This window comes from Mchenga conophoros, linkage group LG23 (assembly GCF_057382185.1).
Source record: "Mchenga conophoros isolate Kocher_MC1m ecotype Shallow Benthic linkage group LG23, M_conophoros_male_GT1.1, whole genome shotgun sequence".
In the NCBI taxonomy this organism is placed as follows: Eukaryota; Metazoa; Chordata; class Actinopteri; order Cichliformes; family Cichlidae; genus Mchenga; species Mchenga conophoros.
This window is the reverse complement of record NC_140547.1, coordinates 11,221,737-11,456,327: the sequence shown is the minus strand read 5'-3', so window position 1 is coordinate 11,456,327 and position 234,591 is coordinate 11,221,737. Positions and strand designations below refer to the sequence as shown.

The 234,591-nt window shown below is 43.5% G+C and overlaps 5 protein-coding genes and 2 long non-coding RNA genes across 14 annotated transcripts; 3 read left to right on the top strand and 4 right to left on the bottom strand.

Moving 5' to 3' along the window:
- The first annotated feature begins 3,919 nt into the window (after positions 1-3,919).
- rgl1 (ral guanine nucleotide dissociation stimulator-like 1) lies at positions 3,920-26,255 on the top strand. 3 transcript variants are annotated; one of them, XM_085264975.1, is made up of 18 exons: positions 3,920-4,419; positions 18,074-18,184; positions 19,788-19,996; positions 20,094-20,168; positions 20,254-20,444; positions 20,871-20,995; positions 21,110-21,325; positions 21,406-21,509; positions 21,656-21,740; positions 21,874-21,963; positions 22,192-22,278; positions 22,479-22,511; positions 22,597-22,718; positions 23,012-23,101; positions 23,256-23,442; positions 24,210-24,455; positions 24,543-24,657; positions 24,891-26,255. In XM_085264975.1, exons 1-18 carry the CDS (start codon positions 4,243-4,245, stop codon positions 25,076-25,078), a joined length of 2,451 nt encoding a protein of 816 aa, XP_085121101.1. In that variant the 5' UTR covers positions 3,920-4,242; the 3' UTR covers positions 25,079-26,255. The 3 variants fall into 3 exon arrangements, with proteins under 3 accessions (XP_085121101.1, XP_085121102.1, XP_085121103.1); XM_085264976.1 differs by lacking the exon at positions 3,920-4,419 and adding an exon at positions 14,898-16,067; XM_085264977.1 differs by lacking the exon at positions 3,920-4,419 and adding an exon at positions 16,263-17,182.
- Positions 26,256-28,299: 2,044 nt separating this feature from the next.
- On the bottom strand, positions 28,300-45,360 carry abhd17ab (abhydrolase domain containing 17A, depalmitoylase b). Its single transcript, XM_085266127.1, has 5 exons — positions 44,578-45,360; positions 43,623-43,993; positions 42,226-42,420; positions 41,170-41,349; positions 28,300-31,183 (listed from the first exon to the last, which is right to left on the bottom strand). The coding sequence occupies exons 2-5, from the start codon at positions 43,985-43,987 to the stop codon at positions 30,958-30,960; spliced, it is 966 nt and encodes a 321-aa protein (XP_085122253.1). The 5' UTR covers positions 43,988-43,993; positions 44,578-45,360; the 3' UTR covers positions 28,300-30,957.
- Positions 31,850-40,160, top strand: LOC146546762 (uncharacterized). Its single transcript, XR_014890883.1, has 2 exons — positions 31,850-35,517; positions 35,819-40,160. It is a non-coding gene; the product is annotated as an uncharacterized LOC146546762 (long non-coding RNA).
- A 3,296-nt stretch (positions 45,361-48,656) lies between the features above and the next one.
- LOC146546760 (AN1-type zinc finger protein 5) lies at positions 48,657-56,978 on the bottom strand. 3 transcript variants are annotated; one of them, XM_085263629.1, is made up of 6 exons: positions 56,820-56,978; positions 55,217-55,416; positions 54,721-54,832; positions 53,739-53,866; positions 53,207-53,314; positions 48,657-52,044 (listed from the first exon to the last, which is right to left on the bottom strand). In XM_085263629.1, the coding sequence occupies exons 2-6, from the start codon at positions 55,374-55,376 to the stop codon at positions 51,896-51,898; spliced, it is 657 nt and encodes a 218-aa protein (XP_085119755.1). In that variant the 5' UTR covers positions 55,377-55,416; positions 56,820-56,978; the 3' UTR covers positions 48,657-51,895. The 3 variants fall into 3 exon arrangements, with proteins under 3 accessions (XP_085119755.1, XP_085119757.1, XP_085119756.1); XM_085263631.1 differs by lacking the exon at positions 56,820-56,978 and adding an exon at positions 55,559-56,813; XM_085263630.1 differs by lacking the exon at positions 56,820-56,978 and having other exon boundaries at positions 55,217-56,813.
- Positions 56,979-57,352: 374 nt separating this feature from the next.
- Positions 57,353-71,696, bottom strand: plin3 (perilipin 3). Of its 3 annotated transcripts, none has more exons than XM_085263627.1 (8): positions 71,554-71,696; positions 62,393-62,480; positions 61,977-62,172; positions 61,563-61,645; positions 60,896-61,127; positions 59,834-60,183; positions 58,718-58,936; positions 57,353-57,976 (listed from the first exon to the last, which is right to left on the bottom strand). In XM_085263627.1, exons 2-8 carry the CDS (start codon positions 62,459-62,461, stop codon positions 57,839-57,841), a joined length of 1,287 nt encoding a protein of 428 aa, XP_085119753.1. In that variant the 5' UTR covers positions 62,462-62,480; positions 71,554-71,696; the 3' UTR covers positions 57,353-57,838. The 3 variants fall into 3 exon arrangements, with proteins under 3 accessions (XP_085119753.1, XP_085119754.1, XP_085119752.1); XM_085263628.1 differs by lacking the exon at positions 71,554-71,696 and adding an exon at positions 67,000-67,149 and having other exon boundaries at positions 58,718-58,933; XM_085263626.1 differs by lacking the exon at positions 71,554-71,696 and adding an exon at positions 67,000-67,148.
- Positions 71,697-79,594: 7,898 nt separating this feature from the next.
- sema6bb (sema domain, transmembrane domain (TM), and cytoplasmic domain, (semaphorin) 6Bb) lies at positions 79,595-213,208 on the top strand. 2 transcript variants are annotated; one of them, XM_085264104.1, is made up of 17 exons: positions 79,595-80,523; positions 138,954-139,081; positions 140,278-140,392; positions 148,169-148,229; positions 148,376-148,438; positions 157,957-158,055; positions 159,526-159,616; positions 160,022-160,141; positions 161,508-161,596; positions 162,356-162,573; positions 168,378-168,509; positions 169,472-169,621; positions 170,548-170,727; positions 173,201-173,341; positions 178,797-178,874; positions 184,436-184,494; positions 207,262-213,208. In XM_085264104.1, exons 2-17 carry the CDS (start codon positions 138,973-138,975, stop codon positions 208,167-208,169), a joined length of 2,613 nt encoding a protein of 870 aa, XP_085120230.1. In that variant the 5' UTR covers positions 79,595-80,523; positions 138,954-138,972; the 3' UTR covers positions 208,170-213,208. The 2 variants fall into 2 exon arrangements, with proteins under 2 accessions (XP_085120230.1, XP_085120231.1); XM_085264105.1 differs by lacking the exons at positions 79,595-80,523; positions 138,954-139,081; positions 140,278-140,392 and adding an exon at positions 144,864-144,909.
- Positions 142,772-144,859, bottom strand: LOC146546758 (uncharacterized). The gene is made up of 3 exons (XR_014890656.1): positions 144,784-144,859; positions 144,179-144,293; positions 142,772-142,980 (listed from the first exon to the last, which is right to left on the bottom strand). It is a non-coding gene; the product is annotated as an uncharacterized LOC146546758 (long non-coding RNA).
- Positions 213,209-234,591: the final 21,383 nt, after the last annotated feature.

Below are 234,591 nucleotides of genomic sequence, written 5' to 3'. Positions count from 1 at the left end.
TGAAAGACTATCAAAATAAAACAGGAAATGACTAACTCTAACATACGACATATGAACCTGACACAAAGACAGAGGTTGGAGGGACAGAATGGGAACACAAAAGATGATGACGAACCTATCATCAGCTAAAAAACATCAGAGAGCCAAAGAGACAGAAAACAGGATCGTCACAACTTTTTATTGATAATTTTCAGAATTAGATCATATTAGTGGGCTGTTTTTCACTTTGGGGATGAGGCTGATTTAAAGCACATCCAGGATAAGTGTGGTAGTTGTCACCTGTTCACTGATCATCTATGACCGTGCATGCTTTGCAGCTCATATCAGTGTGGGAGTCTAAGTCGTCACAGGAAACAGCTGGTGATCTGTCAGTGTTCCTGACACGGATTACAGTATTTGGCGACTCTTTGAATAACGAAGTGAAATTGTTGCGTAAACGAATAAATGAGTCAGTGTTGCTGTGCTGAACAGTGAAGACGCAGTGACCAACAAGTGCTGTCGTAAAACACTCACATGCATGCGGGCTTTTATGCATGCGCACAATACATTCAACTCACACTCACAAGAAAAGAGAAGGATGTGGAAAAAGAAAGCATTGTTCTCAAAACACGGCCTCCTGCTTCTCTTTAGTTTTTCCTTTTCTCCCGGTCAGTGATTGGGAGACAGTGCCCGTTATCTCCTTCTGTTCTCTTCCTCATACTGATAATAAGTAACTGTTCAATGTCAACAAGAGCTCCTCAGACAGCCACTCAGTGAGCAAGAGCAAGTGCGCATGAGGCAAGGGAGAAAAGGCCAACTCTACAACAGCATAGCGGAGACAAAGAGAATCTTAATATAAACAGTCTGTTGTGCAAAAAGATAAGAAAATCCTCTCTGTATTTGTGGTGTCCACTGGCAGCCAGCAGAGGGCAGTGTGGAGATGTGCAACGTTCGATCATTTCAGAGGATATATATATATATATATATATATATATATATATATATATATATATATATTTAATAAAGGGATGTGTAAGATATGTCACAGATGTTCATTTGTCATGTTCGAGTTGATGTTGTGGGTTTTCACTGAAGTACATTTACTCTTATAACATTTGACAGTTACATGTACTGATGTCCACTGAAAGAGCCTGCACATCAGGGGTGTAATTTCCAGGGGGGTTAGGGGGGTTATGCCCCCCCCCCCAATAATCAGACCCAGCCAATATAACCCCCCCCCCCCCCCCCCAAATAAAATTATGAATTATCTTGCATGAATAGGTTGTTGATTTTCTTTACTCATTTCAGTTATTGCCAGCAAAATAGTTGCATGTTTAATCATCTGGGAATTTACCCAGATTTATTTATTTATTTAGACGGAGATCTTGCTGCACACGGACAGCGAATGAACCCCAGAGAGAAGGGGAACGTTTCAGTGAGGAGCTTCATTGCAGGACAAAGTATACTTTTCTTCTTCTTCCACTGTCTTTATCTCATTCCTACTTATTTACAGAGCATTTACTATTGTGTTCGTCTTGTTTTGTGTGCCATTGTTTGAGGCTCTGTGAGAGAGAAAATGAGGGGGAGAGAGATTTTGTTTGTATTGACCCAAGCTGAGCAGAGCTCGAATGTGTAGTGTGTGCACAGAGGTTTGGTTTCCCAGCGCTGGCCACGCTGCGACTGTGTCAGCACACTCAGACTGAAGCAGTGGGAAGAAGAAATAAGAAAATGTCAAGAACAACATGTTACACAGAAAGACCAAATGTGGGTGGGTTCAATGAGAGATAAAAAAGAGCAATTTGGGCTGAAGTGAAGTAACTTCCAGTTCACTGGAAGTCCGTCCAGACAGCGAGAAGAGTGGCCGCATGTTTGCTCACTCTTCCTGTCCATTCGTTCCCAGAAGGCACCGGCAGTCATGACCTTGTTTATCCTCCCTCTTCAGACACTCCATTGGAGCTGGGTTCATCCGGTTTGATTAGGCAGGCATTTCAGTGCTGTTTCCATGCATGAGCTGCAATCATGAATCAGTGCTAAATATAAGCATATTTTAGGAGGAGCCTGACTGCATTTCTGTGTGTGCAATGGATTCAAAGGAATTTTGTCACGCTGAGTCAGAGAGTAGGTCTGAGTCACGGCCGCAGCGAGCTCGAGTTTCAGGGGAGGTTTTCTGATGCTGGAGCGCTGCTGCACCGATTAAAGACAATTTAGTAAAAGTGCTCACACACACGCACACACACACAGAGGGTAAACAAAGAAACACCTCACATATGAAATCCAGAAGTGGTCATATCAGCAATTAAAAATGAAAGCACTAACATAAACAGCAGGAAACCACGTTCGACCTGGATGGCAGTTAAGTCGAGTTTAGTTAAGTTCAGTTTATTTTGTTTGGCATGGTTTATTTTAGTTGGATCCTAGTTTAGTTTAGTGCAGTCGTTCTCAATCTGTTCAATTTGTTCAGTTTCTGAAGACTTTTTATTTTTAGTTTAGTTCATTTTAATTGGTTTAGAGTAGTTAATCCTCAATTTGAGACCAAGAGGAGACCCAAACACCCACAATTAGTAAGGAAGCAGTTTGTAATGTGTGTGTTTTTAACTTTATTTAGTTTAGTTCACTTTAATTTAGTCTAATTAAGTTTAGAATGGTTTATTTGATCTAGTTTCATTAGTTTAGCAGGATTTAATTCAGTTGGTCTCTTCTCAAATTATGAAACACTAATGTAAAAACCACAGGGACCGTGTCAGCTTTTCGAGGAGATCCTGTAAATACGATAGCTTCATGTGTTTCAAAAAGTCCCATTCGATGAAAATGATTATGGGAAAGAAAACGAGAGAGGCTTTTCTGTTTTATCTGTCTGAGTCAAACCACAATATTTAAACGATGCACTCTGAACGGTTTGGAGGGAAGCGTGTCCGCTGGATCTTTGAGCAACCCCGACGCAGACGGTCCTGGTTTAACTTCTGTAATCATTTGTATTTTCTTGGCTTATCAAGTGATTTTTGAGTAGCATTTTTAATCTAAAAGAAATGACGAACGGCAACAGAAAGCGAAGAAAGCCGCCAGTCTTCAATCTCAAATACATCAAACCAGCCAGATTAAAAAATAAAAGAATACAACTATCGAGTAAATGAAAATCTTTTACTTTAAAGTTCTGTTTCAGACCTGTGTGTGTGTGTGTCTGTGTGTGTGTGACCGGATGCTTGTGTTTTTCTGATGGTTGTTTATTTACTCGAGAAAACGGATGCGATGTCTGACTTCATAGTGCACCTCGCTACTGTAGAAAGCAGCTTTCATCACACCTTGTTCAGTATTAACTGCTCAGGCTACAGTGTGTGTGTGTGTGTGTGTGTGTGTGTGTGTGTGTGTGTGTGTGTGTGTGTGTGTGTGTGTGTGAGAGAGAGAGAGCACTGCCTGGTCCCAGATAATCCTCCTCTCTGTGTTTTACACATGACTGCTTCTTATTCCCTTCCCACACACACACACACAAGCGCTCTCTCTCTCCCTCTGGCCATCATTGTTACACATTTATTATGGTTTGACCTTTGACCCCGCTGTCACGAATGCCAACAAGCTGCGCTGCTTATCGGAGAGTTAAATCAGTAACTTCATGAGGTTGTTCACACTTCAGCTGTAACATTTTATTAGACTTTAAGGACTTTTATAACCCAAAGACGAGAACATTAAGAAAGGAAGATTTTAAGCTTAGATTAAAACACGGTCATTTCTCAAAACTCTGAGGATTTATTGAGGAACCTTTGGAGAGTCCTCAGGACCAATATGTTAGACACACTTTAAGTCTCTATCTTCACTGTCCTTTTCTGCTTTTAGTGTGTAGTTTTCGTAGGAGGGGGGCAGGGCCACTAGGTCATAACTCCTCCCCTTTTAGCTCTGATGAATGTAAGGGGCAAGGAAAGAAAGAGAGAGAGAGACAATAGACTTTAATCACTCATGTGGCTGAGAGCTGTTGGCAAACGGAGTTCCTTGAGCGCTGAGAGGGGAGGAAAAAAACAGAAGAAACAGGAAGGGAGAAGACTGAGGTGGACAACTTGAGTGGGCATTTCTCATCAGTCACACCTCTGAGCTGAAGCCAAGACCAGTTTGCAACCTTACTGAGAAGAGAGGAGGGCAAATCTGACATAAGATCATCCTGAAGGAAACCCTTTACCTCGTCACAGTTCGTAAAGGCTGCAGACGCAGACGTTTCCATCCACCCTGCCGTCCAAGCTAGAGTATGATCTGCTATCCTCGTCACCCCTGTCGCTGATGCAGGCGATCAGCATGATCTCTCACTACCCTCTGGCCACCTTCCTACCCTGGCCTACAGGCTCCTACCATCACCACTACCCCGACCTGGACTGCACCTTACTACTGGAGGGGGAGGGAGGGGTTGCCCTGCAGAGGTACCAGCCTCGCTCCCCGGAGAGCAGCCCGCGACACTGGGTCAGTCAGAGAATAATCATATCTATCAACTCTTTTGTTTGCACGAAATCTATTTGTATTTCTGGGAAGCACAGACATTTCCAGTCTCCTTAAACAATCTGGCAGCTGCTGGCCTTCGTATGAAGGCCTTCTGTTGTTTGGGAATGTGTGAGGTGCTGAAGTATGTGTGTGTGTACGTGCTGTCAAATGCTGAGTTTTTGGAAATGTAAATGGAAAAGTTTGGGAGCCAGAGAAGAGAGAAAAAAACGACACTGAGAAAAGAAGCTTGGAATTATAAACATTAAAGATACGCACTGAGGAGCAAAGATACAGGTGATGTTTGCCACTTCTGTTTGTCGGATGGTGATCTTGAGAAAGTTGAGGAGAAGCATAGGGAAGGAAAATCTGCAGATGTTACACAGGGACAGCTAACATGTACACATCCTGCATCCAGCTGTCTACACAACAAAAACCACATGAAACACACCTTTAATTTTCTCCATATATTAATCCAAGAAATCGCTTGGTTAATGTTTTGCCGTCTGTCATATGATTCCTCTATTTGGCCTCTACTTGAGTAAGTTTTATGCAATAATCTGACAGCTCATAGTGAAATAACGCAAACACGACGGTAACCTTTGGTGACACAGACGGGTGTCCGGCTGACCTCTTATGAAACGCAGTAATTCTCATTCATTCGAACAACCCCTTACTGGTCGTTCTGTGAGTGTGTCTTGCTAAATGTTAAGTTAACAGGAGCCATAATGTGTTGGATTTTGCTTTTGTTAAATTTATTCTTCTATTCAGCTCTATTTTTATTCATCTTTGGTGTTTCTCATTTCCCAAAACAGCGTGACTGCCAGAAAATTAGCAGCGGCTTATTCCAGCTAAGCTGTGGCTATTTTTTTTGATGCACACACTTACTTGTGGTATTAATGCTGAAGTGAAAGTATGTTTGGTGTTTTCAGACAGCGCATAGGCACTTATTGGCTTGTAGAGGAGAGAAACTGAGGTCTGAAAACCAACCCGATGAAACGTCCTTTAATAAAAACAATAAGAGGAAGAAAGAATAAAATCTCCCAGAAGCCGGATTTTTTAACCTAAAATACATTTATTGCAAAATAACTGAAACTTAATAACTCCACGAGGATAAAGCACGAGCAGTGAAAACTTTGAAAAGCAGAGAGATGTGCAGACGTTTGAAAACGAAAACTCTGACAACTGAAAAAAATCTGGGTGTAAGAACAGAAACAGTATATTAAAGATTGACAAAGCCACCGCGATGACACCTACAAATTTAAAAGTGAATGTCGGGACTGTGAGGCTCAGTCTGAGAACCCGAGGATGCTATGTAAGCACATCAGATGCTGACTCCTCAGAGGGTTTCTGTCTGTTTCCTGCCTGTTTAAGAGTTTATGAAAAAAAAAGTACACAAGAGTTCAATCTAAGCTGCTAGGAAGATCACTGAGTGGTGGAGGGGCCAAACATTTGTTGCTACAGCATTCAACAAGTGCTGGAAACTGATCCAATGAGCAATTCAAAACCCATCACAGTCACTGGAGAAGAAATTCGTGGAAACATTTTTGCGAGTGTAAACAAACTGTATGAAATCATGATTTCTTCTATTTAGTCCGATAAGATTTGGAAAGTGTAAAAAGAGCCATATGATTTCTTTTATTCCATTCGTGTGTGCAGAGAGCAGGCAGGAAGTCAGCTGACTCAGTTCGCAGGAATCTCTGCCATGCTTAGCGGAGAAGGATGCTAATTGTGTGTGGGCCCAGAATTGTACAGGGGTGGGTAACGTCGTTCTTTTAAAATTAGCGCAGCGTTCTCTTTCTTCTTCTCTTGAGCAAGTCCACATGTCTATGGGAGGCTGCATTAGCTGCTACACACTCAAATTCAATTTGAGTGTGTGCAGCGTTGGTTCTGCAGGTTTAGGTTTTGCAAAGGAAAAAGAACACGAGGAGGGAAACACACGGTTCTGCTGGATTCACTGTGATTGCTCTTTTATTGGTAAACTGAGCATCTAACACAGTGCAGTGATGTATTTGTAGTTATAATTCACATTCAGAGGAGACGAGTGTGACACAGTGGTGCCTGAAGACCATCCTCCTCAGTGCTTGTCTGACATCCTGGCTGTCATGTTGCCCCATCACACAGCGCTGTTTCCTGCGATTGTTTGAAGGGGTAAGGATGCTGGAGGTTAGCCCACAGACCTCCTCTGAATGCTCAGGTTACATACATCGGCTCTGCTGTCAGATGCTTATCTGTTTGACTGTTTTTACAGAGCTGCGATTGTCCACATGCTTGGAATAGTCTTTCCATAAAATTATGTAAGGTAAAGAAAAGTATTTGTGGTGCAGCTACTTGCAGCAACTCCAAGAAATTCCTTTTAGTCATGTAGGATAACCTGCACCGAGTGCTTCTATTCTTAGTTTGCTTTGTACCCAGTTACACATGGTTATGAAACCATATCAGTCATAAAGTTAGTGACTGCAGTACTCAGCCTGTTGCAGACAGCTGTCAGGTCCACAGTTCAAGTCAGAGATGAGGGAGGAGTGCTGAGGAGGCAGTCAGTATCAAAGGTTCACTGACAGTTAAACTTACGACTGGAATGTGCACATAAAAAAATGAACTCGATAATAAAATGCATGTTTTTTGTTACATAAAATTCAACATTGGAGGGTTAGTGGCAAGTAGGAATGAAGGACTCGATAGAAATGTTGTCTTCATTTTGTGGTCTGTAGTGTCCTTTGCACCCTCCTCTTACTCACTGATTAGGCAGTTTAATTAAGCAGCAGGCCCATCAATAAGAGCTCCGGCACTGGGAATATCAGCGGATGGCTTACAGTAACCTGCAGGGCAGTTCAATAACCTCAGCTGGCCATAAGCTGGAAACACAGAAGTGACTTTATACAGGAAAAACAAGAGCAGGCAGTTTTGATACTGCTGTGTTTTCCATTGAAAGAAAGGCAGAAAGCTGAGTTAGCGCTCCTGCTTCCTCTTTCTCGACTTCTTTGGAGAGAGAAGTGCACGTTTAGTGCTGATGCTCCGTGACGTCTCAGTATTTCCAGTCTTCCAGTTCTGCCTCTTACTTGTCATTTGTTTTGATGACTTGACAATGATTTCGACATTTAGGTGATTTGTTCGTCCGGATGAAACTAGTTTTTATGCCTTTTGACCTCTTTCTTTCTGAATTTACACAAAAACAGGACCATATCCTCTTCAGCAGCACAGTTCAGTAACTTTCTGACACTACACTGACTTCTCTTTTCTCCTAAATGCGGACCTCGGCCGCCGTTTTCAGTCAGTCAGCCACGACGAATGTTGTTTACACGTGCTGCGAGTCAAGTTGTCTAGTCGCCTGCAGCTCTGTAGAGGTCCGTATTGTTAACTTCGACCTAATTAAGTCACATAATAGGACTCGTGTGAAAAGTCAATACTAAAGGCATTGCTTCTGTCACCCAAATGTCCATCCCAGGGCAACAACACCCCAGGAGCAGCCTGCTCAACTGGGGCAGAAACTCATCACACCATATGGTAGCTGTAAGGGTGCATGGTGCTGACTGCTGTGCTAAAAGTGGGTTAATATGAGGCAGCACCGGCTTTCATTTAGTTTGTTTTCAATGCTTTGGCAGCGGTGTGTGTGAGCGGTGTGTGTGTGTGTGTGTGTGTGTGTGTGTGTGTGTGTGTGTGTGTGTGTGTGTGTGTGTGTGTGGGGACCAAAAATTGGAAGCTTACTATACTTGTGGGGACCAAAATCCTGGTCCCTACGAGTTTGAAAACATTTTTGAGACTCAAAATGTGGTTTTAGTGACAGGGTTACAATTGGGTTATAGTTAGATTTAGGGTTAGGGTCAGGAATAAATTTTTCATTGTTAGGTTTAAGGCAAGGGGCTAAGAAAATTACGTCAATTAGATGTCCCCACAAGATATGAATACCTGGCATGTGTGTGTGTGTGTGTGTGTGTGTGTGTGTGTGTGTTAAACACACACAAAATTCTCTACTCCTTTTCCCGCTCAGGCAGGACATGCAGCATTAGCAGGACCCGTGACTGGGATCAAGCTGGCATTGTGTGTGTGTGTGTGTGCCCAGTTTTAGTAAAGCTGGGGCTTGTTGGTTTCCAGCTCTAATATGATTGGCCAGCACTCACAGATTTTATACCAGCAGATTACTGACTGCAATAACTGTGCTGACCTTACAGTGGATAATAAATAACATGAAAACTATAAGCTAAGGAACCATGGTTTTCACAGTGTTCGCTCTCTGGCAGAGTAAACATATTGCTACATTTCGGTCAATGGTATAGTATCACCGGTGACGTGAATGCGCCGTTTCTGTGCCTCGGAGCAGCTAATGTTTGCTTTTTGTGCATCTCCTGCAGTTTCATTTCCTATGAAAAAACCCGTGGATGTGCATAATAATGCTCAGAATTAATCTGAGCAGCAGAAATGAAATGCAAGGAGTGTGTTTTTGTTGCTACGGGGAAGTGCATAAAAAACAAGTGGAAACAGCACGCTGCTGTCGTTTTGGTTTGTTGGCTGCTGCACTTTGGTGTGTTTGTGTTGCTTTGTTTTGCACACGTGATGCTTTCAGAGTCGCATGTATTATTGGCTGAGCAACAGATGGTCCTGCTCTCATTAGCAGAGGGTCAGACAGCCCAACCAAGCCAGTCCAGACCGATTCATTCAGGGCTTAGCAGGGCTTAGATCTGGGAGGGGGTGGTCACAGTTGGGGGCTACAGAGGGGAGGGTTTACCATGACTTCTCTTACTCTTTTAAACACAGAGACACCTGAAATCACCTTAGCAAGCATCGTGGTATCTGAGTCACCAGAAATCGGATTATCCAGCTTCTGTGTAACGGTCCAACTGAGCCCGTATGCAGGCTGAGAAAAACCATGTGCCCCCAAATTTTGCATTCGTTAAACATTATTTGGTAGCTTTGATGATAACAAGCCTGGACTGAAAAACAGTTTTAGCTGAAAGCTGTATTAGTTTGGTTTGTATGTGAAGTGTGGAGGAGGAGGTGGAGGAGGAGGTGTGGGGGGTCTCTTGTCTGCAGCTCTGGACTTTACTGGAAACTAATGATGTCACCCGTCCAGAGGCAGAGAGAGAAAGAGAGAGCTAGCTCAACAACAGCCGGGACAATAGATCTGAGGGGAGCAGAGACGTGACATCAGAGGAGGGGAGAGTGGGAAGGAGCGAGGAGAGGAGCGTTTAATGTGGCCGCCTGAACAAAGGCTGAGCTGAGTGAGGGAGAAACAGAAGAAAAGCTGCGTGCAGCTGTGTGTTTTCATGAGAGATGACCTGACAGTCTTTATGCCTATTATCTATTGTTTTTGCTGGATTCCCTGACCATCTCCTGCTGATGTGCCACATCATTAAAACCCCGTCACATGAACACATGTGCTGACTGGGGGCATTGCCACTGCTTCATTGCTCCTAAACGACCCATTTAAGCTGCTTTGATTCTGTCATTTCAGCTTTTTATGAAGTTATAGCAGATCATCCTGACCCATAAATCCAGCCCTCTTGTTTTTTTCCCTCTGCCCCGGGGTGACTTGAGCCTCTGCTGACTCTGGATAAACACAGCAGTTTATGAACTCTGCCCTCTGCTGGGAAGCATGCTTTGGAAACACAAACACAAACACAAACCCACCAACCACACACAAACACACAGTGAAAGGCAAGTGTGATTAAGTGACTGTGCGCGCAAAAGAGAAATGGACGACATTCTGAGCAACATCTGGTTCCGATGCAGTACCGGGAAAGATCCTCCCAAATTTTTGGACTTGACGCAGAGACTTTCCACGGCAGGATCACAGCTGATACTCCTCTCACTGCGATGAATCTCCTGTCTGCTGTTTACGCGGGAGAAAGAGAGGGACGTCTCTTTCCGGCCTACATGACGGAATGACTTTCTCTCTGCATGCCAGCATGAGCTGGTCCAGCTGTATCGCGCCTGTCTTTCCACAAGTGTGGATCTTCTCGGTTTCTGACTGTGCCGTGAACTCTTCCCCCGCCTGCCTCGGTCTCTCCCTCTCACAGCACAGATAGTGCCATTTCAAGTTAATCTCCAAAGTGTACTACACTTTCTCTGATACGTGACCTTCTTATCTAACGTGTAAACACAGAGACGTTGCACATGCCACCCAAGACCCTCCTAATTTTGTCCCCTGTGTGTTAGCGGTTTCTGTTTTTTCTGTGCTGACATTCCTAGCTGACGTGAGTCTCTCACGTAATCTGTTCATGTTAAGTACTAAATCACCTCCCGTCTCCTTTCCTATCCTTTCCTTTCCTCTCCTTTCCTTTCCTTTATGACCATTCTCCAGGACAGAGTGGCTCCACAGCCAGTCAGGTATGAGGACACCAGCCTCGGTGGAGTCGAGAGGCTGGAGGCAGGAAGTGGGAGATTTCCTGGAATGTGCGTTTTTTCCCTGCTGTGGTGTAATAACAGTGCAAGCGGTGCTCCTCCTGTTTTTGTCCCCTCTCTGTCTCTGCTGTAGCTATTCTGACCAAGGAACAAAGGGAAGAGAGTACTCGGGAAGCCCAATAATGGCTGTAATCCATCATTCAAAAAATGGCCTTCCCTTGTCAAGGGCTTTCCTAAGTGTAATTACGTCATTAGTTTTTCAACAGAGCGGAAAACTTGGAATGAGGATTTGCCTGGACGACTGTGTCGGAGTTTAGTGTGCAGTGTTCAGACAGAGAAACATGATAAACTTTGGCTTTCTAGAGAGATGCATGAAGCTGAGTTCGATTTACGGAGCTGTGCACGCGTATACATGCAAGGATGGAAAAACATTTTTTTATACAGTGTATAAAGACGTATTTACCCTGTAGCATTGTGTTACAGTATTGCACCTCTCCTCCACAGAATTTAACAGAGGTGGGACCAAGTCATTGTTTTGCAAGTCTCAAGTAAGTCTCAAGTCTTTATCCTCAAGTCTCAAGTCAAGTCTCAAGTAATGTCAGGCAAGTCAGAGTCGAGTCTCAAGTCACTGGTGTAAAAGTCCGAGTCAAGTCACAAGTCTGAAACTTTGAATTTCAAGTCCTTTCGAGTCTTTAAAAAAAAAACAACGAAAAAATAATGTTGCAGTTATATGCTAAATGTAAATATTAGACCATGTAGTTTTTAAATCTGTGTTTTTCTCAACACATGACAAAATAGTGAACTTAGAAAATATACACAAATTGTGAAATTGCACCTCTTTAAAATGCAGCTCAATTAAACCTAGCTCCAAGAATAATTTTCACCGACAGTTCTGAGATAAGCTGCATGTTATTCTTGGATGCGGTTGTAGGACCGGCTTTAAAATCGCATGACAAAAATATCATACATATTAAAAAAAACTGTATCACCAACGTAGCCTGTACAACATTTGCTAGTTAGATGAAGTCAGCTATCTCATCGTAGCATATTTATATGCATATTAATAATCATACGGTTCTTGGAGTGAGTGCACACACTCATGAAGTTTAGTAACTTCAGGTCACTGCAACAAGCCCAGGTACAGTTTACCGACGGATGGGTGCAGGACCTTGAAATGCACCGTGTAGAACGAAAGACCATCGTACGTATCATAAGTTTACCAGTCTCACAAATTGTCGTCATAAATACACATTCATTAACCGTTTATTAATAGGACCTTTGAGCTCAACGGTAATTAATTAGTAGTGGAAATAATTTCTGGTACCCATCACAGAAATGTAGCAGTGACAATAATATATGCTGTAATCGTACTGGACAATTAGTGATACAAAAAACCTGTTTTATCCTGTGAATAAAAGTATATGTTTTTGTCACTGTACCATAATAACAGAAGCGAAACGCAATATTGTGTCAGGACAATTCACTATTTATGCACAATAAATAAAGGAGCATAGCGCGACCATTTCTGTTCAGCGCCAGACTTGCTTGTAACCTATATCACTAATTATGTTATGAAAATGACGTATTAACTACTAAAAAACACTGACCTTCGTGTAAATGCTTGGAGCAGACTAACCTGTGAGCTGGAGTGTTCTGGGACGTTATATTTGATCTTTGAATGGCTGCAATCCAGGCCATCCGTCGCGTCTTTGTTACTTCGGAAACATGGCTAGAACAATTTCTCTTCAACGACGTAATCCGATAACAACCGATCTCTTTACCCGTCGGCTTCCTGTGGCTGTCATGCGACCGGCTATTGCAGTTAATAATACAACAGCTTCTTGACATTTTTGTGTTTCTTTTTATCGCTGTATAACTGATTTTAATTGAAAGCCTGCGTGCGCTAGTACCGCTTGCCACGAGTTCCCAGAATCCTTTGCGGTTCTACCCGTGAATGACGTCACATTTTCAATCTCTATATAATATGCATGTTAAATTTTATATTTGGGGTAAAATATCAAGTCTTTTCAAGTAAACCGGTTCAAGTCCAATTCAAGTCCCAAGTCATTGGTGTAAAAGTCCAAGTCAAGTCACAAGTCTTAGAACATTTTTTCAAGTCAAGTCTAAAGTCATAAAATTAATGACTCGAGTCTGACTCGAGTCCAAGTCATGTGACTCGAGTCCACACCTCTGGAATTTAATTCTGATTTACTATATTTAATAATGAATGAAGCAAATAAGATGCACCGCTGTGCACGATTAAAAGAACCTTTGTTTCATCCAACTATATTTTCCTAATATTATAACATATAAAACAAACGGTCTGTTTTGATCTACTCTGAGACATACTTCACATGATTGACTCTTTTCTGGACCATAATTTACAAAATGGACACAAATTAATAATATTTCAACCCAGCAGCTGACCAAGACCATAAACCAATCAGGACAGAGTTTACTGAGATCACGGGTCAGCTCAGTGTTTGATTGTTTTGCTTCTACAGTTGGACTTCTTTTTTGCAGACAGATGAGTCGCCCCCTGCTGGCCTTTCTAAAGATTGCAGCTCTACTTTCAGTCCTGGAAGTTCATCTTTTATTTACAGTCTGTGGTTCATGAATTAATTGAAAGTGTGATAAGCTTCATTTCATTCTTTAAAGTCAGCTGACCTGCTGGCTCGAATCTGGTGTACCTTCTTACAGAAGGTGGATTTTCCCAAATGTCAGGCTGTTTCCTCTTGGATTTGTCCTTCAGAGCTGGGATTGACTGAAACCAGAAGCAGCTCTGAATTTACTGAAATCTGCAGTCTAAATCTACTTTAGAGCTCAGAGCAGACTTTAATGGGCCCAATGGAAGCAAACTGAAAGATGAGCACGCTCATCGACTCGTCCATCAGACAGAGCGGCAGCTGTCACGCTCATCAGACGTCTTGTTTACACTGAGGGATGACATCACTCCCACTGTGAGACCAACACTCCAATCCCCAAGGGGCTGAGCTAGAGGTCGTGTGGGGTCACAACCTTCCCACTGGCACTCTGGGCTTCCCAGAGTTCCTAAGACTGGGCCTGGGAACTGGACAGCAGCCAGATGTGCAGCACGATGAAGATTCAGCTAGAAGAAAAGCCAATCCTGTGCGGTTACCGCACATGGAGAACCACCAACTCAGTTGTACTCCTGGCAAAGCTGGGTGGAGCTACAGTGCAGTGCTGTGTGTGTGTCTGTGAGTGGGGTGCACCGTGGACGACAGTGGGAGCCAGTGACGAAGAGGGTGACGTTTGGGAGCCAGGGAGGTGGGTTGGGTGATTACGCATCTACACACAAAAAACACACAATTTTGAAAAGGGGACCACCACAGATCTACCTCCCACTGCTTCAGAAGACAGTTAGCATCATAAGGCTTCCAGTGTCCCCTCTGGATAAGGCCTTGTGACTATTGGATCACCAATTTAGCATTTTAGCGCATGTAAATGAGTCACAGGTGGCTCATTTTTTCATATTTGTTTACAATACACCAAAAGAGCCCTCACAACGCAGCCACTCGATTCACATCCTCCTGTTTATTCACAAAAGTGGGCTGTTTGAGTACGTGTGTAGACACAGTGGAACAGAGTTATCCATTCTCACACACTCGGCCTGTTCTCCTCTCCGGTTACTGACAATGCACAGTAGCGGTGACGCCATCTGAAGCCTTCCTTGTATTGTCCCACGCAGGGACTGCGAGGCTGCAGCTGCTTCATACAAGAAGGGCCTACAGTCCATCACTTCATCCTCTTAAACAACATCTGTATGTTAATGCATTATAGCAATAATCTTCATTTTAACTGCCCATATGGAAAGGAAATTGTAGTTTTATAGCTTTCTCCATTCTCCTGCAATGATTTGCTTATTAAAGTGTCCCATTTGACTAAGAATTATGACTCCAATTAGGATGAAAATGGGAAAATTGCCATTTGCATGGGTAATTCAAAGCATAAAGGAAAGTGTTTTCACTTTTTCTCCACATGGGTGGTGCTTATGTTCGTAATCGGACCGGTGAACTGTATCCATAAAGCTGGTGTGTTTCATCATCAACCAAAGAAAACCCTGAATGTGTTAGAGTACAGGATATCCACCCTGACTGCAACAAACCGCAAAAAACCCAAATCCACCATAACAGGTGTTTAAAAAATAAACTTTAAGTGAATTATTTATGGTCTTTGTTAGCAGTCGGCTGGATTACTGTAATGCGCTTTATATTAGGGTCAGTGCTTCATACTTTACTTATCTACAGAGGATGCAAACTGCTGCAGCTCATCTTCTAACTGTCACTTGAAAGTTTGAGCACATTTCCCTATTTTAGCTTCACTTCACTGGCTGCCCCTTCATTTTAGGATTCATTTTAAAATTCTTTTATTTGCTTTTAAAGCCCTCCATGGCCTAGCCCTATCTTATCTCTGTGAGCTGCTACAGCCTTATACAGCCACCCGCTCTCTCAGGTCAGCTGATCAGCTGGTCCAGGACTGAGCGTAAACTTAGAGGAGATTGTGCTTTTGCTTTAGCAGCTCCCAAACTGTGGAGCGATCTGCCTTTAGAGATGAGACAGGCCTATTCTTTGACACCCTGTTGTTTTTTTAAGCTGATTGTATGTTGTTGTTGTTTTTTCTAATATAGGGCTGTTTTAATTTTTATGTATTATGTGTTTTTTTTGTTTGTTTTTGCTGCTTCGTTTTATCTATTGTTCTTAACTTATTTACTGTAGAGCACCTTGGTCCTTTTCTAAAGTGCTTTATAAATAAAGTTGGATTGCCTGCCTGAGAAGCTTCACGTTCTCTCTCAGCAGCCGCGAGTTGGTGAATATTCTGGATGAATTTTCACTTAATGAGGACAAACAGGATTGAAAGAAAAATTTAAGTGATTAGGCAGTTTAATTTAATTGTTTTTTGAGTCAATGTTTTTATGAATTTCGGAGGAAGGACATTTATGCATGTGGAATATTTTGCACGCTCGAGTCCCAGCCCTGCGTGTGCGCTGATGTCAGTCTGATGGAAGTTGGAGAAAGAGCTCGGGGGAGGAGTTTAAATGGGGCTGCTGCGAGTGCAGGAAGGAGGAGTCTGCTCATTCAGCGGAGAGTCGAGCGCCTGTTGACAGAGGAGGGCTTGGAGTTTGGAAAAGAGCGCAGTGAACGTTTGCGGATCGCAGTTTATTTTGAAAGGAGCGCATCTTCTTGTGTACGTGCGGGAGAAACGTCGATCTCTGATGCTGACTTCAGATCATGAGAGAAGCGCTCACTATGAAGTTCGCCTGGAAAACTAAGATGGTAAAAATCCAAGCGCAGACTCGCAGTGTCTGTTGTTTGTGGTCAGAGTGGGGGGGGGGGGGGGGGGGGGGGGGTTAGAGTGGAAAAGGGGGTGAGTGTTTGTAGGCTTGGGAAAGTAGCGGATAACTGAGTGAGGGGGAGAGGGCGGGGGTGGTGGTGAGGGTTGTTTTTACTGCTGCGTAAAGATGTCGCGGTGAGCTCGAACCTGTACGTGGAGGAGTTCGGTTCAGTGGATAATGCTGAGAAATGTCCTCACCTGATGCTGTAGATCCAAACTTCTTCGTGGGTTTTTTATGGGCTCCACAGCAAAAAGCAGAGGGGGAGCAAAAGGCGAGGCCCCGGGGCCATCACAGCCCGTGCAGCTGGGTCCAGGCGAACAGATCAGCGCCACTCTCCTTATCTCCGTTATTCTTCCCAACCAGCTGATGGGCTGATGTGCAGATTAGAATTATTTGCAGAGAGAGAGTAATGTTTGTGCAGATTTTTGAAGGATCCCAGGTAGTGCGGTGTAAAGAGCTCACCTCCTGCTCTCTGAGAACTCTGTTTTTTGGATGCTTGGATAACTTATTCACTTATGTTACTGGCTGCTTTCATTTGCATTTGCATTGGGAAAACAACAACAAAAAGCAAACTTGATACACAAAGAGAGTGTAGCTTTTTTTAAAAAAAAAAAAATCTGTCCACCTTTCAGAAAGCAGTCTGTGTGTGCAGACTGTGAACTCAGCAGCCCGGCCAGCCAGCACAGGGACCTCCCGCTATTGTTTTGGGAGTGTGTGGACTGCATGACTCATACACTGATGTATTTATCTGTCTCTGTGCCAGCCAGCGGGCAGCAGCCAAAAAAGAGAAAGGGAGAGAAACATGTTGCTGACCATAGGACAAGATGGAGAACAGCAGCATGGGACGGGCGTGCAGACATGTTTCAGATCCTCTGACTTGCAGTAACGCAGGCGCGTTGGCTGGTTTCATCTGTCAGAGTCGGTTAAAATCACATCTTTTTGTTTTTGGCTTTCTTTGAATATCTGCCCCTCACGTGTTTCTGTTCGAATCCAAACACTGCCGAGTAATGGCTGAGCGCCACTGGTCTCCAGGACTGACCATTGAACTTGCTAATGGTGAGTTTGGCCCTTGATCTCTTTGCCGGCGGCCCGTCTGTGTGGACTTTATGGGGACGAGTAATCTTGGCGTCCGTTGCCTTTGTGTGAGGACTTGGCTGAGATTTTGCCTGTGTGCTGTTTATAGGCACCTTATCCTTCGATGGCTGTCCGCTCCTTCTGTTTTCGTCTCCGTCTCCATGTGTTGGTGTCTGAGCCGGCCTCGGCCTCTGTCTGGATGCGATATCTGAGCAGCAGTTTGGGGTTTTGATTCCTCTCTGCTCCCTCTGTTTGTTTATGCACTCTGCTGCCGTCATTGATTTACAACCAGCAGCAGACGCAGCGCTTTCGACTCGGTGGATCCTTTTAGTCTCGGTGTGGTTGCGACACTGATTTGTAATCAAGCGCCGCCGACTTGTAGAAGCAGACAAACCGACAAACTCATATGTTCATAGAGGGGGGGGGGGGGGGGAAGCAATGTAAATATTACTGTGGAGGTGTTTATTCTGGACTTGGCCCATTCTGGCTCTTATCTACAACTTGGGTGAGCTCGGGTAAAGCTGTCCAGCTCTGACTTCAGCTCCAGAGACACCAAGACATCATGAAAGACATGGATTGGGAATAAAAGAGGGAGTAGAGACAGAGAGGAGGAGGGAGGGAGGCCTGGCAGGCTGCAGGGATGGGGGTTGGGGAGTTGGTCATTCTTGATGTTTTACTGCACTTCACTTCTTCTTCTTAGTTTTTTAAGCACTGGAGTTGTTTGTGTGTGCGTTTTTCCGTTCCCTCTGCTTTTCTCATACACAAAAATCACTTTCCTTTCTTGTTAAACTACTGAAGTTAGACTTGTGTTGGTCAGCTCTGCAGCGCGTCTGTCTCGATCTTTCTAATATTTCCACCGATATCTTCTTTCAGAGCTCAGTGCAGGACTGGGGGGAGGAAGTAGAGGACGGAGCAGTCTACAACGTGACGCTGAAGAGGGTCCAGATTCAGCAGGCGGCCAACAAGGGAGCGAGATGGCTGGGGGTGAGTAGGCCCTGACGAGGAGCTGAGCTCCAAACCTTCAAACGTTAAAAGTTCAGACTCCTTTCTGCACTCTCAGCTGCTGTAGAGGGAAAAAAGTGAATGTTTTTAAAGCAAACAATGTCCGGATTAGATTTTATCGTGTCCAGATGGCTTTTTTTGTTTAAAGCAGTCCAGTTATCTGTGTTCAGACTGCTGACCTTAAAAATGGCAAACCTAATCTGTATTGTCTTCTCTCGGGGCATTGTGCTCTACCGAGGCTCCTATTGTTTTAACGTTTGAGCTATAAATCTCCCAGTGGAGACAACACCTTTGAGCTGCCTGCTGAAAACGAACAGCTTCACCAGAGCTGGACCGTTTAGCCAAAGCATGTGATTTCCTGACTTTCCGAGCTGCCAACAAAGCCAGCACGTTCCCCTGTTTTGCAGAATGCTGGTGTGACATAGTTTCCCACAGTTGTGCATTTTTTCAGTGAATATAAGGCATTGCCGTTTCCCCCACAGAGCTGTTTATGTATCCGTAATAAGATGTTATGCAGTGCATCATTATACTGCACAGACGGGGCAATTAGGAGCATTGTTTCTCTTAGTTTCATAGTTTCTCTGGTGAGTTTTCCCAGAAAATGCTAAAGGATCTTCAGGATATTGTGTTTGTTAGCTTCTTTGGAACTGTGTGGCTGACATAAGGGATGAGAGCTGGCGCATAAAGAAGAATCTGATATCTGCTGCGAGCCTCCAACACTGCCTGGATGTATTGACAGTGGTGTAAGCCCAATTAGAGCTGATTAAAACAACATGGGTGTTTTGTGCAGAACAAAGAGCGAGCTCCCAATGAGATGAGTATATTTACTATAAACAGTCAGCTGTACGAGAACAAAAGCAGCTCCAGTCTGCACAGTTTGAGGCGTGTGTGTGTGTGTGTGTGTGTGTGTGTGTGTGTGTGTGTGTGTGTGTGTGTGTGTGTGCAGTTGTGCTCATTGTGGCGGTGCCGTGGATCGCCTCGGACAGATAAATAATCAGACTTTTTGTGTGCTCCGTGCTGTTATCGGAGGGGAGAAGTCGACTGTGCCGCCATCCTCCTCTCTGTCTGGAGGGATGGTGGAGGAGGGGCTTCGCTGTGATTAAAAGCAGATTGGAGCGTTTCCTGTTGTAGCGTGCTAACTTCACCAAGGTCTCTCTCTCTCTCTGGGTCTTGTGCCACCCCTTACTCTCTCTTCTCTCTCTCCCCTGCTGTTTTGCAACCACCCGTTCTGTTTTCCCTGTAGACACAATAGTCGGACACATCTGGAGAAATCCAAATTAAATATAGGTCACCGTACTGTTTCCTTCATCCCCCTGATGTTTCGAGCCCTCGTTGTTTGTTTCCATTTCTTTCAGAGTTCCTCTCGACCCTTTACTTAAATGTATTAAATGCATTACAAGCACCAGCCAACTGCAGAAATGCAACAGTTTAAAAATGTATAAGGCAGATGGGTGACAAGTTAAAGAAACATTTGTGGATTTGTTATGAATCACTGTGTCCCTGCGGTAGACTTACCCACGGCTGTAGAATAGGTTTCTGGTGGTTTTTGCTTAAATTTGTCATAATTCGCATGTTTCTTGTTTAGGCGGAAGGGGATCGCCTGCCTCCTGGCCACACGGTGAGCCAGCTGGAGACCTGCAAAATCCGAAGTATCCGTGCTGGAACGCTGGAGCGACTGGTGGAGACTTTGCTCACGGCGTTCGGAGACAACGACCTCACCTACACGTCCATCTTCCTCTCCACCTACAGAGCCTTCGCGTGCACGCAAACCGTACTGCAGCAGCTGCTCGACAAGTAGGCTGAAATGACACGATCCGAACTGAAAAATAATACTCTGCCTGTTTGTTGTGGCGATTTTTAAAACGCGTCGTCTTCTTATTTTCTGTGACAGATATGGAAGCATGGAAGAAAACGAGCAAGGCGCTGACAGATGCCACAGCTCTGAAACCACCGGCGCCATCAGAAAGTGAGCTGCAGTGTGACGTGCGCATCAGTGTTCCCGCTCACCTGGATTTCCACCTCTCTAAAAGGTTTCCCGGCTCTCTCCACAGCACCTTGGCTTCGATCCTGCGTGCCTGGCTCGATCAGTGTCCCGAAGACTTCCAGGAGCCTCCAGATTACCCCTGTCTCCACAGGGTGATGGACTACCTGCGCAAGGTTCTGCCAGGCTCAGAGGCTCTCAGAAAGGCAGAGGGTCTGCTGGAACAGCTGCAGGCTCAGGCCGGCATGGATGACACTGATGGTACTGCTATTTTCTTTTTATTTATTTATCTTTTTAAGCTTTGCATGACTCACAATTTTAAAATTCCTTCTTTACCTTGTGCTGGGCCTTCAAGCAGCACAAGCTGCCTTTAAGCTAACTTCCCTCTGATTGGCTACCCCTCACAAACAGAGGATTTGAAGAGCACTTGGGTGGGGTGGAGTTCATATTATGCGTATTGCCTCTCTGTGATATCATGCAGATGATGCTGACGTCAGTATTGTAAACTTTGACCATATTTAACGAGGATTCAGTGTTTACGCTGAGAACGGCTCACATCACTGCCTCCTGTATTCATGGGAAAAAGCATAGCAGGTCTCCTTTAAAATGTCTTCCTCCGACGCTGAGAAACGATGCGTTATCTTAGATGTGTCGTTTATTTCCTGTGCCTGTTTTGTTTATTTTCAGCTGGTTTCCACAGCAACCATTCATATAGCCTGGGGGAAGAGGATGAAGCGGAGATTGAGGTCCAGGAGGACTTCCTGTCGTTTGACGCCGACCTGGTGGCCGAGCAGCTGACCTACATGGATGCGGTAAGTGGAGGGAAATGATGTGGAAACAGGAGGGAAAGGTTACATCCCGTTTCTTCTGCGTCGCCTCACTAACATCGTACTCTTTGGGGGGGGCTTTTCTTGGTGGTGCTTTAGGTGCTGTTCAAAAAGGTCGTACCCCATCATTGTCTGGGCTCTGTCTGGTCTCAGAGGGACAAGAAGGACAACAAGCACAGCGCTCCCACCATCCGTGCCACCATTACGCAGTTCAATGCTGTCGCGGCCTGCGTGGTCAACACAGTGCTGAAGCACAGACAGCTCAGGCCTCACGTCAGAGCACGGGTCATCCAGCGCTGGATAGACATCGCGCAGGTCGGCCGAAGAGACAGACTCGCTCACGAACGCTTGGAATCAGTAAGAATGTTATCTGACTTGTGATCGTCTTTTAACAGGAGTGCAGAATACGGAAGAACTTCTCATCTCTGCGAGCCATTGTGTCGGCACTTCAGTCCAACCCTCTGTACAGACTGAAGAGAGTGTGGGCCTGCGTGCACAAGTAAGCCTCCGAACTCTCGTCTCTGCAGATGATCTCAGCTGGTTTTGATAGTAACGAGATCTCGCAGATCCTTCGGTGTGTTTTGCACGCGTGTTTTCCTGCCATGTCACATCACGTTAGCTGACGCGAATCTGCGCTTGTTGCAGAGACAGCGTGCAGACATTCGAGGAGCTCTCCGACATTTTCTCGGACCATAACAACTACCTGACCAGCAGAGAGCTACTGATGAGGGTGAGTGTGTTCATTTCATATCTGATCCAGTTTAGGAATGCTTAGTAACCATCTGTTACTCGAAATCCCAAAATTGCTTGTTCGCCGCATGGTTGGAACCAGAATTGGAGCCATTTTTTTGTTTGCCCCACAGGAAGGCACGTCAAAGTTTGCCAGTCTCGAGAGCTGTGCCAAAGAGCACCAGAAACGCACCCACAAGAGGCTCCAGCTGCAGAAGGAAATGGTAAGACAAATGCCGGCTGACAACGAGCTTTAGAAACAAACGCCAAACAAAGCGGTGTACTCTACACTAACTGCTAGCCTGTGCAGATCGTGAAGCCACACAGCTCTGCTTACTCCACGTGCCACGCTCCCATTGTTATTATCATCGCCATCTGCAGAGAACAAAGTGTAAATAAAGATGTGACTTTACTGCAACATCCCACGGAATAATCGAACCGTTCCTCCACAGGGAGCGATGCAGGGAACGATACCGTACCTGGGGACTTTCCTCACCGACCTGACCATGCTGGATACGGCCCTGCCTGACCTAGTGGAGGTAAGAGCACCTGCTGATCGTGTGTGCGAGTGTTTGAACATTTGAAAGTCTATCTGTCAGAAATGGGCCTAAGTTTCCATAAGTGCGTGAGGAATTTTGTCGGTGCGTTTGTGGAGCTGTCCGCCGAACGCTGTTTGCGTAAGCGGTCGCTGGCGCGTGATGTCTCGGCTCTGACGGCGTGCTCTTTGTGTCTTCTGCAGGGTGGTCTGATCAACTTTGAGAAGAGACGCAGGGTGAGTCTTTAGTCTGCCTCCTTTGACGTGATTACAGTTACTCACGTGGTGTTTACTCTGAGCAACCTTCTTTGTGCCTCTGCAGGAGTTTGAGGTGATCGCTCAGATCAAGCTGCTCCAGTCGGCCTGTAACAGCTACTGTCTGACTGCAGACCCAGCTTTCCTGCGCTGGTTTAAGGGCCAGCCTCAGCTCAGCGAGGAGGAAAGGTACACTCTACTCTGAATACCTTTTTTATTTTCATTGCACCGTTATCCATGTGATAATAAGCAAATTAGTGCATGAGTCATGGTCTGCTGGATCCATTCCCCCACAAATACACCAGAGCAGCTTTGTTCTGTCTTTTCTTATCGTCTCTCCCTGCTGATTTTGTCATTTCTTTAGTTCCTACTGATCTGTTCTACATGTTGTTTTGCTCTCTGAGCGCTTTTTTTTTTGTCTCACTGCTATTCTTGAAACCACCATCCGCTTGAAGGTTCACTGTTAATACTCTTTCTTGCAGCTATGCCTTGTCTTGTGAGATTGAAGGTCTCGGTGACAGCAGTCCGACTTTAACCAAACCTCGGAAAAGCATGGTGAAGAGGCTCAGCTTGTAAGTGCATTAAGAAAGGGGACATTTTTCGAAGCTAATAAAGACGAGTGCTGTTTTTAAATTTGAAGTGAAGTCCAGAGTAGAATGAGGAAATGAAACTGCAGGGACTTTTTAATGTTTTATCATCTAACAGCTCGCTTCATTTTCTGTTCAGGCTTTTTCTTGGAACAGACAGTAATTCGGCCAGTTCTCCGGTCAGAGAGACGCCACGCTCGCCCCCTACTGGCAGCTCCGGAGAGAGCATGGACTCGGTCAGCGTGTCCTCCAGTGACTCCGGCAGTCCGTCGGACAGCGAGGGACTCGCCACCCCGACTCACACCTCCGACTCCCAGCAAAACAAGGTGGGTGACAAAGCCACTGGGAGGAAGTGCTGTGCACTAAAAAAAAGTACACAACTTTATTAAAAACGAGTCAATTCCATTTAAATTTTTTATTGGATTAACATTTTTACACATATAAAGTTGCACATGAGAATTAACAAATGTTCTAATTTTTGAGCATTCACTGGCCACTTCATTAAGTATGCATTTTCCTTCAGAACTGGTGCAGTTCTTCATGGCACAGATTCAACACGGTGCTGGAAACATTATTCAGATTTTGTTCCGCGTTGATATGAACGCGCAGTTCATCACACAGCTGCTGCATCCGTGACTCTCCCGTTCCCTCGCGCCCTAATTCTGACCCTGTATGAACTGTAGCCTCAGTCTCCTGTTCTTAGCGGACAGGATTGGCGCAAGTGTGGTCTTCTGCTGCTGTAGCCCATCTGCTACAACAAGCATGGACCTATTGTGTATTCAGAGATGCTCTTCCGCAGACCTTGGCTGTAATGATGGTTGTGTGGGAAAGTCCCAGCAGATCAGATATTTCTGAAATATTGAGAGCAGTGTGTCTGGCACCTGCAACCACGCCACAGTCAAAGTCTCTTTGATTGGATGCTTAAATAGGTGTAATGAGCCAAGTGGCCGGCCAGCGTATAAGCTACATTTAGCTCTTTTGACACAAGATGCAAAATGAAGTAAATGTTGGAGTTGTGTCAGATGATAATGAATCTTAATAATAATTTTAATGAAAAATGAAAATAATTGTTGTTTTTCATCGTGACCCCCAGCTATCAGAATCATCCTCCTGCACTTCACTCCACTCTATGGACACAAACTCCTCCACAGCCAGCGTCTCCGTGATTCCTACATCTCCCTCCTTCCCCGGGCCTTCCTGTATGCACCGACGCTCCATCTCCCTCACACCCCTGTCTTCCCCGAGTCAGACTCTCGCCTATAACACCCAGGCCCAGGACGCCTGCATCATAAGAGTCAGTCTGGAACACGGCAACGGAAATCTGTACAAGAGCATACTGGTGAATAAGTACTGACGCTTCTGCTAAAGATTTACATTTTCACAGTTTATGTTAAAGCTAACTTAATCTAATCTGTCCCACAAACAGCTGACCAATCAGGATAAGACCCCAGCTGTAATCGCTAGAGCAATGGCAAAGCACAACCTGGAGGTGGAGCCGGAGGAAGGATACGAGCTGGTGCAGGTCATCTCGGAGGAGAGAGGTAAAACATCGACTTTAAAATCTTTGGGAAGCGTAAGCTAACATTGCTCGCTAGCAGTAGTCATATAAAAACTCAATTCTTTAAGATTTGCACGTCAGAATTTTAATTTATTTTTTCCACTAATCAGCTGTTTTCAGGCTTTGTGAACCACACTGCCCTCTGTACTGGTGTGAAGATGGTATCACTGGTTGTAAAATTTACCCGGTTCTTATCCTGCTCTTAATTTCTTTCAGAACTGGTGATTCCAGACAACGCTAACGTTTTTTACGCCATGAACACGTCGGCAAACTTTGACTTCCTGCTGCGGGTGCGGGGCTCGGCAGGCCGGCCCGTGCAGCTGCGTAGCCGATGTAGTTCCACGCTCCCGCGGACCCAGCACCGCTCGAGCCTCTCGCTTAGACTTAGCAAAGTCACGTTGTGACCCTGCCGTGTCACCACTAACCCAGGGCGAGACACGACGGAGGGTGGACATATAATTGGATGAGGAGCTCTCTGGGATCCAGGGTGGAACCCTCCGGGCTTTCAGACTTTCCCTCTCATCCCGAACTGTGCCATTCCTCGCCCAGCCTTAACGTGAACCTTGGATGTGGATTAAACTGCTAATGCCTGTGACAGAGTGAAACAGTGACCCCAAGTGGCCTGAACTCTTTACTACAACAGATATTTTTTGCACATGTATTGGGAGCACCAACCTCCTGACCTCCAACAGTATTCTGATATTGAATGAACTCCTTTATGTCTTGTGACGTACATGTAGCTCAAGCTTTACCTTTCTCCTAATACAAGAGTGCTGAATGCAGAGACAGAAGATGGAGCAGTGAAAGAATGAATGAATGGACCTCTAACAGTATTCTGAATGATATTAATAATTGACAGAAGCTGTGATGCCTTTGGTTTCTCTTGTCAGACAGCTACGTGTGTGTGTTCTTCTCCATATTGTGAGCTGTGTGACGAATGCATCATTTTGTGCATTCTGATTGGTTCCAGTACTTGGTTTTATCAAGTCCTCTGCGAATGCTGAATTGCCTTACCTGCCCAATGTTTTGGGTGTAAAGAGTGTTTGAGCTTCTTTCTAATCTAGAGAGACTCTCAGATCTACAAAAAACCCGAGTTGTACAAGAACAAAAAGGATAAAGCGGAGTATCGTACTGAAATGGAAAGTATTTGTACCTCTTTGCCCTTCATTATATGAACTACAGAGTTGCACTTGACAGTTGGTAGCAGATGCCAATGGGATGTGAATATGGGAGAGCGTGCAAACTGCCGCGTGAAGTAGTTTGCTCCCTCTTCACTAAATGAGTTTCTTTTTTGTAATTTTGTTGCTTTTTCTATGCTTTTTGTAACACAGTTCAAGCCACACATGTATACCAGACTGGAGCATTGCTAACATACATGCTAATTGTGTCAGAGTGTCATAAATCTGGCGGGATACTTCATTTCATTTAACGCCGTAAACGCCATGTCAGAAGCCTTCACACTTTCACTCCACCGCAGATAAAAACTGAACGTCACGTGAAAATGTTCCCATTAATTCAGCCTCGGTGTTTGTTCTCCACTGCCAAAGACTCTGAATAAATAAATTATTATCACTATTCTGACTCATTGCCTGTCGTGTTTAATGACTTTATTATCCGTAAGGCCTAAGGAAGCTTCGCGTCTGTATTTTTACCCTTGTGCAGTGGCAGATCACGTGCTCCGCACTGTTAGGACTGACATTGCTGCTCTGGACTGAACCCAACTCATTCTGCTGAGTGGGAAACGTTTGTGCTGACTTGAATGCAGCAGTCATGACCTTCCTTCCTTGGTTATACAATTTGTTTTTTAGGAATTCAAACACGAACGTGTGACATCCACAGGTTTTACTGTAAAACAGGACACGGCAGAAGCAAATGAGATTCCCCTTCTTTAAAAACACTAGATTTTACATTCTAAACATTATCACAGACATTAATAGGTTGTCCCTGTGTGATGTGCTGGTTAAGTTGCTGGTGGGTGTGCTTGGTTGTTTCAAGGACTCGTTCAGCTGACAGCCTAACAACTGCCAATAAAAGAATTTCATTTTAATTCAAACATGAAATGATGAAAAGAACTAAAAAGCAGAGACTAGTCTACTTTTTCAAAGCAGTCACCATGTAAGAGGCAATACAAAATGAAACGAACAGTTAAAAGTATGTGTGGGTGGGTGGGTGTGCTTATGAGGACCAATGTAGTGTTAGACCCTGTGATTGAGGGTCATCACTTCACCTTCAAAGGCCTGTTTCGGGGTTAAGGATAGAGTTTAGGATTCAGGTTAGAGCGGGAATTTGTGCTCGATTAGTTTGAGGTCGACAGCTACAGAATAAACCGGGAAGACGTGTTTGTGAGAAGTGTTGCTGGGGTTTTATGCTACCCTCATGGAGTTTCATTTTGACAGATTAGTCAGAAACATGTTGGCGCTCCTCCAGTTCCTCTCACACAGAGGAGCAGATACCGGTCCTTCTGTGACAGACGCTCACAGCAAACCTTGGTGTGAAGACACGCATGGATGTACCTTTCTGAGACCATCTCTTCCTGCCAGTATCGAAAAGGACACCAACAAAAAGCAAAACCTGAGAAAAACGAGTAGGGAGGAAGAAGAATCATCTAGAGACCCTGTCGTCTGTTTCATTTGCACCAAAGCAGCTGAACAGAACTCGCAGTGGTTTGTGCTTTCTAACCGGACAGACTGGGAACCTGAACTTTAACTGGCTTTGTGTTGTCATGAATAGTGTTATTTGCACTCAAAAGACACGAGTCTGCGAATTTACCTCAACATTCTCCGCCTACTGTAAGTCTCGGCGGGCTCAGCTAACAGGTGCAGCATCAGTGCACCATCGTTAATGTTCACATATGTGTTTGAACTTTTGTGCTATTTTAAATGTCATGTGAGTGAATGTTATTTATTCTCCTGAAGCTGATAAAGTATTCACATGGAGGAGTTATTCTGCACTTCGACTCATGCTCGCTCTCCTTTTTCAGTCTAAATCTTGACAACAATCCTCAGGTTAGGAACACTTAAAGGCAGATTAATAAGTGCTGTTAAGCTTCAGCTTTGTGTGCTTCAGTGTTAGAGGTCTTCCTCTGCTCTTGCAGGACGCACTAACATTGCCGTACACAGAGGGACGCATTACTGCAGCTGTTGTTAATCCGTACGAGCCTCTGAGTGACACGCTGTAGTTTATGTGGTCCACTGAAAACAGCTGGCAAGTGTGTGTGTGTTCAGGGGGAGGAGCTTATGATCCATCTGTCTCCGTTTCTCCACAGCTCAACACGGTAGCAGGCAGCGAGGGGAGGCTGGGACAGACCCGAGTCCTTGTACTGCTTTAATTAAAACACGATTTGAGCCTCTGTTGGCTCAGAATCTAACAAGCGTCCAACACATCAGCCAAAGAAGACAACACCAGGCAATTAAACACTCATTTTGCCTTCGTCCGAGCCAGTCCTGGAGCCTCGATGCTCAGCCCCATGAGGCCTTTCACAGCAGACAGGTCTTTATTCAGCCAGTGCCAGGTCTGCCATGAGTGCAAAATCAGGGACTGTTGAAAACACTCATCTCTGGCAGATTTAAGCAAGGACACCAAATAAAAAAAAAAAATAAAAAAAAAAGAGTCACATTTAATATCAACTTCTGGTTATGATTTATTAACTTATTCTCTTTAATTCATGAAAAAGAAAGAAAGAAAATCTTTAAAAACTAAAAAACTGTCAGTATAATAAACAATTGATAAGAATGTTTGATGATGAAAATAAAACCCAGAAATGAAACAATCCTCAGCAGAAACCCACACGTCTGAAAAAAGCTTTTCATGTGTCGGCATGAAGCCGGCCTTTCATCTTCTTTCATCACACAAACATATTCAAATACACGTGGTTTCCTCCCTGCACAAACGAGAAATCATAAACAGCTTAGAGAAAAACAAAAAATCCCAACTTGGTTAATTTATCAAGTTCATATTCGGTTCTTGCATATTTCAAAGCAAACGTGATTTGATAAAACTCGATTATTTAGCAAACAGAGAATTTTACAATGAATCTGTATCCAAATGTGAAGAGAATAAGAAGATAAGCTCAGTTTGACGTTCTTTACATAAGATATAAAACATAAGCAGCAGGTAAACTGGGTAAAGCACTAACAACAAAAGCTTTGGTTTGTCCACCGAGCCTAAAAATTCTCCTCAAAAATGTTGAGAATCTGAGTGTTCATCAATCGTGCCTAAGCTTCAAATACAACAACGCACGTAAGCAAAAACACCTGATTCCTTTACAATTTGTTATAAATATTACAATTTTGGTTACAGTTTTAAAACTTTGGTGGATTGCTGGATCACCACAAAGAAAAGGGAAAAAAAAAAAACACATGGAAAACCCCCACAACAGATATGCATTTACCCTCAGAGCCACCTACAGCAATTCCAACAGGCTCCAACATCTATTTGTACCAGTTCAGGTACGAGGCAGGTCCGTCTCCTGTTACGGGTTAGTCAGATTTCTCCAATAACAAGCTGAAGAATTGAGATCAATCAAATAATGTGCCAATATTTCCTAAAAATATTCTTAGAAGACAGAAAACGCACCTCACAAAACAAAAATTATACTTAAGAGGACCTATTATGCTCCTTTCCAGCTCCATATTTCTATACTTGGGCTCTACTAGAGTAGCTTTGCATGATTCCCAGCCTAAAATAATCCTTATTTGTCCTACAATGGGTCTCGTGAACAGCAGGAGCTCAAGACCTGATCTGTTTTCTGAGAAAAGCATAATAAACAATGGCTCTCAGTGCGATCACACAGAACCAGAGACAGTCTGACCTCGACTCGCCAGATCGTCTGAAACTTGGTGCTGTTTAATAATGGATATAAGCATAACAGGTCCCCTTTAATCATTATGCAGGTTTGTACACATAGACAGGATAATAATACAAGCAGCTGTTATAAAGTCTAAATTATTTAGATGAAACACTAATCTGTTTAGTGCCTGGTGTTAGTGTTCCTGCTTAACTCTGACAAATCTGCTGATATGTTCTAAGAAGAACATGTGCTCTGATCACACAGATGTTCCTGCGAAACTGGGGAACTATCAGAATATGGACCTGAATGTGGTTACTCTCCCTGCCTTCACTGAAAAAAAACAACAAAAACAAATCCCTGATGACGGGGTGCAGGTGAGTAATGTGTTGAACTTTAGTGTTGCTCTCCTTGTCTCTGCGCACCGTGAGGAGCAAGAACAGGCCGACAGCTGTGACCCAGCAGTGCGAGACATAAACAAGGCTAAAAGAAACGGACGGGGCTAATGGACTCGAACCCATTCCATTAAATGAAAGAACTGGAGGAATTTTCCATCTGAGCCTCTTCAACGTCTTTCTTTCATACAGCCAATCCCACAGCAGCAGTGGGACACAGATGTGTTAGAAAGAAGCGCGAGGGGGCATCGACGGCTCAGCAAACTGGAGGTGTGGACTGCAGCTCAGATGTAGGATCGAAGTTCGGCTGAACGCTTCGTTGGAAGGAAATATTTTAGGCTGGATGAAATCTGAGGCGCTTCAGCTGTCCGCGCGCTAAACAATTGCGAACACTCGAAAAAGTTACCTGAGCGAAATGTTCAATACGTAAAAACAAGACGCAAAATATAAACTCATATTTATGCCAGCATAATTTTCCCCAAGATTAAAAGCTGTGAGCGGTTTCAAACCTTCATGATGAAAGTTAGAAACGATTTTAAAGATGATGCAGTCTGCGCCAACAAAATGCAGGTAAACGAATACCTTTAAAACATGATATATTGTGTTTAAATTGGCTTCCATTCAACTGTACAGGTGCAATAATTCAATGTAACATAATACCTGCTTCAACAAAAGTCCTCTAATAAAAAGCTGCTAGCAAAAATGAAGTTCCACTCGAAGTGTACGCTGAGGTGGTGACAGGAGCTTTCCAGGTCATGTGATCACTTTGTTGTTCTACTTTTACATCTATCAGTGAAAACCTTTCCCTCTTTTTCATGTTATTGCACAGTACAGGCATCTGCACTATTAAAGTTTCTGCTAAAAGACACACAAACAAACACAAACCCCAACAGTCTCCACTGTGATTATGAAGAGACGCCTCTTTTCCCCTGCGTCTAAATGATCCACGGTCCATTAAAGGTGAACTGCGTCCTGAAGTATGTGCACACGTCACACAGGACGGTTAAGACGGGTCAGATGGTTTCCATCTCAGACAAAAACAGGTGAGGTGCTTTGAACGGACCGGGAAATATGGTCATTATGACGAGCGTAGTGTTGATGGTCAGCCGTGCTGTACCGCCAGCTCCTGTCCTATGAAGCGGCGCAGGCGCTCCAGATACTGGCTGTAGAGTTCAATGTCGTTGTGTCCCGCTCCCTCAACCCAGAGAGGCTCCACAGCCTTCGGGCAGCGCTCGAACAAGGCCAGGCCGTGGGAAAAGTCGATCACCTCGTCCTCCGTGCCGTGGATGATGAGCACTGGGGAAGTGATTTTGGATACTTTCTCAATGCTGAAATGGAAAGAGAGGAAAACAGGAATTAGAAACAGAACCCGCTGAAACAGTGTGGACCGTTCTGACCAGAGATCAGGTTATCGAGTCTGACCCCGTGGCCCTCAGCAGGAAAAGGTTGCAGTGCCCACTCCAGGTCAAGGCTGAGTTCTCCAGAAGTCTTCTGTTGTTTTCCTACCACCTCTGTTCCTCGCCCACTTTACCATCGGATATTAGCTCCTGTGCTAAAGCTGACATGGGCTGCTACTGACTCCGAGTCCTTATTGTGTGGCCAAGAGACTCGTTCTGGGGCCGAGGATCAAAAATAAAAGAACTGTAACAACACATTCGAGTGAACACCCACACTACAACTGCACACCCATGTGTAGCAGCACGTGGGGTTAAACTGAACAAAGAGCTTCAACAATCCTACTGGCACATACTGGGATTAAAACTGTTTACAGAGAGACTTGAACAACCACAGTTAGTCCAACTGGACTAACAAAACGAGCACACACACACAGGGCAGTGTGTGTGATGAGTCCTCCAGACGTAATTATGTAAAGTCTGAAAATAAACAGTGGCATGGTGGAACAACAGTTAGTACAGACACCTCAGTCAAAGACGGTTTGTAGTCCAAACCCCATTGGTGGCTTTACCGTGTAGAGTTCACATGTCGTCTGTCGAGGAGGGAAATTATTTTACTGCTATTGGTAAATAATTGTCGTTGCATTAATAATATAATTTGCAGCATGGATATTGCATTCAGGGGTTGAACAGTGTGTCTTTCAGAAAGGCTAAAAGTCACAGGCTGACAGGAAACAGGCTTGCAGAGAGTTTGCACAAGCAGGAAGTTATTTTAAGCAACAGTATGATCATTGCTTTAACAATGTAACAGATAGCTTTAAGAAGGCCTTAAGATGCTTATGCACACAGTTATTATGTTTAGTAGAGGTTCTTGATTAAAACATTTATTTAGTAAAAGTCATATCCATAGTTTCAGTTCGATTATTACATATACGAGAGTGGTTTCTGTCTCTCTGTCTGGTGAGGGGTCAGGAGCTAGTCGCGAGGTGAAACAGGGTGCAATTGTGGTTAGCACACAGACGCGCACACACACACACACTCAGTTAGAGAATCATTTATAGGTGAAAGTTTAATCATGTTTTGCTGATGTTGCAAAGAGCAGTTTGTCGCAGAACTGCTGCGAGCATCCGGCAGTGACAGGAAGCACCTGTTGTGAAGATAGGAGACAATTGTTCTTTTAAACTGTGTCAAAAGTCGTTGTGGTTTTGATTTGATCTATGTATAAAATGTGTCTGTGACGTATGAAGGGGCGTCAGTAAACAAACCCTGATGCTATAAAATATCTGTTCATGCTTTGATTAAGTCGAGGACTACTGGCTGTCTGCGTACAGAGTGTCTTCCCACGCGTGTATTCATTAAAATCATCGTTTGACTTCACCCGGCCGGACCAGTGTGGTTATTCTTCGATCACCTCTTGTACCCTTCCTCAATACTGAATCTTAACATTTGGGGGCTTCGTCCGGTTATTGAGGAGGGAGGATTGGAGGTTTAGATGGAGAAATTTGGTGGTCTTTGAGGTGGTCTGACGGGCAGACATGAATTCCAGTGGTCTAAGTGAGTGGGCATAAGCCGGCTTATCCAAAAGGTAAGGCACTACCTGTTGAATTATTTCCAAAGTGTGCCAAATTGGATATGATAAAATTTAAGTCTACTCACTGAAGTTACTGGTAAATGTCTGTTTTGATTTTGATGAAATCAAAATGAAAAATGCTGAAAAATCTCATGAGTTGAAGCAGTTAGAGTTCTGCTAAGAAGAATGAAGAAATGAAAGCAGTAAAGTCTGCTAAAGCAGTAAAGTCTGCTAAAGCAGTAAAGTCTGCTAAAGCAGTAAAGTCTGCTAAAGCAGTTAGAGTCTGCCAGGAAAAGTTTAAATACTGGGTTGAAGTCCCAAAGAAATTGAGTTAGAGTCTCAAGTAGTTTGGTAGGGAATTGGTTATTGTGTTGGTTAGAGTCCAAATTTGGTCATAAGAGTGGACCTGAGCGGTCATTTTGTGAGTTGGAGTCTCCATTTGACCACTAGGTTGCACCTGCCTCAGTTATACACTTGTTTCGGGTGTTGATTGTTGTTTCAAAGTATTATAAATTATTCTAGAACGGCAGTTAGAGTCTGCTAGGAAGCGCAGTTCTCGGAGGTAATGCTCCCTCCCGGCCAAGGACGCTTGGCCCTGACCTATCGGCGAATAGGGTTAGTACGGTTGGCAACCGGGGAGAACTTGGGAACCTCCAAAATAGCTAGGAGTTAGAGTCTCCTTGCCGTTTGCAACGGTATCTGCGCTTTTTTGGACAGGAGAAGTTGGTCTTCGGGTGTGTAACTTTAACCTAAAACTTGAAAAAGTTTGGGTTGGTTGACGCTTTTAAATTGAGTTAGGGATTTTAGAAATGAGGCCAGAAACAGTTAAAGTCTTGATACTGGTTAATTGGTGAGCGGTTATTTTAAATTTGTCTAAATTGGTTAGGCGCTAAAGCTGACAGATCTGACAGTAGTTGTAAATATAAGACGTCGTTGTAATATAGAATAATAAAATTTGGTGTGAGAGATCTCTGTGTGTCGAGTCAGTAATGCACTGACTGCCTGCTGCTATTTTTGGAGGTGTGTGTGTGAGTGAAAATGCAAATTAGTAAGCAGTGAACTGTTTAAGCCACAGTTGGTTTTACAAATACTGCTGCAAACATTGTTGAGTGTGTGTTTCAAATGCCATTTATGTTTATTAGAGGACTATAAATAAAGTTTTGAGTTGCCGTAGGGGATGCATAGTAACTGACCGAGTTTGGATGTAGATATATAAATAGATTGAGTGCACTGTATATACTTAAGACTAACACATCACTTTCAGTAGTAACTTTTCTCCAGCATTAGTTGCTGGTGGGTTTTATTTTTTCAATCTCTTGTGTGTGCGGTGAGAATTAATGGAGGTTTCAATTTTTTGTTTGTTTGTTTTTTACTTGCTCTTTTTGATTATGACAAGCATGTCTAAAATACTCTTAGGAAAGTGTGTTGAGTTATATTCCTTAACTCTAGTCACAGTTTAAGTGTGAATGCGGTGACTAGAAGGTTTTGAATGATGAATAAAGGTGTGAGAGGTATTTCTTTGGTGATGTAAAGTAGGATGTTTTAAAGTTTGAAAGTGTTTTTAATTTAAGAGATGCATGAGTGATGTTATAAGAGTTTAGTTTATTTAAAAGGTGTGTGTGAGAGGATTATGAAATCATTGTGTGAATGATGCTACATTTTAGGTCAAAAGTTAGTAGAATTACAGAGGGTTTGTAGATTGTAAATACAAAATAAGTTTGATTAGCCTGGAGAAACAGCAAAGCAGCTTGAGCTGCTCTGAGCAGCTGCGTGCTGTGTGTGTGTAACAGGAAATGGTGTGGGTGACAGGAAGTTTGCATGCCCATATAAGGTGACGAGTGAGCACCCAGAGAGAGAAACAGATGAGTTAAACTCTAGGCAGATAAAGCGAATGGAGGTTTTGAGAAAAGAAATGAAAAGGATATTAATTGTATGTTTTAGTGTGTCAACACAGATTACAGATAAATGAAGGTGGACTTCTCTCAACCTGGAATTTTGAGTACGGCGCCAAAACTACTAGAGTAGCATAATTGGGAGAAAACAGGCCAGATTTTGGCTTAAAATTTTACAGCTTGACCTCGCACTTGTCCCCATCCTGAGAAGAAGCTCAAAGGACAGTTAATCTCCTGATGAAGACCGACAGAACATCGTGGACTTCAAGAATTGACAGCAGCCAAAAGACAGTGCAACTGAAACCACACTGACGACACCAGCAGCAGCATGACAGGAACCACGAGGTGGAAACATGTACTGTAAATTACAGGCTGGGCAGTTGAACAGTGGGATAATGAACGGTGGTAAAGCACTGGACACTGATTGTCAGATTTGCCATGCTTGGAGTAATCTTGAAAGGGACGAGTGAAAGGATCATCAGACAAGAAGAAACCACGTGATGAAACATGCACGGTGGACAGCAGGCTGGTAAGAACAGTGTGACATGACTGTTTAAAGGCACTGAATGTGGTATTTTGCCAGGCTGGGACTTGATCCAAAAGGAAAATACGGAAGAGAAACAGAGAAGAAACAGACTGTGTTTGCTGGAATTCAAGACAACAAAAGGACACTGAGAGAAGAGGACAGTGACCAGTGAGAGGTGAAGCAGGACGAGTTCGACTGTGAGAATACAGGGTGTAATTGGACTGAAAGTGAAGCTTGAACTCATGATGGTTTAGAGATGTCCACCGTCACAAACAAAGAGGTAAACAAGAATGGAAAACACACATAGACAAAGTGTTACATGTGAAATTATTTCTGGAAAGGATCAGAAGTGAGATAGTTTTGAATTAAGAAATCAGAGAAAAGATGCATGAATTAAACTTGACTATAACATATAGAGGCAATGAAGAAAGCAGCTTACACTTACTGAACATTAACAAAATACATAGGAAAAGCAATGAAGACCTGCTTACACGTATATACATAACATAAGTTGGGACCTCTGACCAGAGAGAGGGAAAAGGGTAGTTTAAGTACATATGATAATAATGAAAATGTCTCAGTTGTGTTTCTATAGGGGCGAAACAGATCTGGATCAATTTTCCACGTGCAGCGGTCGGAAGAGACCTGTAGGTTAACTTGACTGGACATGCCAAGGCAAGTTTCTGGTTGAATTGTTTACAGCGCCATGTCTCCATAAACCTGACAAGTGGGCCCTAGCTTCTGGCTGAGGAGCAGGAATAAGGTGGGAACTTAAAATTTGGGTTAGCAAATTTGGGAAAGAAACTGACGGCTTAAGTGGAGAATTGTGCAGGAGTCTGACACACTGCAAAAGCACCATATGCAAATTCACATACACAAACAGAAAATGCATTAACCTTATAAAGACAAGACAAGCTCATGGAGTTTAATGCAGAGATAGAGATTAAACCTGGCTAAGAACACAAACATATGCAATGAAGAACAGCTTGCTATTTTGTATGAATGATACAATGGTGTGAATGTTTAATAAAATACATTTGAGTTTGTAATTGAGGAATAGAAGAAGCCATATGACAAAGGGAGTTATGAAAACGAAAAAGGGATTAAAGTAGTTTTAAAAAAAAAAGAGTGACTTAGGAGTGCTCTCGTACTGAGTGATCAACACTAGTGATCACTGTTGGAAGAAATAAAATGATTTAATGAGTTGGGAATGTTTAAACATATGTTTCTGTTGTTACAGCTTCTTGAGAGATGATTCAGTATGCAAATTAGTTGGAGTGTGTGGTGACGAAAGAACTTCCTGAGTGTGTGTGTGACTGTGACTTTCAGGAAGAGGAAGCATAGCAGAGACGAGAAGTGCAGATTGGGGTAGGAAATTTATAGTTTAGTGATATGTTGTTGTAAGGGGGTTTTATGCTGAATTGAAGTATGTTATAGAGCATAAGGGGGTGATTTTTGTTTGCAAATTGTGTGGTTTTAATGAGACTTTTGGTGTATTGAGGAGGTGAAATTATGTGGTGGCAAGATTTGTGTGTTTAAGGTTGTTGTGGTGATGGGTTGATTCTGTCAGGTAGGTTGTTGTTGGTGTTTTTGTTTTAAATAGAGGGAGTTTTAGGAAACATGGACATGTCTAAAATTGGGCCCATTATTTTGTAACAGTGCACTTAAAGACAACCTGTCAGGTGATTTTGTTTTGTTCTTATGAGCTAACAATCAGCTCTATTTTTCATTTCTGTTTTAAGCAGGCCTGCAACAGTGAATAACGGCGCTGAAAATTCTCGGGAGGAGCAAATATAAGGGGGCTTCCCAGATTACAATTGGCTGAGGAGAAAGCTACCTGGGGACTGATCAAGGTCGTAAGTCCCTGTAAAAAGGATTTTATGCGAGTCAATCCAGTCCAAAAGCATAAAGAAATATTTTCCTATGGAAAATAAAAAATGACTGAGCTCATTTTGCTGAGGGTGGAGTATCTGATCGTGCGGGAAGCTCCACTATCAGCAAATATATGGTGTGACTGCATGTGAGTGAATGTGAGACTGTATGTGAGTAAGGATGAATTAATGTGGATAAACAATTTGCTTTTACCAGAAAAATTTTTGTTTTGTTGACTGGGGTTAGATTATGGGATTATAGTATATTGTTGGGAGAAGGCCAAATGCTAAAGGGGAAATATTTTTGATGTAACTCAGTCACCATTAATTGTAGAAACACATGACTGATAACTGTTCTGTTTTAAGTTTATTTTTATGACATAGATTGGATCATGAGTGGGGAAAACTGAGCGTTTTAAGTTTTGTATAGTATCTTGACACATGAAATGTGTCAAGATAAAGGGGGGTTTAGGGTTTAATAATTTAATTGTTTAATAATTTAGGATCATTTTAGGACCTTTTGGGTTTTTGATCATTTGGATATGGTAAAACTGAAACTGTTATTTTAAGTTAAGGTTAAAGGATTAAAAGTGAACTTGTCACGGTTTGCGAGGCAAGCCGTGTGGAGTTGTAGAAAAGGACCCAAAAGGCGGCAGCTCTGGTGCAGGTGAATATTTATTTACAACGGTGGGCACAAAACAGCACTGGTGGAAAAACAAGAAACCGGAAACCTAAACTGGGTAAGCTAATAACACAAACCAGAAACGAGACGCAGGGAGACCGAGGGGAAACAACACAGACGAACCAGCAATTACCATAATAGAAGACACAACTTAAATACACCCAGAGAACACAGGGGATACTGATAAACATAACGAGATAGGGCAGGAGTGAACACAACATTACGCATACTGACGAGAGACTGTCAAAGTAAAACAGGAAGTACACAGAGGTTCAGACAGGAGGAGAGAAAGTACGGGGAGAACACAGACATAACAGGCTGGGGGAAACATGGAATAAACACAAAGAGAGACGAGAGCTCATAAATAGACAGAGGGGCACAAGGGGGTAAGAGTCACAAAGGGAAAAAACACTTAGGGAACACCACAATAGGACACCTGAGAAAACCTGGCCTAAATAAGGAACGAAAATACAAGGAACCAAGAATACTGGGCCAACATGGCCCAGGACTATGACAGAACTGAATCCTGTTTAGAAGATACAATGCCGGTTTTTCAAAGCTGTGAATAATTCTTAAAGGGAAAACTAGTGAGGGTTGAAGGAGTAGAACAGCTTTGATTTCTTTTTGATTTCTAGAAGTAGTGGTTATAATGTAGGCTTACACATACAGATATTATATAGGAGGTATTTTTAGGATAAAAGGGGGAGCTTATAAATAGAAATGATTTTTATACATATTGCATTTTGTGCTTTTAAAGGAGTTGTGGCTCAAATTTGTCTCTGGAGGGTCACGAGCCTTTGGCTAGCGCTATGATTAGCCAATCTACTGTGAGGATAATATGAGTTCATGAAGGATTGCACACGCTTACAGACACAGAGTTAAGAAACACACATGACAGTATTGATTCCAGGCAAAAGGCCTTAAATTCATTTAGCTTTTAACTGAACTTAAAGAAGGACCAAAGAGGAAGGAAAGCATATATTTTGGTTAAGTCTGATAAATTAGAATTAGAAGGTATTGTTACATTAAAAGGAGCAAAATGAAATAAAAAGGCTATACCAAAATGGGTTATAACATAGGAAATGTGAGGTTAAAATGAAGTTAACACATAGGAGTTGTTTCAAGGCAGCATTTACCTATGATGAAATGTATACAGGAGTAATTGCTTATATGCTTAAACTTAATTGATTAAAGTGGTTGTTTTCTTTTAGAGTAGAGGAACTTGCAGCAGCGACAATTTGTGCACAGGATGTTGATGATCAGATAAGGGAAAATAGAGCGAGCAACCGGACGTGAAAGCAGGGCTTAAAAGAATTTTAAAGTGATGAGTAACGTTGAAGAGTATACATAAATACAAGTCAATAAGTTAAGAAGATAATTAGGATCAGGCTTTTGATTAAAGAGTCCCAAATAGGATAAGTTAGGGAGATGCAGGAAAAGGTGTTTTGTTTCCTTTGCAGAAGATCTCGGCGACCACAGGAGGGGCGAGGATCCTGGAGATCTCGAGGTTCGAGACCACCAGAGAAGGGTCTGCGTGAGGACACAATGTATTGTGACCTCTGGTTTTCCAGAGGTCAAAAGGGGGAGTGTCGAGGAGGGAAATTATTTTACTGCTATTGGTAAATAATTGTCGTTGCATTAATAATATAATTTGCAGCATGGATATTGCATTCAGGGGTTGAACAGTGTGTCTTTCAGAAAGGCTAAAAGTCACAGGCTGACAGGAAACAGGCTTGCAGAGAGTTTGCACAAGCAGGAAGTTATTTTAAGCAACAGTATGATCATTGCTTTAACAATGTAACAGATAGCTTTAAGAAGGCCTTAAGATGCTTATGCACACAGTTATTATGTTTAGTAGAGGTTCTTGATTAAAACATTTATTTAGTAAAAGTCATATCCATAGTTTCAGTTCGATTATTACATATACGAGAGTGGTTTCTGTCTCTCTGTCTGGTGAGGGGTCAGGAGCTAGTCGCGAGGTGAAACAGGGTGCAATTGTGGTTAGCACACAGACGCGCACACACACACACACTCAGTTAGAGAATCATTTATAGGTGAAAGTTTAATCATGTTTTGCTGATGTTGCAAAGAGCAGTTTGTCGCAGAACTGCTGCGAGCATCCGGCAGTGACAGGAAGCACCTGTTGTGAAGATAGGAGACAATTGTTCTTTTAAACTGTGTCAAAAGTCGTTGTGGTTTTGATTTGATCTATGTATAAAATGTGTCTGTGACGTATGAAGGGGCGTCAGTAAACAAACCCTGATGCTATAAAATATCTGTTCATGCTTTGATTAAGTCGAGGACTACTGGCTGTCTGCGTACAGAGTGTCTTCCCACGCGTGTATTCATTAAAATCATCGTTTGACTTCACCCGGCCGGACCAGTGTGGTTATTCTTCGATCACCTCTTGTACCCTTCCTCAATACTGAATCTTAACACGTCCCACAGAATGAACACGTTGGGGATCCTAACGTAGTCACCTGTGTGAGTGTGAGCTCCGCAGCACTGCCAGCATGCACGGTTAGATGTGTCTTGCAAAGTGCTTTGAGTGGTCATAATAGCAATGCATTTCCATAGTGAGAAAGAGCAACCACGAATCATAACCTACAAATCAGCAGATATTATCAATCATCCAGTCGATACCAGTACACCCAGTATAAGTGTGAGTGGTTTGTAAATGCACTCAACCTTGCCTTCGTGATTTTCCAGTCCAAAAAAACCAAACAAACAAAAAACTATGTGTCAACAGGATTTTCCAACAAATGAGACTCACTACACTGAAAAAACTAAAAACAAATAATTTAAACAGCACTTCAGAAGAAGAAAGGCTTTCCTTTCAGCACGTCTGTTTTCCCTGGACAAACACACTTTCACAAGTCTAAGTGGGAATCATGCTCTTCTGCTGACAGATTAATAATAATGTGAAAATATCAACAGACAGTCAAAGAGTCAGAGCACACAGATTGTGCATTTTGTTTTTGTGCATGACGTTTAAACACCCTACTCAGTGACAGAAAGAAAGAAGATGAAGCACGAACAGCTAGAGGGCAGTATAGAAAGCAGATCCCGTTTCCAACTCATCCACATGACTTGTACAGTCTCAGCTGACTCACAGCTGCATAATGGCTCAACTGTCTGGGATTTCCTTACCAGGATGACTGAGCATGCATCACATATACGGCTTTCACAGCCAATTGCTACGATGTGTTTGATATGCCGCAGTTTATCAAACATCATTTTAATTGGACAACGCAGGGAAACACAAAACCAGTTCATATCAACTTAACATTTTGTGTTTACGAACAAAATGTTATGTGGGAAAGAAATGAAGAGCTTCATACATACAAAACGTGTGAACAGTAAGAAGACTCTCTCTTACTTGGGGAAAGCGTCGAAGCAGTAGGTTTTCTTTGTGTCAGGAAACGCCACTCTCATACCAGATGTTAGAGGCGAGTGAAGAACCACGGCGGCACACTCGTACCGTGACGCCAGGTCTACAGTGGGAACTGTACCGATGCTCTGCCCGTACAGGATGATGTTCTCCGGGCTTATGCCATACCTGGTTAGAAATAAACAGAAAGAAAAAATACGTATAATACAGATGAGAGACAGCAGCCAAATCCACAAATATTACCTTTGGTGTACTAATGATTACTGACAGTACTTTCATTAATGCTTTAGTTATTTTTCAGAAAGAATTTTGTTCCTCAAGGGTCAAAGGTCACATGTCAGGTAAATTTTTTTATAGTCACCAAAAATGACTGACCAGTTTCTAAAATTCCAATTTTTATTTCACTTCATGACTACTCGCAGCTCCGTTAATGAGTGAATCTTTTACTGGCCCACACACAACACAAAAGTTTACTAACAGTGGGATTCTTCTGTAACAGAAGGACTTTCACAGAAACCTTTATATTTCAGAAAGCACATGCATATTTTTTTCAACATGCTGAAATTAAGACCCGAGTAAAGAGTGACACACAACGGTGACTTTTACATGAGCCGACCTTTAGTTAGCGCTCTGTTTTGTAACCCCCGGGCTACAGCTGCATTAGCACAGCACCGCTTCTGTTAATGAGACACTTCATCACCCTACAACGCCCTTGAGATACATCACCCCTTAGCCTTCCCTCATCCATCCATCTCGCTCTTCTTTATTCACACAGCAGCTGTCCTCACTCTGCTCCGTCCTCACCACCACCTCCATTCAACCCCCTTCATCACGCCCCTTTATTCGAACGTTCGTTTTCTGCTTTTTCTCTTCTTTAGCACTTCTCACAACAAAGGCATTTTTTGCCTGGGCACATTTTAAACATCGTTTGATCCCAGCTGTATCCATTGTAAACTCATGCCCCATTTTGCCCGAACAAGTTCGCCTGGGATAATAAAATTACACCTCGAAGGACACGTTTGGGCCAACTGCATCATCACATACCGTGTACGCAGGGCGTGCCAGGCAGCATCTATGTCTGCATACAGATTCTTCTCGGAGGGCTTGCCGGTGCTGACGCCATAGCCCGAGTAATCATAAGAGAAGATGTTGCAGTTGATGCGAGTGCCGAGGCCAATGTAGAAACTGCTCATCTGGCCGAGGTCAACTGCATTGCCGTGGGAGAAAAGCACCGTAAACCTGCAGGGATGATTCAGACAAAGGGTTAGTAACGAGCTAACAGACACAGACAGGTGCACGCTTGTCGGTTTTCCTATTTCCTTTAAAATAAATAAATAAAAATCACTATCAGCACTGGAGCCAAAGATCCAGCCTCTGCTGTGCTCTAATCAGAAATATATGATATACAGAGAACTACATTGTGATTACATGAGAAATATTCTTGTTTAGCGTTGCCAACAATACCATAGCTAAACACAGAACTTTTATTACGGCAGAAAAACAACTGTGCACAGAAATTAATCAAATCACAAGTAACCTGCTGTTTAAATCAAAAAGGTACTTGATTCTATAAAACTGTTGCAGGTTGAAGGATTATTTACCACGAAGGACTCTTGCTTCCAGACATTTAGTATAACCTGAGAAGCAGGGTATCCACTGTGAACGCTGGGTATCTAGCCCTTGGCTGTTATTCATGAATGCGTGTTGTGCTCTCTGGAGTAACCTGATACTTTTTCTACACACCGACTGTTTTGAAATTCTCCCTCAGTGGTTTTGTTTATGAGCTCTTGCAGCCCGTGGCTTCGCTCTTAGCCTTTCCACTTAGAAAGCAGCAAAACAATGACTCTGCCATATCACGTCAGGCCTGGGATCATTCTTTGTAATACTAGAGACACATTAATGCAAGATAAATGGACTGTAACACAAGCCTGTCCATTTCTTTTTAATTCATTTGGTAAATTAATCAGTAGCAGTTGAGAGTTAAATTCTTTTACATCTCATAAAATACTGTCAAACCTTCTAAGATGAAGAAGGTTATTTCCTCTTATAAAGCCATTTACCAACAACGGCCAATAAAGTCAATCACACCACATAGCTGCAAATGTTTTGTCTCTGACTGGAAACTTATGTTGTCAGGGAGTGTGCAAATCTTTTTACTGCGATCAGTATCACGAACAACAGTAAATTCAACTTTAAGGCTCTACAAACAAGCAGAGAAAATAATGAGAAAGAATAAAGACAACAGAATAAAGTCTGACAGGTGTGCCATGATCTACAGAAAAAACCAGGAAGAGAAAATCTTTGCGTCAGCTGAGTCAACAAGAAAAGAAAAGAAAGCAAACCTGGGCGTGAAGAAGACTGTTGAGGAAGAAGACTGTTTAAATGCTTCAGAGCGAGTGTGACATACCTGTCAGTCACAGCTGACAGCTAATTCCATTTACCTGGAACTAGGAGCGCAGCGAATGTACATGCAGCCGACTCGGTTCCCTCGGCTGGATCGAGCAAGAAAGACCTCCGTAGTGTCCAGCTCTCTTTGAGAGTACTGAAACTCCGCTCGGTCCGTCAGGTGAAGCTTCCATCCCCCCTCTACGGCCCCGGTCCCCCCGCTTCCAGCAACCGAGGCGCCACTCCGCGCCCGCAGGCTGGATGTCCCCGTTGCCCCTGGTGCAGCAGGGCCCGCCTCTGGGTCTGGCAGAAAGGTGTACGTGGGTTCTGGGGGCAGGAAAGCTAGCTTGGCTGCAATGCGGCTCGGGCAAGGCGGGCAACAGAACAGGCAGCAGAGCTCACTGAGAGAGAGGCCATTCATCCTTCACTGAGAAGAAGAACACAGACAAGAGGATCACTGTGCAAATGAATTCACATCATGCAAACGTTAACACAATGAAACACTTATTACAATTTAATGCACAGGCCCTTAGTCTGTGGGTGCCGACAATGGGGATGAAGATTTGTCTACACCAGTTTTGGCAGAAAGCATTTCAAACATATTAAATTAATTTTGACGGTTAATGCACTGTCAATCATAATAAGCAATAATAATAATCTGTAAAAGTTTGCCACCTTGAGCGCCTTAATCTCCTTAAATGTGGCTCAATAATTATTCACAGAATAAGTTTCAGGGGTTTTTTTGTTTGTTGTTGTTGTTTTTTTAAGAAATCTGAACGCCAACCTGGGCTTTTGCAGCTGTGATGGACCATATATTAAATGTGTTAAATGATTTGACAGACTTGAGCGACAGACCCATCGTTTTTTCTTCATACTTCACACTGATGTTTATAGAGTTCCAGGTAAACCACAGTGACTAATGCTCGTTGTTTTTATTACAAGTCATGAGTGAGAATACATGCACGTACACGGGGTCCAACATGACCCCCCCGTGTGAAACAGCAGACCTACCTGTTGAGTTGAAGCCTGGTCAAAGAGAAACGAGCTGTGCTGAAACAAAACAAACAAGGAAGTCTTCCTTCCACCTGACCAGAATTCAAACTCGGGACGCTGCCTGCAGCCCTGTCAGCTGAACAAGGAAAAAGAGCTGGAGCCTTCCGGCTGATAGGGAAGTGTTATTTACAAAGTGTCTGCTGGCTTTTCTTTGTAGTCCCTGAACGCCACATTCCACTCATTTTACACCCTGGGACAGACAAACGACGCGCTTTTCTCTCCAAACGCGTCCTGGAGAGCTAACTAAATAAAAACACCAGCAGCTGGTTTTAGTTTGAGATCCCGACTTCTCAGTTTGGGAGACTCGCTTCCAATAAAAGTCCTGCCCTCAAAGTGACCGAAACTAACTTTATACACGAACACAGAGATGTCCCTCTGTGCCCCCTGTCCGAAGAAGTGACAGTGAAGACCAAAAGAAGGGACAAGTCTTCCCCTCGCTTCCCGGAGAGACGTAGTTTTTTAGCGCGTCCCAGCTAACGCTATGCTGGCTTAAGCTAGCAAGAAGACACAAACACAGCTGCTCGGTAAAAGCGGGCTCGCGCTGTGACGTACAGCGCCGTTAAAATGCAGATCCCGGTGTGAACGCTTCTGTCCGCGAGCCCATTCTGGACGCTGCTGGCGTGTCCTCCCGGTTTATACACAGCCCTGCCTGTCGTTATTAATCCACACAGATGCGGTGTTTTCCTACTTCTCTGCTGTTTCACCGCATCCGGAAGTGACAGTTGACCGGATATGACGCAGGAAGTTTCCATTGGACAATTATGGGAAAGGTGTTATCAGCGCGGATGACGGCGCTGTAAAAGGTGACATGTTTGAACTTGACTGTTAATTTGTATCTTTAAAGATAAAGAAGCTCAATTCACGGTATTTCTCATAATCCAAGAGTCATCGCAGTTACTTGGAGACCCGGCTGATTCATCAAAGATGATATGTGCTACTTACAACTAATTTTATTTGATAAAGAGCACATTGTGCCCTAATGGATCTATGTGTGATCTCAATTCAGTTAACAGCTTATATCCCCTTTAATTTCTCAGTTCAGTTTTATTTATATAAAGTCAAATCGCAACAACAGTCACCTCAAGACGCTTTATATTGTAAAGATGTAAGAAAAAAATACAAAGAAAAACCAACAATCAAATGACCAGGTACTTCCCAACTGTGGGAAGGGGAAAAAAATCCCTTTTAACAGGAAGTTTGACCATAACCAATAATTAAAGTAAATGATTTAAGCTTGTTTTGTGTCCTAAAGGAAGGTGGGTCTTCCACAGGTCAACACTCTTAAGCTGTAACTCTCCCCAACAGTTTATATTAAAACACACACACACACACACACACACACACACACACACAAACACACACACACACACACACACACAGAGCTTTGCTGGCTCAGGAGCCACCTTTACCATCTATTCAAGAGAAATGTCAGCTTTACAACCTGCTATGTAGGCCATCCTACATAAATATCCATAGCCTTGTTAAAACAGCCCTGCATACCCACACCTTTACCTCAGTTATTTTTGCACAGATTTTGAGAGATTCACCTTTGCACTGGAACTGACAAGTGTCGGGGTGATTTATGAGGGGAGGATAGCAGCAAGAGCCAAAGGGAAGATTTATAAGATGGCAGTGAGACTTGCTGTCATGTGGTTTGGAGACAGGGGTACTGACAAAAATTGGGGGCTGAGCTGAAGATACTGAGATCTTCTCTGTGAGTGAGCAGGATGGACAGGATTAGAAATGAATCCATCAGAGGCCGATGATGGAGCCTCAATGACTACCGACCAGTTGCTCTAATACCTGTTATAATGAAGTGCTTCGAGAAACTGGTCCGACGTCACATCATGTCCTGCCTGCCACCCACACTCGACCTGCTCCAGTTCGCATACAGAGCTAACAGATCAACTGAAGATGCCATTGCTACAACGCTCCACACCACCATCTCTCACCTGGAAGTGCAGGGCCGTTACGCCAGGCTGCTCTTTGTTGACTTTAGCTCTGCTTTCAATACAGACTAATAGTTAAACTGCTGGAAATTGGACTTCCTTCTACCACCTGCCGCTGGATCAGAGACTTCCTCTCAGACCGTGTACAGAGAGTTAGAGTGGGGGCTCATCTTTCCTCAGCCCTCAGCCTTAACACCGGCTCTCCACAAGGCTGTGTACTGAGTCCCCTACTGTACACTCTGTACACACATGACTGTGCTAGTACCCACCCAGACAACACAGTCATCAAGTTTGCAGATGATACCACCGTGGTGGGGCTCATCTCAGGGGGAGATGAGACGTCGTACAGAGCTGAAGTTCAGAGGCTGTCAGATTGGTGTGTAGATAACAACCTGGATCTCAATACCACCAAGACAAAAGAACTGGTAGTTGACTTCAGAAGGAGGAAGTCTGAGCTGTAGCCTGTCAGCATCAATGGCGAGTGTGTGGTCTCCAGTTTCACACAGAAAGGCACTCCAGAGGGTCATCAATATGGCCCAAAAAATCATTGGACATCCTCTTCCCTCCCTGAAGGACCTGTACAGCACTCGCTGTCTCAAGAGGGCACGCAGCATCCTACGGGACGGTACACACCCAGGACACCGGGTGTTTAAGCTGCTGCCGTCTGGCAGGAGGTTCAGGCTGCTGAGGTCCCGAACAAATAGACTCAAGGACAGCTTTTACAACAGGGCAATAGCCCTAATCAATGCAAATAGCTCACCTGACTGGCTACCTACCTGGACTTTTTGGGGGGGGAGGTAACAATGGTAAAAACAGTAACAATAATAATATTTATATTTATAACAAGGTGCAATAACAATTAATGTGCAATAATAACAGTGTGTAATACAAATACACTTATTCTTATTTTTTATTACTAAGTTATTATACTGTGTTGTGTTGTGTTGCGTTGTGATGTGTCGTATCGGGTCATGTTGTGTTATATGTAGTGTCGACGTAGGACAGTTTTCCAATTTCATTGGACTATTGGACTATGTACGACTGTGCAATGACAATAAAGAGTTATCTTATCTTAAGGTCCATTAGGCACATCAGTACAAACCCACAGGGCCCCGAGAGGTGGTCTAACTTTTTTTTTGCCCTTTATTAAACACTGGATGACATCAAACAACAAAGCTACTGCCTAGAATGTAACTTGTAATTGTTAACTTTAATGACTAAATCATGATGGAAGTAGGATGGATATCTTATACATGTAAATAAACGGGCTTAATTATACATAATAACACAGGAATATCCTATATCAAACTGATATTATTCAGACAGATAACAGAATAAATGAAAAAATTAACGTGGTCTCCATGTGCTAGAGAAAGGCTTTGATAATAATAATAATAATAATGGATATCGGCCATCGGCCCCTCTGGCCATCACCAGTAGGCGGTAGGTGAAGTGTCTTGCCCAAGGACACAACGACCAAGCCGGGGCTCGAACTGGCAACCTTCCGGTTACAAGACGAACTGCCAACTCTTTGAGCCACGACCGCCCCCGGTGTCATTCCTGTCATTCCGCCCCTTTGAGTCATTCCTTCAAAAGATATTTCCTCATTCTGTGTTTTGGTGTTGTACGTGTTGACCTGGGAATAATTTCATGAGTGCAGAGGCATGTTTATACTCAAAGTAAGCCCTTGTTCTATAGACAGAAGCATTCTGGGAGATCTGAAAGTAGTATGGATAAAGGTGATAACCTTTATTGACCTGTGGCGCCCCTACGTCTTAGGGCAGGGCTGTCAAACTGCAGAAAGATCAGAACAAGACCTCCAAAGGCTACAAACTGGCCCACTTGATGGCTTTACAAAAATGTGAAAAATCATAGAAAAGTCATTTATAACAGTTAAATACGCTTTTCCCGCTGTGGTGATAACAGCACAACTACATTAGCTGTAAAAACGCGTATATTTCCACATGCAGCTTGTATCACAGTAAAATACTGAGGTTTTCTTCTAAAGCAGAGTGCAAGGAGCTTGGATTTAAAATGAGTATTTATTTAGCATACATTAAGACAAATAAATACAAACGACAAGTGTAAATTAAAATAAACTTTGTGATTTTATTGTTTATACTTACTCTTACACATCATACAATCCTAACTCTTAAAAGAAAAAATAAAAAGATATCTGGTGGTGTTTCTGGGGGACTGGAGTGCCAAGGGACGGCAACTACACCTCTGTGAACATCGTAGATTTCATCTCAAGTCCCTAAAGCTCATCTTGAAAGACAGAATAATATGTCTTTATTCCTGCAGTGAAGCTGAAGAAAATTCATCCTAACTCACAAGTTTATTATTCTCAATCAAAACCCTTGCATGATGAAGACACTGATTATGAAAGGTGTGAGAACATCAAACAATAATCAATGCAACAAAAAAGGGGAAAAAAAAACCCAAACAAAACACAAGTATATGCACTGATAATATCTCAGTTACTCAGGTCACGTAGCCCTAATTGCTGGTGGCAAGTCAAACAGTCAAAAGATTTGAATGATTCAAATGTCTCAAATCACATAAAGACAACCATCGTCGGCCAACGGACAGTCAGTCTGACGGCAACACGACTTATCGTGTGACTTGTGGTGGTTTACATTCAAACTGCTCACATTTATCAGGAAAAACATGCTGAAACGTTTGGAGCACTGATATGAGCAGTCAATAGAAAATGAGCGTAAACCATGCAACCCCCCATGATTTACATAACTGAACAATCATCACAGGAAAATTCTCCCATGAAGAGACAATTAATCTGTAAAGGAAAACCGAGCTTACCGTATGCAACGATGTTTTATAATCATCAACCAAGTCTGAGAATTCTGTGTCTAAAACACAACGAACTGCAGAGCAGCACCAACCACTCGTCCCCCTGAATATCACAGTTAACACCTTCTCAATTTGAAATTTACACTGTAGGTGTGACGGTGGAAGAAGTTAAATCACCGTCACTGCGGGCTCAACTCATCCACGGCAAAACGTCTCGCCGTCGGCATGCCAAGTCATCACGTCGGCCATTAACGCAAAGACTCGACGAAGTCTCTTTTTCAATCAGAAGAGGCAGAACTAAGCCGACACACGGAGGAGTGTGATTCCTCTCTTTCGCCTTTTGCGGTGGATTATTTTTAAATTGCATTCCCTGAAAATTCAAATGCAACTTTTCTCCAGCTTTCATTAATATATAATGAACCGCATCAAGCAACATTTACAGGGAAAGCTTTTAATAATGAAAAGATGAACCCTCTATTTCTTGCTTGGGGCCCTTTAAACTTTCAGTAATATCGCTATTGCTACAAATCAGTAACAGGATAAAAGCTCTGACTGAGATACTCTGTTATTCAGCAACGTTAATATAGCTCGGGAGGGAGGAGGGGGGGCTGGTTAAGAGTGTAGCTAGTATGGTAAAATAGAAACCACGTGGCCTGCAGGGGATACTAGTGGTTATTAAACAATTTGAACATTACACGTAAAAACCTGAAAAATTAATGAGGAAACAAGATGGGGAAAACATCAGTGCTAGTTGTAGCACATTTTTTTGGATAATTATGAAAAGCACTTTAATACAGAGAGTACTATTTGTTGCCTTAATCCCCACCTTTATTACCTGGCAAAAATCTACATTGAGGTTATACTATAAGAAGAGGAGCTGTATGGTATTTACATTTGAGGAAAAAAAAACAAACAGTCCTGTTAACGGGAACCTTACGGTTCCGGCCATGCATTGTGCTACTGCTGTGCGGCTTTTTAAACATTCCAGCTTCATTTCAAACTACGCGGTCACAAAACAGCAACGCGTGTTTGACTGCACACATGCACGTGGGACTGATCTTCCTAGAAGAAGCTAGCTAGAAGCAGTCTGAGCACACTGTAAAAGCACAGCACGCAACTCTGCGGCACTGCAACGCTGAGCAGAACGTACGCCATCGTCTATGAGAGCAACTGCGACCCGGGTCAGTTTTCATTCAGCATGTGTCAGTGGTCTGCTGGTGGTAGGAGAAACGTGGAGCTTCATACAGGCTCCGAAGAACATAAAAGGTCATTCGAGGCGAGCGCGCCGCCTTACCGAAGAAGAAAATCTCAGCAACTCGACAAGGCAATTTCATCAGCAAGGCTGCGATACAGCTCGGCTATAAACTGCAAGTGACCCGAATGCTGAACAAAACTGAGCGGGCATGGCACCGTAGCTTGTGCTCTGCAGCGGACATACGTCGTTGTGCTTCATACCCAAAGCCTTAATCACTGACATCCTACTGCACTCGCTCCCTCCGAGCGGCTCAGCCGGGCTCCGCTCCGTCACGTCAGAGCTCGGGCGCGCATTTTCTTCTTCACTGGTTACATAATCAGGATGGAATTACTTAAATATAATCGAAGAAAAAGTTAAGAGCAAATCGTTAAAGATTCGCGGACACATGCTGCCAATCCTCCAGCACAGACCAACCAAACAATAAAAAATAAATAGAATGCAATCACACAATTCAAGCTAACTACAATATATTAATATAGATCTTCTGATGTCATACGCTCATTAAAATAAAGAAGAAAAAAAAAAAATCAATCACACAGTTAAGTCAAGGTCGTTTGTTTCCCTCCCCGGCTTTCCCCTTCCAATGACTGTTCATGCACCCGGTATCCATACAAGCCTACATATCAAAGAGAGACGCATGTGGAAAACTCAGACTTTGGAGTACTACATGTGGTCGCCCACAGAGTAAAGGAGTTGCCAATTTGACAAGTAGTTGACATCATTTTTCAGTCTGGGATAAAATACTATATTCCAAAGCCCTTAAAGGTCTTGCTGATACATGAGTCACTAGACCCCCTAAATGTGTTTCTGTCATTATCCCGATTGACACATTCCTTAACAGCTTATCCTCGTTCATTTCAGCTACCTACAGGGATTGTATAAAAAAATACACTCACACGATCCCGCTAAGTGGAAAAACAACAACAACAAAAAAACCAAAAGGGGTAAAAATCAAATTCCTGCCCTTCCCACGGCAAAACAAATGTCCACCAAGCCCTCATGGCTCTCTCCCCAGCTCTCAAGCAAATGTGCACGCACACACACACTTTCATACAAACACACGCGCGCGCTGCAGCCACAAGTGGAGAGAGAGGGAGATGCTAGTAAGGGAAGTGTCTGGACTGTGGCTGCGACCGCACCACCCCCACCCCGCCCGCTTTACACTACCATGAACAAATGAAGCCACGATATCAGGTGTTTTCATCCAAGTCGCCATTGTTCAAATTCACAAAGTCAGAAACTTCTTTTTTGCTCTCAGTCCTCATAACTTCTGAATCTTCTCAGCCACTACGATGGGGTTCTCCTTGCGTAACTGGGCAGCGGCTGCGCTCCGGTAATCATAGGGACAGTCGTGTTTGTCGGAGTAACGATGGATGGCGCAGAACAGGTTGCCACAGCGACAGTCAAAACCTTGAGGAAAAAGAAGCAATTAAACTTGGACGCTTTATTATAGATATCACATGTATCTGGACACCAGAGACCAAAACTCACATCTCGTTTTGGGGCAGAATGGCTATTTTCTTCAATTTGGGATTGTTTCATTTCTCGGGTGCTGACCCCAAATCAGTGTGTTAGAACAGACAAGAGGACAGAGCAGCAAGGAAACTATGTGCTGCAGTAGATAGGGCCAGCAGTAAAACCCACATATGTTTGGGTTTATATACAGCATATTTGATGCATTACCTGCCATCAGACCAGACTACTAAGACACCACTGACAAAAACATTCATTTGACCTTAAAAAAAAAAATACGGCAATTGTTCCTTGACTGCTGCCTTGTTAGGTCGGTAAATCTCACCACATGACTTGGTTCAGATCTTCCAACTTCTGTGAGGTAAAATTCACCGACTTCTTTTTAGCGTACCATTTCCAAAAGTTAATAAGCTTTGGTTACACACACACACACATTATGAAAACTCAGTTTTCATGCTGTCTATCCGTAAACTAAAGAGTTATTTTTCATTGTTGGGAACAGCCCTGTGTCTCTCTCCAAGCTGCAGGAAAACAGAGTCAGCTCGAGGTGCAGAGGGAGACTGAGGCTATATTAAAAAAGAAAGAAATGCATCACCCAGTCCTACTACATCCCGATTATTTTACAGACTTATTCTTACACTGCCCTGTGTAAGGTTTTAATTAAATTCAGTTTGACTGGGCCTTGATGATGTTGCTCAATTTTACATGCTAACTCAGGATGTGGTCTCAATTAAGCTGATATATAATCATTGCTATTAAGTCTCAGAGTCTCCTATGAAGCAAAAAAAAAAAAAAGGACCGAGCTGCACACTGTGAAATGTATCACTTAAGTGCAGAATGTCGCTCGCTGTACATAAGCAATCATCACAGAATAAATGCACATATGAATCATTTGTGTGCAGCTGTCATTATTGTCCTTTAAAAACAGGTTTAGCTCCAAAAGCTCTGCAGGCGAAGAATATTAAAGATGTCTTTGACATTGCACCACATACATCCGTGTGCCAAATCAATGTCTTATTAGGGGTGAGGAACCCCTGCCGACTCATAAAACACAGGATAAACAGATAAGAAACTTGAGTGAAATTCTTCCCTCACTTACCAGTAAGTCCTACTTTCTTCCGGCAAGAAAAGCAGCGATTCTTTTTCTTGTTTTTATCAGGAGTCTGGTCGCCATCAGACGAAGCCTGCGCAGCTTCCCCGACTGGCTCTGGTGGGGAAAAACAAAGCAACCGTATGTAAAACAGCTGTATGTTTATTTATGCACATGTACAAAAGACAACACAATTAACTTCAACCAATCAAATATGCTAGCCGGGTCAGAGGCCGTAACTTAAGCTTTATAAAATATTATTTAAACACGTAAAAACACGATTTCCTTACACAGTTATTTGACTGCAACACAGAACATGCCACACAGCAGAAGGCAAAATGAAATAAAACGGGAAAACCAATGGAGTCATCACAGAGCATATTGTGTTTATCACTTCAGGCACGCTCCCGGAACACGGTGGCGAGTGCGTCCCATTGTTTATTCACGCAGCAGTTCTTAATAGTGTACTCCTCTGCTTTGAGTAGGGCCGACCGTGTGGACGGTGGGTAGGGAATGAACTACTGCTTTCTACGATGTTTACCTGTGCTGTTTGAAGTACCCTCCTCTTCACCCTCCTCGGCTTCTGCTCGATCAGAATCCACAGCTCCTGAATCCTGGGAGATGCTCATAGCTGTCATCTGTTGAGTTACTGGGCTGGTGGAGCTGGGACTAACAGGGCATCAAATCAAGTCAGCAAATTTCAGTTTAGATTAAATAAAAATACTGAAAAAACACACAACAAAAAAAAAAAAAAAAAAAAAAAAGAATTGAAATGATTAAATTTATCTTGGTACTCTCTTTGCTTTGGTTTTGTCCCCTTTGGGAGGAAACAGATCCAGTGCACACGCTGCAATATAAAACCATTTTTAGCAATTTCAAGAGCCTCGCAGAACTTTTCTTACCTATCGCACTTTCCTCACAGTGAATTAAATCCATTTTTAACATTTAAAAAGGTTAGCCCAATGGTAAAGTTAAAGCAAATTATAAAAGAGGCCCTTCAAAACGCCGAATAGCAGAAAAAGAACTTGGCCAGCAAAAAATTATTCAGCATTACGCTGCAGTTTTTCAGAACAGGGCCTCAAGCTAAGTTTTAAACTACACCATCCTCTAGCTAATTTTCTTCCAGTGTCAATGACAACACAGCCCATCGTACACTTAATTTGGCTTTTGATAATCATCAGAAGCTCATCACAACCTCACCTGTCAATGTCGACGTGCAAATTGAAATAGCTGAAAAGTTCTTACTAGAAGGTTGGGGTCGTCAGGGTAAGGTAAAAATGTTTTCACCCAGAAAATGACTGCACCATGGTGATAGAAGGTTTTGTTTTCATAAATAAATATGCACACAACTGCCTACCCTTCTGCAGAGGCAAGCTGCGGTACTAGCATGAACTGACTGGACTAGTCAAAGAGCCAACACGGAGTATATTTTTCCTTGATGAATCACATCTAAAACACTGATTCACAATGACTCAATGAAACAACACGGCTCTCTGCGCTTTTCTACGCGTAACTCAGCATACCTGGTTGTTTGTTCCTCAGGTGGGGTTCCTGCCACCTCTGTACTGGGCTCTGAGGTTGTGCTCTCCACAGTTGTACCGGCCGATCCTGGTGATCCCGCTGGTGAAGTAGCAGCTGTGTGCACGCATGTGTGTGTCGGGGAGGGGGGAGGACAGTCAGATCAGTCACAAAAATCTGTTGTTGCCTCACACATGGATGACTTTCCACTTGCTTCTAAGCATCTTGACATTCCCTACATGTATTTGTTTACCATGATCAGATGCACTTTGAGTTAATGTACAACAACAGATGGCAATGTAACTCTCTTGCTTTCTGATGCCACAGTGTAGGCAGCTAATGCTACCTCTGTTCTCCAGCCCCTTTTAGCTAGTTCGGCTCCCTATTTCCAGTGCACTTTTTGAGTGACTCCCATTTAAAAGCTCCTGACTTATTCACCTGGTACACCCTTATCCAGCAGACCCCTGCTTTTTATAGGTCATGTCTCTCCCATCTTCCTACCTTTCTCTCCAGGGGGGCTGGACCGCCCCCCTCCCTGTTGTCTCTGCAGGTGTTCCTTGTAGCAGACCGAGCACATGCCGTTGGTGCGGGGGTTACCATAGAAACCGCATCCCATAGTGCAAAGCATTGGCACCTGCGTCTGATTGGTCTCCTGAGCCATGCTCTGACAGAGGGGGTAAGGGGGATGGGAGAGGATAATCCTGAAAATGGGGTTGCAGAAGTTAGTGAGAATAATTAGCAGTCCCTGTTTGATTACAAAGCTTTTAGGTTGGAGCTAAAAGAGCTTGGAGATTGGCATTGCAGCATGAGAGTAGAGTTTGAGCACATCATGACTTCTTTTACCTCTTTTGCACCGACACAGAGCCAGTCCAGCTCTGAAAGGCTTGAGGACTGATCGTTACATAGCTTAAAGAAAAAAGACAATCACAGCAGACAAATCCTGGGGCTTATTTGGCAAATACTGTTACTTTCTAGCTAAAGCCCCTTCCAACTTTTACAACCAGTAAATTTGCAGCACTGAGCTGGTTCACACTTTTCTGGCACAGAAAGTAGTCATCCCTCCCCCCCATTTACTGGAATGCATTGAACCAGCTCTAGATTAGGCACTGGACAAGTGGAAAAGAGGTCTTTGTGAATTAAAGGTTATGGTCCACTACTTGCAGCTGTAATGAAGGTCTGTCGCAGTTTTATAAACTTCATAAACCAAAATTAAGACCAACCCCAACTTCTGAAGGCCAAAGTCCACGATTACTGCAAAATCAGGCCTGGACTTTGGCACACTGAAAATACTAATAAATAAACTATGCTTCAAAATTATTAGAAAACACAAAAACGTAGCAGCAATAGAAATACCAGTGAAACGGATCGCCGAATGTACTGCACCTCTTACAACATCAAAGCAAGCACGAGTTTTAAAAGTAGGAAGCTGTGGGATTAGTTTGAACAAACACGGAGAGCTGTGCACGGTGACGGAAACAAAGGGTCCAAAGAGCCGCACACACACACACCCTAGAAGGTAAATGACGGTGTGTGAAACATGCGCTAACTCAGCTGTTTCGCGCTTTCTTCCGCCGCACAAGACGTTTTTGGTCATGGAGAAAGTTGTGAAAAAGACAACAACAATAAAACAAAAACCCCGTCAGTACGAAACCGCGCTGGCTAACGTTAAAACTGCGCTGCGTGCAGTTTAGCCGAACAACTTCCAGCTGGCTGTTCCCAGTCCGAGTTTGTCCGCACAAGAAAACAATTGGCGTCCTGTGCTTGAATAGCTCACAGCAAACATTAGCAAACAGCCTCGCTGGACGTTTGGTCTGTCTGACACTGCATACAGGTGTAAAAGGAAGGACGAAACTCGACCGGTGGCCCTGTGTCATCGTGAAAAATACGAAAGTTAAATGCTACAGCGTCCTCGGTGACGAACTATACGCAGATCGCGGCTTTTCAATCGAATAAACGCTAGTGTTAGCGGGCTATCTGTTAGCAGAGTTGCTAACGCAGTCAGCCAACCCAAAACTAGAGCGCCTCCCAACAGCGTCCCGGCTGGGTTTATGACTGGTACCACATCCCGGGAATCTGCCGAATCAGTCGGGAATGAAGACATTACCTGAAACGTAGTTAATCGGCGGCTGTCGACGACGGAGGGGTTCAGATTTGAGTGAGCTGTGTCCCCAGCAGAGCGCGCGGCCTCCTACCCAGCGCTAGCTCCCGACATTCGAAACAACGACCATGACGTCACCGCCAATGTCAGCCCTCAGAGCGACGGGCCAGCACAGCAAACTACACCTACACCACCTCCACCACCACAGCTGATCATCACACACAAGGTCAGAACAGCATCGTTCGGCCCCAGCCCCTCTGTGGACACGATCCCTGACTTTGGCCTTTTTATTTAGGCGTTTTAATCTTACAGTTAATTTGTTTTATGTTATTGATCTAATGCTGCTTCTTGAGTTCCACATCCACAAAAAGACTTCCATTTTTGTGATAAACAGGGAAATCAATCATTTCTTCTTCACAAAACAAATAATCTCTCTAGACTTATTTTTATCCTCATTTTTCTGTTTGACACCATCTCCTGTTTCTAACCTGTGTGTGAGGCTGTTTCCAAACATAAATAAAGAGTCACTCGCTCATACATGATTCTGCAGTGTTAGAAATTTATTTACATATCAGTTTAATGACAATTAACTCTTTCCAGAAAGAGAATACTGAAGGTAAAATTCGAAAACAAATTAAATGCATCTGATTCAAGATGTCCTCATGTCTTTTCTATATTATTTTTCCTATACGCCACTAGATTTTACTTTGTTTTGGGAAGGTTTTGAATTTCTTCCAAACACATTAATCTTTCAGAGATTAACAAAACAAAACAAAACAAAACAAAAAAAAAAACCCAACGAATCTACCATAAATAATAAAGTGCAAAACAATCATTTCCTAAGGCCACATTTTAGATTTTAACTTCTGCATGATAAATGTAGTGTCAAAAACTGATAGAATTATGATGATGACAGTTTTTCATGAATATTATGGCACCTATTTTGAGCTGGTTCATCAACATCTAGAAATAGTCCCCTAACACCACTTTGAATCATCTCAGAGGAGCACAGGAAGTCTTCGCGTCTACTCGTTTGGTCCGGCCTTCTCTGCCACGTCGCCCTCTGCATGCTCAGTGATCTGAGGAGCGAACGGTCCCACCAGCCAGTTGAGCGGCGTGTTGTGCAGTAGATAGTCCATGACACCATCCACAGACTTCTGAACCTGGGATGGACACACACAACAGTACAGTTTTAATAAAAATGTACAGTTAATAAGAGGATAAATGATCTGAAATAATACTGAGCACCATCAGAGATTGAAAACAAATTAGTTTCACTGACTAGCCACTTTATTAGCAGATTGTTAATGCAAATAGCTAATCAGCCAATTACATGGAAGCCACTCTCTGCATTTCGATGTGGTCAAGACGACCTGCTGAGGTTCAGATTGAGCATCAGAATGGGAAAGAAAGATGATTAGAAACTGCTGATCTGTTGGGCTTTTCCCTACACGACCATATCCAGGATTAAGAATGGTCCAACAAATAAATTAATAATATTATCCAATGTGTAAGACAGCAGTTCTCCAGATAAAAATGCCTGGTGACGTCACAGGAAAATAACCTGACCTTGCTGCCAGACTGTGTTGAGCTCACATGAAAGCAACAGTAACTCAAATACCAGTAATTAGGCCTTGTACAAACAAAAAAAAAAAAAAAAAAAAAAAAAAGAGGGTTCAACACAGCAGTAGCAAGATGTACCTAATAAAGTGGTTGGTAAGTGTATAACATACACTTGAATGTTGTAGCATCAGCAGTGCATGGGACTTTCCAGTGACATTACACAAGAACTAACGTGGAGAGTGGTGGCGCTGTGGGTGAAACTAAAAACTCGAGCTATGAGCTACATTTAATTAAGCAGCTGCACAGCTGGAGCAGTAAAGACAGCAAAGCATGACGCGTACTTGGTTTAGCTGATGACGGCTCCGATCGAGGAGGACCGGCGTGATGGTGCTCGTGTTCCTCAGAGAGGAATACAGCTCCTCGGCAGACTGTCGAGCCGCGGTCAGCTGGTCCTGGACTGTGCTCGGCAGACCTTTAGCACTTGAAACCACGCTGGCACACGCCGACCGCAGCTGGTCGCTCAGACCACGCACCATAGAGAGGGTCTGCCTTTCAAGCTGCTGTGAACGTAAGTGGAAACAAAAACCAAATGAATAAAATGTAAAGCTAAGATAACGGGACAGTCCAAATGTAAACAGCACAACAATGACACAGAAGGAAATGACGGTGGAAAGTAAATAAAAAGCTCTCAGAGTGTGAACCTATGCCAAGCAAGCTCACTCTCTGGGCAGCATTTATTTAAGGGGATATATTAATATTGTTTCTTTGTTCTTTTTAAATGTACTTCAACAAGTTTTTAGTGCAGTAAAGACAAACATTATCTAGGAGCAGATCGTGGATTGATCTGCAAGTAACTGGACATTATTCATAGAGATGATATCATATAATACATTTCTAATTAACTAGGCAGCTCATTCCCTTCCTTTTGACAATGTCTTTAACACACACATTCTGTGATCAACTTGACAGACAGGCAGATGTGAAATGTAAATGTTGCCAGGACAAACAAAGGGCAAAAGAATTAAGCCGTTTGAAACAAAAGACATGAAAATTTGACCTTATGACCTTGAGGAGGTCATAAGGTGGCTCTACACATTATACATTATCACTTCAACCTTCAAAAATCAGTCTATTTACCTTGAAGGAGAGGTCAGAGGTCAAATGTGGACATCACATTTTGGGTTGTCTAGACCACAATACTAAATTTTAAACAAATGTTCTCATATGTGGATCTCATTTTCTAAGGAACAAAAATCAGGTTAAAAAAAAATATCAATAAATCAGGCAATTCTTTGTTTTTACCTTCATCAGGTTCCAATCAGCCCAAATAGCAAAGAAATTAAAAATGCATGACATGAAAGAGTTCGGGTCTTAGGAGGTCAAAGTAAAAATGCTGCTATGAAATATATCTGTAAAACACAGCTGAATAATCTGTTTCAAAGACTTTCGGTCCTGACCTCAGACTCATTTTTGGTCCCGTCTGGCTCTGGCTCAGACTCCGTCTGCCCATCATGTCCTCCGTGCTTCTGCTTCCACTCGGTCCAGCGCTGCAGGAGTTTCTCAGAGGCTCCTCCTATCTGGTTACCTGCTGAACCGAGACTGGCGCGGGCGCTTTCTAGCAGGTCTAGAGTGATGGTAATCTGAGCCACCGTACCATAGGCTGCGTCCCGGTAGTGACGTGCCCGATCCAAAGAGTGCTGAAGAGCTCGTTCCTGTACCTTAGTGGAGAGTTTCCCCAACCGGACAAAGTAGCTGGGGTTGTCTGAAGAGGTAGCTACCTCGCTGCTGGCAGGTTCGGCCACAGCAGCTGAAAGAGGCGAGTGCTAAATCAGATGTGTGACCCTGACATTACTAACAGAAATAGACCGTTAAAATACGTAGCATCTTCATTGCACAGGGTGTTGGGTATGTCATGACTGATGGAAACACTTTTCCCCTCCATCTGTTTGAAGCTTTGCTGCTAAGAGCCACTACAGAGCCTCTGATCAGTTCTGTGCAAGCAAAAGGACATAACGCTGCATCACTGTGCTTTCATTAAAAGCCACTTTGATGGTTAAAGGAACAACTTCAACTGTGCTGCTGCCACAGTTGCAATTGTGCCACATAGCCATAATCAGAGACGGGGCTCTTTCACAGCTTCCACAGTGGAGTATGGCAGGTTGTCATGATAACATGACATCACAGTAGCAGGTGTCAAAGCTGCGAGTGCTGGAAATTGCAGGTACTTTTTGGGCCAAGTTAACAGAAGGGAAGTTCACTGGAATGCCCTGCCTCTCTATGAATAGCACCGACCATCCACGTGTTCAGTCACGGTGGTCGAATTCAACAGTCATGATGACCACCCCCCCCATTTCACCAGATTACCTCATCCTGCTTTTGTGACCTATTTTTTGGGATAATCTCAATTATTCATTTTTTAAACCTTTATCTGTCAAGACACATTCATATAATTCAACAACAGGCAAACGGGTTCATTACCACCCAGTGTTTTCGATGAAGTGATTAGCACAGCTACTGACCCAGCTCCCTCTCAGTGAGCGGTAGGTTCTGGTCGACCCAGTCCTCGGATCGGCTGAGGGCCAGGCCCATCCCACTGCTAACCATCTGGCCCATCCTGGTGCCCATGACTGTGTTGATTCCTCCGCTGACTGCTGCCCGGGTCAGCTCGACGCCACCCATCACAGCCCCCACCACGGCTTCTTTGGCCCCTGCCACAGACTGGTACACCATTCCCACTGTGTCTGACACCACCTGAGGAAGTCGAGATAAGATAATTACCTTCTTTTGAAAACCAACGTGGTGCCGGAGCTCGATTTGGTGCCGACTATAATAAATAAATAAAATTCTGCCACGACTTTCTTCCTCTGAAATTACCCCAGTGTTTATCATTAATGCTAGCTGATAAACTGTGCTCATGCTGCTGTAAAATGCTGCCACTACTCAGTTTGCATTAGTGCCAGCAGTGACAACACGTTAGTGGAAAAGCGGTAAATGAGCAATGATCAGCGAAGCATTTTGCGTTTTCTGTATTGTCAAAATCATCCAGAATGCACCAATACGAAGAAAACAAGCACATGGAGGCCAGAGAGCTGTTTTCTTTATCAAGTCTATCATTTTGGATTTTTATGACAGCATTTAAGCACAATAGGGTTAGGTTTTTTTGATGCTACATTAAAATATTCTGACCTTGTCTGCTGGTTGGTGAAGAATAGGCAACTTTTCTTCCATCTTATCCAATCCTTTCAAAGCGTACTCGTTTGCAGAGGCAACTGCAACAAGTGCACAACAGAAGGACAACACGAGAATCAGTGAGAGTAATACCACTCAGTAAAAAACAGGCATCGTGTCAGGTTTACAGTACAGCTAGAACTGGATGAGTGTCAGAGATTCAAATTACACCACAATAAAATTTGGAAAGTTTATTCTCATGACAATAAAAGAAACAGTCTTATGATTCTATTGCATTCTATCCCTGAGGCAGCAATGGATTTGACTTCAGCTTCTCACCTTTAATGCGCAACCAGCATGAAATATCTGTTTGAGGTACATCTTTGTGCGATTATCATACGTTACATCAGATTTGCAGAGATGGGAACCTACGTTGTGGCTCGATCATGTTCAAGAGAGGTTTGGTCCCTGCGGTGGCAGCTGCACCCAGAGTCCGGACCCCGCTCTCGGCTGCATCCATCACTCCCTTCAGTAGGGGAATGCTGTCTTTGGTGGTACTGTAGGCGTTTGAAACCACCTCGCACGCCAAACTGACCAAGGGCAAGTTGCTCACTCGTGAAACAACAGTCTAGGACAAAAATAGAACCGTCGCCGTTATTGAAAGCACAATCCTGTCTCACAGTACAGTATAGTTCAGCTCTTTTCAGGTCTGTATTAGTAATCAATAAGGAATAATTATTAATTTCCAAGAGTAGATGATCAAAACGGGGAAATATCAAGTGTCAAATGAGTTCACAGTAGACTCGTGTTATGCATTAGGGATCATTTCAGGTCACAGTGCCCCTCACCTGCTGCTCTCCATTAGCTGGTTCTGCTGCCGGAGCTGCACTCTCATTAGTCTTCCCGCTGTCTGCCATTGTGACTGCTGGATTCAATCTGTGTCGTGGAATACAGAGTGTCAGAAACAGAGACTCGCCTCACATTGCCCACTGTGCATGATGAAATAACGGCTTTCTCTATGATACTCTGTGTTTAAATAGCTGGTATACTTTATCTCGCAGCAATCTTTGTCCTGTCAGTTTAATGCATGCGGAAAGGCAGCTCAGCCACGCCAAATTCATTTGTCAACACTATGATGTAACACAGACGAAACTACATTAAAAACTGATACATTTGGAAGTGAGTATTTTCTTGTCAACTTCCAGCATCATTAAAACAAAGCTGTGTATGAAGCAAGAATTAATGAGACAGGTGTTTGTTAAGTCAAGGCGTAAGCATTATGCATACGTAATCACTGAACTTATGATTTTTAAGCTCTTCTTCCATGATTATCTGTGTTTGAAGGAAAGATTTGAGCCAAAATGTGATTCAAGACTGCAAGAATAAAAGCCTGACATTTTAACAGCTCTTCACAGCAGTTAGGGTAACATGACTAACATCACTGGCAGCAGCAGCAGCATCAAAGGAAAACTCCCAAGAATGATTTATGCTTTGAAGTGTATTAGAAATAAAGAAAGTACAAATGGCTGGACGACACATCGCAAGTCCCTGTTGTTACTAAAAAGAGTGAAACAAAAATCATCTGGGGCTTATTCCTTTAATTCAATTCTTGGACTTCTAAGTGCGAGCACAGCTCCCTGACAGAACACGGATCCTCACATTTTTCTTGCACTCGCATTCAAAACGAAGGAAATGTGACGACAACATAAAAAGAAAACAGGGATGATAAATCATGCGAGAGAACTCTGTGGTTATGAAAGTTCTGATAATTTCAAAATATGGATGAGAGTCCGAGGAAAATCAGAACTAATGGCACGAACCGCGGTCCCGCAGGGCACTGAGTGTTCACGAGCTCTCGTGGCGGCTTGCAGGCAGAATGGACGACATCTGATATTATTAATCTAACGGGAAACGGCGAGCAGTGCTGCGCTGGTGTCAAATATTTCTTTAAATGAGAACTAGGCCAAAATAATTACTCAAGTGAAAAACTACCATATTACATGAATACAATGAAAAAGTGTCTTAAATGAAGATCAAATGTAATACTTAACTGGGCCATGCAACGCTGTAAAATTAATCAGCAATTTATTCTGTTTCACTGCAGGTCGTTTCAACCCTAGCCAGCCTGCCGTGTCTCTTCTAGGAGTGGGAATTAGGATTTATAAAAACCTGTATCAGAAGCACCATAAAAAAATAATAATAATACAAAAAATTATGTGTTAACTCGTGCAAATATACATGGAACAGTATATGAAAAATTTGGTGTACACAGCTTTATCCTTCAGCTCAGTCTGAACTCTGAGCAGCTCTCTGTGAGGCTCTTCAGGAATAGTTCTCCAGGCTTCTTGAAGGACATTCAAAGCTCTTCTTTGGGTGTTTCTGCCTTTTGTTCTCTTCACACTGCTTCAATAATGCTGAGGCCCAGGCTCTGGGGAGGCCGATCCATGACTGACTGTTCCACTGTGTGTTTTTCTACCCAGATGTGCTGAATAAACTTCAGCCTTTCCTCCCCGTTTCCCTTCATCAAGAAAGGCTTCCTGACAGCCGCCCTTCCACCGAGACATTTTCTGATGAGGTGTCAGTGAACAATAGATCGGCTGAAGGTCCAAATCATCCGTCTGGTCTTTGCTGAATTTTTTTTGTCCTGTTTATTAATGACATGACTTTCAGATATGGTTAGTCTGCTGTAGATGGGGTTTTTTTTGTTTGTTTTTTTAAAAAAAGACCTCACACTTCTTAGGTAAACATATCATACCAAGATGCCAAGTTTTCACCTAACAGCTTTTTGGGAATCTCGATTCATTTATCCTTCCTTTCACTAGCTGGGCCCACATCCTCATTTTAGGTTTGACAGCGTTTTAGTAGGTAAAAGTGAATGGTTTGACATGAATTGAGCTGCGGTTTGGGGAAGGCCTCAAAGGGGACTGGCGGTGGCTCCCGGGCCTGGCAGATCCCCATGCACTAAATAGAAATGAAGAAGTTAAATAATTGAGAACAAGGAGGGAGGGAGGGTGGGGCACGTAAACGAGAATGAACAGCTTGCAGAACTGGGGGAACCTATATAGATGACAACCGGACGGAGCGCGTTTGGAGGCGCGGTCCTGCTCCTGAAATTCCGATACATTATCTCCAATTAGCCAAAGAAAAGAGGACCAAATGATGTCTTTTTGGGACAAGCTGTTGGTAACAAAGTGCCTGAAGAGTCCATTTAAAGTTTGTCCTGTTTCCAAGTCTTCTGTTATGTGTGAACAAATGTGTCATAGGTCACATTACGTGGCTAAACAAACAAAAAAGATTCAACAGTGAGATACAAGAACTGAATAGGAAAGGAAATAAAGTGAAAAAGAAAACCTTTGTTTCCAAAAGCCATACTTTCTTGAAATATTATTATTAGTTTTTTAAGAAATTGGGGGTGGCTCAAGACTTTTGCACAGTACTGCATTTTTAAATTAGGGTCTCATATAGAAATAATATTCTTTACAAGTTAAAGAAAATGCATTGAGTTTTATTTAATGAGGTAATACAATCTCATTAGCTTCACTGTACTCTGACCAAATTTTCTTAGGTGGGTAGTCACTCCCCCCAAAGGACACTTCCTGAGCTCGGAAAACCTCAGAGTAGGCAGACTCATCACATTGAACAACGAGGGGATATTCAGTTTGGTAATTAGCGCACATGCATGCACACACACCTGTCTTTGTGCATATGCACGCACACGCACATACCTGTCTTTGTATCTTAAGCATATAGTTAAGACAACAAAGAGATACAAGCAAGAGAAGGAAGGAGGAAAGAGGCCCGTTAGCCAGTTGGAAAGAAACATCTGCAGCAAAATCCGTCCCTTCTCCCTTTGGTGCCTGCAACATGTGGATGGCATCTGCTTGCGTTCTGCCAGATGGCATACAGACATAAATGGACTCCACCTGTATTACCTGGGATGCTGTTAACAAGCGTCTGACATGCATGACCTGATGTACACAACAGAAGCAGATGAATGGGAGAAGCATGAGTCCTGAGATCTTCCTGCTGGAGAAACAGCCAGCAGCATCCTGAGGTGTGCAGCCAACCAGCGGCAACCTGAAGTCAGTGCTCAGGTCGGCTTCATCGACCTGACAGGAGGAGGCGATCAGCAAGAGACGAGCCTCAAATCCAACAGCCTCAGCCACGACTGGCATTTTTATAGAGCTACTATTCAATCATTTCACACAGTTTGGATGTCAGTGTGAATAAAATCATTTAACTTTTGTTTTTCGTGAGCTCTGGCAATCCAGAAGAGATCTTTCTGGCCTGTGCGTGACTCAGAATTACACGTTATTGCAACAGCTTGGTTGAGCAACGCCGTTTTTTTTTTTCCTGAGTGGCAGTTGATGAGATCTTCACCAGTTTTATTACAAAGCAAAGTCTGACACTGTGCACCCTGATATCAAGTGCGAGATGAACCTGCGATAACAGTACAAGTTATGAAGAAGGCTTTTATGCAACACAACCGGCTGCTTTAGACTTCTCAAAATGATCATCTCACTGACAACTGAATCCAGTAAAGTGGCCATTAAAATCCTATCAAGCCTCTTCCTACTGCTTTGTGTGTGACATCCTTGCAGTGTTGGGCCACATCAGGGGGATGGGGAAACTACTGTGTATTAGCCAGAGCTAAAACTCAAAGTCAAGATATCAAAGGTGACTTCGCTTTATCGGAAACTACTGAGACACTTATGTAGGTTAAAGGGAAATCTATGCTTTAGTTCCACCTAAAAAAGACACAGATGTGTAATGTTATTTTGCATGGGCTGGAAAGCAGTCAGAGCCCTGCAATGGTCCCTGGATTTATTTGATGGGGTCACCCGACGATTTAAAAGAAGTGAAACATAATGTGGTCTACTGAGCTCTGGCTTTTATCTTGTGAAACCATCCACCGAAAATATCCACTGAAAAATGAATCCGAGTGGGAAAAGTCACTACCTGTCTGAACAACTCAGAGCACATGCCCACACACTGAGGCCACAACCGGAGATGAAATCTCACAACAACAGATTGCCTGATTTTGAAAGGCTCTGAAGCTAAGAAAGATTTAGGTAACCGAGTGCACAATATTAGTTTAAGCAAAGGCTCTGAGCAGCATGACGATGATTCCCAGCAGAGCTAATCAGGTCCGTCTTTCATTGCTTCCCCTTTCTACTCGGTGAACTTTCACCCATGTGAGGAACTATGACTCGTTACTTAACACAGCACCAAACAAACGGCTTCTCCGAATCAGTCTCCCGATCTGTGCCTTAGCTTTTCGTCTTCATGGGGTTCTCTTTAAAAGAAAAGCTGTTTCCGCAGCTTTAACTGGAAGTAAGACCGAAGGCTAAAGCTCAGCTGGGCAACCCGCACGAGTTAGTTGGTTAAACAGCTTAAAAACATGGCTCTACGACTGCTGTCAGGACGGAACACACCTGTGGGATGAGCCACTCACCTGCCTGGGAGCCTGCCGGTTCACAGTCTTGTGATGACCTGCTGTGTTACTTCCGGTTAGTGACCCGGTCCACCCCGCCTCAGAGCCTTTATAGGGCACTGCTGCGCTACTCTTCAACACAGGGGAGGAAGGCGGAGCCTAAGACTGGCTTACAAACTTTCAGCCAATTAAATCACAGCACGGAAGTGCCCGTCACTGCAGGCCCCGCGGGCTCACGGTGTTGCGCCAGAACTTTCCAACATTTCTGTGACTTTTCTGTGTCACAGATGTGCTTACACGGATAAACGAGCAGTGGTCAGCGGGGTTTATAAACTGTTTAAGTATAAAATAAAATAAAAAAGACTCCTTTCATAATAATAATAATAATAATAATAATAATAATAATAATAATAATAATAATAATAATAATAATAATGGATTGGATTTATATAGCGCTGGCACCCAAAGCGCTTTACAATTCCATTATTCATTCACTGTCACATTCACACACTGGTGGAGGCAAGCTACAGTTGTAGCCACAGCTGCCCTGGGGCAGACTGACTGCTAAGACAGACACTATCTCTGCTTTTAAGATTAGGCTTCAAACTTTCCTTTTCGCTACAGCATATAGTTAGGGCTGGATCAGGTGACCCCAAATTCTCCCTTATGCTGCAATGGGTGCAGGCTGCTCGGGGATTCCCATGATGCACTGAGTATTTCTTCTTCAGTCACCTTTATCACTCACTATGTGTTAATAGACCGCTCTGCACTGAATCATACTTGTTATCAATCTCTGGCTCTCTTCCACGGCATGTCTTTTATCCTATCTTCCTTCTCTCATCCCAACTGGTCGTGACAGATGACCGCCCCTCCCTTAGTCTGGTTCTGCCGGAGGTTTCTTCCTGTTAAAAAAGTTTTTCCTTCCCACTTTCGCCAAAGTGCTTGCTCATATGGGGTCAAATGATTGTTGGGTTTTTCTCTGTATGTATTATTGTAGGTCGGCAACCCTAGGCACGAAGGGTTAACTGATGGCACGACCATAGCTGGACTGGCCATTGGGGATACTGGGCATTTGCTCGGTGGCCCGGTGACTTTTTTTTGCTTTGTAACGGTATAGGGTCTACCCTACAGTAATATAAAGCACCTTGAGATGACTGTTGTTGTGATTTGGCGCTGGATAAATAAAATTGAAAATAAAATAAAATTGAATCTTATATTTTAGTTACAATATCTGCTGCTGCCCTCTTGAGCAGATCTTTCATGAAAAAAAACCAGACCTGGATAAATAAAGGCTATATAAAAGTTATGCTTAACTTCTACTTTATGATAAAAACGTTTAAAATGACTCATGAGAGCTATATCTGGTATAAGTTTGAAATTTATCTATAACAGTTTAAATACAGGTGATTGTTTTTGGAAATATCAATCATTTTTTGGCACCACAATGGTCCCTTTATTTCTCAGTTGATGCTTGCATGGATTTTTTATCCCAGTTTTGCTAAATATACTAAACTCTCTCTGATCATGTGTTGTATGACTGCTTATAAATTGGTGACCGAAGGGAACAGTTACTGGTTTTATTCGCTCAGTCACTGAAGTAAACTCATTCATAATGTGATGCATTCATAGACTACACATAAAGGCTTTCATTTGTAATCTGAGCAGAACTTACACTATAAATCTTTCTGAAATATATTTGGGCTGTCTTGGATCAGTATGTTTAAGAGCTAAGATCTGCCTGAAGATTTTCACTGATTTTTAAGTCAGGGGAGAGTGAGGGAGCTCCGTGAGAGCTTCCCCTTCAGTGTGTTTCCTAAGGCTCAGGGTGGATCTGGAAAAAGGGTGACAAAAATTCATTTTCCCAAGGGGCCATGTGAGAAACTGGGACTGTTGTTGAGGGCAGCATCAATCATTCTATCCACCATCTTCTGCTTATACAATTCTGGGTTGTTGGGCGAGAGGCGGGGTACACCGCAGACAGGTCGTCAGCCGGTCACAGGGCTAAAACAGGGAGACGGACGACTGTTCACACTCACACCTGCTCTGGTGGATAACCTCACCTTTCCTTTGACAGTCTGCATGTAGGAATTGCTGATATTTACTAAACTGATTCTCTCAGAAATGTTTCCTGTGCCAGCGGCTGCCCCATAAATCTGAAAGCAGGCGTTTTCTTTTGCTCAAACACACATTTGGTCACGTGACTCATTTCCACAGGGTTTACTGAAGCACTGTTTGCAAAGGTGAGACTCTGACCTTTGTGAAAAAGTCTCCAGTGAGGTTTGCAGTGCAATGATGCATTGATGCAGCTCCTTTGGATTCACATGCTTTTCTTAATAACGGAGCAAACTCTCATGTCTCATGACGGTCGCCGCATGTGGCTGATCTTCTGTCTACACCTTCACCTCACTCGTTTAGCATCCATAACTTTCATGTGGATCAATAATGCATCACTTACTATACAACAATGCTGCAAATGTGTCTTTGTGTCTTTGTGTTTCTAAGAGAATATCAAGCAGAACATACTTTTTCATTCTATTTTGTAATTAGGAAGTCTATCCATTTTTCATATATGTTAATGGGGCATTTCTTTATCCACGCAGCTTCATCTTCATTCTAACTGCGTGCAAACTCAGCTGACTGATGGAGGCTGCGAGATGAGGCATTGTACTATGAGAACGCACCAGAAGAATAGGTTAGAGAGAGTTAAATGTCAGACTGTAACTGATCTCATGTATAAAACCCACCTGACTGACTGATGATCCATATATTTATATAAAAGGTTAATAGATTTGTGCATGTAATGTCGTATCATCATTAAAGCAATATTAACTTAAAGCAGAGAGTACCAGCTACACACCATATTTAGCCTTTTCTTGCAGCCTTTCTTCATTTATCCCCTTTCTGTGGGATGTGTTTATATCACGTGTTAATGGGTCAGTATTATAAGCGATAAGAGACCTGATGTGTGCTGTAGGTGTCAGAGGGGCTCTCCCCGTCACAGCTGAAAGTCAGGCAGCCTGTTTCATGCAGTTAATGCAGTAAACCCTGAGAGGGCAGTGTTTACCCACGGAGTCAGCTGTTTCTGTGGCCTCACCCACACAGAGATAGACGCTTCACATTTACATCCCTAAGATCTTTCTCTTCTGCAGATGCACCACAAATCCAGAGCAGAGGGCCTATTTTGCATTAAATATTAAACAATAAAATATTTAAATATCTGCTGGGAAATGGGAATGTGGACGGCAAAGGAAGACAGACAATACTTCCTTCCATTTAAAGAACTTATTGCACGGACTGTGAGGTGATTTCTGCATAACCTTTGTACTTAGAGTGGGATTCAGACAATGCAGTGTGTTTTATCGCAGTAAGGCCAGTACAGTGACTTCCTTTGCTGGATGCTGTGTATCATCATAACAAGAACTCTATTAACTTACCCTTTTCATTTAGAGAGGATTTTCATTATTCAGGCCATTACAGTTTTCATTATGGCTCTCTGTATTTCCCCAAATGGCTGCAGTAGGCTCCAGAGAAAGGAAACTGATTACCGCTAATGTTCACATCAGATATTCATCGAACGGGACCTGTTGTAACTATGTTTGGGCCTGCTTCATTATCCAGCAGTAACAGTTCAGGTTGTGACATCACACCAGCAGACAGGTCAAAGTCACAAAAAGCACAAAGAGACGAGAAACGTAGGCTTGTTGTCTCGACCACAGCTCTGTTACTCCTTTGCCTCTGAGTGGCCAAGCTGCTTCAGCCTCTGTTTACCTTTAAGCATAATCCATACACATGCATGCACACTCCCCTGCAATGTGAGCCCAGAAGTCTCTCATCTGTTCGTGCTTAACTCTTGACTCTGCTTCACTGGATCAGTTGATTGAGGCCAGAATTGTTCTGGAAATTGAGTAATTGAAGATTAGTAGATAACAGGAAAATCACTCATCCCTCAGAGTAATATGATCACACCACTGTCCCCTCCTTGCTCTCCCCTCTCTTTCTTTTTCCTGAAGACATACCTTTCAAGATCAAAGCAATAAATTGGCAATCTGAAGAAATTTTTCATGGATGCGAGAGCAGAACCTGAAAATATTTATATAGATTTCATCTTCAGCCGCCTGTTTTTTTGTCAGAGTAAATAGAAATGCCTACTCGGGCATTCATTTGGCCACAAGTGGGCATAAAATAAAACCAATAAATCGTACAAAAACCAATCCAGTGCCCGGTATTGTATATACAGTGCGATGTCGTATTGTAGCATACACATTTGAATCAAGTATTCATTGAAATTACTCCATGAAACCCACAAAAAAATCTGTAATTTTGATAAGTTAATAACCATAAATGCTTTAAGATGTTCGGTCTCTGTTGGCGTTTTACTCACAGCATTTGGTTGAATGATTAATTGTTTCAACAAGATATCCATCACCATCAAAACACTCATGCAATAATCTGCTGTGGAGTGTAAGGAGCAGTACAGCTATTCTGTAATGAAATTCATTTCCTCTCTTCGTGTTTTCAATTCATCCACAACTCTCAGGTGTGCTGGGAGTGGATCACAACACAAGGATTTCTTACCTCCTGTTTCACCTTCTGCTCTTCACTGTCAACAGGGCTGAAATGGTAGAAATTATCCATCCATCCATTAATAGCTGACCAGCCCTGCTGGGTTTCATTTGCACCATTGAATCTTCCTGAGTCTCATTGAACCACGGAATCTTATTCCCAACATCCTGCAACAAATTTCCGGAGACCTGAAACTAAAGGTATCAGTAACATGCAACACGGCGACAAATCATCTGCAGGGTGAAAGTTGATCTGGACCTTACTACAGTCTTCCCAATAGCACATTAATAAAGCATAACCAAGCCAAAGATAATGCGTCAGAGTGTGAACTTGTCATGGTTAAAGTAATAAAGAGACAGTAAGTTGACCTTGAAGAAGATTTCTGTGAGTACCATATTTATTATTACATAGGGTTGCCAACTCCCTGAAAAATAAATAAGGGACACCTCGTGGCCAGGGCCGGGCGACCCAATTGTCTTCACCCTTCCCAGTGTGGTGAATTTTCTAGCTCTTTTTTTGTGTGTGAAATTATTTTTTTTAACCATTTGACTTGAATTTGATTTAAGTAGATGTGTATTCTTTGTGATATGAACACATGTGAAACAAATGATCATTTAGCCATTTATTTTTAGCTCAAAATGACAACATTAACACGATAAAACAGGTCTCCTTCTTAAACAGAAGCCTGTCATGCTTAACTTTTGAGAATATAAGTAAATCTTTCTTTAAAAGAACTCTGTCCTGCTTAACTTAAAATAATAGAAAACAATAGAAAGAAAAACATTCTTGTAACAGTGCACATTTAGTGCATTTAGTACAATTGGCTTCAGTTGAGGTATTATTTCAGCTTTTCTAATGCTAATCAGCTGCTCCTGTTTGAAAACCCGCTTGTTCCCATGATTACGCATCATAACTCATCATCATTATTCATCTATGTATTACTTTTATGTATTAGTCATCTATTTGTTGTAATCATCTATTCTTGCAGTTGTTTATTACACAAAATAAATTATATTATCACACTTCTGGCCACATAGCGCTGATATTCACTGCACATGCCCATATTAACTTTTTCCAGCCAGGTGTTTTCCTTTTCCCATTCTTCCCTTTCTCTGAGGGGAACAAACATTGCTGCTCTAATGCTGGGCTTACACTGTGCAGTTTTAGGCCCATTTTGAGCCGATTTTTGAGTGATCGGACCGATTTTGGCCTTCATCGTGCATCGTGTAGTATACGTGGGGTAACGAGAAGTGATTAACACCTCACGACCAGCTCCCGATCATCAATCGCTCGTGAGGGTCTCACCACAGCCGCTCACACTGCTCGCGCGCAAACACGTAAACGTTGGTGTAAAAGATGGAGCAGCACGGCTGTGCAGCCTGTGATCTGGACACAAGCGATGGAGGCACAACTTGTAGAACTTTGGAAAGCTCATCCGAGCCTTTTCGATGTGGCATCACAAAATTATCACGACCACAACAACCGTGAAAATAGTTGGATTTACATTGCTGCTCAGTCACAGCTGCCCGATCAATGTTTTTCATTAGCAATTTAGCAAAGTTGATGGTGGTGGTGTGTCTGTGTGAGTGTAAGACGGAGAGAGAGAGCGCGACAGATTTTCTGTTATAACCTTCATTTTATGGAGGCACAGTGTGAGCACTCAGGTCGCATCAGAGCATCGGGCCGTATAGTGTGAGACCTGCATCGTGACCTACCAACTGCGAGTCAATCGTGCAGTTTGAGCAGGAGCTGAATAACGTGACTGAAAAAAATTGCACAGTGTCTGCCCAGCTTTAGGTTTACTGTCGTCCGAGACTTGCACCGCAGTGTCTGCGTTTGTTTCCCTGTTGGCCATGCTTCTTGTTGTGGTCATTTGTTGTCTTCCGGTATTTTCTCCGTAAGCGACCTTTCCTCGACCAATGAGATGAGTGGTAATCTGAATTGTCATACTCGTAAGTGTGCTGTCAGCTCATTGGTCACAAAGCAGGAGAGGGGCTGGGAATTATGTTTTCAAACAAAGCGTTAATTCCATTAAAAGTTATAGACTACTTTTGATTCTCACTGTATTACGGGACAAAGTGCGTCCCTTATTAGCTCAATACGGGACGTGTACTTTTGTTTCGAAATACGGGACGATTCCGTATTTTAAGGGACGGTTGGCAACCCTATTATTACCATACTTTGTTGATCAGAGTAGCTCGACCTCCTTTGCATGAAGCGCTTTTTTGCTTTCTTTATTTTCCAGTGATAGATATTAAAGCTGATAGGGCAACTTTTCTGTTCACTGCTGCAAAATCAACAGTAATTTTAGCTTAGCCTAGCATAAAGACAAGGTTAAACAACTAGCTGTCAGCTAGCTGTTTAACAGCTAGCTAGTCAGCTGTAAGAAAATCTGCCTTTAAGCCCATCATAATCTTACTTATTAACATAATATTATTAACCTGTGTAACAACTACAGCAACCTTTTGGTCACTTTCTGAATAGCCAGCTAGGGCTTTGGGGAGCTAGCCTTCTGGCCCTGATGAAGAAGTTTTGTAATCTGAGCTCACGAAAAGCTAATTATCATTTTAATGCTTTTGGCACAAATGAAGCAAAAGAAGCTGAAGCTAGCCAGCTGTCAGCTTCAGTTATACATTATCTATACAAACACTGCAGTGTATTTCCCAGGTGCAGTGATTTGGTGAATCCATAGACAATTAAAAAAGATGGATGAAGCTAGTGCCATGTCGCTTAGTGGTTTTGGACTGATCATGTTGCCCACTAGCATGTTAGTTTTTCCAAGCCAAAAGTCATCAGTTTAGTGGGTAGAGTGCTAAGTTATTGTCAGCTGATACTAGCACACCTGGTTACCACGTTCCAAACATATACTGCAAAGATTCATACTACAGTAACATCAGTTACATCAGCTAAATAGCACTAGGAGTGCTAAGAAGCAGACTAATGAGAGGCTGGAATCACAAAACAACACTGAGCAGGCCCGTATAAAGATGTGTCCTCCAAATAATAACGAGTGGTTTCATTTAGTCTGATGATATTAGACACCATCTTTACAATTATTGCTGTCTAGCTTGAGTTTTACATCATTGTTTTATCTGTTCTGAATATTACAAGAAGGTGGAGGCTGAAAATGAAAACTCACAGAGATCGTTAACTTCGAGCATTAACTTTTTCCAAGACTAACGGCCTTTAATCTTCTGAGTAAAATTGCCCAGCGAGGACAACTTAACTGGCTACAGATGTTTTATGACTGTTGTGCCTTCAGCTTAAAGAATATTGGAAAAGTGATTTGTGGGGAACCTCTAGCAGCCCTTAAAAAAAAAACATAATCTAAAAGATTTGTAGCCACAGTTGGAGAACATAGGAGGAACCAGGTCACTGCATACAACATGGAAAGCAGCAAACCAAAAGACAGCTGTATCTTACGACGACCAACAGGTAGTCTCAGTCAGGCTGCACAATTTCCTCACACTGTGTTTTATGACTTGCTTTTTGAATGCCCACGGCTGTCTCTCAGGGTCTCCCCTGTTTATTTTGGAGAGCTTATTTCACCCCAGAGCCCTGACAGCGGGTCAGCTGCCACAGCGGAGGTGGTGAGGAAACACGCAACGAGCCGGCTGACCCTGAAATATTTATGCTTCTTTAGTGTTGTGATTGTATGCGTTTTGACAGGGATGGCACATTACTGTGACCTCTTCCCAAACTAAAGGCCCGATGAGCTGCTGTCTGCTCTGACTCGGTTAGGTGAGGCAAAACGCAGGATTCCACAAAACATCGATATTCCCAGCTTTTCTTTTTTTTACCTCTGCGAAAGTAAAAGACACATCAGTATATTTCGGTATTGATCCCATTCTTTTTCTGTCATTTTTTGAGGCGTTTTCTTTATCCCTTTCCACAGAATTCTGCAATAATATTGTCTTCAAACCTCTTGGCAGCAAAAATGTACTTTTCTTCTCTCTTCTCTATAAACTTCTCATTTCCTCCACCTTATCACCGCCCTACTTCATCATTCAGGCTGACAGACTGATGGCTGCCTCTGCTGCCACGCTCATCTAGATTGCTCCCAACTAATTCACACCAAGATAATAAGTTTATTAACACTAGTCTATAAAACAGCATATTAAAAACAAATACAGAGATTATTAAAACTTATATATGATCATGTACCATTACAATTATTTTTATACTCAATGCAGAGCTGGCAAGTGGAATAATATATAATGAATAAAAATACGATTTAATATAAAGTGGTTGCTCATTTTGCATAGATTCATAAGCTGAGCAAACATCCTTCCATCATTTATGAAGAAGACTTGTTGTTGCTTTCAACAAACGCTTCTTGTTCTAAACCCTTTGCTTCTCTGTTTATATATCATGCTGAGAAAACGGAGCTCATTGCGTTGATGTTTTATATGATTTCATATGAATGTAGACGCAGTCTCACAGTGTGAATCATACTACCAAGGTCATTTTCTGCATTCTGTTCAGTGCAGCATTATAAAACGGAACAAAGGGAAAATAAAAATGAAGAAATCGGGGATATTCTATGTTTTCCATTTGTATTTGGTGATTTTAACTCCAGGTGTGAGTCGTCATTGTCACACAGATTCGATTTGTTGTTTTTCATATGCTAAGTAACCAGAAACACATGGCTGCACTTCCAGTTAACTTCTTAAACCTCAGCTATCACTCAAGCAGGTCAAATACTGCAGTTTTCGCTACAAGTCAAATCTAACTGGTTTGTTTGTCGCTTTAAATGATTCATAGTTTTTTCTTATTACTAATGAATTCCTCGGGATCTTGCACATGGAAGTGCAAAACCATAAAATTCACTGTCCAGACGTGATTCAGCGGAACAGTCTGAATGACTGCTCTAAGGTTACTGGGTCTGATCACATGAGCCCTGCATGTAATCTGTGCGTCTTTGTTCGCAACTGTGTGAACCGTGTGACTACTTTGGTAAGACAGAAAATGGTCACCCTGGAGAATGAGGCTTCTTTCTTTTGCATTCACATTTCTGCTGAAAAAGAACTTAGCAGTCAAAAGCTCTCCCTGTGAAGAGTTCATCTAACTCTGGCATCAGCATATCCCCTCTTAGCTGCTTCTAACGTGCACACAGAAACACCCAAGGGGGAGGACTGTGCTGCCCTTCCCCTTTTCCCCATGTTGAAAGATTAAAAAGTGCATTCCCCATCAAAGGCTGTATTTTTTCTCCTCCTCTTTTTTTTTTTTTTTTTGCAAAGCTTTCTGGCTTTCTCATGGTAGCTCTTCTTCTTTTTATCACGCTCAGGTCTACTGCCTTCCTGCTCTGACACACCAAGTGGGATGAAAGGAAGAGGATGAACAAAACGAATATTTATTTATTTATTTATTGTCGGCACACAAACTTTGACAGGAGATGAAACGGTATGAGTTCTTTTGTTGAACATGGCTCAAAGTTTCTGTGTCCTGAATCATTTCTATGCAAAGTAGCTGGAAACAGAATAATAGGGCTAATCTGGGGATTTAAAAACAACAACAACAACAAAAAAAAAAATAGGTTTTGGAGAGCTTTTTAATATTAGAGTAGTAGAACACCACTGCCAGCAGTAGTAAGAGGAAGTTTGTGAACGAGAGACATCATTAGATTTTCACGTTTCCCGTAGGTTAGGAGATGTTATGTTTGAAGGAGCCAGTGTTACCTATCCTTGAGCGACAAAGAAAGTATGTAGACCTAATGTTCGTGGTCTCCACAGTCTCCTGAAGAACAAGAGTGCTTTGAAAAAGGATGATCAAAATCTGATGAGACTTCTTTGTGATCATAATTCCATCAAGTTTAAGAAGATCACCAAGATCCCCGGGCCACGACAGAGCCACCTGCTGTGTGCTGTACCTCTGATGACGCTTCAATGAACAGTAGGTGGATCAGCTGAAGGTCCAGATGCGTCTCTCGGGTACTGTGTCAGGTCTTACAATTTAAAACTGGTTCTTTGCTAAGTTGTCTGTTTCGTGTAGACACGTATCAGAGTGCAGTGCATAATCTTTGAAAGACTTTAGAAAGCCTGGAGAACTATTGCTCAAGACAACTTTAAAAGATGACAAGAAAGTCTGACATCTTGGAAGCCAGATATAAAAAAAAAACCAGTTCAGTTTAATGTGGTCTGGGTTGTGCTGATACCAAGTAGCTTATGAAGGTTAATACAAGCAGTAGTTAGAACCAATGAATGTTATTCTGACATTTTATTGACTCGATGACTCTTCTTGTGTTAATATTTATTAAATCTGATTTTGCTGTATCTTCAGTATTTAAGTAAAAGCTGTCCAACTGTGATGTGGGTGGAGAATCAGGGTCACACACGTGCATATCCACACATGTACTGCATACACTCTGAGGAGTGTACACAAGGACACGGGCATTTTAAATCCTTGTGGAATGAAGGTTTTTCCTCTATTTGACTCTGTGAAGTCACTTGGCCACTCATCTCAGGTACTCAAATTGCTGCACTGACTGCATGTTGTTAGTTCAGGTCCTTATAGACACATGAGACATGCAGGCTTGCAGGAGATAGGATGGAAGAAAAAATTGGAGAGATTGAGGAGAACTCATCATTATTCCAGTGTTGGAAACCGTGTCTGCCTGAGTAATGATACCGCTGTCGAAGAGGTGTCCTCTGTTGTAACCGCAGTCAACCTGTACAAAGACATTCAGCAACTCTCTTGTGGAGAACACAAACAAGTTTCAAGTTTTAATTGCAGAAGCTACAAAGTCACAGACGGCACGGGATGATAAAGTAAGCAGGATAAATAATGTTAATAAGTATTACAGTGCTGGGGCAAGCAAATTCTGGCTGTGCAAATGAAGATAAGAAAAAACAAAAAACCAAACAAGCAAAGCAAAGTCCTACAATACTGTGAAAGTCACAGAACGCAAGTGGATTTAGAAAAGGGATAAATTCATGTTGCAGCAACATCTGCCACTAAAAAACTAGTATTGCTTACATAAAGTAACAGAGATGATGAAATCTTTATTACAGTTTATCTTAATCTGAATGGCTATTTGATTATCTCCCTCATAGGAGAGGCTCTGCTGTGTGATCAGCAGCTTGTATGAAGGCTGTCAGAGCACTTGCAGTAGATTTATTAAGATGCTAAAGAGAGTGAGCTACACACATGAGCCTTCGAGCCTGCGAAAGTCATTATTTCAGCAATTAATTATTCATGAATGAAAGCTTAAAAGTAGCTTTGGCTCCAAGCAATTTCACTGAAAGGTCCAGTAGGTTTAAACTCCTTTAACTTAACACAGCAACAGCACTGCCGGCTCTCACCGCTCCCTTTCAAAGTCCTGCTTGTTTATATCAGTGTCACTTGAACAAACACAACTGGTTACACATTCATTTCAAACACAAACCCCAAATTGTGCTGAGGAACAATTAGATTTGACTGGAGGCTTATTGAGATTTAATGAGACGGAATTATTCCTCTATTGTGTTAATTTAGGCTCAGTGAGAAGATGCAAATACAGAAAGAGCTTAAACTCAGCATGGAAACTGCTCAAAGTTGCTGAATGCTTTTCTGGAATTACAGTGAGCAGCACTTTTAGGAACTGTTATTAAAATTGTTTCCACTTGAAAAGGTTTTTTGTTTTTTTTAATAGAAAACAACTTTCTTTTCATAGGGGATGATTTCATTTTTGCATTTTAATGTCTTTCAGCTGTTTGTTTCGAGGTTTAAATGTGGTGAATTTCGCGCATGTTGGGAATAGATGACACTGGGACACTGTGTGATCAACATGCATCCTCGGGTAGGCTATTTGGATCCGCTTTATTGCTCCCTGGAAGCCTATTTCAGGTACTTTCCACACTGCTCCACAGAGAGGAGAGCAATAAATGCTCATCTTTATCAGGAAACGGCTTTGAATCGGCCTCGTTGTTTCATCTTAACGTCAGCACAGTAAGCGGAACCGTGAGGAACTTCTCCAAACCTTCTGTTGTTTGTGTTTCAGAATAAAGGTCTCTTGGAGTAAAGAACGGCGGGCTCTGTCAGGTGCGTGCCTCAGGTTGAGTTTGAACTCGTGCCTAGCGCCACTAATCAGTCATCACTTTGCCACCGTGAAACTGAGTTAACACTGAGCTGACTGTAGGAGCGCGCATGCCCCAAACAGCTGCCTGACTTTGATGTTCGGAGGCTTTGGGCTTGCCTCACCGTTTAAGCCCAATTAGTCATTAATCAATTCCATTCCACTCGCTGCATGATTCTGCTTCAGGTTTTGGCTCTAACAGGCTCAGTGCCGGAGATGCTGTAGCTCACACTGCCGCTAGAAGAAACGCCGAGGTCTTCCGACTCCACCGGAGCTCCAGAGTGCCGCTCACGGAGCGGAACTGTTCGCGATCAGCGGATGAATGGGACTTTGCGCTGGACCCCGAGCCCGGCTTTGCGCGAAGGTGTGGCGCACAGGCGGTGAGGAAAAGTCCTTTCTTTCTCTGAGAGGCGCGGAGGAGAGCGCACTGCTGTGAGGACGCGAGGCTGAGAGCGGCAGATGTCAGTCCCAAACGCCGCAGCTGCTGTGCCACTGTGCCGGACGCCCGTTGTCGCTTTCTCCTGTTCGCCACCCACTGCTCCCAGCGCGTCCACGTCCCTCGGGGGGAGATTTCGGACGGCTGTGAGGGAGTGCTGCTGCAGACACTAACGGGGAATGCCATGTGTCGCCGCGCGACATAGGAGCTCTTTGTGGGCTGTTCTGCACCGTGGACAGGTGGTGCCCCGTGTGTGTGTGTCCGTGTGTGCGCTCACACTAGCAGGGGGTTCGGACAGTTGTCTGGGGGATGTCAGGCCAGCGTACGAGATCAGCGTTTGCCAGAGACAGGTGCGGCAGGGAGGAGTAGTTTCCAAAGCCCTCCACCGGATCTGGTAACGCAGTAACGAGCTCGCTCTCGGATATTTTGTACCCAGTGAGGAGACACAACGGACTCGCGCTGCTTTCACTCTTCTTGTCCCTGATAGTGAGAGGTAAGTGGACCGAGCTGTCCGGTGTGGAGGTGAGGTGTGGTGCGCTTTTTGTGGCGCTTTGACGCCAAAAAGCGCTTTTCGGGGAAAAATGATTATAGGAAGAAATGTACTCATCAGAACCGAGCCGACCCACAGGACCGGGCTAACCTGGTCTCTGTGCATCAGCGCTACAGTCGCTCTCACTGTACAAATATCATACTGCGTAGCTTGCAGCTACGCACAAAACAGGCGGATTTCTGCTGCCCGCAGCCCGAAGGCGCTTCACCTTCCATCCATCGGTATGGATTTTCATCCTTAAGGTTTGACTAATTGCATCGTGATGAGGTGTCAGTGCAGCTCAGTCAAACAGGTTCTCCCGGAGGGTTCATTGTGAATTCTTGATTTATCCTCTTTGACTCTGGCGTAAGGCTCAATTACAAAACATCATTTCCAAACCCAGAGTTGCAGAACAGTGGACGCACAGTGAACCCGATTGGTCAGACGGCCCCTCTCTGTGAACTGGTTTGTTTGTGCAGTGAGTGGGATTTGTGTGATTGCATGTTATCTGCTGCTGGTCTGTTCTGAAGTCCTACCCGCTGGGCCCCTAATGTCCACCACTCCTGCCTTCAAGCTCTGTCATCTCTCTCCCCCCCCCCCTCCCTCTGCAGTAGCTGCTGTCTTTACAGTACATTGGGCTAGTTGGCTGGATAGTATCAGAATCACATTTTTGCTTTTGTGCAAGGACCACTACTTCTCAGTAGCTGGCTCCTGGTATCTTGAAGTTCTCCCATTTGGGGGCAGTGTTTTTGTTGCGGTCCCTGTTTCAAATTCAAATTGCTTTTCAGCTTCCTTTTGTCCAAAGCTGAGGTTTGTGGACTGGAAAGTGCAGTCCCCAAGGGTCGAGGCATTCCTATAATAAGCACTGGTGTAAGTGAGGGGAGAGAAGAATAAGAGAGACATCTTGAAAGAGTGAGACAGTGCCCCCGGACCAGTGTGAGGGTAGGCACAGCTAAGAGAATACCAGCACCTCCACTAACCTTTCTGTCGCTACCTTGTCAATCAGCCTTCGAGGACAAGAGCCTCTTTAATTCCTCTTCCTCGAGTCCGGGCTGTCACCCACTCTGACAGCCAGGGCTCGGGGTTGCTGCCGCAGGATCCACACAGTTCCTCTGTCCCTGCTGCTCACATCCTGCTGCACCAGTCTGTTTCAGACCTTTCTTAAGGGATATACAAGTTTGTGGCGAAAAGGACGCAGAGATGATCGTGAACTGGAAACCTTCTAATGTGTCGAGGCATCTTTGACGTGACAGAGTGGGAGCTGTCCTCTTTTTCTCAAGTGCTGACATCCCTTTTAAGGCCCATCACACAATCAGTAATTACAAGACAAATGCTATCACAGGAAATTAATAAACAGGCGGCAGAGGAAATACCGCTGTGATAGGATCTGTAATGGATACAGGTTTTATTTGTTTGGAAGCCATGGACCAAACACCCTGTGAGAGTTTAGGAGAGAAGCATTGTGACGTGTTTATGGAAAAACTGATCAAAATTTAGGTTGTTAACAAGATTGAGGAATGAAAATTATTAAGAGACAGACATTAGAGCTTCCGACAGATAAGGCTAATATAACCGTAAGCATTACTGAAAAAGAAATTAGATTGAACTCGTTAACAGCTTCACAAAAGTGACTTTTGATGGGATTCATAATGAGCTACCTGAGCAAAGCTGAATCCGAGGAGTTTGTGCATGCAGTGAAGGGGGGATAAATGCTTCCTCACTCAGTATATAAATAACTAGACAGTAGGAAGCATTGCTCCTTCCAAGAGAAATGACTCAGTGGGGGACAAGATAGCACAAAAAATTATAAAAGGCAAACATAAGGAAAGCGATTGATGAAATGGTGTGCCTGATGTTGGAGCTGATGTCCTGAGCACTAAAAGTGATTAGTGGAAAAACCCCAACAGAAGAAAAAGTAATAGATTCGAGTTAGATCCAAACGTAGGAGCAGGATTTTTTTTTTTTTTTGTCAATGGAGAACTCAGATAACAAGGCTAAATGAAACGAGGCAGGGGGTTAGACTGTTCCAAGGTCCCAGTGCTGATGTCAGTTTTTGGCGGCGTTTTCTCCTCGAAGCTTAACAAACCGCTCACTGGAGCTTGGCTAATCCTTGGCTAGCAGTGCCCAGTGATTTATTATAAAGTTAGCTAATTTAGGGAGATCTGCAATATCCCACCATGCACGCATGCCCTCGACAGATCCACCGCGGCCTGGAGTCGGAATCGCAATTTAGTTATGGGAATTGTTTGTGTGTGTGCAGGTCAAAGAGGGAGGCAGAATGAGAGTTTGTCTATGTCTGTCAAAGAGAACCACAAGGACCAGTGTTCTTCATATTGTGTCTGCCTTCCTGTGTATGGACTTTGTGAGGGCATGTGTGTGAGTCAGTGTGTCTGAGCCCTATACAAGTGTGATTCAGCACTGTCCAGCCTGGCTTGAATGGGTGCCCTGTTTGTGCCTCATTTCTGACACCAACAGCCGCTCTGCACCCCTTGCTTCGGGGCAAGTGTTGCACCCTGTGTGCTAAAATAACAGGTGCCTTTATGCAGTGACTTAATCCCTCTTCTGCACCTTCCTCCAGCACCCCGCCGGGGGGGTTACGTCACCTGTGAGACTGGGTCTGCTCCAGCATAGAAATCAAAAACATAGATTAGTCAGACAAAGCGTTGTTTTCCAGATTGGCTGAGGAAAATGTTACGGCATTAAGTCTTACCTCATCAAGGTTTTATTTTTACATTCATTCCATCTGACTGCAGAAAGAAATTTGTAGAAACCTGAAATCTGTGATTAGAAACTAGGATTTGAAAAGCCTTCTTAGACCTCCTTACTGCCAGGGTTTCTTCTTGTTCTTCTGCATCTATTATCTGTTCTTTAAAGGGCACAGATGATTATCCGTGTGCACCATCACGATGAGGGCTACCTGTTTAAAAAACAACAACAACACCAAGCCATTTTTCTCGAATGATATTGATAACCAGTTCCAGGCATTGCCCTCTCCCAGATAGTAAAGACCTGCAGTGATACTGGGAATACTCCAGTTGGTTAGACAGTGGTGCTGTTTTCTGATGTCAGGTTTCATAAACTGAATAAATAATCCAGATCGTGTCATCAGGTTTGTTTGGGCTGTCATACATCTTCTTGGGTTTTTGCCAGCCTAGCAGAACTATTCGAAGCATCCTTCGAGGGAGCAAAGCTCTCACCACCTACATCAATCTAGTGTGAGCCTGACAGATGAAATAAGACGAAATACTATTGAGCTGCACGGTCCGGGGGGCTCATGCTAAACCCGGCACCCAGGTCTCTTTTTCTTCTTCCTTTCTCTTCAGAGTACCCCCCCCCCCCCCCCCCCCCCATTACCTCTCGTCACCCCCCTCCTCCCCCTCTCGCTCTTAAGTCTCCTTTGGACCTTGATGTCAAGGCCTCTCAGGCAGTGTGGTCTCCGTCTGCAGGCTGTCAGGGCAGGGACACTGCCCACTGGGACCCTGAATGGGACAAATTGACCGTAACAATGTTCCCACTTAGCATGTGGAGCTGGAGAAAGAGAAGGTGAAAAGAAGGGACTGATGATTGAGGGGCAGGCCAGCAACCGGGGAGGGAGAAAGTGGGGGTGCAGGCAGGAGGTGTATGAATTGAAAACTTATATTTAATCATGCTGCTCGTATTTTGAAAATCCTGTCATCTCAAATTCTCCCTCCTGCACACACACACACACACACACACACACACACACACACATTGCTTTGCTTGTTGTTATTTGCCCAAGGCTACTGCTGGAGTTGCCATAGCAGCAGGATAAACACATCTGCTTGTGACCCTGCGCGCGCGCTTCTCAATGTCACACACACACACACACACACACACACACACACACACACCTCATTCTCAGTGCCCAGCTGCCTTTCATGGGTTGGGGGTTTGTCAAGGCTGGCAGTTTGATCTGCACTAAGGTGTTACCACTGCCTCACAAAGGGTCAAAGATCATCCAGCCCCCCCATTAAAATGCAATAAGACCCACAGCCCAATGGGACCACCACTGCCATTTAATCACACACCGCTGCTCCCTCATCATCTGCTCTCTCCCTTTTATCTTTTAATCACTTGTTTTTCCAGCCCCGTCTTCCTTTCGCTCTCATCTCCCCGTCTTCACGTCTCTTATGCATCCAGTGCAAATAAGCCGAGGCAGCCAGAGTAGATGAGTGTTCAAAGAAGTGAAGCTCGATAGAGTCAATAATAAGTGGTTTTTCAGTGTTCTTTGAAAAGTCTGCCTCGTATAGCCGCTCTCATCTGCAGCCGCGAGCCAGTTTCTCCTCAGAATTTGTAAAGTCTTAATTTCAGGATTTTTCCCGTGCCCTTTAGCTGTGACAGAATGTCCCCGAGAAGAAGTCGGAGTGGGATCGTGTTGTGTAAGCCTGAGGTTGTGCAGTATGGCAGCAACAAAGAATGCAGCAGCTATCACTACAGGCCAAGTGGCTGCTGAATGAAGATGCTTCCCATTGCAAAGCTGCCATCCCATACAGGCTTATTGTATCTCCAAAGGGGGTGTGTGTGTGTGTGTGTGTGTGTGTGTGTGTGTGTGTGTGTGTGTGTGTGTGTTTTCCTGTTTGTGAATAAGGTACGAGCAGCAGATTCTTTCATTATCTGCAACAGTGAGAAAGAGACACTGTCACATGTAAATTGTAAACAGAACCAGGAGCGATCCAGGACTGAAAGATGAGGCAGACAGACGCGATGAAGATGGACACCGGTGTTTGCTTCCCCGATGCAAATAAACAATTTGTGTGTGTGTGTGTGTGAGCTCAGTGTTTTCCACAGCCTTTTTGCATTCATATATTTTGGGGGACATCTAATTGACATAATGCTTTCCCTAGCCCCTTACCCTAACCATGCAAAATGAAACCCTAAACCTAACCATAACCCAATTGTAATCCTGTCACTAAAACCACACTTTGAGTCTCAAAAATGCCTTCAAACTTGTGGGGACCATGATTTTGGTTTCCATAAGTATAGTAAACGTCCAATTTTTGGTCCCCACAAAGACATGAATACACACTCTTTGGGTTACTCTCACACTCCTGACGTCTCTGTGTCAACAGAGCCTCCTTTTTTTTAGCAAGAGAAGAAACTGAGGGTCTCTGGTCCCAAATACAACACGACCAGCCGACTGAGACTCCCACTCAGAAACGAGCCTCCACAGGCCCAAAGCAAAGAGCACCACATTCAGTGCCAGCAGCAATGCCGCAATTATATTATTTTTCTTCTCTGATGTGATAAAAATAGCAACACTCATTTCTATAATAGCATTCACAGACACATGTTGTACACCTCCTTGGCTAGATCTCCCTTGTTAGGTTGCTATGATAACGAAGAGCATAACTAATAAGGCACAGTTTAACAACTGTGCGGTTGCAGACACGGTGAAGAGGATGCCGGTCACACACATCCTGAATCATTTCCCGCATCGGCACAGCGTGAATCTGAAAAAAGCGTGCCCTGCGGGCCGGGCTGGTATTATCCCGCTGCTGTTTTATGGCTGATTCATTTCTTTGGGGAACTTCCAGCCCAAATGACTTTATCTGGTTGTTTTATGGCTGCGGAGGAAGAGCAAAAATAAAATCAGTGTTCTCACGTCGGCATTGTCTGAGTCTGCTGCTGACAGAGTTGTTTACGGCTGTTGTTGCTGCAGCTTTTTTGTTTTGTTTTGGGTTTTTTTGCTCGTGTTGCTCCGGTCTCTCCAGCATCGCGGTTTTAAGTTTCTGACTGTACTCTTTAAAAAAACAAAAAAGTTAATGTCTCGTTGTGCTGCCAAGCTGCCACTTGTTTTGTGCTTTGAGGTAATTAACAGCTTAATGTGCTCGGTGACCTGAGGGAATCAGTCATGCTGAAAAAACAAAAAGAAAACGATGGCTCGCTGGCACCGGGCGGAGGGCAGTTGGCGAGGTGGAGGGGACGGAGCAGAGACTGTGACCTGCTGTCTCTCCTCGCTCAGTAATGGTGAAATGAAGAGAGAGTGGGGAGTGAGTGAGGCAGGGCAGGGTATGGTTTATGGATGGAGCTGCACTGCAAGGTATGTGGGGAAGCTGGGGAGGTGGAAAACAGTTGAAGGGTCTTGAGAGGAGGCTTGTTCAGCCTGTGTTGCTCTTGGAAAGTGGAGGCAAAGTGGGTCCTTCAACATACTTGCCTAAATTAATGGCTCAGAAGCACCAATTAATGTACAGCCTTGCTGTGGGTCTCTGCTGTGCTGAATCAAAGAGGTCTTGCTGTGCGGTGCGTCTGCTCGTCTCCCAACCGTCATGCATGTGTGCACGCGCTCACAAACACCCCCACGCACTGGAGATTTTGGCCAAGGAAGTTGATCCAATGAGGGAGAGATGAGATGAAAGCTTCACACAGAGCTAACAAAGCTGAATGTCAAGGTTAAAGAACAAAAAGGATGATGATTTGGGGCTTTGTTAATAAGTGCTGAAAAGATCAAGGCAAGGTCGAGTTGGATGTCTCGGATGAGAAGAGCTGAAATAAGGAGTGGAGGCGGGATGAGGACAGAAATCGCAGAATCAGACTGGGACCCATCTGGAGGCAACAGGTCTGATGACAGCAGGCGGGTCCTCGATCCAAGCATCCCAGCCGTGTGAGACAGCCAGGACGAGAGCCAGGGTCTCCCCTCGTCCAAGACCCCCGGAGACTCGGCCCGTCCACCGGCAATCTGTCCCCTGGTACTTAACCACTTGAGCGTGACAGAGAGGCATGTTTGTTATGATGGGTTATGGATTACAATTGTTCCAGCTGAAAGTGGATGGTTGATTACACGGTATTAGCCACCGCTGTCAGAGATGAGTGGATTCTGTGGGGATGGTAGACGGTCTGTATACCGAGGAGTTATGTGGAAAATGATTTATGGATTTAAGCTTTTTCACAGCAAATCTGTTAATGCAGTAGTCCTGGTCGGAATTCATTAACATTCATTTCGCTTGATATGAGAAGCAGTGACAATAGCAGTAACAAACCAATAAGCCACAAAAGCAAAATAATTGATATCCTACACACATAACACCTCCTTCTAAAGCCTGCGTGCTACAATGGAGCTGATGATTGGCAACGGCTCTATGCCGGGTTTCTCTGCAGTTGCTGTGCATTCAGAATACCATAGCTAGCGTGCACACAGTAGCTAGTGGGTCATTTGTATTTGCATGTAAATGTTTTTCACCCCTTGGCTTTGCTGGTGAGGCAATCAGAATGGGGCTCTGTCTGCATCACTTAGAGGGAGGCTGCAGTGACTGACTGTGACATTCAGAGCTCAGGCCAGGCTTCAGCATTTACTTTCATTTGCTTGTTCACTCAAACGTTCGTTTCTGTGGGAAGGCAAGGGCAGAAGACGAGAAGGGGTGGCTTTTAAAAACAATGTTGATGCAATATCCAGTCAGTAGATCCTTTAGTCCATGATCATGTTCTCATTATTCATAGCTTGATTTTTCTCTAAACCTCCAAATTGGACCGTGTCATCCTGAATCCTCCTACCTCATCATCACACTCAGGGGGGGCCTGAGCTTGGACCCTTTCTTTGTCCCGTATGGCGCCACCGAGATATACACTCGCAAGATTTCTGTCTCGGTAGGACCAACGTGACACACAACCACACACGCACACAAGCACGCACACCTCCTACATGCCGACGATGGGTACATGTGCGAATGCATGTCCGCACTACGGAGGAGTGTTTGTGCTCGACTCACGCAGCACGTCTCGGGACTTGGCAGTCCGTCAGGCATCTCTCAGCCTCTGTCATTAAATGATGCACGGCCCTGTAGGTCCTTTAGGTTTGGCTACCTTGGATTCTCGGGTTGCCGAGCGAGGCTCGCAGGCAGAAGAGACACCGACAGACGAGAACAGCGAGGAAGGAACGGATGTGTGGGTGAATGAGTTTGAGCAGGAAAGAAATGAATGGGTGAATAAATGAGTTCCCCCGCTGCTACTCATTTGTGTATTTATGCCACAAACGTGTCCAATAAACACAGTATTTAAACATGTCTGTTACGATGACCGCAACGTTCCCCGGTTCAGTTTGTTCGCTCTGCTGTATCGATTTTGCGTCTTTGTCTGAGAATGCGAGTCTGTCTCTGAAAGCCTGGAAAATGTTGCTCTATATAGACACAGAATAAACAAAGAAAACATTTACATAGTTTTCCAGTTTATGCTCATGTGTGTTTGATGTCACACTTCAAACATTTCTCTAATCCTACTGTTTGATATTTGAGCCCACATTTGTTTCTGTCTCTTCCTTTTACAATTACGTGATGTTAGTGTGGCAGAAAACATTGCATTTTTGCTGCCGTTATGTGCTCTTTCCTTATAAATGCAGTCGCAGTACTTCTTCACTAAAGCTGAAATGTTGAAGTGTTGGTTCTAATTCGATAACGTGGCCGCTGTCTTCTTGTTTAAGGCTCTGGGTGTATTGATTCTGACAAAGCTCCACTTCAGTAACTCCTAAAACAACTGCTCTTTTTGACCTCGCCTTACCTGGCAACATCATCACTATGGTGCCTTGACATCCTGTTGTGTGCATCAACACGCAGCCTACTTGTTACCTGCTGTGGCTTCTCTAACCTTTTCAACAATTATCTGCTTGCTTCTTATAAATAGCCTCGCTTGTTCTGTTTCATTTCAAAACCAGCCACGCTCTCATCTGGCTTTCTGCAGCAGCAGCACAAAGAAACTTGATACCAGAGTTTAAACCGAAGCAATAAACAAGACAGAAAATGCCCGAGCTCCAGCTCTGCAGGCTTGAGATATGTCATGTAGCATGCAACATTAAGGGCGTTGCAACAGAGGAAAAGCTTCCACGTTGTTGGTGTAACAGCAAGAAAAACAGAGCAAAATGATCCGAATCATTATAAAACAGGCAGCCAGTGAGTTCCCTCCCGGATCCACCTCCTGCCTCCTCAGCATTCCTTTCATGTGTAACGCGATTTTTCTTTCTCTTCAATTTTTCTGTTATTGATGAGTCTCAGTGAGTGTGTCTTTAATTGCTCAAGCCCGAGGGTGCGAGCCGAGTGCTTAGTTACAGAAACACTGGTGAGCGCTGCTCCTGCCAAATGTTAAAGATGGCACTTATCCTTGAGTGAGGTTTTAGTTTTTATCGCTTGCCTGCCGGACAGCACCGTTTTGAGCATTTAGTCTTTATTTTTATTTACTCTCTTTTTCTCTGGGCTTGGCTCGTGCCGCTCCACCTGGCACCGGGATCCTCTCTGCGGCCACAAAAGTGCTGTGGCTTTGAAGCTCTGCAGGGCTGAGGCCGTAATGGGAGGACGGCTCCAGGCTATAATGCCCGGATAGCTCCGGGGCTCCAGTGTTTGCTCCCTGGTTCGGATTTCTGTCCCCTTTCATGACACAAGGCTTTAAAGACATGTGGACCAATTATGGTCTGGCTTGTTATCTACTTTTCCTCATCACCTCCAAACTTGGTTTGATTCAGCTCTGACATCAAAGGTGAAGTTGACAGATGCAGCAATATGGATCGTAACAGCATAAAATGATGCCAGAGTGGTAAGTACATGACAGCGTTGTTGTTATTGTCACTCTCTGGAGCTTTATTCAAGGCAGAAATAACAACTGCTTGACACTCGGTATTTATGGCTGTCTTTTCTTTTAATTGGGTGCATTATGTTCATTTCCTTTGCAGCTTTTCAAATCTAATCAGAAGGCTAATTTACTGTCTTCCGGGCTTTAGCCAGCTGTCTCCCAGCATAGACAGTTTCCCCCTTCTTCCATCTTTTCCTCTTCTGTGTGTGTCTCCATTGTTCCTTCGGCTCATTTTTGCAGTCAAAGTGAGCGTGAGTGTGTGAGAGTAGGTGGGTAGGTTAATATGATAGGGTCCCCTGCTTTGTCTGGCAATAACACAACAAGGCAAGTAAAAATGTGAAGAGAATTAGTCGTCTGACAGGTCTGAGTCGCCACACAGCTGAGAAGAGCAAGCCACTGTGAGCGCCTTAATGAATGTAATAACACTCCTCTGCTATAACGGCTCTCTATGTGGAGCGCACACACACACACACACACACACACACACACACACACACACACACACACACACACACACACACACACACACACACACACACACACACACTCTCTTTAGGCACCTGGCCTCTTATTCATACATTAGTACGTAAACAAAATTCCCAAAAAGCAAATCGAGGAAGCCGATTACGTTCTCCGCTCTCACGTCTGCCTGTGTTTTATGATCCGTCACAGCTCAGCGTTTTCTTGCTATTGTCAAGTTCGCTCCCCGCTGCTGATAAGGAGTAATTGCAAGTGCAGCAGTTGACTTGCTTCTTCCTTGAGAGTTACCATCCAGGATGAAGCAGGCTTTGAGACACTTTTTGTCTACATCGGTATCTTTGTCGAGAGGTGGGGAGATTTCGTTTGCATCTGATAATCCCTTTTCACTCCTGAAATTAGTTTCTCTCTCTTGAGGGGAGCACGCAGAAGCAAAATTACAAATTAGCGAGGATTACAAATGTAAAAGTGTGAATCAGAGCAGATAGGGAAATGAGTTGGGTGTGTGTGTATGTGTGTTTCTCTGCGTGTATTTGTGCAAGTGGTTTCTCTGGCAACAGTCAAGGACTCTAGCTGGGATACTCACCTGATTAAAAATGAATAGATCCCTGGATGGTGGAATCAGGAGGAGGGGAGGGGGGAATGTGGAGTGGCAGCCGGAGGACTCTTTAGTCATCTCACACACACACACACACACACACACACACACACACACACACAAGGTTGGCTCAGTGGCTCATTAATACACCTTAGCACCACCGGCTCCAGCAGGCAGCTAGCCAACTTCTGAAAAAAGCGTTGAGACGCTGCCACCGAAGGCCGCCCTTTGCTGGGTGGAGGGATAGACCGAGGCCACTGGCAGGTTTCAGGTATCACTCATTAGTACCCAGGCAGAAACTAATGAAGAGCCTGGAGAGACACAATGACACAGACAGAGAGAGAACGAGACACAGTTCCTGAAACGTCAACATGAGCGCGAGCACTCGTGCGCTCGCCGACACAACCGTTTTCACCGAGGAGTCGATATTCGGTTAGACTCGAAGGTTAAGGAGTGCCCGTGCAAGTGAACACGGTGATAAATCTCAAAGCAGAACACAGAGTCGTCGCTGTATTTTGGTGAACTAGTTCTCTTTCATCACCAAGTGCCAGGGGACGCAGACACACAGGGGAGGCTAGTAATAGAAATAACCTCAATCTTTGCTCGTAAACACATCTCGTGTTTTTAGGCGTGTCCCAGACCTCCGTCCACCTCCCTCAGCAGCCCGCATCAGTGTGATTAAGGAAACAACACTGATTTTATCACAGCACTCTCAGAGCTAAAGTACCTTTATGTATTCAGAGTACAGGTACACGGCGTTGTGATCGTCAGGCGTCTCAGCGGTCCCGTTCAGAGGTTGCTCGTTTTTAAGGCTGTACGGCCAAGGCAACCGGTTTCTCCTCCAAACCCTCCTGAGACTCTAATTCTTGTGCATCTCATTAACGTGACCGATTGTGCACTTGGAAAGAGCGGGCCATGGTTTTGGAGTAACGAGGCAAAGCGTTTGCTGGCACACGAGTGTGAAAAATCAGAATGCCCACTCACATTGAGTCATTTTTGTCTTAGATCATCCCGACGGCTGCAAGGAGCCCTTTGACATCTCATTCTGTGTCAGAAATGGATTCCCATCTTATTTAGATGGCGACTGAGCCTGTGTGGACGGATTTGTGTGTCCCTCTGCCTGCTCGTTGTTTCGGTTTCTCCGTGCTCGTGACGGTTATGGTGTCGTAGGTTTTAATGCATTAATTACCATCTTAATTAAAAGCATTCTTCATACAGAGTTCAGTGAATTTAACTGAAATAACCACAGAGACCATCCACAAAACCCTATGTGAGATCATGTACATATTCTGTACACAGATACTCAGATTCAGAGATTTTTGGGAGGACAAGCAGAGTTGTCCTAGTAGCAGGCTGTTTTTATTGTCTATGTTTGTGAGATGGGTCAAAAGAATAAAATACCCCACACAGTCCAAAAAGGGGAAAAAAGAGAAAACGCCATATTTATAAGTAGAAAATGACTTTCTTGGTGTTGTGAATCCACTAAGTGGTGTCCCTGAATGGGTGAAAAAAGCAATAAGATTTAACGTATACGGCATTTTTGTTATAATTAGATGTGCTGAGACTGTTTAAAATGCAGGCAGGCTTCAGAGGGAAGGAAAGCACAAACCCTCAGAGCCATCGCTGCTGTTTCATTACAGCTGGAACACAACATACTGCGAAGAGGAAACGAAGACTGAAATTCTCACCCTGACCAGTGTTTTATCCACAAATATATAGTTTCAACTGTTATTTATCTTTTATGTAAACTACTGCAAATTCCTACTATTACTGTACTCTTAACATAGAACAGAGATCCTATCATTCGAGGGCCGGCTTTATTTATAGAGCAGGGGACAAATTTAGGAGCAAGAGTCAAGTTTATTCTTTAAATGTCAGAACCCCCCCCTCCGCTAACCCACCTGAAATGTTACAGCCAAGGAAAGACAAAGAAAGCTGCATTAGAGAGACTTGGTGTTTGTATTAAACAGCATCAGCAGTTAAATCATTCCCTGAAGGGGGTGAGTGAAACTAGCCAGAGTGTCAGCCTTCAAAAATCTGTTATTCCAGGAGAATTGAGAGAATGGGCCAGGATCTCCTGCTAATGTAATGATGTGTGTCAGAATGTGAAATTCGGCCTGGCACTTTAACTGGGCAGTAATAGAGTTTCTGCCTAAAACGGGTCGTGCCTTTTGTGAGAGGCCTCGATAATATCAGATCAGGCTTAAGGCTCCAACCCTCTCATGGACAACCCATTGAAATCAGGGCATAATTATATGGCCTCTGCACAACCTCCACCTACACACGGCTGCAAAAAGACCGGACCTCAGGAAGCTTAAATTGATAAAAACGTTATAATTAGATGACGAGTTGCATAAGCTGCTTTTATAATGGGATATTCTTACAAACGGCACACAGACTCGATTATACTGTAAGAATTAAGATCAGCGACAAGCAGCAACTAAACCTTTAGTTAACTAGAATTCATAATTTAAATTTTCTGAATGTTTTTAATATGTTTATGGTGGAAATACTAAAAAATCATTTCAGTTGAGTTTCTATGATGTCTTTTAGCTGGTTGTGCCAGTGCCTCACCCACCCCTCGCACTCCTCTCAGCACATTTATGGTCCTGGATTGCTGTTTGCTTGTGTGGCTCTCCAGCCGTATTATGGGAATTCAACCAGTGCACAGAAGCTATAAAGTCACACTTAGTCTGAGTACTCAAAAACGCCAGCAGCATGCTGCCTGTCGAATGAAAGAAGCACAGACAATGGCTGCATGAGACAGCGTTCATTGTCTTTAACACTCGGTTTCTCATCAAACGCTGAGCTGACATCGCCTCAAAGAAGAGCAAAAGTGGCCCGCGTGATTGGTTGTTACGTATAATTTCAACCCACCCCCCAAGTGCCAGCAGTCGGTGGCAACATGTAGCTGTGCATCAGCTCCGAGTAGAAGTAACAATGCAGTACCATGCTGAGCCAAAACCAGCAGTACCACTGGATGTGGAAAATCTTAACTAAGCTGTTGTTTGGTTCATGTCGGGAGGATGTGAGTCATCCCAGGTCTGATACACCAGTCCTCCGGTTTCAGTGTGTTTTGTCTCCATCCTGCACGACTGACCTGACAGTGTGACAGGAGGTGATGGCTTCACTGTTCCACTGAAAGTACAGGCTCAGTGTCAGTGAATGTGCCCTCACTTATGACTGTGGGAGTTCAACTGGAAGAAGACCAGTAAAGCCAGAGAAGCCTTGTTCCTCTCCAGAGCGATCTTTGTGCAAATCTGAAGACCAGGAGAAGCAAAACACTTGGTTTTGTCTCTCAGTGTGTGCACTGTGTATGAGCTGGAGTGTCTAACTGACCTGGAACCCTCTCCTCTCCTCCCTCTCCTCTCCCACAATTCCTTCTTGTTCTCTCTGTGGGCGTTAGCTGGGGTACAAAAAAGGAGAAGGGCCTGGGCCACTTCCAAAATGATTTCCATTGCTGCATAAGTGCGTTTGGAAGAATGCAGCTTGGTGCATGCCAGGAAAAGAAAGAAATAAATGACCCTAGAGCGAGAGCTCGAAGTGGGCCAATCGAAGTTTGGTCAGAGGAAGAGCGTGGCTGCCTCTTGCCAAGGCCCAGCAGGGCAAATTGAAGAATTTGAAGCAGTGGAGAACAGCATGATGTAGTGAAGGAGAAAAGCCCGAGTAAGTGGGAAAGATTGCTGGAGTTTAGAAGAAGGCCAAGCCCAGTTACAGTAGAGCTTTGAGTAGCAGGCCACGAAATTAGCACAGAGGAGAGGAGAAAGAAGATAAAGGCGCCAAAATGCAGATATTCAGCAGAACTAAAGGAAGCAACATCAATGTGTGTGAGGGACGGAGAGAACAGGAGCTAAGGGGAAAGCCACGTCCCCCCTTTGTATGTTTGTAATCGTTTCAGCCTGTGCATGTTCTCGTTCCCCTGTTGCTTCTGCAATTATCATCACAAGACCAGGGGCGCTTTCCCTGAAGTTAGAGTGTCTGAGACACTTGGGTGGCTTGATAGAGTTTGACACCTAGCGGCGACAGGGCCTAGAGACACCACTTAGTTAATTAACCAAGAAGACTGAGAGTGATTCTCTGGGCTGATAAACAGGAATTAGGTGAACGTGTTCTCCCCCCCATGGGAGAAACTCTGAAGAGAAAAATCCTGCAGGTAGTTTCAGGCTGTTTGCTTTTCTCCCAGCAACAAAGGCTGGGAATCTTATCGACACTGAAAGGCGGGAGGGAAATTTTTACGGAAAGATGAGAAGTCTACCTTATCAAGAGTCGATTCTTTGACTTCATGTTTCTGCATATTTTCTGTCATTTGTGGGGATTTCGTCGCCACGCTTTGCATTTATAGACACTCCCTGTGGCTTTGGGCTGTTGTAGTCGCTCCTCCGCAATGCAATTCCTGAGAGAAATATACACACTGGTGTTTAGGTGCATGTCTCCCTGCCTGTGAGGCTGTTTTTATGCAACAAGGCGGCTGACGAGCGCAGCAAATAGACGACACAGGAGCTTGGGCAGACAAAGCGTGCTGGGTTCTCGTAAACCGATGGTGGAAACGATTAACATCCACACCTTCCCCAAACGAACCCCAACTGCTTCCCCACCGCCTCATTTATTCTCGCTTTCAGTCTGCGGGCCTCATTTTCACTCGGGAAGGAAGGCGGTGCGTAATTGTTTTAAAAGCAACACTTTGTCTCAATCTTTTTAACATTTTTTTCCCATCGTAATTAGTATCTTAATTTTTCATGGCAATTTTCTCAAATTCATGTCTCCTCCTTTTGCCATTCTACCTTGTGTGTTTTATCCGCCCCACTGTCTGCCTGTCTTGTCTCTTTTTTTACAGCTGTATTTTCTGAGCAATGTCCTGTGGTTTTGGGGAGACAGATAATGCCATGTGGGGGGATGTTAGTGCTGTGTCACTGCTGACTCCAGCACACACGCTGCAGACTGTGCAGACATCCCGTGACCTCTTATCCCTTCACGGCTGCACACAATTGGCCTTCCTGGTGCCATACATCGCCGACTCCCCGTGCCCTGACATTTTAGCTTTGCCCTCCTATTTGCCCCGTCTCTTCTCATCCATCCGTTTCTGCCGCAGTGCCTCTTTCACATAGTTAACTTGTGCTTAGCTTTAAGCCTATGCGCTTCCACCCTTTTTTAATCACTTCCTGTGCACTTTGCATTGTTCTCCATATTTTTCCCCCTTATTTAACCTATTCACTCGCCCACGCTCGGTGCGTTTTTGCCACCACGGCTCAATTGCGTCTTAAATCATGAGATTTTCACCTCGTGCTTGCCTGACTGCCGTATATGTCTGCTGATCTAAACATTTTCCTTTATTAGACAGGGTGTTGTTAGGTTAGCTGTGCAAATTGGCCTTATAGAAAAGGAGGCTGTATTGTTCATTAAGCTGCCATGTCAGTAATAGCTACCTGGCGCTGGCTTTTGTTCCCCTCAGAAGTAATTGCTACCAAGGAGATTAAGCAATGATATTACAAGGGTGAGGGCATGGGCGTGTCATCCGTCAGCCATCTCTGAGTGCGTCAATAGAATAAAATGGATCTGCTGTAAAGCATAATGTGGCATTTTCTGAAGCGTCAGTGTTGCTTGCAGGTAAAGTGAAACAGATCAGGTTTCAGGTTTTTGAATTTGACTGTTAAAGATGTGATTACTGGGGTTTCCATGCTTTCCTCGACTCTGTACTGATTTTGTCTCATTCCACATATAAAAGGGGTTTTTTCCTTCCCACTGTCGCCAAATAAGTGGGGTCTTTACCTTACAACATAAAGCAGTTTGAGGTGACTGTTGCTGGGATTTGGTGCTATATAAATACCAGCGAGTGAATTGGAGTGAAAACCTTTTAATCCTGGGAAACTTTTGGGGAAAAAAAGAAAGAAATGCTGTGATTTTATTTTTGCTTTCACAACAAGGTCAGCTTTGAAGAAGGAAAAATTTAGATTTCACTGCAAACACAAATGTGCAAAGAAACACAACCACCACCCACAGCGCCTAGACTCGGCTTTCTCCTCACACACAGCTTCCTCCTTCACTCCGCCTTTAGCTTTTCTCGCTGTCAGTTGTATATTAAAGTGGCATAAAACAGAGCACAAAGCAGGTCCCGAGTGCCCGGGTGCTTGAATAGCTTGATTTTAATTCTCAGGGAGACATAGTGTCTTGGCCTGCCAAGTGCAGACAGATCACAGCCTGGCCCCACCTCTTTAAAGCAGTCTACTGTACACAGTGTCCACTGATAATGACATATACTCTGCATCCAACAGATTCAAGTCTTTTCACTTCTCCTCCGTCGCTCTGAGCCGACTCGCTTTAGAGCCCGGCTCTGAAAAACGCATTTAGAAATGTGCCGTGCCTCTCGCTCTTTCTGACACAAAAACACACGAAACCAAAACGTGACATATCTGCGTACCGCAGCGAGGCTTCGGTTAATTATCACTACACTCTGAGGTGAAAAGAAAAGGGACAGACAAAGATGCCGTGTGACTATTTGCCCCTCTGCCGATCTCATTTAACTCTGCGTCGCCTCACGAACGCGTCAGAGCATCTGCTGATGGCACCCTGCCCTCTCCGTGGGAGATGAGAGCGGCTGGCAGAGGGTGCTTCACTGCAGGGCTCCTTTTCTATTCGCTGGGCATCTATCACATCCCCACTTAAGTCCCAGTGCAATTTACAGTTGAAATGCAAACACTCCAGCTGTGGGGAGTTTGACAGGATGTGAGTGCTTTTAAATACGGCCCCTTTTCTTTATTAAACACCACTCAGGTGAGACAAAGACATAAACAGCCGCTCACAGAGCTGGAATAAGTTCACTTTCGAGTGTTTTTATTATGTGAATTTCCTGCACTAGTTTGGCTTATTCGTGGCTCAGCAACTTAAGCCTCCATTAGCCACCCAGCTAGTTACTGAAAGCAGGCCATTATCTGGGAAGAGCCGCTAACAATAGATGATTTCTTGCAGCACATATTTACAGTCTAACTCTGTAATTGATTTTTATGTAGGCAGTTATGTTGACTCTTCCTGATTGAGTTACAGTAATTAGACTGGCATGCGATTAGGAATTTGCATCACATTTAACTCTGACAATTAGGAGGTCTCCGCACGCAAAACAGATGTCTAGGAATCAAACGCCGGCTTTGCTGCTGGCCATCGGCCATCCTAATTGACCTATCAGAAGGCACCTTGGGTCCAAACCCCACTTAACTTAGTGGATGCTGCAGAAAGGAAAGTTTATTTGTTTGTCCATGACGCCGTCTTCTCGTGGCGATAAAGCAGGATTGCAGAGCTGATGCTGCTCTGTGGGCTTTCAAAACGGGGGTAATTTTGTTTGGCGGTCCAACGAGGTTCAGAGGTGTGGGGAGAGAAACTTTACTGCACTGCCAAAGGACAGGGAACCGCTGTTGCGCAAAGTTCCCTAACGTGTGTTTTGTTTGGCCGCACAGCCCAACAGTACATATGACTCCCATTTGTCCTGTTAACTTAACCTCCCTACTCCTCTCCCTCTCTCCTGTACAAAGTTAGTACAATTCCCCGAGGGCAGAATCATTTCTCATTAAAGAAACCAAATCAGCCTCAAACTGCCAGGGGTTCGACAGTGAGCACATACTACCGAGGCACAGGATAACCCACCTTTTCCCAGACTTCCTCTACAACAACAGTTCTTCCCGAGTGAGGTTGTGAATGAAACTCCGAGGATTTTCCTGTTGCTCTTGTCTCTGCTGGGAAAAACAATCTTCTCGGGATGTTTGCAAACCCAGAAACATCCAGGCGTCTCTGAGGAGCATTTAATTTAGCCGTGTGTCAGGCTGTAAGACCGGGGAGACCTCAGTCCCTCCCCTCTCCGTCTACCGTGACCCTCGCTCAAGATGGCCTGATGGCTCCTCTTAGCGCCGCAGGTTTGAGGTGGGAGGGGCCGTCCGACTGTCATTCCAATTTAATATTGGATAAGCAGAGGTCAAAGGTCATGTTTACACAGCAGCTCTTACATTTCCCACACGTCATGTCACAAGTGAGATATATGGGAGGCTGCGTAGGAGAAAGGGAAGCTCAGCTCGAGGCGTCACGTCCACTTCCACCCTTCTCGATTGCTGTCGCTTAGCCCTGAACCCCCTCCCCCCATCTGCCCGTCTCTCTGCATCTCACTTAAATTACGCGAACGTGCAGCGACGGGTCTCACCTGCAGCGCGACATCTAAAATTCCAAATCCATAAGCTAACTTTAATATTAGCATTTAAATCGAGCGAGTCACTGCAAACACTTTTTCCCCCTTTGGCATTCCCAGCAGCTTTTCCAGGCCACGGGGGAAGCACGATAGCCAACACTGTCTGTTCTGTGATATGATACAGAGCTGTCATGATTGATTCCCATGCTGCCATGACTCTGAACCTAAATTAAGCAGGATCTGTATCCATTCTGAACCTCTGTCAATCCTTCACCCCCCCTTTTCTTCGCTCCTTCTCTCCCACCGTCGGTGCTGTTTGCCATCGTCTGTGGTCTGCTGGTGGTGTTTTGGACTTTTAACTGAGTCTGAGATGAATGCTAAAAATGTGCAGGCGGTTGCAGACCCATGCTCAACAGCGGTTTTGAGGAGTCAAAGTCAAGGGAGAAACTTTTTGCTGAGAAAAGTTTTTTTTGAAATCCTGAAGATTACAGAGAATATATCTATGATTCTTTTTTTTTTACCCTTTAATCCCTCTTTCAGGTTAAGAAGGGGAAGCCCTTTATCTTTCCGTGTGTGGAGGAGAGAGAAGGACAGAATAAATTGAAGGGAATGCTGGAGGTGATGGCGGAGACGATTGGCCAAAGTGGTCTGTGTGAGTCACACAGATCAAGGTCACATCACTGACTCGCCCGGGCTTTTGTGGGTGACCGCCGCTTCATTAACTCCATGATTCTCTTGCAGACCTCCATCTTTCTGTGTGCGTGCGTGTGCAGCGTGTTTGTGATTCTGTTTGTGCTTTCTTTGCATGCGTGTCAAGAGTCTGATAGAAGGTTGTTGATAATGAGAGAGACAGCATCAGGACAGATGTAAGAGGAGAGCAAAGTGAGCGAGGAAAAGTAGTTTTTGCTCTCAGCTGCTTGACGCAGACCCCCTCCTCCCTCCCAATATCCTATTCCCTTCGTCCAAACTGAAGAGAAGGGCTGCAGGCGGAATAAGCAGACAGGCCTTTGATCTCCAAGATGATGGTTACCAAAACCTCTCTTCCCTCCTCTCTCTCTCTCTCTACAGCCACACCACGTCCTCCACAGATATGTGCCTAATCACAGTCTAGCCAAGCAATGATGCACCCAACACCTCTCTTTTCTTCGGCCTGTCTTTCTGTCCGCGCGTCGGTCTTTCCCCTGACCGTTTATCCGACGCCGCTCCATTTCCTCACGTCGCCTCCCTCCGTCTCGTCTCCCTCACGCAGTGAATGCGATTGGAGTAAACACAAGTTGTCACCGGTGCAGCCGGAGAAATCGCGCATCCCGTCGGCTCGCTCAGAAGCCAGTGTTGAGCGTGAGGAGCGGCTGGCAGGCAGGTGGAATCGTGGGTAATAAACAAGGAGGGTTTGGCTTTCTTTGAAAAAGAAGAGTTTCATACCTGCTTGAACTTGAAATCGTTTTAGGCTGTAAAAAATTTCGCAAAATATCCCTTTTATTTGTTCAGTCAGTCTGCAGAGCATGAGACTGTCTCTCAAAGTCACGCATCATTTTGTCCCTGATTTATAGAAATCATCCCGGACTTACTTTCAGTGGAACAAATCGGAGGTTTAAGCCCAAGAATCACATTAAAGACGCATTAAAGACAGAAACTGTCCTAATTCCCTTATTTTATTTAAATTCATTTCTCAACAAACTCTGTCCGGTCTGAGGCCGCCTGTTAGCACGTCATATTTAAAACAGTGAGTGAGCAAGCATTTGGATTGTTCTGCTCTCGGTAAAAACAAACTGTCATTATTTAAGATTACAGGAGGCTGGAGGCTATTTCTGAAATAATTCATTTCATTCATTTCATTTATTTATTCATTTTCAGGCACAACAAATACCTATATTGAACATAAAATACACAAAACAAAAAACAAAAATTGCCTGAAAAAGGAGTGGGACGAAGAAAACTTATTAAATCCCACCCCTATACTCACTCATCAACAAAAAAAACAATAAACTTCCCGCAGCTACGCCCATCATTGCATACAGACCCATCAACAGCTCCGGGCACATACAAGCATCTAAGCGGCAGCTCGCAACCAACAATTAGAGCCTTCATAACTGAATACAGAATATATAAATTATAAATTGCATTACCACAGGTAACAGGCAGTAATAACTACAAGTAACAAACACACATACATATACATACATATATATCTACACACACAAGTACATATATGTACATACATACGCACACTTTATTTTTTATTTTTTATTTTGGAATCCATACCAGCAATGGTAAGAGGACAGACATTACAGAGCACACTAAAACCCATCATTGAGTATACTGTGACCAGACCAACTGTTTGTAGAGAAATTTAAATCTATGAATATTTTTGCATTGTTTCAATTGTAAACTCAGACTGTTCCAGATTTTCACACCACATACAGACACGCAAAAGCCTTTACGGGTTGTTCGAGTTCTGGGTAATTTGAATTCTCCAAAGCCTCTCACATTATAAACCTTTTCTCGAATTTCAAATCTAGTTTGTAAATTTGCCGGTAAAAGTTTAGTAAAAGCTTTATACAAAATTATGGATGTATTGTAATTAACCAGATCCTGGAATTTAAGTAACTTTGCCTGAAGAAAGAATTTGTGAGTATGATCTAGATAACCAGCCTTGTGAATAATACGCAGTGCTCGTTTCTGTACTGTGACTAATGGATTAGTTGTATTTTTATATGTATTTCCCCACACTTCCACACAATATGTAAGATATGGAAGAACCAGGGTACAGTACAGAGTACGAAGTGCATCTTTATCAAGGAATTGTTTCACTTTGTTCAAAACTGCGAGGCTTCTAGAAATTTTGGTTTTTATGTGTCTGACGTGGGGTTTCCATGAAATTTTGTTATCAATTATAACTCCCAAAAATTTGTTTTCACTCACATTATCAATTGGTACACCTTCAATGATAATTGGTAATTCTATATTATATTTTAAATTACCAAAAAACATTGCTTTAGTTTTATTTATATTTAATGATAATTTATTTATGTCCATCCATTTTTTTATTAATTGTAGCTCCCTGTTTACGGTCATTACAAGATCAGTATAATCATCGCTACTGAAAAATATGTTGGTGTCATCTGCGAACAGTATGAGTTTAAGTACTTGAGAAACATCAAAAATATCATTTATGTATACATTGAAAAGTTTTGGTCCCAACACTGACCCTTGGGGAACACCACATGTAATACCAAGTTTCTCTGAATGGTAATGCCCTATGCTAACATATTGTTCCCGACCTGTTAGGTAACTTTTTAACCAGTTACCAGCTTTCCCTCGAATACCATATCTTTCCAATTTATCCAGTAAAATTGAGTGATTGATTGTGTCGAAGGCCTTTTTGAGATCAACAAAAATACCAACTGCATATTTATTTTTATCCAGTGTATCAGTAATTTCTTCTACTGCCTCAATTATCGCCATTGAAGTGGTTCTTTGCGTTCTGAAACCATACTGACCAACATTTATTATTTGATGTTTTTCAAGGAATTTTTCTAATCTTGAATTAAAAAGTTTTTCTAGAACTTTTGAGAATTGAGGCAGTAGAGAAATAGGCCTATAATTGGTAAAACTGTGTTTGTCATTACTTTTATATAGTGGTATTACTTTCGCAATTTTCATTTTTTTTGGAAAACAACCGGACTGAAATGATAAATTACAGATATATGTTAAGGGACTAGCAATATTCAGAATAACCTGTTTAACTACAGACATATTTATGTCATGATAATCCATTGAAGACTTACTTTTACATTTTAATGTGATATTTATTACTTCTTGCTCATTTGTAGCTGAGAGGAACAGTGAAAAGGGATTTGATTTTATATTACTGATATTTTCATTTTTATGACACGGGATGTCCGCTGCTAGTTCAGGGCCAACATTTATGAAGAATTTATTGAACCCATCGACAATATTACTCATGTTGTGATTTTCACCATTTGCATCAGTAAAATATTCAGGATATGATGTTCCAGAAGATCCTTGTTTAATTAAGTTGTTTAACACATCCCAAGTTCCTTTTATATTGTTTTTATTTTCATATAATCTTCTTCTATAATAAAGTTGTTTGCTCGTTCTTATAATATCAGTCAATTTATTTCTATATGCTTTATATCTTTGTTCCACTTCTTTTGTTTTTACTTTGATGAACTGTTTATACAGATTGTTTTTCTTTTTGCAAGCATTAATAATTCCTTTTGTGAGCCAAGGACTTTTTATCTTTTTTTTCTTTGTCATGTGTTCGTTTACAGGACAATGTTTATTGTACCACATAGTAAAAATATCTAGAAAATTATCATAAGCCTTGTCCACATCTGACTCTTCATACACCGAACTCCAATCTTGTTGTGCTAAATCGAAATTGAAGGCATGAATTGCTTCTTCATTTATTGTTCGCTTTGCTATCATGATCTTGGTATCTATTTTTTTTAAATCACAGTCACACAAAGTAAAAACTGGTAAGTGGTCAGTTATATCACAGACAAGCAGGCCACTATTAATTTGGAAATCCATGACATTAGTAAAAATATTGTCAATAATAGTGGCGCACTCCACAACTGTGACTGTCACAAACTGACAAACTTTATTATGTTGAGCAATAAAAGATCTCACACCCTCACTTATCTGCACAAAGAAAAGCAGAATTTCTACACGATGTCTGGTTGTTGGCACATTGTTTTTGCGGTTTGACGAGAATACAAACCCGAGCTTGTGATAATTACAAGAAAAAGCAATAATTAGAAGAGCGGGTAAATTAATATAATGTCATTAGTTCAGCCAAACTAAGAGCAGAGAGCGGCGCTGTAAAGTGCTCTACACGTAGGTGCATTTCAATCGGTATTCCTCCCATTCACAGCAATAAAAGCAGGTTCGTGCTGTCAGGATTCAAGTGGGATAGCCGGGATTAGAGGGTAGATGGCCCCTCTCCTTCTCACTGCGTGCAGGCCTCACTCTACCTTCACTCTGCCTCCTCCTTCCTATCTGTGCTTCGTCTGTATGCTGTGGGAGTCTTGTTTAGACCTTGCAAAGCCCCTGATTAGGGGTCTGTACAACAGAACAGCTGTGAGCTCTGTTTTTCTCATTTTAGCCTGGATGGAAGTGGATGGACAGACAGAACACTGAAAGCATGGTAAAAAAAGATATTAAAGGTGATGGAAGCAGCAGGCACAGTGCTCATCCGCCATTAACTTAAAAACATGAGTGAAAAACTGTAGTGGATCAGGTGACACAGTTATTGCCCACACATGTTCATGATTTCCATTTGTTAGGCTGGTATGTTAGTCAGGGGTCGGGGTTATCATTCATTTTTGTTTTATGTCATATATGTACACACTTCAAAGAGACAAATCTGACCTCAGTAATCACACCTGTTTGCTATAAAATTAGGTAAATAATTCCATATTTGAAGTCAAACTCATAGTGACTGAATATCTGCACCTGTTGGACGTTTTCTCCCACTGAAACAAGCACGCGTTTTGAGGGAAGCATAGAAGCCGACGCAAATGTTCCGATCGATACTTCATGTTCTGGTATTTGTTCAAAGCCGTGTGCGGGCTTGTTAAAGAGGCATTTAACAATGTCCGACTTTTATCAATTACAGTTTTTGCTATCTGGAAAATGGAAAACGCAGGAGCACAGGTTCAGAGGTTTAGACTGCAGAGTCTCTTTTAATACGAGGACATCGATTCACTGAGATTTCATTTGCTCACAGTCAATGGGGAGTGAACAGCGGTCAGCAGGGATAAAGTCTGACAGCGGGAAGCCACGCATATATTTGAATGTTATTGTCTCAATCGGGCCTTATTGAGTCACTGATTTTCAATTCCAGCTATGCCGCCAAAGAAAAGCGTGGAAATGCTGGTGGTGGGAGCAGGTGACCCTACAGGCGAGGTGTCAGAGAGATGGAGGCATTACATCAGACAAAGTGTATCTACTCTGGTCAAAAGAATCCATGCTTCGTACTGATGTGACCTGTTAAGTAAGCTGACAAACAGGCCCATACGGAAAAGAAATAGTAAAAACTTATATGTGATTACTCATGGCCACTTTCATGAGTAAATCATATAAGGCTTACACGATTTACTCATGAAAGTGGCCACTTTTGCATTACTTTCATACATTGTTTTAGTAAGTATCCAAAACATACAAGTTTCATTATATAATTTTTCAAGGGATCTTATATCTGTTTTCACACTTATATGCTTTTCATACAAGTTTCACACAAGACAGATACAAACTTTATAAGATTTATATATATCTTTTCCATATGGGGGTGTTTTAAGCCTTACCTGTCCCGCAGTCCCAGCTCACACTTGCACACCATCAATTTAAGGTAAAGGGAAACTGATAGGGAACAAAATCTCCAGAGACGAGGCTACCGTGTGGATAAATCGCTGATCGAGTCCCACCTTCCCTCAGATTAAGCTCATTCCAGCTGCTATCTCACTCTGTTTGTTCTTAAGATTATTACCTTTTCACATCTACTCCCTCCCTCCCTCCTTTCTCCCTCCCTCCATCCTCTAGTCTGGCTTCTTCTCTTTTTCCTTTTTTTGGTCTTTCTGTGAAATTTCCATATTTCATCAAACTTTGGCAGAGGGCTTTTCCATTCTCTCACAAACTAAAGATCAACTCTCATCTCCAGTTCAGTCAACTGGCAGCACATGAAGAAAGCATTGTCCAGGCGGCTGCTATCGTGTGTGAGAGCAGTGTTTGGTTATGGAACATGTCTGACTGCCACGCAGCTGCGTTCGTTCCTTAAATGATGTTTTGTGATTGCAGATAGAAGTCAGAGAAAGCAAGGCGTTTCCTCTGAGGAATGCTTTCACAGGAAACGTTGTTTCACACCTTTGCAGAGCAAACAGTTTCTCCAAACACGACGAGTCCTTAAATTGTGTGCATGTGTGTGTGCGCGTGTATGTATAGATGTTGGATCGCTTAAATCGTAGTGCCACTGGATTTTTGAATGATAAAGAATGTATGTTAATGACATAGCCAAGAAAATTAATTAAAAGTTAAATTCTGCATGACGTTGTCACAGTGGTGCAGTGGTTACCACAGTTGGCTCACAACGAGAAGGTCCTGGGCTTAAATCCACGGCCTAGGGGGGGGGTCTCCTCCCCTCCCACAGTCCAAAGGCGTGGATGTTGTTTAGGTCACTGGTGACTCTAAATTGGTTGTACTTGCGAATGTGAGCATGAATGAGTTTTCTCTCAGAGTGCTCCACCTTTGCCCCCTCCCCCGCTGCGCTGAATTGAACAAGCCGTTAAGAAAAGGGTATGGACTGGTGGATTTTCACAAATAGTAAATTGACGTAACTTAATTGGTTTTTAATTTGACTTTATTGGTTAAAGAGATAACATTTTTACATCTTGTCCCAACAAAACTCTCACAGGTTTGTTCTGACAACAGCAGCCAAGAGCTGCGCAAATCACGTTTTTTTAAACCATCAGTAGCGGAGGCCACTTGTTTCTTTCAGATGACTATAAAGCCTTGGATATAAGGCTTGAGAAGTCTTTTTCATTTTGATCAGTGTAATGCACTCTAAGTGTCCTATTTTTCTGTCATCAGCAGTGCTGAGTGAAAGCACGTTTTGGCACCTTTATCCTTCTTTAGAACTCGGTTTGGAACACTTTCTAACCGTAATGTGCCGCACTAACCTCCAGGTATTTCAGTTTTGGTGCAGACCCGCTCTGTCCTCACATCCTTCACGTTCAGATAGTAATGGTTAAAAAGTGAAAACAAGAATGAGCGTGTCTTCTCTTTTTCACTGAAGTCTCGCACAGCTGATTTACAATATAAACCAAAAGAATAGGAAAAATATATGTACGCTAAGTATTTTTTCCATCTTTCTTCCTCTAACACTGTGTATGATCAGGCACAAGAATTAGATTTCTGTATAATAATCTCTAAATCATGGGTGTGTCCAAAGCTTTAGGATAGACTTGCTTGCATTTCCATTGTGCGACTTGGAGCCGATCACACAAAAGCACGGAGATGGATTTGGAAGAGTAATATGACCTCTGTCAGATATTTTAGCCCTGGGCTGCTCTGCTTTACTAGCTAACATAGTTGATCTCAGAACAAAGTAAGCCGGGTTTAAGCAAGCTCGTAACATGATACGCCCGCAATGATTCCCATGCATCCCAGGGTCACACATGGGGAGGCACATCACAGAGGCGACGTCACACCGGAGAGGACCATTCCCTCACCGTTGGCTAAAAACGAGAAACCTGATACCAGTCGCACACACGAATACACATCTCACACCCCCACGCAGGCACGAGAATGGGAAAGGGACAAGGCTGAGTTAAGTGTAAGGCCCCAATGAGAGAGCATCTGTGTTCAGTATTGATTAGTATTTGATCCCTGCCACTCGCTCCTCTCTTCTGTCTCCCCACAGGCTCCATACTGACCTTCTCTGACAGTCTGTCTCCACACACACACACACACACACACACACACACACACACACACACACACACACACACACACACACACACACACACACACACACACACACACAAAATCACACAATCTGAACCGGAGCTCTGCTTCTTGCCACGAGCGTGATAACCTTGATGGAGATGGTGTGAGACACGGTTAGGGGCAGAAAAAAAATAGCAAAAGAAAAAAAATTCTGAAAGAAAGGAAGGAGGAATAAAGGATTTGGCTTTGGGCATGCGATGGGAGACAAATGGAGTGACTCAATAGATCCATTATGAGCTGGGGAAGGGTGGTGGTTGAGAGATGGATGGCCAGGATGAAGCTTTGACGGGATGTGAATAGATGTAGGGAAGCATGGATAGATCGGGCAATCTGCTTAACCAGCTTACCGCTCCTGGCCCTGTTCCCCACTCTCCATCTTCTCACACTTTTTGTGTGCAATCAGACATACTTAGATAGCACTTATTATCATAACTGTGCCAATTGTGCATTAGCGCTTTCCTGCGTATTGTTATGGAGCAAATTCTTCAGTCACCTTACTATATATCTCTATCTGAGACCGGAGGTGAGAGGATTGGAAGTAATCTTCGATATTCTCTACTAGTCTCTATATGTTCCCTCCATTTCCGAACCGCCTTTTATCTCCCCCGACCCCGCTGTGCCCTTCTTCTTTTAATCTATGTTCATCTCTTGCACTCGTTTCCCCTCGCGTTCCCTTCTTCCTCTCGTTTGCTCCCATACATTTTCTCAGGCCGCTACATCCGAGCTTCCTCTGGCTGTCTGCAACTGTTAAGTCATGTTTTATAGTTCTATCTGCTGGCTAGCCCAGCCTCTATAATAGAATTGCTCCTTCCTACATGGACAACAGTTTCCAGGGTAACAGAGACGGGGGAGAGAAGGCCACGGAGTGCACTGTGGTGTAGTCAATTTTATCACCAGAATGTTTTGGCCCATTTCTGATACACACTGCCTGCGTGGCTGGTATCCTGAGGTTTGGAAAGAAAGATGTAGGAAAGTAATGTTTCCATCAGCCAAAACATTACTGGAGTTTTCTACTTAGGTGATTGCTTTTTTCGAGTAAGCGTTTGTGTTGGCTCCTGCTGCTTTTTGTACAGGTTCAGTGGGTGATGCATGTCTCCTTTGTCACAAGTAAACCTGACTGGCTTTTGCAGGAAGGAGTGAGTTGGAATGCCTGGCAGCGATTCACTGGCATTTCCCTAATCACTCCATCTCATCTTTTATTACCTCGGAAAGTCGTTCTCCTCTGGGGTGCTGGCACTGCAGTATTGGACATTTTCTCAGCGGCAGAATAAAGGAGAGGAGACAGACCGTAGTATGACTGTCAGTAATATTCTTGCTTTGCTCCTGGGATTCAATACTCAGGCTAAGAATTGCTGCAAACTCTCTGCAAAACTACATTAAGAAAATATTCCCGCGTCAAGTCTTTGTCACTTCTGGGATTGAGGACTGAATTACACAGCAGAGATGATATGTTTTCCTGTAATCCACATTATTTCGAGCTCAGAGAATAGCCCTGATACGAACATCAATCATAGCGAAAACCACAAGATTGCATGCTTTTCACTGACTCAAGGGTAGTTTAACTGGTGTCCACAATCAGATTTATTAGCTGCCGCAGCACACTGACAGATTGGTTTGCATTGTTGAAGTCTGCTTTAAAGCAGTCCTCACGTGTCCCCGTGTGCACTTACACTGCTTTCACAGATTGTAATCAGCAGTTAAAAGATTCCTTTACTCCCCCAGAGTTCATCTGAACTTGATATGAAGCTTTATCTGTTAATCAAATCATGCGGCGTTTTATAGCTTTGCACTTTTTGTACATAATTACCCCTGTGTGCTCTAAGAGGGGCTGGCTGTGCCGTCGTGGAATTTCAGGTAACATCACAGCGTTGAGAGCGTGCGGGAGGATTCGGGGACAGCACAGAGGGTGCTGATCCCTCCCTCAAATGTAAGTGTAAGTGTAGATTGTCATGACAGTACTGTGCAAAAGTCAGCATTTCTTTATATTTTGCTTCCAACAAGCTAGACTCTCATCCATTCGAGGGCTGAATCAGTGTGCTGTCACTTTATTTGATTTGCTGAAAATGATTGAAACATTAAAATATTGGAGGAAAGTGTGGAAAATAATATAAGATGAGGCAGGCCTACAAAGCCATCTGTTGCAGATGAACAGCATCTCAAAGTCATGTTAAGGAAAAAATCCTTCTGTCTTACTGCCACAGGACTGAAAATCGCAGAAAAGTACCATCAGAGTTTGATCTGTCGTGCAGTAACATCTGGACAGCCTCTGATTGGCAGCAGCTTTATTTTTCAGTGTGACAATGATCCCAAACACACTACCAGTGCAGTGAAAGCATACCTGGAACACTATCAGTCATGGATGGGCCTCCCCAGAGCCCGGAGTTCAGCATTACTGAAGCAGCGTGGGATCATTCTGACAGAGAACAGAACAAAAGGCAGAAACATCCAAAGAAGAGCTTTGAATGTCCTTCAGGAAGCCTGGAGAACTCTTCCTGAGGATCCTCACAGAGATGACAGAGAGCTGCTCAAAGAGCTCAGACTGAGCTGAAGGATAAAGCTGCTCACACCAAACACTGACTTTCAAACTTGTTAGAATTGTATAAACTCTGTTTTGCCTTTTACTGTATATACTGTGTTTCATGTATGTTTGCACGTTTCTCATTTTAATATAAAATATAAAAAACGAGGTGTGGCTTAAGACCCGTGCACATTGCTGCATCACCTCATGAAGCTGTAGGTTATGCTTATGGCATCTGTTGAGAGAGACTTTTGGGACGAGTCTGTGATTGTGTTGGCAGTCTGGATTGTGCCGTTCGCAAAGCTGCAACAATAGAAACATAACCTGCAGGGGAAGAAAGTTTACATTTATCCGATTTTTGAACTTTGGATGATTTGCTTGATTTGTATCTTCCGAATGAGACATGTAACTTGGGAACATACTTCATTTTCAACCACGGGAAGTGAAGTGCTCAGTTTGAATGACTACACACAAGCCTTTATATGTGGGCCTGACTTATCAGTATTGCTGTCTGTGTGTTGATTTCATTAACTAGTTCCAACATCTAAAAATATAAAAGGAGCACATTTGTTCAAACTGAGGCCAAAAGTTCACAAAAAGTCCCCAAAGTGTAGTTTTTAAAGCTGATGAATGGTCCTACTGAACAGCCTGAGCAGCAGAGAAGTTGTAATGTGATTCACGTGGCTGTACAATGGAGAGAAAACACAAATATGTTAGTTGTGCAGCTAAATTCCTGAAAGCTATTCAGCTGGAGTGTTTACACCTACGTTCTCTTCTGTTTCCAGATTTAATAAACACACAAGTACCACCAAAAATCCAGATTGTTCAAACCACAAATCGCTGCAGCTTTACGCACTAAAGCACATCGATATCATTCGTCTAATTTTGTCAGCTTTACGAGGACTGTTTTTGTCGCCGTCCAAAGATAGACTCGTGCAAACAGACATCACCATGGACATCAGAGTGGATGTTTGATCGCCACCTCTCTGGTGCCACTGATCCCTGGTTGTTACTGTAATGTCATCGTGTTTCTATAAAAGGGGATGAGACGAGAGCGCGTGTAACTCTGGAGGCAGGGCTGGCCACCGTACCTCGTTTGCTCCAAATGAGAGGTTTAAAGGGGGGGGTGGGGGTGGGGGGGCGTGCAGAGTGGTGTAGCGTGGGGCAACAGAGAGAGGCCGAGAGGGAGAGCGCGGCTATATTTAGTCTGACCTGAGTGCCCGTGTGTGGAGAAGGCCAGGCAGAGAAACAGGTGCAGTGGCTGGTTATTATGGACAAACACAAGAGCCTGATAATGGGGCCTCATCTGACAACTACCTATAGCCCTACATCACCGCCTATATTTAGTGCTGATCTGAGAGCGGTGGCTGGAGCTTAGAGCTGTGCATGTCTCTGTGTGAGAGTGCAAGTGTGCAAATGTCTCCAAAAAAAACAGTGGGTGTGTGGGTGGGGATTGGACACTGGCAGAGCTGTCTCTAGGGAGACTGGCATCTGTTTGAAGACGACACACTGTGTTAGCAGTATTTGCTCAGGCGATGCAGCCTATCGTAGAGGTGTTTCTGACCTGCAGGGTAATACGTCTCAGTATTACACAAACACGTGCCGCCTTGCAGTTCGTCGTATCTCTATAACATCTGCTGGGTGATTTACATGCGTCTTCTTTGCATTGGCGGCGTGCCTCTGAATCGCTGCTGATGTTCTGCTTCAGCGAGAGCAGTATTCAAAGTTGGCTCGACTGATATTAAAACTGTTTAGTAGATATTCTCAGTTTGACTTTACCGCATTTAAAGAAATAAATGCAAATCAGCTGGTGTCGGGGACTGGACTGCATTGCTCATCTCTCGGCACAAAACAAATATTAGCTGCCGTGTATCAAGTGGAGTCCTTTCTCTCGTCCACCCGTCTGTCTGAGACGATACAAAACCCTGAGGCAGAAGCTGAAAAAGGAACCGGTGACACTTCCAGGACTGTTCAACCTTGGACTGCTGTCTGGGACAAAATGCTGCGTCAGCCTAATAAAACTGCTTTTCCTGTACAAAGTCTAACTAGTGCATGTGCAGATGTGCTCCTCACTTGTGACATTTTGTTCTTTGCAGAGTGATACGAGGAAATTCATGCAAACTACCAGTCCCCAAACTAGCTGCAGAGGTAATGTTCTCTCCTGCCACCTGGTTTTCAGCACAAACTCTGGAGTTTGGGCTGGTTGTTTACTAGTTTTGTCTTGTAACCTCAGTGATGACCTCACCTAACTACTGGGAGGAAGGTAAATAAACATCTTTCCTAAAATGTTGAACATTTTCTTTAGTTTTTACCATATTGGATGCATTGGCCATCCTCTGATGGTGCGTCTGGAAGAAGACAAACGTCACCCTCATCACCAAAATCCACCTGTACCGCACACTGGTATTGCTCATTCTTCTCTATGGATCTGAGACCCGGGACATCCTCAAGCACGACCTCAACAAGCTCGAGCTCTTCCAAATGCGCTGTTTCCATCAGATTCTCCAACCCCCCTTTGTGACCGTTCCAGGAACAGCGCGATACGTAGTCAGTGTCACCAGCAGCCCTCGATGGAAGACCTGATCCAGAAGTGACGACCGCATTGGTTTGGCCACGTCTGCCGTGTGAGCAACCATCGCCCGCCATATCGCCTTCTGCTGCAGCAGTGCCCCGCCCACTGGAGAATCAAGCGTGATGGGTCCAAGAAGGCTTGGATCGAGCAAACTGAAAACGATCTTAAACAGCGACGTCTAACCGAGCAAGAAAGGTAAAGGCCAGCGATCGCAAGGCCTGGTAGTGCGTCGCTGACCAAGATGGAAACCCTTGGTGTTGGCTTCGTGGACGACCTAACCTGCTGACCAAAAGCTAGGGAGAAAAGGAGAAAAGAAAGAAAAGATATCGGACATAGTTTCTCCATCTCGGCCAAATGCATTTACATGACTAACGCTTAATGACGCTGAGATGGACAGTCAAACGTGTCCATTTATTCTCATTTTCTTGTTCTTAAAGTGAAACGAATTATGCAGTAAAATCAGGTTGAAAGGTACATTAGGCATTCATCTAAGGATCACTACTTCAGTTATGCTTTTAAGAACAATATGAATGGGAGTCAGTCAAGGTTGCAGTTTGGCAGAAGAGTGTGAAAACAGAAAGGGAGCCTCGATCGCTGTGGTAATCTGAGGCGGGAAAGCAGATAGCCCTGATAACTAAAACATAGTGGCTCTGTCATAATAAAATAATATCACCTGCTCCAATTACACGCAGCCTCTGCAGCAGAAGGCAATGGCACACTTTGGCTCTTTTTGATTTCAGAAAAAGAAAACCCTGTTTTTACAGCCCAGTTTAGAAAATGAGTTTTTCATGAACTCACTGGGTTGATTTGTGCATTTTCTATTTCTGTTTTGTTGCCAAACAGCCAACGAGTCGGCTGGGAATACAGCATGTCATAGGAGATACCGTTTTATCTGGCCCTGCCTGCTGGCTGCAGATTGCAACAAACGAATAATTTTCTCATTCTGATGAATGTGGTTGCGTGCGGGAAAACTTTTCTTCCTACATGCGCGAGAGGAGTTTTTATTGGAGCAGATCTTGTGAAACTCGCGCTCAGGTTGTGCTGTGTTTGCTGTTGCTAAGTGAAACATCATAATTGAGGTGCATGGTTGACCTTTAGCTGACTCGTAAATTGTCAGCTGGACCCTTCACCTTGGCCTCAGACCGCCTTAGATCTCACGGGGGACGCACCATTTAAACCATTAGAGTGTAATTTGAGAGAAAGGGGCAGGGTGGGTGCGAGGCGGTCGGTGATTCTTCTTCGTCTTTTTCTCATATTTCAGTCGGGTTGTTCGGTGGAGACAGCTGAGGTCATGGTCACTTGACGGTTTAAGTGAAGACACTTTTCATTGTGGGTAAAGGGAAGCAGAGCTAAAATAAGGGGGCGGGCGTTGGCCACGGAAAGCAGAGATTGAGGGGGGACTTTGGGGATGTAGAGGCGCATAACCTGCTCGAGGCAAAGAGACATGGAGCAGATAAAGGGGGGAGAGGTGTGTCTGTTCAGTGAACTGAGAGCGGCACAAAAAAATCCACGAAGTCAATTAAAACTTTACAGAGCCCAGGAGTGGGCCCGTGGGGGTGAAGAAATAAGGCCATGTTTTAAAAGTGCTATCATGTAGCCACAAATACAAAACATTCTTGCATTTGAATAATTCATGCACACATTTTGATTAATTTATGCTCATCAGATACGTGTAAATACAGAGAACCAGCACAGCAGACTAGCCTTTCACCCAGGAGTTTGAGCTACAGGGAAACTACGGGGAACTCATGTCCTAAAAAGACATGCGCTCCCCTCGATCACATGGGTTTACACTGACAATGACTCGTTTTTATCATGCAAATTAACAATACTCTAAATAAACAGCACCGCTCTCTCTCTCATGTTGTGCTGAAAGGCACACAGCAGCCTCTGATTCTGACTCATTTTCTTTTTCTTAACATTCACGCAGTGCTAAATTTGTAAACTGAAGGTAAAATTATTCAAAGTCTGGGAATAATTGATCAAAACAAGAAAACCAATTATATCTTTTGTACAGGCGGCACTGTTTTGTGCACTCGGTGTAGCAAAAATGATCATTCTGTGTCTTCACGGCCACTTCCAGACACCTTAAAAACCGCAGTTAAAAATATAAAAAGTTTACACGGTTGGGAACGGCTAACGTTTTCGATACTTCCCAGCAGCCTTTTTTTCCCCCTCAGTAATTTGAGCTGAAGACAAATGAGTATTTTGACTCGACTTTGGCTTGCTTCCTATCACATTTCCTTTGCAACATTTTTCTTGGGGCTTTTGCAGAAAGGGAGTCTGGAGCTAGAAGTAGAAATGCAGCAAACACTGCAGGCAAAAGTATGTGTGAAGGAGGAAGGATACGAGAGCAGGCTGGTGTGGTTAGGAAAAGGAATTCAAGTCGGTGCTGAAAGCCGTGTGCACATTCTCAAAGCATCTCACAATCTAATTTAATAATAATGTATTTTAGCTTGTTAAAATAATCCCGAACTTGAGGTTTGCATTATAAAAAAGAGTTTTATAGGCAGAAGGAAAACCAGTAAATCCTATAATTTGTTTGCGGGAAGCCAAAGTACACCATTAGAATTGCCTTAAATTAGATAAATAGATGCATCTGTTGGTTTAACAGACATCAGAGACCAATTAATAGAGTGGAGTGCTGGAGTTTATTCAGTTTCTGCGTGTGAGTGCATGCATTTCTTTTTGTTTACAGTATTGATTTAAAGGCCCTGCGGTCCACACAATCAAGACTTTAAGCTCGCCATAGATTTCTTTATGTAAATCTACACACAAACACACAGAACCAGAATCCTTTCCCTCCTTGGATTCTTTACCTCTACAGCAAAGAGAAGCAGTGGCTGTTTTGTATCCGAAACACGATGTCGTGTCAGTTTTCTTCGCCTGCAGCCCGTCGTGAACCCGAGCCAGCGTCTCACCACCCATTTATCAATCGGCATTAGGCTGTGTGAGGTAAGCAGACAGGTCAATCCACCTCCAGATGGATCCATATTAGTGACAGTCACTCCATCCATCTAAGCCCAAACTACCCGACCTGTGCCAAGAGTTTACCCGCTTGAGTTTGGGAACTCTCAGCGGGCTTTGAACCGCTTTTCCGAAACGTTCAGAAATGATTAGTGCGCAGAGGAAGTTTGGCATAGAGGTGCATGCAAGGATGAATAAATATATAAGCCTTTAATACTTTATTTCCGCTCAGATCAATCACATTTTCGCTCACTATCGTCAGCCCGTCTCTCCCTGACGATCGCTGTCTGTCTGTCTCTATCCGTTTTCCCCGAGCCCATAAAAGTTGGAGCACTTTAATAAGAAGATGAAAAGGGGGAGAGGAAGCGTGTGATGTGATGGAGATGAGAGAGATGATGAAATGGAGATAGATCTACGTGGATGAGAGCCAAAGGTGACAGGTGTCATCCTGTCCTCCCTCTCGCCCAAAATCTTTGCCCCCTCCCTTTTTGCTTTTCGTGACTCACACTCCGTCTCTCGTTCTGGCCGTTTTTTCCTCCCCACATTCGCCTTCTCTCTCCCTGCTGCTGTCTCTGTTTCCCCTGTCTTACTCCCCGCGTATATAGGCAGTGCATGGCGTTGAGCGGGGCTCGGATAATTAGCAGTATTTTATTAAATATGAATGAGAGCTGGTTCTGTGGGAGCCAGTGAGTGGGCCTCTCGCAGAGACTCATCAATTAAACAACAGAGTTTCCCTGCCTTTTGATTAAAGATAAAGAGGAAATAGGATGATCAATAGAGACCTGGTAAAGAGTGGCAGCACAGACGAACCAAACGCAAGGAAGGACGGAAAGAAAGGGAGAGAGAGGAGGAAGCACAAACACACAACAGGTCCTCCAGCTTTGAGGTTCTTCTGACATTCAGAAGTGACTCGATGGGTTGAGAATGTGGTAAAGTGTGTATGTGTGTGTAACACTGGTGAACGCATCAGCGAGCGAACATTTCACGTGACATCGGCGGCATGGTGGGAAAGCCTTGCATCAATCATTACTCGGCCCACACAGACCAGAGCTTGGACGAAGGCCAAGGTGCCAGCGCGCCTCGGTGCCAGGCCCGCTGTCTGTTCTCGCCCCGCTTTTTTCTCGGCCTTCCTTTTCCCTCGCCGCCCTCGCTTGACTCTGCTTTCTCTCCTTTGTTCTCTCCTTCCTTGTACGCTTTTCTCCTCTTTCCCTTCTGTTGCTCCTCATCTTTTCTCACCTCCTGCCTCCCACTCTTCTGACACCGCCTCTCGCTGCGGTCAGTTGTTCAACAAGCCTCCCCTCCGTCAGCAGGGCAGGGCCCGTGTCATATTTTTGTCTTCCCTGGTAGATTTAAAGTATTTTTGATTGGAATTATAAAGCAGTAAGCTGTAGGTGCATGGCACGAATCACTTTTGAACTTGGATCCTGTGGTTTTGGGTGATTTTGCACATTCACCAGCACATCTAAAACTGCGTTCACCGTGGTCTCCGTCTGTGGACATATGGGCCTCTCACACTGCCTCCCACATGTTCGCCTTCTCAGCAGCCTTGAAGTTCAGGCCAAAAGATGTCCTGTTAATTGACGCCATGTCTGATTACACGTTGACACCGCTCACAGGAGGCGTTGTCAGGCTCCTGTCCAATAAGTCGTTGCAAAAGTGGGTGTAGAGTACCGCCATGATCATCACAAACACGTTAAGATGAAAAACTCTCGCAGCCCTTCTCTCCAGGTGAAGCATGAAAGGGAATTAGCTTTCCAGTCCAATTACTTTTACTCGCTTTTGAAAATGACCTCCAATCACCTGTCAGTGGAGGCTCTAAGGATGCGTCAAACCAGGATGCCAGTAGTTTTGCTTTCAGACGACTGTTTGGAGTTGTATAAATGAGCTCAAGCCTAAAATGTTATTATTCCGAGCTGCCTCTGATCTGAAATCTAAAAACTATGAATGACACCTGCTGAAAATAGACAAAGCACTTTCAAATATTCCTATTTTTCTGCTCTAATTAATGCATTCCTTGCCTTATTTTCTCTCTAATGTGTCCTTCAGACTGTGTTAATATACTTTATGCATTCGACTTGTTTTTACTGGCTAATGTAAGACTGCAGTTTTAAAATCAGCAGGAAAGATTTATATAGAGCAGCTCTACTGAAATCACTTCTATTTGATTTAAATCTTTCTGTGCCCCCATCCACCCGTCAGTGTCACCTGCTTCCTTCTTAAGGCGTTTGCATTGATTAGAATCAAAGAGAGTCAAAAAGCAGGTATAAAAAATGTGTACCTCGCTTGCAACCATCCTTTCTCCTCATCTTGTTTCTTCTTTCCACATCTTTGATCACTTTAAACAGCATCTGGTGTTTTGGGACTAACCAGCTCCACCACCTACTTACAGGAAAACCAGCTAATAGAAAATGCATCCGAACATCTGGTCCCCTATGCTTTCATTAGCATCTGCATATTAACACCACTGAAAGCTAAGAGCAGACACTTTGCAGTATCACAGGGACACATATTTTGTTGCATTTTGAGGTTCCAAGTGCATCCTCTGCCCTTGTTGTCTCCCCTCAGAGCGGCAGCTTCTTTCTTTTGGCATGCTCTTCTGCAGCTACTTGCCAGCTTACATAGCATTACCCTCATTGCTCAAACCCCCTTCAAAGCAGTTCACTCATCATAGCTCGAGGATGAAGGAGGCAGCTTCTTTGGCCTCGCTGAGGAGCTGAAGCTCAGCCCGACATTCAGGCAGCCACTGCCGCAAAGAGCAACTTCAGCCAGAGCCTAACTTCCTGCTTTACTTGTGATTGGTTATGGATTTTGGCCCTCAGTGTTTTGCTGTCTTCACAGGCGTGCAGCCTTCGCTCACCTCGCTGAACTCTGCTGCTTTTTTCGACAGCAAAACACAAATCTAAAAATCAACGCACTCTGGCTCTCGGCGCTTTTTTGAGCCTTAAGAGAAAAAAAAGAAAGCCGTGTTTGTTCTCACATCCTCTAACATAAGTTTTAATGTATAACAAGAGCTCCCAACTTTTTTGTGTGGGAAGCTTGCTATCATTAGCAGCTACGATACTTTATGAGTGGATGCATTCACAGAGAAAATTTCCCCGAGGCCGAAATCAGCACTGGCCAGACTGTGCTTTGTGGAAAAGAAGAAAACTCAACTAAAGCCAAATCCACAAGGGTTTAAGTCGTCTTTGTTTTTATTTTCCTCTGTTTTGTAGCTTAACAGATATTTAAATGTAGTTTTTTCTCATTTTTTTTATGACATCGCTATTCTAACTGAAGCTCTGGTAATAAAATAAACTAAAAGTAAAAATCTAAACACTGCACCGTTTAGCTTAGATCAGTGGTCCCAGTTCAGAAACTGAACGGTCACAAACGGCATCAATAAGCTGTAGTAATAAAAGTTATAGAATATAACTAATATAAGAATATATGTAGAAATATATTATTTCACTTTATGATATTATCCATCTAGCCATTCTCCTCTGCTTCTACTTATCCGGATCTCGGGGGGGATAATCAATATAAAAATTTTCTAATTTTAAACAGTATTGATCATAAATGGTATAAAAGTGACATCACTCATAGGCTTCTTCTGTTTCAAAGCATCATTTATGTCGCCGCCATCTTTTCCGCCAAAAACTAGATGTAAACAGGAGGGTCGGGTTTTTCTTTTTATCCCACAGAGAATCCTTCCAGTTCGAAACGTGGTTTCATTGAACAGACACTGTTTTTTAAAATCTGTATGACTCAAAGGGAGTGGCTGAGTCCAGGCACCACATGAACCACGCAATGCTAGATTGGCTGCCATTTTGGACATGTGACCATCATGGTGGCGGTGTAGGATTTTTAAAAAAGAAAACCCACTCAGGCCTAAACATCGATCCACCATCGGCTGCTTTTACTTTAAAGGTGAACCTTACCCATATCCAGGTTGCGTTGTGCTTCTACTGCACCTCGGCTAGTAGTTACTGAGTATTCAGTCAGTTTTTGAAAACTTCAGCTATCGCAACCTGGTGGTCCTCAGATAAAACTGAAATATAGAAACAGAAATATCCTTTATTTTCTCTCGTTGGGGAAATTCAGGGTTACAGGTTCTCAGGAACTTCATCACATCCAGTTTTTACACTGTGTGTGGCACACACTGCCTCCCCTCGCTGGCAGCTGAAGTAGTTGAACAAGTCAATAAAACTCCCATTTTTACAACGCTGAGGAATAAAAAAACTTTTCATACAATAACACTGGCACAGGCCTGGTTCAAATCAAGGCCGTTTACTGTGTGTCTTTCTCCATAATCCAAAAAAACCTCCTCCAAACATTAATGTTGAAGCTAGGGAGCAAACGTTAGGATTCGTGCACACGTGTAATACCAATAGCATTAATTTAACAGGGTAACACAATTATTTGCAAGTAAAAGGTGTTGTTGTCCCTGTAAAGCCCAGGTTGAAGCTGAGAAAAGTTTGCTAGCTGCCAGACAGGAAGAGAGGCATCAACAACTCCACCACAGGCACAGCACTGCCACAGACAGCTTACAAATAGTGCAATCTTACCATTTGTTTTGTTTGTGGTGCTTTAAGTTGTTTTTAAAAAAATGCCTTTTTCATTTTTTGTCATTTTTTCAGACCCTGGCTGAAAATGGCATTAAGTAGGATATTTTCCTGTCCATCAGTGTGACAACCATATTTTATATTTTTCACTGAGATGAGCGCTCACCTGCTAGCTGTCCTAGCTGCAACGCAAACATGAACGGTTCGATGACTACTGGCAGTCAATCGTACAAATACATATTTTGAAGAAATCTAATGATTTCTTAATGACCTGGAAAATCCTGGTAGGTTAGTTATGAAGTATGCTGCACCGACTGTATCTTACTGAGTGTAAACTGATGATGAGTGTTTCTCGATACAATCTGACTGCTCAGCTTTCTTGTGTTATGCACGTAAAAGGTAACTGTTGATCTTAAACTGGCCACAGGTGTGGATGTGAACATGTGGGGGTGTCGCACTCTAACTGTTTACTCATTTCTAACTTTTTATTCGGGGAGATGCTGGTGATTAGCTTAGCAGCTGCAGAGTCTTGCAGAGCATCCATGTCTGTGGTAAATCACGCACATGCATGCAGTCCAACATCCACGCACGTGTTGATTCCCATGTTTACTGAGACTCTGCAGGACTGAGTGCCTTGTTGCCATAGCGCCTGCTGTCATTGAGGGACACGGCGAACTGTGGAAGTGGGGAGCGAGTGCGTGACATAAAGAGGAGGAAATAGTGACGCAGGGAAAGAAACAAGTGAGAACAGTAAGGAGTGGATGATGCGGTTAACGAGCAACCGTATGAATGTTTGGTTATTCAGACCTCCGTTGTTGCTTCCTTCACGCCTTTTTCCCTCCCCGCCTGCACTTTCTTCATCTTGCTGACAGATTTCCCACAGTATGACTCATTCTGATTAGCACCAAGAAGCCCCTTAAAAAGCTCTCATACTCTAAAATATAGACTAACACACTGGCCTCTTCTTTGCGGTCTGCAATATAAAAAATGCTAAGAGAAAAGAGAAATAGACCAGCCGTTACAGCCACAGGATGATAAAGCCCATGGTCTCATTCAGGAGTGCACGAATTGATGAACTGTGTCTGTCCTTTAGCGGTGGTGCTTAAATTTCATTTAATGCCACTGCAACAGCTAATCGCTTGTGTCTTTTCTCTCTGTTTGGCAATTATGTGTCTACGTGTGCGTGTTTTAAGCGAAAGGAGCTCCTCGTGTGGGAGAAGAGAGTGTTGCAAGTGTTATCCAGCCACCACTTGGGATGAGTAAAAATGGAGCCTCGGGTTGTGATGGCTGTCCTTATCTTGTCATGAGCCAAACTGTTTCAGCAAGAGAGCACGGCATTACGACATTGCTGGCAAGGCTGCCTCTCTGCTATCTTTCCATTTGTCTCCCACCATTCCAATCCAATCCTCTATTTTCGTTTTTATCTCCCCGTGTCATCTCACCCCGGCTCTAAAATTCATTTATGCGCTCCTTCGCTCTTGAATGCCGAGCTTACATCTCTTCTGTCTCTTTATTTTTCTCCCCCATCGGCCTAATCACTGTTTCTCTTTCTCCAGAAAAGGATTGCAGGACCTTGGCTAGCTTTTACTTGTAATTCAGATTTTTACTACTGAAGCATCATCATGACGAGCCTAAATTAATGTGAATGATGTGGCTCATATACAGTGTTGGGCAAGTTAGTTTGAAAAAGTAATTGATTACAGTTACTAGTTACTGCTTCAAAAAAAGTATCTGAGTTAGTAACTGAGTTACAAGATTCTAAAAGTAATTAATTACTTGAAAAGTAATTGTTGCGTTACTTTAAAAAAAAAGTTTAACCCTCTGGAGTCCAGGGTATAATTGCCCATTTTTAACTACTTTTGATGTTTCCTCTACATTTCACCTTTAAAAACGATTTACTTTGCCTTGCTTGGTATCATTCTTTTCAGCACAACCTCAGGTGTCTGAATTTACAGTTCTGTTTTCATTTTGACAAACTGTATTAACACAACAACTAAAATCAGACAAAAAACATAAAATCCGAGTAGAAAAAGTTATATTTTTACTCTAACAACCACAAACATGTTTATTGAATCATATTTCATAACTTTAAATGCAAAAATAAATTGTCAATTTTAAAATCATATGCACAAGTTTTGCGAACAACAAAGTTATTTGCAGCCATTTACCTTTTACCCCCCTTTTTTTTTATAACCATTTCAAACTATTTACAGAACAATCAGGTGTTCTGGATTCAATAAGATGCCGCCATAAGCACAGACTGCATGCAAGCCTTATCTTTAGAAGTTAAACGTGGCGAAACTATTGAGGAAAAAACGCCGCGTATATATATTGTTTATCATGACTCTGGTTATCACCTTGTTGCTTTGTCATCTTGAAGTAGTCGTGTGATTGGCTTACCACGACTACTTTATTCTTCCTCAGCCAAACAACAGCACTCATGCGATTGTTTTGCCCCCTTAGCTCCAGGTGTTGTGCCAAAAAGTGATCGTCGGGGAGCGCGCAGCTGCTAAAAGCTGTAGCGTCCAGATTACTCACGTAGACAGTTTCTTGTTAGTAACAGTAACGGAGTTGTAACAATAGAAATAGTAATTAGTTAGATTACTTGTTACTGATAAAAGTAACGCTGTTAATAACATTACATTACATGTAATCGTTTGTATCGTTTGTGGTGGATTTTAAGGGTGTACTGCAGCTGTCTTTCTTTTTCCCCAGACACCAAAAATGCTTCCCGTACAGCAGCCAATAGTATGTTTGAATAGTTAAACGGACTGGCACTCATAAAGCGCTTAGTGCTTTCTACTACGAGTCTCATTCACCCATTCGTACTGCAGTTTTTTTTTCATTCCTAAGTGCTTTTTATCGAATATTCACACAGCACATGACCCACGCTTCAGGCCTCCCCATTCATCCATCCATCCATGGTTGGGACTTTGAAATACCAACACACTAGGGATGGACAATATATTGATATTTCAAGGAAATTAGGAAGGAATATTTATGATAATATACAAAAAAATCCTATCAGTTCTTAAATACTAAATAAAAAAATTCCATTCAATTTGTTAATTATTCAGAGGGCATCAAATCGCAACAAGTCACCTCAATGTGGTTTATATTGTAATGTAAAGCCTCTACAAACATACAGAGAAGCAGACGACCCCCTATCAGCAAGCACTTGGTAACAGTGGGAAGGAAAAACTCCATTGCAACAGGAAGAAAGCTCCAGCAGAACCAGTTGTGACTGGTTGGTTTTTTTTTTAGCTAATTTCCATCAAAGGCTGAGATGTTGCTCTAGCTGGGCAGAGTGCCTGTGCTTATTTCAGTGTTGTGCCACTGATATCATGGTATGACACTGTTATATGATGTATAAAATGTATGTCATTGTATAAAAATGCACCTCACATAAAGTCATAGTAGTAAAAAGTGTTGTAGATTAAGTGTCTGGAGCAGTCTCTTTGGCACTGAGTTTCCGGTTCACGGTGATTCCTCATATATGTGCCAACCTCACTGTGTGAAACTGTGGCCATATTTAACAGGGTTGGCACTGACTGTAAATGTGGCAACGTTTGTTTTGCAAAACTTTGATCCAAGATGAGCAAATATTTCAAATAGTGCTCTGAGTCAGAAATATCATCTGCACGTTATTAATAGAAAAGAAACTGAATTTATATCCAGCGTGCAGAGTCTAAGCCATAGCTCCAAAGGCGAGGAAGGTCTTTATCAAACTGCAATGCCAGTGTTAGCATTAAATAATAACAGCCTCCTTCTCTGAGGCTGTATTTCTTTGTTGATGGGAAAGCCAAGCCTGACGTTCATGAGGCGATATCGAACAGTGCTGTTTTTCACACAAAGAACAGTGAGCGAGGGAGAGACAGAGAGAAAGCTGGTGCCCAGCAAAGTGGCCTCTGGGCGTCTATGCAGAGATCTGTCAATAACAGGCAGGTTGTTGTTGGCTGTTGTTGTTGGATCAATCCAGGCCCCGAGCATTGCTTCACTTCTAATTGCCATGTGCACTGACAACACAGCACATGCTCTTTACTTTCATGTGTGCCAAAGTCTTCGTGGTGCTTCTCAGTATTTTCTAGACCGTGGTCTGACTGCTTTACAGTTTTGCTGTCACTTTTTTTTGTTAGGTTTAATTTAAAAAATTCGAGTCGAGTCGAGCTGCGTTTTGCTTTTATTTCGGTACGCACGGCTGGCCGCATAAAGAGAGATGGCGAAACATCAAGAGACGTGCAGCAGCACGCTTAAAAAATCAACCGCCGCCACCTGCTGTTAATTGATTAGCTGAAAACGAACCCATACATTATTCAATTTTGCATGATTTACAGTTCATATAGAGCTTTTTACATCAGGCGTTTCAACATCATGCGCCTCGCTGCATCACGTGACTCACTTCCCACAGGGAGGTTTGTTTTTGCCCTGTGTGAGATGCTGTCTGAGTGGGAGTGGAAGCTGCTTAAATGGACTGGGTGCTCTTTCCCCAGTAATAAACTGACAAGAATACCTCTTACTGCATTTGTGTCATTGAGAAGCACACAGTATGGAGTTTAGATCCTTTACCAGTCGAGCCTACGTGCAGACCAACGCTGACGATATCTGTGACAGTCCAGAGAGCAGAGCGGCCCGAGGCCGTGCTCTGTTTTAGAGGCGTTTGCAGCTTTAAGTAGATCCACCTACACCCGTCACATTTACATTTTCTCACGGCTGTTCAGAGCCGCTCTCAACAGTGCTGTAAACTTTAGCAGAAGTAGAACAAGCGGGTCTTAAAGAGATGTGGCTCATGCAGGTGCTTTATATGTGAACCACGTGAATGATCTTTTTGTTCGTACAGATTGTTAGAATTTGTTTTTTTTATTTCATTTAACCAGGATAGAAACTCATTAAAGATGTGGATCATATCATACACATTTGTAACATTTTTGAGGCAAATTTCTCTTCATACAGAAACAACCAAAATGTGCAAACTTCACTGTGCATAAAGAATTAGTAAAAGCTGATGGCGTGCAGGTGAAGTGGCTCTTTAGTGTTCGTTGATCCTGCAGCTGATTCCAGGCGAAGGAGCTGCAAATCTGAACGCTTTTTCCAAACTCAGTGCAGTCTGTCACTCAGCAGAATACAAATTCTCCCGAATCCAGTCCGGGCGAATTACTTCAGCACCTCGCTGTTTGTCCTCTCCTCAGTTGTTTTCAAATGGCAGCCACTGTCAACAGCTGCAGCAGGGGGCTCGTCTCCTGTCTCCTATACCCTGGTGCTCGAAAGCCCCCAGAAACACCAATCAATGAATGAACCACTTACTGTGGTATTCAGAGAACAAAGTAATGTCTAGTATTCTGCTGGAATGGAAGGAGCACAAAGTCCAGGGCTTTAATGGGGCGAGGAGCGCGAGGGCTGATGGAGCCGTGTGTTAGATTCTTGTTTTTGTTATGTGGCTTTTTAAAAGCCCAGATGAGCTGCCTCATTCCTCTCCACTGACTTCATGACAGGTAACACAGAGACAATCGCTTCCCCGTACAGCCTTCCAGCTCACGTGTCCTTGAGAATGTTCTGTACTCCAGCCTGCACTGCACAGTCAGTGCCGTGAATGTCCTGCAGAGCTCACCTGAGCTGTAAGGTGCGAGCTCACCCCTGTATTTCCCTGCACATGTTTTTACTGAATTAAGTTGATGTGCGAGGCAGGGTGGCTTTTACTTCCAAAGGAAACGGCTTTCATCGCTCGTATTTGCCGTGGAAGGTGGCGGATTGCAAATGAAACATCGCCAAACACGTACACCAGCGAGGAGGCGATTGAGCCCGTTTTATGCAAATATGAGTGGATGTTGCTGGGTGAGTGAGCAGAGAAAAGCCCTGCTGGGATGTTATCTGTGAAGTGTGTCATGTGAATGCATTTACTTTTAAGAATGGAGGCCAAGCCCGTGAGCCTTGTGGGGTAACATAAAGAAATGAGGACAGCCAGAAGACATCATCTTTGACCGCCTGCCCGGGTGATTCAGGTCGAGCGAACTACAGCTCTTTAATTTGTGTCTCTGCGCTATTGTTTAATAAGGCTAAAGGCCCTCTTTTGTGCATCCGCTTTTCACATGTGACACTGTTGAATGATCTGGTCGCTAAATTGACTGCACTTAGCGCTCTTCTTCTCTTCTAATTTCCTCTCTTCTGCCCCCACTTTGCTCCAATCCCTTGTCATCTGTCTCACCATTGTTATCAGTGTCTGCACTCATGAGCTGACCACCTCCTTTCACTCCCCTGCCTTGTGACTTTAAGTTGAGAAGTGTCTCTGCACACACAAAGCTGCTGTATGCCTCTCCACACAACCCTCTGCTCTTGCCATCTTCCCTTCCTCTTTCTTTCTGCCCTTCAGCTTTCAAAGCTCATTCTATAAAAACCCGTCCTGTGAAACTCATCCAGCATCCCACAGCTACTCACCCGCATCCAGTCACCGGAACCAAATCTACTTCAGCACAAACACACGCCAAACCATCAGAGCACGGAGGTGGCAGAGACCTGAGGTTGACGAGGGAGGGAGGGAAAAAGAAGAGGGCAATAAGATGTCAGGCGGGTGGGTAAAAGTGAGCTATCTTCACCCGGCCTCTTCTAAATAAGCCATCCATTCTTTAGTATTTTAAATCCCATCAGTCTAACCCCGTGGGGTGGGAGGGTGCATTAAAATGTAGGAGCGAAAAGACAGACATGATTTGTTGTGATGGGACGAGAGCTCGAGCGAGAACAGGAGGAGAAGTAGAGGAATGCGAGATAAATACAATGAGGTGCAGGTTTGATTCGAGCAAAGACAGATTGGAGAGAATAGATGCAGATAGAGGCGGAGACGGAAACACGGGGAGTAAGAACAAGAGAGATAGACGTATACGGCTGAGCTGGCAGCCTCCTCCGCCGATTATCATGCTCCTCAGACATGGTGAGGGGGATCAAACTTGCACAAAGCCAGGCCTTGGAGTTATGCCTGCAATGCAATGAAAATGCATGTGTGTGCGCGTGTGTTTATTTCTGTTTGTTTGTTTTGAGTTTGGAGCTGCTCCTCGACACACACAGAGCAGTGTGTCTTTGTTCACAGCTGCCTTGTGTGCACAGTCGTCAGCTGGAGACGACTGTTGATTGACATCACGGTGTGTGTGTGTGTGTGTGTGTGTGTGTGTGTGTGTGTGTGAGGTGTGACATTCAAAGCAACAGGGAAGGCCAGAGCAGAAAGTGGAACCCAGAGTTACTGTAGTGCATGAACTCACACTGGAATTTCTGGCTGATCGGTGGAGGGAGAGGACAAAGGAGGTGAGGAGAGGGGGTCAGAAGGAGGAGGAAGGAGATGCGTGTGTGAGTCCAATCCTGGAGAACGAGTGTATGCTGATTTTGCGCACAGGGACATGCGTGTGTGCGAGTGTCAATGTGAAATCAAAAGCTGAGGACTTGCAGGTACACTTCTTTTTTATATCTTTACTGGTGCCAGGCCTGATCTGTCAGCCGTCTGCTGAGAGAAGATACTCTGCAGTGCGCCCCTGTCTCTTAGAAGCTGTTTATGATGGGGGCGTTCACAGCGGCGCCTTTGACGAGATGATTTCCTGCAACATTTGCAAAAGAAAAAAAAAATCTGGACACAGTTGAGGGAACATTATTCTTGGATGTTATAGCGTGTGGCCTGTATAGCTGCTCTGCTCGCTGAATTATTTCATCATTAACTCTAGCATTCATCCTTGAAAGCAAACAGTGCAGGCTTCCTGCACAGGGCAAGGACGTATGCTAGAGAGGTCTAAGATTCTTGCGATTTGTCTTTCTTCAGAGACCACCGTGTTTCTCGTCTTTGTCCTTTCTCACACGGTTTGTCATCCAATGCGTGTGATTAGTTGTCGTGTTACTCTGTACATCACGACTGTGCAAACCAGAGTTTAAAGTTACGGGGGATCTTTTTCTCTCAGAGCTCGAGATGTCTGTCCTCGTGTATCTGTAAGACACCACTTTCAGCGTTTGTTGTTTCTGTGACTTCAGGAATTCACCGCTTGCAGCAGCATCGTTTATGAAAAGCACGCTTTCAAATAAGTGTTACTGTGCAAAAAAGTGAGGATTGTCCTCCATTTAAAGTGTCCTGCTTTGTTCCTGCCGTGTGACCCTACTCGCCCCCTGACAGTCGCTTGTTGCCATTACGATAAATCCAGCTCTCCTGATTCAAAAGCAGAAAGGCCGAGCAGTCTCCAGATGGGAGCATGCTGCCCCGTCGAGTTACTTCTGTGTGTTTGTGTAGGATAATACATGTCCTTTGTGGGTTTTTTCCAGAATAATCACATCAAGCCGGGTCCTGTCATGCTGCAGAACCTCTTATTGCCATTAGCGAGGTTTCTGTATTTTGTTCTAACCATGTTGGAGATTATCGCCACTTATGTTTTTTCTTTACTGACTTTATGGAGCCACGAGTCCTGATGGATGCAGTTACTTTTAGACTCCCACCGGTCTGAGAGTGTGTTTTCTTTTCATTTTTACTGCAGTATAGCTGGGTTTCTCCTACATGGATGTTTGAGTTTGATTTATGGCCTTGGCCCCTGATCTCTGCCCTGCTAATGATGGCTGTAAACTGGTGGGAAGCCAAAAGGTCAGGGCTATCCCTGCTGTTGTGATGTGACACCACGTTTCTCCGTGTTTTATGCGTCGCTGTTTCGATGTCCACCATGGCGAGAGGTGCTCAGACGCAAAAAGGTGTGCTGAGCACGGAGAGGTAACACGCTGGATGGAAAATAGAAGAATAAAAGCGTTATCTCTGCGGGTTTCGTTGGAGAGTCCTCCTGAAACGCAAACCTATAATTAACCCGCAGACGTCGGCAGCCAGCCAGCGCTGCAAATTCTTTGTTCTGCTCCTTCTAGATTGTGACTGTCTCCTGATGTCTTCACAGCTGTAATTTTGAGGACTGTGAAGGTTAATGACAGCGACACAACTCTGGGGAGAGCTCAGAAAAACTCAAAGATATCCATTCATCAACAATAAGCTATTACAAGTATTACATTTGTGCGCCGTCATGCGGTCTTTCATCGAGCTCCTTCTCACCCGTTAATAGGAGCACATCCACGTGTAAGAGGAAAGAGTCAAAGATTATCTTATTCCAGCTCCAACCTTTAAATCCTTTGAAATTATACATCTATTAGACACACAAAGGAGATACTGTACTAGTCAGGTAGCAGAGACAGAGGAGACATTCTCATGATTCGAGTCTGATAAAAGAGGAGTGTTAAAGAAACGTTTTGTCCTTCTGCTCATGCTGCACATATTTCTCACCACATAAATCTTTGCCGTTTTGTCAGCACATGGGAAAATCAGTGTTCTGTGGAAAAAGGTCACTCTTCATTTTTCATTGACTCTGTACACCGCCTCCCCTTTCTCTCTTCTTTAACCACTTTGACTTTCTTCCTCTCTTCCTTTAAAAGTGTGTGATTTTTGTCTTTCTTACGGCTCTGGGATTTCATGCTGATGCAAATTTCTAGTAAACAGACCGCGGGTCACTCAAGTCCCAAGAAGAAGTTGTGTGTTTTTCACTGCAGAGGAGGGAACTCCGACATAATGTTTACATTAGCCCTGGAAGAGAGAGAGGAGGCAAGACAGTGGCCGGGCTCGGAGGAGGCACAATGCCCAAAGGAGGTGTGTTTTGTTGTGTGCATGTCATCTAAAGTGTACGGCGTACGTGCTGTATGTCAGCATGGTAGAGAGGGAATTGCTGTCTTGAGCGAGCACAGCAGATTTAAGGTGCATTTCCCAAAAGCGCAAGAACATAATGTACGAGGTTTTATTCCGGCAGAGACTCGGAGAACAACCAGACGCGGTTTAAACACAAAACAGTTTAAAGAGAAAAACAACCACGGGGAAAACAAATGTTTCCAATCTGTTATTTACACTGTTGATGTTGGAGCCCGTTGAATATTCAGTAAAATAAAATTAAAAAACAGATCGAAACACAACTGCTTTTGATTTAAGTCTTGTAAAAATGAGCTTGCACCCGATTGGCCGAATGCTACTGTGTTGAAAAAGTCCAATATTAATCATGTCTGTAATTAATCAGAAGCCCAGTGAGGGAAATAAGAGCTCCGGGAGCTTTTACGTTTCTGTTTTCTTATCAGGAATCAGCCGCTGCAGGAATTTTGCAGCCATAATAGAGCAGGAGTTCATCATCCCACCATCCTTAAACATTTGGTGCCTAAAGGATAATTCTGACGTCCACTCTTTGATTTCACGCTGTTTTAGTTATCTGACCTTAGCTGTACTACCCTTAAATAGTTTTTTCATGATCTTTCCTTTAGCATTAATCAGGTATGCCCACATCTATCAAACACAACACATAAATGCATACACTTAAATGAAACAGAGAAGAAGAAGTGAAGGCACTGCAGGGTCCTGGCAGAAAAGTGCAGAGGAAGAAAATGAAAAGCAAAAACCAAAATTACAGGCTACGCGAGCAGATAAGAAAGCAGAAGGACTGACATTTAAATAAAGGAAGGGCTGGAATTAAAATACACAGGAAACTTATTAGGGAACAACATGCAGGTGAAATTAATCAAAGAGGCCAGACAATCACAAAGGCAGGAATAAGACGAAACACAAGAAAGTGAACAGGAAGTAACTATAAAAGAGGAACAAGCAAGCGAATATAGAGACAAAGAGTCATAATCACATTTGGGAAATGTAATGAGTAAGAAACACGGGGGGCTGGGTCTTACAAAACCCTGCAACAGGAAGAAAAACAGGGCCACAAAAGCCAACATTTTGAGGCTTTGCCATAAAACATAAGGTTGCAATCAACAATACCGCTCAGATTTATGACCTTTGTGTGTTTCTAGAGAAGTTTCCTGTCACGTTTTAAGCTTGGCCCTAATAACAAGCGTTTTGTCTTTGATTTGCAGGAAGTTGTTCGTCTAGTTAATTATGTCTTCAATACACTGAATCACTGACTTTAAAAGGTCGGGGTCTCAGGGGTACACAGATTAATATAACAGTCTGATAATCCATTAGCATGTTTATGGTACGTTAGCACATGTTTTTCCAGTATGTTACTTAGATGTGCACGTTAAGAGATAAAGAAAGATGTCATCGCTTGAGATGAGTTGAAAACCAGAAAAGTGCAGAGCCATAAGTTCTTCCCACTAGTCTGCTTTTGGCTCAGGGTGAAGATAAATCTGGCAACGCTCATCCTCTCTTTGTCTCTCTCATTCCGCACATTCTTTGGCTTCGCCGTCTGTATTTCCGGTGTGACTCCTCGTCTCCGTTTGAATGCCTCGCTTGTTTCTCTTTCACCTCTGGTTCCCTTCATCGCTCCCTGCGGTGCCTTATTTTTGTCTTCTTCTTTGTCCTGCCTTGTCCTCTCTGTTCTCCAGCCTCATTTGTTTCATTGCAGTTTGTTTCCATCTTTGCCTTAAACCCTCCCTCCTGAGCCTCCGTTCTCACGTCTTATTTTTCATTCCCTTACTTCCACACAACCCCGCTGCTTATTGAATCCTGACTGAAGGAGATCCAAGCAGCATCGGGCTATCACCTGTCATTGATTGTGCACACTCCATAAAGCAGCCTCTCCTCTTTCACTAATATGACAATTAGGCCGGCCCCTGGGAAATCTATGAGATATATTTAAGTAGAACATTCACAAAATACTCTGCTGCATGCTTTATATCCCTTTCCATGTAGCAGCAGCCTCATGTACAAAACCCTGAAGGTCAACCTGGTGTAGCTCGCCCTGAGGCGAAGGAGTACTTCTTGGAACATTAATCCCTCTTTCAAAGTCTCTTTCCATGTGTGTGTCTCCTCTAACACAAGTTACTTCACTGTTAAAGCCTTCACGTTTTTGTTGTCTCCACTGAGTTACATCTGCAGACCTTTATTCACAATGAAAACAAGCTTCTGGCACTGGTAGCGCTAGTGTTAGCTTTAGCGGTAACAAGAGGGCAGCAGCTTGCAAATAGAAAAAGTTGTTCACAAGCAGAGCAGAAGAAAGTGAGCGTTTATATGGAGTAGTGTTCCTGTCCACCTTCAAGTACATCCACTATTCACCCCTTGCTTTTGTTCTCCACTAACTCCTTACAGTAAGTAAAAATCTGGCTTTTCAGCTGCCTGCTGGTATTTGGTGCTAAGCGGCGAGTGTATAAAGTCTCCAGTTTGTTGATGGAAGCAATGAAACTGAAATACCATATAAGCGCGCAGCTAGGTTATACTTTGTGGGTCAGTTACTGAGCGTTTGCCGTGCATCACATGTCAAAGTAATCACATGAGCTATTGCTATTACAGGAAAAATACACACATTACCTGCAAACACCACATTTTTGTCAAAAAGAAAAATTTGCCTCATAAAATGGTAATAATAGGATTTGAGTCGAAATACATCGCATTTGTGTTCCTTCTTCCTCTGCAGGCTTTTCAATGCGACCAGTGTGAAAAAGGATTATATTACAGACTACTGCTTGAGTACTGTTTGATACCCCTGCATAATACTCAAAACCCTCCCTGTTAAATATTTCAATCATAAATACCCAAACCACCACTGCTGTGTTCCCATTAATACCGCTCCATTTCATTACCATTTTCGCTATATCTAGGACACGCATAATCTCGGGTTTCTTTCAACTCTTCATCCAAATTTTTAGCGCGAGTACCTCACAGCTGTGCGATAGAAGCACAATGAGAACATGCACATCATCAAGACTGGGGTTAAGGCAGCGCGGGAGAGAAGCGAGAGCATAACGAGATGGTAAAGGGAAGAAGAAAAGTTGGACCGAGGAGAGGAGGAAGCGAGAGCCATGGCAACGGTAATAAGTGACAAAAGCATTTCAGAGCATATTAGCGTCTTCATTTGATGAGGAGGTGTTCTATTTGCATGCAAAGTACCCAGACCCCTGCAGCAGAGGGTCAGTATCTATCTATAACCAGCATCCAACTCGACACTCCCCGTCTGAGTGTTTCCTCTTCTCTTTCAAGTCTGTGTTCTTGAGTCCTTATCAGATCGGCATTAGTCTTCATTAGGGCTTTGCTTAAGACTGTAGATATCATTGATTGGCTGGTGATTTGTTATATAAGTCGGCCACAGAGGAAATCATTCTGGGTCGGCGTTGATGAGCTCCGGGGAGATACCTAATCACTACACCCACCACCCCGTCCCCACCTTTTTGACAGCTTGAAAATGACCTGCCTAAAAACCCAATCGAATCGGTCTGAGACGGCGTTTGAGTCGCACAGACCAACGACTCTGTGGAAACTCAGCTGTGCTGCTGAGTTGAGAGCACTCGGACTTACTGTAAGCTTGACCAGCTAATGTTTGCGTTTTTCCTCCACAGTTGTCATTTGCTATCTGTGTTAACTATTTGGCACCCAAGAAGGGCTTTTGGGATTGTTCCCACAATCCAGCTCAGTCCCTGTATTTATTTATGTGTCACAACATTGGAACAGTACCCCCGCGGTGCAAGAGCTGACAATTTTCCACTGACAGTGTAGTTTGGGTTTTTTTTGTAATCCAGGGAGTCCACACGATGTGCCAACTGCAATATGACTTCAGTGACATCTACTGCCATTTTAATTTTAAACACGGAGCGCTATAGCACCCTGGGGTTGAATGTTTCGGATTAGTGTCTCCTACAAATGGCAAAATGTATATGTGACTTGTAGTATGCTTGGTTCAATGATAATGGCATAGCACTGTACAGCTTGCATCATGCAGCGATGCTGCTGAATGGACTGGCTGTTGCCATTTGTCATAATTACGGAGATGCTTTGGCTCAGAACCATTTGCATGTGTACACACACACACACACACACACACACACACACACACACACACACACACACACACACACACACACTTACTTGGTTTAATACTGGTGTACCTACTTATTCTGCTGTCCAATGAAATTGTATAGCCCTGGGTGTCTAATTATACTAATCGAATGCATACCGCCTGGCATTTATTCATACATTATTAATAGCAGAAACAATAGAATCTCTGATTGGATATACTGGCTTCCTGACTTCTCATCTTCTCCCTGTTTCTTACTCTTTCCCACTTATCTCCCACTCCATCTCTCTCTCTTTCTCTCTACCCCATGACCTCCTTTCTTCTCCCTCTGACTCTTTTCCCCTTCGTCTCCCGTAATTTGCTTGTGGGTGTTGAGTAATTAGCATTCCTTTCACTTTTATTCTGATGTCAGTGCGGGGAATTTGAGAAATGTCCCATAAAGATTATATGTCCCGATAAGGTTATGTCTGAGACTCCATTAAAGAGATGAGCTGCACAATGGCTGCTTGTATCCTTTGGGAAAAAGAGGGCGTGTGTAGGAGAGAGACTGACGGTGACTACAGACCGAGGCTCGTGCAGCCTTTTCTCTTTCATTAACACAAACATTACAGTGAACTAACTGCTGGTTAGTTTTACCAAAACCTCCACAACCTCGTGTACTGTGCTGTCCACTGAAATGCTGATGATGTTTAGGTTACCACATAGGTACTCGCATGATTGTAGACCAACTTTTAGCAGCAGTAAGTTGCAGCGATGGTTTTCTGTGTGAATTTATCTCTCACATTATTGTGGAGGACATCTGGGAGATGCTTCTTCACAGCGTTGCTTCAGCTCGTTGAGGTTTGCAGCATTCGTTTATGCGCAGGTCCCTGAAGGTCCACCACCAGCGATTCTTTGTCAGCCGTTGTGTTTGAGGTTTGCTGCTGTGTGCTGGGATCTTTGTCCTGTTGATGACCCAGTTTAGTCCAAGCTTTAGCCTCGCATTTAACTCTAGAACTCCAGATATACAGAGGAGATCATTCACTTGAGTTTCATTTATAAAGATCAGACCATCCCTCCACCACCGTGCTCACAGTCAGTATGAGGTGTTTGGTTTTCTCCAAATGTGCTGCTGTGCATCATGAGTCGCATTTGTTTAGAAACAAGCCCCCAAGGCACTTTGTCCTTCTTTTGGCTTCCTGTACCACTTGGGCTCAGGAATAACAGTAAAGTTGACCCAGCTTGGACACAGTATAAATAATGTTTATAAAACCCAAAACACTTTGGTCCTTCAAATGAACAGGTACAAAAAAAAAAAAAGAAACCAAACAGGTCCACTCTGGTTTGTAGGTCCAAAGGACATCGTTCCAGAAGTCTTGCGTTTTGTACAACTCTAAGCCGTGCTGTCGTGCTTATTTTAGAGCAGGGGTAACAACTCCAGGCCTCAAGGGCTGGTGTCCTGCAGATTTTAGACGGCACGATCTGATATCCTCGTGTCGGTGTTGGTCCCACATCATCATAATAAATGTTGTTCCAGGTTCAACATTGCAAGTGACCAATCACATTGTTGTGATGTCATACTTTTGCGACTTCGGAAAAAAACGCCGTAAAAAAAAATCTACTTAACCGCCTCTGTCCGCTGATCCAGCAATTTGAATTCTTTGCATTTCAGGATACTGTTCTTTAATAAACGGTAAACATTATACATATTGTCCTTGCAAAATTGGAATTTCATAAATGAATGAAGCCCTTGGCTTGCAAAAGTATTATGTCACAACAATTTGATTGGCAGTGTTGGTCAAGTTACTTGAAAAAAGTAATCAGTAACTAATTACTGATTACTTCCCCCCAAAAGTAATCCCGTTACTTTACTGATTACTTATTTTCAAAGGTAATTAATTACTTAGTTACTTAGCTACTTTTTAAATACACGATTTACAACCTGAATAGGTGATAAAGCGATAGATCTTTCAGCCCAATTCTACTTTTTCTACATAATCCATCATACAAAATGTAATCAAATGGAAAAGTCTCTTCTTTTTTTTTTTTTAACTTGTTTTATTAGTTTTAATCTTTTAACTTTATGCCTGAAGCAAAAATGTAATTATATGCAAAATTCTCTGACTGGAAGAAATTTGTTTTATATTTAAACCTATTTTCTACACATTCCAGCAAATAAAATATATATATTTTTTGTGTTTACACTCAGTATTTCAAATAGATGCAAATAAAACACATCAGAAAATAAATAAAATCAAAGACTAGCGGCCCTTTTGCTCTATTTTCACCTGTAAGGCAGGAGTGGGGTATGCGGAGGTTTACCGTGGTGCAGGTGTGCTGCAGCGGTCAGTGGAAGAATCCGCGAGTTTCTCTGTGAGTTTCCCATTACGTGGTAGCGCACTCGGTGCTTGCTTGGAAGTTTAGGGGAGTTTTTTCGCTGTAAAAAGAAGTTTTCTTCCCACACACAATGGACACTAATGTTTTTGTCACTTTTAATGGAATCAAACTCAAAGTAAGGTCAGTACTTCCACGCTTTAAACGCTGCACGCTCATACTCTCTCCCGCACTCGATATATTATCCATTGTTGATCTGCACACAGCTGTTGTCACGAACATCGCACTTGCTTACGTCACTGTCATGAGACATTCTTGCAAAAAAAATCACGGTTTTAGTAACGCAGTAACGCAGCGTTCCTATGGGAAAGTAACGGTAATCTAATTACCGTTTTTGCAATAGTAATCCCTTACTTTACTCGTTACTTGAAAAAAGTAATCGGATTACAGTAACGCTTTACAAGTAACGCGTTACTGCCCATCTCTGGTGATTGGTCACTTGCAATGTTAAACCTGGAACAACATTTATTATGATGATGTGGCCACAACACCAACACGACGATATCAGATCATCCTTTTAGATCTCACCCGGTCAACGCACGTGAATCAAATAACTAGTTCATTACCAGGCCTCTGGAGAACTTCAAGACATGTTGAGGAGGTAATTTAGCCATTTAAATAAGCTGTGTTGGATCAAGGACACATCTAAAACCTGCAGGACACTGGGCCTTGAGGCCTGGAGTTCCCCCACCCCTGTGTTAGAGAGCAGAGTTTCTCTGGTAACCCTTCCAAATAAGCCACACTTGTTCAGTCTGTTTCTAATTGTACTGATGATGAATGTTAAGTTTAACAGGCTGACTGAGGCCTGTACAGTCTCAGATTGAGTTCTTATTTCTGAGTAGTGCACAGATGTCTCCTTCTAGGAAGACTGCGTTAACACATACAGACCAACAAACTGCAGACGCTGCTTTTATAGAGGTGCTCACACTTAATCAAGTGAATTTGATTAGCAGGGCTTTCTGTATCACATGACTGCAGGTTTTTGGAAATGTAGTATTTTTTTATTTGCTGGTGTTAGTGTATGCATCACATTTGTCATGATTGTGGTTTGAGGAGGTTTGTTTGGCACTGGCAGAGGGGAAGAGGTGATGCTCACGGTCACCTGAACTGAGGCGTGATGACTTTTTTAACAGGGAATGATGCACTCAAGTTACTCTAGTAAAAGTCAGCGATAAAAACATGGAGGTGGAAATGAGCATCACCGATGCCCTTTGATGGAAACAACAGCAGATATAACAACACTGTACAGTCAGCGTTACACCATGCGCGCCTGTGACCACAGGCAAATGTTAAAGCATTTTGCATAAAGAAATCCAGATTCAAATGTCAGGTGTTGTTAGATGTTGCAATTGTGCATCACTGTAAAAGAAAATGCTTTGTGTTTGCAGTGGTGGGGGTGGAGGGGACTGCCTCCCCGCGAGATTTTCAAAGCAAATGACGCCATGAGATAAGTGTGGAGCTGTGGGGCTTTGTAAATTGCCGTGTTTCTGTGGAATTCCTTTGAAAACACAATTTATTGCAAGGCAGGAAATTTACTATAATTACAGATGAGTCAGATCTTAAGACTATAACAACTTTATAAAGTTCTCTCTGGCAGCTCAGTCTCACAAACAGAGATGGGGGGGGTAGCCAGCTCGTCATACCTTTTGAGGTTTGCGGTTTAAGTCGATATCAATTCTGAGTGCTTTCCTCCTTCAAGGCTAAGTGCTGGAGCCATCGTTTTGCAGATGGATTGTGTAGGCTAACTTCATTTGGGTATCATTTGTATTTCCACATGAATTACGTTCTAGACCTACAAGTCTCGGTGTTGCCCGGTGAAAAATGATTTGCGTCACTGGAAAGCATTTCATTTAAGTAAACCACCACTTCTCTTTCTCTCTGTCTCTCATACTGGATAATACGTGACGCGTATCGAGCCTGTCTCTCTCCCTTTATGCCCACAGAGGGTTTTATCGATCGGTGTATGGGACATACGTTGTCCTCTGTCTTTGACAGGATGTCAACCTCTCTTTTTCCTCTGATGTCTCTTTCCCGTAGGATTTGGATGTGTCATTGTGATGTGATGTTTGATGTGGTGATGCCACAGTGAGAGGTGGCTGACTGGACACTTCTCCTGGAGTGGATGTATTTAGTATTTTAGTATTTATTTATTTATTGTCATTGTGACTTAATCCGTCACCCTGAGCAGATGTTTATCTCCCCTCCCGACAGGACGGAGACGCAGATGCTGTGTGAATACAAAGATGAACTCGAGAGAACTAGCCTGCTAGTGAATGTGTCTACCACACCTCACCCGAGTTCTCCCTTTTTCTATTTCCACAGACTCTGCAGTTGGGTTGCTATGGCAGCTGTGGCCCCTTCCTACTTCTTCCTGCTGTGTTGGCTGCTGCGAACGGCTAGCTCGGCTTTCCCGGAGGAACCAGGGCCCCTGAACTTCATCCCTACAGAAGGTTTGACCCCTCGCTTTCTCGCTCCTACTCCCTTTTCCTCCGTTGCATTTCTCTCACCCACGACATGATGTGAAGTGTTGGGTTACAGCCAAATGCGCATGGTGATGAATGAGGGGGGAGGCTACGGCGAAGGGTTAAGGTCACGATGGTGGCTGTGGAGATTTCACACAAAACGCGTTGAAGCGTGGGGTCACGCTCGGGAATGAGACTGAAGCCGTGGAAGGGGCTCTCGCATTCGTGACTTTCCCACACATGAGCTCAGACCCTTGAGAGATACGGCCCCTCGAACGCTCAGACTCTGTGGCTCCGTATCGGCTCTGCAGTCTCCGGCTTAGCCCTGATCTAGATTGACTGCAGTTCAATAATATTGACCGGTGGTTTTCCAGCTAAGTCCAGGCCCTTCTTTGTATATCAATAATGAACAGCTGAGCGTAGACGTGTCTGACTACTGGGTGCTGCCTATTGGCTAGGCTGCAGTAGACCCAACAGCTGTGGTTTACAGCAGGTATAAGTGGAAACAGAAGTCAGAGGCCCAATCACAGCGGGTCAGAGTGATGCAGAAACCGGAGCAAAGATAAGACATACAGGATAGGAATGAAGTAGAAGAAGAAAAATATAGAAATGAAAAGAAAAAAGCAGACTGTGCTGAGCACATGAAATAATATCAGATAGAAATATACCAGCTTTCCTTAGAAATCTGTGGTACAGCATGACTGGAAATGTTTTATTGCTTCCATCTTCGGTTCCCTTCCTCTTCCTCGATGTACAGCACTGATCATTTACCTTTCTGATATTTGTTTCTGTCTTTTTGAATTATCCGAATCAGCCGGCAGAACATGCATTGCCAAACTTGTCAACAAAAGGCTGCATGTAAATGAACAATCCATCAAAAGTGAATCTCAATCAGCCAACAAACAAAAACTTGTGAATATAATGACATATGAGGTGCAGATCAGACATCTTTCATTTTCAGATTATTTGTCTACGCTCCCCTCCGTGTCTCGGTACATTTAAAGTAGCGCGTCAGCTGTGCTTTCAAATGCAGATCTCAAATGCTTTCTCCACTTCACCTTGAATACCTGTTACTGAGGCTGAACTGTCAAAACAAACTAACACAAAACCACTTTTATGCTGAGTACTTTTGGCAAAGATGGATGTCCGTTTCAGAGAAGCCATTCTGTTTGATTTTCTGACAGTGGTGAGAAGATACCCCGTGTTTCTGGGCCGACCGCACAAAACGTGGCTGAGACAAGAGCCTCTGCACGTCCAGAGGATCCTGCAGGTCAATCGGACGCTCTACATCGGAGCGAGGTACGCGACCCACACACACATGCAGACACACGTGTAGATGTACCAATCGGGCCTGTACCTGCTGCTAGGTGAATAACTGGTTATGTCTTCATTGTGGCACCTGTTAGTGGGTGGATATATCAGGGAGCAGGTGAACGTTTTGTCCTCACAGTTGATGTTAGAAGCAGGAAGAATGAGCAAGTTTGAAAAAAGGCCAAACTGTGATGGCTATATGACTTGGAGCTTATAAACTGCAGGTCTTGCAGGGTCTTCTCGGTCCGTAGGGGTCAGTATCTTTTAAAAGTGGTTCAATGAAGGAACAGAGGTGAACGGTGCTCCTTGATCACTGTGGATAATGTGCTGAAAGCAAGAATCGTTCAGGAACGATTGAGGAGCACAACGTTGCTTTTGAGGTGTCGACTTGGCTTCTAAATTCCCCAGATCTCAGTCCGATCCATGGAGACTCCACCTCGCAACTTTTGCACACCTTGATGGTCATAATGTTATGCCCGATCAGTGTATATACTAATGTACATTATGTCACTTACCTGGGGTTTTAAAATCTCTTGGACTGCCTGTTATCACCAGAGATGGGCAGTAACGCGTTACTTGTAACGCGTTACTGTAATCCGATTACTTTTGTCAAGTAACGAGTAAAGTAAGGGATTACTATTGCAAAAACGGTAATTCGATTACTGTTACTTTCCCATAGGAACGCTGCGTTACTGCGTTACTAAAACCGTGATTTTTTTTTTGCGAGAATGTCTCATGACAGTGACGTAAGCAAGTGCGACGTTTGTGACAACAGCTGTGTGCAGATCAACAGTGGATAACATATCGAGTGCGGGAGAGAGTATGAGCGTGCAGCGTTCAAAGCGTGGAAGTACTGACCTTTGCAGGGCAGTGCTGGACACGTGACAGCGTGGTGAATGGAACAGATGGTTAGCTAAACAACCGGCACCTGAAATGTCTGCGAGCACCCAGAAGCCACAAGCGAATCGCTCCCCATGTGGATACTCCTTAGTGCTAACGTCAGGATTCATCTCAGAGGAAATGTGCAAGTACAGCTGAGGCTGAAGTACTCCCAGATGTTACATCAACACACGCAAAAAAGTCAATAGTTTTTGACCCGTGAAACATGGCACCACAAAGCCCAGGATGTGTAGTCTGTGGGACCTGCTTGGACCATTAGCCTTTCTTTAATAAACTTTGTCTCTTGAGAGACTTAAAGAGACTCTGTGGATCCTGAGCGATCAGCCAAAAGTATCAGGAGACTAGCTTTTAGTAGCCTCGAGTCCACTCGCACAGCATAGGAACATAAATACTGAAGAACTGGTGACATTTGGAGAATGACGGCAGAACATGACCAGTAAAACATTAGCTAAAGAGATGTGAGAACTGATGTTTTTAGAACACTTGTAAAATTTTCTATATCGATTATTTTATTTACTTCTTTCCAGAATATGACATTTTCTTCATTATAACCATTAATGCCAACCTCACACTGGTCAAAAAACACTTACATTACCATTCCCTATTAAATCGATTAGCTTGTTTATGTACTGGTTTCACACGAGCCAATTAAACAGTAAATACACTGACATTCACAGTATATTATACTTTCATTTTGTATATTTAGAGCACTCTAAGACACACACGCATTTGTACAGCACTTTATGTTATGTTTCCACACTTTTATCCATCACACACACTTGACCATGGACTGGAAGAGTGGATGACCTGCTCCACGTCCACAGCCACCGCCACCCCCGATGTGTAATTATTAAACAGCATATGTAATTTTCAGTCATCGGTTCCTCCTGAAATGTCTCGCCTTTCAAATGCAACACATAAAACAACACTGTCAAACACGCTGCACCTGATTCTGCGATACTGTTATAATGACAGCTTGGACACACACACGAAGTTAGTAAGGAGTAATTGAGATTAGCTTGCTCGCAGGGTAATAAGCGTCTCCCCTCAGGTTTTAGCATGTATTATTAATCTTCCAAAAGAAGTTTATTGACAAATAAATTAATAGTTACAAGGCAGACCTCTGAGTTAGTAGGAACCTGGCAGACTGGCACAGCTGCTTCGTGTTACTCTGACATCTGTTAGAAGAAAACATGTGTGACAGCAACACGATGCCACCACGGTAGCAGTTCTCCTTCTCAAACAGGAACTTTAGAACTGAGCACATGGAAACGTTATGTAGGCCTGAGCGGAATAGCCTTGCAGCCATGTTGAAAAGATAACCACGAGCCACGGCGTGCTGCGTGCCATCTGTAAACATTAAGACAGAAAGATTGAATGCATGTTATCGTTTTATTACTAGCGTGTTCCTTTAGCTGTCGCTCTCTTCTGTGGAGTAGCTGCATGTGAGGGCTGATATTTGACCTGACAAATATCAAGTTGAGTGATTTCTAGTTTGTTCTCCGTGTGATGATGGTCCCCATATGCCTGTCAGTCTGCTGAAGGCAGTGATCCTGAACAGATAGTAGCCCCGGTGGTCAGAAAGGCCGGAAGCCCAGTCTCCTCACCTGCGCCACTGCTGTGCAACATCTGGTTCTCCACCGACGCCATTCAGGAGCCGACCTGAAGCAACCGTGCTAAAAAAAAGAGCATGCACGTTAAGATTTACTGTCCATGTTGTCCAGAAAGTAACACAGTTTGAAACATCCCGAAAGAAGGAGACAGTTAGTTTCTACATATGGTGCTGATTATTTGCTGTAGTGGAAGGAAGATTGAAGCGGTTTCCAATAAGAGACGTCGCTGTCCTCCAGGAAATGACCCAGTCTCCTGCCTCCAGCAGGCCTAACTTCACTGCTGAGACTCGGTAGTAAATATATCAAACTATGTAGCTTGGTTCCAGCCATTCTGTCTGCACCGGGAGGATCTATAAGCACACATATGCACACGGTCGGGCAATAAAACTTCCCTCAGACAACTATAGCTACTGCAGTCTGAAGGTCTGCTTTATAACAAGCGGCCATGAAACACTTAAAAAATTAATTTGAATTTACAGCTGTAGAAATTGTTCCTGAACAGGAGGAGAAATCTGATCTGAATGTCAACCAACCGGATGATGAGAAAATACTAAGCTTACAGGCGGGGCAGCGGGGGAGGCAAGCAGAGAGAAAGTTTCGAGACTATATTTCTATCTTTTTGTAAGTGGCTAATAGTGTTTGTGGCTTCCTGGTGGTAAACGATCAGCCTGGAAAGAAATAGATCCATGTGCAAACGCATTTGTGAGCCAGAGACGGCCCAGCAGGGTGACTGAGTTTTAAAATGTACACTGTATGAATAAGTACCTGTGGTGGCAGGTATGACTGCCAAAAGCTTCGACAGAGTGCGTGGCCTGATAAGACGCCTCACTCATCCCCAAATCCTGTCGCCATTAGCATAGTTGCTCCTCTGACTGCAAGCACTGCTAAATCCCTGCCCCAGACGCCCGCTGAGAGCTGCTACCTCTCCGTGTCCTCTTCCCATCCCCGCTAAATGAAAGTAAACTCTGTATTTGACTGGTGCCAAGTGGAGTAAGAGTCTTGCTGCGTTAAGCCCCATTTCATTGCTGTTAAGACGAGCAGCTGTGGATCCTGTGGTCCTCAGCCCCGAGTCAGATCCAACAGGCAAATCCACACAAACATAAACCAATTGGAGAGTTTACCAATTGACAGCATGACTGAAGGAATGACTCAAACTCTTGAATAACTGTTCCACTTGTAAGATGTTTGTGCCGTCAGTCTGTGTGCGTGTAGGCGTGTATGTGTGTGTGCGCGCATGTTTTATCTGCACATTCTGCATTACCTGGAGTGGGAAGTGGTAACTTGCTGCCAGTCTGGATGTTTTTTACTGTGTTAGCCCGCTAATGTGACTCTTGAAGGTCAGTTGGCTTGTGGCAGTCAGACAGGGAGACACTCTACTGAGGCCGGAAGGGAAAGTTTAGTATGTAAAGCAAGCAAGCAATTTATTTATGTAGCACTTTCAGACCAATTCAGGCTGGAAACAAAGTGCTGTACACTTGACATGGCAAAAAAACCGGTACATTAAATTAAGTTTAAAATAAATAAATAAATAAAATTAAATAATAATAATTAAAATTAAATAAAAACAATAAAATAAGTGCATTAGATTAAATTATAGCAGGAAAATCACGATCAGACTGTGAAAAGCCAAGGAGTAAAAATGGGTTTTAAGTAGTGCTGTCAGCGTTAATCTCGTTAAAATGACGTTAACGGCATAACTGCTCGTTAACCCATTGATTGACGCCATGCAGCCCCACGCACGGGGCGATCCGGGATAACTCGCTAACAGAGATTTACCGCGTTAATGAGGTTATGGCTTTAACGTAATCTTAACGAGATTAACGCTGACAGCACTAGTTTTAAAAATGGACAATGAAGGGGCCTCACTAATGTGCAGAGGCAGGTTATTCCAGAGGTTAGGAGCAGCCATAGAGAAGGCCCTGTCCCCTCGGAGCTTCCTCTTGGACCCTGGTACCTCCAGGAGCAGCTCGTCAGCTGACCTGAGAACCCGGGGTAGGGCTGTGCGATATGACCAAAATCTCATATCCCGATATAAGAATTCTATCGTCCCGATAACGATATAAATCACAGAAATGTAACATTTTCTGTAAATTCTGTGAATCTCGGGCAGCTCGTCTTGCGGGAAGTGTTTCCAGCTGCGCGTCACGTAGCTGGAGTCGAGTGTTTTAACCGATGCATGAAACGATACATTTTTAGACATAAGTTGTAACGGCCGCCGTTTTCTTTGTGAGTATTTATTACACGGCGTGCTGCGGGGAAAAGCCTGTTCTAACATTTGAGTCTAAGGTTTATTTTTTGGCACCTGGCGGCTCTTTTTTAATTCTCATCCGTAAATAATCTGCTCTTTCACGTGATTCAGTTTATTTTGAAAAGTCTCAACAGGATCTTGAGCTTTATTGTGAAAGGTTTATGTGGAACATAAACAAGCGGACACGCGATGGTGTGACCGTCGTTGTTGCTAACCATAACGCATAAAAACAGGCGCTTGTCCGTCTGTAGTGTGGTTATATAAAATATAAGAGAAAGAGAGAACTTTAAGAAATGAATATAGCCACTACAGTGACCATCAAAAAGATGAAAAAATTATTGCCGTAAACAGTTTTATTTTGCGACACCATGAAACAAAGATAGCGTAAAATGAAATGATAGACGTTTTTATATTGTCATCCGGTATATATCGTTATATCGAACAGCCCTACCCGGGGGTGAGTAAGGATGGCAAGACCGTTAAGCATTTAAAAACAAACTTTGGAATTTTAACATGAGCTCTAAGACATACAAGCCAGGTTTGGAGTAATGCGCTCTCTTTTGCAAGTTCTGGTAAACAAGGCTGAGAGTGCAACTCTCAGGATCACCTCACCGCGTTACCAAAAACATGAAAAATGAATGAAAATAACAGGAACTGCTTTTCAGCTTCCAGCAGTGATCGTTTTGCTGTACGGTGGAACAGCGACGCCCGTCTCTCTCCATCACACTCAAAAGACTTAAGTACACTTCAAGCCACAGTTCTGTTCCTTTGGACTGTAGTGTTGCTTTTCCATTGAACGTTGTTTTGGACATATCTTTCTCTGCCTTATGCTGAATAAAATATATCTGTCGATGCCACTCACCCTAAGAGGCACCTCATCAGCAACCAGATATCAAATAAATGCCCAAACCTTGTTTTGAGCAGTTCTATTTGAGAACTGTTTCCTTTCTGCCAAACTGCATCTGCAGATTGTATCACTTTAGAGAAGAAGGCGCACAACTACCCATGACCCATGACCAGAGGCTCATGCTTAAGACTGAGGGTGTCGGTCATAGCAGAGCCATAATGTTATCTGCATGCTTATTTTGGCCGCTGAATATCCAAATGTCCTAAATTTAATGTCTGAAGAAGGCCTTTGATCAAACTGTTGCGCTCTCAGTAAAATGCTGATGGCGTGCAGGATGTGGTCTGCAGATACCTGATGTCCCCTCTCTCGCATACTTACACCGGACTCCTCTCAGTCATTAATGTCGGTGTCAGTTCCTCCATTTTTGTTCCTTCACTGCTGTAACTTCTGCTGCACGCTGGATTTTCACTCAGAAAAGCAGCACAATACTGCAGCTATGGCAAGAAAAAACATCGTTGTCCTTTATTTATCCAAGTAAAAGTCTCACTGAGATTCAAATCTCTTTTCTAAGAGAGACCTGGCCAAGAGGGCAATTTGAGAGGTCTCGACCTTCAGCCTGCTGGTGTTTGTAGAAAGTTCATGAGCTGGTTGAGTAAGAAAATAGTTTCGATTGAGCCTGTGTTGACTTTGAATTACCAGGTCAAAAGGTTTGGAGGCATTTCTAAAATAATAACTCCGGCACGTGGGTATCGTACACGTAGATGAGGCTACAAAGAGACACTTGTTGATTGTGCTCTCAGGACAACCTATGAGGTGATTTGAAGGCTTAACACACATCTTGCAATATAAACGTGAACTCTTTTCACACCCTTAACTCCAACCTTATGTCACAAGCAGCACACAGAAACTGGCTAACGCGCATGTAAACAAAGAAAAGCATTCAAGCTTTGCGTCATTCGAACAACCTGAAGTGCAGAAGGAAAGAGAAGCAGCAGTGTAAATAATTCCTCATGGTCTGCACTACGAGAGACAACAGTGCTGGCTGCCAGCCCCACCGACTCGGAGGCCTTTTGCTGTATTCATCATGCCGAGACGATGCTGAAGCAGCCTGGATGAGATTACGTCTCACTCTCTCGCCCTCTCCGCTGATTTGAGGATGCTTAAACTTTGACCTGTTAAGCAGGGGTACACCAAGCCATTGTTTGGTGATTTTGCACTTCTTCACCACTTAACAATTCTCCCGCTCTGATGTGCTGAAAGGGCTGTAATATTCCGACACAGCAACAGGAAGTGAAGATAAATTATTCAGAAGAGGGGTGACCTGCTGGCTCTTGGCCTACCTGGGCTCTTATCAAGCATGCATTCTCACAGCCGCCTCTCTCGTTAAAATTAGATGCAAACACACACAGATACACACTCTCCAGCTCACATGAGCAAGCACTTGTGCGCCTCGCCTTCTGTGAAAGAAATTAGGAGAGTTCGTGCAGCACAGATGGAAGGTAGAGCTGGGTCAGAGATGGATCGATACTGCGGGACTAACATGGCTGTGGCAGATTTACAGATTAGCCACTTCAGAAGAAACCCATGCTTCAGATCCGTCCTGGCCCTCATCAATATGCAAACGTCAGCTGTTAGCTTCTTAGCCTAACTCTGGTTTAGGAGGCATTTTTCAAGGTTACTGCAAACAGCAGACTAAGAGTGCAAAAAAAGAAGTGTTTGGGAAGTCATGAATACATGCATGGTGTTAGGGTTTTGGACCACGTGTGGACAGCGTGTTGGGGCGTGAAAGCATCAGTGTAACAACTTGATTAAATCATCCATTAATTCAATTTTAGGACTAGAAAAGACTGATAAGCCAAATTTGGGGCCATTTTTCTGTATATATTGGGACAAACGGAAGACACTGTAAAGCTCTTCCTTAATCTCTGTTGCTCTTATGAACTTTAAATGAATAAACAGCATTTCTGTGTGTGTTTGCGTCACATAGCTGCGTGTGCTGTGGCTAAATTATACACAAAGCAAACACAGGTTACAAATGCAGATGATGTACTCGAGCTAGCAAAAGAATCCACGTTAGGAAGGAGCCGATGTTGCCTTGCTGTTAGCTCTGGATGGAGCTGTGCTGTCTAACTCCCTCTCTGTGTCTCCCTCTCCAGGGATGACCTTTTTCGTGTGGAGCTGGACACCACTGCAGGAGATGAGATGTTTTACAACAAGGTAAGCACCTTCTTAGCAGACACGCATGGCAGTTACAGCCTTTTAGGTGCGCACGTCACTTGTCTCCAAGCTGGAAAATGTCATTTTCCACGAGAGAAATGCCAGGGTAAGCCGCAGCATTTATCCGTGTTTCATTTCATTTATAGAAAAGAACGTGGGAGTCAAACAAGAACGACATCCGGATCTGCAGGATGAAGGGCAAACATGAGGTGAGGCGGCGTCTGTCTGTCTTAATCATGCTGCAGAGTCTAAACATCCAACAGATTCAGACTAACTTTAGTCATGTTTGTGTCTTTATTTGCATCCAGTAATTCTCCTTTTAGCTCTGATTTTGTCTCCACTCCCTCCTGGGCAAAGTATCCGGCTCTTGAGCCGATAAATGCTCCGCCGTGTTTTCCAGCTCGACACTGAGCCTGCAGACCTGAGTACTGTGTGTTTGGGGAGGTTTATTCGCTAAAAGCTGCTCGCTGTGCCAGAGAACAGCATCGACCAGAAAAGTGACACTCGGCCGAAACAGTGGACAAGAAAATCAAAAGTACCCACTTAAAGACACAATAAATCTCAGTGGAGCAGCAGAATCAGGTGGCTCGGTCATTTTTAGAAGACTCTGTCACGTATAAATCATGTTGATATGATTTGATCACAGCAGCTGAAACGGCTCAATCGCTTTTCCAAACAACAGTAGCTCGTAATCCATAAAATCCGTAAAGGGATGATATTAAAAATGTATTTTATTGCTCTGTATGAACTATAAATGGTTGTAGCTGAAGGAGACTTTGGACATGCCTGGTTGGTGGATAGAAACTTGATTTTATTTTGCATTTTCTCTGTTTTTCACCACTTTTTTTCATATTCACTGAACTGTTTGTCGTTTCATTTCGTCATTTGCATTTGCGGTAAATTGGAGTGAGTGGTGTCTCTCTGCAGCTTGAGTTGTTTTGCAGCACATGTGAGCTGCACAGTGGCACAAAGTCAGTAAAAAGCTGTTTAAATCAATCAGCTTCCTTTGAAAAATCCTTCAGCAAGGCTTCAGTTACACTGTCTCTGCACACATGTGCACACATGGGCACACGCTTTGCTCTCCTAAATTATGCCACGTTTTACCTTTTTTGCCTGGAGCCTTGGTTTCTCTGTGCCAGTCATCTGATTGTCAGCCCTGCTGGCGCAGCCTTAAGAAGGAGGGCTGTGACCACATATTATTGTCCCTGCTCATCCAAGCCGTCACTCACAAGCAAACGTGCACATCGATTGGAAGAGCACGCAACGTTAAACTCATCCCACCATCGTGAGTTAGGCCTGCAATCTGTGCCCTCGGAAAATGCAGGTGGGCGTCAGGAAGCCGAGGCGGTGAGGAGGGATGGGGTAAAATGTCCCTGCAGCCGGCGGCAGCCCACGCCTGAATACCTCTTATATCTCCGGCACACACACTCAGTCCTTGCTGCTGCTGTCTGCCGAACACACAAACATCACGTATTCAGTGTCTGCGTGTGTGGGTGTATGCAGCTGTGATGGTTGTGGTTGACAGGGGAAACATGGGCTCTGTCCCCTCCAGGCACACAAAAAATGACTTATTTAACACAGTGAGAGAACACCTGACATTAAATCTGTGTGAGACATCGCCAGACAGAAGCACAACGGAGAATAGTGGGACAGAGACAAAAAGCTCGCCACAGAGAAAGGAGGGGGCGAGTGTGGGTCCCTGTTGGCCGGCCCTGCGGAGAGCCGTGGGGCTGACTGAGATATGAAAGGTCTTCTTGCCCCTAATGACTGTGCTGCCTGGTAATGCTGTGAGTCACACGGCAATGTGAGGAAGATAAGAACACTGCCAGGTCCTCTCAGTCAGCTCTCTGGGCTCAGATGCATTTGAAAAGACGTGCGTGTGTGCGCGCGTTTGTGTGTCTGTGTGATTGCATCCAATCATGCACTCACTCCCTGACGGTACATCTTATATTTGCTGTTAAAATATGACTTGAACGCAGTTATTTTTGTTTCAGTAATTACACTGAAAACAGTACAATGAACATTTTTAATTAACCTCTGACAGTATTAACAAAGATGCAACATTTTGAAGGTTTTTCTTTTTGAACATATTACATATTCTGTTTCTGTTTTCTGCCAGAATAAGTACAATTATTATAATCACTCGTATTTAAAATGCATGTTTTAAAAATTCTGTAATTTTTTTAACCATGCAGAGGCTGCTTTACTGCCTAAGTAATGATATGAAGACATAGCAAAACCACTAACCAAACACGAAATAATTTGTGGCAAACCAAGAGCTTGATAAAGAGAATAGCAGCAGTATTTTTACAGTAAATGCAAACATCCATCCATAATATTTTCTTCCACTTATCTAGATCAGTGTCTTAGGGTGTCAGAGCCCATCGCAGCTGTCATAGAGAGAGAGGCCGAGTGTATCCCGTACAGGTCACCAGGGCTAACACCTGCAGCCAAATTAGAATCACCAGTTTACCTAACTCCATGCATGTCTGTGGGAGTACCTGGAGAAAAGCCTTGCAGACACAGGAGAACATGCAAACTCCTGATAGAAAAGCCCCAGACTGGATTTGAACCAAGGAGGTGACGGTGCTAACCACTGCACCTGCATGGCGTCCACCTGAGAGATCATTTATTGATAAAGTATCTCCATGTGAATTAGCATCGTTAAATACTGTGAAGTCCTGTACACACTGTGTGAGTTTGGGCTGTCCCAGACAGAAGACGACCAAGAATCATGATGACATCTTCAGCATCACAGTGAAAGCGGTTCAGATCGGACAGATTTGATGGTCTTTGCAACCAAAATTCCCACCGTGTCACCGTGTTTGACTCTGTGTCTGTCGCTTTGACGCAGAAAAAGGAAAGTCTAGTTGTGTTGGGGTAGCAAAAGCTGTTTTACCGTTGTGTCCTTCAGCTGCTGAAACCACGCCGGTCGAGGAGGAGGAACGTGGAAGCAAATAGTGCAGGAGTAACGGCGGTGTGTTGTAGCCCATCATTTACAGCATTAAACCTGATGTCCTACCACAGTATATCGATGCCTTTGGATTGCAATAAAACTAATATTTACTGCTGAACTTGCACAGTGGTCACATGAACATGAATTCTTTTAGAAACTATTCTCACAGAGTCCACATCCTACGTCAGGGGTGGGCAATTCCTAACCTGCATGTCAAAATACGGAGAAATAAACAGATCTTTACATGTAAACGTGCAGAATGGAGTCCCTGTAAAGAGCCAAAGTGGGAACACGTTTTCTGGAGTGCATTTGATAAAATAGATAAATGGACACACAGAACAGGAAGTCTTTCCCAGGAAGTCCTCCAGCCACAGCGGAAACCCAAATTGTTGGCTCACAGTCATCAGACTATAGCTGCTGGACTATTAAACTTGAGTAAATAATTACAGCTGGTGTGCAATTGTGTGTTTTCTGCTTCATTCATTATGACTTTATTGAGCTGAAGGGCTGCTTGGAAAATTTGGGGATTTTTAGATTCTGCAAGGCGGCTTTTGAGCTCAGACAATTATGTCATTTAAAATGCACATATGATGCCACGATGATGATAAAATGTGCATCACAGTATCAATATGATCTTGTTATATCGGTCTCTGCAGTGTTTACTGAAGCACTTTTGCACTTGATTGCATCAGACCGCCGCGAGCGCGTTTCTTACCCCCTGTTGCTGTTTTGATTATCATGCTGGAGGTCAAGGAGGATGCCTGAATATTTAACAAAAGAAGAGCCATTTCATGCATTAATGCATGGACACGGTGCAGAGGTTTGGGTAAACATGGATGAGGGATCATCAGCAACACTGTAAATCCTGTACATTTATACATGCCGTACTTTAAAGTCTCTCTCTGCTGCACCTTCCCTCCGCCTCACATTTCATTCTCTTTGTCTCTGTGGCTGCAGAGGCAGATAGAAGAGCGCGGTGCTGGAGGACTGTTGCTGCACCTTTGCTGGCAGCACGACAGGCCTTCTACACTAGATGTCATGCCTCTTATTCACGAGTGCTGTCGTGCTATCCAACAGCACACAATGTTGGCTTAGTTTGGTTCAGTGTGAACAACCACAGGCAGCATAACGAGGAGGTCTTCTCACCGCCGTTACGGTGCGAAAGGACCTTTTGTTTCTCACCTACCTGTCCACAAGCACAATCAGGACTCTGTTGTTTTACGTGCCTCCCTTATCCTCTCCCCCACACTGGTTCCCCTCCTCTCCTCCACTTCACCTCCTGAAAATGTCCCGTTCTGCTCGGGGGGACGGTTGTGTCAGATGTGATACATTCGCCACCTCATAATTGGTTTTGTAATTAAATGTTTCTGCTTGGTTGATCGCAAAGGACATAGTATCTCCCTAATTAGGCTGAAAATTCAATATCCTAATCCTTTCACCTTTTTTTCTTTTCCCGTGTTGACCAAGCTGCTGTCGATGAATGCAACAGTCGGCCTTGTTGTCACTCACTGCATATTCTACCCACATTAGATTTTCCTTTGTCCGCGCTTTCCGCTGTCTCTATCTCGCTCGTATTTGCCCTTTTGATTGTCTCTCGCTGCCATTCGCTCTCCTTATTTCCCTCTTTCCTTTCTCTCCTCACAAAAGCAAATCGCACGAGAGAGAGAGAGAGCACGATGCTGGGGGTGAGACGCTCCCCAGAGGTGGCTCTGTGCCAGCGTATCAGGCTGTGGCAGCATGGGCATGTAGACGCAAACAAAGGCAATACTATATAGTAGATGCTTAAAGAGTGGCCAGGCATCATTATAAGCAGCACTTAGCAAGATTGTTTGATCAATATTGTGTTAATCGTGCTCTCAGAGGAGCTCTGGGTTTGCAGTCGTCCGACTGTTTCTGTGTAGAATCATCACAAGCTGTGGTTTTATTGCTTTTTCTCAGCTTAAAACGCTCCAGGTGGAGTCATCGTCATCTTTTTTTCCCAACTGGCCAGTGTCTCGTGTTTCTGTGTATTTTGATTGTACTCAGCGTCCCAGGCCCCACACGCTGCTGTGGACTGCACTCGAGCTCATCACCAAACGTAGGACTTTTTAGGGTCAAAGACTGTGAATATGAAGAAAAGAAGGGTTCGTGGTGCCTTTGGTTTTCATGATGTTTGCAGCATACAGAATCACATTTAATTAGAATTAATCTGGTTTACGTGATCGTTTACTCAGCAGGTCTGCAGCTGGAGAGCTGTGCAAAGGTGATCCAGGTTAAGTGCTACGGTCAAAGATTGAAAAATGTGTGTGTGTGTGTGTGTGTGTGTGTGTGTGTGTGCTCGGACGACCCGGCGAGCTGTAGGTTTTTACTACGTTTCGGCTCGCTCTCTGCTCATTTATTCTTGTATCTCTATCATCTCACTTCTTCGTCCTGCTTGTGCGTGCTGTTTGTTTGTGGCCTGTGGTGTGTTCAGTCAGAATTACCATCAAACGCTAAAGAAGGGCTTCAGAGGGATGCGGATTAGCTTTAACATGCTGAGTAAGACCGCAGCATTCTGAACAGCACAGTGGTTCTAATTTGGTAACGCTGTTAATTTATCCTCCGCCCACATGCACACAAACATATACACACACTTTGTTCCTGCCACGAAGAGTCACTCTGTTTCCAGTCAGAATCGTGCATCGGGGATTTTTCTGGAAATGACAGACCTGTTGTTAATGAGTGGGGAAGAGGGTTCGCCAAGGCTTTGTGTGCGTGTGTGTGTGAGTGTATTGTGTATACAGTATATGTGTGTGGGTGAGTTCTGGCTCAATGGTGGCTCTTGGCAGAGCAGTGCTCTCTTCTCCCTGGTTGCTAACATCAGGGGACCAGCCAGGCATGTAATGGAAACTTTGGAGATTTAGAGGAGCAGCTTGCTAAATACGACCCCCTGATGTACTGCCTTAGATGGCTCCCATTGTACAAAACATTACTAAACCAGGTCATCGTGATAACTTATTATATTTTATGGGACTATGAAAACTGCTGTGGTTGCTCCTAAAACAGGAAAATGAGCAGAATATTTTACGACCCTTACCTGTTTTGTATTTTGGTTCGAGCAAAGATAGGAGTCTTTATTGTAGCTGGAGGTAAAACACCTTGTTCTTGAAGTTTGGAGTAAAGAGTGATCGTTAGGAAAAAAAACTCTGAGCTGAGGTTTATGCCGAGTGAAAAGGTTGTTATCATCGAAGACTGAGGGCTGAGTTCTGGACAATAGATGAAAAGCACATGCTGAAGGTGGAGCCTCCTCGGTTTTAATGGTGCTTGTTGTTGTGTTGCTGTGGATTCTCTGTGCGTGATTGCTTACAATTATTTTAAAGCTGGTGGATGTGCATATTTCTGTGTCTCTGAGGAAGAGGTTAGCTGTGCAGTGGGAAATGCACTTGCTCTGTCATCGTCTGCAGCGTACAGCTAGCCCGGCTAACATCTGCCTCAAGAGCGAGGAACTGATTAAACCCTGCTGTCTGCCAGCATCTAGTTGATATAAATGTACATTTGCATATGCAAACATGTGCAAACACTTGTGCAGCATCTCTTGGTAGCTTTCCACACTCTCTTTTTTTCTCATTCCTCTGTAAATTTATCCCTTCATTGACAATTACGTCCATATTTGCACCGAGGCGTGTGCTCCTGTGTAACTCATCTGTGCTGCAGATTAATTTTTCAGAGCACAGGCAGCTCTGCCGCTGTCAGTAAGAGGAGCAGGAGAAGGAAGAGGAGGAGGAGGGCTGCAGTCGTCTGGGTCTCGGGAAGGCTTGCCAGCCAGCACAGGTGGCGTTTTGCCTGGATTCTACCCAGGGAGAGGGGATGCACAGAAAAGGGGAGGAGGCATCATACCGTACAGCACATGGGTTTATATATGATTGTTTAATTCACAGCGTGATCCTTTATAATAGGTTTGTTGTTTTTTTTATTTTAATGTGGAGCCCACAGTAAAACCTTAATCCTGCTGCTGCCTGAATTGGGCTTTGAATAAAAAAAGACTCGTAGCTGGAGTGCCAAATGACTCCCTGGAATAGATGAATGGGGATTAATAAAATGCATGTGTGCAGCACAGGATGAGTTTGGATGATGTCTGTAAAGTGCAGAACTGAATAGTTAAAATGTTATAAACCTTGTTTTATTCTAAAGTCATGAAATCCTTAATGTTAGCTGAACAGCCACTGCCAAGTGAACACATTTGTGCAGCGGTTTGGCTCTTCTGAGTATTCGCTCCCATCTCCGAGATGCTGGCAGTGGGTCTGGGTTGTTATTAAGAGTGCTTCATCTGGCTTTGTGATTACAGCTCTGACCAAGCTGACAGACTGCAGCCCCACCGACAAACAGCATGCAAACGATTCTCACACACGAGCCTGCATCTGTGCTGTGATTCTGATGCACGCACACACAAACGTACTCGTTACATGTGTACTTAACTATATGCATCACGCAACACTCTGCGTGTGTGGGAGTGACACGCACACGCCCGCAAGTACTGTGACAGTCGCACTTCTGTTTGTCACATAGCGGCGCAACCATTAGAAATTTGCACCTTGCGCTCGACTCACTTCATGCGCTCACACCGTTCACGTGGAAACACTTCCTGCTTTCCTGTTTCTTTCTTCCCGCTGAAAGACGAGATCCCTGCGGGGAGAGAAGGGGAAAGGTGGGGGAGAGGGTGGAGCATCTGGAATAACACTCAGCCGTCTCGCATATCACTGCTTTCCCTCTGATCTCTTTCACACACATATGTTGGGTATTCATATCTTGTGGGGACATCTAATTGACATTATGCTTTCCCTAGCCCCTTACCTTAACCCTAACCATTAAAAATGGATGCCTAACCCTAACCCTTAGCCTAAACTTACCTAACCATAAACCACCTGGAACCCTGACACTAAAACCACATTTTCAGCCTCAAAAATGCCTTCAAACTCGTGGGGACTAGGATTTTGGTCCCCATAAGGATTGTTGGTCCCCACAAGTATAGTAAACTTACCATTTTTGGTCCCCACAAAGATATGAATACACACACACACACACCACTTTTATTTCATCTCTGCTCCTCTTTCCATCAACATTAATGTGGGCGGTGGTCTTGAAGTAGACCCCATCTGGTGTGTCTGTGCGTGTGTGTGTGTGTGTGTGGCAGAGCTGGTGCCATCGTGGCTGGGACAGTGGTGTGCTGTGGTGTGGGTTGGGGGTTGCTGGCTGTATCAGTGATCTACTGTACATGACCACTCACTCTGCGTACTCGGGCGGCTGTGCAAGTGCAAATTGCTGTCAGTGCCTTTTGACTTTTACAGTTAAAGGTCACATCTGAAATTTGTGCTTAGCAACCATGGATGGAAAAATTCCTTCAGGAAATCAGAACATAAAATCATACTTTCAGGCTCATGCGCTGCCCTGTGTCGTCTTACAGATTTGTTTTGTGTGCAGTGAAAAGAGTTTCAACAAAATCCTTTCCTATAAACGAATAATCTTAGTTAAGTAGCATAATAGTGCGTGGGTGGTATAATCAAATATAGCTAAATTACCTCAACTAAATGTGCTCATTATGTGCAATGACACTTTTCAAAATCATATATATGATTTTATATATTAGATTCTAATTATTGATTTATATCTCTTTAATTTTGCAGCTACTGAGTTTGATCAATATATTGCTCAGTAGCTTGATCTATAATAATGCAATTAATCTCTAAAATAATAAGTAAATAGTACGGAGGGTGAAGTGCAATGATTGCATTCAAAATATGAAGCTGAAAGCAGCAGAACATGGAAATTAATAAAGTACTCGGGAATTAGTGATAGGTGAGCAGAAAGATTAGAAAAGTGTTTCCAGTAATTAAATTAAAAGGAAGTTAAAAAATAAATAAAGCTGCTCGTTCACCTAAATGCTGCAGGAAAGAGAGTGAAGTCTGCACAGTAGCTAACACATAAGCTAACCTGTACGGTTACAGATCTGTGATTAAAATAGTTATCGATCAGAAATGAATAAACGAGAATGCTTAAAGTAATCAATAAGCTGTTGAGATATAAGGTATGATATATAGATATACAGTATGTTTAACATGACAGACATGGCTGAAACAAATAGATGCACTTTACTGGTACATGAGGTCAAATTGAAAACTAAAAATATTAATAAATAAATTAATAAATGATGCCTTCTAATGAGCTAAAGATGATCGATAACGTGCTTTAACAATAAATGAAGAAACATTTTTAGTAGCACAGTATAAATGAATAAAAAAGCTAACAGTAACAACACAGTATATGTGTGGAGACACCAACATTTATCTGTATTTGGGACTGTGGGGCAAAAACCGCCATCATGGTGGTGCTGAACTCACGACTGTTCAAAGAATGAAAATGCGACTTGCTGTTATTTATTCATTACACGCGCTTCACGTATTGAGAAATTAGCCTTAAATCTGCCGCTTGTTCTAAAATCCTAAGGCTGCTTTGGATTACCCTCCGTCAATCAACTGCTGTGTGTATGCGTGCACGTGTGCATGCATGTGTGAAGGGGGTAGACGCCTAAAGTCTCTGCAGGCTACGTTCAGACTGTATCACTGTGATTGACAGCAGTAATGGTGTGATAATTCCACACATCAGGCAGCTGAAAAGCTTCATTTCACAGAGCGGTTTGGCTAATCAGCGTCTGAAAAATAAAGGGTTTTTTTCTATTTGCGCCATCATCTGTTCCTCAGACTCACCCCTCCTGCATATTAAGCCTATTCTCTGTATTTCTGTCTTTCTCTCGTGCAGGATGAATGCCGTAACTTCATCAAAGTGCTGCTCAGCAGAAACGGAGGCTTGTTTTTGTGTGGAACCAACGCCTTCAACCCGCTGTGTGCCAACTACACTGTAAGTAAACCCAAGGCGGGTGATCGCAGCCGCCCTACGCCGCCACCTGCGAGCGGTCGAGCGCCTCTTAGCTGATAAATAATGTCTATTTTTACAACAGAGTCTCCCTCCTATAGATCAATTAGTGCACTTGTTCAGGTGAGAACGCACAGCTTCATTAGAGCTGTTTGTCAAGCAGTTGAGTCAGTGCCGACTGCCTCCCCAGGAGTTATTTATCCTTGTTGTCTGGCAGCTCCAGCGCCTCGTTTTCCTGAGATACAACAGTTGTTATTTCTCGGCGGTTAAACTTTGTGGTCTGCCGAGCTTGTTATCATTGAGAGTCAGAGACAGAAAATCAAGAAGAACACAAAGAGGGGAAAAGAGGGAGAGGAGCGTATTCACAGAGTAAGGCTGCTGAGATGTGACTTGTTGCGGTAAAGAGAGAAAAGCAATGCCACAGATGGAGGCGGAATCTAAAAGATGCCAGAGTTCGAGCTAGAACTGTAAGCGTTTACTAGCCAAAATGTGTTCTGAATATTTCTCCAGCACTGTCCCACAGCACATTTGTCAGATTCTGAAGGTTTGCATCCATCAAGCAGCAAGTCACCAGAATCCTCCACCGTGCAGGGAGCGCGCTCCACTTCTTAGCCTATCCCTGTCGCGCTCAATTACAGTAACCGTTTTAAACTTGCAGAAGAAGAAAAAAAAACCTGCACATAAATATTAATCATCGACTGGGGTGATTTCACATCATTCCGCAGCGATATTAAATGAGGAACGAAGGCAGTGGAGTCGGAGGGAGAAAGAGAGAGAGGAAAAAAATCCTTTCACTATCAAAGGCTTTCTCAGATAAGTGTTATTTTCAGTCTCTCACATTTCAAACACGGTGCAACAGTGGAACACTGAGACGTACTTGCCCCATTATCTGTCAGCCGCTAATGACATTCTACAACAGCGTATACCTCACCTGTCTCTGCCTGATAGGCTGACATTTTCTCTGGGGACTAGTTAGTGATGCTAGCTACTGTTTTATTTAAAGCAGGGTTTTAATGAAATGACACCTATAAATTATTTCATTTCAAACAGCCGATGAGAGCTGAAGTCTTCCAAATCTGCTGCTCTCCTCAAATAGTTGCTTGCGGCGACCTTTAAACGGTTTGTGTTTGTGTAATTGATAGTGAAAGAATAACAGAGATTTTATTACATGAGCTGCCAATTTTATTGAAATGTACACGTGTGGACGTGGATGCATAGATGTGTATGCGTCTGTGTGTGTGTGTTATTTATGGATGAAAATGGGACTCTCTTGTTGTTTGCCGCTGTGCCTAATTGCCTCCAGTGAATCATTAGTTTGCACTTATGGTAACACTCCCTAATTGCCATTCTCTTGTGGTTTGTTTTCATGATGCTGCTGTAGATGTATTCATATTGTTTGGAGTACCCAGATTGATGCATGCATCTAATTGTGTTTGTGTGTGTGTGATTTAACAGGGAGACACTCTGGAGATGCTGGGAGACACAGTCAGTGGGATGGCCCGGTGTCCCTATGATCCCAAACACGCCAACGTAGCTCTGGTCGCAGGTACGACATGGTTTGTTTAGCGTGTGCTGTCACACAATGAGGAAGTGTGCGATGTCATCAAAAGATATTTTTGTCCCTTGAGCAGAACAAAAGAGAGCCGCAGCGTGTCCTCAGCTTCAGTTTACCCCGTTGTGTTTGAACTCGTTCATTAATAATCAATAGTGTGTCTGAAACTGTTCAGATCCTTATCTGATATTAGCTGGTAGTAAAAAAAACGAATGTTATTTTTGTGTGGGCGTGTAGAAAAGTTGCAATTACATTGTTGAGTGGTCAGTCACATCGTGTTTATAATGCAGCGCATAAAAGGTCACATTAACTCCAGCTTCACTGTTTATGATGGTGCTTTGGCAGACGATCCAACTCACCAGCTGTTTTTATGTGTGTCTGTGTGTCTGTGTGTATCAGAGGGGAATCTGTTTACGGCCACAGTGACGGACTTCCTGGCCATCGACGCGGTGATCTACCGTAGCCTCGGGGACAGTCCTGCTCTGCGCACCGTGAAGCACGACTCCAAGTGGTTCAGAGGTATCTGCAGACACGTGTGCGTGTGTGTGTGTGGACGCTTTGAGTGGGCGTGTTCGTTTGTGTGCCGTCAAGCATAGTTATGTCGGCGCAGCGCGCTCAGCATCACGCCTGCTGTTGATGTTAATGTGAGTCTGATGGCTGGAGTTTGTGTCCACATTACTTAGCAGCACGTGGATCGATGCATATGCTGGTAGGACAGGTCTGAGTCAGCATGCAGGCAGCTAGCTGTACACAGAGCTGCCTCTTTCACAGAATCACCCATATTACACAGTGTCCGACCAAACGTTTGTCCCCCCGGGCCTGCAACAGGATCTCAAAGTTTTACTTTATCCTTGTATATTTTTGTTGGCTCAGGGGGAAAGGAAGCTAATTTTAATAACTTTATATGCTGCTGTGATAATACAGCAGAATCTGTTAGTAGACCTAAGCTAAACCTGTAAAAAATACTCAGTTTTTAACCATTTAAAGTGCCTCATGAATCTAATACATGATGCACATGTCAGTCAAAAAAGCCGCAGATCTACCATAAATTATACCTGTGATGACAGCGTCGCTGGCACGGTAGCTGTGTTCGCAACAAGCTCGTTGTGTATTCATTATTCACAGCCATGCTCCTAGATACACGCTACATTTGGCACATGTGTATGTTTATTCGAGCATGCAGGTAAAATGCTTCCACCGTTGAGCCCGTCATGCCCCTTCAACGCCGTGTGCAGCATCGTCTGCTTCCTTTGACGTGACGCGTTTGACTGAAAAACACTGCGTGCACTTGTTGGTGACTTTGACTGCTGGAAACAAGCGGGCCAATCACAGTGCATGAAAGCTTTTTTCACAGACTACGGCTTTTGTTATTCGTTGAAACGCAAGATCCTTCAGTTATTTTACAGTCCGAATATTCGAGAGTAAGACACTTTGCATTTCCAGTGCTATTAGAAACCTTCTTGCGGTGTTTATGCTACAAAGTAAAAATACAGAGTGTGATTGGTGGACACTGTCACCAGACTGAGTGGACCTGCCAATCACATTGCCCGAGCCCCTGGTCTTAATGCTCACACAGGTTTTAGAAGGTCCCAGGCACGCCTGCCTCGTTCCTCGGAAGCACGAGGGAGTCATAATGTGCTTATTGTTTGCTGTGAAATCCCCTTTCACCATGTAATGAAATTAAGCATGGCTGTTGCCTCTTTCTCACTGCCCCCATGTCGCTCGGTTGCTGTGGGAATTAATGATGCATTTGCAAATGGAAATGCTGTTTTGTTATACTCGTTCTCGCCTGTACTTCATGAAACCTGTTCTCTCCGTGCACTACTCCTGCACACGTCGCCTTTCTTGTTTGCTTCTCTGAGTGTTTCTTTCTCTTACGACACAGAGCCGTATTTTGTCAGTGCCGTGGAGTGGGGACCTCACATCTACTTCTTCTTCAGAGAGATAGCCATGGAGTTCAATTACCTGGAGAAGGTAAAGAAGTCATTGCGAAGGAAATATATTCTCCTCCCCTGCTGAGCACTCTCACATTACCTTGAGGTCCATTCACAGCATCTTTTAAAAAGAACTGGAGAGAAATGTGGGAATTTATCATTAGAATGCAAGCATGAAGAGAGCTGCAGGTCTAGTATCTCTCTGTTAAAAACTGCGATGACCTTTCACCTTTGTATTTGTTTACGTGCATATCTAATGCAACAAGTCACGTTATTACCAGCTGTCTGTATTAACCTAAGAAAAACTGGTCGATTTTCTACTGACTTGATATATTTCTTGCCCCCAGAGCAGTAGCTGCATCTTTATTAAAACTAAAAATAAATAAATATAAACCTGTTTCATTAATAAATTAGCAATTCACTTTTGGGGAGTGTTTGCAAAAGGCCCCTGGCTGCGACATGTTTACAGAGAGCAGAGTAAATTGATACTTAAGCGGCATCGCTATTGTGTGTTCAAAGAAGCAATTTTGAGATGCACTGACATTTTCATGAATAATTGATATTAGATTTAGCATTATAAAACAATGATCTGTCAAAAAAGGGTTTCCACATTGCAAATAGCATGCAAATGACTCTTCAGAGATCGCCCTGGAGTTAAAAAGAGCTTTTTAATATGTAGTTTTCAAGATGAAACCTCAGGAAATATTAACTGCCCAGCTTTGGAGTCATCGGAGATATAAGCAAGCTGTGCTCGTTCTGTATAGTAAGTATCATATTCTCTGCTCGCGGCTCCTCACAGGTGGTGGTGTCACGCGTTGCCCGGGTATGCAAGCGGGATCAAGGCGGGTCTCAGCGCGTCCTGGAGAAGCAGTGGACGTCGTTCTTAAAGGCCCGTCTGAACTGCTCCGTGCCCGGCGATTCCCACTTCTACTTTAACCTGCTCCACTCCACCAGCCCCATCATCAGGATGCACGGCAGGGACATCGTCCTGGGGGTGTTCTCCACACCAGCCAACAGGTACCTGCACAAACAGGAGACTCTCTCACACACAGGGAGACTTAAGACCCCTGAATCGTGGCCTTTCCTTCATATGTAAAGAGCGCGGCATGTACATTCGACCAGCGCAGACCTCCATTCTCTCAAAGAATCCTCACGAGTCCTCTGGTTATAGAAAGTCCAGCTGTACTTGTTTCTTGGTGAGCTTATGGTATTTAAAGTCTTGCTGAATGTTCATTAAAAAATTATGCTCTTCATTAGAGTAAAAAAGCAGGATAAAGTAGGTTTGCACACATGAACAATGTCAAAATTAGTGAAAATGCTCAAGTCAAGACTCTAACTGTTGATCTTTTATATACAGAGTGCGGTTGTGTCCCAGACTCCTTTGTCCATTACACATTTTTATGACACTGCTCTTTCTTTGCCTTTGTATGAACTCAGTATGGGATGTTCAGGTGTGATATATAACTCAACATTGAGTTGTTTTCGTGAAATCACTGCTTATATTACATCATACGCGCAGCAGAACCCCAAAGGGACTGACTTCTGTAAACCTTTCTGCCTTTAAGTGCATTTTTTTGCGGGTTGTTTATTTTTTTATAGATTTTTTTGTTTAATAAATGTGTGAATGAGGCCTGGGGGGGGTCCTCTGTCTCTGTCATGGTTGGTGTTTTTAAAGAAATGCACATGTGTGTAGTTGCCTCTTTTGTGGACCACCATAGTTTGTATCTTCGCCGACTCTGAGACAAAGAGCAAGGTTTCCTACAAGCTCCAGAAAAACGAACGTGCCTGTGTTGGGGTGCAGAGGTCAGGATTGTACAGAGTAATCTAAGACACATGGAATGCTTTCATGGAGGACAAAAGGGTGATTTGTTGAAAGACACGATTAAACTGAAGAACGCTGAGAGGAGGAGGGAGGAGGAGAGATGTTACCCGGTAAGTGGGGGATTACTGCAGGCTGAGGGCATTAGCAGAGCCAAAGACAACACAAACTGTAACCCAGAAAAAGTGAGAAAAGAAAATGTAAGTCACAGCTGACTCAAACGATGAGCCTTGGCAGTGTGTTTTTTTAATCCCATGTCTCTTTCCTCATACAGTTACAGTAATCTGCTTATCATGCTGCGTTTGAAGATGCTTTCACCGAGCACTTTGATGCTGTTTTTCTCGGCATTGTAAGGCATCATCTTAGAACTAAGTCTGAGCCTAAATTGCTCTGAATGTTTGCGTCCTCCGAGCAGCAGAAGGATGAAAGTCTATGACTATATTGCAGTCTAAGTGGCTCATATTATAGAGCGGGATTCAGTATAGTTTCTCTGTGATGGCCCACTCATGTTACACTACCTCAATGGCATTTGCTGTGTCTGCTAGAGCGAGCACTTTAAAGCACACACTTGGAAATGCTCGCAGCCGCCTTCTTTTTGGTGCGATAGCAATCCAAACCTCTCACTGTAATGCCACCAGCAGCCTATCTGCCATCAATCAGTGGTCCCATTATAAGAATATCTTTATTTTTTAGAATATAATGGAGCTCTGTCGCAGCGGGCGCGGGAGGTGCACGGTGGGACAAGCACAGAGGAGACAAGTACATTTAAAAGGGAGAAAAAAGATAAAGAGGAGAAGAGACGGATGAGAAACTCAAGGACGAGGAAGTCAATAACGGACAACACGTGCGTTCTCTGACATCTAAAATTGTTTCATCAGCTGCATCTTATCTGCGTGTTTGGAAGGGCACCGCTGCGAGTGGGGGCCACTGCCTGCAGAGACAGATGGATGCTTTATGCACACACAAACTCGCACACTCGGAAACATTCACAGCGGTTCCCAGATAACAGCATTTACAGTTTACCGAAGAAGCGCGCCGGCTAAACACACACACGCCCACACCTGCCTGCGCAACCTGCCGCTGGGCCCTGTTTTAAATAACCCGCAGCCGAGCCAGAGAGAAAAGGAGGTTCAGATGGACAGATAAAGAGGAAAGTAAACACAAAGAGATACAGAGAATGTGTGAGGTGATCTAAAAAAACCTCCCACTGGCCCCGGTGTGGCCCACTGCGCCACACTGGCCAAGTGCTTGCCAGACAAATTGCTTTGGCTGGCAGCTTGCAGTGAAAACAGCACGAAGAAGGACCCGGGAGTGGAGGAAAGAGCCATTCTCTCCTGCTATTTGGCCTGTGCAGTGTTGGACTGTAGCATGGGAATGAAGTCAGGGTTTTACGGTCTCCCCTGGACGCTCGGGAGTTACTCATCTCCACCTGTGAGCCACGTACTCCTGGAGTCATTTTACAGCTGCTCCACTGTTTTGGATCATTGTGGGATCATTTCATCTTCGTTTCCAGAACATAACATCACCCCAGGTTGCCAGTTCCTTTGTCGATCCAGCGCCGGAGCCCAGGGTCATTTCTCTCCCAACGGGAATGAAAGAAGAGTCCAGACTTCCTACCGACCACCCTCCTTGCACACCTGATGCTCAAAGTGTAGGAGCTTTCTGGTAGCTGTGTTTCCTAGTTTATATAATAAATGATATATCTTTAAAAAAAGAGCAGCGGGATGTCAAACTGAAGGGTTACCTGGGGCTGGTAATGAAAACAAACCATTCTCATTATTTTTATTTGTCGTTGTTTTGCCAGCTAAAAACGTCTATTTCTCCTGGAACAGACTGACAGCTCATTAGTTTTGTTATAACCGCCCAGGAATGGAAAAAAAATATTTTATGGAAAACAGAGTAAATCTGCTGCATCCTGAGAGCGGGAGGCCATGTTTGGGTTTGGTTGTAAAGAATCCCAGGGGTCGGACAGCAGGATGCCCCTGTGGGAAAACACAGCAGAGGAGGGGAAATGAGGAGGACAAGGAGCAGGAGGAGAACAGGTTTACGATGCCAGGATGCACAGCTGTGCAAGCTAGACCCCCTGGGTCTGCAAGCAGAGAAGGCACCAGAATACATAATGAGGCAGCTAGCTGTTTCTTGAGAAATGGGCAGTGGATAGGAACAGGTAGCACGTGGAACGACCACGGCACCCCAAACAGCGAGAGTTTAAGAGCGAGGTTTGTTTGTCAAAATAGGCCACGGAGGTTAAGTTAGAGAGAAAACGAAAAATCCACACGGACGTCAAAGGGAAAGATCAAGAGAAAGTATGAAAAACATAATTGTCAAAGTTCAGCAGCGTGGCGGGCAGGATGTGGACACAAATGAAGGACTCGTGAGACAAACTAATTCAGAAACACAAAAATATAAACTGTGGCTGAACTGGAATAAACAATCCCCAAACTAGGAATCTCAGGGAGACATGGAGCAAGGAAACACACTCCCCAGAGGCAGGACACGGCAAAGGACACGACAAAGGACACAACGAAGGACACAATGAAGGACAGGGGGACACTAAATACTCCTGGTATAATGAGGGGAGAGGATACAGGTAGGAACAGCTAACGATAACGAACAAAACAACTCGTGGGGAAGGTAATAAAACAGGAAGAGAGACACAACCGAACAAAGAAAGACAACGAGACCAATGCAGAAACGGGAACAAAAACGCATAAAACTAAATACTGCAGTAACCAAGATACACAGCAACTCGAACATAAGCTAAGATTGAAAGGCAAAATATAAACAGAATGCTGGAAAATATAATAAATGGAAAATAGAAACGTTATCTGTGACATAACAAAAAGGCACAAATGATCCAAATGGTAGAAGTGGAAAATGTTCCAGTAAACCTTTTTTTTATAACATTTTACAACATACTTTACGGGAGCCTCTTGCCCAGTGACAGCCCACAGTTTCATCAGAAACCTCAGAAAAAAGCTTTAAGCCTGTCTGTAGAAATGCTACAGGTTACAAATTTTATTTCTCGACCTTTTTTTGAACAAAATCATCTTTCTATATTTATACCGGAACAGAAATTTTATAACCCTGATGTAAAATCTATAAATACATATATCCAAAGTCTCTGTAAGAGTTAAACCACCAATTAAAAGATTTTCCTTCCGTCCTGTAAAATCCTGGTGTCACGCATCCGTTTGGACGGTGTGAAAATATTTCAGGCTGTCAGTGAGTTTGTTAAACAGCGAGGAAGCCCTTCAGACTCCACAGAAGTCCTCTCAGACAAACATCACACGAGTCTTTGTAAGCCTTGACAGTCTGCCACTCAACACCAGCAAAGAAGGCAAATTTCAGCAGGCTGAAGGAATGATGGAGATGTAAACAAAGGGAAAGCAGTCTCGAGTATGAGGGAGTAACTAGGAAAATTATTGGAAATGAATTTTGTGTGTGAGAAAACACACACACAGACTTAAAAAAATAGTGGGAGAGACAAAGAGAATAAAAATAAGAGTGAGAATAATTAGGAGAGTTCTGTGAGATAAACAGCCCGAGGCTTTTTGGCTTGCTTCTGTCAGACACCGAGCCCTACACGGGCCAAGCCCAGTGACCTGCAGCGAGAGAGAAACATAGAGCCGGGGGCTGGAGGGGCGGGCGAAGGTAGAGAAAGGAAGCCAAGCTGGCGGTGATGCAAAGCTGGCAGATGTGTCAAACATAACATCTGGTGCCTGCAGCCCCGAGAGAGACGCCGTATCGTCCACAGATACGCCCGCAGCTCCGCCGTGCCGCCCGGGGTCGAGTCACATTCCTGCCTACGAACGATAAGTACCCAGGGAGACGGCGTGACCCGATCAAACGGCACATCGGGAGAGCGCGGCTCCCTACCGCAACCAAAATCCAGCCTTCAGGCGCTGCCGTTCCAAACAAACGCTGCGGCTTTCAAAGGGCAATCAACAGAAACGCCTCTCAGCTTGATGCAGCGTCCTGGGGGCAAGCTTCAGAGACCCTCACATTCACCAGCTGGACATTTACTTTTGAAGGAAGCGTGAGAAGAGGAAATAAACAGACGGGGACTCTGTGGGTTTTATGTAGCAGCAGGTTCCAGGTGACTCAGTCTCAGGTTTTTATAATGTGTGTGTGTATCTCTAAGGTATTAATACTGAGTCACTGTTCTCACACCACGCACTCCATTAGTCATTGATGAGGACACAGAGACTTCAGTGTGGAAGGAGGAAGCATGTTCAAAAACTCACTTCTTATCTCACCCTGACACCGCTCTCTTTACTCCTTTGTTCCGTAGTCGAAGCGCAGAAACGTGGCCTCAGAAGTGAGTCTGACTTTGTGTGAATGTGTCTGTAGTTGTTGGTTTTGTCAGTGTGTGTTTGCTCGTGTCGAGTGTGGGACACAAACGCTTCTCAGAACAGATGCTCTGCGCCCTTTTGCTGGGTCCGCGAGTAGTTGAACAACCTCCGAGGTGCACCAGGCGTTTTACTGTAACATTTTGTTGGGTTCGTTTCCTTTACGGGAATCTTCTGCCCCTTTGTGAAGAGAAAATATTCAGTGACTCACTTCCTGTTTGGTTTATATTTCAGGAATTCCAGCCAAGATCTTTTCACGGGCCTAATCTAGCTGTTGCATCCATCGCGTATCTATTCTTTGGACACAGAGTTGACAGCATCTGTCTTACCCTGCTTTTCTCTTCGTCTCACTACCGATTTCCTTTGTGTTCCAGTAATGGATGTCAAAATATGAACAGCCCATATCCAATTTGTCATCTTTGCCGGGTGTCTGTCTCTTTTTCTTGTCACAATTGACTTTCTATATTTTAACTCTTTTCCTATTTCAAGTTTCACAGTCTATTTTTCAGCCGAGCTATAATCTACCTCATCTTCTCTTTTCCGTCACTTCTTCTTCCCGCAGCCTCGTTGGAACGTACAGCCTGCTGACACTGAGCCATTCTGTGTCAGTTCAAAGTGTTTTTATCAATCGCCCGTCTCTGTCTCTGTAGCATTCCAGGTTCGGCGGTGTGCGCCTTTGACATGGAGCAGCTGGCTGCTGTGTTTGATGGAAGGTTTAAGGAGCAGAAATCACCAGAGTCTATTTGGACGCCTGTTCCAGATGAAGTCATCCCAAAACCAAGGTGCAGATGGCGGTAATCAATTTGTGCACCTGTGTTCGAGTTGTTATCAAAGAATGATCAGGGGAATAAAGCTGCGTTGTAAAGTTTTGTTTTGAAGTCAGAGTTGGCCGTAAGACTCTTTGGAAAAGGTGTTTTGCAGGTTGTCGTTCGTGGGTAGGGTTTCATCCCCAAAGGGCATATAGACAATGCAAAGTAACATGAGTGAATTTTACTCCTGGGTCTTTCAGTCAGGAACACTTTGGGAAAAATGGAGGATTGTTATTCCATCTGCAGCGAATTATATATATGGCAGTGTGGTTTTCTGCTGAGCTTCTTCCTCTCACACACACTGAAAGCCTATAATGGGGAGACAGCAAAAACCCCAAGCATAGACCAGAGCAGGCTTAGCATCAAAGGGGGAATAGCTGGGATTTCAATGTCTGGGTCTCAAAGGGGCTTGCAGAGAACTGGAGGCGGGAGGGGGCGGTGTAAATTGTGCAGCCTTTATAAGATTTCCCAGTTTTAATGTAGGATGTCTACTTTATACTAAAAAATGCATCGAGGAGACTATTGTTGTGATTTTGTGCTATATAAATTAAATTAAATTGAATTGAATCAACCAAACAGATGGAAGGGTCCCAGCTGAACCCTCAGCTGATGTGTCCTGTGAACTAAAGCTACGGTTGTGCTTTTTATATGATTAAATAAGTAGGAAAGACAAAAGTCTGTTGATACACACTGAAGCAGAAAAATCCCTTATCACAAGGATAAAGCTTGTTGCCCTCCAATCTACGTCTTGTGCTCGTGCATATCTGTCACTTTATTTCTACTTTATATGTCAGGTCCTTTTAACTGAATCAGATCAGTATGGTTTGAAAAAAAAAAAGGATATCTGTCTGAGTGTGAGACACTCAGACTGTTTAGACTGCTTAATTATATAATACTATCTTTGTGCTTAACATGCTTAATCTTATTTTCCCCAGACCCGGTGGTTGTGCCGTTCAAGGATCCAAGTTTAATTCCTCCAACTCCTTCCCCGATGAGATGTTAAATTTTGTGAAGACCCATCCTCTGATGGATGAAGCAGTCCCATCACTGGGACAACGACCCTGGATAGTGAGAACCATGGTCAGGTGAGACGGTCCGAGCATTACTACTATATTATTCACTCAAACTGCATGAATATCTCTTTGCAACATAATGGTGAGACGTTTTATTATATCTGTCCAGTTGGAAATATGTCCATACATATAGAATATATATGGACATATTTCATTTTTCCCGTGTTCAGCTGTAACAGCTAAAACAAATTAAATCTGTCATGCTCACAATTGTTTGTTTTGTAACCAAAGTTGAAAATGAATGAAACTGGGGGTGCACATTAATTACGCTTTAACAGTTCAAGTCGCAACAGTTAATTAGAGGAGATGCGGTGTGTATGAGATCTGAAACGGCCTGTAACCCTGTATATTTACATGAACTCCTCCCTTTGCTGAACAGCAACCAACATAAGTTGGTTGTTGAAGCCTGTGGTAGCAGGCAAGCAGCTGTGGCCCATCAAGTCCCACATAAATACTGGTGCCTGCCCCCCGCCTCCCACTGTCTACCGTACGGAGTCCCACAGCCACCAGGGGATTATGGGGACCTGGTGCACGAGGAATATTAAACACCCAGCACAACATGGCTTCTATTCTCATCTACTTACTCACACACACAGAACTCTGTGTGGATCAGCAGCACTCTGCTATTGTCCTAGGACAAACCCATTTACTTGAGTAATATTATTAATGTCGGAAACGTCTGGCGTAATTAGTTTATTATGCAAATTTGATGAGCGGCTTCTTCTCTAAGGAATTCATATCATTTTCCAGTGACTCGAGTGAAAATGGCATATCACGATTTAAATTCACACCAGGCCGTATTTTACATCTAAACCAATAATTTGTAATGCACTTAAATCATAAACTCACCTCCAGAAGCTACTTTGTGGAAGTGAGTCCCAAATGAGCTGCACAGCGCCGTGGCATTAACGCAGCGCTCTGTTTCCCCTGCGGTTCAGGTACCAGCTGAATAAGATTGTGGTGGATACCGAGGCCGGGCCCTACAGAAACCGCACCGTGCTCTTCCTCGGCTCAAGCAGAGGGACCATCCTCAAGTTTCTCATCATGCCCAACCAGGACAATACCGTTACCAATAGCAACATCTTCCTGGAAGAACTGGAGGGCTTCAACCCCGATAAGTAAGCGAGTACAACAAAGCATGATCTGATTAAGAATTACATACGTGTTTTTGGATGTAGATGTGAATAATGTGTGATGGAGACTGCTGGCAGGTTTCTGTCATTAAAAATGAGCCGTTTTCACACATGAACTCGTCGGGCGTCGGGGGATTTAGGTGAGGACAACGTCTGAAGCTGTCCTTTTCCACATGGAGCACACTTCAGACATCTCCTCACTGGAAATACTCCATTTGGTTCAGGCGGCGTCTTTGCTTTTCCCACACGAGTGCAAATAAGTGCAAATAGACATCACATGGACTGCATCGGACTCTTTCATGCACTTCCACTCAGTGATGCATGGTAAAGTTCAAGGCTTCAGTGCATGTGTGAAGACAGTTGATATCGCATCCGTGCATGATGCATAGTACGTGACATGTTAATCAGGAAGCTTTAAAGTTGCTGTTTTCCTTATGTGACTACCCGCAGGCAGGCTTGGTATTTGTTATATAGACACGAAAGTGAAGAAATTCTTTATTATTCCTTTAAGGCACAAACCTGGGTAGTGAGAGAGCTTGGCGTGGAACAGCTCGCAAATAGATGACGCAGGTCGAGGGAAGGAAGGGGTTAAGTGACATCTAGCTTTGATGTATACGCAGCGCGGGGAGCCGGGGAGGTGATGTGGCTCTTACTAAAAGAGGCGCTGCAAGGGGAGACAAAAGCACTTGTCTCGGAAACACGTCGAATCATACAGAAAAGCTCACCTACTCGTTGTGCGATGTACGTAATTGTGGCAGATGTGAGGAGATGAAACGGCCTGCAAAGAATAGGAATTATGCAAACAGAAAAGAAAAGCGGTTAATGTTCATTATCGAGAAATCTCAACATGTTCTAACGAGCCTGAGAAGAGCAGCATTAGTGAGAAAACGTGAGTAATGAAACAATGATAAAATCACACTATCTTTAATCTTGACCAAAGTTCCAGATTGTCAGGAAAATTGACCCCTTATCTTCAGACTGCAGCTGAATCACGTTTAATATCTGGATCTTGGCAGAAGATCGGAGTAGATTGGGCTTCTTGATCCGTTCTAATTAGCATTTTGCACGAGGCGCGCAGCTTTGAGGCTCCTCTGAATGCCCATCATTACGTAATGAACACAGGGTACAATAGCCTTTCAGTCTTCTTTTTGTTCTTTGTTGAGATGGTGGATGACTCCGGGCTGGAAGGGGGGGTTGCCTCACAGATGCACGCAGCTTTGGCTGGTGATTATCTTTTACCGAGGCTAATTAGAGTCATTAAAAAAACAAAGTACATGTTTCTAAACACGAGCTTTCTGTTTTAGCTAATTGTGCTCACTGATATATGCCATTTTTTTCCCCTGTGGAAACAAAGTATTATTCCTTCAACCAACAGACTGGCAACACAATCCCATCTCCTCACACGGTTTCACTTGTTATTCATGTATCTACCACTCTCTTTTCTTTTTCCATCTGCCCCCAAACACCAATTTCTGTCAGATGTGACAAAGTGGGGGACAGAGATGAGGGCAAGTGAAATGAGAGGGTCCTGTGAATAAGCTTATGTGGACTGGAGTAATTTGGTCCGCGCGGTGAGGTGAGCTTTCCGGGCTTTCACAGCAGGGATCCAGCTAATCAGGAGATGGAGCACTATCACATCATTTTTTTCTGCAGACCGCAGACTCACCTTATATCCACAGACAAAACAGGTCACACAGAAACAGGGCAGCTAACATAGTTCTCACTTAAGAAGTCATCACAGAAAAAAAACACTGACCTGTGATAGATCGGCTTCCACAGTGAACCAAGCAATCACCTAAACTCACCGAATGTCTTTCATTTTCTCTTTACCAGACTCTTTTTTTTTTTTTTTGCCTTATTCCTACATTTGTTAGCTACGTGATCTTTTCTTCACCTTCACTGCCCCCCCCCCTCCCCGCCTTTTGTGATATTGGCTGTGAAGAATTGACTCACAGCTTGGCCTTAGCAGAATGATAGATTCTTCTTAATGACTGTGGGCCCGCTGCAATGCTATTACCATAAACCATCCAGATACAACTCATGCATGAGTGCACATGTGCATAAAAAGGTATAAATCAGCTGCGTGAAGGCAGGTCGGTGCCAGCTATCGCAGCTCTAAGTGCCAATTAGATGAGATTCAGCTCCTGGTGCTGGATTTGATGGCCAGCCGACCCCTCGAACTTCTATAATCAGTGCCGTGGATTTTTGGGTTGATACTGTAACATCTACACGCATGGTCTCTCTAATCAATTACTTTTTTATTATGGCTTTTATTTATAAAGCTGTTTATGTTTGGCTGTGTTTCATATTTGGTCATTAGGGAGTTTTTTTTCCAGCTGTAAAGCTAAGAGTGGGGTCATAGGTTTAATGTGCTGCCTCGGTCTGGTAATTGAAATTGTGTAATTCTAAAAAATATTTTTTTTATGTGTATTTGCATCTGTGTGTGTGCTCGTTGCAGGTGTGCTGAGGACTCTCTGCAGGCCAGGCAGCTGTTGTCCCTGACTCTAGACCGGATGAGCCACACTCTGCTCCTCGCCTTCCCGTCCTGTGTGGTCAGAGTACCAGTGGCACGATGCCAGCTTTATTCCCGATGCATGAAGTAAGCCTCCGACAAAAAAACGTTCACACAATAGCAAAGAAGGGCAGCGGGGCAAAGATGAGATGTTAGGTGACCCTCGAGGAACCATCTGGCCTTCACAAGTGTCCTTCTTCCAGCTGCAGCTGTAGCAGACCCGTCTTTGCTGCAATAATAACACAATATTACAACTTATAACATCTGCCGCTTTGCTCTTGAGCGAGATGGCAATTTGTTAAATGCAGCACAGTAAAAACAAGTCAAACTTTAATAAAATAGGTGAATAAGTTGGCATAAAATGAAGTGGAAGCTTTTAATGTAATAAATTCAATTAAAATAGCGGTGTATTATTTTTGTTTTACTCTGTCGTGTGCAGCATAATTTTACTTTCCAGTAATAATAATTGCTGATAATGCAATACATGATATTTTAACTTGATAGCAGAGTAGTAATGATGTGAACGAGTCCTGCAGTTGAGCAGAAACGGAGCAGAAAAGCGAACCTTACGCGGCAAACACTTCCAAAACCCAACGACCAAATACTTCCACAAATCCCAAAAGGCCAGCTCCAAAAAGTCCAGATCGAAATGTCCTTGCAGTGACCAACTTGAGTGAGCAACACCCTCAACCTCTTGGCAACCAACCGAGATCACAAGGTGATGGGAGGCAAAAGTGCAGATCAAAAGTGTGTGTCTTCGCAGTAAGGAACTCGACTCAGCTCTCAGCAAACTGCTTGTATTCTGGTTTTATTAAAGCAAAGTCGCCCGTGTCATATATCAGCATCCTGCAGCAACTACCTTTGTGAATTTCCTCAACATCTATGAGGTTTTGGGTCGACTCTGAATGTTAGTTAATGCAAAGTTCTGTGTTTGCAGACATCAACAGATTTGAGATTTGCACTGATTTATCGCAGTTGATTGCGATGCATGTAATTGCCAACTTGACTCCACTGTATTGCAAACTGATAGCAGACTGAGTTAGCGTCTTATAGCCACACAAATGCGCTTTGAACACAAAAACTCACTGCGAGCGGTTGCAGACCTGGTCCCCATCTTTGAAGCAAAGAGGAAAAAGGAAAAGAGAAGTGCCAGATACGGTAGCTGCACAGCAGTCATCACCTCAGCTAATGTGAGTTAGCGACTGCTCTTGGTGCTGTTTGGAGCATTTTAAATGCTTGCTTTGCTGTTAATTGTGCTCACAGATCATCTAAAAAAAAATCTGTGCTCAGTCTGGCTTTCAATGAGTAAAATTAAAGCTTAATTTTTGTTCTGTTTCAGCACTATTTAGTAGTTGTGAATCCATACAGTGTACAGATGATCCTTGTAAAGCAAGCTCGTTACTCTTTAGCTAGTAACTTAGCACCCAACCCTCCTGATCACTCTGTTCATCACTACATTTCTGGAAGCCTGGCTGTGCTGCAATTAAACATAAAGATTTATTCAAAGCAAGGCTGTTTCACCTGCACACACCCACACAGTCTGCACACTGGAGAGAATCACACTTCAGTCTAGTTGCCCGTGGCTGTGGCCCTTCAGAGTCCACTGACACAGTAACACAGACTGGTACACACTCTGGTACATGAGGCGTGCAGTTGTGTTCACTGAACCAGGTGAGTCGTACAAGCGTGTAATGCACATTAAGAAAGCACTCGCATGCTTTCTGAGGTGTGTATGGCGTGTGCACTTTTATTTTCGATGTGTGTATGAGAGTTAATTTTCTGTGTGCAAATAGGTTAAATATTTCTTAGTCATGCTTCGCTGGCTTCAAGTCTATTTTTTTTAACCTTTGAAGAATATTTTTGAGCACTTTGAATTTGGTTCAGTGCGATGACAGTTGATGTGCAGATTCCTTTCCACCTGACTTTAATCCTGTTTGATATGCTTGCATTTTTAAATAAAATCTTCAGTATTTCATAGTAACAGCTCGGCTTTATGCTGTGTGCCGAGCGTACAGCTGGATCTTTTGATGTCGTTTAACTCTGGCTCATTAAGCTCTGGTGCAGAATATCATTAAAGGTGCATGCAGAGTCTTCCCCTGCTGGTCATTAGAAAGAAGACAGTCTTAAGGTTTAAAAGACATTTTATGCTTGCTTCATTTTGCAGACTCTAAACCTACGCCCATCTTTTACACCATCTGTCCTTAACTTTTGCACCTTTGCTGTTACTGTGCTGGTAGTTTGGTAAAAAGAAAGACTGCCAGCTGGTTTGGTGCAGCAGATATAGCTGTACCTATAATATTTGTCTAAATACACCTTAGTAAGTTTCCCCTTGAAGACGCCTTTAGTCGCCGTCAGCTTCTGCCATGATTCTGGCTGATATTTGACGATTTTTCTTAGCAGAATTGGTAAAGTTCTCTAAATCAGATGGTTTCCTGGCACAGACCCGGCTTCTAAGAGCCGTCCTCTAATTTCATTAGCTTTGGGAAAGGCCATTCCAGAAGCTTAATGTTAGCCTGCTTTATCCACTCCCCAACCAGCTCTGATGTGTTTTTGGGATCAATGTCCAGTTGGAACACCTGACTGTGTTTCAGTCATCTGGCTGCTGATAGGAGGTAGTCCAATCCTCCCTCTGAGATCTTCACTAAATTCTTTGGACTTTCCCATGGTTCTGAGTTTTGGTCAGTCCAATGAGTGCTGTCAAACAAATTCTCTTAATAACGCTGCAAAGAGAAACTATCACCTCTAGTCAAAAACGTAATTGGCCTAGGCCTTGTCAAGTTAAAAGATAATGTTGAGCCATTGGCCATAACGTTGAGCTTGTGTGAATTAGAGACATCTGAAAGCAATTCAGACTTTTTTTAAAATAAAAAAGCCATTAAAGATATATGCTGTGCAATCATTCCACCAAAAAAGCAAAAAATTACCAGACATATATATATTTAGATATCTCTAAATATGTGGTTTAGATGAATACTCTTATGTTTAGTGCTATTGACACCAGTTTTGTTTAAAACTTGCAGTCTTTGGGACACTTTTTTGGCAGTCTGTGGCGTTTGTGGTTTTGTCAGCATTACATTATCAGTGGAGCTGTGAACAGGGGAGATTTGTTGCTGCACTCAAGGACATGCCATTTTATTCTTAGAGATGGAGTAAGCAATTTTTCAGAAAGTTTGACATTTGAACTTAACAGCCAAATAAACACACTCCTCCCTTCACTGCTCCAAATTCATGGGTGTGCATTGCTAGGACAACGACATTTAGCAACTGAGTTAGCTGACCCAAGGAGAAATGTTCCAGACTTTGAATGTTGACTTCTTTTTGTCATAGCTAAAACACACAAACACGCCGTTCAAAGTGCAAGAGAGGAAAAAGCACCAAGTTAGTTGTTTAGATTTTTAGAAGGTTTTCACAGGGGAACCATTAAAGGTGCCTCTTGTTCCCCACCGTAACCAAAGCCAGCAACTAATGTGACCTCCTGCCAACCACTGCAAAACGTCCCGGTGAGCTGGAGCTGGTCAGCAGCTTTATAGAGAAAAAATATTTGAAAGTCACATTTTTACTACATATGCTTTGTAAACAGTTCTTGCAAGCTTGCCTCACATCTGGCTCTTGTGCTGGCTTTCTCTACGTTCGCCTAATTACGGACAAGACCGAAAACATGCCCACAAATGAACCAAAGCATGTGCACAAACACTTTTTCCTCTCTGTGGTTATTCATCGGCTGTTTTCTTGTCTGGAAATGTGCAGGGATTCACAGTGATGTCCTGCACATGCAGTCTGTGCACATGGAATAACTTCCCCTGCGGCTGGTTGGCTGGAGTAGTAACATGTGGGCCGGTCCAAGCCACTTTGTTTTGTTCCCATTGAGAGAGCCAGGACTTTTTTTCTGTGAACACACAGAATGAATTTGAAGTGTACCGGAATATTTTGGCTGACTTTACCTTGAAGAGAATTAGTAAAAATATGAAGTGAGTGATAGTGTTAACATATCTAATTTATGACTCATGTTTTCGAAAGTCAAATTTAGATGAAAAACCTCAGGCAGTGCTGATGCTGAGAATCCGTTTTGGTGAAGGTTGCTGTTGAAAAGCTCAGATCTCTGCTGAGACTCCCACAGTCTCCTAAGAAGTCTTAAATTAAGGTCCCTTTGCACAGCATTCAGCTCCATGATCAGAACCTTTACGAAAGACTTATTTTGACCGTTTATCAAACTGTCACCAAGTTAAACATCAAGAATTCAGTTTCAGTCTTTCAGGAAGTGTTTTTTAAGTGCCCGCCCCTCCTCACAGCTTGCCCTCTATTGATTTTTCTCAAAAATGACAAAATATTCACTGCACTGAACAGCATCAAACATGTTTTGCAGGCTGTAAAACTTGAAGGTCAGTGACTTTCAAGGAGATGGAAATCCATCTAAAAAATTCACACCATCACTCCTAATTATCAGTATTTGCTTTATAGTGGATTCAGTTAAGGAAAAAGTAATCAGGAGATATTTTATGACAAGGAGTTTTTAGTTGGTCTAGTATGGTCTAATCCAGCGGTCCCCAATCCCCGGGCCTCGGACCGGTACCGGTCCGTGAGTCGTTTGGTACCGGGTTATCGTTTTGATCGTTAACTCTGTGTTCCTGGGTCTTTTCACGTGTGTTATGAATAAATCTTCCTTTTTTCGGTACCAGTACTAGTTTTATTTTGTTGTATTTATCCACGACACCTTAAAGGCCGGTCTGTGAAAATATTGTCGGGCATAAACCGGTCCGTGGCGCAAAAAAGGTTGGGGACCGCTGGTCTAATCCATGAGCACACCACCAGAAAGATAAGCAGGGTGATGGCTAATGAAAGTCAGTTAACTGCAGCTATAGTCACAATCTGCAAATCTAGCAGCCAAGCTTCCTTAACGCTTCCCCCAAATAGACAGCGTTTGATGACCTCCCCTGTACCCTTTTCCAAAGGTAGCTGCATACTCAGAGACCAACATCACTAACTTGCGATGCACACCCAGTTATTTTGTTTAATGACAGACCTGAAATATGACAGAAACTACTTGGATCAGAAGAGAGAAACATGGGTTACTCTGAGTAAGAGTTAAATTTGTAACATCAATGAAATATCCAAACGCACAGATTTCTTTTTATTGAATGTATTCCTTCTAACAGCGTGCTGTATTACAGACTCCTCTTTGCTCCCCTCTAGTTTCTCTGACAGTGGACTGTTAGCTACGTTGCCTGTGCAGGTGTTTCAGTTTGCATCATTGTTAAAATCATGTCATCTGTGGCTGTTTTTCTGAGCTAACATAAACATTCACAGCTAATATGAATAAAACTGTAACGCATTACCTCACCAGTGTGATTTCCCGGGAGCCACATTGAATAGATTGTTATCAGCTGCTTCATGACATCATCAGTCTCTGTGTTTAGTTGCTGTTTTGACCCAGAGACCGATTTAAGGCGGCAGCTGCACACTGTGCACTTACGGGCACCAAAGTAGAACTGGGAACCTTTTCAGGGTCCAGGCAGTCAAATAATTTGTTTCCTCTCCTCTGCAGGAACTGCATCGCCTCCAGGGACCCTTACTGTGGCTGGACCAGAGGAAGCACCTGCTCTTTCCTCAGACCTGGAACCAGGTACGGCATCCTTCTTTCGTTTTTTCGTGTATTTACAACACCACATCATACACTGCTCACTCTTATATTTAAAACAAATTCTTTGACACACTGTTTCAAAAATTCTTTCTTTATGTCGCTCTGAAGCTCTGTGTGTGCTTTTCCTGCAGTTTTTCTCTGATCTGCTGCTTTGATCCAACTTGTTTTCCTTTGAATTTCTTTGAACTTTTATCACTTCTCAAGGTTACTTTTCTGACAGCAGACCACCCATGGAGACCATGCGTTTTTTTCTTAAGTGTGGAAGTGGCTGGGTTTTATTTGCAATGATTTATATTTATAAGTGACATCTGTGCCCTCGGAGTAACCTCTCCACGTACGTGACAGCGTCACATTTATTGCGGCGCTCGTAAAACGTGTACGTGTTTAGCTGGATTCGATGTTTTTGCATGTTTCTCTGTTTTCTGCGTAACACACGCACACAGAGCATTGTCTACATGAATGTGTGTGTGTGTGAAGTGCAGCGGCCTCTCTTGACAGCTCACCTCCAGTTGTGGCTGTTTCCTTCCAAAGAAATCAGATTTCTCTTTAGTCAAGCTGCTTATTGAATTAGGCTTTCAAACACAGGTGTAGTGCCAGCCGAACAGGCAACACAGGCCTTAAAGACCACCCCGGGCTGCCTGCTTATACTGTTATAGGCCTCTATGTTGGTCTTGATTTGATTTAACAAGGGCGGTCGACTCGGCAATCGATTCTGCATTGAGTTACCGTGGATTTCCTCTTTGTGGAATAATGCAACCTCTCTTTCCAAACCGGTGCGAGAGGAGAGCTCAGCAGCTTGTGTTGTTAGATGCAGTTTCTGCGGGAGAGCGGTTTTGTAGTTTAAATAAAGGTAGAGCCATCAGGATTTGCTTCTGCCAACAAGAATTTTGTGACACTTCAATATTTTGTTTTCCCGTAAGCCACCAATTTAGTCTTTTGTCAGTTGTACCGACCAACATTTTCAAAATACATCAAGTGTCCACTCGTGATTACCACCGACCAGTTTTTATACGTCTGTCTTAATTATTTGCACAATGAAGCATCAATAAAAGCAAAGCAGCGTAATAACAACAAAATGAAAAGCGGATAGTGCAGGTGAAATTAAAAAAGCCCATAGGAGGTTAGAAAAGAAATCACGTTCAAAATTAATTAATCGACATTGTTTCTAAAAAAAAAAAAAAGGAAAATATTTGGTAACAAAACACTTACAGAAACAGTGTGTGTCGGGGGGGTGGGGGCATTTTTAACTGGCACATTCAGGATATCAAAGCATGGTTATTAAATAATAAAAAATTAGGGGAAGTTAACCCATAATCTTTATGTGGTACAGTAAAAACGTGTGCAGGGATTTACTGAAACACACATACACATAAATCCAACTATAGTCGATGTTTGGTGTGAGCAGCTTTATCCTGTCTAAGCAGCTCCGTGAGGATCTTCAGGAATCGTTCTCCAGGCTTCTTGAAGGACATTCAAAGCTCTTCTTTGGATGTTTCTGCCTTTGGTTCTGGTCTCTGGCTGGATGGGGAGGCCAATCTGTGGGCTTCCACTGTGGGTTCTAATCCAGCCATGATTTCACTGCAGTGTCAGTATGTTTGCGATCATACCTCAGTCTTTCTTCCTGTTTCACTTTATTAATGTCTGATGAGGCTTCGGTGAACAGTAGACGATCAGCTGGAAGTCTAGATCATCTCTCAGGTCCTGTGTCAGGTCTTTGCTGGATCCCCCCTCCCCCCCTCTTTAAGGACATGACTTTCAAATTCTGTCCACACATGCCGAGATATGCCAGCAGCTCTTTGGGAATTATCCCTGTCAAACTGTGTGATCTTAGGCATTTTTGTAGATTCAACAAAAAAAACTGGAACAAATTGATTCTTTGCTAAGTCGTCTCTTATGTGAGGACAAAACACTGGATCAGTCCTTGAGCTCGGTGCCTTTTCTCTGCTTGAATGCTTCAAAGGTCAAAAAAGATCCTCAGGAACAAGGACTGGACTGAAAATAAGTGAAAAAGCAACCGAAAGAACTTCATAATATCTGAAGAACTACTGCTCAATACAACTTTATGAAGAATAGCAGCTTCTTGAATCAAAATATCCAGAAATGATGGTTAGAACTACTTCCACTAACCCTTACTGGGAAGCTGTGCTGTAACAGGGTCCACACTGTGGTCTTTATTACTTTCTCTTTAGTTACTGTATGAAGTCTTTAAACAATGATCCAAAGTACCCGTGAGAATATACAAGAAAAGAAACACTGAAAATGAAAAAGCAACAGTAAGAAGTGGGCACGCACACAGAGCCACAGACACGTCTAATGTATACAAAGTGAACAACCCGCCGATTGGGAGACGCAGCCAACTGAGCACATAACATTACTCTTTATTAGGATGGCACCGCTGCAGGTTCACAGCACACTTGGACTCATTTGTCACAGTTTTTTTAGGCTTTAAAAGCAAAAATGTTTGCTGCTGCTTGACCCTTTAGCTAATTACACAATGCTGACTTCTCAAGCCAAGTTCAGCTTTCATGCACAGTCAGTGCTCTGACATGTCAGATGTAGCTGCAGTGCCATGAAACAGCGTATGTGAGAGTGATTGCTACAAACGTGCACATCTTTGTGGTAACGTACAGAAGGCGTGCATCCAATCAACTGAGCCCCTGCTAAATGCTCACTTATACTTATATGGTGACATTTAAGGCTCAGCTGATCACATTAGGTCACACATTGGTGTTGGATTGTAAGAATATGGCATTGATGTTAATAAGTTGTTAATAAGTTTAACATCTGGGGACAATATTGTTATTTATTCTCTTGCACCAGCTTTCTTTGATCTGAGGCCAGGAAACTGTTTAAGCACACAACCTTAAGGATCACTCTGGGCCGTGCCACCATGCAGACTGTTAAGCTAATGGCATGCTGGCTAAAGCTTCATATTTACTGTTGTAAGAGAGCGTTATTGATCTTCTCACTCATCTCTAAGCAGGACCGACAAACTTTAAAGGGGATCTGTTATTCTCATTTCAAGCTTTATATTCATTCTTGGACTCTGCTAGAGCAGCTTTTCATGAGTCGCACTGTGAAATGATCAGCATTTGTCTCGGGCGGGGACTGGGAGCAGCTCATCCCTAACTGCCCCTCATAAACAGAAGGTTTTTGAGTGCAGGTTGTCAGCCAGAGCTGTTTGCCTGAGATGGTCCTATTGGAAATATTCTCTCTCTTTAATACAAACAGAGCAAAGAGCAGAAAAATATTTGAAGCAGTCTGAGCTTCGACTCGTGAGGATTGCACGCACATATGCTGATCTCATCATTTAAAACTGGTTAATGGTTAATATGAGCACAGTTTAGACATAATAAGCCCATTTAAATATAACTGCTGAGAAAAGTAGCTGTTGCCAGTGTGAACACATTTCAAGCCGCAAAAAAAAAAAAAAAAATTCAGTGGTTTTTGGCATTTTTACTTTACAGTAAAATTAAATTAAATAGTGAGTTATTTAATAGGAACTGTGCAGTTTAACATAGCTCCACTACAGAGCGTGAAGCTGATGAGTGTATAGCTGATGCTAAAACAGACAAAACTTTACAGTATTCATTACTGCAAACTTCCAGATTTTCTTGTAAGTTTCAAAAATGACAGCGGCAGCCAGTTACTATCATTAGTTCTCGTTTCTTTACTTGAATCTACAAAAATGTCAAAGATCACACAGTTTAACAGACAGAGAATCATATTTTTGCACCAAAAAGGGCTGAAACGTGATGCACATTTTAGCACAGTGTGCAGTGTGTCCTTAAAAAATTGAAGTAAGTGGAGACGTGGAGGACAAACGGCCTAAAAAACTACCTGCGGGAAATGAATAGCATCTGAAAATCGTGTCCATAAGAAACAAGACCTGACACAGGACCTGATAGATAATCCATGTACTGTTCACTGAAGCCTCATCAGAAATGGTCACAGTGGAAGGCAAACGGAAAAAAAATGACTGATGGATTCAGATTTTTTTAACAGAGAAGAGAAAAAAAAATGCAAAAACGTCCAAAGATCTTTAAATATCCTTAAAAAAGCCTGGAGAATTATCCCTGAAGATCCTCACAGAGATGACAGAGAGCTGCTCAGAGAGCTCAGACTGAATAAAGGTGATCATAACTAAAATTTTCCATTTCTATTTTTGCTTTAAATACTGTATTTCTCATAATTTTTTCATGTTTCGATAAATCGCCGCACCTATTTTTTATTTTCCTGTGAAATATAAAGAAATGCGGGTCAGCTCAAGACTTTTGCACGCTAATTTACACATGACCAAGGAAAAATAAAGAAACATATGCATGCACGCATCATTCAGAATGAAAACGATCTGTTTTTTTAGTGATTTCGTGTGTTTTTTATGCATTTCTCTTCCAGAGCTGTGCTGTTGAAAAGGGGCAAAAGTGCACTTTCCCCTATATGATACTTAAATCACTTAACTAGAGGTCTTTCCAGTCACATGAAGCCCATTATAACTGAGTTCTGAAACGCATGGAGCCTGCAGGCACGCTCTTGCATGCGCTCACACACCTACATAAACGTTCTCGCTGCGTCCGTTGCCATAATCAGAAGCACTTGTGTTTGTCTCGGTGTGCACCTGGCCTGTGAGCCGTTCTCATTTCCTCTCCACTTCCTCTCTTCATCATACTCTATGTTATTGTCTGTTGAGGTTTTCATGCTCCCCTTTGGACCAAAAGGGAAATGACTTGTATAAATACAATATGTCATAGTTTTCCACAAAAAAATGTCCATCACGCCACTCTTGTGTTAATCTATGCACGGTCTGAAGCATGTGTGTGGGAATGTATGTGAATGTTTTACTGTTATATCTTATTAGTATTTTAAGTATTCTATCTATTTTATTTATTGAATTTTATTGTTTTATTTATATTTTGATATTGCTAGGGATGATGCAATGATCGGGGACCATTCTTAATTTCGTTGTTCTCATGACAATGACAATAAAGTTTCTGATTCTGATTCTGAAATCAGTACAGTACAGTTTGAGGTTTTGCTGAATATTTCACTGATCATAAATGTGTAAAAAGTGGTAGGATGCTATGATTATGGCACGTCCTCACCCTAATCTGCATATTAATGAGCGAAACACATGGTGTTGGACTGTTCCACCTCTTTAGCACTTTGCACTCCAACAGTTTGGAGTTTATATCTACAGCAAATATCTCTAATATGAAGTCCTTTGCTGACCTAGAAATATTTGTAATTCATTGCATTAATTAGTTTAATTATTGATGCTGCTGGCATGAGTGGTATTTTGAAATTATAATGAAGATTATTGTGGGATATTAGGCAGCTCGAGGGCTTCTTCACTTCATTTTTCTCGCCAGCCTAACAAAAAAATGAGATTTCTTAAGTGCGAGGAGCTCGTCGAGATGTACGCCCCCAGTGTAACACTGAGGTAGTGCTCCCGTGTCAGAACGGATCTCCGCTGTGGGCTCAGCGGCCGAGTCGCCGTGCCTCCGTGTCACCTGATTAATGGCCGTGTCTCCTCTCCTCCGCAGACTGCCTTTTGAGCAAGATGTTGAACATGGAAACGTGGACCACTTGGGCGACTGTGACGGTAAGAGGAGCGATTGTGGCTCTGTGTATTTGTGTTGCTCTGCAAACGTTCAAACAAATAGCTCTCCTGTCTTTGGCAGGCCTTACATAAGCTCGGTATGTTCGAAGTAAACAACAACACAGTAAAAGAGAGAAAGAGCCGGGTGGTTTCAGTTTACACAGAAGACATCCTCAAATAAACCCACAATACGTCCCAGTCCACCTCGGCGGTCGGCCGTATCTAACTCCTCCCCAGGCTTATCGCTCCGATCCTACACGAAGGCCTGAGAGCTGGTTAGAAAATTACAGTGTCTGTTTTAGCTAATTTTGTTCTTCTCTCTGTTTACTCTGTCCTCCTTTGTATGCTGTCTTTGCTTTGGTCTGGTAGGTTTTGTTCCATATACATGTGGTTAATTATACTCAACTCCAGCTTGGATTCCCCTTGATGTCCTCTTCCCCCCCCCCCCCCCCCCCCCCCCCCCCCCCTCTATCCATATCATTATGAAAATAGCACAATCTCTACTCTAGATACACTGAGGTTTCGGATACTCCCGTGGCACCCCTCGCTTTGATCTATGTGCTAATTTCAGTGCGTGCAAATTAATCCTTTGCTTCTGAAAGTTCCCGGAGTTCATGTGCTGTGCTCCCTGAGAGAAGAACAGATAAATATTTCATAATCAGAACCTGCGTACAACTCTAATCCTGTTTCAGATGGCCCCTCCGTTTGATGCTGCTCTCTCACGTCAGGTCCTCTGACCGCCAAGCTGCGGGCGACTTCCTCTGGAGCTGATGACGGAACAAAGTTAGCCTTCAGATTTTGACTTCACCAAGCCCAAGTGTGCGACTTACAGAACCTGTGGAGGACCCTAGTCAAAGTAGTGGTCACATACCTGCAACGATACACAAAATTCACGGTTCGGTTCAGTTCGATACTTTTTCGATACAAAAAAATGTTCATGCCTTTTTAGTTTTTCATTTAATAAAATTATAAATATATATTTTAACTCAAAAGTACAGTTTTTAAATTTAATGCTGCTGAAACAACAAAATAATAAAATAAAAAAATCTATCTGATCCAGAAATCACTCATCTTTGGAAAAGAGAGTTTATTACAGAGAAATGGCTCTTTCCAAAATAAAAGCTATACTATACGCTTCTTCTATATTCTCAGCAGCATATTAAACGTATCAGGTCCCCATAAGGAGAATTATGTGCTAACGGCTGTCTAAATGACTCGGGTAAAGTTTGTAGCATGCGTGCTTGTTGTTTTTGTCTGCTTCCACTTGTCTTTGCACAAGGATCATGTCAACGTAAATGTGCAGTCATATTCGTTGTGTTCCCACTAATGCTGTCAGTGTTAATCTCGTTAAAATGACATTAACAGCATAACGCCACAAATCTCCCTTAACGAGTTACCGCGGATCGCCCCGTGCGTGGGGCTGGACAGCGTCAACACATTAACAAGCTAACTGCGCTAACGCACTAGTTCCCACCAATGTAATTGAGCATTGCGTGGCACATCCGACATTGCTTTACTTTTGTCCATGACGCGCTTACCATCAGGGTCATGCTTCACATGAAAACCAAAATAGTTCCAAACGCCAGATCTGAATGAGGGTGGGGGAGGTTCAATTTCGGGTAGCGTTAAGGCAGTGACCATATTGCAACGAGCTTAACTTCTGTATTGCTAGCTTGCGCTGCGCTCAGTGGATCTGTGCTCGACAGTGCAGCCTAGGTAGAGTAGTAGAACGCAGATCCCCTGAGCGCTCAACACAGACAGCATCGTCAGAAGAAAAGTTGATTGTTCGATACATATGCGTACCGAACCGAAAGCACTGTATCGAACGGTTCAATACCGATACGAGTATTGTTGCACCCCTACTAAACAGATAGCAGGGTGTGTTATATCAAACACAGACTAATTAAAGAATCTCTGGGGTTTTTTGGTTATTAACACATTTGTGATTGCCAAAAAGCATAATGATCTGGACAGACCGGCAGCCTATCCAAGCAAAGAAACCTTAAACAGATTTTAATGTATTTGTACTTTACATTAAAATAACATCTTGGTTCTTTATCAAAGCTGCTGCTCTGCACAGCCATCGTTGTCCGCTGCAGATCTGACGGGCGAAAAAAATCCTGCAAATGAAGAATAAGCGCTCACATTCATTTGGTTCTCGCACTAATAAAAATTATAAACTAGATGAAAAATGGTCATTTTAATTAAATTGCACAATTTCTACCATGTGGAGATTTAGCTTGAGCAACTGTACGGCTTAATTAAAAGCAAAACTTCTCGATCATTACTGGTGTGCTACGCTGGTGGGTGAGAGATGAACACAATCACACGGGTGTATTAGTTGGCTAATGGGGCGTTTTACAAGCTGCGGTCTGGGATCCCGGTTTTGATGTTATGTTTACGGGTTTCGTGCGAGGTCTCGGGGTCAGGCTGAGACTGGCTGATGTTAAAGGTGCTGCTGCAAATAGATTTCTTAGAGCAGCACAGACTGACGGTGCATTAGCTGGTCCTCTGTGGTTGATCTCATTTACAACTTGCAGTTGGCTATCGTGCTTAAATGTTGTGGCACATTGAAGCAGGAAACTTATTTGAGATCATGACAAAAGAGGCCAAGTGATCATATGAAAACAATTAATCTTCACCAATGTAAGATTTTCTCTCTTTGAAGTCACGCATTCCAGAAATACCTCTTCAAAATAAAGGGCTCATATTTACACAGTCATTTCAGTCATTATGAGTCATTCGTATCCATTTAAGGGGACCGATTATCCTCGTTTCCAGCTCCATGTTGTTATTATTGGATCCTACTAGAGCAGCTTTGCACAATTCGCAGTTTGATGCCATTTCCGTCGTTATGACTCATTCATATCCAATTAAAAGGACCTGTTATGGTTATTCCCAGCTCCGTGCTTTTATTATTGGACTCTACTCGACCAGCTTTCACACTTTGATTGATTATTGATTAGATTACATACTCTACTTTTACTCTCCTTTTAAAGCCTTTAAGACCTCCCTTTCAGACAGATTTCTTCTGATTGGCTGCCCCTCGGAAGCAACTCCCAGCCGGAGCTATATAATGAGGAAAGGCACATTAAAAACTCGTGTCCATGATTCTGGCCACAGAGTCGACAGAGAATGTTAATTTATGAATTTATCATATGTACACAGAGATGAAAGCGTGCAGTATCTGCTGGTCTTGGAGCGCCGCCACATAAAGATGTACCGTCCTGTTTTCCGGTCCTGCCTTTGAGGAATTTCCGAGCTCTGAGGCACGTTTTGGTCCCACATCTGATCCCTTCGTGAAATATGGCCGAGCTGAGCTCAGCTGACAGAGGCGTGCTCCGCCGGTGCGAAGTGACCGGGCACTGCTGGGCCGACATGGCGGGAATGTGAGCCGGCGTCTATCTGACAGCTGCCACCGACGCTCAGGCTGCACTTTGTCTCAGCGGACGTGATGAACTCGGTGCCGCGATCTATCCTTTCATCATATCTCTTTTATTTGACACTTTCATTGTCTCTGATACGATTCCTTTCCTCTGTGTTTCCTGTTCGTGGTTAATGCCGAGTCCATCTCTCTTTGTCTTTCTGTAAGACAAAGACTCTTTCAGTCATCTGCAAATGTAATATTCAGTCAGAGGAAGACGGAGAGCCGCGGCTTCAGCAGGTCTGCTATGAAAAACTGTCACTGACACCGTTAAGACTTTGAAAACAGAGTGCACGTCCTCACTCCGTGTGCCTGTCAGCATTCCTCTGCGTTTTTATGTATATAGGACACGCGCTGTATATGCATGTGCTTGCAGCCACACAGACTCCTCGGAGGCCCGGAACGGTGGAACAGACAGAAGCCTTTTGGTTGCTGAATATTTCATATCTCTATATTGGACTCATTCCACCTGTCTGTACCTTGACCAAGCAGATGAGAGGTGAGATATGGTCTGGCCTATCTATGTCTCTTTAAGGGAATTCAGCAAACTCGTTTTTTGCTCTCTCCCTTTGGCTTCTCCTCTCTTCTTGAAGATGAGTCACTTTCTGTAGCTGCATGTCTAACAACATTTTCCCTGTCGCTTCCAGCCACAGTTCAGATTTCATATTTTCACCGTTAAAAACAGAAATTACGAAATAATAAATGAAGCCATGTGATGATTAACAGGAGAGGACATAAGAGAAAGGAAACTCTGAATATCGAATCTTCGCCTCTTCCTCTAAACAGCCAGATACTTTCCCCACGGCAGGTAACATGTTTTCATCGTAACAATTTAAGAAGTTTAAAAGCAGAAGTCCTATTTGATAGAACGGCTGTCGGTGACAATCTGAACGCATTACGTCTTCGCTCTGCCTCGCTCTTTCAGGATTCTGGTGTTATCTCGCCACTGGCGTCTGAGCCTCCTCGTTGTTTCTTTCTTTCAATTTTTCCAGACATTTTCTCTGAAATATTTTCCATTGCTGTAAATGTTTGGAACCGAATTACTGAATAAAATCAAAACTGCCTGCTTGGCTAGACACCGCCAGTGAAACTGGAGGTGAGAAAGTATGTTGCTATTTGTATTTCATAATTGGCTGAACCGACCCATTAAGGTTATGATGGTCATATTAAAATTATGCTCGTTTTGTTTTGCTATTAATTTATGGCGCCATTGCTTTTGCTTCCTGTGCTTCAGCGCTCCTGCGACCGGGAGTTCCACGTGCTTGGCTGCATTTCTGTCATTTTTCTTTCTTCCCCCAGCCTGAAACGACAAGCTTCTCTGTGATTAGTTCTAGTTTGCACAAGTTAGCGCTGCAGACTTTTCAACGTCTGGATTTTATTCATGTAGCGGGGACGCTGTCATCGTGGGTCGGGTTCAGGTTAACCTTTCACTGCCAGTGCTACTCCTGATGGGGAAGGTTGTGAGTCACAAGCCATGGAGATTTTGACAGAATGGGATGAAAACTACCAGAAAACGTGGATGGGAGCGACATGAAAGACTCGGAAATGACTTACATTTGGGAGACGGAGGTGAAAGATGATTCTCATGTGGGAGAATATGAATAACAGTCTAACAGGAAACGTGTGGGTAAAAAAATGTGTGGACGCATTCCCCCTTAAAGCTTTGACAATCATTGGAACAGGGAAAGGATTTTACGAGTTTAGCTTCCATGCATGTGCTTTGTACGTTCTTGGTGAGGAAGTTGGGAAAGTAAACTGTGTTTGTCCTTCACACGCTGAGCAGTAAACCTGCACCCCGTCAAGGGTAGGTGGGTTATATTCATGATTTAAGGGGATATTATGCTAGTTTTGTTCTTCTGAGCCATTTATTGTGCCATAGTCTGCAGTCCTCTACTGCTTCAGTGCCTCTCCTCTAACTCTTCTCCCTCTGGTCTCTGTAAGTGCTGCACTGATTTCAGAGCAGCATTGTCGTCAGACCTCAAAGAGAGATGGATGGACGGCCTTACTTAGAGCCCAGCTAACTGCCTCCCCTTTCTCCTGATGGCAGTCGAATAGATATCAAGGGTGATTCTGCAAGGGGAAAGGAATGGGGCCGAGAGCAGCACAGATGGGGGGGGGAGCTGGGTAAATCAGATCAAGGAGTGGAGAGTAGAGCAAAAAGAATGAGTAAGGGATTGAGAGATCATAGGAAGAAGGCAAACTTTGAGGATGGAAAGGGAGAAACAGTTCAGGGGATCAGAAGCACAGAGTCATAAGGGTGAATATAGAAAAGAAGCAGAGTGATGGGGAGAGGGGACAGAAATAGTCTGGTTATAGGAGGAGGAGATGCAGCAGCGGTAATCACGTAGGAAATTGAGAAAAGAAGAGGGTGAGGGTAGATGAAAGCCGTGAGAATGGAGGCCGGCGCAGGGAAAGGAAGGAGCATCTTTTTTTTTGCGGAGCTTGGTCGGCCCGGTGTGACAAATGGACTGAGAGCACCACGGGCGTCTCCTGCGTCACGCAGCTGTCGCTGGCCTCTTCGGCGGGCTTGTGACCAGGCTGTAACTCTGCCACGGCGACGTAAACCACCTGCCTCGTATCCTCCTGATCTTTTCTTTTCACACATCACAGAGGAGCTGTCCTTCTACTTTCCTCACGCAAGCATCCACGTCTTTACTTTGCTTCTTTCAGATTAGTCCATCTGTCATGAAAGTCAATGAAATGAGGATAATGTCTCTCACAGCATCACTGAAGGAATTTCTTTCTGCAGTGTCAGGAGCGTGAGACCAGTTTCTTAATGGGAAACGGTGAGGAAGTTGAGCGTAGCTCAGGATATTGACTTGTGGTTATGTATGGCTCTCTGTGCATTTATTAGAAACAAAATCCCTCCTCCACACACACACACACACACACACACACACACGCACGCACCCCAAATATTAGTATGTAGAGACATGCTGTTGCTCTAAACCCACTTTGATCAAAGCAGACTTTGGAAGCACAGCATTTAATTGAGACGGCGTGTTGTGGGAGGGACACTTTGATGAAATAGATGAGGTCAGAGAAATATCTGGATTCAATTATTCACGTGTGTGTGTGTGTGTGTGTGTGTGTGTGTGTGTGTGTGTGTGTGTGTGTGTGTGTGTGTGTGTGTACAGGGCATGTGTGCTAAGGCAAGTCTATTAATCTATAGGCTCTATTTTCTCTTGTGCAGGCACTTTGTTGTTGCTCTCTAATCTCTCTCATACAAACTAACATACAGCACAAACACTGGGATGGTGAAGCTGTGATCTGTACACATGCAGCAGTTTCGAGGCTCTAATGCAGCAGTGGGCAATTTCCCAGGGGGCCACACTGCTGTGAAAATAATTGCCCATCCCTGCTCTTATAAATGCATGCACAAACATCATATACATTTTAATTTAATAAAATACTGTCTGTGACTTCATGTTGATTTTAGCAGACCTTCTCTTGCTCATGTGATTGAAAAGATGCAACCATCACGTAGCAGTAATATTGACATGACATGAATATTGACAGGGACGTCTGCTGCGCAGTGAATAATACCCATAGTCAGGTCAGCAGTGTCAGTACATTCATCAGTTATTAAATAATTCTGACACAACTCCAGCATGGAATGAAATAAATGTATTTTTCATTCCGTCCTGGAGACACAGACTTTTCAGTCCGTTTCTGTCTTTAAAGCAATTTTGGTCCATAAAACAAGCAAACTGTCATGCGGCGGCTGTGTGAAGGCAAGAGAGGACCCAAATGCACGGCTCTAGACACACGGGGATGAACTCAAAGGCCGGTCTTTATTAACAGGAACATAAGAAGTCATATAAAACTATACTGGGAGCAACTAAAAGCTGAGGCGCTGGGAAGACACGGAAAATGCACACAACCTAGAGGGACGACGCAACACAGAACAAAGGGACACTCTGACATAAATACACAGAAGGTAACGAGGGGAGTGGGAACACACGGGGAACACAGCTGAAGACAATTACTCATGGCCGAGCAGGGAGGACACGAAACTGACGATACTGACACCAAGATGTGGACCTTAAACACAACACAGTACACAGAGATGAGCACGGAGAGAGAGAGGCAGAGAGAGAGGCAGAGAAGAAGGATGAATACGAGGGGATGAGGAGAACACAGAACACATAGGGTGGGAACACGGTACCAGAGCAAACACCACAATAAAAACATGGACACAGAGGGAATCCAAATACCAAACCAAACAATCCAATGGACATAAGAAACAAAATACAAAACTACAGAAAAACTAAGAACACTGGGTCAAAATGACCCAGGACCATGACACAAACAGTCACAATGTGGCAGGCAATCTGTGATAATACGATGATTAACTTAATGATAAATCTGCAAAATCACTTTGTTGCCATCTACACGTGCAGACTAACCATTACCTACTCACATTCCAGCCACAATCTCAGAGATATTAAACGGAAATTCAGGAATTCCTCTACAAACTGTGATGTGAGGATTTAACTGCAAAATGACAAACACGCTCAGCAGCCTTTCTTTCACATAGGAATACAAGCAGTTCGGTCAACTCTACTGCAAAGAGCCACGTCGCAGACTGTCAGCAATCTGTCTCCATTTAAAAGTTAGACAGCATTTATTTGAAAACCTCCAGCCTGTCTGAGAAGACTGCAGTCAGTCTGAGACAGGCTGCCTCCCACCAGGCGAGCAGAGGAATCACCCCGAGGTCAGAAGCGGTCGCAGGGAGGTTTCCTTCTTTTTTCTTACCAGCTAGGGTCACAGGAGAGCTGGAGCCGATCCCAGCAGATGCTGACAGAGACGCGAGGTTCACCCTGGAGTCCTCGCAAGTCCATCACAGGATTATTTATTAAGTACTAAATAAAAATATTTGGGCTGCTGATGCACAGAATGCTCTTCCTGGCCTCAGAGGAAATTTACATGACTTGCCATAATTAAGGTTGCCGTGACTACACGTGTTGATATTGTATTCCACCTTTTAATAAGCCCTTAATGGCTTCTTCAGCTTATTTGCTTTAGTGTGCCATGTGAGAACTGCGTTTGTACCTCTGGTCTCTAAAACTGCACATATAAGTTGTGCAGAGTGTCTGCACTTACAGTTCTGCTTGCAGGAACACCGTCATTAATATCTGCGGGCGAGCAGTTGTGTGCCCTCCAATTTAGAAGGCTCTTCACAGTGGACGTCTCAGCAAGCGTGACAAACTGCAGCTGGATTTATGCTGGATTTACTTTTAATGATGTTTGAGCAGAACATACTCTGTTGACAGAAACCCCCAAACTACCTCTGAAATGCTCGAGTGTTTTGTGTGTGTGTGTGTGTGTGTGTGTGTGTGTGTGTGTGTGTGTGAGGGAGATGAGAATGTGTGAACACGCGTGTGACAGGTAATATAAGCCACTTCTGTAAACAGTGTAATGAGTCAGATTTGATTAAAGTGTCGACAGACGCCACATATGTCAGATCCACTTGCGACAGGCTCTCGCAACGCGTCGATTGGTCGGCTTCAGTTTTTCCAGGTCGTAACCTTTGCTGACAGGCCAATCGGTTACAGCATAAACACGGGCTAAATGGTATGTCAGTACGCCAGCTTGGGTCTTTTAATTTACCGTGAGGGCATCTTAATTCTAAAAGAAAGATTCTCGTATCCACATCATTTTTGGGGTCCTGCGAAATCTTCGGAAGAGCCTCCGGCAGCAGTAATCTCAACACTGCCTCATTTTACTTTGTTGTTTGCAAGCCTTTTGAGGATAGAGTCAAATTGTGTTTGTGCAGACACCTCATCAGCTAAAGTCAACTCTGTTAAACTAGTCATCAGACAGGATTCGGAGGCGATGTGTGGGTGTTTGTGGGGCCGGAGCCGCCGAGACGTCAGATTCCCTCCTTGTTCCGTTACAGCACTTTTCTCACATCTCTGTTTTCCCTCTGCTGATAATAACGGAGTCGGTTTTCCAACAAACGCCTGCATCCAAATTGACACACAAACAATCAGAGTCGCACATTCGGCACCCGTTTTTGCTGTGAACTCACTCAGCCGTAATGACATAGCTAGTGTTGCCACAGCGTAGCTACAGATGGAAGCAATTATGGTGCTGTGAAAATATTTCCTGAAGAAAGGCAGTGTTTTGACTGGTGGAACAGCGGGATGCAGTCACTCAGTAATTGAGGTCCGCTAAAACATCAATGAGGCGAAGGCAGATTGGAGATCCCTTGTTGTGGCGTCATGTTCGAGTGGATGACGATCACCGCAGAGCTAGGACGGGCTCGTGCTTTTTGTCTGGCTGCTTGGAACGCTGTGACGAGCTTTGTTTAGGAAGGAAAACGTGTTGCCAAATTTACAGCCGCGGCCTCATTTCATTCCATCCTAATTATTGCACTTTGGAGGGGGCCTCGGCTGAGGTTTGGGCAGCGGGGCTGATAAAGCCAACAGAGTTCTTTGTATTTAAACGGCAGCCGGTTAAAACACAGGATCTTAAGTTTGCTGATGATAAATGTGTTGCCCTGCAGTCTGAACCCATCCAGAGGCAGAGAAAGACAGAGATGATGCTATCCCCTTTCAGAGGCAAGGCAGAGAGCTTTCAGAAACCTTCATACCACCTTCCTCAAATCCTAACTCTCTTCTGTCACTCCTGCAAGTCGCACACAAGGGCAGGGAGCGAGAGTGAGGGGAAGCGGAGATGGAGGAAGCGCAGCGCGTAACTGCGCATCCCCAGACACCAGCTTGCGCTCTAGCTCTCACATCTTTCCCACCCCGAGGAGCTTCTGAGAGGCTTGAAGAACAGAGCCAATCCCCTCGGTGAATACTGAGGTTTAGGCTGATGAAATACGAGGACCTCACACCATTTACCAACTGACATGTGTAAGTGTGTGTTTGGGTGGTGAAATATCGTCTGGTGTGTGTTGTTTTTCAGTGTGGATTTTTTTTTTAAAGCGCTCTAAGAAGATAAGAATAGTAGCTTCAGCCTTTAGAAAGCTCGGCGAGGTGCAAGGACTCCTGAAGGTTTTCGGCTCTTTCATCTGACTTCTTCCTCCGAGTCCTCTTGGCTCGCATCGCATCTCGCTCTCCATAGCAGGTTCCTCACAGAGAGCACTAAAAAACACATGGGAACCCGCTGACCCCTCAGAGAGCCTCAGATCTGGGCTGATTGATGTTTTCTGTGTGTGTGTGTGTGTGTGTGTGTGTGTGTGTGTGTGTGTGTGTAGCCTTATGACCGTCACATATGTAAATCAAAAGCATTTATTGGAGGGAAAAAATGTCGCATATATTGTAATTAAAATATGGTATTACAACATAGTGTCTGCAGAATATTTCAGTGGCCTTCGATCGGTACTATGTATACACAGCGTGAACGTTTCCGATGTTATGTTTGTGTTTTTCTTGGATTTGTCAAAATCAGACGAATCCATGAATCCTCCCTTAGTTATGCTGCAATAGGTGTAGGCTGCTTGGGGATTCCCATGATGCACCAGGTGTTTCTTCTTCACTCACTGTGTTTATACACCTCTCTGCGTTGAATCATTAGTTATTATTAATCTCTGGCTCTCTTCCACAGTGTGTATTATTGTTGGGTCTTTATCTTATAATACACAGGACGTCCATGATTTGAGAATTTGGCGCGATCTAAATAAAATAAGCTCCACTTGATGGTGTTACTACATTGTCAGCCAGAGCTGATCAGCAGACTTCGTCCCTCTATTGTTTTTGTTCTTGCAGTGCAAGAAAAACTGTCATTTTTTTCTCCCAAGCTTCAATCGTTATTTGCTAATGAATAATTAAAGGCCTCCTATGAATCAGTAAATCCTAAAATAGTCCCTTTTAAGTGATCATTTGTTTTAAATGTTTATTAAGCACAAAAAGAGTTTGGGGAAAAAAACCTGTGCCCCGTTTAAAAATCTCGACTCTATGAATAATTAAATATTTTCATGAAAATATTTAAACTTTACAGAAGTCGAATGAACACGTGCAGGCTTCCACATCGCTCCTCGTCTCAGATGAATGTCGGATCCAGCCGGGCTTCCTTTTTTATGTCACGCAGTCATCTTGTACATGTAAGTGTTAAAGTCAGATCCTAGGTGAGCTCAAAGAAACTTTCCTCCTTCGGAAGATGAAAGTAAAAACTGCTTTCTGGTGTCAAACTCTGCACGTGTGTCATTCTGCACACTGAAGCTCAAACATCTGACACAAAGAAGTGAAAGGAAAGCACTGTTTTTGAGGAGAGAGGGACTGATTTCCAGAAAAAAATACATTTTTCAAGCAAATGTTCAAAGGCTTTAATGTCTGATAATAATGCTGTAACCTTTTTCTTTTTACTAATCCAAAGTTTGAGGCCACAACCTTGATAAACTGTAACTGTGGGGCACAAATAAAATCGTTAGGTGCTTGATTGCAAAGATTCAATCAAATAAAACAACGTGATGAACAGTCTGACAAAGAAAAAAGAAATATTTAATATTTCTTTTAACTGATTGTAGTGCGCTTAATGAGATCAACTGTAGTGCAGTTAAATTGCCTCGAATGTTTCGTCAGTGGAATAAAACAAAAACAATGCTTTTGTGCTTTAGTTGCAGTAAAATAAGAGCATACTGAGTACTTCTACTTTTACTTTGATTACATTTTGTGCCTTATATTTAGGTACAGACCCTTTAGCGTGCACATTTACTTGAGAATGAGTGTGGGGCGATGGTTTGTGATGGTGAGCGTCCTGGTTTGCATGAACCGGGTGCCAGCCTCAAACAGAGGTGATACATTTGTATGAACAGCAAAATATAGATGGGGTGTGAGGTGACCCTACGCTTTGCACAAGAGCACACGAGCGTACGCTCCACTTTGTCTCCGTCTGCTGAAATAAACAGCGGGCTGCGTGCTGTTTGAGGAATCTGAACTGGCCCGGGGCACTGAGTAATACGGGTCCGGCGCCGCGTCCTGAAAGCCCTGCAGTGTGACAACCAGAGTGCTGTAACTACTCTGCTCTCACAGCTCTGGGGATTGTTTTTGTGTCACTCTGACGAAAATCGACCATGGTGAGTCCCCTACATCAAACAACACTTTCCCTCCTTTCTGAAACACATCAATAACACTGCTGTGTTTTTTTCACGCTCCCCCAGCACCCCGTTTTTACTTTCACTTCATTGGTGTTTCTCTTCCCTCTGACACTCGCACACCTCTTCTTTGTCACATCTCTCGGCCTCCATTCCTCTTTCCGTCCTTCCTCTACTCACTGTCCGTCACCCTCTTCCTATCTTGTTAACCCCGGAGTTTGTTGCGGCACTCCGGTATTGATCAGTCGAAAGTCTCTGTAGTCCGGGGTCCTGACAGGCGCCGTGATTCTGAGTGATCATTCAGCTCTGGAAGTATCCTGGCGGTGTCCATTTGCGGTGCCGTGGGCCTGTGTCATGGCCCTGTGTCATGGCCGAGACATTTCATTAAAGGCCACCTGTAAATTAACACAAGAGACGAGCGGCTGCACGTATACGGAGAAAGCAGCTTTTGTCAGCCGCCCGCCTTGACGTGAGGCCTGATGGTTTAATCATTTTGTTAAACCTTCATAAATTTGTATGTGGAAAGATTCCAACACTTCAGCTCTGGTGGTGTTAACATAAGAAAAACAATGTGGCGTGTGTTTTCAGCTGGTGGGTATATAGCACACACAGACGTGATATATGGACGTAGCATGTGAGAAAGATTAAGTTGAATTGCCTGCTTCATGATTTAGGAATGAGAGACGTGAACCCTCTGGGCAGATTGTTAGACTAATTCTGTGCGGACCTGCTCTCCAATTTATTGCCTGCGACAAGTTTGTGAATATTTATTATTGCTCTCGATAGTGCACGTTTGGCTTTGCACCTAAAATGAGAATATCAATTACCAAACGAAAGCACAGCCAGCGCTGTATAGCACCCCTATATAGAGGGAAATAGTAAAAAGCTACATCCTACTGAGGAAAACACGCATGCATGTTTGCACACGTGCACTCTCGTGCACACGAGAAGCTCTACAAAACAATTTATTTCACCACAGTGTCCGCCACAGCCCAGTTGCTTTGTTTGGATTGGATGCAGCTGAAACTGCTAACAGATTCTCTCTTGTTAAACTGCCTTTCGCTAAAAGGTTGACCAGATTTGGAGAACAAGGTCTGCTGATCTAATCGAATAAAGAATGAGGAATAGCAACATGTGTGCGTAGGCTGTGAAAAAAACATTTATGAGAATGGAAAAGAAAAAAACGCCTGTAGCATTTGATTACACGGCACCCCCCCCCCCCCCCCCCCCCCGATGATTTTAACACACGTTGTTGCCCAAAGCAACTCCAGACTTACCTCATTTACCCCTAGCAGAGTTTTCTATAAGCACAAAGAAGGAAGCCAAATGAGGGTGAGTTAAAAACGTAGATACACGGGATAGAAATAGCGGGATGGAAAAGTGGAATATATAGGCAGCAAGGTCTGTAATTATGCAGTCATCACTGAAAGCCTTGACTCTAAGTCAGCCAAAAGCCTGATGTGCCCTCGCTAATAAACCCAGAATCTATTAACAGTGTGTTTTTTGGTGGAGATTTTATGGAATTTTAATTACAAACACATGGGTGGTGTGCATAAATGTTTTAACATATTGATCAGCCGAGTGAGCGTCTCAGCGGCCCTCGGGAGCCAAGGTTGGGGTTTTTATTTCTTTATCTTTTTTGTGCGAGAGAGTTGTGCACAAGTCCCCAGCAGCTTTCTTTAAGCCGCGCTCTGAAAACGCTGTCAGGGACAGACTGTAAATGGTTTTACAGTCATCCCGAGAGTAAACAGGGTTTATGAGCAAGCAAGGTTTAGTCCAAGTAAGGAGCTGGGCTTCTTTTTAAAGCCTTTCGATTCTTTCCCAGTTTGCTGCCTGGCTTGAACACACATTGGTGTTAGTTTCACAGCTCACAGCATGAGGTGCACTGCGTTTGTGTGCGTGAAACAGAAGTAGAGGAGGTAGTGGAGGTAATGGGTAAGTTATGTAGTGTATCTGTTAAGAGAAAAGTAAAAGGAGTAAGACGGCAGGAAGGAGTACGTGCTAAAAACAAGAAACGAAACAGCGCCTGCAGTCTCTTCAACAGAGGAGAAGGAGACGAGGATAATGAGCAAAATCACTGAGCCATGGATGCAGGCACAGCGCGCACTTACTTATTAACTCACACATATTCATACATCTATACACACTTATTCACACTACAGCGCACGTGCTTTGCCACGTGAAATCCCACCGTCACTGCGTGCATAAACACATTAACATTATGCATAAAAATGGTGGATTCCAGAGATGAAAGCCCCTCAGATCACCGGCTGTACGCTGACACAGTCGTAACCTATCAAGCTCAGAAGTGTGCGCTCGTGGCATCGACAGGTCCACCGGGAAGCTGTGAAGTCTCTTTGTTCTGTTTTGATGTGCTGTATTTCTAAAACATGGATTCTGGCTCTCAAACCGCATAAAAGTTCCCCTGCTTGCCTTTTGATTAAGGAACCTATCGAACTGTAGCAACCTCAAATAGTTTGCAAATTAATTTGTTAGCATCTAAAATGGCTAATGGTTTGAGTCATGATGCTGGCAGGAACACCAAAAACTTAACACTTCATAGTTTTATTCAAAACCTAAAACTAAATTTTCAGTCTGGTTTGTTTTAGCAAACATTTCAATTTCATTTCTGTGATACGAAGAATGCGCACACGCCCCGGCTAGCACCCCATCCTCACTAGCTGCGTGTGCTACATCTAACAGATGTAAGTAGTTAAAACAGCGAGTGAGGTTTCCTTCTGTGTTTTTAGAGGCCATCTGAATCAAATCATATCTTAAAAAACTCATTTCAGCTGCTCGAATCGTGTTTTTCTTTCTTCCTCAATCGTCAAACTCCATTCAGAAGTCCAGCGTAACAAACTGCTATAAAAACAACAGCGTTTTTTTTTTTCTTTGTTGAGTGCAAAGGCGCGTGGGAATGTTATCCGGTCGTTAAGTGATGACGCGACGAATCCTACTTCCAGGCCTAAAGTAGTCTGCGTTTAATATGGCTTTTGTGTTGTTAACATGTTTAATGTTTTGTATTTTCTTCTATTTAATCTCAAAAAGCTCCTAAAACAGTCAGTGATCACTGTTGACCTCCCTCAGCTTTTATTACCGCTAATCATTTATTTAAGCTCAGTTTTTAAAACCTTAGGATGTAACTACAGCCCAGCCCATGCAGCAGTATATGAATGACTAACCTCGTATTGTGGATGGATTATCTCAGTTGTTCTCCTGGCTGAAGTTCGGTCCTTTTACAGCATCCTGCCATGCGATTACATTTGTTCCTGACCACCGAGAACACTCACGTCAACTTTTATCGAGTGGAAAAAAAGTTAGCTTGTTTATATTATGCTAACATAGCTGTGTTGCTAATGGTCACGTAGCACATCATTATATACCAGCTAGCCAAACTTCAGTAACCCTACAAACGTCACTGCTGTTTAGTTTTCTGTCTTCATTTATGTTGGAAGTGATAACAGAGCTGTACGTTTTAATTTGTTTCCAAAACCCCGCAGTCAGGACATGCTATATTGTATTTAGATAGAAGCTAGCGAGCTAACTTCCTGCTAACTTCTAACTCCGTTAAATGTCATAAATTCCGTTTTCATGGATGCCTGGATGTTAAACTCAATTGTTACACCTGGTAGAGCAGAACGCTGATCATTTTATTAAAGATGAAAGACTTTAGACAGTTTTTCAACTCTCAGTAATGCTATAGTGATCGTTTGATATATGGACCTGCAGCGGAGTTTAGGTCCAGACAGGCTAGTGATGTCAGACTTAACGACCGGATAGAGACGGACAGATTTACATCCCCGGTCTCCAAAAAACCCAGTTTCAACATCGCTGAAAGGTGTTTTATTTTGTTAAATAATAACTACGGGAAATAAAGATCACAGTGATTTAGTGATCATTAAAATGTGTTCAGAATTTGCAAACTGATGATGATTCAGTTCATAAATCACGGCACGCTGCTATCAGACTACGGCACAGAAATAAGAACAAATCAGTGGCGTAAGAACAGTCAGCTGCTTAGACTCGTGTAAACTGCCTTTAAAACACATGTTGTGTAGATCACAGGACACCGACGGGAGCTGTGGCTGTAGATAACAGTGGGCACGCTGCAAGATAACAGTTTAACGCCAGTAAATCTTTCAGCGATTGTCTGAACTCGTGTTTTTCTGGAGGTCACTGCCGTGTTCCCAGTTTTTGCAGTCATTACAGTATCATCATAACCTACAGAAACCACGGCCAAATCTGCCAGAACGATAAGACTCAGTACATGTGATAAACAGGGATTATGCCTTGGCTGCACTTCTCTAATCATAATCATCATCACCGATGGTGGGTCGAAAATAATTTTCCTTCCCTTCGTCTCATTCACACACGTTCACAAAGGCCTTTGTTGAAAGCGGCGCCAAACTGCGATTCTGGAGCGAGCAGATACCGAGTCTTCTGCCAGAGCTCTAATCAAGGCAAATGTTGAACAACTGGCACGGCTAGCAGGCCTTTACTCACTTTCTAAATGCGGGGAGGTAGAAATGAGAGCGGAGGACAAGTACGAGCGATTATTGGTAGGCACAGAAATTTAGCGTAACCGCGCCTGTCACACTGCAGAAGTAACAGAAACTTTGACACTCGAATATAAAATGAGATTTTACTGGAGCAACCTTGATTTGAAAGTATGTGAATAAAAGTTTCCTTACTTCTCTTTTGAGTTCGAAGCTATTACTCCCATCATGCCGCCACCCCCGGTGATCAAAGGAGCGGTGGGTAGGAGAGAGAAATTGAGAAAGGATTAACGACTAACAAGCGGATAGGAGGGAGGGCAGGACGGCGCTGCGCGAAGGAACGGATGACTGCGGGTTAGAGACAAAGACAGCAAAATACCAGAGAAACTCTGATTTTCTTTGTGCTTTTGATTTTGACAGTTAGGCAGTATAAAAGTATTTTTGAGCAAATATCTTATCAGTGTTGCTTTCAACAACAGGGAACAACATCTCTCTGCTCTCTCTCCTCTGCGCTCCCTCCTCGGTCGTATTTCGTTTTTGTGGTCACCTCTTTAATCCCCTCTCCTTTTTTTTTTTTATTAGCCTTGTCCTCCCTCTCATCTTCGCCCCCTCTTTTGTCTCATGTCCTCTCTTCTCCTCCCACTTTCTTTCCTTTTTTTCCCCCTTTTTAGCATACATACTGTAAAAATCACTCTCCTCTCCCTTCTTCTCATTGTTACGCTGTAATTGGAGCTGGAAGCCCGGAGACAAGCAGCTCAGTGTTCGTCAGGCTGACAGGCAGGCCTGTTGGCTTCTATTAAGGTTTAATAAGTGAGCAGGATTGGAGAAGAGAAGGAGCCGAGATGAGGAAGGAGCGCGCGAGCAGTAATTTCTGCTGTCACCCCAAGGATGCGGGGAAACCTGCCTGCTGTCACAAAAACGCACACTTCCCAATCGCTCTGCTTTCTGCGTGCTCTCTTTATCATCGTAATCCTTTTCCAGCTTATTCCCACTGGCTGAAGATTTCCTCTCGATGTCAAGCATCCAAGAAAGACATAAGTGGGGGATAAAAGAAGCTGGCAAAAAACAATTAACATATCTAAGTGTCCATGTCAAAGAGAGAGAGAGCAAGAGAGTTGGGGTGCCGTGATTGCTGTGACACACACACACACTCGTACAGCAATAATAAACACACTTGTCAGAAACGTGCCCCTGCATGAAGCTGACAGCAGCATTATTGCAGCCATGCAGAATTTAATCTAAAGTGTCACACAGCAAGCCTGGACCACAGCCGAGGTACACGTTAAAGAAGCATCTGAAACCTCTGCATCCAAGTGCGCTGCGAACAATTCCAGATGTTGTGAGCGTGGGAGAGGAGATTTGTGGCGGTTATTGGCTCGTTCTGAATTTTTCTGCGGTCGCAGAACTTCATTTTCGTTTACAAACTCATCAGGACTCGAGGGATTATTAAAGAAAAATCCAACCCTAGATACGTGCAATACCTGACTTTTCAAACTCCTCAAGCCTCTGTGTGTGTGTGTAGGAGTAGAGCAGAGGGAATATGGTAGTAACTTCCTGCCTCTGTGTCGCATCTGTGCCTCAAAAATGTCTATTTTCCTGAAGAGAGGAATAATAATGTAACTAAAGCTGACAAGCTCTCCGAGCTGAATATCGGCCAAAAACATGGAAATAAATACAGCAATAATCAGCCTGTGTTTAGGCTGCGCGACCAAAGATGCCAACAATATGTTCAAGGAGAGAAGAAGTCCCAGTGAACAAACGCCAAATTCAGTCCAAACATGGAAGAGCATGGGTGCTTAAATGAATACACAAAGACTGTGCTGGTTAGCCTGCGTAACCACGAGCTGGCTGTGTTTTGATATGCTCTGAGATCTCAATTATGAGCTGCCATCTGTGTTCAGAGCAATTTTGAGATATTAGGCAATCAACTTTTTACATCCCATTGGGCAAAATCCTAAATAAGCCTAAATACACGGTCAAATAAACACTTTCCAATGCATAGCATGAACCACATGTGAAGACCTGCTGCAGGAGAACAAACTTATTCTTTTTTCCATATGTGTTAATATTCAGAGGCTGTGATGAAGTGATTGGGGAACAAAATGGGAACGTGGGGAGGAGGGATTGTTGAATCAACCAAAAGCAGAAATGAAAGACAAATACAGATCGCATTACGCTCTAAGGCTGACACGATCCCGCTGATCTCGGCTTATTGAGGAACATTTGTGTGATGCTGAACCGAACTGAACTGTGTGTGTGTCACATAATTAGCAGGCTGTAACTAAAGCCTGTGTCCACGTGTTTCACTGAGCTCAGCGGATTGGTGATAAAGCACTAATTAATGATGAAAAGGACATTGATTGACCAACAAGGCCACCTGATTAATGGCAGGATTCGATCAATGGAAATTGCAAACTTGTGAGTGTATGAGCTCACATCAATGGCGTCCGCAATCTATTGTCCAAGCTCTAACATTTAATTGTTAGTGACAAGGGATGGATGAATGATTAAGTGCAGTTGTACCCATTGTCACCTCAGCTCTGTGGGATGCAGTCATGCTTTAAGGCAGAGACGTCAAACTCGTTTTACATCGTAGGCCACACGCAGCCCGCTCAATGAAACTCCCATTTCAAAAAACATTTCTATCATTTAATGACAGAATAATCTATTAACCTAATTACTTTGGTGTAGCATGAACGGCCGTGTTCAAAGTCCTTATCAGTAAAAAGAAATGTGTAATACAATTAGAAGTCCAAAATTTATGACTCCCTTCACGTTTTCCAAAGCTGTCCAGAGGAGCTTTATTGGAGTCTCTGCTAGGCCAATTCTGGCCCCAGGACCTGATGTTTGACACCCCTGCTTTAAGTAGGATGGGTGGTGTGAGGAGGTGGCAGCTGCTCCAACGCTGCTGGCTGTGGCTAAACCAAGCCTCCTCCTTGAGCCTGGCTCTGCTGGAGGTTTCTTCCTATTAAAAGGGAGTTTTTTCTTCCACTATCGCCAAAGCGCTCGCTCATACGGGGTCGTATGATTGTTGGCACAGACAGACAGAGTGAAGGGCAGGATGGAAATGTGAGCTGTAATTTTCCTGTTATTGGGTCAAAATACGCAAAAATATTTTGTCTGCCTCACACGAGCTTTTTGTTAAATAGCAAATATGGACACATCAAACTAAGACGGAGAGCCTGATAAATATAACAGCTATCAGCATTTCCTCACAAAGGAGAAGAGCTTCAAGTTGGCAGAAAGTTTTTTCCATTGTTAATTCAGTTTTTAATGCTCAGTGATCGTAAAATGTTCTCAAGACGTGGCTGAACCCAAAGAGTTTGAGGATTTTGTTGGCAGAAAAGTAAATAAGCTGCAAGTAAAGTCCAGTGAGTTCCACAAAAGGTCAAAGCCGAAGTATTACAACACCTAACACTGAAATTATCTGAGAAAAACTAAGTGGTTTTTCAATGAATTTATTCCTTGAATGAGAAATTATTAATATTTTTGTTATAAAACACGAAGCCGTTATTTAATTATTATTAAACCCATTTGTCTTCAAATTTGACATTTTTTAATAAAGTTAAGAATATGCTAATACCTAACAAATTCAAATAACAGCTGTGCTCACTATTACACCCCATTATTCACAGGTTAAATTACCCACATCCTGTAAGCACTGACGCAGCAGCGTGCTCCATACAAAACCGCACAACTTTATGAAGTTACTTCAAGATGAAGCTGCAGATTTGTCTGCTGGAGACGGCGTCCTTGTTTTTATCCAGCCCTTTCACACAGGAAGTAAAAGTCAGGGTGTCGTCTAATATTATTTTTAATTTAATTTGGAGTTTTGTCATTGTCTGCCTGCTTGTTACGGCTTCAGTGATGTTTGCAGGCTAAACTGGTAAATGTTTATTGGATATTTGTGGCATTTATGGGAAATTTCTTGAGGGGAAAGCGTAATTTTTCTTTTTAAACTCAGTTTATTTTGATTGTGGTTTCCTCTTCGGGGCTGTTGATACACCTGCTGTGTGTTTTTCTGATTACAGATGCTTGGTTGTGATCATTAAAAAAAATGTTCTGATGGTAAAGTCGTGGCTTCGTGTTCCTGTCGAGTCCCAGCAGAGAGAGATTGGCTTCAGGGGGGTCCGTATTTACAGCGGATACAATCTGCCCTCGGAAAAGTCTCATTTAAGCTGAAAATAGAGCTTCTGTTTACCTGAACGTTTTACTGCCTGTGCGTGATAAGACACTGGTTCGTGCTTCCCGGCTTGTGGGGCGTGATGTCTCATTTTATATATTGTCGATAGATTTCCTACACAGGTTTTTATATATGTATGCGAGTTGGCCACAGTGTCAGGTTGTCTTGAGCGAAAGACCCAAAGATCAGCTAAATTTGTGAGTCACTGCTGTCGGTGTTGAGTTAAACAGTTTGTGTGTCAGCTCAATGTCCAGTCTACAAATGGCCAGATGTCTCCACGCAGGATTTCTTGGTGCTGCGTTTGGTTGGACAAAAAGTTCAGAATCATTTTTAGGCGAGTAAAGAGTCAAAGTTCGGCCGCCTCTCACAGCGTCTTAGCTCCCTTTCCCCTGCTTTAATGCCAATGTGTAGCCTAACACCAAACGAGACAAAGCCACGGGCCACTTTAATTAAGCACCAGGCTGTCTCGTGCTGGAGTGTTTGAACCACAACCGGCACCATTAAAAATGAATATCTCTGTTAATAAAAGCATGTTTGTTTAAAAACACAACAGTCCCGTTTTCCTCGTGTTCATTATTCCTCCCGTTCTCTGCCCCGCTTTGTGCTCAACAACAGTGAGTAAGTGGCTCCCACTGTCTATTAATGATATCCATTTATTTTCTCTTAGAAAGGATTTATTTTGCTGTCCTTGTGGAGACATTCCTCCCTCTGCTACTACTGGAGCTGTAATTTAACAACTATTACGAGTGTTTGTCTAAGGCCCCAAATGTTCAAGTATGCTTTAGGCCACGATGCTCTCTCCTCTAACACCCTCTTTTTTGCCTTCATCTGCTTCCCTTGGCACGCACGTGCTCTCATTGTATTCATTTGGTGCTTGTCCCAAGAGCTTACGCAGCAAAGAATGACTCCTTTTCTGGCATTTTTCTAATTGATCCATGGCAGCCCAGGCTGTGGTCTTGCTGTTTTCATATCTTCAATAATTCATAAACAGTTCTGTCTGAGGGACTTCATCTCTTGTACTCACTTAAAAAAAAACAAAAAACCCAAGATACAGAAAGTTGTGTTTCACAGATGAGCTGTTCTTTATCTATAAACATGATGCCTCGCGTTCACTCGCGCAAGAAATCATCTTGCTGTATGGATGCAACAGAGAAAACGAATGTATGCATACGTTGGGCTAACACTTACAGGGTGTTTCTGTTTCAAAATAGTTTAAAGTCAGACTAGCTACAGCACACATGTAACGTCAATGGCACCTGGACTGTGTAAGAGATTTTCATCGTATGGAAGCTTGAAGTTATTACTCGCCATTAACGACAGAGTTGGCATCTCTCTCTGTAAAGCTAATGTTGTGAAACATGTTAGCTTTGAGAGCTATTCTCAATCAGGAAGACAGTTATTAGAGCTATTAAAATCACCATCCACTTTACATAATGAAGGCAATTAGCCACAGCTACCTTGGCTGGAAAGCATATGACAATTACCACCCACAGAGAGGAGATGGAAAATAGGTCACTCTGTCTGGCCGTTTGCAAACTCCCACGCACTTTGTGCAGGAAATACTGATGCTTTTTGCGTGTTTTCACCAGTTGACTGAAGTTTTTTTTCTTTCTCTCTCTGTTAGGAATTCTGCTCCAAGAGAGTTTCATGGAGGAGCCCGATGGCCTCGTGTCCGTAAACCTCTTAGTGGTGTCTGCTGTTTCAGCTTTTGCAACAGGAGCCGTCCTTTCTGGTCTCACCGTCTGCTGGATCATGAGTCACCGGCACCGCCACTCTCGCGGCTCCGGAGCCGGCGGCGCCCGGCGCAAAGGCGACAAAGAGCAAAGCATGCTGGGACAAGGCCGCAGCGGGTCGGTGATGAGCGTGACGAGAACCAGCGGCGGGGAGCGGCGCTGTTCACAGGCGGACAACCCCTTCGTCACGCCCAACGGCTGGCCTAAAGGAGAGATGGACCCCGGCTTGCTGCCCACGCCCGAGCAGACCCCCCTGCAGCAGAAACGGGGTGTACGTCTCCCGGACACCGAGTGGGACCAGAGTCAGACCTTCCTCACTGCCGTTGGGACTCCCTGCCCTAACAACTCCGTCATCTACCTGAGCTCCAAGTTCCTGCACGGTGGTGGAGGCGGCGGTGGTATGGTCCGGATAGATGACCCAGGAGAGGTGGTGCTGCCTCCACACACAGAACGCCATCGCTACCTGATCCTCGCCACGCAGAGAGGGGAGCACGGTAGCAATCGCCCCACCGGTGCGCTAAGGAACTCAGCAGGAGAATACATCTACCCTGCCACGCCGCAGGACTCCCCCGACCGACGGAGGGTGGTGTCCGCTCCCACTCCCCACATGGACTACGGGGAGCCTCGCTGGAGTCATGAGGCGCTCAACTACAACAGCAACAATGGCGCACCCTATCACCCTCAGCGCCAGGGCCTCATCAGGCCAGACATGCACGGGCCCCGAGGGCTGGGAGAACTGGCTGACTTCAGCCATCTTCTAGGAAAGAGCGTGGGCGAGCGCAACCCCAGTGGCCAGTGAGGCGACGCAGACGAGCCCTGACGCCAACCCCTTCCCTCCAACAGCAAACTGGAATCAAACAACCCTCAGATTCACTGTCCCGGTCCAACCTTACCCTGTCTGTCCTCTCTCACTGTCATTCAATGTTCAGACATCACTCAGCTGACTAAAGAGAGGGACAAAGAGAGAGAGCTGACAAAGAGGAGACAACTCTCTGTACATCTCCGTTCCTCCGTTCGTAATCCGAGGTGCACGCCTCGGCTCTGTTGGTGGATCCAACCGCAGAGCGTGACTTTGACTCCACGGGACGACCGGCGAGCTAAAAAGAGGGGTGCGGAGAACGAAGGCTCTTCATAGAAGGACAGTGTGGAGATTAAAAAAACAAACAAATAAAATGACAATTTGGCTTGCAGCACCAAATGTGAAAGGTCTCCCTCCACCATTCTGTTCACTGTTTTAACACCACGGATCTTCTTTAAGTGTGAAATCACGTTTCTGCTTTGGTTTGTTGATGCCGGTGGCGTCCAGCAGACAACCATGTGCTTTTCTTTGGACTCGAACTGATGTCGCTGTCAAAGGGCCGCGACTCTCAGCCAATCACGCTGTGTGTATGTGCGAATACGTGTGGCCACGACAACCCCAGCCAGCGTCCTGTCTTAACTGTGAAGTACACCTGTATAATGACGATGGTAATAACATTGTTTTCTTTTTATAACCAATCACAGAGAGACAGACGGATTTTTATCAAGTGTCTACTTGAGGCTCTTTGTGTTCACCAATCGGAGGTTTGGATGGTTGGTTGATCGGTGGCTAGTGAGGAGGTCGGACTCGCTCTGTGAAAGTAAAAAAAAGAGCAATAATGAGCAAGATATATATATAAGGATAAAGATAAAGCCAATTTAATTTGATATTTTTATATCAGCATTTTCTCAGCAAGGAAAACCGAAGCTTCGAGACGTCGGAAAGGCTCTGGGAAAAAGGAACAGTATCTCCACTCCACCCCCCTCCCTTGCTGCCTCTCAGTATGCCTGGGTCTGTCTGACCTGACCCGAGGCCTCCCCGGGCTCCGCAGTTCATTTGAAGGAGGGAATGTGAGCTCTGACTGTCTGCCCGGCCGCTTGGGAGCTCCATTCAGCCTCTTCTGTCCGACACTGAGACTCTTTGTGCCCCAGAGGCGGGAGGAGACTGCGGCAACAAATAACCGTTAAGAGTCAAGGACCTAGCCCACCGACATAGCCCGGCGGAATATCAATGAGGAGGACAGCAGCTCCATCCGTCACGAGAGACACAGCGACTGGGCCCGGGCATCTCTCGCGCCTCACGCACACTAGCGATTCACTGGTTTGCCGGGACAGGGAGGAGCTGAGGGGCTGAAGCTGGGGCTGAGGCCAGAGTAGGGGCACTGCTCGCTGTTCACAATGGTCATCCCTTGTGGCTCTGTCCCTTTCTTGCTCTCAGTGTGTTTCCCAACAATAGCAGGATAAAGAAAACAGATGGGCATGGGTATATTGGGGTGTGGAGTTACTCTTTCACTGCGTTGTCTGATCTTTTGATGTTTCCTATTTTCATCAGCTCTCATCTGTCCTCGATTCAAACGTAGATAGCTTCATCTGGGTCATACGTTCGTAAAGGTGGTGTTTTTATGAGTGTGTGAGTCTCTTAGGGCTTGTATACATGAATGTGTTACTCATATTGAGTGCAACAAAACAGCTCATTCTCGCCCTGCTTTTCTTTTCTCTGTTGAACCATTAATGACCGTCTAACACTCACAAATGCATGTTAACAATGTCAGAGCCCTGCGTGGGAGCGCTGTATGCTATAGAATACGTTTAAACCATTATACCGCGCACAAAGAAGCGAGTTAAAATGGACGAGCTAGGTTTTCCGCTTTAAATTATAGATGCTATCAACATACACAAGACACACATCTTTTGGTCCTGACACCAAACGACCCTTTTTCTATTCAGATCAGTGGTTTTTCCATCAAAGCGGGACGCATGCCCGCCCAGAAACTTTAAGCTACCTTATAGGACCTCCAGGGTTACAACAGCTCGTCATTGGGGCAGTACTCTCTGATGTACTGTCATTGTGCCCTGGAGGTTTGTAGCTTACAGAGACCAGTCCAGCACCTCAGTTTCATACCTTAATGCAGCAGTCCAATAAAACTATTAATCAACACGAATGTCTTTGAACTGTGGAAGAAGCTGCAGCACCTGGAGAGAAACCCACACAGGCACAGGAAGAACAAGCACGCAAGCTAGATCCAAAAAATGCTTTTCATTTCACTTTGATTTAACAGTTTGGTATTTCTTATATTAAACTCCAGAAGAGAAGGTCCTGTGATTAGACCCGAGGAGGTAGACTGCACTTGTGGAGACAGAAAAGCTTTTTCTTTGTACCCACACCTTTCAGCTCTCTGAGGATTTATGGCACCATTTCCAAAGATTTTCAGTTTGTTTTCTGCCTTAAAACCTTCGATCGATCTCACTGCAGGGGTCGTTTGCATGTTCTGACTGTGCCTTACTCCAGGTTCTCTGGCTTTTTCTCAAATGCATATGTTTTAGTTTGACTGGTGATTCTAGTGTGTCTGTGACTGTTTGTCTGCCTGTGTGCGTGAGCCCAGCCTCTCACCTGAAGTCAGCTCCATTCTCACGTCTGGTATCGTACATCGTCAGTTTCTGCTGCAGCTTCTTGCATTTTTTCACCTTTTTTCTTTTACAAAATAAGTAATAAACTTAGTTCGAGCGCATAGAAACACATGCAGGCATATTTTGAACAAGAACCGTGTGATCCAAGAAGCGTAAACAGAAGCATAAATCTGACCCGACACTCGATACCACCTGACAGTGTTCAGCTCCGCAGACACATTTCTGTTGAGGTTTAATACCCAGCCCTAACAAATGTACAGCCAGGCTTGACGTAATATATGAGACAGGCCAGTGAAAGAGATTTACGAAGACAAGGACAGAGGAGGAGGTCAAGCAGGCAAACGTGATGTTACTGCATTACCGCCTCGCCACCACATTAAAGCAGTGTATTCTTTACACATTCCACCCTGAAACAGGTCATTAGTACTGAGGATAAGAAGCTCTCCACCAGCCAGGACGCCGCTCGTCTCTCTCCCACCGCCGGGTCTGCGTGTGTGTGCCCACGAGGCCTCTCTGTCTCGCTCGGCGTGCCTAGCGAGGCGTCTCCTCGCTCCGCATCTCCTCCGGTTTTTTCGCTAAACATGCTTGATTAGGCAAAGTACATTCCCGGCCCTCTAATGGCCTGATGAGCCCCTGAGAAGATTACTGCAGACACATCAGCCCTGAGAGGGAGGCGCTGTTCAACCAGCTCCGCTAACCACCAGCAGATCATACACACACACACTCGCGTGCAAACGCACAAAAAGGACCTTTAACCAAATTTGGGGCACAATTGAATTAGGATCCGCTCTGACTGGTGTACATGTTACTTTACTGACTGCATAATTTGATTACCTTAGTTCAACATTACACCGGAGCTAAAAAATTCACGTGGACCTCATGAGTGCTCTGTTTATTAAAGCCATCATCCTCCCCTTTCTTTGCATACTTCATGTCATTCCCGTTCCTCCTCACCGAGCAGCTGCACTTCTTCTCCTTTTCTTTAAACCCTTTGATTGTTAGCAGACTCTGCCAGCCCAGCTCTCATTGCACTTGTCACTATTAAAGGTTAGCTGGTTAATTTAATGATTCAGTAACAGAAACAGAAATCAAAGTACCCTCCACTTTATTTTACATTAAATCCTTGATGCGTAACAGTTTTTAGACATTTCCATAAGCTCTCATGTGGCAAATTGCTTTCTTTTTCCTATAAGGGCTTTTGTTTTGTTTTATTTAAATGTAGCGTATACTGCCTCCAGTCCTGCAAACACACACACACACATTCTTCCTCTTTATCTCTGCTCTGCACGAATCAACACACACATAAAATTTCCATCTCTGTCTTTGTGACCCAGCCAGTCTGTGATTTTATTTATTAAGATGTGTGTGCGCGCACTCGCTGAAGAGACCATACCTTTGTGTGTTGGGGTTGTTTGTGCCGTGTGGCCCAGTCACGTGATGCCCCCCAGCCAGTAACTGCCATTTTGCCCCACGGTGCTCCAGTGCGCTGTCCGTGCTTTATGCCCCAGAAAAGGTCCAGGAAGGAGGCTAACTCGCTTGAAATCCAGCGATGCACGGGGATGTGGTGAAACGAGACTGCACCTCCTCGGCCAACATGCGAGAAGAAAAAGCACAAACGGCAAAAACAAAATCAACGTTTGCATTTTTGTAAAGTTGTAGATGTATTTAGTCGGCGCTGACCATTTTTGTCATGTTTGCTTTTTTCTATTGTTTGTTTCTGTGGTAGATACTTGGTTTTAAGATTTCTATGGAATATTACTGTATATGATTTCAATTCTCTGATGTGCCCGATTTGATGATGACAATGAACCCGATGACTATCATGACGAGCAGTACTGTGAGCAGCACCCAGGTGTTGCGTCCTGTTTGGATCTGAATGTGAATGTGAATCGGAAGAAGAAGAGGAGGCGCAGAGCGAATTAACCACAAAGACCGAGCTTTGGGAGGAGGCCGTTCTCCTCCAAAGCGAAGGAGTCCTGCAGCTCTCACCGGAGACCGGCCCGAGGCCTCGGGGGCGGGCTGTCATCGGATGACAACACATGTCCCTGCTACGTGTACATAACCTTGATGCTTACATGTAATTTAAGTGCAGTAGCTGCATGACGGCAAAGCCTCCGTGTGTGTACAGAAGTAGCGACGTGTGAATTTGTACAGTACATGCAAGTGTGTGTGCGCTTGTGTCCGCGAAGAAACCTGTCCGTCGTCACGCCAAAAGCAACACGTGCATGCACCCTACGACAACTGCGCAGGACACACAAACACAAAGGCCACACTCATACGACCACACAGACATGCTCCAGCAGTTGTTCGCCATGTCGCCACATTGTCCCGAGCTCTGCCTGTCACTCCGCATGGAGACTTTACTCTGTGTCAACTTTCTTATTCTAATAAACCACTCAGACATGGACTTCACATCGAGTTGTGATCATTGATTACGGCGTTCTAATTATTTTCGCTCCATCGCTGATCATATTTGCTTACATAAAAACAAAAGCCTGATACCCCGATACAAGGAAAAAGTGTTTTTAGAGCATGTATACGATGCAGTGTGTTGTGTATATGAAACAAAGCGAGCTGATAGCAGCAGCTGTCACAATAATGTAGTGAAAGTAGAGAAGTAGTCGAGGGTAAAACTGAACCAGAGCGGATGCATTTAATTAGATTCCACAGCTGGAGTCACATTTCTGCGCTAATATTATTTTTTTAATCGCACACACTGTCAGCACAAACTTTAACAGCGGTACAGTGTTTGACATTATGATGTCATTGCATCAGTGATGACCATGGGAGGCTGTGAAACCTGCGTTTTCCTACATGGGTGTTTTATCTGAGGAAAAAAAGAGAAAAACACCAGCTCATTTTGGATTTGACGGAGAAAATGTTTGATGTCTAAAAAAACGACTACATCTTTTAACTACAGTCCTTAAACGTGTGAGCTGAGGCGAGCGGCTGCTGGACTTTTGGGACAGGAAGGATGCCTCGTTCTTGTCTCATGTGTCTCACAGCACAATGTCTTTATTTCTCATGATAAATGTACTCTCCTGTTCCCCAAACATATCTGCAAACTGTGTGTTTTTCTTTCTTTGCGTTTGAAACTGATCAAATATTTAATACCCTGATTCCTCCTTTTGAAGTGTTATCACGATCTCGCTGAAAGCGGACTGGTTGCTTTTATAAGCAGACAGTTAGGAACAGATCAGGCACACAGTTCATTTATTCATGGTGAAGTAATAACTCCATCCAGCACTTCATTTGGGCAGTTATCCAACCCCTTCAGCTAAAACCTGGGCAAGGTCATATTATTCCAGTTTGCACTTTAGAGCCATCATTACTTTAGTTTCATCCCTTTCAGCTTACTAATTCAGCCTAATTTTACATGTTTAATGGGGACATTTATTTTGTTTTTAATCGGATGATTTGCTCAAATGATAGTAATATATCCATCCATCCATGTCCTTCCACTTATTTCAGGATAGCAGGGGGGCTGGAGCCTGTCCCAGCTGTCACAGGCTGAGAGGCAGAACAGGCTGTGGACGAGCAAGTCAGCACAGGACCTCACGAAGAAACGCAGTCAGAGGATAACCGATTCACTCGCTGTAAAGATGCTGTTCGGTAACGCTGAAGATCTGACTGTGTTGTCACGCAACGTGACGAATGAAACGGAAACACGAGCTTTGAAAAACAATGATAAATTATAAATAAGTCATTCACTGGTTGAGAGAATTTCCTCGTGTCTTGAGAAGGAAAAACGAAAGCCTGAAAATCGAAGCTGACACAGATTGAGATCCATTGTTTTTTCTCTACTGCACAACAGCCCAAAGCTGCAGTGAGCAGTCGTTGTAGTGTCATCACTCTTTGTTAGAGGGTGCTACTGCTCCATTACATTCACTGTTATTGTTTCATTAAATGCCAAAACCCAGAGGCCAAACGGCATCTTTATATTCAGTAAAGCAATCATAAAAGGGTGTAAATCCATGAAATCCACGTCATTTACCTGTCACTTCATATTGCTCGGTGTAGACAGAATTTACCTTCCACCTCTCCTCCTTCCCTCCCCCTGCTCCTCACTGGGCTATGCCTCCACTCTTCTACCTCCCTCCTTCCTCCCCATCTAGTTCTCCATCTCCCTGGGGAGCCTATCAGGCCATTTCACATCTGTTGAGTGGTGCAGGGCAGCGAGGACCTGTCAGGGACTCTCATTCGCTGATGGTTTATGGGAGTGAAGCCCTCCAGTGCTGCAGTACTCAAATGATGGAATGTGCCGGTGTCTCACACTGTGTGTGCAATCCCACATTTGTGGCATCCTTGTCCGCCGTCCTCTGCGGATCAAAACCGACTGCATTTGCCAGCTTTGGGATAATTTACAGCGTGTTTGCAGCCGCTCCGTGCTCTATCAGATCTATGAAAACACACAAGCATGTGTGCATGGCCTATCTATCTACACACACACACACACACACTCATTATGATGAATCTGATTAATGAAGAGGCTGAAACAGTGCCAGTGGGTACTCTTCTTGATTTGACTGCCTTCTACAGCTGAGCTCCACACTGTGCCAGCTCTCATTCCTCTCAGCATCTTTGTTTTCCAAATACTCACATTTTCTCTGACACCACTGAAAATGAAAAATATTCACACTTTTACACACACTTTGGGCTTGATGTGCACTGCATGAAAATCAAGTGCAATAATACGCTGTGTGTGTGTGCGGGCAAAGAAATCAAGGTGCTTTTTCCTGGTGAGTAGAGACACTGATGCACAGGCACAAGAAATGAGCTCACTAACTGAAATGTTCACACTGTTCTGGCCAGGCAACGAACGGAAAATGAGCGATAGAACGATTCGGGGCAGATGAGCGAGCAGGTCGACAGCTGAATACATTTACATTTCGTGCAGACCCTTGCTGTGGAGATGTGGCTAATGAGATAACCCAACTGTGCGCTCATTCAATTGTCTGCAACTCTGCTTATGCCCCTGATGATATTTCCCACACCAAAACATTCATACCTCATGAAACTCTTAATTGCTGTTAAAATCTCTAATAATTGTTCAATCAGAGCAATGTTTTTGTGCATGGCTGCTGGCTATGACTCAACACCAGCCCTGCTGACTCTAATGAGTCTACTACTGTGCCATATGCAGTACACAGAGAGTGTGCTGCATTGTTAGAGAAGAACAGTTTTTCCCTCAATCCGAAGAAAAATTGGCAATTGCAATAACAATTCTGACCATCGGAGGGCGGTGTAAGCTGCTGGGAAAAAAAACACCCAAACCCCGATCCCAAAGAGTAAATTGAATTATTCCCTTTACGTCCATTTGAGTCCTCCAGCTTTAATAACTAACTGCTACCATGTGTTGTTTTTCACATTTTATCGTGAAATGTTTTAAATATTTTAATCTCAGTGCCTAGAATGTAATTGCTTGGAATTATGTGATGAAATGAGAAAAGCACAGCAATACAAGGCACATAATGAAATTAAAACCATAAGGGAATAAAACGAACAATCAAAAGGAAGTGAAGGTAGATGAGTAGACAGCCAGGGCCATAAAGTCTAATTTGGGAGTTTGAGTGGGAGCAGAGAGCCCCCAGGTGGCCATCCGTGGAAGCTCAAACAGGAAGGAGAGAGTTTGTGACTCATTACTGTTTTGATTGGAAAGGATGGGTCGTGCTCGGTTTCTGCGAAGAACTGTGTGGCTTCACAGATAAAAGATGTTACACTGGAAGGGACTTGTGTTTCAGCATATTAGGATGTCTTGAGTCACCTATTATTATCTCTTGTAATCTTTAAAAGTGGTTCTCCAGTTTCCTGAAGGTCTTACAGACTTTTTGTGGGGATGTTGGCTGCTTTGACACATTTTCAGTCCAGTCTTGTGCCTGAATCTTTTTCTGCTCTTTGTTTGTTAAGCCACTCAACGCTGATCTATGAATTATTCAAGCATAAAACAATGCACCTATTAGAGAGATGAATCAGTGTGATTCTATATATAACAGAAAACTTACCAAAGGACCAATTTTAGGTTTGGCAGCCTGTCACAAAACATATGCTTTCTTCTCACAGCTGAAACTATGAATAATGCTGCAGATTGCACAGTTTGACACACCGAAAATAGTATTTGTCCCAACAAGATGATTCCCAAACAGCTAATAGTTGAAAACTTAGCATGTCAACTAATGTGACCTTAAAAACTTTTCAGGAAACTGGACAAACAGAAGACAAAGGAAAAGTAGCAGACATCAGATAAACAGTATCTGAAAGTCATGTCCTTGAAGAACAGTGAACAGTGAAAAGTCCAGCCTGACACAGGACCTTCAGCTGATCATTTATTTACTGTTCATTTATTTATACAGGGCCAGATCACAATATCAGTCTCCTCGAGGCGCTTTATATTGTAAGGTAGACCCTACAATAACACATACAGAGAAAAACCCAACAATGATATGACCCCCTATGAGGAAGCACTTTGGCAACAGTGGGAAGGAAAAACTCCCTTTTAACAGGAAGAAACCTTCGGCAGAACCAGGCTCAGGGAGGGGCGACAATCCGCCGCGACCGGATGGGTGAGAGAAGGAAGACAGGGCAAAGACATGTTGTTGAAGAGAGCCAGAGATTAATAGTATGTATGATTCAGTGCAGAGAGGTGAGTAAAAGGCTCCATCATGGTTGCATCTGATTGGCAGCAGTTTCATTTTTCAGAATGACAATGATCCCAAACACACTGCCAGCGCAGTGAAAGCCCATCCATACACTATCAGTCATGGATGGGCCTCCCCAGAGACCGGACCTCAGCATTACTGAAGCAGTGTGGGAACATCCTGAGGCAGAAACATCCAAACAAGAGCTTTGAATGTTCTTTAGGAAGCTGGAGAACTATTCCTGAAGATCCTCACAGAGATGACAGACAGCTGCTCAGAGTTCACACTGGGTTGTTCACACCGAAGTTCACTTTCAGGCTGTTATTGTGTTATACGCTATATTTCCATGTCGGCATGTTTCAATAAAAAGCTGCAGCTTTTCCCCATTTTCCTAGCAAAATATAAAGAAATGAGAGTGATGGGAGACTTTTACACAGAAGAATTTAGAATTAGATTTGTGGCCTCTCAGGGCAAATATACTGGGAACGTGATTAGCTCTTACAGGTTAGAGACAGGCACAGTGTCAGATCATTATTCATGTATAACTTCATAAGATTTTTTTCTTTCTTTACAGAGTGATTTTTGGGCATTTTATGGATTTGATGAGAAGCCTCTGGATGTCTTGTTGTGTCATTATAACTTTACCAACTCTTTAGAAGAGGAAGAGGGGCAGTTCAGTTCCCTGCAGGGAGATAAACTCTGCAGTTACCCTCATTTAACCACATATTTAATTCACTTTACCGCGAGCACTCATCTCTGTGAACATAAAAATACGACCAATTCAGAAGAATCGAAGCTGTCGCGGGAGGCTATCGTTTTATCACACGCATCTTTCCACCTTTATTTAATTGATTTCATCTTGGAGTTTGACAGCTGTACAGTATGAGCGATAATCTCTGCGGTCGTTCCTGATATGCACATCTGCGAGTCGCTGAAAGGATATGGGCCTAATTACGGTCGCCAGTGTGTGTGTCGGCGTAGGTGTAATTGGAAAATCAGCAGGGTGCGTAACGAAATGTGTAGGCCTAATTGGCAAGTCAGCGTGGTGTGCAGCTGCGCCCTGAGCAAACAGTGTAGGCAGGACATAACGAACATCGCGAACACAAACACCACTGAGATCTTGATGATTATTTATTTTTCGTCTCAGCAGTTCACCCCACAAATGCAAAGGCATGAATAAAAAGAATGTTTTACCACTGCAGGGGTACATACAGTGTGTGAGCTGTAAATAAAACCATTTATCCTTTCAGGGCATCGTGGTGCGTGATGCTGTGGGGACCGTTTGCCCTCTGCACACCACCACAACGGTGGTTATGGGAATGCACACAAATTTGGTCGAATTTATGCATCGGGCGGGGTTCAAATGCAATAATTCAGCCTCATAAAGCGAATTTGTGAGTATGGAGTGGAGAAAACACTCTCATAACGAAAATTCATCCGCCAAGAGTAACAAGCATGAGAATCAAACAAGCTGAGGAGCAAGAATGATGTTTTCGTGGCAATTTTGTTATGTTCACCCACTCAGCTGGCTGAACTCGGGACTCCATTTACCACTGCACTCACAAATATGTCCTTTCTTTCACCTCGCAACGTGAAGCCTTTCAGGTGTTTTAAGCGATGGCACCTATCAAACTTTCTTCAGCAGGCTAAGCTAATTAGTAGAGTGCTGAGTGCTCTCTGGGAAAACGTGTAATGCTGTAGTCAGGGGCTTTCAGGTGTACAGGTGCTTTCTATCACACGAAGCTCCTCGTATGATTGGAGAAAGCAGTTTATGGCCTCAGTCATTAGTTTGAAGTCTTGTTACTGTAAGTACAACATGATGTTCATTATGGTCGCCCATAAGAGTAAAAAAAGACGATAAAGCAAGTTGTTGGCCGCCTTGTTACTGATGCAGTGCAGGCTTGTGAGCGTGCACCTAAGGCGGTAACAAGGAAAACATCCAGCCGGAGGCTTTCCACTGGGATCCCACTAATGAAAGGGTGAATGTGTCCAGTTTTTAGTGTTCAGGCATGAGCAGGCCTGGGTTATAAATGTGTAACAGTGACATGATAGCAGTGCTTCCTGTTTTCTTTTCTTTTTTTAAAGATACAGCCAGTCATTTTTTAAGGTTATTAAAACAGAAAAACTGTGCTCATAGATATACACTGAGTATTCGTTTGCAATTACATCTTTAAACATGGCCACCGTTTCACGTTTTATGCATGGACCTAGATACCAGCCACATGTGTAGTACACCTTATAAGTTACTTTTAATTTAATTTAATTTTTACTCTATCTGCACACTCAAAGAGCTTTACACAACTCCTACATTCACATTCACCCATTCGCACAAGCACTTTTTATCTAACACTCATTCACACTCTGATGGATGCATCTGAGAGCAACATGGGGTTAGTATCTTGCCCAAGGATATTTGGCATGCAGACTGGAGCAGACTGGGATCAAACCACCAACCATCCACCCAGCTTGACCTTAATGGTAGGCTCAAGTGTCCTGAAAATTGTACAAGAGTGCACATTGTTGGGATTTTCTCTCTATTATAGATTTTATTATTATTTTAATGATATTATATTAATTATACTTTATTCCAATCATCCATTCCGCTTATCCTTGTCAGGGCCAGAGCCTATCCCTGCTCAGGGCGAGGAACAGGGTACACCCTGGACATGTCGCTAGTCTGCCGCAGGGCTAACACATAGACAATCATTCACACTCATATTCACACCTATGGTCAATTTAGATTTTTCAATCAACCTGTCCGCACTAACTGCATTATATTATATTATATTATATTATATTATATTATATTATATTATATTATATTATATTATATTATATTATATTATATTAGGGGTTTTACCTTACAATATAAAGCGGCTTGAGCAACTGGTGTTGTGATTTGATGTTGTATAAATTGAACAATATTAAATAATTCTTATTATTACATGATATTATGAGAAAGTTTACCTAATGCTAACTAATGCTTTCACTAACAGCAGCTAATAGAGGCTAACAGCAGCGCTTACTGACAGAAAAGTTCCGATTATCCTCCACAGCTCCCCTCAGCATCGCCATCATTGGACAGCAGTGAGCTCCATCGACTCATTTCACAAACTTTATCTCTTCCAGAGTAAACAGACTATAGCAGCCACTGTAGCTTGATTATGGAGTTGAGGGAGAGAGAGAAAAGAAACAAATTTTAGATGGCTGCAGTCTACTGTGACGTTTTACACACTGTACCATTAATATCACACTTATCATCAATGTTTATACCACGACAGCCTGAGCGTGCACCCGTCACTATGCCTACTATTAAAACTGCATGCTGTGTTTTAACAAGCAAGTAAAATGGCTTTGATCACGGCTATATTTCATACCAGCATCTTCAGCCTGTTAGCAGATCTACCATTATGGTCCAGACTGGAATATCTGACTTTCTAAATCCCAGACTTCCACATCCTGGAAGGTGTCTGAATGACTTTGCTTAGTCGCTGAGCCGCCGGTGAAATCATAAAATTCACTTTGTCACTGTGGGGAGCAGTCTGAACATCTATTCCACGGATTGTCATTACCCTCCTGAGACCCAAGCTCTGACAAGAATACAATATAAACATTATCTCTGAACAGAAAGCAATAAAAATACATCCTCCTATGGGGGCAATGGGTTTATTTTACAGCATAACACAATAAATTTAACACGGCATAAAACACGTTAGTGACAAGAATGAGGTTTAAGGTGTAGCAAAGCATAAATGTAATATCCACATATGAGCGTGCCTCATTGTGACCTGCAATAATGACGTGACCCCGTAACTTACAACTTGCACCAACGTGTTTCATTCAGATTAGCTCAATTTTGGTCAAACAGCCTCAGCTCACAGCAACAGTCGTCTCGAGGGGATAATAAATAATAAAATACACACTACAAGGTTAGCGAGACAACCCCAGGTACTTGCAGTGGTGCAATGGTAGGAAGGAAGAACTCCCTTTTAATAGAAAGACACCTCTATGAGAACCAGGCTCCAGGAGGGGCAGCTGTCAGCTGTAGCACTACCCCTTCAAGCCTGCAGCATGTGGGCTACTCTGCACGTATTATTATTGGTAAGGGGTTAAAATGACACCTGATAATAAATCTGGTGTTGATTACTTGCAAATGTGGTAATCTTCCATCTGCCCATGGAAACCAATTTCTCATTAATCTGCAGGTGCAAACATCTGCACTGTTTTAGCTCGATGAAGCTGAACGTCTACATCATCTGTACTAGAACAGTGCGTGATGGTCAAATCTGACAGGGGGCAAGAAAAACAGATCTGCGGCGTTTAGCGGCTTTTTCCGTGTCAGTGCATCTCAAAAAATCATCAGACACTGCTTACAAGTATTTATACAGACAAGTCATCATAATAATGGAAATAATGATGTGAAAATGAAGCAATTTTCCCCCATAAATACAGCTGTGAACTGTCTGAGAGACACTTTTGTCAGTAGTTTGATCATTTTCTCATACACAGCAGACTACATAATAAAACAGCTTTTAACACAACAGAGGGCTTCGCATATCAAAGTGTCTGTAACAGTAGCACAGGCTCAGAGAATCCAATTTGACATACAATACTCAGAACATGCTGCAAAATTGCCCAATTATCCAGCGGTCTGGTATTATGTGACGACTACACAGGAGTGCCCAGGTTGAAAAAAAGGAAGAACAGGAGGCTGATATAACAACTCTTGATATATTCTTTGCGGAGAACAAATGATTGTTTTTATCATGTGTGAAAAAGCACAGTTTGTTTACGCTGAAGCGCATCTGTTCAAAATGAGCTTTTTGTATTGGCATCGTCGAAAAAGAATCGAGGCTTTTCATCTCTCCCTAATAACAAACCTTTCACTGGAAGTGTCAGACTTTTATAGCTTAATACGTTCAGATTATAATTCGGCATTTCCTCTGTTTTGTGAAAGAAAGCTCCAGAAGGGATGGTCAGAGTGTAGATGTCACAGTTTACTGGGGCAGTAAAGCAGACTGCTGTTAAATGACGTCTGTTGATCCTTTGTCCCATTTCCACTTCCTTTGTCCCTTCTTCAATGCAGCGTCCATTTGTGCCTCAATCTTGCTCCCTATTTGCTGTAAACTGTCCTCGTTTTTTCTTCGCTCCTGCACAGAAAGGTGTTTACTTGCTTTGTGTGATGGCGAGATTACCTCTGCCTTTATCCAGCTGAGCAGATCGGTGAGGCAACCAGACATCTCCTTGGAAACGAGGTTCAAGGGTCGGTATATTGCAGACGAACTTGCCGAGATTTAAAGATCGTGACTGGGCTTTAAATGCGAATCCTGCGAGTTCGTGTTATGCCATTTTCTTTTCGAACAAATGCACGTAGCGTATTGTGTAAGTCTCTCTCGTGCTGCCCAAACGGCCCTGAAGTGGACACAAAACCTACAGACTTCCTGTGGTGTCTGGTACAGGACGCTTGATTGGGATCTGACACATTTCCTGTGCCTACTGGAGGTGTTTTTGTTTGTTTGTCTGCTTTAATTTAATCTAATGTGCTGATTTTATTGTTTTGTGTTTAACGTTTTTCGTTTGGCATGCCAGGCGTGCAGCACTTTGTTTCCAGCCAGCAGTTGTCTCAAAGTTCTTTATAAATAAATTGTTTGCTTGCTGTTTGTTTGTTTTGTTTTTTCGTTTTTGTCTCTGTGTGTTATCGAGGAATCAGGTCTTTGCAGTTGAACATTGTATTATAATCATAAGGTCATCATTTCTCAATGAGTGGTTTTCATGTTATGGCTATTATGGCTAATTCTCCAAGAAAGCCTGTCATGGTCCAGGTCACTGGCCCAGTGTTTGTGAGTTAGTGGACCTTTGTTTAATGGGTGGTTAATGGTTCAATAGTTTCTTATTCTCTTGGCATATTTAGTCTTTTTCTACTATACACTGTGTTGGAGTAATTCTTCCCTCTGTGTTCCCCGTTGTTATTGGTGTCTGGCTGTGAAGTCATAATTGAAGAGTCTGGGTGCGGAACTGGCCTTCCTGTTGTCCGGACCTTTTGTCAGCTGAAAAAATCTGGAGGATCACGAACCAATGAATCCTCTATCAGACAAGAGCAGGACGATATTCCTCTCCCAAAAGTCCAGCAGGTGCTCTCCTCAGGTCACGGATTTTTCCGATTGTTGTAGAAGAAAATAGGAAGCCACACATCTGTGGTAAACATGGCCAACCTTTCTGAGCTCTGCAGCTGCGATCAAATAAATAAATGAAATTTTATTTGTATAGCACCTTTCAAGATAAAAATCACAGAGTGCTTCACAGAAAAGTTAAAACAGAAAAACAGAAATCAACCATAAGCAAGTTTAAAAAGATACGTTTTTAGCTGTTTTTTAAATGAAACCACTGAGTCCATCGATCTCAGGCTCAAAGGAAGGGAGTTCCATAGTCGCTCTATCGCCTTTTGTTTTCAGCCTCGTATGTTGGACGACCAGCAAGCCCTGATCACATGACCTCAGGGACCTGCTGGGGATGTACGGATGTAAAAGATCTCTGATATAGGTTGGTGCGTGTCCATGCAGAGCCCTGAATGTCAAAGTCAAAATCTTGAAGTGGATTCTGCAATTTCATGGGGAGCCAGTGCAACTGGATCAGCAGGGGTGTGACGTGAGAGTATTTGGAAGACTTGGTCAGAAGCTTTGTGGCAGAGTTCTGAACAACTTGCAGACGATCCACAGAGGCTTTACATAAACACGTGAACAGTTCTGAGCGTGGTACAGACTCAGGGACTCAGCTTAGCAATATTTTTTTAAATGGTAAAAACAGGACCAAACCAATAAATTAGCATGAGTGTCCAAAGTCAGAGCTGAGTCAAAATTTACACCAAGGTTCCTCACAGAAGGTTTGGCAAATGTAGCGAGAGGGCCTAAGTTTTCCATAACCATAGGTACCAATTTTTTGGGAGCACAAACAAGGACTTCAGTTTTCTCCTCATTTAACTGAAGAAAGTCATCAGCCATCCATCCCCTAATGCAGACCTTCCCAAAGTGTGGGGCCGCACCCTAGGGGGGATGCAGAGCCATTGCAGGGGGGGCGCGGTATGAAAAGGGGAAAAAACAAAACAACGCTTGGACACTGCTAGCACGGGGCACCCACACAAACGCAAAGCAGGAGATGAAGCATCGTTGAATATGTTTCCAAACCAACTTCATTCTAAGCCAAAGACTAGAAAATATGAAGCATGTCTTCCCTTTGGCTTCACCTGCACAAATGCCAAGGTAGGTCTCTCCTGCAGAATTGCTTTCCCTTTGTCGGGAGCAGCGCTGGGCTCTTCAAATCACGGACAAACAGTATCCCACATTCTTGATTTTTAGTTCACAAACACTTGTTGTAATGACTAACTACTCCTGACATTTTGGAGATGTCAGCTCTTTTTACAGGAAAGTTACAGTGGGATACAAATAATATCAGGCTCATCCTGCCAGGATTTGTTCCCTCGGTTCAAATCACGGACAAACAGTATGTTTATGTTTTTAAACCCATTTTGCACAGAGAGGCATTTTTTGAAAAATGTATTGATAGCAATGTTGAATATTATTACACAGGAAAAAAACAACTACATGTAAAATAATTACACCGTGATTATTGCCTTTATTATCTTTATTGCCTTTCTAAATAGAGGGACAGTAACTGCGTGTGTGTATGTAAGCATGTAAAACCTGAAGATAGAGACAAAATACTGTTAATCTCACTATCTGCCATTCTGCAATTCATCTCATGTAAACAATAACGTGGCGCACAGCGTGACGTGAAAAAAGGCACATGCCTTTGACGTTGCGTGAGGAACTCTGTATTCCTCGTCCACACGTAAACGCAAAAAAGGAATTTTAAAAATCTCCGTTTCCGGTGACTCGAAACGCCGTTTACGTGTGGACGAAAGGTCCAAACGCATAGAAACAGCTGCGTTTTCAAAAATACCCGTGTAGGTGCGGCCGTAGCGTTAAAGATTGCAGATTACTTGTATTTGCTTAATTGTTTACTAAATGTTTGAGGTGTGAAATAAACCGCAATGGAGCAAAATATGGGTGTGTGTGGTTGGAGAATGTGTTTGTGCGGGGAGGGGGAGGGGGGTGAACATTTTTCTTGTGACACAAAGGGGGGCCCAGCAAAAAAAGAGATAAGAAATAACTTTAAAAGTGCTCAATAAGTGCTGAAGAGGGAGTATATACAGCAAAAACAAAAAAGGCCCCAAAACAGAGCCCTGTGGCACATCATATTCAAGAGAAGTAGAAGAGGACCTGTATTTAGAGTTAGCCACAGAAAAAGATCGTTCACACAGAAAGGATTCCAACCAGTCCAAAGCAGACCCTGATATACCCAGCCAATGTCTCAAATCAAGCTAGAGGTCAGATGAAACTCAAAATGAGCTAATATTTTTCTTAAAATGGTCAATTTTCTCATTTTAAACATGTTTTCTATGTTCTACTGTGAATGAAATATGGATTTATGACATTTGCAGAGCATTGCATTTCATACAACACCCCACATTGTCAGAACTGGGTTTGTAAGTTGTACACCGTGAGCGTCAACATATTGTAGAGATCCCTTTATCTTCAGCGACCCACTATCCCGCACAAATGACAGCACAGTGATACATCACATGCATTAGTTTGCGCGTGCAAGTGCATGTGTTGAGGCTATGAATTTGTGTCAGTGTGTCAGGCCCGCCCGGTTCTAGTGATTAGCTGTAGTACTGATGTGCTGTAACACAATGAGGGCTGGATTTAATTGAAAAGTGATCCTCCTCCAAGCCATTATAGATCATTCATTGTGATACGTCTTTTCTTAGGCCTTGTCTTACTTCAGTCCACCGAATGCAACTAGACTGAAAGTGAGACCGACAGAAGTGATACAGAGCACGCTCTGACCCTGTCACCATTTGTTCAGTGGCAGGTAGAATCTAATCAAGTGTGAGTCCTTGATTTAGCTCAGGCTTTAATACCTAAGATGGAAGACATAGTGTCAGCTGAACAAAAACATCATCAAACAAAAAAGCAGAATATACAGCACTAAATGTTGATTTACATTTAAACAAACGATGAAAAAGGAAATCGCACGTCATGGACACACTTTGACTGGATGCAGTTCCTTCTGCGTGTGCAGAGTACAAATCACATAGTCTCTATTATCCTGTGTCATTATCACCGTATTCACTCCTATTCAGCCATTCTTCATGCCCTGTGCTCCACAACTAACAGGATGAAAAAGACTTGCGCTGTGTGTTCAGGTATAGAAAGCGTACTCTTCACTTAAATACATAACAGGCTGCTTTTGCTCCACATAATGCATGACCTCATGCTGTAATGGTATCAGAGGTAATGCAAAAGCAAATGTTTTCCTGGCTCATTAGTTGTGATCATATACTGATAATAAATGTGGAGAACCGACACCGTGAAACTGTCTCCATCCAAATTATCCCAATAGAATAATTACAAGTATATTAGCCGCAAATGTGGAGTCGGAAAGCTCAGTTAAATGAGTTGTTGACAGCCACTGAGTAATTTGATTAGCTCAAGGTGTCATTTTACAATTTTCCCCTGATTGCCTTTGTTCACGCGCATCGAGCGAGAGCCTCGAACAATCAAACCATCACGTAACTTTGGCAGCTTTTGTTCGATTCCACTAAAAAGACACTTTGTCCTTTCACCACACACATCACGCTGGATGTGAACAGTTGGTCTCGACAAAGGATTAGCAGCTCTGTGCGCGAGTGCTTGGCCATGGGAGTATATTTTTACCTTGGACTTTTTGTTCAGTTATACAAGATCCTCTTTTTCTCTAATAACCAACAACAAACGAAGCATTTCGTCATCACTTTTATCAGCGATTATTGTTAAATGGCATCAAAGGAACTGATATTAGGATTCATTAAAGAAATCTTTTTCTTGGAAAATTGTAGTATGCTGACACCAATAAGGTCATGTGTATACCCGCATAATACCCAGCGGCCATGTGCAAAAATAAAAACATAAAAGAATGATGAAAAGATGCTGCTTTTTACGCTCTTGTAAAAAAGAAATTACACCCTCTTTCAGTTCTGAGGCTTTCTGTATCAGCAGAGGTTGCAAAAGTACAGACATTCAACACTTAAATAGGAGAACAACTACTTGTGTTAAAAAGTGCTCTGGTAAAAGCTGAAGTACTGATTCAGCTCTTCACTCAAGTAAAAGTGGAAAAGTACAGGCTCTGAAATGTACTGAAGTGTGCTCTGAGAGTACGTCTCAGGATAGACGTGAAAAGCAGCTGCTGACACGCAGGAACACAAACTTCATTTCAGCCTAAATTCAAATTCTTATGAGATTCAGCTTTAACATCTGTTGTGTCGAGCACAAGCAAAGAAAAACAAAGGGAATTAAAAAGCCAAAGCTCTGTTTGCCGTTGCCTGCACTGTAGATGAGTGGCTTTGCCTCCACCCCCAAAACAGAAAAATGAGTTTAATTAGGAGTTATAGCAGGTGTGGAAACTAACGTCAAGTGTAGTGGTGCATCGTGACAAGAACATAGCGGCAGAGCAAAGCTGCATGTGAACAAACTGCAAGAGTTCTGGAACAATATCTTGACAGAGGATGATTTGTTTGCAGTATCTGGGCACCTTGCAGTCATTGTGTTTGACCATGAACTCCTCTGGATACCAAAGTTTTTTAGAGTCACATTTGAGATCTGTGTGACAGCTAAAGCTTGAACTCGAAAATCTCCAAAAGAACGACTGAAAAAGAAAAGAATCAAAGTCCTGCAAAGAGCCAAAGTTCAGACCTCAAACCTGACTGAGAGCTGTGCATGAAAATCTGCCCGCAAACTTCAATGAACTGAAGCCATAATGATGTGAGACACTGACAAAGTCACGCAGTCAGTGTTAGCTTAGTCTTTGTTAAATAAGCAATGACGTGGTGCAACATGTCAGTGTTGTGTATTTAAATCATTTTAAAACCAGATGATTATTTTATGTCCTGATGTAAAAGGATTGAAAGATTCATTTTACGTGACTGTATATGTATAAAGTAAGTGTTAAAAAGTTAATATAATTACAGGGATCGAACAAACAATGGCCACGCATCATACTGATGTCTTCAGAAGTTTATTTTTCTCTCTCTCTCTCTCTCGTATTTTCTTCAGACATCGTGAAAACTGAAGAAAACACAAAGTACTCAACGTAGATATCGTTGACCTCATCAAAGTCTCTCGTGTTAGTGTCCATAAACAGTCTTGAGCTAGCAGAACAGGAAAAATGCAATGTAATGGATATTACTGAAAATGTCCTGTTATTGCCAGTAGGGATGGGTACCGGTATCGCACCGGTTCTGACATAAACGGTAGTAACCAGACCGAAAAGCAGCGCACATTTTGGTGCTTTATTTTCCTGAGCTGTGATACACTTTAGATTCTAGCCAATCGTTTTACGTTTCCGAGGATAGTAGGCGGGTCCAGGTATGTACGTTCTTTTAGAGCAGAACTACAGATTAAAAACGCTCAAGGCAAAGCGGTCAAAAGTCTGGCTGTACTTCACAGCAAAACTCAGCAGCCTGCAACAAGTGCTTTAAACTGATACTGTGATACTGTCAAAGGAAGTAACACCTCAAATCTGATGAAACACCTGGCGATGCATAGCGTTTTTTTTAAAGCCGAGAAATGCGCCGTATTTGATAGCTTACTGCGAGACCTAACACCGAGCACATCTACTGCGGGTGTGGTGCCTGTTATCGGACCCAGAGTTAGCAACATCCCCCAAAAACCCGAAGAGGAGAGTCCTGGCCCCTAGCCCTGCCAGTGTAGCAGAAATGATGACGGATGATGACGGCAGCAGCAGCCGTTCTTCTCTGCGTGAGTAGCTTAATGTTGTTCGTGTGTAATTTGTTGAGTAGGCTCACCACGTTATTACATTAATGCATGTAAGGTGAACTAGCAAACACCGTCGTAGTTACATGCGGCTGTCTTCTTGTTTGATGGCAGATACTCCCTTCATCCTGGCCAAAAAGGCTAAAATGACCAAAGAAAAAGTGGAAAACAGTTAAACATGAGAGGTTTTTGGACAAAGTTTGTGTTTTTTCCATTGATTAAGCACTGCTTCCAGCCAAGAGTGATATCATATATGCCCCATAGCTGCAGAAAAGGCTAACATTGTTATCTTTTTACAAAAAAAACAGCTGAACATGAGAGGTTTTTGGACCAATTTTGTGTTCTCCATTCTTTAAGTACCGGTTTAAGCACCGGCACCGTTTAAGTACCGGTTTGGCACCGGTATCGGATAAAACCCATCCCTAATTGCCAGTGTAAAACATGTAAACAAACATTACATACACAATATACCTGAAAACGATTACCGTGTGCGCCTCTTGGACCACATGCAGAATAACATCAATGTTTTGGCTGTAGCCGCATCCGTAGCTCTATATCCACGCTAGCCATGGTTGTGCTCTCAGCTAAACTCTGGTCATGTGACCATTACAAACTCTACCTCAAACAAACTTTGCATCAATTTTTAACCCTTTCCTACAAATAAATGAACTAAACTAAACATGAATCTATCACAGAAACATATAAAACAAACACCTTTACTTAACTGTCTCAGGGACAGTTACAGTTATTAACTTACAATATTTTAGATCAGAAGCTTAAAAAAACATTTGTAATGGGCTATAATCCGTTTTGTGAGCTTTTCATGTTGTACAACTGATCACGAGTTGCAATCACAAAATGTGGGAAACAGACGATGTCTGTGAAACAACGCAGAAAACAGCAACGTCTTTGTTGTCTTGTTCGTGTCCTCTTTTCTGAGTCCGACGTGCCTCATTCATTACAAATTAGATTTTTTTCCACAAACACACATCCCACGTTTTTTAGGAGCACGTAAACCTTACATGTTTGTTTTTTGTTTTACTTTTTGTTGTTGTTGTTGTTGTTTTTAGAAAGTGTTGAATTATTAAATTAAGATATCCCTGATCTGGGTCAGTTTAACCATCCTGGGACAAGATTCGATCAATTATTTAAACTTCGGGCACGATTTGCATCAGGTCGCACTAATTAGGGATTGTTTACCGATACTTTGTTATATAATGAGAAATCCTAGCCATTAGAGAAGTAAGTAAAGCCTACATAGCATCGTGGTGGAGCTAAAGAGAGGCTGCTGCTGCTTGTAGCTCGGCACATGTAATTCAGTTACAGCAGGCATAAGTTTGTTCAGTCTGAAGGCAGTGAGCGTAGTTTTAGAATCTCTGATTAACTTTGTGTATTCAACATATAACCTTGAGCCTTTTTTCAATAGACAGACGATAAAATATTGCACCTTATTCCCATCACCCCTTCTAACAGCGGCGTCTGAAGACCTTTTTTGACTGTTATGAGAAGAACAATAAAGTGTTCTGATCCCAGATAATGTCTCTCTGAATTCTCCTGAGGCAGGAAACCACACATCCATGGCTAAACTCCTCCAGCAGTCCGCTTTAAATGACTGACAAGCAACTACAGCACACTGGTCAATATTTGTGTGTATCCCAGCGTATTTACATTATGACAGATGAATGGTTTCATTGCTATATTCTAATGTATTAAAAGAAGCATTACATTCCTGATGACAGTACATACCAGCAAACTGAATGCTGTGAATCATCTTTAGAACAAACTGCACACAGCTTTCACTGCTCCTGCGTTCAGTCCTTTGTTTCGTTACAGTGCGATGCCCTTGTGTAAATACGAAGCTGTACAGCATGTACAGGGTGCACAGGGTGTGGGGTGCAGGCTGAGAGACGGAGCGTTTCTTTCTAGGTCATCCTCTTTCTTCTCTGTCGCTCTCTCACGCTTTCATTTTCACTTTCTTCTTTTTTTGCCTTTCCCCTACATTTTATTTTAGAGTCTTATCACTCACCATTTTATTCATTTATACATAACACATCTTCTTTTTGGTTTGCATTAAAAGACCCGTCAATCCACAAGTAAACAGTAACCGACCTTTTCGAACACGGTGACTTTCAGTCACCTTTCATGTGGATTACTGATTAACCATTTCCCGATCTGACAAGGCTGATTTAAACAACAGACCAGATCACAGCCCATATATACATTTATATGTCATATACATAAACATGTCAGCTGTCAATGCAACCTTTTTGGTGATTGTGTTGCTCTACATGTTGTATGTGTGCGTGCATGCTATTAATCAATAACAAGCACATTGTGTGGTTTAGGTTAAAGTGCTACTTCATTGTATTCAAGGAAAATACACTTTTTTTTCCTTTTTTTTTTTTACTGAACTTCAACCTTTTCTCTGTGGATTTCTAGTTGTAAGTATGCACGGTGTATTTTGGGGTCCTTAGAAACCCAAAGTACCGAAGATGTTCCTGACAATAGGTGCATTTATTTTAAGGTTAGACACACTATAGGTTGTGTTCCTCAGTTTTCTTGATACTTTCAGTTTATACTTTCTTCTGTTTCTCGTCTAATTTCTACTCTTCTGTCCTTTATAATCTCAGTGAGGGCTGAAAGCACCGTGCTGCATGATTGGCTGCTTTTTGCTTTTCCAGACACACCGAAACAATTTTTCCAGTTACTGAAAACATCAGCTGTCAAATCAACCTGTGCTGAACGTGGAAAAGAGTCAAAGTCAGAACGGTTTCCCAAAGTTGCCCGAGGGCACAAAAACACCAGAGCTCTCTCCGCCGCTGCGCTTGCATAATACTGATTAATCTGGCTCACTGAGAATATTAATGTCTGCGATCCCAACACACGTGAATGGAATTATAATGCTTTCATTATAGTCATTTTGCTCTATGAGCTCTCATTTACATCTGCTGTAGAGCAGCTGCGCCAAAGAGCTGGCTGGATGTCTGTTATGCAAGGAGCCTTCACACATCTTATCACCAGGGGTCGTCGTTTCACTGCAGTGGGCTGTTATTCAAAACATTCCTCACCACATGACTCTAATAAAAACCAAAGAGGGGAAAGGGAGGACGCATACACATAAACAAAGACATTTCTCTCCTGCTGAGACGAAAACACAGTTTTAAACTGGTCGGCTTGACCAAACAAAATAATCTAATATTACTACGGAGCCTGCAGAGGAAATTTGTTTGTGTAATCTAAAGACGGACAGCGATGAATGCACACACACAAATCAAGTAAATACTGGGAAAAACAGGTCGTTGTGGTTTGCACACCAGATTTTGATTAGCTGGACCAAAGAAGTGCATTTTTGAAATTGGAAAGTTTTTTTTTCCAAGCACAGCAACACAAAGATTTCTAATAAAGACAGATGAAAGGAATGAGGAAAATTGCTTGACTGCAGTTGAACTGAGAGCAGCTCTAAGTGCTCCGCAGCACAGATAGGTGAAATGAGGGGCTGATTGGCTGGAAGTGATGGAGTTAGAAGAAGTAGGCCAAAAAGCTGGAGCAGGAAAGAGCAGAAAAAATCAGGATCAATATTTTGTCGCACAGCATAATTATTAAGGCGGTGTGTGATTTTGACAGGGTGGCGTTATCTGAAATTGAATATGGCAGGTTGTGCAAATTAGCTTCCGCTTGTGCCAAAATTATGTCCGCATGCATGCTGTGTCTTGACTGAACATGTGACAAAACATTTATCTGCATCTTTCTGGCTGATTTGTACTCCAGTGTGATAAAACTCCTCTGACAGTCTGACTGTGTGTGTCCTGTTGCACTTCCTCTTGGCGATCGCCTTGTTTTGCATGTTGATCTGGTACATTGTTTTCTGTGATGTGTAGGTTGCAAGCCGTCATCAATACTTCATTAAAACATGTTAGCTGATCTCTAAAGTTCTGTTAAAACAAATTCTGCTGTTATGAAAGCCGTTACGACTGGCTTTCGTAATAACACAGTCAACAACAGGAAGTGCAGCATGACAACAAAAGTTACACTTACACACAAAAGTAATCTGACACACAAGGCAGTAAATATCAGCTGAAGGATACAGATGTATATTAAAGAAGCTCATTTGCACCAGAACTCCATACATGTGTATCTGTCACTAGGTCTATTTGCATAAAGGTGACAAAGGTAGTGGGGAGACAGAGAATCACACAGAGAGGTGGGGAGGAGAGTGCGTGCATGTGTCAGCAGCTCATCGAAGTGACAGTTTTGACCTTTTGTTGAAAGGCCAGTGTGACAGAGCTCTGGTCTGAGGAGTTCGGCGTGTGCGTGCGGCTCATACCTGCTCGTGGATTCGTGTATACGTGGGTCATGCTTTGGTAAGTAGGTCGTAAAAACACGGCGTATCATGCTGATTCATCAAGGATAAGTAAATCCTCGACAGCATGGTGCCCCATATACAGCCCACCATCTTATCACCTGACAGAGCAGAAATTTGGGACACAACAGGGTCGAGTGGCAACCATTGACTCACTGCTTGGGACGTCTGCTTTTTTATTCCTTCCAGTTTCACAGCTTGTTTGATAGGGGAGAGTGAGGTAAGATGAGCCACTTTTTACTCATGTTGCCCTGGATGTGAGAAAAAATGACACAGAAATAGAATGATAACATATTCCTTTATTTCAGGATGTCTCCTTTCAAATGTAATGATCAGAATCTATGTCTGATGACGCTGCCCAAAATAATGACCTATTAAAAAAAAATGCTCCTTTGGCTCAACTTGCCCCAGATTAGGGGTAAATTGAACCTAGTCAGTGGGTAAACTGAGCCATCTTGGGGCAAACTGACCATGTAGTTTTTAAAATGTAAAACTGATCATATTGTGAAAACAAACCATTTTAACAGTTGTAAACCTGTGAGAACAAACCTGGAAACTGGTGGTTTCTAAACAAACCACCAGTTCAAAACCATTTATTCAAAAGAACTATTCAATATTCCAATGATCAAGGTTGCAGGGGAATATGAACTGTTGCTCCCTCCTTGCAGTTCCTCCAGCCTGTTGAGGTTGAGGTAGCTTCTTCAGCACATCCTTGCGTGGGAAAGATGCCTCATCATTTTCCTTGAACACAAACGTGGGTTTCTTACTGCTAGTGATCCCTCGGATTCTTCTGAGAAATCTGGCACTCACTTCGTTGTCTGCAAAGCTGTCAACCAGGCCAATGTAATGGTGGCTCCTGGATTTGGATGCAAATCTTACGATGACAAAGTCACCAACTACCAGGTCTGAGACATCTGGTTCACTTCTTTC

Coding starts and splice junctions, on each gene's coding strand:
- abhd17ab (XM_085266127.1), bottom strand. CDS start 43,987: ATGAATGGCCTCTCTCTCAGTGAGCTCTGCTGCCTGTTCTGTTGCCCG. Junction 42,421..43,622: donor CGCTGCGCTCCTAGTTCCAG/GTAAATGGAATT, acceptor TCATCCCTGCAG/GTTTACGGTGCTTTTCTCCC. Junction 31,184..41,169: donor TGCTTCGACGCTTTCCCCAA/GTAAGAGAGAGT, acceptor TTTCCATTTCAG/CATTGAGAAAGTATCCAAAA.
- sema6bb (XM_085264104.1), top strand. CDS start 138,973: ATGGCAGCTGTGGCCCCTTCCTACTTCTTCCTGCTGTGTTGGCTGCTG. Junction 162,574..168,377: donor TTCTCCACACCAGCCAACAG/GTACCTGCACAA, acceptor CTGTCTCTGTAG/CATTCCAGGTTCGGCGGTGT. Junction 170,728..173,200: donor GAGGGCTTCAACCCCGATAA/GTAAGCGAGTAC, acceptor TGCTCGTTGCAG/GTGTGCTGAGGACTCTCTGC.
- LOC146546760 (XM_085263629.1), bottom strand. CDS start 55,376: ATGGCTCAGGAGACCAATCAGACGCAGGTGCCAATGCTTTGCACTATG. Junction 53,867..54,720: donor CCTGAGGAACAAACAACCAG/GTATGCTGAGTT, acceptor ATGCCCTGTTAG/TCCCAGCTCCACCAGCCCAG. Junction 52,045..53,206: donor GAAGAAAGTAGGACTTACTG/GTAAGTGAGGGA, acceptor TTTTTCCTCAAG/GTTTTGACTGTCGCTGTGGC.
- plin3 (XM_085263627.1), bottom strand. CDS start 62,461: ATGGCAGACAGCGGGAAGACTAATGAGAGTGCAGCTCCGGCAGCAGAA. Junction 61,128..61,562: donor TTCACCAACCAGCAGACAAG/GTCAGAATATTT, acceptor CGACTTCCTCAG/GTGGTGTCAGACACAGTGGG. Junction 58,937..59,833: donor GGACCAAAAATGAGTCTGAG/GTCAGGACCGAA, acceptor TTACGTTCACAG/CAGCTTGAAAGGCAGACCCT.
- rgl1 (XM_085264975.1), top strand. CDS start 4,243: ATGCAGGCGATCAGCATGATCTCTCACTACCCTCTGGCCACCTTCCTA. Junction 19,997..20,093: donor CTGCAGCAGCTGCTCGACAA/GTAGGCTGAAAT, acceptor TTTCTGTGACAG/ATATGGAAGCATGGAAGAAA. Junction 24,658..24,890: donor GGTCATCTCGGAGGAGAGAG/GTAAAACATCGA, acceptor AATTTCTTTCAG/AACTGGTGATTCCAGACAAC.